We start from the raw sequence: 288,358 nt of genomic DNA, 5'->3' as shown, positions 1-288,358 counted from the left end.
CTCCTCCTGTTCAGCCAGCTACCTCACTTCGACCTGCTTTAAATCTTTCCTTGGCGGTTTTAAATCTTACATGCACCTGGATGCCTCAGCAGGCGATAGGCTCCTCTAATAGGACTTATGACCCCAGGCTGACCAAGCAGAATTGATTATAACCTAGTCCTGCTGCTGCTGCTGCTGCTGCTAAGTCGCTCAGTCGTGTCCCAACTCTGTGCGACCCCATAGACGGCAGCCCACTAGGCTCCTCTGTCCCTGGGATTCTCCAGGCAAGAACACTGGAGTGAGCTGCCATTTCCTTCTCCAATTCGTGAAAGTGAAAAGTGAAAGTGAAGTCATTCAGTCATGTCCGACTCTTTGCGACCCCATGGACTGTAGCCTACCAGGCTCCTCCGTCCATGGGATTTTCCAGACAAGAATACTGGAGTGGGGTGCCATTACCTTCTCCAGGAGATCTTCCCAAACCATGGATTGAACCCAGGTCTCCCGCGTTGTAGGCAGATGCTTTACCATCTGAACCACCAGAGTGTACTCTCATATGTCATAAAATGATTAGCACAGTACCTTTAGCAAACATCCATAGTCTTGTATAGATACAAATTAAAGAAATAGAATTTTTTTTTCTTGTGATGAGAAATCTTAGGATTTACTCTCTTAGTAGCTTTCATACATAATACACGGCAGTGCTAATTCTCTTCATCGTGATGTACACTATGTGCCTAGTATGTATTTATCTTGAAACTGAATCTTGTATCTTGTACTTTTTGACCATCTTCATTCAATTCCCCCTCTTCCTGCCACCCCTGCTTCTGATAACCACAAATCTGACCTATTTCTATGAGTTTGTTTGTTTTTTAAATATGCTTGTTACTTGAATAAAGTGATATAAATAGTGTCCATAATTATAAAATTGTTTTGATTGATTTACTCTATAAATGTTTTTTAAAACCCATCATATGGCAAAAATTGGTTTTTAATCTCCATGAGACCAGAAACTTGATGTCTTTTGTCCACCTTTGAATTTTCAGCACTATGAATAGTACCAAGCCCACAGAAGGCCCACAATATACAATCATTGTTGTCAAATAACTAACTGAATATGTAATAGCTAACTGGGGACATAAACAAATGTAGTAATCTTCTAGAGAAACCATATAGAGGCATATCTAGTGTATTAGTTTATTATCACTACTATAACAGATCACCACAAATTTAAGTGACTTAAAACAACACAAATTTATTATCTTACACTTCAGGAGCTCAGTAGTCCAAAAATCATTATGTTGGTAGGAATTCCTTCTGAAAGCTGTAGGGGAGAATCTGTTTATTTGACTTCTTTAGCTTCTAGAGGCCACCTGCTTTCTTGACTGGGGCCCCTTCTTTCATCTTCAAAGGCAGCAGGGTAGCATCTTCAAATCTGTTCTCTCTCTCCCTGTCCTCCCACTTGCTCCTCTGATTGCATTGTCACAGTGCCTTCTCTCTCTGACATTCCTGTTTCCCTCTTGAGCTTACATTGAGCCTATCAGATAATTCAGATAATTTCTATCTCAAAATTTTTAACTTCATCACATCTGCAAAGTCTTTTTCATCAGGTAAGGTAACATATTGAAAAAGTCCCAGAATTGTGGACATACGGGAGGTCGTTGATCCTTTTTGCCACACCTAGGATACAATGGCTGTCTGGGGAAGGCCTTACAAATAGCTGTGAAAAGAAGAGAGGAGAAAAGCAAAGGAGAAAAGGAAAGATATAAGCATCTGAATGCAGAGTTCCAAAGAATAGCAAGGAGAGATAAGAAAGCCTTCTTCAGCGATCAATGCAAAGAAATAGAGGAAAACAACAGAATGGGAAAGACTAGAGATCTCCTCAAGAAAATTAGGGATACCAAGGGAACATTTCATGCAAAGATGGGCTCGATAAAGGACAAAAATGGTATGGACCTAACAGAAGCAGAAGATATTAAGAAGAGGTGGCAAGAATACACAGGACAACTGTACAAAAAAGATCTTTAAGACCAAGATAATCACGATGGTGTGATCACTCATCTAGAGCCAGACATCCTGGAATGTGAAGTGAAGTGGGCCTTAGAAAGCATCACTACAAACAAAGCTAGTGGAGGTGATGGAATTCCAGTGGAGCTATTTCAAATCCTGAAAGATGATGCTGTGAAAGTGCTACACTTAATATGCCAGCAAATTTGGAAAACTCAGCAGTGGCCACAGAACTGGAAAAGGTCAGTTTTCATTCCAATCCCAAAGAAAGGCAATGCCAAAGAATGCTCAAACTATCACACAATTGCACTCATCTCACATGCTAGTAAAGTAATGCTCAAAGTTCTCCAAGCATGGCTTCAGCAATACATGAAACTGTGAACTTCCAGATGTCCAAGCTGGATTTAGAAAAGGCAGAGGAACCAGAGATCAAATTACCAACATCCACTGGATCATGGAAAAAGCAAAAGAATTTCAGAAAAACATCTATTTCTGCTTTATTGACTATGCCAAAGCCTTTGACTGTGTGGATCACAATCAACTGTGGAAAATTCTGAAAGAGATGGGAATACCAGACCACCTCACCTGCCTCTTCAGAAACCTGTATGCAGGTCAGGAAGCAACAGTTAGAAATGGACATGGAACAACAGACTGGTTTCAAATAGGAACAGGAGTACATCAAGGCTGTATATTGTCACCCTGCTTATTTAACTTCTATGCAGAGTACATCATGAGAAACGCTGGGCTGGAAGAAACACAAGCTGGAATCAAGATTGCTGGAAGAAATATCAATAACCTCAGATATGCAGATGACACCACCCTTATGGCAGAAAGTGAAGAAGAACTAAAAAGCCTCTTGATGAACATGAAAGAGAAGAGCGAAAAGTTGGCTTAAAGCTCAACATCCAGAAAACTAAGGTCATGGCATCTGGTCCCATCACTTCATGGGAAATAGATGGGGAAACAGTGGAAACAGTGTCAGACTTCATTTTTGTGTGCTCCAAAATCACTGCAGATGGTGATTGCAGCCGTGAAATTAAAAGACACTTACTCCTTGGAAGGAAAGTTATGACCAACCTAGACAGTATATTCAAAAGCAGAGACATTACTTTGCCGACTAAGGTCCATCTAGTCAAGGCTATGGTTTTTTCAGTGGTCATGTATCGATGTGAAAGTTGGACTGTGAAGAAGGCTGAGCGCCAAAGAATTGATGCTTTTGAACTGTGGTGTTGGAGAAGACTCTTGAGGGTCCCTTGGCCTGCAAGAAGATCCAACCAGTCCATTCTGAAGGCAATCCACCCTAGGATTTCTTTGGAAGGAATGATGCTAAAGCTGAAACTCCAGTACTCTGGCCACCTTATGTGAAGAGTTGACTCATTGGAAAAGACTCTGATGCTGGGAGGGATTGGGGGCAGGAGGAGAATGGGACGACAGAGGATGAGATGGCTGGATGGCATCACTGACTCAATGAATTTGAGTCTGAGTGAACTCCGGGAGTTGGTGAGGGACAGAGAGGCCTGGTGTGCTGTGATTCATGGGGTTGCAAAGAATCGGACACAACTGAGCGACTGAAGTGAACTGAACTGAACTGAACTGAACTGAGGACACAATGAGTCACAGAAGGAAGGAGATTCATTTCAACTGGAATACAGAAAAATGTTTGTGGAGAAGGTTATTGACGCCCCAAGACAAGAACATAAGCAGATAACAAAGACTTTTAAAGCACCAAAAACAGCATGATAATAAGTAAGACGCAAGAAATAGCAGGTTTTGCCTGGTGACTTCATGAGGTTTAGTAGGATTTGAGTGTGGAATGAGACGGATAATTGGAGAACAAGTGTTGAAGAAAAAAATAGCTAAAGAACTCTGTCATCAGCATTTCATGAGGAGCATTGTAGGACTTGCTAAGGAGTTTGGACTTTATCCTGTAGACAAGTTCAATCAATGAAGGATTTTAAACAGCTTAAAATGTTTCAATGGTTTTAAGAAAACTTAATATCCTTAATATGGTGCCATGTTGGTCCCCTGTGGGAGTCTGTTAAAACCTATGATCCCCTTCCCAGAATAATATTTTTACATACATCAAATTTAAAAGAATGTAGGGTTACAAAGGAAACCAAGTTCGTTGAAATGTAAACTTATATCCATCAGCCCACTGGGAGTCTGTGGATCCCAGGTTACAAACCACTCAAGTATCTGGTTTCCCTGGTGGCTCAGTGGTAAAGAATCTGCCTGTCAATGCAGGAAACATAGGAGACCCGGATTTGATCCCTGGGTCAAGAAGATTCCCTGGAGAAAGAAACGGCAACCCACCCCAGTATTCTTGCCTGGGAAATTCCATGGACAGAGGAGACTTGCGGGCTACAGTCTGTGCGGTAGTGAAGAGCTGGACACAACTTAGCAGCTGAACAAGCGTCTGGCTTCTCTTTCCTCTCTCTCTCTTTCTTTCCTCTCCCATCTTGAGCTCAAAACTCCAAGAAGGATCTTTGCTCTATGAAAATGTGAAGTTCTTTCTACCTTAGCACTTTACAATGTAATATTCCTTTGTTTTTAGTGTTTTTCTTCTCCTCAACCCCTTCCCCACCCAATATTAATAGATAACTTCCCCAATATTAATAGATAACTCCTACTTGGTTTGATTATCACTTTATTGACCCTCAGACTAAGGTAAGTCTTCCATTCGGATATCATATCATCCAGCAACTTTATTTTACAAAATTAAGAATATTTATTGTTATCAATGTGATTATTTACTAATATCTGTCCCACTGACCAGACAAGAATTTCCACAGGTGCAGGGGCTATTACCTGTATTCCCAATGTCTAGCTCAGTGCCTGGCACATTGTAGACATTCATTTTTCAATTCTAAAACAGCTTTAGAGAACAATTACAAAGAGAGCTGCCAAACTCAACAGCTTCTCCTATTATTAATATCTTACATTAGTATGTTTCATCACAATAAGTGAATAAATATTGATATATTCATGCTAAGGAACTTTATTTGTCTTCAACTGTTTGTGACCCTATGGACTGTAGAATGTCAGGCTCCTCTGTCCATGGGATTCTCCAGGTAAGAATACTAGAGTGGGTTGCCATACCCTCCTCCAGGGGATCTTCCCAACCCAGGGATAGAACTGCATTTCTTATGCCTCCTGCACTGGAAAAAAAGCGAAAAAGTTCCAGAAAAATATCTACGTCTGCTTTATTGACTATACCAAAGCCTTTGCATGGATCACAACAAACTGTGGAAAATTCTTAAAGACGTGGGAATACCAGACCACCTCACCTGCCTCTTGAGAAATCTGTATGCAGGTCAGGAAGCAACAGTTAGAACTGGACATGGAACAACAGACTGGTTCCAAATCGGGAAAGGAGTACTTCAAGGCTGTATATTGTCACCCTACTTATTTAATTTCTATGTAGAGTACATCATGAGAAATGCCAGGCTGGATGAAACACAAACTGGAATCAAGATTGCTGGGAGAAATATTAACAACCTCAGATACGTGGATGACACCATCCTCATGGCAGAAAGTGAAGAACTAAAGAGCCTCTTGATGAAAGTGAAGAGTAGAGTGAAAAAACTGGCTTAAAGCTCAACATTCAGAAAACTAAGATCATGGCATCTAGTCCCATCACTTCATGGAAAATAGATGGGGAAACAGTGGAAACAGTGACAAACTTTATTTTGGGGGGCTCCAAAATCACTGCAGATGGTGATTGCAGCCTTGAAATTAAAAGACGCTTGTTCCTTGGAAGAAAAGTTATGACCAACCTAGACTGCACATTATAAAGCAGAGACATTACTTTGCCAACAAAGGTCTCGTCAAAGCTATGGTTTTTCCAATGGTCATGTATGGATGTAAGAGTTGGACTATAAAGAAAGCTGAGTGCCAAATAACTGATGCTTTTAAACTGTGATGTTGGAGAAGACGTCCCTTGGACTGCAAGGAGATCCATCCTAAAGGAAGTCAGTCCTGAATATTCATTGGAAGGACTGATGCTGAAGCTGAACTCCAATACTTTGGACACCTGATGTGAAGAACTGACTCACTGGAAAAGACCCTGATGCTGGGAAAGATGGAAGACCAGAGGAGAAGGGAAGGACAGAGGATGAGATGGTTGGATGACATCATCAACTCAATGGACATGAGTTTGAGTAAGCTCTGGGAGTTGGCAATGGAAAGGGAGACCTGGCATGCTGCAGTCCATGGGGTGGCAAAGAGTCAGACATGACTGAGTGACTGAACTGAACTGAATGGCTGATGGGTTCTTTACCACTAGTGCCACCTGAGAAACCTTATTGATATATTCAGTTCAGTTCAGTTCAGTCGCTCAGTCGTGTCCAACTCTTTTGACCCCATGAACTGCAGCACGCCAGGCCTCCCTGTCCTTCACCAACTCCCAGAGTTCACCCAAACCCTTGTCCATTGAGTTGGTGATGTCATCCGACCATCTCATCCTCTGTCGTCCCCTTCTCCTCCTCCCTTCAATCTTTCCCAGCATCAGGGTCTTTTCAAACGAGTCAGCTCTTCACATCAGGTGGCCAAAATATTGGAGTTTCAGCTTCAACATCAGTCCTTCCAATGAACACCCAGGACTGATTTCCTTTTGGATGGACTGATTGGACCTCCTTGCAGTCCAAGGGACTCTCAAGAGTCTTCTCCAACACCACAGTTCAAAAGCATCAATTCTTCAGTGCTCAGCTTTCTTTATAGTCCAACTCTCCCATCCATAAATGACTACTGGAAAAACTATAGCCTTGACTAGATGGACCTTTGTAGACAAAGTAATGTCTCTGCTTTTTAACATGCTATCTGGCTTGGTCATAACTTTTCTTCCAAGGAGTAAGCGTCTTTTAATTTCATGGTTGCAATCACCATCTGCAGTGATTTTGGAGCCCCCAAAATAAAAGTCAGCCACTGTTTCCACTGTTTCCCCATCTATTTGCCATGAAGTGATGGGACTGGATGCCATGATCTTCATTTTCTGAATGTTAAGCTTTAAGCCAACTTTTCACTCTCCTCTTTTACTTTTATCAAGAGGCTCTTTAGTTCTTCACTTTCTGGTGTCATCTGCATATCTGAGATTATTGATATTTCTCCAGCAATCTTGACTCCAGCATGTGCTTCCTCCAGCCCAGCGTTTCTCATGATGTACTCTGCATATAAGTTAAATATATTATCATTAAGTAAATTACATATATTGTTTAGATTTTTATTTTTAATCTAGTGCTATTTTTCTGTACAGGTCCCATACAGGATATCACATTACATTTAGTCATCATGTCTCCTCAGGCTCTCTTTTTGGGTGTATTTTTCAGACTTTCCTTGTCTCTGATAACCTTGAGAATTTTCAAGAGTACAGGTCAGATATTTTGTAGAATGTCCGTAATTGTGATTCGTCTGACGGTTAAACTGGAGTTATGGGTTTAGGAGAGGAAGACCATAAAAGTAGAGTTATTTTTAGCACATCATATCAAGGGTGCCACCTGACATCACCATTGTTGACCTTGATCATGGCTAAGATCACATTTGTCAGCTTCCTTCATGATAAGGTGACTTTATTTTTGTCCTTTGCATATTATACTTTTGGGAGAAAGTCACTACATATGTAAGGATAAAGATTTATGCTCTAACTTCTTGAGGTCTACATTAATTACATGGCTTTTTTTTTTTTCTGTGTGAGACATTTGCTATTCTGCCCATTTATTTCTTCAATCATTTATTTGTAACAATATTAACTCAAGAGCTTCTCTAGTAGCTCAGTCAGTAAAGCATCTGCCTGCAACGCAGGAGACCTGGGTTCGATCCCTGGATCTGGAAGATCAGCTGGAGAAGGAAACGGCAACCCACTCCAGTATCCTTGCCTGGAAAATTCCATGGACAGAGGAGCCTGATGGGCTGTAGTCCATGGGGTCACAAAGAATTAGACACGACTGAGCAACTAACACACACATATATTAACTCATAGTTTTTATTTTATATTTTGTATTGCAGTGCAATACTACTTTATCTTTTTCCTCAAATTACTCCAGCTTTGGCCATTGGGGGACTTGTTAGCTGGTTCCTCTGTCCTTTTTATATACCCCCATTAGTGTGTGTGTGTGCATGTGTGTGTGTGCGTTTGCCCCCTCACTTCTTTACTTTCTGTTACAAAAGGATACTCAAAGCTCATCATGTACACTTCCTGCCCCAGTGTTAGAACTGGCTATTTTCCAAGGACCCTAATTCCTTTCATTGGAAAAACAGATTAGAAATCAAGATCTGAGTTCATTACTACCAACGGTTGGGCTTCCCAAGTGGTACTCACAGCACCAGTGTTTATTCCTTCTAGGTCCTCTTATCTGACAGAGCAAAGAAACACGTTTGCATACTAATTCACGTCTGTATCTATTTATATATACAGACATTAAATATATATAATATTTAATATATAAATATATGTAATATTTCCATAAATTATTTATCTGTGTCTCTGTGTATATATGGAGCCAAACATGAGTTCATACTCATGTCTCCAACCCTAATTTATTACCACAGGATGATTCTAACCTCCTCCCCTTGCTTATCTGTAACTTCATACTGCATTATTGGGAAACCTGGCTCCCACCATATGCCATTCATTAACAGAACTGTTCAATTCCATTATACACATACAGTAGATTCAGAATTGTTAACCCATATACCCATGGGAAACAACTTCATTAACTAGATTATGATGCTTATGTACAGTTCCTTTCACCTTTAATCTCACAGATTTCAATCATTTCCAAAATTACTGAAGTCAGCAACTTTTTCCTTCATACACCTTTGTAAGGTTGTTTCATATATTTGTAATACAGTTAGATTCTTTTGTCTCAGACTGCATCCCATTCTGGAACCTCCCTGATCATCTAAACGATTTTTTAAATTTGCATAGATTAATATTCGTTCATTATAAAGTTTTAAGCTTTTGACAGATGTACTATGTCACATTTCCACCATTACACTGTTATGCACAATGGTTTCACAATCCTAAAATACCTCTTATGCTTCACCTATTTAAGTGTTTCTTCTTCCCAACCCCTAACTCCCTGACAAACACAATTTACCATCTTTACAGTTCTGCCTTTTCCAGAATGTCATGTAAATGAAATTATATAATGTGAATTTTTTCAGAGTGACTTTTTTTAACTGAGCAAACACATTTGGGATTATCCATGTCTTTGCCAGGTTTAATAGCTCATTCCTTTTATCTCTGAAGATGTCATTGTATGGATGTACCACAATTTATTTATCTACTTACCTGTTGAGGGACATTTTGATTGCTTCCAGTTTCTGATAATTGTGAATAAAACTGCCACAAACATTCTTTTCAGGTTTTTTTTTAATTGCTGTGTGTTTTCAAATCAGCTGGGCAAATACCGAAGGGCGTAATTGCTAGATTGTATGGTAAGATTATGTCTAGCGTTGTAAGAAACTGCTAAGCTGTCTTCCAAAATGTATGTGCTTCAGTGCATTCCTAATGGATTATGAAGAGGTCATTCTGGAGGCAGTGTGCAGATGTCAATAAAATTGAAAACTGGAGGCTAAATTTAGTTAAGAGACTGCTGCAATGGTTCTGGCCAGAGATAATGAATGTCTGGAAAACAGAGAACCTGAGAGGATAGAGGGTAGTTTCATAGCCATGCAGAGATAAGGTTGTAACATCCTGGCCACTAACTAGATATGGGGCTATGATGATGGGTGGGACTCCCAGGTGTCTAGTTCAGGTAGCTCAGTATATGGGAGCAGAGAGGAGAGGCACTTTGGGAAGACTGGGGCTTTGGGGAGCATTCTGATGACATGAGTCCAAAGTGCCTATGGGACTTGTCAAGGGAAATATCTAGAATGCAGTTGTATGCAGAAGTCTGAGCTCCATAGTAAAACCTGTTTACTAACATAGAAAGAAATAAAATTACTCACAGTTGTAAAGAGAAGCCTGTAGCAAATTCTACCTTAGTAAACTGTCAATTTTAGTTTAAGAATCACCATTTCCAGTAAATTTAAATCTTTGCTGTGCAATGTATTCGTCTGTTAAGTGACAGAGGCTTTAAAATGAAGATAGATACCTACATCTCCATCCTTGTATGCTGGGTTGCTAAATTATTCTACCTGCCAGCCTGTATAATTCAACCTCCATTCACCAACTGTATTCTGAATATTCCCTTAGAGTACCAACATTTTCTAATTTAGAACCAAGAAAGAGCTTGGAGACCATCTAGTTTGACCACTTATTGTTGAATATAAACTTAATTGTGTATGTAGTTGAATCTAATCAATTTAATTACCATCATCTTGCTATACTTCTTTGCTTCTTATTAAATCAAGTATTTAAGATATCTTAAAGAAAAAGCAACATTAACGTTGAATCAAAGGAATAAGTTGTTCTAAACCCTGGAATGAAGATAGTGTTGCATTTCTTTATTTTTCTAAATCTAATCAAACCTAACTCCAATTCCCTGCCCACCAAAATGTGCAGGAAGTCCAGGTCCAGTGTCAGTAGATTCTGGGGACCCCCTCTCTTTCTTGGGCAAATGAGGTCCTGGAAAATGAGAGCAGAACTTGGTCTCAGGTTTTAGAGGTTGCTGTTGCCCTTGTACTTTGCAGAGGCCCCCGAGGGCTGGAAAAAGATGATGGCTCTAGAGGGGCTCTAGTTCTTTATTGCAAGCTTAGTTACTGGACACTTAACAAGGCCAAGCAGTTAGTTCTTAGGTCTCAGAGGCCCTTTCCTGCTCTGGCCATATCAGACATGTGCCTTCCAGAAGGCTCTTTACCACACTCCCATTGTTCTTATTCTATTCCCAGAAGATGCAGCTTCACTAGGGTTAAACCACTCTCTTCTTTACCCTCAAATCATAAACTTCCATTTCTTTGACTCTTCCAGACAATCCACCTTAATTATCTGGAAAAGCATAGACAAGGAATTGTAATTTCTGTTGATCAGAACTTTTGTTGATGAGAGGAAATAAGGTGTAAGCCGGCCAGGTGTAAGACTGACAAGTTAGGGACTACATACTCTGTCTGTAGGGTAGAGGCACGACTCAAAAATAACAGCTCTTTTGGTTCAACAAGAGAAGCCACTGTACACTCATAGAGAAATTCTTTCAAGTTTTAAAAGCTGGTGATTATTTCAAAATATTTTAAAATTCCCTTTGGACCAAACCAAGAATACCTGTAATGAATGGGCCACCATTTTGAAATCCTTTACGTTGATCTTCTAAATGTACTAGTATGTTATAAGAAAAGACACATTATGGAAAATTCTACCTTCCAATCCTAGAATCAAAAAATAAAAATAAATGATAGTTACTTCTAACTGGAGTTAAGGGAAATTCACCACCTAAGCAACAAATGCTAAGTAGTGAGTGAGAGAATTCAGAAAATAATTTTTTATAACAAGTGTTCATTAAGTCTATGCCCCGATCAGCAATACTGAAGAAGTTGAAGTTGAATGATTCTATGAAGACCTACAAGACCTTCTAGAACTGACATCCAAAAAAGATGTCCTTTTCATTATAGGGGACTGGAATGCAAAAATAGGAAGTCAAGAAATACCTGGAGTTATAGGCAAATTTGGCCTTGGAGTACAGAATGAAGCAGAGGAAAGGCTAATAGAGTTTTGCCAAGAGAATGCACTGGTCATAGCAAACACCCTCTTCCAAAAAAATAAGAGAAGACTCTACACATGAACATCATCAGATTCAGTTCAGTTCAGTCTCTCAGTCATGTCCGACTCTCTACGACCCCATGGACTGCAGCATGCCAGGCCTCTCTGTCCATCACCAACTCCCAGAGTCCACCCAAACCCATGTCCATTGAGTCTGTGATGCCATCCAACCATCTCATCCTCTGTCATCCCCTTCTCCTCCTCCCTTTAATCTTTCCCAGCATCAGGGTCTTTTCAAATGAGTCAGCTCTTCACATCAGGTGGCCAAAGTATTGGAGTTTCAGCTTCAGCATCAGTCCTTCCAATGAACACCCAGGACTGATCTCCTTTAGGATGGACTGGTTGAATCTCCTTGCAGTCCAAGGGACTCTCAAGAGTCTTCTCCAACATCACAGTTCAAAACCATCAATTCTTTGGTGCTTAGCTTTCTTTGTAGTCCAACTTTTACATCCACACATGACTACCGGAAAAACCATAGCCTTGACTAGATGGACCTTTGTTGGCCAGCGTTTCTCATAATGTACTCTGCATATCAGTTAAACAAGCAGGGTGACAATATACAGTCTTGACATACTCCTTTTCCTATTTAGAACCAGTCTGTTGTTCCATGTCCAGTTCTAACTGTTGCTTCCAGATCTGCATAAAGGTTTCTCAAGAGGCAGGTCAGGTGGTCTGGTATTCCCATCACCAGATAGTCAATACCAAAATCAGATTGATTATATTCTTTGCAGCTAAAGATGGAGAAACTCTATATAGTCAGCAAAAACAAGACCAGGAGCTGATCATGAACTCCTTATTGCCAAATTCAGACTTAATTGAAGAAAGTAGGGAAAACCACTAGACCATTCAGGTATGACCAAATCAAATCCCTTAAAATTATACAGTAGAAGTGACAAATAGATTCAAGGGATTAGATCTGATAGACAAGAGTGCCTGAAGAACTATGGATGGATGTTCATGACATTGTACACGAGGCAGTGAGCAAGACCATCATGAAGAAAAAGAAATGCAAAATGGTAAAATGGTTGTCTGATGAAGCATTACAGATAGCTGTGAAAAGAAAAGAGGTGAAAGGCAAAGGAGAAAAGGAAAGATATACCCATTTCAATGCAGAGTTCCAAAGAACAGCAAGGAGAGATAAGAAAGCCTTCCTCGTTGATCAATGCAAAGAAATAGAGGGAAACAATAGAATGGGAAAGACTAGAGATCTTTTCAGGAAAATTAGAGATACCAAGGGAACATTTCATGCAAAGATGGACACAATAAAAGGACAGAAATGGTATGGACCTAACAGAAGCAGAAGATATTAAGAAGAGGTGGCAAGAATACACAGAAGAACTGTACAAAAAAGAACTTCAAGATCCAGATAACCACGATGGTGTGATCACTCACCTAGAGCCAGAGATCTTCGAATGTGAAGTCAAGTGGGCCTTAGGAGGCATCACTACAAACAAAGCTAGTGGAGGTCATGGAATTCCAGTTGAACTATTTCAAATCCTAAAAGATGATGCTGTGAAAGTGCTGCACTCAATATGCCAGCAAATCTGGGAAACTCAGCAGTGACCGCAGGACTGGAAAAGGTCCATTTTCATTCCAATCCCAAAGAAGGCAATGCCAAAGAATGCTCAAACTACCACACAATTGCACTCATCTCACACGGTAGCAAAGTAATGCTCAAAATTCTCCAAGCCTGGCTTCAACAGTACATGAACCATGAACTTCCAGATGTTCAAGCTGGATTTAGAAAAGACAGAGGAACCAGAGATCAAATTGTCAACACCCGCTGCATCATTGAAAAAGCGAAAGAGTTCCAGACAAAATCTACTTCGGATTTATTGACTATGCCAAAGCCTTTGACTGTGTGGATCACAACAAACTGTGGAAAATTCTTAGAGATGACCTGTCTCCTGATAAATCTGTATGCAGGTCAGGAAGCAACAGTTAGAACTGCACATGGAAGAACAGACTTGTTCCAAATTGGGAAAGGAGTACGTCAAAGCTGTATATTGTCACCCTGCTTATTCAATTTATATGTAGAGTACATCATGAGAAATGCTGGACTGGATGAAGCACAAGCTGGACTCAAGATTGCCGGGAGAAATATCAATAATCTCATATATGAGGAGGTTATCTAATAACCACCTTCATGGCAGAAAGCAAAGAAGAACAAAAGAGCCGCTTGATGAAAGTGAAAGAAGAGAGTGAAAAAGTTGGCTTAAAGCTCAACATTCAGAAAACTAAGATCATGGCATCTGGTCCCGTCACTTCATGGGAAATAGGTGGGAAACAGTGGAAACAGTGACAAACTTTATTTTGGGGGGCTCCAAAATCACCACAGATGGTGACTGCCGCCATGAAATTAAGACACTTGCTCCTTGGAAGAAAAGTTACGACCAACCTAGACTGCATATTATAAAGCAGAGACATTACTTTGCCATCAAACATCTGTCTCGTCAAAGCTTTGGTTTTCCAGTAGTCATGTATGGATGTGATTTGAACTATAAAGTAAGCTGAGTGCCCAAGAATTGATGTTTTTGAACTGTGGTGTTGGAGAAGACTCTTGAGAGTCCCTTGGACTCCAAGGAGATCCAATTAGTCCATCCTAAAGGAAATCAGTTCTGAATATTCATTGGAAGGATTGATACTAAATTTGAAGATGCAAAGAACTGACCCATTGGAAAAGACCCTGATGCTGGGAAGGAATGAAAGCAGGAGGAGAAGGGGATGACAGAGAATGAGTGGTTGGATGGCATCACTGACTCGATGGACATGAGTTTGAGTAAGCTCTGGGAGTTAGTGATGGGCAGGGAAGCCTGGCATGCTGCAGTCCATGGGGTCGCAAAGAGTCAGACACAACTGTGCCAAATGAACTGAACTGAACTGAACTGAATGAGTGTTCAGCAGGAGAATTTATTAGGAGGTTAAACTTTCTACTTTGCTATACATACCTTACAATGTTTCATATATATGATCTAATTTGGATGGGTGAATGATATATATTTGTGTTGTAACATAAGGCATTTGGGTCAGATTTGAATCCTTGACTTCTCTCCTATTGACTTTGCCCAGTGCTTTCCTCAGTGAGTTCAAAAACTATATGGATAATTGATGGATTAATGGAAAGGAGAAAGAATAATCTAGTTACTCTTTCCTGGTAATATAACTAGATGACTGAATAATGCATTTCTGTTTGAACAATTTTTTGATAATGATGTGTGTTTGTGCATGTGTGTATATATGAAAAAATTTGGTTATGACTATTTGTCTTAGTCCATCCTGGCAGTCACAACTAATTACCACAGACTGGGTGGCTTATAAACAACAGAAATTTATTTTCACAGTTCTGGAGCCTGGGAACTCCAAGTTGATAAGAGATTCAGTGTCTGATGAAAATCAGCTTCCTAATTTATAGACAACCATCTTCTCTTTGTGTTCTCACATGGTGGAAGGGAATGAGGGAGCTCTCTTGGTCTCTCTCATAAGGGCGCTAATCCCATCATTACAGCTGCACCCATAGACCCATCCACATCCTACCTAGGCCATCAGTGTGTGTGTGCTCAGCCATGTTCAGCTCTTTGCAGCCCCACTGACTGTAGCCCACCAGACTCTGTCCATGGAATTCTCCAGGCAAAAAATACTGGAATGGGTTGCCATTTCTAATCACCTCACAAAGGCCCCACCTCCTAATGCTCTTACAGTCGGGGTTAGAAAGGGGTGGGTGTCACAAACACTCAGTCTGGAGCAGTATTGAAGCATTTTATGCAAATCACTTGGAGGCACAGGCATAAGCCCAATCAGCGGACTCAAATAGCAGAGCAAGTGTGCCTGTTCAGCCGCTCAGTCGTGTCTGACTCTTTTCGACCCCAAGGACTGTAGCCCATCAAGCTCCTTAGTCCATGGGATTCTCCAGGCAAGAACACTGGAGTGGGTTGCCATTTCCTCCTCCAGGGGATTTCCCTGACTCAGGGGCCAAACCATGTCCCCTGCATTGGCAGGCAGATCCTTTACCACTGAGCCACCTGGAAAGGCGCCATATAGCAGATTGATACCTGCAAAGCGAAGGGGCCTTTCTCATGGAACTGAGGTGGAGTAATGGGACCCTTCCTTCCTGCTTCAATTTGGGAAAACCTGGTTTTTCACTTACTGAAATGAGTTAGTATCTCCGTGTCTTGAATTTTTAGAAAGTAAAAACTCATTCTAATTTACCATGATTACAAAAAAAATCACAGTAAATCACTGCGCACCTTTGTTTCCTTGAAACACAAAGAGCTCCATGCTTAGTATTCAATGCAGTATGATTCTGAATGACAGCCTGCCTAGGAAGACCGCCATATTCCACACTCAGAGGCCTCCTTAACTCAGTGGTATGCGCCGTGCATTCATTTCCTCATCATCTAATCAACTCTGTACATGTCACCCTACTGCGCCTCTGTAGTATTCTTCCCCCAAACCCATCATCTTGTTCTAATCATGTGAAAAATATCAGACAAACTCAAATTGAAAGACAGTTTATGAGAAACAGACCAGTGCTCTTCAAACTGTCCAGGTCATGGAAAACAAGGGAAAAAATGGAGAAGCTGCCACAGGCCAGAGGAGATTAAGAAGATATGGCAACCAAGTGCAAGGTGATATTTCATGTGGAATTCTGGAACAGAGGAAAAGCCTGAGTGGGAAACACAAATCAAATCTGGTAACTTAGGTATTAGCAATGCGCCACTGTTTTGACAAAAATGCCACGGTTATATGAGATGTTAACAGTAGAGGAAACCAGGCAAAGAGTTTATGGGAACTTTCTGTAATGTCCTTCCAACTTTTTGTAAATATATAATTACCAAAAACAATAAGTTTATTTAAAGCAAAAAAAAAAAATTTTTTTTAATGGTTCTTAACTTCCTGGATACCCAGTCTAACTGGGCTTCTTTGATCAAGCAAGTTGATAGGCTTTAGACATCAACACAAAGCTCCAGGTGAAGTTTTGTTCTTCATTATCCTATGGCCCCTAGAGAGTTAGTTGGTGCTAAATCAATACATCAGTCAGGAAGGAATCTTTTGGTTTTAAGTGACAGAAATTTCAAATTGAAGCAGTAAACAAAACTGGGAATTTCTTGGTTCATGTAATTGAAAGTCCAGGGTTGCACTGTCTCTAGAATAAAAGAAACGTTGTCGTCAGTTCTTCCTAAGTTCTCGGTCCTGCCTTCTGCCCTGTGCCTTCATCCTGATGTCTTTTATCATGACCCTCTGCAGATCCAGACTCACATCCCTAGGAAAGGGAAGTGAAGTGAATTTGCTCAGTCGTGTCCGACTCTTTGAGACCCCATGAACTGTAGCCTACCAGGCTCCTCCGTCCATGGAATTTTCCAGGCACGAGTACTGGAGTGGGTTGCCATTTCCTTCTCCAGGGGATCTTCCCGACCCAGGAATCGAACCCAGGTCTCCTGCATTGCAGGCAGATGCTTTACCATCTGAGCCACCAGGGAATAAACATATGAACTAAATAATATAGAATGTTAGGGTATGATGCATGCTATGTACACAGAAAAAAAATGGACTGGAGTAAGGGGCATTGGGGAGTTGGTGGGGAGAGAAGTTGTACTATAAATTGGATGGTCAGAGCAGGCCTTCTTTTGGAGGGGATTTCTGAGAAAAAAACTAGAAGGAGTTAGCCAAATAGTTATAATAACACAGCTAGATCAAAGTCCCTAAAGTGGAAGCATGCCTGGCCTGTTCTAGCAGGAGCAAAGTCAGTGTGGCTGGAGCAGGTTGAGAGAAGAGAATGGAAGTCGGGAAGGTCAGAGGGACATCAAGTAGCCACCTCATGGGTGGCCTTGTAGATGATTAGAACTTTGGTTTTTACTGAGTGACACAGGATTCATTGCAGGATTTTGAGCAGAGGACTGTCATACTATGTTGTGGAATAAATTACTGGCAATAAGGGAAAATAAGGGAAACCAATAAGAAAGCTCCAGCAGTAATACAAGTGGTTATAGCAGTAAATGAGGGGAAAATGCTAGTAGCTGGCACAGGGTTATAGGAGCAGAGATGGAGAACTGGTAGGATTATACATACACTCAGAAGAAAGAGCCTACAGAAATTCCTAATGTATCAGATGAGACATTGTAGGGAAATAAAGGAGTCAGGGTGTTTCATCAGAGCAATTGGAAAGATGGTGTTGTCATCAACTAGATGGGGGAAGGCAGCAGGTAGTATAAGTCTGAAAGTAAAACACAGAGTTTAGTTTTAAACACAATAAAGATGAGGAAGAGCCAGTTGGATATAGGAGTCTGATGTTCAAAAAAGAGAGTTCTGGGCTTAAAAGGGTCAGCGTATAGACCACATATACAAAGTCCTGGCATGAAGCAGAAGGCCAATTCAAACTGAATGACTGAGAAGAGAAACATCTACAAAAGTGTGGCAGGATTAAGGGAACACAACAAGGAATGGTAGAGAACTCCAAAGGTGAGAGCATCCTGGTGTAAGGCACGTGGAGACAGTACTCAGCCTGAACAGGGTGGCTGCGCGGAGGGGCAGTTTGACAAGAGATGCAGCCTTCGGTGGGAGACCCCGGCCAAGCTGTGGCAACCTGTCCGGGAATAGACACTCCAGCCTGGCTTTCCTTCTGCCCACCAGTCTCATGCCTGTGCCTCCTATGGGCCAAACCCGAATGAAAAGTAGAGATCAAGGGAGCATGTTGCTGTGCTTCCAGGAGAGCAGGGTGGAAACGGGTGAAGAGTGAGTCTAGGAGATCAACAGAAAAGACGAAGCATATGTACCATTTAAAGCTAAAGTGTCTGGACGAGATTAGTAGAGAAGTACATGTGGATAAAGAACCAGGAGGACCGAAGTCTAAGCCCTGAACATTTCAGCATGAAGAGGAGCTGAGGATAGTGGTGAGCAGGAAATTCAAGTGCCATGCCTGGGAAATCAGTGACTCGGGGAGGAGAAAATAACTTTATTGAAAGCTGCGGCAGCATCAGATAAGATGAGGGCTGAAAACCAGCTATGGATTCCATAGCATGGAACTTATTGGTCCTGTGCACAGGAGTGGTGTGTGCAGAACGTGGGGGCACACAGCTGGCTGAGTCAAGTGAAGAAGAGATGGGATGAGGGGACTTGCCCGAGCTGAGTGCTATTTCAAGGCGTTTTTCTGCAAAAGGAATAAGAAACAGGATGGTAGCCACCAAGGGAAGTGGAGTCCGGAAAGGGCTTTGTTGTTTTCTTTGGCTGTTTTGTCTTTAAAGAGAGAAGAACTAACACCATGTTTGCCTTCCAATGGGGATGACCTAATGAAGGTGCCAAGGCGGCACTAGTGGTAAAGAACCCACCTGCCAATGCAGGAGATGCAAAAGACACGGGTTCAATTGCTGAGTCAGGAAGATTCTGTGGAGAAGGGAATGGCAACCCATTCCAGTATTCTTGGCCAGAAAATCCCGTGAACAGAGGAGCCTGGCAGCCTGTAGTCCATGTGGTCACAAAGAGTTGGATGCAACTAACACCATGTTTACTGTCTAATGGGCATGATCTAATAGATAATAATTAATGGTGTAGGGGTGAGAGGGGAGGAATGTTGGACCGATGTCCTCCCACTATACAAAGGAGTAGAGAGCTGATACAAAAGCTCATATTAAGAAAAGTATCAGTACAGAACTCACAGGCCTGCGGTGAGGAGTGAAAGAAATAATGCATGAAACACAGTTGTTTCTAGCATAATAATAATTATTATAATTTTATAATTAAAATTTTAATAGATTTTTCTCATCTGTAGAAAGAAGCTGGCATATACTTCTAAAGTGCTGTCCAGCTCTAACAAGTTTTGAGATAAGATAACTCAGGAAGCTGCATGTGATGTCTAAAGAAAACCTAATTTCTAGGCTGAGGTCATGAGGTCACTTGGTAATATTTAAAATGAAATGCATATACAACTTAAATGTATACAATTCAACAGCAGGCACCATGAGGAATTATAATGCCACGGAGTCGATAGCTACAGAAGGAAAATGGTTAAGAAAAAATTCTTGGAACACCTGAGGCTCTAAGACTCTCTAAAAGCAATTGAGTCGTGCAACACCAATCCTAGACTGGGTTGCTATGTAAACTGTGCTCCGTAAGGCATTTAAAGACTTAGCACAAGTGGCTTGACGTTTAATCTTTTAATTCCATTGCTCCATAAGTTCCTTGTAGGTTCAGTGAACAAGGAATTTAGACATAATATTAGAAACCTATTTTCAGGAAAGGGCTTAAGCATGGAAAAAATGCCCTGCATTTTAGTGCACAAAAGAGGCTCCAGACTAATCTCTAGATTTACTCAGTCTAAGGGTAATTCTCGTGCAGGGATCCTGCTGCAAAGACTCATGCTTACACAGTAAATTGTCTGAGGTGTGCTCCTCCATCATCAACTCTCTTCCCTCAGCACCTCCAAAGACCTCCTTCATTAAAGGGCTTGTGTAGATGGAAAAGCTCACACACATGCCAATTTGGGTCATTTTCTCTCTGATGAAAGCCCAATTCACTGTGAAATATTCTGTGCCACTTACAGACTTGGGGATACTGGCACTTTTGAACAGCAGAAGTAATCACATGATGATGTGATCAAGCCCAGCATGGATGTTCCTACCACTTACCACCCAGCCAAGCAGAATGAAGGTGTCCGTAGCTCCCAAGCTACCCCTGAAACCCCAGATGAACATTCGGTGCACTGTCTGCAGTGCTGCTCCATGCCTGGGAAAATCCGCACACCCAGCCTTACAGCAGCTCTGTGACGATCTCAGAGGTTGATGGGATGAAGACCAATTAAGTCATATAACCCGCAGAGGCAAACAGACATGTTTCTGTGACATTTAGGAACCGCCTCGCATATTGAATACGTGTACATTAGCAGCCCTGTAATAGATGGAGAGATAGAGTGTCAGGAAAAACAAGTCAATTTATCCAGCCTGAATAGGCAAAGCTAGTTTACATATATCAGATTTAATTTTATTTTTCACATGTCACTTGAGGGCACATTTTGCCTTTGAGCTTTGAGGAAGTGCTGAATTTGCTCTCCTCACTTTCCCTCCTCCTCCTGGAAACTTGACGAGTTGCTTGACACTTTCTAAAATAACTTATCAGAATCTTCTTCAGTTTTTAATTTTTAGTTCCTTTAACTGCTCAGTAACTCTAGGTGCTTGGACCAGGATGTATGACACTGGAGGGCTATGAGTTAAGTCCCTCAGGGATCAGGGGGGTTGGGTGGGGGGCTTGTAATGAGCTTGTGGCCCACACATGATGTCCCAGATTTCTTGTTTGGACAAAGAAGGTAATTATCTGCACTTTCATTTTCCTATCTGGAAAATCCAGACAATGATAATCCCTTCAAAGGAATGTTGGATGAATTAGTAAAGTACTCCAAAATCTCTTGGCATTTCTGGTTTCTAAATTCCACTACTACTATCTTACATTATTATATATATTATGCTTTATTTTGATAATGGTACTGTCAAGGATATTTCTTCTTCAACCCTTAGTTCTGTGTATCATAGGGTTTAAAAAGAAAACCTCATCTAAGGTTGCAGAGAGAAAAACACAAGGAAAGTATGTTTGATATAGTAAAGCAATTTTACTCTGAGCCATCAAGGCATAAAGGAGAGGTAAATTGTGACATGTTTTATGACTTCAAGATAATAAACCCAAATTTCACTGATGTTTATAAGCCAAATATCATTGCCATTTATAAAAGTATAACACTGAAACAAGAAAATTCTTTTAAAGTAAAGAATTCTATTAGAACTGTTATTGTATGTATTCTGCCAGATGGCTCAGTGGTAAAGAATCTGCCTGCCAATGCAAGAGACATAGTTGGGAAGATCCCCTGGAGAAGGAAATGGCAACTCACTCCGTATTCTTGCCTGGAGAATCCCATGGACATAGGAGCCTGGCAGACTACATTCCATGGGGTTGCAAAAGAGTTAGACATGACTTAGCAACTGTAACAACAACAACAACTGCTTTGACAAGAGTTTGGAATTTTCATCTCCTTTTTGCTCCATTGGTGCTCAGACCTGCCTAATCTTGGTGGCAAACATGCTAGGGTTACCAGATTTAGCAAACGAATATAGAGGACACACAAGTAAATTAGAATATCAGATAAATAACCAATAATTTTTAGTATAAGTGTGTCCCATGCAGTATTTAGGACACATGCTGAAAAATCACTTATGTGACACACAGCTCAACTGGATGTCTTGTGTGGTATCTGCCAACCCTAGCATCCTGACATTGTTTGACACACCTATGGAAGAGGGGTGAGCATGCTAGCATTGTCTAATAGACCTGTGGAAGAGGGGTGAGCTGGGTTTGGCAGAATTAAGGGGCCTGGGGTCAGATGCCCCCCTATGAAACATGGATCACAGTGCTTAAGGGCTATCATTAGTCTTGGTGAGGCCTGACTTGATACTGAGAGAGCAGAGCTGGTGGGTGTGGGTAGCAGAGGCAGGAAGAACAGAAAAGGTGGAGCTTCTGCCCCTCTGTGCTCAGGCTCAGGTAGGCGGCCTTACGCAACATTCCAAGGACCTGTGTGGAGCTGATGCGGAAGTCCTGGGAGCAGCAGTCCAAGGGCTCACTGGGGAATTCTGGCCTTGGATGGCAGAGCAATTGCAGACTTCACCTTTCAGGTGGAAAGTTTAGTTCTTGCAGCCAAAAGGAGCTAGGGCAGGTCAAGTGGCCTGATGTACCAATGTTCTCACATTTCAAACTGCAGCATAGACTTATTATTATTATCACTTCATGTTTGATGTTTCACTATAAAATGAAGATCAAAAGCACTGGCTTTCAAGTCAAACTGACTTGGGTTTCAATCCTGGCTTCACCTTCTATTTGTTAGACTTTGAGCAAATTGTGTGAACTTCTGAACTCTGTAAATAAAGGTACTAACACTACTTCACAGGGATAGTGGAAGGATTAAAGTAAGTCGTTTCTAAAATCCTTGATACAAAAATAAATAAATAAATAAAATAAAATCCTTGATACAGTATCTGTCATAGTGGAAAATCTCAGTAAATAGTGTCTATGTACGGTGGATGTGGTCAGCTGCTCAGTCATGTCCGACGCTATGCACTGTTGCCCATGAGACTCCTCTGCCCATGGGATTCTCCAGGCAAGAACGCTGGAGTGGATTGCCATTTTCTTCTCCAGGGGATCTTCCTGACCCAGGGATCGAACCCACGTCTTGTGTCTCCTGTATTGGCAGGCAGATACTTTACCATTAGCGCCCCCTGGGAAGAGCCAAATAGTGTCTGTGTGCTATTACAAATTTTTCTAAAGGTCAGATTCTTAATCTGAACTGAATTCACACAAGAAGCTGTGTTTCAGTTGTAGACTTAATGATATTCATGGACAATCTCTGATGAAAAATCCATAGAAAGTGTTAGATTGACCCTTAATAATTATCATCCTATTAGGTCAAAGGAGCCATTAGAATCCAGTGATTAAACTTTCTGTTACTTAAGCTATAACCCCATAATTACTGATGAAAAAAATGTTCTCTGATTAACTAAATGCATGAGCTCCAACCGAAGAAAATCCTTCAACTCAATACAGGTATTTGCATTGATCAAAATGAGCTATTTCATCAGTTCTTCAGTAACATGTCCAAATGTGAACACCGCCTGCCCATGATATTGTCACTCCCCAGACACATCTTGAGTGCTGAGAGTTAGCTCATGTGGAGTTGGTGGTTCTCATTTTTGATGTACTAAAGCATCATCTGGAAGGCTTCAAAAAAATAAATAAAAGCAAAAACGAACACAAAAATACTAAGAAAGACCAATTTTATTAAAATCTTCATGGCAAATATAATGGGGAAACAATGACAAACTTCATGTTCCTAGGCTCCAAAATCACTGCAGATGGTGATTGCAGTCATGAAGTTAAAAGATGCTTGCTCCTTGGAAGAAAAGCTATGACCAGCCTAGACAGCTGCCTTGTAGCAGCATACACCCTTTTTCTCCTTCCCATTGTTCGTGCTATTTTAGTCATATATTTTACTTCTACATAAATTATAACTCCATAATAAATTGTTACTGTTTTTGCTTTAGACTAAGTATCAGCAAACTATGGCCTGTAAGTCAGTCACATGTTTCTGTAAATAAATTTTTATGTGATTACTGCCCACTCATTAATTTATATTTTGTCCATATCTACTTTCATGCTGTAGCAGCAGAGTTAAATAGTTACAGCAGAGACTTTTATGGCCTTCCAGTCTAAAATATTCACTGTCTGGTCCTTTAAGAAAAAGTTTGCTAACTCTTATCTCAGACAATTATTTTTTAAGTTGGTTAAAATTAAGAAACGATTTTTTTATATTTGCTCTTATTTTTGCGCTTTTTGTCCTTTATGTAGATCTAAATTTTTATTGAAATATAGCTGAGTTATAGTATTATATTAGTTTCAGATATAATGGTTATAATGCCCTGTGCTATACAATATATCCTTGTCACTTATCCATCGTATACATAGTAGTTTGTGTCTCTTAATCCCATATCCCTATCTTGCTCCTTTTCCCTTCCCTCTCCCTACTGGTAACCTCCAGTTTGTTTTCTATATCTGTAAGTCTGTTTCTGTGAATTTAGTAGAACATTCATATGTATATTCTTTTTAACTGTGGCACTGAATTCTACAGTGAGATGTATCATGGTCCAAAAGAATTTATCCCAAGTGGTTCAAATAAAGAGACTTTATTGAAGGAATATTCATAGATGTATGGACAGGTTTAAAGGAATAAGTAACTTGCTTGAGGTTTCTAGTATTTGTATATGTTCCTTAATCCCCAGATGCACGTGGAAGTGGGAAACATCATAAGCATACACCAAGTGAGCCAGTGAGCCTGCTGTTGATTGGATTTCTTTGTTTCAAGGCAGTTGTATTAGTCAGGGTTCTCTAGATAAATAGAACCAACAGGATATGAACATGTATAAAGAAATTTATTTTTAAAGAATTGACAATTACGGGGGCAAATCCCAAAATCTGCAAGGTGAATTGGTGGGCTAGAAACAGGGAATGATTTTGAGTTTGTTCCAGTCTAAGTCCAAAGTCCTGAGAAACAGGGGAATCAATAGTGTATTTCCTGTATAAAGGCTGGTAGACTTAAAACCCAGGAAGAGCTAATGTTTCAGAGCAAAGACAGGGAGAAAAAAAGGCCAGTGTCTCCATATTAAGGCAGTCAGGCAGGAATAATTCTCTCTTGCTTGGGGTCGGACTTTTTGTTCCATTTAGGTCTTCCACTGATTGGATGAAGCCCACCCATAATAGAGAGGGCAATCTGCTTTATTCAATCTAGTGATTTAAATGTTAATCTCATCCAAAAACATCCTCCTAGCAACACCTAGAATAATGTTTAATCCAATATCTGAGCACCCTATGGACCAGTCAAGTTGACACATAAAATTAACCATTACAGCAGGGAATAGACCATCTGCTTATTTCAATTCATGAGGCACTTTATCTTTGAGGACTGTCATTCTTTCTAATTAAGAGTTGATGGTGACACCCTTTTGGGGTAATATAGGCATGACAGCATGTGTGTGTGTAATGCATGATATATATGCACACATATATAGTCACATATTTTTTCACAAGAAACACAAGATCTTTGGACCAGAAAAGAAACCATTTATTATTCACTGAACATTTAGCTATGTGCTTCAGTCACCATGAGGGCTTGATGCCACTCTGCGCATGCAATGGAATTGCACCATAAGAGAAGAACCCTGAAGTTACGAAACTTAGAGCCTTTATAGGTTGCTCACACATTCATTTATCCTCCCTTCCAAATGGGGAGAAAGACCTCTACTCTAAAAAATGTATTAATAAACAAGATCTTCTCTGGAGAGGAGAGTGGAAGGAGTCTACCTTTTTTTCACTATCCTGGAATGCAAAAAAATGATGCCAGTGGGGATAAGTTCTATACTTTCTCCAGAACAACACACTGTGTCCAATTTCCAGGGCACATTTTTCTTTCAGACTTTAAATGCAATTATCTTCTTTTCTGATTTCCTCAGAGTGATTATTAATTACTAAGATTTCAGTTCAGTTGGCAAAATAATCTCTGGCAAAATCAGGTACCAGAGATCTTTATAAATCATAAATAAAGATAATTTTTCTCTTTAATTGGTTTTCCTAATCCTTTTCCCCACTGATAAGCAAGAAATGTAGATGGCCTTAGAAATTTGCCTCCTTTTTTTTTTTCTGTAACTTAGACGAGAGCTGGCTCAGCTCAACTAAGCCGGTCTGCAGAGGGGTAGAAAGCCTTTGGTTGATGTCCATACTCATGGTAGGCAGGGTATTCCCAGGGTCCGATGTGTATACTCCTGAGGGCTTTTTGTGTCTAGAAGTCCCTTGATATATTTTTTGCAACTTAGAAAAATTATGTCTCCAGTCCTTCCAAGGTTAGCCTACAGGTAGGTACTACGGTGTGGGAATGGGACCCATTTTTGTTCTTGGAGTGCTTTCTGACTGTTGGTCAAAGCAGGACCCTGTATGTGGGAACTTGTCCCGGGTGGAGACAGAACATTTCTGCCAGGAGTGTGCCGTGGAATAACTGAGGGGTTGAGGGATGACATGTTTTCTGCTTCTCTGGGTTTTGTGTTTGTTTGGCTGCTCTGGGTCCTCGTTGCTGCATGCAGGCTTTCTGTTTGCAGAGAGAGAGGGCTGCTCTCCAGTTGCGGTGCACAGGCTGCTCACTGCAGTGGCTTCCCTTGTATGGAGCACAGGCTCCAGTGCGCTGAGGCTTCAGTAGCTGCGGTGCATGGGCTCAGCAGTTGTGGCACAAGGGCGCAGTCGCCTCACAGCATGTGGAATCTTTCTGGACATTGAACCCATGACCCCTGTTGGCAGGCAGATTCTTACCTACTGGACCATCAGGGAAGCCCACTATTTCTCTATTTTTAAGATTTTCTCCCCATCAATATAGTTTTGTATCTTTGCTACGTGTTGCTAGTGTGACCATTATGACTGCATGACAGTAGAGTACAGATCTTATATTTTGAAAGACAAAGACAAAGCTTTCAAAAGTTTTTTAAACTTTATTTGCCAGGAGCTTTTTCCAAGAAGCAGTTTCCTGGTGATCAAATAGCCCATATTCTTTCTCTTCAGGTTGAAACTGTCTCATTCCACTTATCCTAATTGGAAGTAATGAAATTACTGTTCTCTCTGATATCTTCATTAAAATACTTTGTCATTTTGCTGTCATCAGTTCCTAGAAGTTTCTGTGAGTGAAATTTCATCCTTCTGATTGTCTCATTTTATGGAATATGATTTTAAGTATGAAGTTTTTCTTCCTCATGATTATAATTTTTTTCTATCTAGAGAAACTATGGATAACTAAAACACAAATCCTTGTATCATATCTCAGACATGATATCCTTCTACAACAGAAAATATACTCCAAATTCTAATGTGCTTACCAAGCAGGTGGTATTTGATAACACTAAGAAATAGCACCGTAGTCACATCTGCCCAGTGGAAAAGAGGAAGCTCTGTTTTTCATCTTATATTCCAAACTGGAAGCTACTTTTCTGTGAGAAGGAGAGGGTTTATATGATTTTTCCACAGTGACAGCCAGAGAAAAGGGACTAACTTAGGTTTAAAGCATCAAGCCAACCTGTCCAGGACCACTGAAAGCTTTGAGCATCAGAATAGATACTGCCAGAAACAGAGTCTCTCAAACAGAGAAGCTAGACCCAGATGTCAAGAGAAAATGTGAGACACCTTTGCAGTATATGTGAGGAAAGTCTAGCCTTTTAACAATAAGCTTCAACTTAGGGAAGCACAGGGAAATAATAAACATCTTAAGTCCCTAGAAACTAGTACAGTGGCTGGAACATGGTAAGCACTTAATAAATGCCAGCTGAATAAGTAAATGAGTGAATGACTAAACCTGAACACATGGCCCAAGGGTGCAGGCTCACTGTATTGACTTTTCAGTTTAGTTCAGTTCAGTTCAGTTGCTCAGTCGTGTCCGACTCTTTGCGACCCCATGAATCGCAGCACGCCAGGCCTCCCTGTCCATCACCATCTCCCGGAGTTCACTCAGACTCACGTCCATCGAGTCCGTGATGCCATCCAGCCATCTCATCCTCTGTCGTCCCCTTCTCCTCCTGCCCCCAATCCCTCCCAGCATCAGAGTCTTTTCCAATGAGTCAACTCTTCGCATGAGGTGGCCAGAGTACTGGAGTTTCAGCTTTAGCATCATTCCTTCCAAAGAAATCCCAGGGTTGATCTCCTTCAGAATGGACTGGTTGGATCTCCTTGCAGTCCAAGGGACTCTCAAGAGTCTTCTCCAACACCACAGTTCAAAAGCATCAATTCTTCGGCGCTCAGCCTTCTTCACAGTCCAACTCTCACATCCATACATGACCACAGGAAAAACCATAGCCTTGACTGGATGGACCTTAGTCGGCAAAGTAACGTCTCTGCTTTTGCATATACTATCTAGGTTGGTCATAACTTTTCTTCCAAGGAGTAAGCATCTTTTAATTTCATGGCTGCAATCACCATCTGCAGTGATTTTGGAGCCCAAAAAAATAAAGTCTGACACTGTTTCCACTGTTTCCCCATCTATTTCCCATGAAGTGATGGGACCGGATGCCATGATCTTCGTTTTCTGAATGTTGAGCTTTAAGCCAACTTTTTCGCTCTCCTCTTTCACTTTCATCAAGAGGCTTTCTAGCTCCTCTTCACTTTCTGCCATAAGGGTGGTGTCTATCTGCATGTCTAAGGTTATTGATATTTCTCCCGGCAATCTTGATTCCAGCTTGTGTTTCTTCCAGTCCAGCATTTCTCATGATGTACTCTGCATATAAGTTAAACAAGCAGGGTGACAATATACAGCCTTGATGTACTCCTTTTCCTATTTGGAACCAGTCTGTTGTTCCATGTCCAGTTCTAACTATTGCTTCCTGACCTGCATACAGATTTCTCAAGAGGCAGGTTAGGTAGTCTGGTATTCCCATCTCTTTCAGAATTTTCCACAGTTTATTGACTTTTCAGGAGAGATTATTCCAGATTCCTTACCTCTCTTAGGCTACATGCTTGCTAGTCTCATTCCCAGTGATGTGGTAAACTTCACCGTTCATCTGCTCTTCCAGGAAGAACAAACCCACCACTCATTTCTCACTACTAGCCCAGGATCCAGGGTAGAAAGATCCTGGATTGATAGCATTGTTCTAGCTGGTGGGCTGCTGTCTATGGGGTCACAGAGTCAGACACGACTGAAGTGACTTAACAGTTAGCAGCAGCAGGGAGGCTGCAGAGAGTACTGGGGGACCAGATGGATGGGGTGGTGGTGGTTTAGTGGCTAAGTCATATCTAACTATTGCAACCCCGTGGACCATAGCCTGCCAGGCCCTTCTGTCTATGGCATTCTCCAGGAAAGAATACTGGAGTGGGTTGCCATTTCCTTCTCCAGGGGATCTCCCTGACCCAGGAATTTGAACCCAGCTCCCCTGCATTGCAGGTAGATTCTTTACCTACTGAGCTATGAGGGAAGCCCCATGGATGAATGGGCTAAGTTAGCATAATTAAGTGATTTATGAGCAATCTGGACCCTAGCTGTGTCTCTTTCTGTGGTAGGGCCATTCTGAGGGTTTAACACTCTCTTAATAGATCAACTTCTCAAAGAAGGGATACTTTTGTTCCTACATCACTTCAAGGATGTAAAAACCTTATCTTCCTCTGGCCTTACCTAGGTCTATCTTCATCCAACCTCATTCTTATAGCATTTAAGCCAATTGCTTCTCCAACAGTCATGGAATTCACCTACTGTAGTCACTCTAGGTGGCCTCCATGTGGATGCTTTGGAGAAACTGACCCCTGCCCCATTCCATTAAGACTAGAAATTGCTGGGTGGGGGTTGGGGGGGTTGGGGGGGGGGAGACAGAAGATGAGAATAGTGATCTAGAGGAAGGAATATCACTGAGAATTTGAATGGTCAGGGAAGGCTTCATTGAAGTAATGACCTCCATTAGGTCTTGCAGGGAGTATTGGTAAGAAGAGGAGAGTGTTGGTAGGAAATGGTGAGGGCAGAGGCAGGATGAGGAATGTTGTCTTCTGAAGACAATCAGCAGACCATCAGACAGAAGATGTAGGTATGGGGTAAGAATTGTGGGTGATAGGGTGGGAAAGTTGAGTGTGCAGCTCAAAAAGCGTTTCAAATTTCAGGCTAAAAGGTGAGACTTTCTTCTGTTTTCTAAACTATGAAAATTTCAGGTGAGTTTCACAACTCAACCAACTTTAGCAAAAAGAATAGGATATGGTTAACGCACTTAGGAAAAAAAGTCTAAACATCTTACCAGAGCTAACAAGACCCCACATCTGCCTACCTCCCCAACCCTGAAGTGAAGTGAAATGAAGAAGTTGCTCAGTTGTGTCTGACTCTTTGCAACCCCATGGACTATACAGTCCATGGAATTCTCCAGGCCAGAATACTGGCATGGGTAGCCATTCCCTTCTCCAGGGGAACTTCCCAACCCAGGAATCAAATCCAGGTCTCTCACGTTGCAGGAAGGTTCTTTACCAACTGAGCCACCAGGGAAGCCTTCCCCAACTCTCTCTCTCCCCAAAGAAGGTGGACAACTGACAGCCTCTTCTAAGCACTCGCAACAGTGGGGAAAACAAACCCTTTACTGAAGGACAATCAGATGAATAGGTATCACATCTGGATTGGGATCACACATGAGTTTCAGGATAGTTCTTGCCTTGAGCTAGGGGGAAAAGGATGGAGGGACATGAACTGTTACCTGGATTTTTAAAAACTATATTTTAAACACTAGAAGGTGATCTGAAGCAATGCTAACATCTTTTATATTCACTGATTGACTTACTGATTGACTTATTGGTGTCCACTGTATTACTTTCTCTACTTTTCAATATACTTGTGTATTTGGAATATTCAGTTAGTTCAGTCACTCAGTCATGTCCAACTCTTTGAGACCCATGAACTGCAGCACACCAGGCCTCCCTGTCCATCACCAACCCCTGGAGTTCACTCAGACTCATGTCCATCGAGTCAGTGATGCCATCCTGCCATCTCATCCTCTGTCATCCCCTTCTCCTCCTGCCCACAATCCCTCCCAGCATCAGGGTCTTTTCCAATGAGTCAACTCTTCGCATGAGGTGGCCAAAGTACTGGAGTTTCAATTTAGTATCAGTCCTTCCAAAGAAATCCCAGGGCTGATCTCCTTTAGAATGGACTGATTGGATCTCCTTGCAGTCCAAGGGACTCTCAAGAGTCTTCTCCAACACCACAGTTCAAAAGCATCAATTCATCGGCACTCAGCTTTCTTCACAATCAAACTCTCACATCCATACATGACCACAGGAAAAGCCATAGCCTTGACTAGACAGATCTTAGTCGGCAAAGTAATGTCTCTGCTTTTGAATATGCTATCTAGGTTGGTCATAACTTTTCTTCCAAGGAGTAAGCGTCTTTTAATTTCATGGCTGCAGTCACCATCTGCAGTGATTTTGGAGCCCAAATAAAGTCTGACACTGTTTCCACTGTTTCCCTACTACTTCCCATGAAGTGATGGGACTGGAAGCCATGATCTTCGTTTTCTGAATGTTGAGCTTTAAGCCAACTTTTTCACTCTCCACTTTCACTTTCATCAAGAGGCTTTTAGTTCCTCTTCACTTTTTGCCATAAGGGTGGTGTCATCTGCATATCTGAGGTGATTGATATTTCTCCTGGCAATCTTGATTCCAGCCTGTGCTTCTTCCAGCCCAGCGTTTCTCATGATGTACTCTGCATAGAAGTTAAATAAGCAGGGTGACAATATACAGCCTTGACATACTCCTTTTCCTATTTGGAACCAGTCTGTTGTTCCATGTCCAGTTCTAACTGCTGCTTCCTAACCTGCATACAGAGTTCTCAAGAGGCAGGTCAGGTGGTCTGGTATTCCCATCTCTTTCAGAATCTTCCACAGTTTATTGTGATCCACACAGTCAAAGGCTTTGGCATAGTCAATAAAGCAGAAATAGATGTTTTTCTGGAACTCTTTTGCTTTTTCCATGATCCAGCGGATGTTGGCAATTTGATCTCTGGTTCCTCTGCCTTTTCTAAATCCAGCTTGAACATCAGGAAGTTCACGGTTCACATATTGCTGAAGCCTGGCTTGGAGAATTTTGAGCATTACTTTACTAGCATGTGAGATGACTGCAATTGTGCAGTAGTTTGAGCATTCTTTGGCATTGCCTTTCTTTGGGATTGGAACGAAAACTGACCTTTTCCAGTCCTGTGGCCACTGCTGAGTTTTCCAAATTTGTTGGCGTATTGAGTGCAGCACTTTCACAGCATCATCTTTCCAGATATGAAATAGCTCAACTGGAATGACATCACCTCCACTAGCTTTGTCTGTAGTGATGCTTTCTAAGGCCCACTTGACTTCACATTCCAGGATGTCTGGCTCTAGGTGAGTGATCACACCATAGTAATTATCTGGGTCGTGAAGATCTTTTTTTTACAGTTCTTCTGTGTATTCTTGCCACCTCTTCTTAATATCTTCTGCTTCTGTTAGGTCCAGACCATTTCTGTCCTTTATTGAGCCCATCTTTGCATGAAATGTTCCCTTGGTATCTCTAATTTTCTTGAAGAGATCTCTAGTCTTTCCATTCTGTTGTTTTCGTCTATTTCTTTACATTGATCGCTGAAGAAGGCTTTCTTATCTCTTCTTGCTATTCTTTGGAACTCTGCATTCAGATGCTTCTATCTTTCCTTTTCTCCTTTGCTTTTCACCTCTCTTGTTTTCACAGCTATTTGTAAGGCCTCCCCAGACAGCCATTTTGCTTTTTTGCATTTCTTTTCCATGGGGATGGTCTTGATCCCTGTCTCCTGTACAATGTCACGAACCTCAGTCCATAGTTCATCAGGCAGTCTATCTATCAGATCTAGGCCCTTAAATCTATTTCTCACTTCCACTGTATAATCATAAGGGATTTGATTTAGGTCGTACCTGAACGGTCTAGTGGTTTTCCCTACTTTCTTCAATTTAAGTCTGAATTTGGTGCCATCATGGTCAACAAAAGAGTCCTAAATGCAGTACTTGGATGCCGTCTCAAAAATGACAGAATGATCTCTGTTCGTTTCCAAGGCAAACCATTCAATATCACCGTAATCCAAGTCTATGCCCCAACCAGTAACGCTGAAGAAGCTGGTTGAACGGTTCTATGAAGACCTACAAGATCTTTTAGAAATAACACCCAAAAAAGATGTCCTTTTCATTATAGGGAACTGGAATGCAAAAGTAGAAAGTCAAGAAACACCTGGAGTAACAGGCAAATTTGGCCTGCAGAAATTTGGAATGCAGAATGAAGTAGGGCAAAGACTAATAGAGTTTTGCCAGGAAAATGCACTGGTCATAGCAAACACCTTCTTCCAACAACACAAGAGAAGACTCTACACATGGACATCACCAGATGGTCAACACTGAAATCAGATTGATTATATTCTTTGCAGCCAAAGATGGAGAAGCTCTATACAGTCAACAAAAACAAGACCAGGAGCTGACTGTGGCTCAGATCATGAACTCCTTATTACCAAATTCAGACTGAACCATTCAGGTATGACCTAAATCAAATCCCTTATGATTATACAGTGGAAGTGAGAAATAGATTTAAGGGCCTAGATCTGATAGATAGAGTACCTGATGATCTATGGAATGAGGTTCATGACTTGGAATATTACATAATTATAAATATTTTAGTGTTCAATCAAATGCATTTTGATCACATTTCTAAGTAGGAACTAATAGTGAAGTGAAAGTTGCTCGGTCGTGTCTGACTCTTTGCAACCCCATGGACTATACAATCCATGGAATTCTCTAGGCCAGAGTACTGAAGTGGGTAGCGTTTCCCTTCTCCAGGTGATCTTCCCAACTCAGGGATTGAACCCATGTCTCCTGCATTGTGGGCAGATTCTTTACCAGTTGAGGTCTCAAGAGATGCCCCAGAAACTAATAAGGGGTAAGCAAAATGATTTGCTCATAATTAATATCACAGCTATTTTTAAGGAATAAATATTCTTCCCAACTTCTACTTTTTTCTAAGGATGCGCCAGGAATCAAAATAGCTGTTTCTAACACTGGGTTTCATATGATTGGCATCTCTTCCCCCACAAATGTTCCATACTCCCTTGGATAGAGCTGTATACCTAGGGATGATAAAGGGCTATTATAGGCTGAAAGCTTGTGTCCCCTTCAAATTCACATGTTGGAACCCACATCCCCAGTGTGATTATATTTTGAGACAGAATGTTTGAGGGCTGAGTTGGTTTAGATGAGGTCATAGTGGTGGGACCCCCATGGTGGGATTGGTGCCCTTATAAGAAGTGGAAGACAGAGAGATTTCTCTGTTTTTCCATGTGAACACAAAGAGGAGGTTGTGTGCACACGAGGAGGAAGTGACCACCTGCAAACCTGGAAGCAGGCCCTCACCAGGAACAGAAATTGCCAGCAACTTAACCCTGGACTTCCCGGTCTCCAAAACTATGAGAGATAAACGCTTGCTGTTTAAGCCACCATGGCATTTTGTTATAGCAGCCCAAGCAAACTAAGACATGGGCATTGTGGTTGAATGGGAGAAAGGAAGCACTGCTTTCTTTCTCTCTCTTTTAGAGACCCAGTGCCTTCTGCTCTTTAAGTTTAAAAACCTCTCCCCTCCTCCCATCCATTAGCCTTCTGCTTTTTTGTTCTCCTTTTCTCTTTCCAGTAACCCTTTCTCTTGCCCTGCCCCAAACTGTGGTGGTAAGTAGGTGCATTTAAGATGTGGACGCAGGAAACATTTTAGGATTTCATTTCCCCCGACTGGCAGTACTGCCAGGAACACACTCCCATTTTCTCAGTTCACTCTCTTGCCTTGGTAATCAGATTTTGTTTGTCATCTTTTTTTTTTTTTTTGGCCAGTTCTCAAGTTATACAGTCCCATTATATCATGCTTAGTTGTGAACCCTTTTAGTAATCACATAATTTTCTTAGGGAATAACCTATAGTTCTTAAAACCCTGGTATAACAAGTCGTCCTTAAATCTGAGTTGTTTCCTACATTAGGGAAGAGTAATACTCGGCACCTAAGGATGTCGCCGAGTACTTCATGTACTCATCCCTGTTCATCATTGTCAGCTGTTTGTTGACACCCAGAGTTTATAATATTGTACAACAGAGCCTAGCACAGGCTCTTGAGCAAAAGACAATAAATACTGACAGCTTTTAAAGAGTTCCTTCCAACCTACAATCTCTTAGGAGATGGCAGAATCTTAAAATACCTTTCTTTCCAAATAAGTCCACAGTGATTATCCCAAGTATTATAATTATATCATTAATTTATGATGATGCCACTTTAAGTCAAGTAGAGTCTCATAATTTTCAGCTTAATTTGTAGATATAGTGTATTTGGAAGTAAGGCAGTGGTGGATAAGGAAAACATGAACAAATCTGTTGAAAAAGAAAACTTTAACCAGCACAGGTGAGAATAGAATTAAATCCCATGTTTACTTTTAAAAAGGTCATCAAACCCTGGTTTGAGACTAGTTGGAAATTAGTTAATTCTGCCAGCAGTTAAAGGTTTAAAGCCTAAAGCCACTGCATTTAACACTTCAGTTTAAGGTGGAGGATGAGAACAGGAGCTGGGTTTAAATACCTCCCAGGTAGCTTGTGCTCTATGTGTGTGAGTGTGTGTGTGTGGGGGGGGGGGGGGGCGGGGGCGGAGAGTGGTGGTTGACATGCAAGACATTTATTTTATAAGTTAAAGGCTGTGGGAAGACTTTTGAATCACTAATTGGGGGTCATGCCATTAAATGTGGGCTTTAGTAGGATAGGGCTTAGCAGGATAGGAGATTCAGTTCATTGTTGGGCCTGTAATTTAGGGTTTGAGTGCTGGATGTCTTTAAGCAAGACTGGGTCTCATGAGTCCTGGATGATCTTGAAACTCTAAAATTCTGTAGTTTCTGCATTATTTGTAACAGTGCAGAATCCTAAAATAAATTATCAGAAGTGGAAAGAAACTTGGGGACTGTAGGATACAATTTTTTGGCTTTGAATATAAAAAGCATATAAAGAAATCTTTCCAGGTGACACAGTGGTAAATAATCTGCCTACCAATGCAGGAGACGCAAGAGCTGCAGGTTCCATCCCTGGGTTGGGAAGATGCCCTGGAGAAGGAAACGGCATCCCACTCCAGTATTCTTGCCTGGAGAATCCCAGAGGAGAATCCCAGACAGAAGAGTCTGGCGGGCTACAGTCTGTGGGGTCACAGAGAGTCAGACATGATTGAGTGACTGGGCATGCACACACATACACGTAGAGAAACCAGAGCCAAGCATGGGAGCAAACTAACTCAGGATAATTCTGGTAATTACTGCAAAGTCAGGCTTAGAAACCAAAGTTGGTGACTCCCAGGCCAATGTTCTTCATGGTGACTCAAGATAGGTACCAAGGAGCACCGCAGAATTTCAAGTGGATGTTCATGGCACTCCCTTGATGCCTTGATGCACTCCAGCTTTCACGTCATCCTCCTCCTAACACCTGCTTTCTCTCCAAGCTGTGAAATGTATGTGCATATAAGAAGTATCTAGAACGGGAAAAAAATCAGAATTTCTTCTTAAAATCTAGCTTGAGGCATCTACCTGGGTAGACTTTTAATCCAATTATGAACCTGTAACTTGTTGTGTTTGAAGTGTATCTTAGTGTGTGATAACACAGTAACATTCTGGTGTGATGAGATAATCTCAATTCACTATAAAACATCTGTATGCGGTGCATTGTCTGATGCTCTCAAGTAGGAATATTGCTTCTCTAGGTAGAATTTTCAGCATCTCAATTTTCTGTCTGACTTTTAAATTGTGCCTAATTAAAGGATTTCACATTCTTTCATAATATCACCTCCTCAAGCAGAAATAAAATGACAGAACCACTTTTTTGTTTTGTTTTGTTTTTGTTGTTGTTATGAAAGACATTCTGTTAATATTTGGGTGGGTTATTTCTCTTGAAGTGTGTTAATTACATTAATTAGCCTTACAGAACAGTAGCTAGAAGTTGCTGGAATGAATCTGAGCTGGATTACTGTCCTTGGAAAACCTCCCTTCCCTTCCTCATCCCCCACCCTTCCCCAGCCTTCCCACCAAAAAGAGACCAGGTTATTGGAACGTCCTACTCACTCGGAATTGCCATCATATCAAGTGCGTTATTTTTGAGAGGAAATCATAGAAGCTAGAAAAATATTCAATAATTTTATTAATGTCACAAAGAATGATGAGGATCACAGAATAAAAACTGCACAGGAGTCATGCACACATAATGCAGGATTCTAATATTAACAGAGGCAAGGCCACCTTATGTTTTCCCCATGGGTGTTCGTTGAGTCACCTACCTGGAAAAGACAAGAAAAAAAGAACAGTCTGTGGGGTGGCAGCCCTGAGCAGGCCGGGCACAGTGAACTTCCAATCACCTTTACTGAAGCAGAAAATACTGTGGGCTAAACTCCCTCCACAGACATCACTATTTATGGAAACTAAAAAGGACCACAATTTTTTTGTGTGTATGCTGGCTGCTGATGGAAAAACATTACAAAATCCTGAAAGAATAAAGAACTTGGCTGATGTAAACTCTGTCATCATTTCCGAGGCAGCCATGCCCTATGGACTTTGACAAGGGTCACCTCCTACTAAGGCAGGCGAGGAAAAACAACCGTGATGCCAGGTCTCTATTCAAACTTTGCAAAGGTCATTGCCCTCACTCCAGCTCTCAGTGGAATGCAGAGATTGTATTTTACCCGCCTGTAGGCTCAGTGAAGCTACCTGCCAAGATGGAGCTTCTCAATCTTCCATGTATATGTAAATCATTTGAGGATCCTGCTGTAAAATACAGATTCTAGTTCAATAGGTTGGGGGTGTACCTGTGTCTCTAACAAGCTTCCCCCAGGCTGATGCTGTTGATGCACAGACCATACTTTGAGCGAGTCAAGGACAGTGGCTTTCAAAATGTGTTGATTATGACCCAAGTAAGAAATACTTTTATATTATACATTATATTTATATATTTTATACCATAACTTTGTATAAATGCATATTATGTGTCTGTGAATATGAATATAAAACAAAACTGAAATAGCAGCTTCATGGAGCAATTCTTATCTTTATTAGTTAGTTGATTATTTTCTAAACCAATTTTATTTCTGGTGTTATCTTGTGTTGGTAGGGGCTTCCCAGGTGGTTCAGTGGTAAAGAACCTACCTGCCAATGCAGGAGATGCAAGTTTGATCCATGGGTCAGGAAGAGCCCCTGGAGAAGGAAATGGCAACCCACTCCAGTATTTCTTGCTTGGGAAATCACATGGACAGAGGAGCTTGGAGGACTACAATCCATACAGTTGCAAAAGAGTTGGGCACGACATAGGGACTAAAACAACAGCAACAATCTTGTGTTGGCATTTTCATGAATCTACGCAATGTGATAAAATTGCCTCTGAGAATATATATGCACAGGGCTTCCCAGGTGACGCTAGTATTAAAGAACCCACCTGCAAATGCAGAAGATGTAAGAGACACTGTGTTCCATCCTGGGGTCAGGAAGATCCCCAGGAGAAGGGCATGGAAACCCACACCAGTATTCTTACCTGGAGAATCCCATGGGCAGGAGCCTGGTGGACTACAGTCCATAGGGTTGCAAAGAGTCAGACACAACTGAAGCGACTTATCATGCATGCATATATATGCACACTCAAATATGCATGTATTGTTAAATCAGTAATGTAATTACATGTAATGTAATCTGAATAACTCTGAGAGCTGTGCCAATGTCAAGTTCCTGGTTTGGATATTGTGCTCTGGTTACATAAGACCTCAACAGTGGAAGTGGCAGTCAAGTGTGCAGTGGAGCCTCTCTGTACGTTACTTTGTAATATCCTGTGAGTCTAGCGCAGTTTCAAAGTGAAAAGTAGGGTGGAATAGATTGGGAGATTGAAGTTGGCATACATACGCTTGTTGCTCAGTTGCTAAGCCCTGTCCAACTCTTTGGGCCACCATGAACTGTAGCCCACCAGGCTCCTCTGTCCATGGGATCTCCCAGGCATTGTCGGTTCTGTCTCCAGGGGCTCTTCCCAACCCAAGGCTGGAACTCAGGTCTCCTACATTGGCAGGTGGGTTCTTTACCACTAGTGCCATCTGGCAAGCCCGCTACCTTGTATAAAATAGATAACTAATGAGAACTGACTGTACCACACAGGGAACTCTATTCAGTGATCTGTGGTGACCTAAATGGAAAGAAAATCCAAGGAAGAGAGGATATGTATACATGTGGCTGACTCACTGTGCTGAAGCAGAAACTAACACAACTCTGTAGAGCAACTGCACTCCAACAAAAAAGTAAGAAAGTGAATCAATAAGTGGATTGGAACATGCAAAATTGGTATCAAGACTACTAACGCTTTGAGAGTTTGGATGACTCTAGCATACTGTGAACTTTGATGGGTTGTTTTCCCAGAGCAGCTGCTAGAGGTGGGTGGGGCTGATCTGAGCCTTGGACTGGGATGTGAAGGTGGCCAGGGTATGAGAGGAATGTGAGGAGGAAGAGAGGAGCCTGGGAAGAGGCTCTCAAGGGCCTGCTGGGCAGGAGATGACACAGATACTGTCTCACAGAGCTTTAGGGGTAGCCCACAAGGGAGGGAAATAAGAACTCACCACTGTCGACTGTCTGCCAAAAATGTATCTCCTGACACTTCCAACCTTTCAGAGTGGAGTCCATTCAGAGTTTTGTTTTTGCTTGCATGTGTTTTCAAAGTCTGTGGTGCTGTGTAACGCAGTGTAAACAGGGACCCAAGAGGACCTGAAGGAGAGGTTTGGGGAGGAGGGAATCTGGAGGATATTTGGAACACAAAAAGTGGGAAATGCTTGTATAAAGGCAAGCCTGGAAAAAAGGGTCAGGGCTTGGGGAATGGCCATGATTGTTAGCCCAAAATTCAGACGAAGGAATCTAAGAAGCAATTTTATGTATTTAGCTTGTTAGATATCATAATAGAGCAACAGTACCAAGCAAACCACAGAATTGTACAGCCTCATTTTTCTCAGAGTAACACAAATCACAGGAAAAAGAGTAAGGAAAAGTACGTTCTTTGGTCAGAGGCTCATGAATGTAGAATAGGTGACAGGGTGTGTCTTCATCAACCTTTACTGTTGTTCATTTCAGTTCAGTTACACAGTCATGTCTGACCTTGCGGCCTCATGTTCTGCAGCATGCCAGGCTTCCTTGTCCATCATCAACTCCCAGAACTTGCTCAAACTCATCTCCATCAAGTCAGTGATCTCATTCAACCATCTCTGTTGACCCCTTCTCCTCCTGCCTTCAATCTTTCCCAGCATCAGGGTCTTTTCAAATGAGTCAGTTCTTCACATCAGGTGCCCAAAGTATTGGAGTTTCAGCTTTAGCATCAGTCCTTCCAATGAATATTCAGGACTCATTTCCTTTAGGATTGACTGGTTGGATCTCCTTGCAGTCCAAGGGATTCTCAAGAGTCTTCTTCAACACCACAGTTCAAAAACATCAGTTCTTTGGCACTCAGCTTTCTTTATAGTCCAAGTCTCACATCCACACATGACTACTGGAAAAATCATAGCTTTGACAAGATGGAACTTTGTTGGCAAAGTAATGTCTCTGCTTTATAATATGCTATCTAGGTTGATCATAGCTTTTCTTCCAAGGAGTAAGCATCTTTTAATTTCATGGCTGCAGTCACCATCTGCAGTGATTTTGGAGCCCCCCAAAATAAAATCTCTTACTATTTCCATTGTTTCCCCATCTATTTGCCATGAAGTGATGGGACCAGAGGCCATGATCTTAGTTTTCTGAATGTTGAGTTTTAAGCCAACTTTTCACTCTCCTCTTTCGCTTTCATCAAGAGGCTCTTCAGTTCTTTGCTTTCTTTCATAAGACTACTGTCATCTGCAAATCTGAGGTTATTGATATTTCTCTCAGCAATCTTGATTCCAGCTTGTGCTTCCTCCAGTCCAACATTTCTCATGATGTACTCTGCATTTAAGTTAAATATGCAGGGTGACAATATACAGCCTTGTCGTACTCCTTTCCCAATTTGGAACCAGTCTGTTGTTTCATGTTCAGTTCTAACTGTTGCTTCCTGATCTGCATACAGATTTCTCAAGAGGCAGGTTAGGTGGTCTGATATTCCCATCTCTTCAAGAGTTTTCCACAGTTTGTTGTGATCCACACAGTCAAAGGCTTTGGCACAGTCAATAAAGAAGTAGATGTTTTTCTGGAATTCTCTCACTTTTTTGATGATCCAGTGGATATTGGCAATTTGATCTCTGGTTCCTCTGCCTTTTCTAAATCCAGCTTGAACATCTGGAAGTTCATGGTTCATGTACTGTTGAAGCCAGGCTTGGAGAATTTTGAGTATTACTTTGCTAGCGTGTGAGATGAGTGCAATTGTGTGGTAGTTCGAGCATTCTTTGGCATTGCCTTTCTTTGGGACTGGAATGAAAACTGACCTTTACCAGTCCTGTGGCCACTGCTGAGTTTTCCTGATTTGCTGGCATATTGAGTGCAGCTCTTCAACAGCATCATCTTTTAGGATTTGAAATAGCTCAACTGGAATTCCATCACTTCCTCTAGCTTTGTTCGTAGTGATGCTTCCTAAGGCCCACTTGACTTTGCATTTCAGGACGTCTGTCTTAGGTGAGTGATCACACCATTGTGGTTATCTGGGCCATGAAGATCTTTTTTGTATAGTTCTTCTGTGTACACTTTTCACCTCATCTTAACATCTTCTGCTTCTGTTAGGTATACACCATTTCTATCCTTTATTGTGCCCATCTTTGCATGAAATGTTTCCTTGGTATCTCCAATTTTCTTGAAGAGATCTCTAATCTTTCCCATTCTATTGTTTTTCTCTATTTCTTTGCACTGATCACTGAGGAAAGCTTTCTAATCTCTCCTTGCTATTCTTTGGAACTCTGCATTGAAATGGGTATATCTTTCCTTTTCTCCTTTGCCTTTCACTTCTCTTCTTTTCACATCTATTTGTAAGGCCTCCTCAGACAACCATTTTGCCTTTTTGCATTTCTTTTTCTTGGGGATGGTCTTGATCTCTGCCTCCTGTACAGTGTTACAAACCTCTGTCCATAATTCTTCAGGCACTGTGTCTATCAGATCTAATCCCTAGATTCTATTTGTCATTTCCACCATATAATTGTAAGGGATTTGATTTTGGTCATACCTGAATGGTCTAGTGGTTTCCCTACTTTCTTTAATTTAAGTCTGAATTTGGCAATAAGGAGTTCATGGTCTGTGCCACAGTCAGCTCCCAGTCTTGTTTTTGTTGACTGTATAGAACTTCTCCATCTTTGGCTGCAAAGAATATAATCAATTTTATTTTGGTATTGACCATCTGGTGATGTCCATGTGTAGAGTCGTCTCTTCTTTTGTTGGAAGAGGGTGTTTGCTATGACCAGTGTGTTCTCTTGGCAAAACTCTGTTAGCCTTGGCCCTGCTTCCTTTTGTACTCCAAGGCCAAATCTGCCTGTTACTCCAGGTATCTGCTGACTTCCTACTTTTGCATTCCAGTCCCCTATAATGACTTCCTTGGTAGCTCAGATGGTAAAGTGTCGGCCTACAATGAGGGAGACTGGGGTTTGATCTCCAGATTGGTAAGATCCCCTGGAGAAGAAAATGGCAACCCACTCCAGTAATCTTGCCTGGAAAATCCCATGGATGGAGGAGTCTGGTAGGTTACAGTCCATGGGGTCACAAAGAGGCAGACATGACTCAGTGACTTCACTTCATTTCACTCCCCTATAATGAAGAGGACATCTTTTTTGGGTGTTAGTTCTAGCAGGTCTTGTAAGTCTTCATAGAACTGTTCAAATTCAGCTTTTTTGCATTACAGTTGGGGCATAGACTAGGATTACTGTGATATTGAATGCAACTATTGTAATGTGAGGGAAAGACTGATGTAGCCCAAGACACAACATAAACCGATTAGAATCAAATGGTCCAAGATGCCAGACAAGTCGACTTTGATTAGATCTTGATCCTCAATCAGCAAGCTAAACGACACACCCAATTACAAGGCACTTCCAATGACAGTTCCAAGGCACTGTCCAAAGACCAAGGAGTGGGCAGTGGCCAAATTCCTGGAAATCTCCACCCCTTCCCCAAAGATCAGTTCAGTCACTCAGTAGCGTCTGACTTGTTGTAACCCCATGGACTGCAGCACTCCAGGCCTCCCTGTCCATCACCAACTACTGGAGCTTGCTCAAACTCATGTCCATCAAGTCAGTGATGGCATCCAACCATCTCATCCTCTGTCATCCCCTTCTCCTCCTGCTTTCAATCCTTCCCAGAATCAAGGTCTTTTCCAATGAGTCAGTTCTTCACATCAGATGGCCAAAACATTGGAGTTTCAGCTTCAGCATCAGTTCTTCCAATGAATATTCAGGTCTGATCTCCTTTCAGATGGACTGGTTGGATCTCCTTGCAGTCCAAGGGACTCTCAAGAGTCTTCTCCAACACCACAGTTCAAAAGCACCAATTTTTCAGTGCTTAGCTTTCTTTATGGTCCAACTCTCATATCCATACATGACTACTGGAAAAACCATAGCTTTGACTAGACAGACCTTTGTTGGAAAAGTCTCTGCTTTTTAATATGTTGTCTAGGTTGATCATAGCTTTTCTTCCAAGGAGCAAGGGTGTTTTAATTTCATGGCTGCAGTCACCATCTGCAGTGATTCTGGAGCCCAAGAAAATAAAGTATGTCACTGTTTCCTTTGTTTCCCTATCTATTTGCCATAAAGTGATGGGACCAGATGCCATGATCTTAGTTTTCTGAATATTGAGCTTTAAGCCAACTTTTTCACTCCCTTCTTTCACTTTCCTCAAGAGGTTCTTTAATTCTTTGCTTTCTCCCTCTATTAGCATATGAAATTATCCAGCCCATAAAAACTAACCACACCACATTTCACTGCTGCACTCACATTCTATAATGGCCCAGAGTATGTCTGTGGTGGAGTGTGCTTCTCCCTGAATCTGAATAAACCCATTTCTTATCTATCACTTTGTTTCTCACTGAATTCCTTCTGCAATGAGACATCAAGAACCTGAGCTTCATTAGGTCCTGAAACCAGGTACCGTGCATTTTGGCTGGGTTTGAGTCCCAGCCACACGAGTTCAAGTCCTAATCTGAGACAAATGGTTTCACTGTCACGAAGTGGCAAAAATATAAATCATACAATTGTTTGAAACTAATACCTCATGGATTTATTTAGATTTAAGGATGAACTTATACCATTTTTGTCAGGCTTGCTTTCTGTCATTCACTTCATTTTTGCTGAGATGCATGTTCCTTTTCTAACTAAATAATTCTGAAGCATTATATTGCTCTCATAATTCAATTGCAGGTAAATCAGAGATATCTGCAAAGTCTAATGTAGAAGCAAAGAAGGATTCTTCTGCCTGGTATAATAATTCATTTCAATTAGCATGATGAAACCAACTGCAGAGTCATTTTTCACTGAAAATGTTGTGGTGGAGTTCAGGGAAATATTAAAGACATTTCTAGAAGCACAAACAAGCTTGCACATGCACTTAGTCACCCTAAGGAAATAGAAGATTACAAATCATCTCTTCACACAGATAACAATGCACTTTCCTCTTCAACACTATGGTGAAAGGGGATTGTATGTAGCTTATTTACAAGCACTCATCATGATCCCAGGACATGTCCCATAAAAGGAATCCTTTTATTTGCATTTTTCTTTTTTAAGGCAGTTATCTAAGGAAAAGATAAAATAGAGTCTACTGTGGGTTTTAATGAAAATATGATAGAAAAATATCAATAAGAACAGATACCATTTCCAGGAACCAAATGATATTGAATAAAACTGATATAAGTAAGGGTTGCCAAGAAATTTCTGATACAAGCTTAAGGAGATTTTAAATTTTGTAAATAAGAAATGTAAAAAGATAAATCTAATTAATACAGAGTCTGTCTTGCCCGTGAATATATGTATTGGTACAGATGGAATGAGCAAAGCGAGTTGACTTGTAACAAACTGAAGAATGAAATAGAGGGAGGACAAGATGAGCTGTAAAACTAATTGGGGTCCAATATGTTTTGGGCTGCATTTAATTTTCTTGAGGGGAAAAGAGGTCAGGAATGGAATGAAGTCAATGAGAACTAGAATAAGACTCACCGGAAAAAGTAAAAAGCAAAATAGCCAACATTGAAAGGTCAGTGAATGTCCTAGAGACAGGAAATGAACTTTAAACAAAATAGAAGGTGGTATTTCTATCTGTTTGAGAGCTGTTAAAATTGCTATTGAAAAAGGCAACATAAATCGCCAGGTGTTGCTTGCATGAAATCTATTTAACTTATTAGAAATATCAAAAACATAGATGTTTTGCACTGGGCCATAAAAGAAATATTAAAACTCACAGCAAAATTGTTGCTATTTATCAAAATTCACTTCATATTTTACTATAATACTTTTTCTTGAAAGGAGAAAAAAACAACTAAATTATCTCACTTGGGAAGTCTTCATTAAGCTAATGATTATTAGTATAAAACTTTACCCATAAATGTGAAATTAAATAAGATAATTTCCTTCTTTCATTAAAAAGCTGCTGCCAGTCAAAACCTTTTAGGTTTGATATCTGACATGCAGCATTTTACATCAGAAAAATATGACTGCAAGCTTGGTTGATGTTCTCTTGCACTCACTGTCTTAAGCAGTAGCAATGACTTAATAATGCAAATAACAAATTAGCATCCAAATACTTTCAAAGTAAAACTAAAGCAAATAATTGCTATTTTGAATTGCCCCATCTTTTTGATTTTAGAGAGATTGGTTTTAGAAATAAACATTCATGGGGTGTTTTGAGGGTTAATAATCTGCCTACAACGCAGGAAACTCAGGAGACGCAGGCTCGATCCCTGGGTTGGGAAGATCCCCTGAAGGAGATCATGGCAACCCACTCCATGGGTTCTTCCCTGGAGGATCTCATAGACAGAGGAGCCTGGCAGGCTACAGTCCATGGGGTCACAGAGAGTCAGACATGACTGAAGTGACTCAGCAGAGCACACGGCAATCATTGACATTAACACCAGTTTTTAGACAGTTTCTCTCCTCAAGGAAGCATTCATAATTGTGATGTATTGGTATCCTTGTCTTCTCCTGCCTTCCTGTCTGATGCTACAAGATTCTGGGAAAGACCATATGATGTAGCAGGATGATGCTGGGGTAACAGACAGCATAAACAGGCTTGTAAAACTCCAACAGGTCGCCAACAAACCCGGTGTTGTGCCTAGAGCTTCCAGTTAACACTCGCGTTCTCTCTTTTTCCCCCAAGCATTCTGTTAAGCTTTTTTTTCATATATCACTACTGCATGTAAATATTTGGACTGGCCCTTTCTGGCACTATACACCTATGTTATGCTTTTAAAACTGTGACTTGTCCGCTTCCACCCACTTGTGGCAAAAACTGTTTTGCCTACATTTTTTCCCTAGTCACACGTATTCCGAATCTTTTTGGCATCGCCGCCACTCGACAGTTCGTTCTCATTTGGCTCTGCAGTGGAGTGTCACCAAGGCTCTCTTTCCCCCTCCCTTTAAGTAAAGGAATGAATTGGAAAATGTGCTATACTTTGCTATCTTGGCAAGAGATGAGGAGGGTCAGAAAGGAAACAGGAATGTTCTTTGCTCCTGCAGTGGAGCTCTTATAGAAAGTTGGAATTCAATGGAAGAGTAGCCTATGACATTCATTATAAAGACATATACCCAAAACTTCAAAATTGCTTAAGGGCAGCACTCTGATTGTTGAGGGGACAAAGGGACTTGCTTTGAAGCCATATTTGTTCCACAAATGTGCTTTTTTACTTTGATTGTATGGGAAGAATTTATTTGGGAAGAATGATGGGGTTTGTGGATTAGGATTAAAGATCTAGAGTTCTCCCCTCCCCATCACCCCTCCTGCAAAATAGACCTCTTTATGCCCCAAATTTAGCCATCACGAAAATCTACTGACGTTTATTTATAATGTAGTTGAACTATGAAAGGGTAATATATGTTTACACACTATATATGTTTTTTCCCTTCAGTCCCTTGTTAAGCACATGAATGGTAAACAGAAAGAACTTATCTTAAAAATCAGCAGGGCAGCACTAGCTGGAATGTAATTTTACAAAACCTGGCCATCTTTCAACAAGAGTGGGTGGATTTTTAGCGCTACAAATGTTTGTGTATTATGAAGTATTTGCCATGGTGACAAAGCTGGGAGAAACATCCCATTAGCCACAGACGGGCTACAGATTGTTCTGATTATCCATGTCCAAAACTCAGTCTGGCTACGGCTTTGTGTTATTTTCAGTGTTTATAAGTGCTACGTTTTTTCTCTCTTTTTTTTTCCCCTAACACACTAACCTACAACTTAGCAAATATGGGTAAATGTAGGCATTTCATTTAAAGTTATCTTTAAACATGTTTAGGGCTTATTCGTATAATGCATGTGTGGATTCTGTGTGTGTTGTAATTACGTTTAGAGTGAATGTGTTTACAGTGTTAAAAATAATACGCTTTGAAAGAAAGAGAAACTTGTGAAAAACATCCTGCAGCACTTATTAAAAATAAAAAGGGTCATGGAGAGAGAAAGTGAACAAGAAGCAATGAAGTATCTGCCCTAATTTATTTCCAGAGATTTCTGACTATTGATTTCAGTTTTAAAAGTTATAGCCTCTATTTTTAAAAGTGACTTTTATCTCAAGTACATGGGGAGAAATGTGAATTATAAATAGCTGACAGAAAATCTGCCACCGCATGTAAAGAATCCACATTTTTCCTGTTCCAAACATTTCCCTGCTAAGAAAAACAGAGGAAAAATTTTAATGACTCCTTTTGCCCCTATTTTTGGGGAGAAGGTTTATAAGCAAACGTCGTTTTATATAGTAGAATGAATCGCCATGTAACCAAAATGTAGTATCAGACAGAGAATTGCTTTGAAGTTACTCATGGCTGTGCAAGGTAGAAGGCAGGTAGAATAAGAGAAAAAGTAGATCTAAAAAAAAAAAGGTCATATAAAGGTTAAAGAAAATAGGTCACAGCAAATTAATCCTTATCATCTGAGTAGCATTGCTGCTAAATTAAACCACAGTGGAAGCTGGAACAGTCTGAAAACTTAGTGAAAAGACATTACACAATTACTTCTGCAACGGCGATGTCTCAGACTTTTTCTTAGTTTTCTGGGTGACTTTTAGTGGAGGTGACACTGATGTTTCTTTCTTACATAAATGAAAAATTTCTAATTCACTTATTTATCATTTGGTCTTTCAGGGCAGGCAATGTAGCAGATCATTTCACTAAACAGGGCTGAGGACAGACATTTTAATGAGGAAATAAAATGCCTGTTACAGGTATCTTAAGCAAATAAAGTTTTGCTTACTCCTTCCAAAAGTTTGCTAATTCAAGTGTACATCTGTGCAAACTAAACAGTTGTTTCAATAAAATATGATAAGATTTTCATAAACCCTAAATATACTCATGCTCAAAAGAGGTCCTACCAGTACATTATACAATTTTGGAAGAGGCAAATTAAAGAAACTTAGTTTTCCAAAGACAAAGGATTCTAAAATCTTATTTCTAGGATATTGAATATGTCTGAATCAAGCATTTTAAATAATCCTATTTCTAAAGTTTGTCTTGAGATTTGATTCTAATACCAGTTACATTTGTTCTTGCCCATAAACAAGTTAGTTAAGGCTGGGAATATACATTGAAGACTTCAGCACTCATGCAACTCAAGTTCCTAGCACAGCTAAACAATTTCAGTGGCCAAGGAGCAGAGAGTCAGAATGGTGCATGAACACCCAGGGCAGTATTCTATGTAATATTTGGCTATAATCATTTATTTCTGGCCTACATTTGCTTCAGAATTTACATTTGGCATTCTCCAAAAGACAATCTGGATCACTGCCTTCTAAACTTCAGCTGAGATGTTCTTTGGAGATTTCTCTATCATATTTGGCTCATGACTAAATAGAAATAGACAGACATAAAAGACTAAATTTCTGACACATCTCTTAGAATGGCAAATTTTAATATTTAAAGAATGCCCGGCACATATTTGTGTTTCAATTGAGCCCTTACACATCTGTTACTTATTTTGGAGCAGCCTCTATCACATATGCAAAAGTCTTTTGCAGATAAATTACTGCATTTCAATCTAAAATTACATATAAAGGATTTCATTCTTTAGAGGAAAATTCTTTGCATGGTTATCACAAAAGGATCACGTGGGTCCCCACAAAGGAGTTCGGCATCATAATGCGAGTGTGTTAACGTATGTTGAGCTACCGGAGGTACTGCTGTAATAATAGTATGCATGCTTTTTTTATTTGAAGGCACAGATGCACAACAACATCATTGAGGGTGTAGACAAACAAAAGCCTCCTATTTACCTTACAACTGGGGGCCTAGGATTTATATAGATTCCTCTTTGGAAAATGCATTGTGTACATTCTTCATCCCATAACTTCTCTCCCAAAGCCTAGAGAGTCAGCAGGAAGATACTTGCAAGAATGCTTCCTCTGTATTTGCTCTGTACACCAGCTCCTTCACCCCTCCCTCCCACTTGATAAGTAGAATACTAGATGCATACCTCTCAAAGAACCAGCCATTCAAATCTGGGAAGTTTTGAAACCCTGGAAGGCATAGCGCTAGAAGACCCTACCACCCCTTATCTTTATTCCCATGGGAAGAGGACTGGCTTACCTGAATGGTGAGACTGGATACAAGGCCATATTCCCATTAGAAACCCAGCCTTTCAAAAGCTCCCTGGACCTGACTCCCCACAAACAAACCACATTCTCCTTCTTGTTTTCTGCTATCTTGTCTGTACTAACTAGAACAACTGCTCTGCTCACAACTCCCTGAAGGTCAGTTCGGGGGGAAGTAAAGCCTAGTGGCCTTGGGTTTAAGCCATATTCGCTAATACATTATTAGCAAGAAAGCCTTCTTTTGATTCCTATCTGACCCCTTTGATTTACTTACCTACCTCAAATTCAGAGAGAATAAGTAAGCTATCTGGGATTTTGAAAACATCCCCAAAGTTCTCCTTTATAGCAGTTATCTTATTGGGCTTTAAGATTTGCTTAGCCATATACTTTCTTACTGGGCTTCCCTAGTGGCTCAGACAGTAAAGAATCTGCCTGCAATGCAGGAAACCCAAGTTGGGAAGATCCCCTGGAGAAGGGAATGACTACCCACTCCAGTATTCTTGCCTGGAGAAATTCATGCACAGAGGAGCCTGGCGGGCTGCAGTCCGTGAGGTAGCAAAGAGTCAGATATGACTGATCGACTAATGCTTTCACTTTTCATTATTTTCTTGCTAGACTAAGCAACTTGACAGTGAGACGTATTTCTTTCCATCTATGTAAACCCTGGCTTAAGATACAACACAATATTCAATTCATGTGGTTTATATCCATCAACCAATGGCACTAGTACCAAATAAAATAGTAATGAAGTGATAATCTGGTTTAAAAGGACTTCACTCAACCAATTACATCAGCTGTATTAATAGACATAAAATTATCATCTAGGGAAAGTGACATATTGTTTGATTTAACCTAGTCACTCTTAGAAGTAGTGACGTGTACCTCCCCTCCTGTTACTCCCCCTAGTACGCTCCCTTCTACTACATACAAACTACTATAATGTATAAAACGCTCCACTTTTCAACAAGCCATTATGGAGACTGAGTAAATAATAAGACAGTGAGTATGTAAATGTCTCATGTATCAGGAAGCTCCAGTCTTTTCTTGAAGAAAATTGTTTTTAGTCGCTAAGTTGTGTCCAGCTCTTCTGTGACCCCATGACTGTAGCCCTCCAGGCTCCTCTGTCCATGGGATTCTCCAGGCAAGAATACTAGAGTGGGTTGCCGTTTCCTTCTCCAGGAGATCTTCCCAACCCAGGGATCAAACCTGAATCTCCTGCATTGGTGGGAGGATTCTTTACCACTGAGCCACTAGGGAAGCCCTCCTTGAAGAATAACACTTTGTTATTTCCCTAAAGTGTTTCCAATTATTCTGGGCCCAAGGACTGAGCTAGGAGCTTCTTCTCTTCTTTTGCTCTCACAGAAAGGAGAGAGGGCCAAGAGCAAGATGACATGGACCTCTGAATACCTTCACAATCCTTGTGGAATTTCCTGAAGTTATACACACAAGCTTGAAAGTATTTTTCACACAAAATTTGAGTCCTGCTAAATACTTTTCCCATAAATATATGTGGCTCTAAATATGGGCCAACTCAAGTAAGTTGTTGTTCTTAGCAATAAGCATTAAACAGTCATAACTAAACTAGAAAATTTAATTTTAAGAGTCACTGTAAGACAAACAGATTCACATGAAGGGAATCAAAGCAACACAGATTATAAGATCCAGAGAAGGGGCTGAAGAGCTGTGAATGAACAATTCTCCTTTTTCAGCTCAGCTACCCATGAATGAATTGCCGTCTTTCATTTTGTTGTTGTTGTTATTGTCATTGTTTGAGGGTTTGCATAGTTTCTGGTGACAGGTGGTTATGGTCAAGTCTCTTCACCGTTGTGCACACCTGTAATGCTCATATTCTGTCTCAGATAATTGGAGTAATTAGCAATTAATTTTTTTGCCAATAGAGACTACTAAATAAACCTGAAAACCCATTAACAGCACCAATACTTTCTCTTGTGTATTCTGACCCATTAATTTGACTAAATCCACTGAACTAGTCCACTAATCTATTTCATCAAATCAAATCTCTTCAAATTGTCCCTCATCATCTTTATCAGAAAAGGAAGAATGGACTTAGTCATACATATTCTGGATAGAAGAAAACATTGAGAAGCAATATTTACTTAAGTCCTGGCTTAGTATGAGGTGGAAGAAAGAGCGGATCACAGAAGAGGTAGTAATAGGATATAGATGGTCCCCAACTTCCAATGGTTCCACTTACAGTTTTTCCAGTTTATGATGGTGGGAAGGTGATAAGCATTCAATAGAAACAACACTTTGAATTGTGAATTTTGATCTTTTCCTGGGCTAGGGATATGTGGTATAATCTTCTCTTGTGATGTGAGGCAGCCACACTATCAAGAGAGTAAACAACCAACACACTTACAGGTACTCTGTTTTATACTTTCAGTGGTCAGTAAAGTCCATGAGATATTCAACTTTATTATAAAATAGGCTTTGTGTTGGAGGATTTTGCCAACCTGGGAGCTAAAAGATTGTTCTGAGTGCCTTTAAGGTAGGCTGGGCTCAGCTATGATGTTCGGTTTAGTTCAGTTAAGTTTAGGCACTCAGTCGTGTCTGACTCTTTGCGACCCCATGAATCACAGCACACCAGGCCTCCCTGTCCATCAACAACTCCTGGAGTTTACCCAAACTCAAGTCCATCGAGTCGGTGATGCCATCCAGCCATCTTATCATCCCCTTCTCCTCCTGCCCTCAATCCCTCCCAGCATCAGGATCTTTTCCAATAAGTCAACTCTTTGTATGAGGTGGCCAAAGTACTGGAGTTTCAGCTTCAGCATCAATCCTTCCAATGAACACCCAGGACTGATCTCCTTTAGGATGGACTGGTTGGATCTCCTTGTAGTCCAAGCAACTCTCAAGCGTCTTCTCCAGCACCACAGTTCAAAAGCATCAATTCTTTAGTGTTCAGCTTTCTTTATAGTCCAACTCTCACATCCATACACGACCACTGGAAAAACCATAGCTTTGACTAGACGGACCTTTGTTGGCAAAGTAATGTCTCTGCTTTTGAATATGGTGTCTAGGTTGGTCATAACTAGGTGTAGTAGATACATTTTTAATTATATTTTCAAGTTACAATGGTTTTATTGGGATGTAATCCTATCATAAGTTGAGGAAGATCTGTATGAGGGTTTTGGAGAAGATGAATGAGAGAGGCCAAGGGTTGAGAGGAAGATGAGAGGCACTGTTGGGTGATGCAAGACAGGGAAATCTGGGAATGTGACCTAATGTCACTGGGAAGGGTGTTGACACTGGTTAACACTGACGTTTTTTCCCAAATATTATAGAATGAGCTGTGACATGATTGTAAGGTCAATGAGCTATAAGGTTACTTTGTAGCTGCTCAAGCAAACTTTCCTTCTAGGCTACTTCCATATGGATGTGAGACAGAACTCCATCTAAAGGAAAATAAATAAGCCCACTTCTCTGTTTTTCAAAGCAAGATGCCCCTTTTGCTGCCTGATATTGAAAATATATGCATCTAGCTTTAATATAAACTATATCTAAACTCTAAATATCTTTCAGAGAGCTTAACCTGGCCCATTGTGTGCAGTTTGATTGCATTTTACCTTGAATTCTCTTCAGGAGTAAGTAGGATATAAATTATAAATAAAACAAGCTTAAAAAACAAACCCTTCTGCTCCAGGGTTGACAACACTATTAGGTATCCCTGAATCAAAAAGAAAATATGCCTTGTATTTTCTTTGCTCTGTTTAACAAGGCAAGAACCTATTGTCTATTTTAGAAAGATTTTTATCCACAATCTTACCTTAAAATGTAAAGGTGTTGGCATAAGAAAGAGTTGGCTTCAGTTATCTGGAAAATGTGTTTACGTGGAACACTTCATTCCCCTGCAATGTCCACCAAACGATGTTTGTTACGAGAAGCATGGATGAATATCATCAAAGACAGTTGGACCCACCACATTTCATCACCCTTCTGCTAGCATTCCAGAAGACCTTCTCATTCTGCCTTCTTACTGTTGCTGCAAGAGTCAAGTGAAATATCCAGAGTTATCCCTGACAATTATATAAAGAATATTTTGATTTTTGACTCTCCATTAAACTCCGGGAGATAGCGAAGGAGCCTGTGCTGCAGTTCATGGGGTTGCAAAGAGTTGGACACGACTTAACGACTGAACATTAGAAAGTAATGCCTAGCTATGTGACAAGGGAAAAGGAAGCAATAATGTGAAAAGCTTAGGCACATCATAACTTTATCATTTTCTGCAGAGGTTCTTACATGTTAAAATAGAGAGCAATGAGTCATTAGAGGAAAGGTATTGCATCCTTGTGTTACCACGTTCCTGAGTTTAATGCTGAACGTGTTTTCATCAGCCACAGAGAGGGAAGGAGAGGGTAGAGCTGCTCTTCACTGACCTTTCAGGCATTATTCAAGACCATAGCCACATCATGCAAATATTTAATCAGCTTCTGAAAATTGTCAGCAAGAGGCAGTTAGAGGCAGCATTCTTCATCTATTACTGGCATTGCTGTAACAGCACTTAAATACAGAGGAGCATGTAAATCCCCTGTCCTTTAGCTATACTACTGGGAATTCTCACTCCATCAGCAAAACGTGTCTGCCTAAAGGGAGATACAAAGTCCTGAAGACAATTTCATTTGAGAAAACATGGAAAAGTGTTAAATGATGGAAACAAAATCTGGAAATTTTTGATTCTCATTGGCTTACAAAGGGCTTTCACTGCCCCTCAGATTGTAATATGCCCCCCTTTCTGGTGATAATATAACAAAGCTCCCTAAAACCATCTTCTTGATAATTTTTTCTAGACTGTCCAAGATACCTAATCCAGACCACCATGGAAATCATGAGGCTGCTCCAGATGGAGGCTCAGGCTCAAAAATCACAGGACTTCTCCTTCTCGGGTCCCTTTCTTAGTTTTGGGTTAGGGCTCTGGACAACCATGTCAGATGAGGACACAAGGGAAAGACAAGATTGTGTAAAACGCAGAGTTTTGCAATCCAGAGATCCCTGTCGACCACAGATCCATAAATTTAGACAAGTCACTTAAGAATAGGAGGGCGCACGAACTGGTTTGTCTACTGCGGTGCCAGTTAATGGCTACTGTCCCAGAAAATTTGTAAATAGTGCCTCGTTACTCTTAAATATCCCAATTTCCATTCTGTATTATCTGGGCATACTATTAGAGACACCATTTACAAAAATGACCTCTGACTGAAAAATGTATACAAAGGATCATTTGTAAGTGGAAACACACTGTAGTTAGCTAAAATAGGTTCTGTTTACTAAAGAATCAGCTCTGGTAAATTGACAATAAAAAGTAGAATATTATAGAAATGTAAACCCTTTTAGAATTGCTATCTTCATCTCTATGTTGGCAGCAGTGGTAGTAGTTGGGAGGTGTTGTGTGTGCGTGTGTGTGAAATTATTTATTTAAACTGCCTCTTAAAAGGCTTTAGGAATCTCTAAGTAAAAATTTCATAGAAAGTAGCATTATTACAGGGCTTCCCAGGTGGTGCAAGTGGTAAAGAATCTACCCGCCAATGCAGGAGACCTGAGACATGGGTACAGACTTGTGATTGGTGAAAAAGGTTTCAAAAGCACCTGAAAAGGCACAGAGGAAGGGCATGGTCGGGGAAATGGAGTGGCTACATTTCCGAATGACTGTAAGACCCTAGCTTCTGTCTCATGAAGAATATGTGGGATGCAACATACACATGTGCACGCACTCACACACGTGTACACTCAGAATGAAACCGAAAGCCAACACATCTATCACCATGAGAAGCTCAAAGTCGCGTGCGTTTGTCGTTTACTTGAGGGCGTGGCAGTAGGATTGCTGGGGCATTTTGTATCAGGAAATTGTGCCAAGAAAGAGAAACCCTGATAGTGTTTCATTCTTTCCAGAGAACTTTGCCCCTGAGAGTGGACTGAGCTAGTTGTCATCCAGCTCGCTGGGGAGTAAAGAATCACCTTTAGGGTCTGGAAGCAGAGCACAGATGTTGCTCCCAGAAGCAGGGTGGGGTCGTGGTGAGGCTTTGGCTATTTCAGAGTCTTGCTCGGATCCCTTTAAGGTCCCCTGGTCTTTCCGTCAATCACACCTAGATGGAAACCACTTCACAACACTCTTTCATTTCTGCCCTTTTTGTCTGTAGCTGTAAAGCGCATGAAAACCTTGTGAAGTATGACATAAGAGGGCCTGACATGATGGTGATTTTGTTCCTCTCCATTCAAGAGGCAGGAGTGAGTCCAGGTATGGGTACCAGGGTCCAGGAGGTGGAGGCCCCATTTATTTCCTTGTAATGGCTCCAGCCGATGTTGCCTTGTATCCACTTAGGCCCACACGACAAGTTCACTCTGGAAATCTCTTCAGCTTGGCTGCGTGCAGATGTAATCGGACCTGCTCTGGGTAGCCTTAATTGCAAACACATTTCTCTCCCTCCGCAGCCACTCCTAAGCAGGCAGTGGTCAGAGCCTTGCCAGGGTTTTCTGGCATCTTTTTCCTGCTTTGTTTCCAAACCTGCATTTTTCTATGAGAAAAGATGTACGAGAGATTGTAAACAGGATAATTATATGGCAATATGATTTCCAACGCAGGCTTTCCTTGTGGATTATTTCGAATGTGTAGGGGTTTGTTTTGGTGTGTTTTTTTTTCCACTCTGCCTGTGAGTCAGGGAGATGAAATGTTATTTTGAAAGCACGAGTATATGGATCCACGAGAAACCTCCTACGACGTTCAGACATTTTATGAAAGATTATCTGGAGGAACCGCAAACAAAAGAGAAGCGACGGGAGGGGCGAGTAGGTGCACAGACTCCGGCGTCTGGCTCACATCGCAGTGGACATGGGGGCTGTGTCTTCTCCTTTCTAGAACAGCAGAGAGAAATAAGAAGACACACAACAGCTGTAAGTTCAAAGTGTTAGGGAGTTACAGAGTTATCCTGACTGAGATGACAGTGCTTTGGCTTGGGGTGGGGTGTTTAACAGGACGATCCTCTGAAAAGACACATCCTCCTGCCCCCGCTGTGCCTTCGCTAAACTTCGTGATGTTCAACAGTCCTGAATCTATAGATAGGATGGGGTAATGTCAACACATACTCAGCCTTCACGTTGCCTGTGTAGACACAGTGCGTTGGTTTCTGTGGGTATGTGGAATCCTATGACTTGTGACAGTTTGAGCAAAGAAGCACACCAGAGGGCTGTGGGGCATACTCCCAGGCTGCATTGGGCACGTGGTCAGTGGCGTGATTGGTGCCCCTGTGAGGAAAGGTTTCACAGAGCAAATGATCCGAGCAAAACATACTTTGCAGTCTGCCGTTTGGAATAGCACAGGAAATAAAGCCAGTGTCTGATCTCTACCAGTCCCTACATTTTCAAGAGGGCAGCAGTGATTGCAGATCTATTAGAAACTTTACTAACTTTGAATAATAGAAGCTAACATAATTTTCCTGTATATCTCCCTCAAACAGAGCAAGTTCTTTTTCTGAAAAGTTCTTCCATCATGTATTGGGGAACAACCTAATGCTAAAGAGTCAAGCAGTCCTAGGTGTACGTTTATTAGCTGAGTGGTCTTGAGAACATTACTTGTCATCTTTGGTGATACTTTTATCCTAAAATGATGTTCAGTTCAGTTGCTCAGTTGTGTCCAACTCTTTGCAACCCCATGAACTGCAGTATGCCAGGCCTCCCTGTCCATCAACAAATCTCAGAATTTACTCAAACTCATGTCCATTGAGTCAGTGATGCCATCCAACCATCTCATCCTCTGTCACCCCTTCACCTCCTGCCTTCAATCTTTCCCAGCATCAGGGTCTTTAACAATGAGTCAGTTCTTCGCATCAGGTGGCCAAAGTATTGGAGTTTCAGCTTCAACATCAGTCCTTCCAATGTATATTGAGGACTGATTTCTTTTAGGATGGACTGGTTGGATCTCCTTGCAGTCCAAGGGACTCTCAAGGGTCTTCTCCAACACCACGGTTCAAAAGCATCAATTCTTGGGCACTCAGTTTTCTTTATAGTCTAACTCTCACATCCAAACCTGATCACTGGAAAACACATAGGTTTAACTAGATAGACCTTTGTTGGCAAAGTAATGTCTCTGCTTTTTAATATGCTGTCTAGGTTGGTCATAATATTTCTTCCAAGGAGCAAGCATCTTTTAATTTCATAGCTGCAGTCACCATCTGCATCAGTGACTCCAAAATAAAGTCTCTCACTGTTTCCACTGTTTCCCATCTATTTGCCATGAAGTGATGGGACCAGATGCCATGATCTTAGCTTTCTGAATGTTGCATTTTAACCCAACTTTTTCACTCTCCTCTTTCACTTTCATCAAGAGGCTTTTTAGTGCCTCTTCAGTTTCTGCCATAAGGGTGATGTTATCTGCATATCTGAGGTTATTGATATTTCTCCCAGCAATCTTGATTCCAGCTTGTGCTTCCTCCAGCCCTGCGTTTCTCATAATGTCCTCTGCATATAAGTTAAATAAGCAGGGTGACAGTATGCAGCCTTGATGTACTCCTTTCCCAATTTGGAACCAGTCTGTTGTTTCATGTTCAGTTCTAACTGTTGCTTCCTTACCTGCATACAGACTTCTCAAGAGGCAGGTCAGGTGGTCTGGTGTTCCCATCTCTTAAAGAATTTTCCACAGTTTGTTGTGATCTACACAGTCAAAGGCTTTGGCATAGTCAATAAAGCAGAAATAGATGTTTTTCTGGAACTCTCCTGCTTTTTCCATGATCCAGTGGATGTTGGCAATTTGACCTTTGGTTCCTCTGCCTTTTCTAAATCCAGCTTGAACATCTGGAAGTTCATGGTTCATGTACTGTTGAAGCCAGGCTTGGAGAATTTTGAGCATTACTTTACTAGCATGTGAGATGAGTGCAATTGTGTGGTAGTTTGAGCATTCTTTGGCATTGCCTTTCTTTGGGATTGGAATGAAAACTGACCTTTTCCAGTCCTGTGGCCACTGCTGAGTTTTCCAGATTTGCTGGCATATTGAGTGCAGCACTTTCATGGCATCATCTTTTAGGATTTGAAAGAGCTCCACTGGAATTCCATCACCTCCACCAGCTTTGTTCGTAGTGATGCTTCCTAAGGTCACTTGACTTTGCGTTCCAGGATGTCTGTCTCTAGGTGAGCGATCACACCATCATGATTATCTGGGTCATGAAGATCTTTTTTGTATAGTTCTGTGTATTCTTGCCACCTCTTCTGAATATCTTCTGCTTCTGTTAGGTCCATACCATTTCTGTCCCTTATTGTGTCCATCTTTGCATGAAATGTTCCCTTGGTATCTCTAAAATGGGTTAGTATACATCAAATGCCCATGAATACCATTCCCTCTCTTATAGTCCCCACCTGAGGTACACTGGGCATGTTAACATTTTTATAAATAACCTACTTGAAGAACAGGGTTGGTAACCATCACAAAGGTGGTAAAGATTCGTATTGAATAGATCACTGATATTTTGCCTCTTAATCTTCTCAAACCTAAACAATAGCAACACTGTTTCTTTTTGAAGAGCTTCCTGGGGGAGGCAGGGAGTGAGACTCTAAAACATTATCTGAAGTACCAATAGTTCACCATTATCTTTATCAGAAAAGGAGACTTTGAAGACTATCAAGGAACACATCAACCTCTACCAACTGACAGGGTAGATATTTGTAACCTGTGGTACCCTTTAGGCATTCCATTGTTAATATTAGTAAGGCAAATCAAATCTTTCACAGAATATTTTAAAATTAAACATATTTGATAAGTCTATTTTCTTTTGACTCCTATGTATATTTTCATTTTAAAAGTTCTTGACTGCCATGTCTAATTTCACTCTAGGAACAGTTAAAATTTTGCTGGAAAGAGTTTCAGGGAAGTCTGTTTGGAAGAAATCTTTGAAAGGTGTTCAGCAATCTCCATAATTCACATAAACAGAGGCAAGAAGAAAACCCAGATCAATGATGTTTTAGTTAATTCCAGAGTCTCATTTATAGCAATTCAGTTGAATTTATTTCAGCTTTCTTCCTTGAAGACTTTTCTCATGGCTGCTAAGTAACATATTCCTTTTCTTAGTCTGCTGGTTGTATTATTAATTAGCATCAATATCCTCTCTCCCCTCCCAAGCAAAAGAGGGTAAGAAAAGAAATTAGAATCTTATGTAATTAGACCTAGCTGATACATTAACTCAATAGCTGAGCTATGACAAATTCTACCCTTAATTCTAGATTATCCATCCATAGATAATGCTTAAGGCAATAATTACAGAGCATTGTGTGACATCTGCTTTAGTAGGTACTAAGACATTTTTTTCACTACTTTATCTATCCTCAACACATAAGATAGCATCTAGTCCGTTGTGGAGTCTCAATAAATGTTTGCTGATTGAATAAAAGAATAAAAAAGGACAGCATGGATCTTTCCATGTGGTCACCATCTAGTGGGAAAATTGACATGTATACCATTAATTAAATACCTCACAGCCCATCGTGGTCTCTTTTCACCCCCCTCTTCATGATTTCCAGACTTCTTTTAGTCACCTTGTAAAGTCTTTTCTAATTCCAGATTTCAAGTAAAAGAGGCTTGGCTTTAATTTTTGGCTTCACTACTAGCTGTGTGCCTTCAGACAAATTATTTACCAACTTTAATTTTTAGTCTTTGATTTATCAAATGGAGGTAATAGTACTTGCCATGTAGAGACACTCTGGAGAATTAAATGACACTGTGTAAAACCTTTAGTGAGGGTTTGTCACACAGTAATTACTTAAGGAACCGAATCTCCAATATTGATCTCTTTCTTTCCTCCTCCCTAGCTCTTTCCCCCAGCTGTATTCACCTTTCCTGGGGAGCCCTGTCTTGCTAGTCACTTTAAGGTAGTGGTTCCCGACCATGGTTGACTTCAGAAGCACTGGGCTCAGCCCAGACCTATAAAACTGGATTCTCTTGAACAGGTCTCAAAACTCGATCAGCTATGTTTGGGGATCACTGCTCTTCAGCAATCAAATGTTCCTCAGGGCAGTGGTTCTCAAACTTGAGTGTGGTTCAGAATTTCCTGGAGGGCTTGTTAAACTATAAATTGCTGGGTCTCACCACCCCCAGAGTTTCTGATTCAGTCGGTCTGGAGTGTGACCTAAAAATCCACATTTCTAACAGATTCCCAGGGGATTAGATGCTTCTGATGCCAAGATCACACTTTGAGGCCTTGTTTTAAAGTCTTGCTACTCAGAGTGTGATCTGCTGACCAGCAGCCTCAGCATCTCCAGGGAGCATCTTAAAAATGCAGATCCTCACTCCCCATCCCAGACTGACACTGAGGTTTGAGAAGTAGAGATTAAGGGAAGAGTTTCAAAAAGGTGGTTTTGAAATGCAGGTTCCTGGGCTCCATATACTAGTGATTCTGTTAGAGCCAAGGAATCTTCATTTTAATGATGTCATTGGGTGCATTCAGTTCCTAAACCGCACCCAGAAAAGCACTGCTCAAGTGGCTCCCTGCAGCAGACTCTTAGCCGCAACAGTCTGTTAGCCACAAAATCAGTCACAGTGCTTGCTGCTTGAGTCTGCCACATGAGCCTGGCCAGCCTTGCTAATTATCTTGCTGTTACAAGGATTCTAGCAACCATGCAATCACATTGCACTGATTTTTTTCTATGTATCAGTCAAAGAGATTATCTGTGCTTCCCAGCAATCTAATCATGACCTGCTAGAATAAGATAAGGATTGAAATGGATTCATTTTGAAGACAGATGTGTCTACAGAAGAATGTCTGAAATCATTACTTATACCCATTCGTCAAGGCTATTTTGATTCTAAGTAACAGAAACCCACTGTCTCAGGCATGCACACACTCAGAGTGAAAAAGTGCATCTTCTGGAAAGAGACAAGGTATATAACAAAAACAAGGGAAGACAGTACGATTGGACATCATCTCCTGATGGTCCAGAATTGAGATTATTTTCTGTGGCAGATTGCATTTTCCAAAATGGTCACAGCAATGTTTTACACCCACATCTCTTCCTGAACCTTATCACTCCTACAAGAGTTGGAGTCTATGACCCTTCTTGTGAAACTTCATGGGCTTTTGTGACTGCCCAACTAAGAGAGAACCATAGTGGCAGAGTGCCATGACATGGGAAGCAAAATCATGTCATAGAAAATTATATGGTTTTCATTTGGCCACCTCTTGTGGTTTTTACTTGGCTATCGCTTGTGGCATTTGCCCCTATAACCCTGAGCCTCAATATAAGAAGTCCAGGTTTCCTGAAGCTGCTTATGTGGAAAAAACCACTTAGAAAGGCCACATGGAGTTAGAGATGCCCAAGGAACCCCATCTGTTCCAGTCCAGCTGTTTGAGTCTTCCTAACCCAGGAACCAGACACGTGAGACAGAAGTCATCAAAATGATTCCATGGGTACTGTCTGACTGAAGCCACATGAGAGACTCCAAGGAGAGCCACCAGTTAACCCCAGAACTGTAAGAGATGTTAACAATGACTGTTGCTTTACACCACTTTGCAACAGTAGTAATGGGAGTGCTCACTGTTGGTCTAGAGCTCCGTGATTTTGCTCCTCTGTTTCTCTTGGCATACCTGATTTATTCTCTTCTGTCTGCAGATCAGGCTCAGGTATGTGTTCAAGTACACAAAACAATATGGTTGTTTGGTTAGACTGCTTACCCTATAGAAGTGCTGTCTTAAGCTTCAACATGCATAAGAATCACCTGGAAATTTTGTTAAAACTCAGATTCTGATTCAGTAGTTCTAGGTGGGACCCAGAAGTGTGCATTCCTACAAGCTCCCAGGTAATGTTGTTTTTTCTCTGTGAACCATCGGACCAGGGTTTCCCTGGTGGACCTGCGCTTCCCTGGCTTTCCTGGTAGCAGACAGTAAAGCATCTGCCTGCAATGCAAGAGACCCAGGTTTGATCCCTGGGTCAGGAAGTTCCCCTGGAGAAGGGAATGGCAACCCACTCCAGCATTCTTGCCTGGAGAATCCCATGGACAGGGGAGCCTGGTGGGCGACACCCCCATGGGGTCACAGAGAGTAGGACACGACTGAGTGACCTGCAAATTCCCATTCATATGCTCGTTTGCTCTCTGCCTCTCTTTGCTCTCTCTCTTTTTCTCACTCTCCCTTTGCCCTTCCTTCTAATTATCTTGGATCACTTGAAAACAAGGAGCAGACTTCACGGAAGTTCACCACTAAATCCTTCAGTATAACTCTTCTAAGAAAAAGAACATTTTTTTCTATATAATCAGGATATTATTATACAGTTCAATCTTTCAGAGAAGTTCCTTCCATCACCTTTGATCCAGGATTCAACCATGGATCATGTATCTTTGATACCCTATACTTTAGTAGAGTTACTTTACTTTTTCTGAAGTGCCTTTGATATTCTGGAAAGTCAGTTGCCTAATGAAATGGCCCACAATCCAGACTTGATTGCTTCCTCATGAAGGGACTCAAGCTGTACATTTCTTACTTCCCAGCTCTCAAGGATGTATACCACATGGCAATATGTCAGGAGACTCATGGTATCTCTTTGCCCCTTTTTTTCTGACTAGGTTGGATCACTTAGTTATTATGGTGTCTCTTGTTCTTTTTGAAGTGCAAAGAAGTTATTTTTCAAGAGAGCCCCCATCTGACTTCTTCTTTCATCTTATTGGCCAAAATAGATCACATGGTTACCACCAGTCCACTCATCGACAAAGAAAAGAATATTTTATGACCTGCTTATCACAGGGGATGGAGAGCAACTCAGCCTTCCTGGAGGTGGAGATTTATCAACCTGTGGATGAGCTGATCAATGAGAGTTATTAGCCTGGAAGAATGGCATGTGGGTAGACAATCAAGAATGCCTGCCGCATTTACCTAATGTTATGGAGCTAGTTAGAGGAAGAAATGCTCTCTGATTCCTATTTCAACTTAGCATGCTGCCTCCTCAGGAGATTAAGGATTTATGGCTTATAAAATACTTTATAGGTCCCTTGTGAGAAATCCAATATTTATTTGCCCTGTAAGATAAAAACAGAAATTTATTTTTTTCTTATTTTCTTTTCAGATTTTCTCAACCCATGATTCTTTACAGCGTGATAATGATATAGCCATATACATCCTCTGCAAAAACCCACATTTTTTCCTTCCAAAATGGGCCAATAAGTTACATACAGAATAGGTTCTTGGAATGTAAATAGTATAATTTAAAACACTTTGCACTCTATTATTCTTTCAAAAAGTTCTAGAGATGGAAAATCAAAAGGAATTATAATGCTATCAGAAGAAGCAGCCAAAATTGTAGATGTTTTTATAAAGTTTACCGAGACCATTATTAATGGCTAACCAAACTTTTGGAATCTGCAGACCTGTGGTGGATATATTCAAACTGTAGTTTTCTTAGGAGAATTCTGGCACTTCTGATCTTGCTTCAGCTGAAAACTAAGTATGGAAAACATTAAGTTGATTCTGAATCTTAGAAAAATGTTCAGTTTAATTCTGAAAATCAAATGTAGTGTCTTGGGCTGGATACAAGGACCACTGGTCATGCCAACCAAGTGATACTTTTCCCCAGCTATAGTAACCTGTTGTTCCTGCCTTCAGAAGAAGTAGGATAGGCAACTCTCCATATTCTATGATTTACAGGATTCAAATACAACTGTTTTACCAACTTGTACCAGCACCTAAAAGTTTTATCATTTGAATCTTAAAGTCACACCTCACACCATTTCCAGCAATGATCTCTACCCACACCCACACCTATCCTCACTGGGCCAAAGCTATTTCCCCTTTATTTATCTAAATAATGGGCCCAAAGTTGACTCTGCCTAGGTTTAAGCTATAGTCACCTCTCCACATCTCTCTCAAGCATTGGTCAGGACTGTAGCAATAGAACTTTAGGTTCCACTGAAAGCTAAGTGCCCAGAGACCCAGAGGCCCAGATAAACATGTGCAGAATGGGATTAAGGTGAAGGAAAGGAGTGGAGGTGTAGGGGGAGATGAAAAAGGAGACAATATTGAAGACAAGCTTTACTTGCTTCACAATTTTGCCAAAACCAAGCTTCCATTTTTAGAGCTCACCGCTCTTCATTTTCAGTAAGCCTGACCTCGATCTTCATGAACTCTTTCTTTCTTTGTTGTAATCTTGACTTCAGTAGAATGGTGCTTGTGATTTATCTAACCTTGTTTCACCCTGAAACTTAAAAACAGGAGATGGCCAAATACCACAGAGAACTGTGGGGTTATTTTTGTATGGGCACCAAACAAGATTTCTACATAGATTTATCATCTGCTCCCATACAATGAATGGGTTTTTAAAACATGGAGAGATTGCTCAAAACTATTATTCCAGCTATTTTGCTCTTTGGCATTTACCCACATACCCCAAGAGAGGCAGATATGAAAAAAAAAAACAGTATTTGACCATGTAGCTATAGTTACAGGCCACAAACAGCAAAGGGAACAGAAATTTAAAGATGAATGTAATATGCAACTTTGGCCTGATTCTGTCTCCCTAGATAAACTCTGCTCACCACTTACATCTAAGTGTTCCCTAGCCCTAGGTAATTGACAGGCAGTGGGAGAAGGTAAAATCAAGTCTAAATTGAACACCGAATAGAAAAGCAGCTCCTTTCCAAGAAAAATTCCATTTATTGTGGAATGATGAAAATGCCCCATTCTTTTGTTTAGGTAAATTCCAATAGTGTTTGTGCTGATTTCCCCACAGGGAGAAAAAGAGGCTCTGAAAAACAATTGACACAAAAAAGATTCAGGTTCAGTTTGGTTTCATCCTGAAGGTCAAAGTAAAACAATTCTTTTAAGGGTTTATAAATAAGATATTCATTAATTAAGCTTTACAATATTACTTTGAAGTGAATACTATTGAATTCATTTAACTACTGATGAGATTCTGGTAGAAAAATTAAGCAATTAGACTTGTTCAGTAAAGCATTTAAAAGTCTAGAAAAAGAATTTGAGAGTTTCCTCCATGTTGAATTCCTCTCTGTTTTAGAATCAGAAAATCAGCGTGTAATTGCAATAAGGGAACTCTGCTGTGACCTAGATAGAATTGTAAGTATAACCTAGACAAACTGCTTATTATAGGATCAGTATTTCCCATCTGGAATAGCTATCCAAAACATATCACATCTGGATGAAGAGGCTTCTGGTAAGACCATGAGTGCTTTCAGAGGCCTTTCCCAGAGCTGAACATCTGTCCTGACCACTTCTCCGGTTTTGAAGCAATCTCAGACATCCCGCCCCAAGGCAGTTCTGCTCCTAGATAGTTCTGATATTATGGCCCGAAGCATCTTGGGTATCAAAATTTTTCCTCAAGGTCAACCTAGCAATCTACCCCTGATGGAACTCTGCCTGCTTCTGATTCCTCTTTTTATATCTCAACAATATCCACACATGCCAGCTTGTTGCTGGTCCCTAAGCCCAGGCATTTTTTGGTTGCCACATCCCTCTTCAACCTGACTCAGGACTTAATTATCGTATACTGTAATCTCTTCCTTCAGCACTCCCTTCTTCCCTGTCTGTCCTTCTGTCTATTGCTAACATTTCTTTCATTTTGTCAGGAAGGATACCTTCACTGCCTGGTCCAAGTCACGGTCTTCCCCCTCAGCCTCAAGGTCTTCTCCCCTGATGCCCAGAATCCCTTATTCTCATCTCACACGCAGGGAGGCAAGGCCTCTCTAGGTGTCCCACAGGCACCTTTCTTTCATTTCTGTATCATTGCTTCCTCAAATTTCTTTGCATGTCTTCAGGATCAGTTCATCTACTAACCTTTAACTGATCCTCATGGTCCACTTCTTGTCCATCCTTCCCCTGTGTGGTTTTACACAATAATTCAACAAATATTTATTGCCGTGTCCTTGTACAATGCATTGTAATGTAACAAGGATGCTGCAAGGATAATTCAGATACACAACTTGAATTTGAGGACCTTCCTGTCTTGTAGAGAGGTAAGATATAGATGGACCACATAAATAATTCTAATACACAGAAAGTAGTAAACACCACTAAAACAATATAGATAAAGTGATATAATAGCTCAAAATCAGGAAAAATTACTTCTGAAAATGAAAACCAAGAGTAGAATCAGGACAATGTCATGGGAGAATTAGCTTCTTAGTAAGCCTTGTAGATGGATATATCAGACAAAGAAAGGTATTTCAGGTATTAAAACTACCAGCAAAAACATGGAGTGGGGAAGAAACCAGAAGTAACAGATGTGACCAGGTGCAGACTTGCTAGAACATGGAATATATAGAAGGATGTTGGGAAATAAATATGGAACCAGGGGTGCAGCATTAGAATGGTATGCTATGGTGTCTAAACTACCATTTTGAAGCCTCTGATGATAAGTGAGATGATCAGAGCTGAACTCTAGAAGATGAAGATAGTGTTGGTACAGGCAAAAAGAAGAAGCAAGGAGTTTTAGGAAACTTTTATAACCAACTCCAAGGAAAAAAAGCATTGAAAAAATGAACCAAGATAGTGACATTGGAATGGAAAGGAAGAAATAGATCTAAAAGTAGAATCAACCAAAATTGGCAATGGGCTGAATTAGAGGATATAAAGACTAGGGGAGAAAGTGACTCCAAGATTTTATAATAATGCCAGAATATCGATACACTAAATAGCTGCTCTTTTATTGAGGTAACAAGTACTTACTGAGCACTGACTGTATTCCCAGAAGTAGGCAAGAAAGAGATACAGTAACCAATAAAATGAATAGACTCCTGCCACGAGGGAGCTGCCAATCTGAAGACAGAGCTACATACACAGAAAAAATGGTGGAGACACTGGGAGAGATCTGGCTCAGAATATAGAGGGCGCCCCAGGAAGGGGTGGTTAGGTCATTGTTGCATAGAGAAGCCTCAGAGCCTAGGTTGTCTCAAACCTGGCTGCACATGACCACGTGTACAAGTATGGAGAAGCCTAGACTGTGTGGATCACAACAAACTGTGGTAAATTCTGAAAGAGATGGGAATACTAGACCACCTGACCTGCCTCTTGAGAAATCTGTATGCAGGTCAGGAAGCAACAGTTAAAACTGGACATGGAACAACAGACTGGTTCCAAATAGGAAAAGGAGTACGTCAAGGCTGTATATTGTCACCCTGCTTATTTAACTTATATGCAGAATACATCATGAGAAACGCTGGGCTGGAAGAAACACAAGCTGGAATCAAGATTGCCGGGAGAAATATCAACAACCTCAGCTATGCAGATGACACCACCCTTATGGCAGAAAGTGAAGAGGAACTAAAAAGCCTCTTGATGAAAGGGAAAGAGGAGAGCGAAAAAGTTGGCTTAAAGCTCAACATTCAGAAAACTAAGATCATGGCATCCAGTCCCATCACTTCATGGGAAATAGATGGGGAAACAGGGGAAGCAGTGTCAGACTTTATTTTGTGGGCTCCAAAATCACTGCAGATGGTGATTGCAGCCATGAAATTAAAAGACACTTACTCCTTGGAAGAAAAGTTATGACCAACCTTGATAATATATGCAAAAGCAGAGACATTACTTTGCCGACTAAGGTCCATCTAGTCAAGGCTATGGTTTTTCCAGTGGTCATGTATGGATATGAGAGTTGGACTGTGAAGAAAACTGAGCACTGAAGAATTGATGCTTTTGAACTGTGGTGTTGGAGAAGACTCTTGAGAGTCCCTTGGACTGCAAGGAGATCCAACCAGTCCATTCTGAAGGAGATTAACCCTGGGATTTCTTTGGAAGGAATGATGCTAAAGCTGAAACTCCAATACTTTGGCCACCTCATGCAAAGAGTTGACTCATTGGAAAAGACTCTGATGCTGGGAGGGATTGGAGGCAGGAGGAGAATGGGACGACAGAGGATGAGATGGCTGGATGGCATCACTGACTCGATGGATGTGAATCTGAGTGAACTCTGGGAGTTGGTGATGGACAGGGAGGCCTGGCGTGCTGCAATTCATCGGGTCACAAAGAGTCGGACACGACTGAGCGACTGAACTGAACTGAACTGATCTCCTCTTGGAAAATTCTTCTGCTTCTATTTGGATACCTGCATCTCAGCCTTAATTAAAATTATACACAGGTTATACTGAATTCTTTCTTTCATTGTTACCCAAAAGATGTCTTTTCCTTTGCATTTGTATCAGGTGATGGTATCAGACAATATGACGTGTGGTAGTGAAAGAAGGGGTCTAGCAGCTGATGTCATGCAAAGAGCTCTAAATTCAGTCAGTTAACCAGACTTACTCTCTGGTTCTCCCACTGATTAGCAGGATGAATTTTTAACAAATATTTAACTTCTCTTAGTCACAGTTTTCTCACTCATAAAAGGGCAATTTAAAAGGAAAGTCAGTTTTGCTTACATCATATTTTGTTGTAAAGATCAAAAAATAAAATCAATTTGCAAAAGACTGTGGGTCCGCCAGGCTCCTCTGTCCATGGGATTCTCCAGACAAGAATACTGGAGTGGGTTGCCATGCCCTCCTCCAGGGGATTTTTCCAACCCAGGAATCAAACCCAGGTCTCCCGCATTGCAGGTGGATTCTTTATCATCTGAGCCACCAAGGAAACCCTATAAAACAATACTAGATGTATCTGTTTCAGTCAAGATTCCTAGAGAAAGCAAATGGTGTACTTACATTAGATTGGAGGAGAGTTCATTTACAAAGGGCTATTTTGAAAGGGCAAACAGCGTCAGGGGAACAGAACAGTTCTCCAGGGTGAGTAAGGTCAGAGGAGCTGTTACCACATCCGGGCCCAAAGGGATAAGAAGTGTGAGTCACTGTGGGATAAGAATCAGGAAAAGAGAAAGTCCTATGGCCTACAGAAGGCTGCCTTCAGGCAGCATAGCTAAGGAAGCCCACAAAATACCTCTGTCATATTTCTTCTTTCCAGTTCCCAAGGTCCACTGGCCAGTGAAGCAAGGGGATGTGTTAGTCACTCACTCATGTTCGACTCTTTGTGACCCCATGGACTGTAGCCTGCCTGGCTTCTCTGTCCATGGGATTCTCCAGGCAACATTACTGGAGTGGATCGCCATGCCCTTCTCCAGGGGATCTTCCCAACCCATGGATCAAATCTGCATCTCCTTACATTACAGGCAGATTCTTTACCATCTGAGCTACCCCACTGGCCAGAGCCAACCAGAATTCAGAGAAGGAGAGGTCTTGGCTGATGTGATCCATCTAGGTCAGCCTCTGGGATCAGTGACTGGGATGGAGAGGGTACCTGTCCCAAAATCAGCGGTTATCTATTAGTTAGCTTTAGTAGTGAATGTGAGCTTGTTAGACATCAAAGTCCTATGTACCCAGCAATGTGATGCTTTACTGAGCACCCCACAGATTCTAATGCACATGGCCAATGGACTACATTTTGAGAAGGCTGAAGTAAGTAGCTTAGTTTTCTAGATAGATTAATAAGTTATTTCAAAGAACTTAAAAAGATCTTGTGATGGGGGCATCTTAGGAGTAAGATCAAACTAACCCACTAGGAAAGAAAGCATTTGATTCACTTCCCCACTGATCTGTGTACCTTGAAAACTGAGGTGTGAGTCTTAAAGTTGCATTTTTTCTAGGACTCTTGCCTTGGCACAGTCCAAAGGGGCTCTAAGATCACCCTTTGCCTGTAATGAGACCTAAATCAGGTAAGAAAAGAGAGTTTGGCTAAAACATGTTTCCTTGCACTTTTGTTTAAGGAAATGATGCAGAATATCACTCCATAGAGAAGGGTTCAGGTTTTTTCACAGTATCCTGTTGCACTGGAAATCACTGCATTTTTTTCTATCTTTGTATCTCTAGTACCAGCACATAGGATAGATGATAAATGCTCAGTAAATGTCATTACATTTACATTGCATTTACATGCCATTTTATTACTGGACAGAAAGAGGAAATGAGTGTAGTTTAAATGTATGTTGTAAGTCTAGTGTGTGTTACAAAGGCATGGCACGTGCAAGCATGCTCAATCATGTCTGACTCTGTGTGACCCTATGGACTGTAGCCCACCAGGCTCCTCTGTCCATGGGATTCTCCAGGCAAGAATACTGGAGTGGGTTGCCATTTCCTACTCCAGGGGATCTTCCTGACCCAGGGATTGAACCCATGTCTCCTGTGTCTCCTGCATTGCAGGCGGATGCTTTACAGCTAAGCCACCTGGGAAACCCATGTGTTACCAAAAAAAAAAAAGCCAAAAAACTTTCTTTTAAACTTCCATTTAAAACCAAACCCTACAAGAGTTCAAACAAGTTTTGAAGAGTGCGTGCAGTTGCAACACTTTCCCAACATACTGAGCGGGCCTCTGGGAGAGAGAAGCCTGCAGATCTGTCTGTCACTCCTCCCAGGCTCCCACCTACTGTTTTGCATGTCTGTGTCGTTGTTATTAAAAGTAACTAAATCTTTTAAGAAATGATTATCTTGTGAAGACAATGCCACCTTGGAAATGTAGGCTTCTCTTTTTAAGAGTCTTTGGGCATTTCAGTCATAGACCTGCTTTCCTATGTGTGTAACTCAAAAGTCAAATCTTAGCAACTAGATTACAGAACTCGAGCCTAAGAGTAAATTTATTTCACTCTGGTGTACACTGCCCATGGCACACCTGTTCCCTGCGGAAGATATTAAGCATTTTGTGCACACCTACACATATTCTTGGGGCAGGAATCACAGCTGTTTGTAATTTAACTGTAGCTGTAATCCCAAGTGTGAAATAGAACTAAAACAGTCAGTTATGAGACCTTAAAATAAAGACTCATGCAGATGACCTTTTTGTGGTAAAGTCTCAAAAGTGTAAAATGAAGAACGAGGTAGTTATTCAATAATTTCCAAAAGGAGTGAGCACAATTGAATTATTTTCTGAAGATGAATAATGCTTTCAAGATTTCTTCCACTGTATGGGCTGATTCATGTCAATGTATGGCAAAACCTACCACAGTATTGTAAAGTAATTGGCCTCCAATTAAAATAAATTAATTATTAAAAAAAAAAAAAGGGTTTCTTCCACAGAATGAAACAGCCTGTCACCACAGGAAATCTCTTCACTGCACCTTTGTTCCTACTTCTATATCAGTCCTAAGACAATTATTCGTTTCTGGAATCTTAAATGCACTCATTTAGCTTGACCTTCTTAGCCAGTGAAAGTTAAGTTCTTTGTTATCTGAAGGAAAATGACCCAAATACCATTATGTCATTATCTTAAACTCTCTAGAGTTGACTAATGTTTATTGCCTACTAACTGTCTTCTGATGGTTTCTGTGTTAGTTTGGTTGCTCTCAGCTTAAAGTAGAAGCGTGAAGACCCAACTCAAAATGGCTTAAAGAATAAAAGGATTTATTTTCTCTCATCACAAGGAGTCCTAAACAAGGGAGTTTCTGGGACTGATACTCAAAAGTTAAAATCGTATTATAAAAGACCCAAGTTCATTCCATTCACTCTTTCATCTGGATTTCCAGACTGAAAAAAGGACAGTGTATTAGGGTTCTCCAAGAAACAGAACCAGAAGGTTAGCTAGCTAGCTAGAGAGATTTCAAATAATTGTTTTCCATGATTGTGGTAGCTGGAAAGTTTGGAAGCTCTCAGGCAGGAGCTGTTGCTGCAAGCTTCAGGCAGAATTTCCTCTTCCTCAGGGAATCAATTCTGCTCTTGGGAGCTTCCAACTGATTGGAAAAAATCACTCAGATTATCAAACATAACTTGCTTTATCTAAAATAAATTGATGGTAGATGGTTACCATATCTGTTGTACTTTCACGGCAACACCTAGATGAGTATTTAACTGAATAACTTGCTACTATAGCCTAGCCACATTTACACATAAAACTATCACAGACAGCTTCTTCCCTGTGCAACTCTTAAGAGCAAAAAAAAAACCTTTCACAGAACCTGTCCCCACCAACAGGCTTCCTTTCAATTTCCATTGGCCAGTGCTGAGATGGAAAGATGGAAAGATGAAAACAATCCTTTGCAAGGGAAATGAAATCAACATTGCTTTAAACCAACTGGGTTTCAGCTGTGCCATGTGGGCCAAGAGTAGATATTAAGACTAAATTTTGGGGTTGTACCACGTGGAAGAAGGGAAACATTGTTGGTGGATGGGCACATGGAACTCAGGGGGAGCTCAATAAATACTTGAAAAAAGTCAATAAATGAATGGAATGCCTACTGAGGATAATGAGTTCTAATTGTCATTCAAGAAACAACTTTAGCAGGTAAACAGTATATGTGCTATATGCGTGACATATGACTCTTGTTTGTGTGAAATCACACTCAAATCTTTGCCACACAATGTCAGGGATGATCACTCATAAACACTAAATGAATATAAACTACAGTCATGGGAATGAACTGAAAAAAGAAAGGCAGAGAAATATTATTCTATGTTTATAATCTATTTAATTTAGGACTTCAAATGCAAAAGCTTCCAGGTTGGTTTACCTTAATTCCTGACTCTAGAACACACACCAAGATATAGTGTTTTGATAAATAAGACTATAAGACTACAATCTAGAGAAATCTCCTAGAAAATCAGAAAAGCTCATGTGGGGACTATGCATTTTTCCAGAGTATCAAGGTATACTCAGGGGGAAAAAAAATGACAACTTCTTGTTGCATTTGTTAAGGGATTTTATGTTTAACTTTCTAGTCAGGGCTTCTTTGGGCCAAGAGTCTGAGTTGATATAACATGTGATATAGGAATAAATTGAGATATGTTCAAAATAATTGGGATACTGATTTACCACACACACACACACAACACTACACCTAGTATTTACTATTTTCTCATGAAGTTAGTAATTAGAGACTGTGCCGCATTCCTTTAATATTACTTTTTCAGGGTAAACACTCAGCTAGCCCAAAAGAAATTATTTCTAGTTATCTGGCTAAAATGCAACATTATGTATTAAAAATATTATCAGAAACTTGTGAGGAGTTCCTGTGCATAAAAGGAAGTCTATGACTAATTTCTCCTTCTTAAGCATTTTTAAAACCACTTCCCTTCATCTTCCTCCTTTCTGTGTGGACCCTGGCCAATTTATTTCTATGTATTTGTCTTGTAATCCTGGCAGAGTTCTTCACTCTTTCGAAGATTTAGTTGGTTTCATTCCATGCAAAATAGGAAGAACAATAGTTTTCTTAAATGCCTTAGAAGGTTCTAGACTTCTGTTTCCGATGTCAATTTTTTCCACTAAAATGTGATATTCTTGGACTCAGAAATTATGCCATTTTCACCTTTATCCCTAGGTTTTCAATAAGTATTGGCTGGTTGAGGTAATGAAATCTCTATGCCATATCAATTAAGATTCTGCCTCAAGTATTTTTAAAGCATTTCCTTCTACCAACCTATTTTCTGACGTTCACTTGAGCTTTTGGTCTAGAACCACTTTTGTATTGTTCTTCATGCTTCTTCTTCCCAGTGGAGTTGTGCTTCTTGAGAAGGGTTTTGGACCTTGGCTTTTGGTCACCATGTCTTACTTTTAGCAAAGAGTGGTTTAGATATGGACAAGATGCTAGGCGAGGCTTATACAAGGTAAGAGGTTGCTAACAAGTATTTATTGATGATTATATTGATACATATTGCTAGTGAATCACCACGTATTGCCTGTCATAGTATGGTGTGGTTATCTGAATAAGAATTTGAATATTTAACCAAGAAGACAAAAAGTCTCTTGGGAAAGCAGCAATAAAATATTTACTTCATGTAGACCAACCGAATGTGGGAAGAGCAATGGTAACTGAATCCATTTTATTCATGAAAAGGGTAAAACTTAGGCCCATGCACATTATTTCCATTACACCAAAACAAAGTAGATAGAAACAGTGACAGGTGACCATTTTTTAAATTGTGTGGTTTGAGAAAAAAAAAAAAAAAAACTCTCTCCTTTTTGATTAGTGCAAATGTTTTCTGGAAGCGGTTAAAATAGGAAATGTCATTTTGGTAAGATTTGGGAGGGCTTCCCTGGTGGCTCAGTAGTAAAGACTCCTCCTGCCAGGAGGAGACATGTGTTCGATCCCTGATCCGGGAAGATCACACATGCCATGGAGAGACTAACCCCATGTGTCACAACTATGGACACAACTATGCTCCAGAGCCTGGGAGCCACAACAACTGATCTGCAACAAGAGAAGCCACCAAAATAAGAAGCCCGTGCGCCACAACTAGGGAGTAGCCCCGGCTTGCCATGGCTAGAGAAAACCTACGCAGCAATGAAGACCCAGCACAGCCAAAGGTAAATCAATAGATAAATTAAAAAATGAAACTATCATAAGACCTGAGAGAGTGGCTGATGACCTGGGATAAAACTAGGACTTCACTCTTACTTTATTTGAGAAAGGCAATCCAGGACCAGAGCAGATAGTGAGAAGTGTGAGACATGGCAGTGAGATCACAGATAAAGAGTGAGAAAAACTCAAGAAGTAGATGTTCAAAGTAGGACTGTAAGCAGCCCAGGTTCAACACCTGGGCAAATAAAGAAAGAAAACAGGGTCATTAATGCCTCTATCTTGAATTTGCTCCTCAAAATTTTGAGTACATAGAGGGGATTTAAAATTTTATTGAACTATAGTTGGCTTACAATATTATATTACCATCAGGTGTACAACATTGTTATCCAATATTTCTATAGATAATGCACCAAAGTACATATACAATTATTGACTATATTCCCTGCGCTATACGTACAGCCTCGTAACTTATATATTTTATAAATGGTAGTTTTTACCTCTTAATCCTGTTTATCTGTTTTCTCCATCTCCCATTACACTTTCCACATTGCAAACACTAGTTCCTCTATATTGGTGAGTCTGTTTCTATTTTGTTATAATCATTTATTTATTTTATTTTTTAGATTCCAATATAAGTGATAACATACAGTATTTGTCTTTGTCTGACTTATTTCACCAAACATAGTGCCCTCCATCCATCCTTAGGTCCACTCATGTTGCAAATGGCAAAATTCCATTGCTTTTTTTTGGCTGAGTAGTATTCCATTCCGTGTGTGTGTGTGTGTGTGTGTGTGTGTGTGTGTGTGTGTAAATGTATATATATGAATCACATAGTAGTTCTGTTTTTAGTTTTTTGAGACACCTCCATGATGAATGGGTATATGTCTGAGGGAAAATGAAAGTTCCAGCTCAAAAAGATGCAGGCACCCTGATGTTCATAGCAGCACCATTTACAATTGCCAATGTATGGAAGCAACCTAAGTGCCCATCAACAGATGAATGGATAAAGAAGATGTAATATATAAGCGGTATTGGGAGAAAAGGATGCTACATGTGAAAGAATGAAACTAGACCATTTTCTCACACCATATATAAACTCAAATTGAATCAAAGACTTAAATACAACAGCTGAAGCCATGAAACTCCTTGATGAAAAAAAATGGGAATTTAATATTCTTAATTTAACTTCCCATTGGAGACCAAAAGGAACAGAGTGTTAGAATGGACTCATTGTGTCCTTTTTGTGGGTATGCAGCCTAAAGCGCAGAAGATAAGACGGAGGCTCTTAAGAGGTACTGTCATTACAAGAACTTATTTCTGAGACTTTTGAAAACTACTGAGATCTCCTTGTCATTTTCCAAATCTGAAGTAAGAAATTTTCAAAAACTGCAATGCTAACAGGACCAGGAGTATCTTTCAATTTACCAGACATCAAGGAAACAGTAGACATTTTTCTAGTAGTGTATTATCATGCAGACAAGTTTCAACTATTTGGTTTCCCTAAAAACTGAGAACAAAGGTTTGCAATTGGGTGATAGGAAGTGGGCCCTGAGGCGGGGAGGGGAGAACATACAGAGCATATAGCCTGGCATACCATTGTGCCATCCACACGGAAGATGATGCGGGAGAGTGGAAACTCGTTTGCCTTTCTTGCTTTGAGTTCGACTTGGATTATAATCATGGCATGCAGGCAGCCCTTGGCAAACCGTGGTTTGAACTTGCTGGAATGAGATAGTACATGCAGACCTAGTACCAGAGTACACTTGACATCTGTATGGTCAGTCTGGCTTTTTCTAGATTTCACGGGATTTGGAGTTCTTCTCTCTACCTTCAGATTTCCATCTGTAGTGTGAAATTATGAGTCTCCAAAGATGAGGTTAAGGTAATTCTGTCCCTTAAAATAAAGGCCACAAGAGTCTCTCTAGGCATTATATAGTATTCTTCTGTTGGGGGCACTTGAGATGATATGTGTGAGCATGCTTTATAAACTGGAAAGTTTATCTAGAATCTAGATAAAATTTTGTAGCTACTGCATCGTTTAATGAAGCTTTGCAATGAAAGGAGAATTGTGATTGTGACCGAACTGCAATTCTCAGTCTGGAGCCCACTTTCAATTAGGTTTATAGTTTCATCAATTTCCTATGTAATTGTTTTAAGTCATCCAAGTGTCAGGCAATGTTCTTGTATTCTTTCTTTCATTAAGCAGTAGAACAAATACTTAAGTTTAATGTAAAAGTTGACATAGAGAAAATATTTTTGTTTTTAGGACATTAAAAGACAGATATTTGGAGAAATGCTGTTGAAACATTTTGGATGCTGGCTAAGTCCATGGCTTTCACCAGCTGTCCCCCTAGCTTGCCTCTCTCTGCTTCCTCCCATCTTCAAGAGCCTGTATTGAAGCTTTCCTCACTGATGCTGGTTGGTCCAGTGGCTCCATGTGTTGGATGTCTAGAGAGGGTTCTGTCACTTTATTTTTAGACTCATAGTGACTTAAAAAATTAAGAAATTATCCTAATAGGTTAGCAAAATTATGGCATATTTTTTAAAATTATGTCTGCTTATTCATACTTGCTATTGCTGCTGCTACTAAGTTGCTTCAGTTGTGTCCGACTCTATGCGACCCCATAGAAGGCAGTCCACCAGGCTCCCCTGTCCCTGGGATTCTCCAGGCAAGAACACTGGGGTGGGTTGCCATTTTCTTCTCCAATGCATGAAAGTGAAAAGTGAAAGTGAAGTCACTCAGTCGTGTCTGACCCTCAGTGACCTCATGGATTGCAGCCTTCCAGGCTCCTCCATCCAGGGGATTTTCCAGGCAAGAGTACTGGAGTGGGGTGCCATTGCCTTCTCCTATTCATACTTAGATGTAGGTTATTTTTAGTTTTATTTTTGTGTACAAATTTGCTTAACAGTCACTGAATTTCTAGGCCAATTTCAGGTAACTGAAGCACCTTTGAAAGTAGTTCATATTGTCTGCAGCTGGGATGCTGCAGCCCAGTCTGGAGCAAAATTGGAAAACACATCCTTCTAAAGACAGGCTTGGGCTTCCCCAGTGACTCAGTGGTAAAGAATATGCTTGCAATGCAGGAGAGGCAGGTTCAATCCCTGGGTTGAGAAGATTCCCCTGGAGTAGAAAATGGCAACCCACTCCAATATTCTTGCCTGGGTAATCCCATGGACAGAGGAGCCTGGCGGGCTACAGTCCATGGATTCACAAAAGAATTGGACATGACTTATTGACTAAAGAACAACAACAACAAAGACAGGCCTAGAAATCCTAGTCCAATCATTTAAGATGTTTCCTTTCTTGGGCAGCAGGACTGAGTTATATCTGGCTGCTAGGCCATTGTTCACAGAACCACGAAACAATGCAGGCCACCAAAAACAAGACCCACCAATCCACCTCACATATTGGTATAGGTTTCACAATGCAAATCACAAAACATTTGTATGATATGTGTGCCATCAAAAATGGAATCACTGCCTTTGGTAAGCCACCAGCTGTATGAGCCTGTGACACAGGTAAGACGGGTTAAAAAAGACTATTTGCTATTAGGCCACGGAAAGCAGCATTCAGTCCAATATGTGTTGATCCATTTTTAAGCAGATTCCTTTCTGCTTCCAGTAGCTGGTTGATTTTTCTGATTATAATATCAATTAAGTTCTTCTTGACAGTATCATCTGGTTCATGATGTTCCATCTTGAGCTTTTCCCTCTTCTCCCAGAAATCTTCCTTGGTCTTCTTCAGCCACACAAGGGCTCACTCAAGCCTTTGCTCAACTCACCCAGGCACAGCCATCTTTTCGGCTTATTTTTAATGTTCATACCTAACAAATGAACACCCTTGACACAAAGGAACAGATATTTTAAAAACTTAAGTTGATGCACTTAAGTTTGATATACTGGGCATAAAGATGATTAAGACATAATAATTCCTCAAGGAATTCTCAGTCCAGCAAACTGTAAAATAATATATGATAAATAATTGCACACAACTGTTGATTAGATTACACAACCAGAAAGTACTTCTGCATCGTCTTTTTTCATAGAGAAGGTCAAAACTTCAAACCGAAATTCTTTCCTATGTGGAAACCTAGACCAAAGAAACTCTCGACCCCTTCATGGACCCTGAGTGCACTGGGCTGGCTGTTCACTTCCCCAGGGACCCACTCTCTGGGCCATTGAGGTTGCTGGAGAATATGCAGCCACATTCTTTTCACTGTGATCTTCAAGGTGACAGTGTGAGTTGCCATTCACAACTGGGAAAGCCCCATTGTCTCCTTGCCCATCAGTGATGCTGAAGCTTTTTTCAAATCAGTTCTCTTACTTTGAAAGCTCTTTTCATGTTTCAAAACACCAGAGAGAGCAAACTGATGCTAAATTACGTAAGCTGTAGAGCAATCCATCGGACTAGGGAAAAAAAAAAAAGTTGGTCTGGCTATTTTGTTCCACTCTGCACAGATAACACTCAATATCCTAATGGAACTAAAACACATTACTGTCTAAGAGAGAGAGAGACTACAATAACAAGTAGTCAATTTTCCCTTCTGAAAAACTCCTTTTTGAGAAGACATACTGAATACATTCTACACAAATCCTAGTTCCTATTTGCACATTGTAATGCTTCAATATACCTGAGGATTTTTTGACCTCATGAGATACCTCCCAATCTGTGCCTTGTGTATCTCCTGTGTCACCATCATCTCAGAGCAATTGGAAGAGACTAAGAGATTCAGTTCTGAAAAACAACCTCATCATAATGGAAAATCCAATTAACTTTAGATACCGTAGCCACATACCAGTAACAGCACTGTAATTTTGCCTTCTATGAAAATGGCTTAGCTGTTTGTTGGGTAGCATGTCAAGAATTAAACAATGCCGATTATTTTCCTTGTCTTGAGATCTAACACTACCTGGTGAATTAGAAGACCAACTACTGATATACATTTAACTAGATTTAATTCCTGGAATCTTTGTGTTTTACTGACTTGTTTTGCATGTTCTGGGGTGAAGGAAAATAATTATCTCAGGGAACCCAGACTGAACTCTTGTTCCACAGTTTATAGGTTGTGGAATGATGATGTTGATAATGTTTGATGTCATTTTTAGCTTTCCTAAGTGAAAAGTGATATGAACTAGTGATATTATCATGCTTACTGTCTTGGCTGCTTTGTGAGAGAAGTCAGAAAGTGATTGTTATCTGTTCTCAAGGGAAGATAAACTGGGAGGCTGCAGGAAATGTTGCTGAAATGTTCATCGTGATTGTTGGTGGAGCTGAAACAAAAGCCAGTCTCAATACCAAGCTCAGTGTCCAGCCTCCAGATATTCCTTCTCACATTGGCAAAGGGGGCACACCCTGGGTTTCCAGTGCAAAGCTTACTTTTATTAATTTTTAAAGATATGAGTTAGTTGCATTCAAAACAAATATCCAGTTTTTACCAAAAATGGCAAAGGATAGAAAGATGGTTAAGTCCTAATCCTTGCCCTCTAGAAGGTTTAAACAGTATGACAAATACAAATCAGAGAAATCATAACCAGCATATTAGACACACAAGAAAATTATATTAATGTCTTCTTGAAAGTAGGTAAACTATAAATTATGGGTGTGTAAATACATACTTGGGCTTCCCTGGTGGCTCAGACGGTAAAGAATCCACCTGCAATGCAGGAGACCTGGGTTCGATCCCTGGGTCAGAGAGATCCCCTGGAGAAGAGAATGGCAGCCCACTCCAGTATTCTTGCCTGGAGACTCCCGTAGACAGAGGAGCCTGGAGGGCTACAGTCCATGGGGTCTCAGAGTCGGATAGGACTGAGCAACACACTTTCACTTTTCTAATACATACTTTTAAGTTCAAGAGTGATGTGGAAGGAGGTCTCTTGAAAGGAAATCAGGGAAAGCAGATGAGGAAAGAGGGAAGAAGCCTGGGCTGCACTTCCCTCCCTGTGGTTTCTTTTGGTTTAGCCAGCCTGCTCTTCCCAAGGCAGTTTCTGCAAGTTAATACTGCATGTAAGACCTACCGAGGGAATTTTTTTTTTTTTAATGCAGATTCATGGGTTCCACCCACAGACATCCAGATACCACTGGTTCAGAGTTATATTTAAAATCTCCATTTTAAGTCAGCCTCCAGCAGCTGAGAGTCAAGCTTTGGACTTTGAGTTGGGAAACAGTGCTCTGAGATCAGTCGTGTGTTGTAAGGAAGGGAGAAAACCGACTTGGAAGATCTGGGTGATGTGGGGGTTCACACACGGTGATCTCTGCAATCTTTGTCTTATATCATAGGAGAGTAGGACTGGAAGAGAAGAGGAAAAGTCAGCTCTCCGTAATTAACTAACAGCCTTCTCCCAGCCCAAGTGTACTTGGGCACAGCCCCATGTGCCTGCATCAGAGAAATCTGACTCCTGACAGTGTTTCCACTTTCCCTGTCCGTCTCTTGCATTTCCTCTGACCCTCCTATTATGCACCATCTGGGGCATGGCTGCTCCCACTTTCCATTTATGAATAATCTGGGACTATATTTAGGCATCTCCAGTCATTAGGTACCTACGGTTTCTGTATACAGCCTATAAGGTTTTATTTTTTAGAATTCTAGAAATTCATGAGAAAGAAAGCTCTTAATATTAGGTCACTTAGTCAATTACCTCCTTTCCTGCCTAATGCAAAATTATTCCCAATAGTCCTGTTTCTAGCACTCTGTCGCCTATTTTTAAATGTACTGATGGTGATTCTGCCCCTCCCCTCAAGAGACCCTTATCCTGCCTCTCCGAGCTCAGTGTCAGGGGCTTTCCCTGGTAATTAGCTCCAACTTGCTATTTCTTCTCTTTCCCATTATCCTTGGTTATCAATTCCCTTGTAACAACATTATTTCTCTCACATAGGCTTTATATTTTTAGACAGTTTCCACAGTTTCACAAGCCACTGTTAAAAAGAGTTGAGCTACTTAGTACCAGCCCTTATCTTAATGAGTCGCACTATTGGACGATGAAGACAGACCTAATGGAAACTGTCTTTGGGTCCCACTGTGTTCCGCCACGAGCCACATTACCTCATGCCTGCATCTCTGTGCTTGTCTGCATTGATTTTATCAGTCTGAGGTCATCCCCCTCTACAGAGCAGTGTCTCTTTAAGCATAATGTGTCTAGATCACATGAAGGTGTATAAAAAAGGGCCATCTTGTTATCTGAAAATTGGGAATGAGACTGCCTACTTGGTTACATTTCTATCAATGTTAAATGACACCAGGTTCAGAAAAAAATTAGCAACAATTCTAGTGTGCAGTCAACATAGTAAAATCCTGAGGCATATCTATATGGTACTAATATGAATATACCTCATTCTGTTTTTAGCTCTCTCACTTGCTGGCCGTATGACATCAACACAATGTGCAATGACCTATTATATAATCCTTCACAGTTGCTGGACTGAGTATTCTTTGAGGAGAGGAGCTGCGCCTTATTCATCTTTCTGCCCAGGGCATCAGACTTAAATGTATCAGCCTAAGTTGTTTTACCTTCCTGAGCCTCAGTGTTCACTTCTGTGAAATGAGCACAGATAATCTGCTTTTGGCTCAGACACATTTTATGCCTTAGCTGACATCTTCCCAGCCCACAGTTTTGCTCCAGCCATTGCTGCAGATAACACACTTGCACAAGAAGAGATGGAAGACACCTCACTTCCCCCGCACCCTGAGGAATCCTGCCAAGGGACATCTGCAGGAGCCTGGGTCCAATCACCCAAGCAGTGGTTCTCACCAGGAAGATGCGGTGATCACGCTGTGGGAAGGAGCTGAGAGAAATACATTTTGTCTGCCCCAAAGTTGCAGAAGCTGTGATAATCTGTTCTAGGAAAATACACCCCACTAGAAACAGGCCAGGGACACTGTTAACAACCTACAGTACACAAGGTAGCCCCCATGACAAAGAATTTCCCTACCCATATGCCAGTGGTGCTGCTGTTGAGAAACCCAGACCAAGAGACCCTACAAAAACTGCATCTGAGGAAAATGCCTCATAAGATAAGCTCCTTCCTCTTGTGTTCAGACCCTGTCACCTTCTCCACTCCAGAATGGACCCACTAGAAGGTTATTACTCTGCTCTATTAGTGCATACACAAATACAAAAGATTTCTTTTATACAGAGTCGGACAGACTGAGTGACTAAGCACAGCACAAGAATAAGACATTTACCTACCCTGTAGTGTCAAAGCTGTAATGCTAGGAGTGCTCAGGTCACAGCACCAGCACAGGGGATATATGCTCCTTGCTGTGGGAAGAAACAGCAGAGCTAAAGAACTGCAAGGCAGAAACCAAGGGAACAAGTGGAGGAGCAGATGCTGAGGTGCTCATATAAAAGGTTAGAGTATAATACTAGAGAGGGGAGAATTCACTGATATTGGAAACTTATCCCATGATCTTGAGTTTGATGTCTTAGTGAGGACAAACAAAATTGGTCCTAATGCATTGCTGGGATCATTCTTTGAAGGTTGTCTGACCAAAGTAAATCAGGAATAGAATTGCCTTGGCAGAGTATTGGGGAAAGCATCAAAAGGCTCAGAAAGATGGAATGTTGTCATGGATTTATGTTAGAACAAAGCGCTCACCACCCAACTATGATCCCTGAGGAGGTCTAAAGGACACTCTTCCACCTGGTTAATAAAGAATGTGTCAACATGGTGGAGAAACTTGGCTGTGGCTGCTGACTGATGCTGGGAGATACTACATTGGAACTGGTTTCCCTGCTATAGCTGGGATTCTAAAATAGCAGAAGCAATTTTGTCTTTATAGAAACAAGTTGGACATGATTATTGAAATGGGCAGCAAGGCCAGAGTTTCAATCAGAGTGTCTTAACCTACAGGGATCTGTGGGAATGGTTAATAGATCATGGGTGCAAGATGGATGGGTAGCCAACTAGAGTTAGGTTTCATCTGTATAACCAGAAGATGAAATTCAGCAAGCAAAAAACTGCTGCCAGTCACTACAATAGAAAAATCATACACCTACCCATTTTCTAGATCAAAGTCAATTCTCAAGAGTCTGAGCTCAGTCTCAGATCCTGAGCTCACCAACTAACGAAGAGGCTAGATCCTCTCAAGGAAGTATCCTGAAATACCACTGTAAATACGTGATAAATATTTCCCAATTCACAAGGAACTCTGAAGCTAGTTGCCAGAAAAAGTATGTACTGGGAAAAGAAGTGGAGAAGGCAATAGCACCCCACTCCACTACTCTTGCCTGGAAAATCCCACGGATGGAGGAGCCTGGTAGGCTGCAGTCCGTGGGGTCACTAAGAGTCAGACATGACTAAGCAACTTCACTTTCACTTTTCACTTTCATGCATTGGAGAAGGAAATGGCAACCCACTCCAGTGTTCTTGCCTGGAGAATCCCAGGGACGGGGGAGCCTGGTGGGCTGCCGTCTATGGGGTCACACAGAGTCGGACACTGAAGCGACTTAGCAGCAGCAGCAGCAGCAGCAGGGGAAAGAAGAATTCCCAGACCATTCAAGAGGCTATAAGGCAGAGGATCACAGTTGACTCTGATAGCAAGAAATCTAAAATTCCACTATGCCCTTCATTAGAGCCAGGCTCATGTAAGCAAGACAATGAATGGAATTCTGGCCCATGTCCCTCCCAGAGAGGTCCAAGGGGTCTGCTGACATCCGTGCAGTTATTGTCCATTCCCTTATGCAATCAAGATTGGCTCCTTGACTGAGGAATCAGAGCAATGGTGCTTGGAAAGGACAAGAGGAAGTCTCTAAACCTGCATTGTTATGTCTCAGAAAGAATTTCAGAAATTAGCATCACTATCAAAGATTTAGTTTACCTATTTGGTTGCTGCAAAAACTAGAGGGATCATGGTGAACGACAGTGGACCAAAACAAACATAAAAAGTGGTTGTCATAATCACAACTGCTATACCAGATGTAGTATTTTCCTAGAAAATCATCACAGCTTCTGGTACTTAACATGCAGCTTTTGAGCAGACAAATGTATTTTTCTCAAACCCCATAAATAATAAGGATCAAAAACTGTTTGCTGTGTTGTAAGAAAAACCTACGCATCTGAATGCAGAGTTCCAAAGGAAAAACATATCCATCTGAATTCAGACTTCCAAAGAATAGCAGGAGAGATAAGAAAGTCTTCCTCAGTGATACAGAGGAAAACAATAGAATGGGAAAGACTAGAGATATCTTCAACAAAATTGGAGAACAAGAATACACAGAAGAACTGTTCAAAAAACAACTTCACGGCCAAGATAATCACTATGGTGTGATCACTCACCTAGAGCCAGACATCCTGGAATGTGAAGTCAAGTGGGCCTTAGAAAGCATCACTACAAACAAAGCTAGTGAAGGTGATGGAATTCCAGTTGAGCTGTTTCAAATCCTGCAAGATGCTGCTGTGAAAGTGCTGCACTCAATATGCCAGCAAATTTGGAAAACTCAGCAGTGGCCACAGGACTGGAAAAGGTTCGTTTTCATTCCAATCCCAAAGAACGGTAATGCCAGAGAATGCTCAAACTACCTCACAATTGCACTCATCTCACACACTAGTAAAGTAATGCTCAAAATTCTCCAAGCCAGGCTTCAACAATCTGTGAACAGTGAACTTCCAGATGTTCAAGCTGGTTTTAAAAAAGGCAGAAGAATCAGAGATCAAATTGCCAATATCCACTGGATCATGGAAAACGCAAGAGAGTTCCAGAAAAACATCTATTTCTGCTTTATTGACTATGCCAAAGCCTTTGGCTGTGTGGGTCACAATAAACTGTGGAAAATTCTGAAAGAGATGGGAATACTAGACCACCTGACCTGCCTCTTGAGAAACCTATATGCAGGTCAGGAAGCAACAGTTAGAGCTGGACATGGAACAACAGACTGGTTCCAAATAGGAAAAGGATTACGTCAAGGCTGTCTATTGTCACCCTGCTTATTTAACTTCTATGCAGAGTACATCATGAGAAATGCTGCACTGGAAGAAGCACAAGCTGGAATCATGATTGCCAGGAGAAATATCAACAACCTCAGATATGCAGATGACACCACCCTATGGCAGAAAGTGAAGAGGAACTAAAAAGCCTCTTGATGAAAGTGAAAGAGGAGAGTGAAAAAGTTGGCTTAAACCCCCACATTCAGAAAACTAAGATCATGGCATCCAGGCCCATCACTTCATGGGAAATAGATGGGGAAACAGTGTCAGACTTTATATTTTGGGGCTCCAAAATCACTGCAGATGGTGATTGCAGCCATGAAATTAAAAGACGCTTACTCCTAGGAAGGAAAGTTATGACCAACCTAGATAGCAAATTGAAAAGCAGAGACATTACTTTGCCAACAAAGGTCCGTCTAGGCAAGGCTATGGTTTTTTCAGTAATGATGTATGGATGTGAGAGTTGAACTGTGAAGACAGCTGAGCGCTGAAGAATTGATGCTTTTGAACAGTGGTATTGGAGAAGACTCTTGAGAGTCCCTTGAACTGCAAGGAGATCAAGCCAGTGAATCCTAAAGGAAATAAGTCTTGAATATTCACTGGAGGAACTGATGCTGAAGCTGAAACTCCAATACTTTGGTCATCTGATGTGAAGGGCTGACTCATTAAAAAAGAGCCTGATGCTGGGAAAGATTGAAGATAGGGGCAGAAGGGGCCGGCAGAGGATGAGATGGTTAGATGGCATCACCGACTCAATGAACATGAGTCTGAGCAAGCTCCAGGAGTTGGTGATGGACAGGGAAGCCTGGGGTGCTGTAGTCCATGGGGTCGCAAAGAGTTTGCTAAAACTGAGCAACTAAACTGAGGAAAGATCTATTATTCATTGTCTGTTTTATCCTAGGACCAGATGAAATCTCTGTTTCTGTCACAATACAGTCCACAGAGATCTTGATCATCTTGATATTCCACAGAACCAGCATGATTGCTGGTTGACAACACTGATGACACCAGGGTAATTGGTGAGTAGGAAGTGTTTAGATTGTCCTGGTAAAATATATTTTACTTTCTTAGGCTCTGAAATCACTGTAAGCTGGAATCAAGATTGCCGGGAGAAATATCAATAACCTCAGATATGCAGATAGACACCACCCTTATGGCAAAAAGTGAAGAGGAACTAAAAAGTCTCCTGATGAAAGTGAAAGAAGAGAGTGAAAAAGTTGACTTAAAGCTCAACATTCAGAAAACTAAGATCATGGCATCCAGTCCCATCACTTCATGGGAAATAGATGGGGAAACAGTGGAAACAGTGTCAGACTTTATATTTTGGGGCTGCAAAATCACTGCAAATGGTGATTGCAGCCATGAAATTAAAAGACGCTTACTCCTTGGAAGGAAAGTTATGACCAACCTAGATGGCATATTTAAAAGCAGAGACATTACTTTGCCAACAAAGGTCCATCTAGTCAACGCTTTGGTTTTTCCAATAGTCATGTACAGATGTGAGAGCTGGACTATGAAGAAAGCTGAGTGCCAAAGAATTGATGCTTTTGAACTGTGGTGTTGAAGACTCTTGAGAGTCCCTTGGACTGCAAGGAGATCCAACCAGTCCATTCTAAAGGAGATCAGTCCTGGGTGTTCTTTGGAAGGAATGATGCTAAAGCTGAAACTCCAGTACTTTGGCCACCTCATGCGAAGAATTGACTCATTGGAAAAGACTCTGATGCTGGGAGGGATTGGGGGCAAGAGGAGAAGGGGACAACAGAGGATGAGATGGCTGGATGGCATCACCGACTTGATGGACATGAGTTTGAGTAAACTCCGGGAGTTGGTGATGGACAGGGAGGCCTGGCGTGCTGCGATTCATGGGGTTGCAAAGAGTCGGACACAAATGAGTGACTGAACTGAACTGAAATCACTGTAGACAGTGACTAAGCCTTGAAACTAAAAGACACTTGCTTCTTGGAAGGAAAGCTATGACAAACTTAGATAGCATATTAAAAAGTAAAGACATCACTTTGCCAACATAGGTCCACACAGTCAAAGCTATGGTTTTTCCAGTAGTCATGTACAGATGTGAGAGATGGACCATAAAGAAGGCTGGGCCCTGAAGAATTGATGCTTTTGAATTGTGGTGCTGGAAAAGACTCTTGAGAGAGTCCCTTAGACACCAAGGAGATCAAACCAGTCACTCTTAAAGGAAGTGAACTCCGAATATTCACTAGAAGGGCTGATGCTAAAGCTGAAGCTCCAATACTTTGGCTATACAGTGTGAAGAGCCAAATCATTGGAAAAGATCCTGATGCTGGGAAAGATTGGTGGCAAAAGGAGAAGGGGTGGTAGAGGATGAGACGGTTAGATAGCATCATTGACTCAATGGACATGAATTTGAGCATACTCCAGGAGATAAAGACAGGGAAGCCTGGTGTGCTGCAGTCTATGGGGTTGCAAAGAGTTGAATATGACTTAATGACTGAACAACAACAAGAAGAAGGCAATAAAACCCTCATAGTTTTCAAGTACCTATCATATGAGTGATGCTTTTAAAGATACAATGAACTGAAACATCTGGGGAAAATCTCCTCTAATATGTCATGTCCACCTCTTTGCCACCCCATGGACTGCAGCCCTCCAGGCTCCTCTGTCCATGGAATTTTCCAGGCAAGAATACTTGAGTGGGTTGCCATTTCCTCCTCCAGAGGATCTCCCAGATCCAGAGATAGAAACAACATCTCTTGTGTCTCCTACACTGGCAAATAGATTCTTTATCACTGCACCACCTAGGAAGCCCTTTTTAAATATATCAATAAATGCCAAATTGTTCGCCGGCATGTCCTACCACTAAGCTAGAGGCACTGCACCTGGTAGATTTATTGTTTTTTGAAGCACTTTGACTTTTTATTTTGTGTTGAAGTGTAGCTAATTGACAATGTTGTGATAGTTTCAGGTGGGCAGCAAAGGGACTTTACATACACACATATCCATTCTCCCCCAAACTTCCCACAGGGAACTCTGCTCAGTGCTGTATGGCAGCCTGAAGGGTAGGTTTATTTGGATACTGATGTCGGCACATACCACACATACTCTGTGAACCAGTTATCAATATCTTGGAAGGCTGACATTTGTAGGTGTGGTATATGCTGCCCAGAATCATCAGACCTGCCTGGAGGAGGTCCGGGCTGCACTCTGAACTGCCCTGATGCTCAGGTAGTATAGAAGATGAATGCCACATTAGGATGCTGTATAGAGTGTCTGTCAAACCTCATTATGAGAGCCCCAGCACAAACCCTGGTTCTGAAGCAAGGTCAAACCTTTGAAGATATGGAACAACTCACCATTTCAAAAGCCGCTCCTGGCATGCTTCTGAGCACTAGTAGAGGCCAGGACTCAAGTGTGTCTAAGTACCTAGAGCTGCTTATGATGAGTCAGGATTATGAGATCCACAAAATCATAAAGTTATCCAGGAATGGAGGGAAACCTCTATATGATGTGAATAGTACATTACATGGAGGACTGAACTGAGGCAGACCAAAGAGCACAAGTTGCATAACCACATGGCTTTGACTTCCACGTGACTTTCCTTTGTTACACTGATGTCTTCCTTTAGCTACACCGACGATCTCATGGAGGCTTCCCTATGACCAGCTTACAGAGGAGAAAACATTTGAGCTTGGTTCACAGGTGGATTAGCTCAATTTACTTATGATAACTGAAAATGCATATTACAGGCACACTTTCCTGAAGGTAAGTGGAAAATGAAAGTTTTCCCGGGAGCTATAAGAGGAGCCAAGGGTTTACTGTTTATATACCTTGTATGCAGGGAGAAAATACCTGAAATGGAAATAGGCAGTAGACTTCTGGGCAGACAGATGGCTTTACTGATTGGTCAGGATCCTGAAACGCCCACAATTAGAGGCTTGGGGACAAGGAAGTTTGAGAAACAGGTTTGTGGATGAATCTTGGCAGAGAAACCAAACCATGTATTGGTATTTGTGTCTTGTGTTAATGTTCACTTTATACATTCTAGAGTGTTCAGAGAAGTTCTGGACAATCTGGTGAATGGGTTTACTTGTCCAGGGGACATCCGTCAGCTTCTGACTTCAGCCGCCCTGGTGCTTGCACAGTGGTCCCGTGGATGAAGCAACCTTAGAGGCAGAGATGGGCTCTCTCTCACTAAGATGGAACTGACTACTATCACTGCTGTGTTCCTAAGCTGCCACCAGCAGATAGGCAGTATGGTGCCTCAGTATAGAAACACCCCTCAAGAAGCTCAACTATGTAGTGACAAGTTAGTGACATCCTAGAAGGGCAGTAATATATCTTAACACTTGCTTTGATTATGAGTTTGCTTTTCTTTTTTTTTTTTCTGTTTTTTTTTTTTTTAGTCTTTAGCTTTATTTTTTATTTTTATTTTTTTTTATTTTAATTTTTACTCTATTTTACTTTACAATACTGTATTGGTTTTGCCATACATTGACATGAATCCACCACGGGTGTACATGTGTTCCCAACAAGTTTGCTTTTCTTATCCAAGATTCCTCAGTTAGCCTCATTCTGAGGGCTTGAAGACTGTATGGTTTACAACTTAGGATTTCAGTAACATTGCCTCAGATCGAGGGACACATTTTATAATGAAAGTAAATGAAATGAGTGCATGGCAAAAGAACCCTCAGATCCCACAGTGTACCATAGCACTTTGAAGAAGCCAGTCTGGTAAAATGATGAAATCACCCATTAAGGTCCAGCTAGGAGACCAGCTTGGGGACAACATCCAGCATGACTGACTGTAGCCTCCAAGATTCCGTAAATGTAGTGAAGCTATAGCCAACACACAGTGAAGTGTCATTAAAATGCAGGGTCTGAAAAACAAGGGATAGAAGTAGGATTGGCCCCTTTATCCCCAACCCTAGTGACCACTCTCAGAATTCATGCTGCCTATTTCTACATCCTTAGGCTCTGTTGTTGCTGTTATTGTTGTTTAGTCACTAAGTTGTGTCCAACTCTTTGGCAATCCCATGGACTGTAGCCTGCCAGGGTCCTCTTTCCATGGGATTTCCCAGGCAAGAATACTGCAGTGGGTTGCCATTTTCTTCTCCAGGAGATCTTCCTGACCCAGGGATTGAACCCACATCTCCTGCATTGAAGAGAGATTCTTTACTGCTAAGCCAACAAGGAAGCCCTCCTTAGGCTCTACTGGATTAAAAACCCTGAGTCCTGGCATTTGAGGTGAAAATGAAGGGTAGGAGAAAGAGTCTCTGCCAGAGAACACAGAAAGAGTTACACTGAATTTAAAGCTATGACTACTACATATTCTGTCATTTGGGAGCCTCTCAAACCAGTGGGCCAACAAGCAAAGAAAGGAGTTGCCACACTCCCAGGCAAGTGATGGGGCAACTGACTCTGATTAGCTTCGGGAAATTTGGTATTTCTGTATGATATCACTATGCATGCATGCTAAGCCACTTCAGTTGTGTCTGACTGTATGTGATCCTACGGACTATAGCCCACCAGGCTCCTGTGTCCAGTGGGATTCTCCAGGCAAGAATACAGGAATGGGTTGCCATGCCCTCCTCCAGGGATAATATCACTATCTGTGGAACCTAAAATATACAACAAAGTAGTGAATATAATATAAAAGAGACAGACTCACAGATACAGAGAACAAATGAGTGGTTACCAGTGAGGAGGGCAATATAGAGTGGGGAGTGGGGGGCACAAAGTTTCGGAGGGAAGAGGTTCAAGTATGTATTGTACACATGTGAAATAAAGGCAATATTTTGTAATAACTGTAGATGGGAAGTCATCTTTAAAAGCTATATAACAGTTTTTTTTAATTTAAAGAAATTAGATATTTGCTACACAATTGGGGCATGAAGGAATGTAACTCTAACCCATGATATTCACTGGGGCTTCTCTTGATCCTTGCAGACAATTTCATCAAACAGTCTAACACAGGTAAAGCAAGTAAGAGATCCAGATTCTGTTTGCAGATGACATGATCCTCTACATGGAAAACCCTAAAGACTCCACCAGAAAATTACTAGAGCTAATCAATGAATATAGTAAAGTTGCAGGATATAAAATCAGCACACAGAAATCCCTTGCATTCCTATACACGAATAATGAGAAAGTAGAAAAAGAAATTAAGGAAACAATTCCATTCACCATTGCAACGAAAAGGATAAAATACTTAGGAATATATCTACCTAAAGAAACTAAAGACCTATATATAGAAAACTATAAAACACTGATGAAAGAAATCAAAGAGGACCCTAATAGATGGAGAAATATACCATGTTCATGCACTGGAAGAATCAATATAGTGAAAATGAGTATACTACCCAAAGCAATTTACAAATTCAATGCAATCCCTATCAAGCTACCAGCCACATTTTTCACAGAACTAGAACAAATAATTTCAAGATTTGTATGGAAATACAAAAACCTCGAATAGCCAAAACAATCTTGAGAAAGAAGAATGGAACTGGAGGAATCAACTTGCCTGACTTCAGGCTCTACTACAAAGCCACAGTCATCAAGACAGTATGGTACTGGCACAAAGACAGACATATAGATCAATGGAACAAAATAGAAAGCCCAGAGATAAATCCACACACCTATGGACACCTTATCTTTGACAAAGGAGGCAAGAATATACAATGGAGTAAAGACAATCTCTTTAACAAGTGGTGCTGGGAAAACTGGTCAACCACTTGTAAAAGAATGAAACTAGATCACTTTCTAACACTGCACACAAAAATAAACTCAAAATGGATTAAAGATCTAAATGTAAGACCAGAAACTATAAAACTTCTAGAGGAGAACATAGGCAAAACACTCTCAGACATAAATTACAGCAGGATCCTCTATGATCCACCTCCCAGAGTTCTGGAAATAAAAGCAAAAATAAACAAATGGGATCTAATTAAAATTAAAAGCTTCTGCACAACAAAGGAAAATATAAGCAAGGTGAAAAGACAGCCTTCAGAATGGGAGAAAATAATAGCAAATGAAGCAACTGACAAACAACTAATCTCAAAAATATACAAGCAACTTCTGCAGCTCAATTCCAGACAAATAAACGACCCAATCAAAAAATGGGCCAAAGAACTAAATAGACATTTCTCCAAAGAAGACATACGGATGGCTAACAAACACATGAAAAGATGCTCAACATCACTCATTATTAGAGAAATGCAAATCAAAACCACAATGAGGTACCACTTCACACCAGTCAGAATGTCTGTGATCCCAAAAATCTGCAAGCAATAAATGCTGGAGAGGGTGTGGAGAAAAGGGAACCCTCCTACACTGTTGGTGGGAATGCAAACTAGTACAGCCACTTTGGAGAACAGTGTGGAGAGTCCTTAAAAAATTGCAAATAGAACTACCTTATGACCCAGCAATCCCACTTCTGGGCATACACACTGAGGAAACCAGAATTGAAAGAGACACATGTACCCCAATGTTCATCGCAGCACTGTTTATAATAGCCAGGACATGGAAACAACCTAGATGTCCATCAGCAGATGAATGGATAAGAAAGCTGTGGTACATATACACAATGGAGTATTACTCAGCCATAAAAAAGAATTCATTTGAATCAGTTCTGATGAGATGGATGAAACTGGAGCCAATTATACAGAGTGAAGTAAGCCAGAAAGAAAAACACCAATACAGTATACTAACACATATATATGGAATTTAGGAAGATGGCAATGACAACCCTGTATGCAAGACAGGAAAAAAGACACAGATGTGTATAACGGACTTTTGGACTCAGAGGGAGAGGGAGAGGGTGGGATGATTTGGGAGAATGGCATTCTAACATGTATACTATCATATAAGAATTGAATCGCCAGTCTATGTCTGACGCAGGATACAGCATGCTTGGGGCTGGTGCATGGGGATGACCCAGAGAGATGTTATGGGGAGGGAGGTGGGAGGGGGGTTCATGTTTGGGAACGCATGTAAGAATTAAAGATTTTAAAATTTAAAAAAAAAAAAAAAGATTGGAAAAAAAAAAGAGATCCAGATTCTGGAAGATAATACTCAAATCAGGAACTCAAAGCATGTTAACACCCTCTAGAGCAACTTTTGGCTAAGGAGGGAATGGAAGCTGGTGGATAAATACTTTCCTTCTCCTATTTCATGTGAATAAGCCTGAAGCACAGCTGACACAATTCTTCAAAAGGCCCCCAGGTAAACTGAACCCTAGCTGCCCAGGTTGGTAACCAGCTCAATACTGTACCCTGAGCCTGGCTTTCCCTCCTCCCCGCCTTCACTCTTCCCAGTACCCTCAGTCTCATTCCCTGTGATAACTTCCCCAAATCAGCTGCCCACACTGTCATCATCTCAGTCTCTGCTTTTTGGAAGAATCCCCAAAGTGTTATTATGACAACCTCTAAGAGTATTATTGTGAATATCTAGTGAAATAGCCTAAGTTGACATAGGATATCAGGGAAAAAATGTACAAGAACTTAAATATATCTTGGTAACTTTTCTAATGCCCAAGGATAAAAATAAAATCCTTCAAACTTCCAGGTAAAAAATAACCATAATAATAATAACAGGTCACCTGGAAAGGAAAAAGAATTCTTACTGATATTGAAAATCTCATCTACAACACTAAAAACTAGAAAATAATCATATTTGCAAGTAAGAAGAATGTGACTCTAAGATTCTATAGCCAAACTATTCTTGTGTGACAGCAAGAAACAGACATTTTCAGATAGATAGGGGTTTCAGAAAGTTGCACAACAGCAGAGACTATCTAGAAATATCACTTGAGGTAATCTTTAACCAGAGGAAACTGTAAAAATAACTTAAGAAAATGGAATACATGGTATATAAAAAACTATGGTCAGTATTGAGATTAGTAAAATGGATAGGTAAGTCAAGCTATCATGATGATGTATCACTACCTTTTATAAAGGTTATAGAAATCTAATAAAAATATGACTATTTATTTTGTGTGCCACCACAGTCCTATGGACATTGTTATTGTCGTTGTTGTTGTTGTTCAGTCACTAAGTCACGTCTGACTGTGAACCCACAAGCTGTAGCATGTTAGGCTTCTCTCCTTCACTATCTCCCAGAGTTTGCTCAGACTCATGGCCATTGAGTCGGTGATGCCATCCAACTATTTCATCCTCTGTCGAGGGACACAGTAAATATTAAAAGCCAATTTGTTCCTTTCCTGACCTGTTATTAATATTTTATGTCATCATGAAACACACATTCAAACAAAAGCATGCATATATAACATATAACACGCATGCATGCTTGCTAAGTCACTTCAGTCACGTCCAACTCTTTGTGACGCTATGGACTGTAGCCTGCCAGGCTCCTCTGTCTGTGGGATTTTCCTAGGCAAGAATATTGGAGTGGGATTTTTAAGAGTTTAGGGAAGAACAAGATGGTGGAGGAGTAGGTGAACATGGAGTACATCTCTTTCCACGGATACATCAGGAATACACCTTCAGACACAGAACTGCATGAAGAACACCAGCTGAGAGCAGACAGGAGCACCTGAATTGTGGAAAAGAATTTATAGAACCACACAAAACTAAGACTAAGGAACTAGCGGGAGAAACAGGAGCATTAGTAGGACTGGACCTGCCCTCAGCAGGTGGGAAACTGAAGCAGGGATTGATCCCCACATTGGGGCAATTGTCTGAGTCAGAGGAGAAACATGTAAGGCTGAGAATGAAACAGCTCATCCGTGGCAGCCTAAATGGAATGAGAATCAGACAGTCCTTGCCGCAGCCATACATACCCCAGACAGGAATGCTGGTCCCCCAGAAGATGCAGTGGCTGGGAGCTGGAGTTTAGGGATTGTGGAGCAATCCCAGGGCCAGGACTGCTGTTGACTGCAGAGAGACGGATTGAGAGGATGTGAGGGAGGAGATCGTGGTGGGCAATGCCAGGAGCCAGGCAGCCATGGAAGCAAGGTGATACTTCTGAGTCATGCTTACGGGGTGGAGCCATCACCATAGCTTCTCTCTCCCCATACGCCAGCATGGCAGCTGAACAATAGAGAGGCTGGCCCATCAAATGCCTGACACACTGAACTACAGAGTAGGACCCTACCCAGGGTGCTCCTTTAAGTGCCTGATGTACTGATCTACAAGGTACGATCCCAGCCGGGGGCCCCCTCTCTGTTCCTGATGTGTGGAGCAACAGAGAAGGACCCCAGGCAAGGGAGCCCTCTAAGTGCCTGAATGGGTGGAGATATGGAGAAAGACTAGCCAAAGAGGCCTTCTGATTGCCAGCTACAAGAGGTTCCAAAAGACTCTGCTAGCACCATAACTTGGAGAAGGCAATGGCACCCCACTCCAGTACTCTTGCCTGGAAAATCCCATGGGCGGAGGAGCCTGGTAGGCTGCAGTCCATGGGGTAGCTAAGAGTCAGACACGACTGAGCAACTTCACTTTCACTTTTCATTTTCATGCATTGGAGAAGGAAATGGCAACCCACTCCAGTGTTCTTGCCTGGAGAATCCCAGGAATGGGCAAGCCTGGTGGGCTGCTGTCTATGGGATCGCACAGAGTAGGACAGGACTGAAGTGACTTAGCAGCAGCAGCAGCAGCAGCAGGGCCATAACTCCTGCGGCAGAGGCAGTCCATGTCCCTGCACTCTTGGAGCTGCCAGGGTCCCCACAAGCCAAGCAGCTGCACCTAACCCTAACTCTAACCCTTCACACTCAACCTTACCTGTGGGGCACAGTGCCACAGGCAAAAAAATGTCTTGAGTCTATGTGGACAGGGTCACTTTGGTGGTGTCCAACTCTTTGCAACCCTGTAGACTGTGGCCAGCCAGGTATCTCTGTCAGAGAGGCATTCTCCAGGCAAGAATACTGGTTACCATATCCTTCTAGAGCACCATATTTCCTGCTGCCCCAGCTGCCAACCCTCCCCAACCACCACCAGTTCCTGATGTTGCCAGAAATCCTGCAACCCAAGCAGCTGCACCACCTCCACACCTGATCCTTACAGGGGCAAATCCAAGCCCTACAGAGCAGCCTCAGGAGTAAAACCTCAGTGGATGACATACATGTAGAGACGAGCACAGGGTTGGAGGGCATCCTAGGGAGGTAAGGTGGACTGTGACTCCCAGTGAGGGAAAGGACTCTGACAGCAGTGACTCAAGGAAAACATTTATTATTATTTCTTGACTTGTTCTGTAGATTCTTTTGGATTTCCCCCCACCTTTGTAACCCTCTGTTGTAGTTGTTAATTTTATGGGCACTAAGAAATCCAATTAAGATTTTAAGCTTTTTTTTTTTCTTTCCTCACATTTTTTATTGTTGTCATAAACCTCTGCCTCTGCATTGGGCTTTTGCAGTTCTGTGGAGTTTTCGTTTTTCTTTTTTTAATTTTAATTTTTTAAACCTATTATCATTTTTTCTATATTTATTCTTTGGTCTGCTTTTCTTACTGTTCTTTTCCCCTTGCAGTTAATCTTTATATAAATCTTCTTTATCTACCTCTATTTAACATGGCTTATCAATTCTTTCTTTCTTCCCTTTCTCTCCTTTCCTCTCAACATATTTGTTAGTTTTATTTTCATTGCTTTATTTCCCAATTGGCACCTTGCTTTAGTTCTGTTTCCCAGTTTGTGCCTTAATTAGTTTTGTTCTGGTAGAAATAATTTTTGGTTTCCTTTGTTCACTGGGTCAGCCTATTGCACTTTTTTTTGTTGGACTGTTTCAATTTTGTTTATGGGTATATTTGTTATGTGTCTATCCCATTATTTTAATTATTACGTGCCTGATTTTGTAACTGCCATTTGTCTGGGGTTCATCTTTGGTTTCTTGTTTTTGGATATTTGTTTAAATCTCATTTAATGCCATAAAAAAACACTTGTGGAATCTGCATTCCTGACCAGAGATCAAGCCCTGAGCCTTTGGAGTGGGATAACTGACTCCAAGACCCTAGAGTACCAGGGAACTAACCCTAGGGAGTGGGGTTAGTGAGAACTCACACAAAGGAAACCATTTGAATGCAAGACCCAGCATCACCCAACCACCAGTAACACCCCATCTAGGATGTCTCATCTAAACAACAAACAGAACAAAAATACAAACCCAATCATAGCAGACAGGATTACCACCTCACTCAGCCTTGCCCATCAGAGGAAAAACAAACAAACAAACAAAAACTCATCACAAATCTCACCCTATAGGAAGTTCACATAAGCCACTGGACCAACCTTAGGAGGGCAGAAACCAAATGGAAGAAAGTATTCAACCTTCTTCAAGGAAAGTGAAAGTGAAGTCGCTCAGTCATGTCACACTCTTTGTGACCCCATGGACTGTAGCCTATCAGGCTTCTCTGTCCATGGGATTTTCCATGCAAGAAACCTGGAGTGGGTTGCCATTTCTTTCTCCAGGAGCTCTTCCCCACCCAGAAATGGAACCCAAGTCGCCCACATTGTAGACAGACAGTTTACCATCTGAGCCACCAGGGAAGTAGAATTCAACTTTCCTTGAAGCCTGGGAAAAGGAGACCTCAAACACAATAAGTTAAAAAAATAATGAAAAGGCAGAGAAAGACTACATAAATGAAGGAACAAACTAGAAACATAGAAATCCAATAAATGAAGAGGAAATAGGCAAAGAACTCAGAATAATGATAGTAAAGATGATCAAAAACCTTGAAAAGAAAATGGAAAAAATTCAAGAAGCATTTACCAGACACCTAGAAGAATTAAATAATAAACATACAGAGACAAACAACACAGTTACTGAAATTAAAAAATACTCTAGAAGGAATCAATAGCAGAGTATCTGAAACAAAAGAATGAATCAGTGAGCTGGAAGATAAAATGGTGCAAACAACTTCTGAAGAGCAGAATAAAGTAAAAAGAATGAAAAGAACTGAGGACAGTCTCAGAAACCTCTGGGACCATATCAAATGCATCAATATTCAAATTATAGGGGTCCCAGAAGAAGAAGAGAAAAGAAAGGGTATGAGAAAATTTTGAAGAGATTACAGTGGAAAATTTCCCCAACATGGAAAAGGAAATAGTCAATCAACTCCAAGAGGCACAAAGAGTCCCCTACAGGATTAAACCAAGGAGAAACACACCAAGACACATACTAATCAAACTAACAAAGACTAAACACAAAGAAAGAATTTTAAAAGCAGCAGGGGAGGAGCAGCAAGTAACATACAAGGGAAATCCCATACACTTAACAGCTGACCTTTCAGCAGAAATTCTGCAGGCCAGAGGGGATTGGCAGGATGTATTTCAAATACTGAAAGGGAAAATTCTACAACTAAGATTACTGTACCCAGCAAGAATCTCATTCAAAATTGATAGAGAAATAAAAAGCTTTCCAAACAAGCAAAAGTTAACAGAATTCTATACCACCCAAACCAGCTTTACAACAAATGTTAAAGAGATTTATATATTCCAAAAATACAAGAGAAGAAAAGATCTACAAAATCAACCACAAACAGTTACGCAAATGGCAATAGGAACATATCCAACCAAAAGACACAGACTGGCTGAATGGATACAAAACAAGACTGTCTACAAGAAACCCACTTCAGACCTCAAGACACATATAGACTGAAAGTAAGAGGATGGAGAAATATACTCCATGCAAATCGGAAGCAAACGAAAGCTGGAGTAGCAATCCTCATATCAGACAAAATAGACCCTAAAATAAAGATTACAAGAGATAAGGAAGGACACTACATAACGATCAAGGGATTAATCCAAGAGGAAGACATAACAATTGTAAATATCTATGCACCCAACATAAGAGCACTTCAGTACATAAGACAAACACTAATTGACATAAAAGGAGAAACTGACAGTAACACAATAATAGTAGGAGACTTTAACACCCCACTCACACCAATGGACAGATCATCAAAACAGAAAATTAATAAGGAAACATGAGTCTTAAATGATACATTAGATGAGATGGATCTTACTGATATCTTCCAGGACATTCCATCCAAATGCAGAAGAATACACATTCTTCTCAAGTGCACATAGAATATTCTCCATTATAGACCACATCTTGGGTCACAAATCAAACCTCAGTAAATATAAGAAAACTGAAATCATACCAAGCACCTTCTCTGACCACAATGCTATGAGACTAGATATCAATTACAAGAAAAAAAAGTGTAAGAAGCGCAAACACATGGAGATTAAACAACACATTTCAAAATAACCAACAGGTTACTGAAGAAGTCAAAAGGGAAATCAGAAAATTTCTAGAAACAAATGACAATGAAAACACAACAACTCAAAACCTATGGGACACAGCAAAAGCAATTCTAAGAGGGAAGTTTATAGCAATGCAGTCCTACCCAAAGAAACAAGAAAAAATAGAATAGACAACCTATCTTTACACCTAAGACAATTGGAAAAAGAAAAACAAAACACATCCAAAATTAGTAGAAGGAAAGAAATCATAAAGACCAGAGCAGAAATACGTGAAAAAGAAATGAAAGTAAACAATAGTAAAGATTAATAAAACTAAAAGCCTGTTCTTTGAGAAGGTAAACAAAATTGACAAGCCTTTAGCCAGGCTCATCAAGAAAAAAAGAGAGAGGAATCAAATCAACAAAATTAGAAATGAAAAAGGAGAGGTTACAACAGACAATGCAGAAATACAAAGGATTATAAGAGACTGTTACGAACAGCTATAAGGGGATCCAACCAGTCCATTCTAAAGGAGATCAGTCCTGAGTGTTCATTGGAAGGACTGATGCTAAAGCTGAAACTCCAATACTTTGGGCACCTCATGAGAAGAGTTGAATCATTGGAAAAGAACTTGATGCTGGGAGGGATTGAGGGCAGGAGGAGAAGGATACGACAGAGGATGAGATGGCTGGATGGCATCACTGACTCGATGGACATGAGTTTAAGTAAACTCTGGGAGTTGGTGATGGACAGAGAGGCCTGGCATGCTGTGATTCATGGGGTCACAAAGAGTTGGACACAACTGAGCAACTGAACTGAACTGAACTGATAGGGCAATAAAATTGATAACCTGGAAGAAATGAACAGATTCTTAGAAAAGTTCAGTCTTACAAGACTGAACCAGGAAGAAATAGAAATTATGAACAACCCAATTACAAGCACTGAAATTGAAGCTGTGATCAAAAATCTCCCCAAAAACAAAAGCCCAGAACCAGATGGCTTCACAGGAGAATTCTATTAAACATTTAGAGAAGAGCTAATGCCTATACTTCTGAAACTCTTTCAAAAAATTGCAGAGGAGGAGCACTTCCACATTCATTCTATGAGGCCATCATCACCCTGATACCAAAACCAGACAAAGACAACACACCAAAAACAAAAAAAAAAGAAAGAAAGAAAGAAAAACAACCAAAGAAAAGAAAACTACAGGCCAATATCACTGATGAACATAGATGCAAAAATCCTCAACAAAATTTAGCAAACTGATTTCAGCAGCACATCAAAAAGTTCATACACCATGATCAAGCTGGGTTTATTCTGGGGATGCAAGGATTCTTCAATATACATAAATCAATCAATGTGATATACCATATTAACAAACTGAAAGATAAAAATATAATCTCAAAAAATGCAGAAAAAGCCTTTGACAAAATTCAGCACCCATTTCTGATTAAAGCTCTTCAAAAAATGGGCATAGAAGGAACCTGCCTCAATATAGGAAAGGCCATATATGATAAACCTACAGCAAACATCATTCTCAATGGTGAAAAACTGAAAGCATACTCCCTAAGATCAGGAGCAAGACAAGGGTGTCCACTTTCACCACTATTACTCAACATAGTTGGAACTCTTACCTATAGCAATCAGAGAAGAAAAAGAAATAAAAGGAATCCAGATCACAGAAGAAGTAAAGCTCTCACTGGTTGCAGATGACATGATACTGTACATAGAAAACACTAAAGATAGTATCAGAAAATTACTAGAGCTAATCAGTGAATTTAGCAAAGTTGCAGGATACAAAATCAATACACAGAAGTCACTTGCTTTTCTATATACTAGCAATGAAAAATCAGAAAGAGAAATTAAGGAATCAATCCCATTCGCCATTGCAGCAAAAAGAATTAAATATCTAGGAATAAACTTACCTAAGGAGACAAAAGAGCTGTACACAGAAAATTATGACACTAATGAAAGAAATCAAAGATGATGTAAACAGATGGAGAGATATTCCATGTTCCTGAGTAGAATCAATACTGTGAAAATGAATACACTACCAAATGCAATCCACAGATCCAACGTGATCCCTATCAAATTACCAATGGCATTTTTCACAGAACTAGAACAAAAAAATTCACAATTCATATGGAAACACAAAAGACCCTGAACAGCCAAAGCAGTCTTTAGAAAGAAGAATGGAGCTGGAGAAATCAACCTTCCTGACTTCAGATTATACTACAAAGCTACCATCATCCAGACAGCATCAGGTCAGTTCAGGCGCTCAGTCGTGTCCAGCTCTGCAACGCCATGAATCACAGCACACCAGGCCTCCCTGTCCATCACCAACTCCCAGAGTTCACTCAGACTCACATCCATCGAGTTGGTGATGCCATCCAGCCATCTCATCCTCTCACCCCCTTCTCCTCCTGCCCCCAATCCCTCCTGGGATCAGAGTCTTTTCCAACGAGTCAGCTCTTCACATGAGGTGGCCAAAGTACTGGAGTTTCAGCTTTAGCATCATTCGTTCCAAAGAACACCCAGGGTTGATCTCCTTCAGAATGGACTGATTGGATCTTCTTGCAGTCTAAGGGACTCTCAAGAGTCTTCTCCAACACCACACTTCAAAAGCATCAATTCTTCAGCAATCAGCTTTCTTCACAGTCCAACTCTCACATCCATACATGACCACTGGAAAAACCACAGCCTTGACTAGACTCTGGACCTTTGTTGGCAAAGTAATATCTCTGCTTTTGAATATGCTATCTAGGTTGGTCATAACTTTCCTTCTAAAGAGTAAGCGTCTTTTCATTTCATGGCTGCAATCACCATCTGCAGTGATTTTGAAGCCCCAAAATAAAGTCTGACACTGTTTCCCCATCTATTACCCAGGAAGTGACGGGAGCAGATGCCATAATCTTAGTTTTCTGAATGTTGAGCTTTAAGCCAACTTTTTCACTCTCCTCTTTTACTTTCATCAAGAGGCTTTTTAGTTCCTCTTCATTCAGTTCAGTTCAGTCACTCAGTCGTGTCCGACTCTTTGCAACCCCATAAATTGCAGCACGCCAGGCCTCCCTGTCCATCACCAACTCCCGGAGTTTACTCAAACTCACGTCCATCAAGTCAGTGATGCCATCCAGCCATCGCATCCTCTGTCGTCCCCTTTTCCTCATGCCCCCAATCCCTCCCAGCATCAGAGTCTTTTCCAATGAGTCAACTCTTCACATGAGGTGGCCAAAGTACTGGAGTTTCAGCTTTAGCATCATTCCTTCCAATGAACATCCAGGACTGATCTCCTTTAGAATGGACTGATTGGATCTCTTTGCAGTCCAAGGGACTCGAAAGAGTCTTCTCTAACACCACAGTTCAAAAGCATCAATTCTTCGGCACTGAGCTTTCTTCACAGTCCAACTCTCACATCCATACTTGACTACTGGGAAAACCATAGCCTTGACTAGACAGACCTTTGTTGGCAAAGTAATGTCTCTGCTTTTTAATATGCTATCTAGGTTGGGCATAACTTTCCTTCCAAGGAATAAGTGTCTTTTAATTTCATGGCTACAATCACCATCTGCAGTGATTTTGGAGCCCCCCAAAATAAAGTCTGACACTGTTTCCACTGTTTCCCCATCTATTTGCCATGAAGTGAAGATAATCACAATGGTGTGATCACTCACCTAGAGCCAGATATCCTGGAATGTGAAGTCAAGTGGGCCTTAGGAAGCATCACTACAAAGCTAGTGGAGGTGATGGAATTCCAGTTGAGCTGTTTCAAATCCTGCAAGATGATGCTGTGAAAGTGCTGCACTCAATATGCCAGCAAATCTGGAAAACTCAGCAGTGGCCACAGGACTGGGAAAGGTCAGTTTTCATTCCAGTCCCAAACAAAGGCAATGCCAAAGAATGCTTAAACTACTGCACAATTGCAGTCATCTCACACGCTAGGAAAGTAATGCTTAAAATTCTCCAAGACAGGTTTCAGCAATACGTGAACCGTGAACTTCCTGATGTTCAGGCTGGTTTTAGAGAAGGCAGGGGAACCAGAAATCAAATTGCCAACATCCACTGGATCATGGAAAAAGCAAGAGAGTTCCAGAGAAACATCTATTTCTGCTTTATTGACTATGCCAAAGCCTTTGACTGTGTGGATCACAATACACTGTGGAAAATTCTGAAAGAGATGGGAATACCAGACTACTTGACCTCCTCTTGAGAAACCTATATGCAGGTCAGGAAGCAACAGTTAGAACTGGACATGGAACAACAGACTGATTCCAAATAGGAAAAGGATTACGTCAAGGCTGTCTATTGTCACCCTGCTTATTTAACTTCTATGCAGAGTACATCATGAGAAACGCTGGGCTGAAAGAAACACAGGCTAGAATCAAGATTGCTGGGAGAAATATCAATAACCTCATATATGCAGATGATACCACCCTTATGGCAGAAACTGAAGAGGAACTAAAAAGCCTCTTGATGAAAGTGAAAGAGGAGAATGAGAAAGTTGGCTTAAAGCTCAACATTCAGAAAATAAAGATCATGGCATCTGGTCCTCTTCATTACTCAGCCATAAACAAGAATGCATTTTAGTCAGTTCTTATCAGGTGGATGAACTGAAAGCCTACTATACAGAATGAAGTAAGTCAGAAAGAGAAAGATAAATATCATATTCTAACACACATATATGGAATCTAGAAAATGGTACTGAAAAGACTTTATTTACAGGGCAACAATGGAGAAATAGACATAGAGAATAGACTTAGGGACTTGGGGAAAAGGGAGGAGAGGGTGAGATGTATGGAAAGAGTAACATAGAAACTTACGTTACCATATGTAAAATAGATAGTCAACAGGAATTTGCTGTATGGCTCAGGAAACTCAAACAGGGACTTTGTATCAGCCTAGAGGGGTGGGATTGGAAGGGAGATGGGAGGAAGGTTCAAAAGGGAGGGGATATATGTACACTTACGGCAGATTCATGTTGAGATTTGACAGAAAAAAGCAAAATTCTGTAAAGCAATTATCCTTCAATTAAAATTAAATAAATTTTTAAATCAAAAAATTAAAAGAGAGAAAACAATACTGGAGTGGAACATATGACATAGATATAGTTTAAAAATAATAATGATAGAAAAAATATATACTTCCTCCATCTAGCTCAAGATTATCTTTTCCTTTTTTCAATATTTTTAGTTTTTGTAGAGAAACCTAACCTCACTAGTGGTTCAGATGGTAAAGAATCTGCGTGCAATGCAAGAGACCTGAGTTCGATCCTTGGGTTAAGAAGATCCCCTGGAGAAGGGAACGGCAACCCCCTCCAGTATACTTCACTAGCACACTTCTGTTTTTCACAATGGAAAATTTCTTAACTTCTTACTTTTAAAAACTGTTTCAATTGTTAAAATTTTTAATTGCAATTTTACTTATCTTTTGTTTACTTCTTGAACTAATAAGCCTCTAGAACAAATCTCTGCTACCACCATTTGCTGTGTGAACTAGACCCAGAGGCTAGATCTCTTGGAACCTCAGTCTTCTCTTTTGTAAAGTAGGGACCAAAATCCTTACTTTCTCAGCAGGAGCATCACGAGAAGTATGGAGGAAGCACATCATCACTGTGGAAGAAGTGCTCCATAATGTGTAACTACTTCTGTTATTGTTTGGCCTAAAGTAAAGAACAGAGGCGCATGTATGTAAGAGAAGCATCTGGAATAACACCATCCATCCACAGTGTGTCTGTTCCCCAAAGCTCATGCTATCAATTCTACAGAAATGCTTGGACAGGGTGGGTTTCCCCTGGCTAACCTTTCTTTAGTCTTCCTGATCTGGCATATCCTATTTCACTTTGTTTACCATTAAAAAGTGTGCTCATCAATATATGCTTTTGCTCTTTTCTCTCTTTTAAAAATCCAGTACATGAAGGAATCACCATTGAGTTCGAAAAAACTGCTTGAAGGGAAAACTAAAATAAACAAATGTATCTGTTACAAGGTGCCAGCAGTAAATTTTCAAAATAGCTCTGTACAATGGCCAGAATTAACTTTCCTTTTATTCTTCTAGCAGGATGTCTCTGTAGAGTTTGGCAGAGACATTTAACAGAACAGAACAAAACTTTATTTTCTCCTTGTATTGGTCTGACACTGTCAGCCTGAGCATCTTTTGGAATGCCCCGGTGCACTCAGAATGGGCTCCTTGAGCTCGCAGGAGGCTGGAATAATGGCCTGCAGACTGCTGAAGTAGGCAGTCCTGCAACCTGGTGCCACACCAGCCCTGCTGGGAAGGAAGCTTATCTGGTTATCAAATTGACAGCAAGGCAGCAAAGGGAGCTGCTGAAGCATCCTTCGCCAGGTACAGGCATCACGCAGAAAAGTACGTCATTGATGCTCATGAATGAACATATTTCTGGTTCAGTGGTTGGACCATATCACTAGTCATTTAAGGTAATGGCCAGTAAAGAATGACCAAGAATCATATCCTTCAAACAAAGCTGAAAATAGGTTTATCTAAAGTGAGTTACTGGGTTGAAGTCAGACTTGCTGGCCTCACTGAAGGAATAGAACACTGACCACCATCTCACTTCCATTCCAAAAGCTACTGAAGTCCCCACCTTAAAGAACAGCCACTGTATTGTGATCATGAGTCAAGGTTACCCTGTTTTAGTTTAGAACCTCCTTTTCCCCATGTGGTTCAAGCTACACTGGCAAGAAGCTATCATATTTAGACAGATTCCAACTAAGCAACTTCTGCAAGACAGTACTGGAGACACTATTGCTGTCTCTTGAAAGAGTAGTTTCCAATGTATTTTTACACAAGATGAGAAAAATGTGTGCTATTTTTAGATTCTATTTCACCATCACTATGAAAAGCCATTTTGCTTGGGAAAGCCAATATTACACTAACATATTGAAGGCAGAGTAGTGTGTTGTCACTCCTCCCATTTACAGCACCGTCGCTATTGCAATATTACAGTGTGACCTTCATTTACGTGACTATTGACTCGATGTTATACCGACCATCAAACTGTAAACTCCATGAAGCCAGGAGATGTCTCTTTTTGCTCACCTATTACAGTCCCTGGTAGGCGAACATAACCAAAAATATGTTTGTTCAGTTAATATTATTTAGCAGGGTCATTTGTAATGATTTTTATATTAGCTACCCATGATATGTTCAGGATTGGATAATACATAAAGGAACCGTCAGTGTAGGCTCAGTATAGGCTCCAGTCTTGAGAAGTTTACAGTCCAAGTTTGTTCCAGGTGACACTGTTCTCGATAACTAACACCCACACATCCCCCCCACCCCCAGTATTCCTGGCCCATTGCTTTCCCATTGCACTGATCACCTTTTAGCATACTACACAATTCACTTTTTTGGCTTTTTCACTGTCTCCCCTAGAGACAGATTAGAATATCAAATACAGGAGCAGGACTTTTTCATCTGTTTTGTTCATGGATGTTTTCCCTGTAACCAGTAATTATACCAGTTGGTCATTACCTCCTCTTTGGAATACTTGTGTATTTCTGACCCGGCTACCTTTTCCCTCCTACCATATCTCCTACCCTCACTCACACCATTCTAGCCACATGGAGGGGCTTCATTGGTCGAGCCTTGTGGTTTCTGCCCTTACCGGCCCTTCTCAATAGGATGTTTTTCCACCAGTTACCTCCATGCTCATTCCCTTACCTATTTCAGATCTTTGTTCCAAAGACAGCAAGGTCTTCCTTGATAGTCTTATTTAAGTCTTAATCCCTTCCCTGCAAGCCACACACATACTCTTGGAACTTACCAAATTCTTGCTCTGCTTTTTCTTGATAATACTCATAACGGTCAAATATACAAGGTTAGTTATATGTTGTCTGTTGGTCTTCCTCCCTCCCCACCCACAGACACACATATTCTAAGCTTCATGAGGGCAGACGTTATCCTCTCCTTTGCTCACTGTTATTTCCCCAAGATCTAGAATACTGTGTCACACTTGGCACTTGATAAATATTTGTTGAATGGATGAATTATTGTAAAGTCAATTTTTATATTTAAAATACCAGTTTTTAGAATGTCCCACTTTAGTTCAGAGAGCATACATGGGATTGTAATAAGATGTTTGAATTTCAAATAAGTTGAATATGAAACAAAAAATACAATAAGAAGCAGGCGGCTTGGAAAGGTCAAGTAATACAAGGCATACGTCTTTGCCTTTGATGAATATGCTGCTAAAGTTTAGGTTGTTGATACATTTTGACTTGAAAATCTCTAAGCAGTTGTTTGCTACCAGATGCTATTTTTGAAGGCAACAATCAAAATACACAAACACACACACACATCCTAGCCCTCACATACAAGTTTGCATCTGGTGCCCAGGGAAAATGAGAGGAAACGACTTTTAAATGGCTAAGGAAAGTGTTCATGATTCATTAGTTCACTGAAACAGCAGAGCAGGCATCCACTTAACGAAACAGGCAGAACCAGCCTTAACCAGGTAGGAGTCGATGTGGAGACTCGTTGACCAAATGCCTACAGTTAACAGCTGTGTGATGATGAATGACCCTGAGAATCAGAAATCTACAATCTTGTCTCCATCAGCCTGGAGACAGGAAATTTGCAAGGAATAATTCTCTCTATGTGAAATCCAGCCCAAAGCATACATCCTCCCTCCATCCAGGGACTCATGAGCAGAATTTGAAAGAGTAGAAGTGATTGTTTGTTCTCTCTGTGACTGACATAGAATCACATCATTTCAGAGCACAGACGTTCAGAAGCATGCCCTCTAATCACAGTGTTTTATGGAGGAAAATAGTGAACCAAAAATTTCCTCAGCTAACTTTGAGGGAATACCCCAAATAGCCTCAAGATCCCTGAAACCCACACCAGCGTCCCCTCCCCAGGTTGAAGGGCCATTGCTGATGCTCCAGCTAGATCCAGTTAGATTTCCAGAAAAGCACTCGTTTCAGCCCAAATAACACATGCGTTCAAATCTATATATGCATAGTAGAGAGACTGAGGGATAGACATAGAGAAATGCAGATGTACTACATGTAGAAAATCGGTGTCATAAACCTCATTGATCTTATTTATATTTTAATAAAGAGAAGAATGAAGGAGAAAGTTTCTCATAATCTCAATGCCTTAATAACACCTGTTGATATTTAAGTCCTTGAATATTTAACACTTTTATGTCTTCCATCTAAACAGTATATAGTCACAATCTCTTGACCAGTTTCTATGTACCAGGCTCTGTCATAGGGAAATTATTTATGTCAACTTCGTAGCAACCCTCTGATGGATGTATTATCAGCCCTGTTTTACAGAGGAAGGGATAGAGTTCAGGGAGTTGACACAGAAAGTAAATTGGCCAAAGCTAAACAGTCCAGGTATGGCTGGGTCTGTTCCGAAACCCAAATCAATCAATCTCCAAGGCCAGCATTGCTCCTAGGGCCCCTTACTGCAACCCCCTCTTCCCTCCAAGAAATAAAAGCCCCATTTTCTTCCTCAAACAAGATAGATGCTTAAACCCTGTATTTATGAGGACAGCTAACAATTACGGTCACTTTATTTAGATAGCAATGAAGTAACATCACTAATATTTAAATAACAAACTTTATTGCAGTTTAAAATTCATGTAAGATGACTTTATTTTTCACCCATGTATTTGACAATCAGGTCTGTAAAGTCAAAATAATGGGTTTTTCCAGTAGTCATGTACAGATATGAGACGTGGACCGTAAAGAAGGCTGCTACTGCTGCTCCTAAGTTGCTTTAGTCGTGTCCGACTCTATGCGACCCCATAGATGGTAGCCTACCACGCTCCGCAGTTTCTGGGATTCTCCAGGCAAGAACGCTGGGGTGGGTTGCCATTTCCTTCTCCAGTGCATGAAAGTGAAAAGTGAAAGTGAAGTCACTCAGTCATGTCTGACTCAGCGACCCCATGGACTGCAGCCTACCAGGCTCCTCCATCCATGGGATTTTCCAGGCAAGAGTACTGGAGTGGGTTGCCATTGCCTTCTCTGGTAAAGAAGGCTGAGTGCTGAAGAATTTATGCTTTCGACTCGTAGTGCTGGAGAAGACTCTTGAGAGTCCCTTGGATACCAAGGAGATCAAACCAGTTAATCCTGAAGGAAATCAATCCTGAATATTCATTGGAAGCACTGATGCTGCAGCTGAAACTCCAATACTTCGGCCACCCGATGCAGAGCCAACTCACTGGAAAAGACCCTGATGCTGGGAAAGATTGAGGGCAGGAGGAGAAGGGGACGACAGAGGATGAGATGGTTAAATAGCATCACTGACTGAATGGACCTGAATGTGAGCAAACTCGAGGAGATAGACAGAGGAGCCTGGCATGCTGCAGTCCATGGGGTTGCAAAGAGTCAGACACAACTTAGAGACTGAATAACAACATCCGACAATCAACCTGAGCTAAACCCTCTAGGCCAGGAGTGGGGTTTCTCTGGCTGTCAGTTAAAGACTTAGCCTCCTGTGGAGAAGCAAGCATCTCAGTGATTGTTCTTGTCCGTGCCCTGCCTATATTGCCTTCTGCCAAGCAGGACAGATTTATGGATTTGGAAGGAAAGGTTGACTGAACCAGGAAGACATGATGTCTCCTTTTGGAATGAACAGGCCATGCTGAGAGGAGACAGGGCTGTGTTCTTCCATGGAGGTATCAGGTAGAATCAGTAGGACCTGGCCCCAAAATGTGGCTGGGATTCCAAGCAATACCCCTCTCAGGGGTGCAGCGGGCAGGCAGAAATGTCTGTGTTCCTTCAGATTCACTCCGGGTTCTATACCCTGTCCCCAGGTCAAGGAAAGATTTCTTGTCAAGATCTTTGGCAGAATAATACGACTTAAAGAGGTTCCTTTAAGAACTAAAGGAGTCTTTCCAGAAATAGCTGGAGGGCCAGAGGGGGACTGCCAGTCAACCTCCTGGGATCCAAACTCTGAGAGAACAGGAGAAGGCTTTCCAGAGCCCCACCCTCCCAGTTCTGACCCCTGGCATCTGCATTTTCCCTGGGGAAACTGAGGGGTGGAGACCTGGAGGCAGGAAGGAAATCTCTGGGTCTGCTGTTCATTCATTGTCTCATCATTCTGGCGACTGTCAGTCTTTATTTTTAAAGCATTAAACACGTCAACAGCATTGCTTTATTTTTCTTTCAAGGAGATAATGCTCTACTATAAAAGGGGGAAAAACTTGTTTGTTGCTTCCAAAGGAAATGAGATGTTTTCGATTTTTAATTTTGTCTCAAACTAAGAGGTTTCAGATGGTGCAAAGCGAGCTTTGCCTTTCTTACTTAAGTTATCCTATTTTTCATGTTCCTTTTTTCCCACTGACACAGAATACAATTATTGCCACCCTTTTTTGGCTAGCTAGCTGGCTCTTATGAAAATGTGAACAATGAGTTAAAGAGGCTTCTTGGCAGATCTCTCCATAGCAAACTCTTCCATGCTCTAGGTCACTAGAATGCTCTTGGGGGGATTTCCTCGCAGGGTTCTGTTGAATAATTCTCAGAAGCTACAATCTATTCAATTGTTTCTACCAGACTACATGGCACAATTCATTCCAGGACACGTTCTTCTTAATAGTTTTCCCTTCAACCTATCTTATTTCTACTATGGGCTTCCCTAGTGGCTCAGATGGTAAAGAATCTGCGTGCAATGCAGGAGACCCCAGTTCAATCCCTATTTCTACTAGTTATGTTCAAACGTGTCCACATTACAAGTCATTTTGTTGAATCCCAGCAGTCAAAAAGTCTCAGAGATGTCAGCACCAAATACATTTATCCATGTATATGCTAACATATAGATCTGATAAGATTAGTGTCCTCAGTTATCTGGCCACCAATCCTTTCTGCTTTGAGGAACTCAGAATGATATTAGTAGAATGTATTGATAAATGGAAACATAGATAACAGCTATTCTGTAGAATACAAGATATTATCTCTCTATTAACCAGGAGAACAATATAGATGCTAACATAAAATTCACTGAAGTTCAGCATTATTGATGTTCTTTTTCTTTCCTTTACTCAGTTTCTTCTTCAAATTAAAGTGTTTTGCTAAATATGGTCTTACTTCCCAAATTCTTTCTCAATCATTTAGAATGTGGGTGTACAGATTTCTGTTTCCTATTTACTGAATTCAATCACAAGTATTTAAGCATGTATAAAAGCTAAGGGAAAAGAGAATACTTCTTAGTATTATCTGTAGAAGCACACTGTCCTTCTAAAAGCCATTTTGTCACTAAATAATACTTAGAGTAGAGCATTGTGGAACAGAAATAACCCTCTTCATAATAAAGAAAATTAGTCACAAAGAACTCAAACAAGTCACTACATAGTCATTGATGAGTTAACAAATGGAACTCAAAAGTCCTGTTACTCTCATATGTTTTTTTCATATGCAAACGGAAGGAAAGCTGTAGCAAACTTGAGTCAAAAATGTCAACTTTCTCAGAAAGCACATTAGTAGATGCCAAGGGCCAGAGATGGCAGGTGGGGTAGGGAGGGAGAATGGGAACTTCATGTTTGATGCGGACGGAGTTTCAGTTTGGGCTTCCCAGGTGCTGTGCTAGTAGTGGTAAAGAACCTGTCTACCAATGCTGGAGACCTAAGAGACGCCAGTTTAATCCCTGAGTCGGGAAGATCCCCTGGAGGAGGAAATGGCAACCCACTCCAGTATTCTTGCCTGGAGAATCCTATGAACAGAGGAGCCTGGTGGGCTATGGTCCACAGGGTCACAAAGAGTCAGACACGACTGAAGTGACTGAGCAAGCATGGATAGTTTCCATTTAGGGAGGTGAAAAATTCAGGAGATGGATGAGCGTTGCACAACAATGTCAATGTACTTAGTGCCTGCCACTGAACCGCACAAATATGTTTAAAATAGTATGTTTTATATTATGTGGTTTCTACCACAATAAAAGAAAAAATGTTTTAAAAAATGTCAGCTCTTGGGGACTTCCCTGGTGGTCCAATGCTTCCAATGCAGAGGGTGCAGGTTCCATCCCTGGTAGAGAAACTAAGTTCCTACAAGCTGCACGGCCAAAAAAACAAACAAAAAAATGTCAACTCTCAGGGAGAATACAGTCAGTCCCCTGTATCCTCAGGTTCCACAGATTTAACCAACAAAGGATAGAAAATATTCAGGTAAAAAAAAAAAAAAAATCCCAGAAAGTTCCAGAAAGCAAAACTTTTGCTGCACCAGAAACTATTTACATAGCATTTACATCATATTTACAACTATTTACATAACATTTATACCATATTAGGTATTATAAGCAATCTAGAGATGAGTTCAAGTGTATGGGAGGATGTGTGTAGATAATATGCAAATATTTTGTCATTTTTTACAAGGAACTTGAGCATCCCCAGGAGGTCCTAGAACCAATCCCCCATGGCTATGCAGACACAACTGTAACTTTAAAAATGAAAAAGCCTGCACCTGATATTTTCTTTGATACACCATTGTCCTTAATGCTAAGAAGAAACAAAATATTCTTTCTTGTAGATATATCTCATATCATCCTAAATAATTCATGTTCCTTAAGACACTTCTAGACCAAAATCTAACTTTCCTTATAAAGTACACAGTTTTCCCAAGTTGGGAACAGGCTTTGTGAAGCCATAAAAGCTCCTGGAAGTTTTCCTCTGTGACACCTGCATGCTATGCTTAGCCATGTGGCAGTATACCATTGCCAGCAAAGACATTCGGGTAACTAATCACTCCACAGGCTTGCGAGCTCTGCCCTCAGAACTCACTGCTACTGAACCACTAGTGAGAAGAGAATAAGTGATGCCAGAATTCTGAAAGAAATCAGAACCTCCAGGTTGTAAGAGAACTTAAATTTCATCCAGTCCCACCACATCAGAATAATCTGCAAGCATCTTTGGAAAGCATTTTAAAGTGAGATAATGTTACAAGTTGGGGAAGATTAATTGCAGACAAATCACCATAGCACCCACAGGTAGAATGCTTTAAGAACACCAAAAAGAATGCACTTGGAACTCAGAAAAAGTACACCAAAAAGGTCTTGTTCCTCTTTGAAATTTGAGAAGTAACAATCCTTTCAACACTCTCCAGGACTGCTATAATGCAAGAGCAGGTGTTACAAATTTAGAGTTGCTTTTTTTCTCACTCATTTATTCAACAATATTTACCTAGTACCTACCATGTGAAAGATAATCAAAGTGAAGATTAACACTTATGACCACTACAGAAGTCATTTCTGTCCCCCCAAAAAATCTCCATTCAAAGTTTTTTTAAACATGTTTCACATAGGTGACCATGAATCATATATACTTCTACTTTTCTGAAGAGGAAAATACTCCATAATAACAAAGATCAAAATCTTATAAAAATGATTTTAAAATTTTAGAAATCCCTACTCACTAGCTACTATTACTAGAGTAAACAAGAATCAAAATCTAATAGATATCTGAACGCAAATATAAAACGTGAGAGTATTGGTTAGTATGAGCAAAGAGTGAGAATTAAGAGAATGAAGAAATGAGGGACACTCTTGATGATGCAGTGTTCCCTGGATGCTACGACTCTGTGTTCCCAATGCTGGGGGGCCGGGTTCAATCCCTGGTCAGGGAATTAGACCCTGGATGCTTCAAGAAAGATCAAAGAGCCTGTGCACTGCAACTAAAACCAAATGCAGCCAAATAAACAAAAAATTTAAGAAAAAAAGAGAGGGAATGAAGAAATGAAATCATGTGAAAATTTAAAGTAGGTGCTGAGCAAAGTTTCAATTAATGGACTATAGGATGATGATGAAAGGGCAGAGTACAGAGAGGGAATTTTTGTTGTAGTTGTTGTTTCATCTCCTGATTTACTAACTAGTCATAGGCCCCATCAGTGACAGAGGCAGTCTCACTCTTGTAACATTAGTTTTAAAAGTATGATTTTAACCCAGCTATAGACATTAACATGCTGCTGCTGCTAAGTCTCGTCAATCATGTCCGACTCTGTGCGACCCCATAGGCATCCACAGGCTCCTCCATCCCCGGGATTCTCCAGGCAAGAATACTGGAGTGGGCTGCCATTTCCTTCTCCACAGAGAGGGAATTTTGTATGGAGGTTTTCTCTAACACAACCTGAGCTATGAGTTCTCATCATCCCCTCTTTCTCCAGATGAAGTGGTTGCTGACACTTCTCTCCAGGACTAGAGCTAGATGCTTCAACAGGAGCTCTCAGAGATGTAAGTTCCTTGAATAGAGAAGGCTTGGCAGACTAGAACCAGACTCATCTGATAAACTTTAAGCAGCCCATGGCAGCACAGAGAGGGCTGCAGCTGGAATGTATACACACTTCTCCTCAGCACTGAGTCAAACAGCGTGTCCCTGCAACCCAGTGTAGAGCCTATGATAGGGCTGCCAGGACCAGAGCATGTAAATGAAATTCTGGTTAGCAGAGCAGACTGCCAAGGTGAAGGTAATACAGAATTAAGAGTCTGAGCAGAAAATGCTGTGGAGGGGGATGGGTTAATCACAAGTGTTTTCCAAAAATGAATGCACCCCAAGTCTTAGATCTTTAATATCAATTCTCCATGACTCTAGTTCAGTTCAGTTCAGTTCAGTTCAGTCGCTCAGTGGTGTCCAACTCTTTGCAACCCCATGAATCCCAGCACACCAGGCCTCCCTGTCCATCACCAACTCCCAGAGTTCACTCAGACTCACGTCCATTGAGTCAGCGATGCCATCCAGCCATCTCATCCTCTGTCGTCCCCTTCTCCTCCTGCCCCCCAATCCCTCCCAGCATCAAAGTCTTTTCCAATGAGTCAACTCTTCCCATGAGGTGGCCAAAGTACTGGAGTTTCAGCTTTAGCATCATTCCTTCCAAAGAAATCCCAGGGTTGACCTCCTTCAGAATGGACTGGTTGGATCTCCTTGCAGTCCAAAGGACTCTCAAGAGTCTTCTCCAACACCACAGTTCAAAAGCATCAATTCTTCAGCGCTCAGCCTTCTCCACAGTCCAACTCTTACATCCATACATGACTACTGGAAAAGCCATAGCCTTGACTAGATGGACCTTAGTCGGCAAAGTAATGTCTCTGCTTTTGAATATGCTATCTAGGTTGGTCATAACTTTTCTTCCAAGGAGTAAGCGTCTTTTAATTTCATGGCTGCAATCACCATCTGCAGTGACTTTGGGGCCCAAAAAAATAAAGTCTGACACTGTTTCTCCTGTTTCCCCGTCTATTTCCCATGAAGTGATGGGACCGGATGCCATGATCTTCGTTTTCTGAATGTTGAGCTTTAAGCCAACTTTTTCGCTCTCCTCTTTCCCTTTCATCAAGAGGCTTTTTAGTTCCTCTTCACTTTCTGCCATAAGGGTGGTGTCATCTGCATATCTGAGGTTATTGATATTTCTCCCAGCAATCTTGATTCCAGCTTGTTTCTTCCAGTCCAGCATTTCTCATGATGTACTCTGCATAGAAGTTAAATAAGCAGGGTGACAATACACAGCCCTGATGTACTCCTTTTCCTATTTGGAACCAGTCTGTTGTTCCATGTCCAGTTCTAACTGTTGCTTCCTGACCTGCATACAGATTTCTCAAGAGGCAGGTCAGGTGGTCTGTATTCCCATCTCTTTCAGAATTTTCCACAGTGTATTGTGATCCCCAGAGTCAAAGGCTTGGCATAGTCAATAAAGCAGAAATAGATGTTTTTCTGGAACTATCTTGCTTTTCCCATGATCCAGCAGATGTTGGCAATTTTATCTCTGGCTCCTCTGCCTTTTCTAAAACCAGCTTGAACATCAGGAAGTTCACAGTTGATGTATTGCTGAAGCCCGGATTGGAGAATTTTGAGCATTATTTTCCTAGCATGTGAGATGAGTGCAATTGTGCGGTAGCTTGAGCACTCTTTGGCATTGCCTTTCTTTGGGATTGGAATGAAAACTGACCTTTTCCAGTCCTGTGGCCACTGCCGAGTTTGCCAAATTTGCTGGCATATTGAGTGCAGCACTTTCACAGCATCATCTTTCAGGATTTGAAACAGCTCAACTGGAGTTCCATCACCTCCACTAGCTTTGTTCATAGTGATGCTTTCTAAGGCCCACTTGACTTCGCATTCCAGGATGTCTGGCTCTAGGTGAGTGATCACACCATCATGATTATCTGGATTGTGAAGATCTTTTTTGTACAGTTCTTCTGTGTATTCTTGCCACCTCTTCTTAATATCTTCTGCTTCTGTTAGGTCCAGACCATTTCTGTCCTTTATTGAGCCCATCTTTGCATGAAATGTTCCCTTGGTATCTCTCATTTTCTTGAAGAGATCTCTAGTCCTCCCCATTCTGTTCTTTTCCTCTATTTCTTTGCATTGATCGTTGAGGAAGGCTTTCTTATCTCTTCTTGCTATTCTTTGGAACTCTGCATTCAGATGCTTATATCTTTCCTTTTTTCCTTTGCTTTTCACCTCTCTTCTTTTCAGTTATTTGTAAGGCTTCCCCAGACAGCCATTTTACTTTTTTGCATTTCTTTTCCATGGGGATGGTCTTGATCCCTGTCTCTTGTACTATGTCGCAAACCTCATTCCATAGTTCATCAGGCACTCTATCTATCAGATCTAGGCCCTTAAATCTATTTCTCACTTCCACTGTATAATCATAAGGGATTTGATTTAGGTCATACCTGAATGGTCTAGCGGTTTTCCCTGCTTCCTTCAATTTCAGTCTGAATTTGGTAATAAGGAGTTCATGATCTGAGCCACAGTCAGCTCCTGGTCTTGTTTTTGTTGACTGTATAGAGCTTCTCCATCTTTGGCTGCAAAGAATATAATCAATCTGATTTCAGTGTTGACCACCTGGTGATGTCCATGTGTAGAGTCTTCTCTTGTGTTGTTGGAAGAGGGTGTTTGCTATGACCAGTGCATTTTCTTGGCAAAACTCTATTAGTCTTTACCCTGCTTCATTCTGTATTCCAAGGCCAAATTTGCCTGTTACTCCAGGTGTTTCTTGACTCCCTACTTTTGCATTCCAGTCCCCTATAATGAAAAGGACATTTTTGGGGGGTGTTAGTTCTAAAAGGTCTTGTAGGTCTTCATAGACCCATTCAACTTCAGCTTCTTCAGCTTTACTGGTTGGGGCATAGACTTGGATTACTGTGATATTGAATGGTTTGCCTTGGAGACAAACAGAGATCATTCTGTTGTTTTTGAGATTGCGTCCAAGTACTGCGTTTCAGACTCCTGTTGACCATGATGGCTACTCCATTTCTTCTGAGGGATTCCTGCCCGCAGTAGTAGATATAATGGTCATCTGAGTTAAATTCACCCATTCCAGTCCATTTTAGTTCGCTGATTCCTAGAATGTCGACGTTCACTCTTGCCATCTCCTGTTTGACCACTTCCAATTTGCCTTTATTCATGGACCTGACATTCCAGGTTCCTATGCAACATTGCTCTTTACAGCATCGGACCTTGCCTCTATCACCAGTCACACCCACAGCTGACAGAATGTGGTCCACTGGAGAAGGGAATGGCAAACCACTGCAGTATTCTTGCCTTGAGAACCCCATGAACAGTATGAAAAGGCAAAATGATAGGATACTGAAAGATGTACTCCCCAGGTCAGTAGGTGCCCAATATGCTACTGGAGATCAGTGGAGAAATAACTCCAGAAAGAATGAAGGGATGGAGCCAAAGCAAAAACAATACCCAGCTGTGGATGAGACTGGCGATAGAAGCAAGGTCCGATGCTGTAAAGAGCAACTCTAACTTGCAGACATTAGACAGCCAAGATCATCCTGTCGGGTTGGCACCTCCAGAGACTATGAAATGTAGCAGTAATGACATCATTGAGATTGTCAAGTCAATATGGCAGAAACTGAAGTCACAGAGAAGGATCCTCCCATGTGGAAAAATTAAGCAAAAGAACAAATTTGCATACACAATCAAATTTCAGATTTGGGGTGTGAAAGTGTGAAAAGAGGAGTCAAAGTCAGAGAACTATTCGGATCTTAAATCAAAGCAGCTATTAAGTTCCATACCCTTAATGAATATAGAACTTCTTAGCAACTGGGGCTATAGCACCATCACTAGCACAAGGGTTCACAATGTCATTCCATGAGTGTATAGAGCCAACATAGACTGACAGAAGATGTCCACTGGTGACAAAAATGCTGGAAGGCAATGAAGTAATATTTTCAGAGTGATAAAAGGAAGTTACTATTGACCACTTAAACTCTGTCAAGTGAAGATAAATAAATATAAATATAAAGAAAGAGTTTACTATCCATAGAAGCTTACTTTTAAAAAAAAATGGCTAAATAACATTCAGCAAGAATAACAGTAACTAGAAGAAAAGAGTGGGCTCATGAAATAATGATAAGGAAATGAAGCTGGTAGGCATGTTTGTAAATCTGAATTAACTTCAGATATAAAACAAAGATAACATTTACTAATTTATCTTGCTTTAATGCAAGATCAAACTAAAATGCTAGATGATAACGTGGAATATATTGTTCAACAGGAAGATAGAGGATTTGGATAACTTTACATTTTGTTCTGATCATGCCATCTGGCCCCATTACTTCATGGCAAATAGAAGGAGAAAAGGTGGAACTGGTGACAGATTTCCTCTTCTTGGGCTTTAAAATCACTGCAAATGGTGACTGCAGCCATGAAATTAAAAGATGACTGCTTCTTGGCAGGAAAACTATGTCAAACCTAGACAGTGTGTTGAAAAGGTGAGACATTACTCTGCCGACAAAGGTCTAAATAGTCAAGGCTATGGTCTTCTTAGTGGCCATGTACAGTTGTGAGAGCTACACTGTAAAGAAGATAGAGCACTGAAGAATTGATGTCTCCAACCTGTGGTGCTGGAGAAGATTCTGAGAGTCCTTTGGACAGCAAGGAGATCAAACCAGTCAATCTTAAGGGAAAAACCTCAAATACTCATTGGAAGAACTGATGCTGAAGCTGAAGCTCCAGTATTTTGATCGCCTGATGCAAACAGCCAGCTCATTGGAAAAGTCCTTGATGCTGGGAAAGCTTAAGGGCAGAAGAAGAGGGCATCAGAGGATGAGATGGCTGGATGGCATCACCAATGCAATGGAGATGAACTTAGGCAAACTTCGGGAGATAGTGAGGAATAGGAAGACTTGGTGTGCTGCAGTCCTTGGGGTCACAAAGAGTCAGACATGACTGGGAGAATGAGCAACAACAACACATTTTATTAAGCCAGATATACATGTTAGAAACTTAAGAAAAACTACCAAAAAGAATAAAAGTCAATTGTGTAATTACCAAAAGAGCATGAGAGGAAGTAAAAGAATAAAGAAGATTTGGTCAATTAAAAAAATTAATCAGTGGAACAAAATAGAAAGCCCAGAGATAAATCCACACACATATGGACACCTTATCTTTGACAAAGGAGGCAAGAATATACAATGGAGTAAAGACAATCTCTTTAACAAGTGGTGCTGGGAAAACTGGTCAACCACTTGTAAAAGAATGAAACTAGATCACTTTCTAACACCACACACAAAAATAAACTCAAAATGGATTAAAGATCTAAATGTAAGACCAGAAACTATAAAACTCCTAGAGGAGAACATAGGCAAAACACTCTCAGACATAAATCACAGCAGGATCCTCTATGATCCACCGCCCAGAATACTGGAAATAAAAGTAAAAATAAACAAATGGGATCTAATTAAAATTAAAAGCTTCTGCACAACAAAGGAAAATATAAGCAAGGTGAAAAGACAGCCTTCAGAATGGGAGAAAATAATAGCAAATGAAGCAACTGACAAACAACTAATCTCAAAAATATACAAGCAACTTATGCAGCTCAATTCCAGACAAATAAACGACCCAATCAAAAAATGGGCCAAAGAACTAAATAGACATTTCTCCAAAGAAGACATACGGATGGCTAACAAACACATGAAAAGATGCTCAACATCATTCATTATCAGAGAAATGCAAATCAAGACCACAATGAGGTACCACTTCACACCAGTCAGAATGGCTGCAATCCAAAAGTCTGCAAGCAATGAATGCTGGAGAGGGTGTGGAGAAAAGGGAACCCTCTTACACTGTTGGTGGGAATGCAAGCTAGTACAGCCACTTTGGAGAACAGTGTGGAGAGTCCTTAAAAAATTGCAAATAGAACTACCTTATGACCCAGCAATCCCACTTCTGGGCATACACACTGAGGAAACCAGAATTGAAAGAGACACATGTACCCCAATGTTCATCGCAGCACTGTTTATAATAGCCAGGACATGGAAACAACCTAGATGTCCATCAGCAGATGAATGGATAAGAAAGCTGTGGTACATATACACAATGGAGTATTACTCAGCCATAAAAAAGAATTCATTTGAGTCAGTTCTGATGAGATGGATGAAACTGGAGCCAATTATACAGAGTGAAGTAAGCCAGAGAGAGAAACACCAATACAGTATACTAACACATATACGGAATTTAGAAAGATGGCAATGACGACCCTGTATGCAAGACAGGAAAAAAGACACAGATGTGTATAACGGACTTTTGGACTCAGAGGGAGAGGGAGAGGGTGGGATGATTTGGGAGAATGGCATTGTAACATGTATACTATCATGTAAGAATCGAATCACCAGTCTATGTCCGACGCAGGATACAGCATGCTTGGGGCTGGTGCACGGGGATGACCCAGAGAGATGTTATGGGGAGAGAGGTGGGAGGGGGTTCATGTTTGGGAACGCATATACACCCGTGGTGGATTCATGTCAATGTATGGCAAAACCAATACAGTATTGTAAAGTAAAATAAAGTAAAAATAAAAAATTTTTTTAAATTAATAAAAGAGAAAAAGCACCAAAACATAAAATCAGACAGTGCATTAGGCACTAATATATTAATAATCGCAACAGACACACAAAGATTAAAATCATCTTATAATGGATTTTATAAAAAGAAAATAACATCTAGCAATTTTATTTTAAGAAGTATATACAAAATGTAATGACACAGAAATAGATGAACAAATGCTTACCAGTAAACATTGATCAGAAGATCAATAGTGTTGGGAATTCCCTGGCAGTTCAGTGGTTACAACTCTGCACTTTCATTGTTGGGTGTGTAGGTCCCATCCCTGGTCAGGGAACTAGATCTTGCATGCATGCTGCAACTAAAAGTCTGCATGCCACTACTAAGAAGATCCTGAGAGCTGCAACGAAGACCCAGGCTAAGTAAATATTTAAAAAAAAAAAAAAAACACAAAGGACTCAAAAGCTGTTGAACAACAAGGGAAACCATCAGCAAAACAAAAGATAACCTACTGAATGAGAGAAAAGACTTGCAAGTGATATGACCAATAAAGTGTTAACATCCAAAATACATAAATGGCTCTTACAATTCAATCAAAAACAAAGCAAACAGCCTGAAGACCTAAATAAATGTTTTTCAAAATAAGACCTATAGATGACCAACAGACACAGGAAAGGATGCTCAAGATCATTAATCATCAGGGAAATACAAATCAAAACCACATAGAGATAGCACCTCACACCTATCAGAAGGGCTATCACCAAACCAAAAGAAAAAAAAAAAAGACAAATAACAAATGTTGGCAAGGAGGTGGAGAAATGAGAATACTGTACACTGTTGGTAGGTATGTAAATTTGTGTAATCAGTATGTAAATAATATACAATTTCCTCAAAAAAGTAAAAATAGAACTACTATATGATCCAGAATTCCACTCAGGATACATATCCAAAGAAAATGAAAGCATTAATTCAAGAAGATATATATATATCCACATGTTCACTGCAGCATTATTTACAATAGCCAAGATATGGGGGCAACATAAGTTTCCATCAACACACACCACACATGCACGATGGAATACTATGCAGCTGTAAAAAAGAATGAAATGCTGCCATTTGTGACAACATAGATGAACTTGGAGGGTTTTATGTTTAGTGAAATAAGTCAGAGAAAAAGAAATGCTGTATGAAATCACTGAAATGTGGACTCCTAAAAAAAATAAAACAAATGAATGAATGTATCAAAACCAAAACAGACTCACAGATACAGAGAAGAAGCTAATGGTTACCATGGAGAGAGGGTGAGGGAAGGGGCAAGATAGGGACATGGGATTAAGAGGTATAAACTACTGTGAAGAAAATAAGTAAGTTACAAGGATATATTGTACAACACAGAATATAATCAAGTCCAGTTCAGTTCAGTTGCTCAGTCGTGTCCGACTCTTTGCAACCCCATGAATTGCAGCACGCCAGGCCTCCCTGTGCATCACCAACTCCCGGAGTGCACCCAGACTCACGTCCATTGAGTCCGTGATGCCATCCAGCCATCTCATCCTCGGTCGTCCCCTTCTCCTCCTGCCCTCAATCCCTCCCAGCATCAGAGTCTTTTCCAATGAGTCAACTCTTCACACGAGGTGGCCAAAGTCCTGGAGTTTCAGCTTTAGCATCATTCCTTCCAAAGAAATCCCAGGGCTGATCTCCTTTAGGATGGACTGGTTGGATCTCCTTGCAGTCCGAGGGACTCTCAAGAGTCTTCTCCAACACCACAGTTCAAACGCATCAATTCTTCGGCGCTCTGCCTTCTTCACAGTCCAACTCTCACATCCATACATGACCACTGGAAAAACCATAGCCTTGACTAGACGGACCTTAGTCGGCAAAGTAATGTCCTGCTTTTTAATATGCTATTTAGGTTGGTCATAACTTTTCTTCCAAGGAGTAAGCGTCTTAGGAGGAATTGACAACCCTACAATCGTAGGGGGAAATTTTCATATACCTCTCTCAGAAACTGACACATCAGGCAGACCCCCAAAAAAGGTATTAAGGATATACAGGATATTTGAACAACCCAAAGAGTTAACCTGAAAGACTTATTTATATGTAGAAACCGACACATAGTAATTAGAAAATAGAAAATACACATTCTTTTCAAGCACAAATGGATCTGTCAAAAGAACTGACCACATAGCAGGTCAAAAAGGAAATTTCAAGAAATAACAAAGAACCTATATCCCATTTCTGTATCATAAAATAACCTAGTAGTCAAAGAGGAAACCACATGAGAATACTACTTGATAAATTCAAACTATATGACAATAAAAGTGCCCAAATCGGGGGATATTTCTAAAGCAATGCTTTAGCCTAAAGTGAATTTACTTAAAGTAAATGAGCTAGAGATGCCATTGACAATTAGGGGATTAAAAGCATAAGAATAAAGACAGAAAGGATATAATAAAGATAAAAGCAGAAATTAATGAAATTGAAAACAAAACCAATAAAGATGGTGAGGCCATTAAAATATTCCATCTGGCTCCTAAATAGTCCCTGAGAGTCCATGATAAAGGACGAAGCTGTTTCATTCTTCAGTTACCACTGGTGTGGATTACCTACCAGCAGAAATACAGGGTGAGCCACGTATACAATTTAAATTTTATGGTAGTCATATTCTAAAAGTAAGGAGAGACAGATGAATTTTACTTTAACAACATATTTTTTAAGGCAATGTATCAAAAATATTATTTTATTGGTGTTTTTCTTTCTGGCTTACTTCACTCTGTATAATCGGCTCCAGTTTCATCCATCTCATCAGAACTGATTCAAATGTATTCTTTTTAATGGCTGAGTGATACTCCATTGTGTATATGTACCACAGCTTTCTTATCCATTCATCTGCTGATGGGCATCTAGGTTGTTTCCATGTTCTGGCTATTATAAACAGTGCTGCAATGAACATTGGGGTACACGTGTCTCTTTCAATTCTGGTCTCCTCGGTGTGTATGCCCAGCAGTGGGATTGCTAGGTCATATGGCAGTTCTATTTCCAGTTTTTTAAGGACTCTCCGCACTGTTCTCCATAGTGGCTGTACTAGTTTGCATTTCCACCAACAGTGTAGGAGGGTTCCCTTTTCTCCACACCCTCTCCAGCATTCATCGCTTGCAGACTTTTGGATTGCAGCCATTCTGACTGGTGTGAAGTGGTACCTCATTGTGGTCTTGATTTGGAGCCGATTATACAGAGTGAAGTAAGCCAGAAAGAAAAACACCAATATAGTATACTAACACATATATATGGAATTTAGAAAGATGGTAATGATGACCCTGTATGCGAGACAGTAAAAGAGACACAGATGTGTAGAGCGGGCTTTTGGACTCTGAGGGAGAGGGAGAGGGTGGGATGATTTGGGAGAATGGCACTGAAACATGTATACTATCATGTAAGTAATGAATCACCAGTCTATGTTTGATGCAGGATACAGGATGCTTGGGGCTTATGCACAGGGATGATCCAGAGAGATGATATGGGGTGGGAGGTGGGAGGGGGATTCATGTTTGGGAACTCATGTACACCCGTGGTGGATTCATGTCAAAGTATGGCAAAACCAATACAGTATTGTAAAGTAAAATAAACTAAAACTAAAAATTAAAAAAATAATAATAAAATAAAAAATAAATTGTAACATCTACCATAAAAAATATTTTAATACATAATCAATATTTAAAAATTATTGAACTATTTTAACTTCTTTTTTCTACACTAAATCTTTAAATCTGGTTTATATTTGTAATTGCAACACATCTCAATTTCAAGTGACATCTTTCAATTGCTCAGTAACCACATGCTCGTGTCTATTGAATTGGACAGAGCAAATCTGTACTCAAATAGCATACCATATAATTTCAGAATTCCTCCTTCACAGACCCTATTGTATCATATTTGTTTCTTGATTTTTCAGACAAGGTAAAGATTTGCATAAACATCATCATTTTGTCTGCATTCTAGGTTCTGCAAGGTGGTGGCAAAGGTTCAACTACCTTGCTGCCATGCAGAGGGAGGTATGGCATCACTTTAGCAACCAAAGTTCTGACGATCAAGTAGCTGATGGCATCTCAAAGAGAGACCTACTTACTTTTTTTTTTTTAACTTACTTTTGGTATTAGTGTTTACACAACAGAGAGTCACTACATTCATCTCTATTCCCCAAGAGTTTCATGTTGAAATAACGAAATGGCCTAGATCTGCCTGAAGATAAATTGCTTTAATTATTAGGCAGATTGTGAAGCTCACTGTTTCAAATATCAGGTCAGTGCAGTGCCCAGCATCAGCAATGGTTTTACTGTGATATTTCTCCACATGCTACTGTTGAAACCTTAATATTAATGAAATGCCTCCCTTTAGGACTAGCTTTATCTGCAAGATTTGTTCACTTCTTCAATAGAAAAAAAAAAAAACTGATCTCAGTAATTGGGGGAGGAGACTATTATTTTCCAGTATTACAATATTTGCTTTTTGACAGTTGGTCAGCATTTTTGCTAATATCTATGGAAATCTCACAGTAGAATTTTTTAGATCTTAGAATGTATATACTGAAGTTATATAGATACTTACCAACTTTTACATTTTTGACACTTCATGTGAGATCACAGAAGAGAATACAGTGGTTAAAACCAAGAGCACACAGACTGAAGTTGGACTTCCTGGGTTTGAATCCCATTTACCAGTTGTGCATCTGAATTTCAGCTTCCTGTTTCGAAATAGGAAAATATTAAAGTTGCAAAGAGGGTCACACAAAGCACATATATGTTAAGCACATATAAAGCGCTTAACACAGTGCCCCACAGAAGTACCAGAAGTATTTATATACATTAACTAGGTCACCTTAGGCTCAAAATTCAGGCAAATTTGGGAGCATTAAAAAAGTAACCATCTGATAGCCTTTCTAAAGCAGAGCAGACAATTTTTTCCAAAAGAAATTCTAGTTGACCTGCTTCTCTAAATCAGAAAGGTCTCCCTAAATATGATGACTTGACTTCCTTTCTAGATATTCATTATGTAACTATGCTAACATTTTGGTTTGGAAACACCCTGACTCAGATCTCATTATCAAGAACCAAGCCAGATTAAAATTTTCTAAACATAATTGGCATCAGATAGTGAAGTAACAAAGTTGATATTTTTTTTAATTGGAGGGTAATTACTTTACAATGTTGTGTTGGTTTCTGCTATATAACAATGTGAACCAGCCTTAATTTTATATATATATGTGTGTGTGTGTGTGTGTGTATGTATGTATATATGTCCTCTCCCTCTTGAGCCCCCCTCTTTCCTCCTATTCCACCCCTCTGGGTCATCACAGAGTGTCAGGCTGTGCTCCTTGTGTTATATAGCAGCTTCCCACAAGCTATCCACTCTATACATGTTAGTTTCAGTTCCACTCAGTTGAGTCGCTCAGTCATATCTGACTCCGCAACCCCATGAAGTGCAGCACACCAGGCCTCCTTGTCCATCACCAGCTCCCAGAGCTTGTTCAAACTCACATCCGTCAAGTCAGTGATGCCATCCAACCATCTTCTCCTCTGTCCATCTTATCCACGTGTTAGTGTGTATATGTCAAAGCTACTGTCTCAATTTGACCTACCCTCTCCTTCCCCTGCTGTGTCTACAAGCTCATTCTCTACATCTTCATCTCCATTCCGTCCCTGCAAATAGGTTCATCAGTACTATTTTTCTAGCTTCCATATATGTGTGTGTTAACATATGATACTTTCTCTTTCTGACTCAATTCAGTCTGTATGACGGACTCTAGTTCTTCCACACTACTGCAACTGACTCACTTTCACTCCGTTCTATGGCTGAGTCATAGTCCATTGTGTAGATGCACCTCATCTTCTTTATCCATCTAGGCTGCTCCCATGTCCTGACTGTTGTAAGTAGTGCAATGAACATTGGGTAACTGAGTTTTGAGATGTCATTTTCCTGAATTTTGCTCTAAATCAAGAGAAGACATCGTAAGGCCAAAGATTTTTAAATTTTCTCTTTTCCTAACTACATGATTTTTTGGCAACACATTTGCTCAGGGTAAGGGGAGGCCAAGTCTGAACTGAGTAAATTAAATAATAGGATTCATGTAAGCAAGGTGGGCTTCCCTGGTGGCTCAGATGGTAAAGAATCCATTTTTAATGCAGGAGACGTTGGTTTGAACCCTGGATTGGGAAGATCCCCCAAAAGAGGGCATGGCAACCACTCCAGTATTCTTGCCTGGAGAATCCTCATAGACAGAGGAGGCTGCAGAAAACAGTCGATGGTGTCTCAAAGAGTCAGACACAACTAAGTGACTATGCCCAGCACAGCAAGCAAGGTACTCAGATGGGAGTTTCATCCCAAGCTGCTGTGAGCTTAAAGCTCATTTTTAGACACTCACATATCTTGGTGGGCAATTTTCCCCTGTCTTGCTATTTACATATATACCTCCTCTCTATGAGGTTCATGTTCATTAAAACTATAATTTTCAAGCCCACTATCCATCTGTTGAAGTTTTAGTATTCTGGAGCCAAAATTGCACTTTCAGAGAATTTCTATCAATTAATCGATAATGTGGTATAAAACTAGATACTGGTTTTTGCCATTTTTTCAGTAAAGCTGCTTTAATGCTAAAATATTCTTTTAAAAATCCAAGTTAATAGTTACTGTAATGATTAGTGTATGCCAGGTGCCAAAATATTAATATTTTGTTTTACATAAAAATCCTACTAAATCCTCACAATAACCCTACAAGGAAGATGTTAATTGTCATGATTTTCACTTCATAGATTAGAAATGTAAGGGATAAAGAGGCGAAAAACTGTCAAGTTTTTATAGTTACCAAGTGATGAAACCAGGATTTGAATGCAGCACACATTTCAGAGTCTAAGCTTTTAACCATAATGACATATTCTGCCTCTCACAAAAGTATTAGCATATTAAAGTGAAAAAGAAGACTGTGTGTGCTAAAAAGCAAGTTTGTCACATTTTAACGTATCTTTGGAACCCAAAATAAATAACCCATTCTTAATTTATATATAGCTCAGAAACCATATGTCTTATAAATCACCAGTGGGTAGGAATATCAAATAATTATGAAAATTAACCAGAAGGTCAATCTAGTTTCCACGATGGTACTTAGGTGTCTTCATTACAGAATCAGTACTCTTCCTCCATCCATATTCCCCAGCTGTGAAAAAGAAGAGATCTTGTGCTTTGGATGATGTTTACTTTTTTTTTTTTCCAGTTGTGCAGAAAATCATTATCCAAGCCCAGCCACAAATATGTGCTACAAAACAATTTATCTACCAAGAGTTCATGGGCAGCTGGATTGGGAAAAAACACATTAATTATCATTCAAGTGGAATTGCCCCCATAGACATACCATTTAATTAACAGAGAGGCCAGTATTGGAAATGAATAATTTGAGGCAAGGCAGAGAGAGATGTGTGAGATAAACCCTTAGGTGATTTAAGGTTATTATCTGTGAATAAATATTTTTTTTAATACATGAAATATATGTCTACCTTATAAATGCCTTAAAACATAAAAAGGCATCTTAGAAAAAAAGACCCTTTCAAGCCTTTTCCTTGCCTGGATTAAAAGTCATCATCTGCGAGCAGAAGCAGAAAGCTAGGTGGGATTTCAGAAACATCAATTCCTTTAGAGCCTGGAATATTCCACTCCCGTGAATTTAAACTCTGAAAAGATGAGAGCTAAAATCACTTTGTGTGGCAGACTTCCTCTGTCTCCAAAAACCCTTGAAATCTGTAACTCTGCCAAGATTAAAAATAGAAGTGATATGGCAGCAGCGGATTGATCATTCTGCTAAATGTGCTCATCCCATTTGGGATAGTTTTATGAAGCATGGCGGCAGCTGGGGCAGTGGTGGCTGCCACCACCGCCGCTGCTACTGCTGCAGAATGCCTTTCCATTTTTTATTTCTTTACTGAGCAAAGCCAGAAGAGATTTTCCTGAAGCATTAAAAAAATATAATAAAATTACAGCCTAAAGGCTGTTTTCTGAAGCAGCTTGAGAGGCAGAATCTGAAATGAAATCTCATACACCCATTGACTCCCTGCAAATATGCCAAAAATCAAAATCTTGGGACCCAGTTTGGCATCGTTTTGTCAGTTTTGTGTCATGATCCTTGAAAATATCACCCTTAATAAGATAAGCCAAATGCCATATCCAGCTGGAATGGAAGGTAGGTTTTCATTTCTGACCTTGGTATTTTCCTTGAAACCATCTGTAAAGAGAGACAAGTTCATCTTCAGTGATCTTTCTTTCTTTTTTTTTTTTTTTTTTTTCGTATTCTCTTCTTGACTTTCAGCTTCTCTTTTCTTTAACAACACCACGCTTGCAAGCATGCTAAGTCGCGTCAGTCATATCCAACTCTTTGAGACCCCTTGGACTGTAGCCCACCAGACTCCTCTGTCCATGGAATTCTGGCATGGATTGCCATTCCCTCCTCCCGGGGATCTTCCTGACCCAGGGATTGAACCTGAGTCTCTTATGTCTCCTGAATTGGCAGGTAGGTTCTTTACCCCTAGCGCTACCTGGGAAGCCTTTAACAACACCGGGTTTCTTCATTTAATTCAATTCAAGGAATATTTATTGAGCACCTATTGAGTGCCCAGTACTGTACTAGATATTTGGAGAAGAGAATATACTTTTAAAAGTAAACAAAGCATCTTCATAATAAACTCCATAGCACTGGAATAAGAAATGAGGGCGCAGAGAAGGGTGGAGAGGAGGTTTGTGACCTTGTTTCTGGCTCCCTCCCAGGTTTTACGTTCACTGTGGAAGCCTTGTCCTCTGCTTTTCTACATCACTTTCATGGTCGTCTCTGTGAGTGGTCTCATTGTGAGCAAGAACTATTCCCATACCCAGCTGAAAGACTTTCAACAAACGTTTCCAAAATTCCAAGAAGTAACAAATGAAAGAAAAACTGAGAATGCAATATTCTAGATAATCTAGCTACAAGGGAAATTGGTTATCGCCCCTAACATTTTTTTTCAGCAGGAAAACCTGTACTTCAAACAGAATCTTACCCAAAGTCCTAACAGACAAAACAGAAAACCCCAGCACTGCTCTGTAAAATGCAGGGGAGAAACACTCCTCCAGGCTCTTACTCACTACTGATCTACACTCCCAAGGAGATCCAGGAGGCTCTTCTGTGGATCCCTAGGGCATCTCTGAGCATCTTTCGGAAACGACCTGAAGAAGAGACCTCTATGTGGCAGGTACTATCTTTAACACACTTCATGTTCACAACACACACACATTCCAACCCCTCCTTCAAAGTCAAGACCAAAGCAATACTGCACTCCTCTCTCCTATATCATCAGTGCTGATCTAACATATAGGTTCCTTCCCCAAGTGACAGGTATTAGGCTAACCCTTATTTTTCAGCTGCAGTTGGATCCCAGATATGGATGTGACCTGTCCCAAATATATGCCTTTCCCATAAAATAACAACATATTAATATAAAATAAGAACCTAACATTTACTTCCCAAGAATGCAATATAGAGGAAGCAATTTCTTCACAAACTAAAATGGTCCCCATTTCCTCTAAGATTTTGATGTTTTAGAGGAGATCAAAACTGTCTACACATGAAGCAAACTGACTTACTGTGAAAGATTTCTAAACTGAAAGTGAACAAATTATTAAGTGTGTAAGTACTGGGGTGGTAAGAAAGGGAGGGATCCATACTGGCTGGACTGATCAGTGAATATTTGAAAGCATTAATAGTTTAGACTTAAGACCCTTTAGGAGGAATAGAGAGAGGAGAGATGGAAAGAGAGGTAAGGCCTTCCTGGCAAGGGTCTGGTAAACTAAGGCATGTTCTCCAGGAAGTTTATATTCTAGGTCTTCGGAAGAATGCCCAAGTAGAGCTAAGTTTTACTCATAAAAATAAACATCTAAGAAGAAATTTAAGTTACACTTGATCCTTGCTGGATGAGGCATTGTCCTACTGAGGACGTAGGTGGAACTTCTCAAATAACTTTTGACAATCCAGAGGTATTTCTCATTGCTATGTGATGAGATCTCTGCTCAAGGCATTTTAAAAAGAAATATGAATAACCTAGAAGTTTGCATTCCACTGTGTTGCTGGCTGTAATTTTGAGACACCTACCAACATATTTCTCTTCCTACTTAGACTTCTCTTTGCCTTCCATCCCAGCTGTTCTAAGCTCATTGCTTGAGAAAGGGAATACGATTGCAGAAAAGTAGAAAGAAAAAAAAAAAAAGGAGCCTTTTTCTCTTTTTTGACTTTCAAAATCCTAGATGAAAAATTTGGAAGAAAATAAGATGACTCTTGGGAAGCTGTCCTCATCCACACGTTTACCTCCCATCTCTCTATCCTCTCTCAAAGCTAAGAAAGAATTCCCCAAGTTTGGAGAAAGGGTGGGATAACAGATGAGAAGGAAGTGATGTGAGAAAAAGGTCCTGGAAGAAGGCTTTGGACCCAATGATACCTGAAGAACAAGAGTTGACTAAGTTCAACAGCCACCCCAGCCTAAGGACTGTGCTCCCTGTCCCTAGTGAGTCCTGGCAAGTAGTGAGGCTTCTCTTCCACAGCATTCAGCAGTTTGGCCATTGACTCTCTTGAACTCCATCTCTTTTTTCCAAATTTCATGTAAATGTCTACATAGTCTAGTGGTTTTTGAACATTCAAGCGCATCAGAGTCACTTGGAAGTCTTGTTTTATACAAATGGTCAGGTTTCACCCAGAGTTTCTGATGCATTAGGTCTGGGGCAGGGCCTGAGAATGTACATTTCTGACGAGCTCTCAAGGTAGGCATGCTATTGCTGCAAGTTTGGGGCTGACACTTTGAGAATGCCTGTCCTAGGCAACCTTGTAAGACATTCATAACACAGAGAAGGGAAAGGGGATGCTACGCATCTAGATTTTAATGACAAAAACAAAAGAGAAGGTAGGTCATCACATTTGAACTGGGAGGAGGTTAAAGAGAACCAGCTTGAGATGTCCTCTGAGGGCTTCCATGATGGTAAAGAATACTGGGAAAAAAATAGTTTGAAATGATAGTGTGTTTTATCCCTGGTTATCTAAAGCTGCAGTCCCAACTGAGTGCCCTTGGTCTCCCTAGTTTCACTAACAATTCTTTGCCCTGGAGGTTCTTTGACTAGATCACACCAGGAAAAGATATCTTGGGTCATTTAGGTGTGATGTCTAACCTTAGGGAAGGATTTCCACAGGGTACTCCCTCCATCCAAATGACATACATGTTCCCTGAGGGCCTGGTTTCTTTACAACTATGTTGAGTTTAGCAGAAGGAATATACTAAGGGATCTAAGTCTCCCTTTTTCTGATATTCTTAAATGGGTACCAAATATGTCTGATTCTAACCTGAAAGCCTGATATCTATGCTATGTCATCATCTATGAATCACAATACATAGTAACAACTGATAGCACAGGTTCTGGGGTTAAGAAACTTGACCTTGAATTTTAGCAATTATGCTTACAAGTTGCATCAACTGAGCCACATTTCCTTACCTCTCTGTCCCTCAATTTCCTTATGTAAAAAAAAAAAAAAAGGATATAGTACCTGCCTCATACAATTCTGGTGAAGACTAAATGAAAAGCTGCTAAAGCATCTGGCAAGGGACTGGCTCACGGCTCATAAATATTGCTGGCTATTCTTTATAATGCTTTTCAGGTAGCTGAGTGGTAAAGAATCTGCCTGCTAATGCAGGAGACATGGGAGACACCAGTTTGATCCCTAGGTGAGGGAAGATTCCCCGGAGAAGGAAATAGCAATCCATTCCAATTTTCTTGCCTGGAAAATTCCATGGACAGAGGAGTCTGGTGAGTCGGACATGACTGAGCACACACACCACCGCTCTTTTTAATAGTACTTAAGTGTTAGGTGAAGTTGCTCAGTCGTGTCCAACTCTTTGAGACCCCATGGACTGTAGCCCACCAGGCTCCACTGTCCATGGGATTCTCCAGGCAAGAATACTAGAGTGGGTTGCCATTTCGTTCTCTAGATGATAGTTCAGTTCAGTTTAGTCTCTCAGTTGTGTCCGATTCTTTGCGACCCCATAAATCACAGCACGCCAGGCCTCCCTGTCCATCACCAACTCTCGGAGTTCACTCAGACTCACGTCCATCGAGTCAGTGATGCCATCCAGCCATCTCATCCTCTGTCGTCCCATTCTCCTCCTGCCTCCAATCCCTCCCAGCATCAGAGACTTTTCCAATGAGTCAACTCTTCGAATAAGGTGCCCAAAGTACTGGAGTTTCAGCTTTAGCATCATTCCTTCCAAAGAACACCCAGGGTTGATCTCCTTCAGAATGGACTGGTTGGATCTCCTTGCAGGCCAAGGGACTCTCAAGAGTCTTCTCCAACACCATAGTTCAAAAGCATCTATTCTTCGGCGCTCAGCCTTCTTCACAGTCCAACTCTCAAATCCATACATGACCACAGGAAAAACCATAGCCTTGACTAGATGGACCTTAGTCGGCAAAGTAATGTCTCTGCTTTTGAATATACTATCTAGGTTGGTCATAACTTTTCTTCCAAGGAGTAAGCGTCTTTTAATTTCATGGCTGCAGTCAACATCTGCAGTGAGTTTGGAGCCCCCAAAAATAAAGTCTGACACTGTTTCCACTGTTTCCCCATCTATGTCCCATGAAGTGATGGGACCAGATGCCATGATCTTTGTTTTTTGAATGTTGAGCTTTAGGCCAACTTTTTCACTCTCCACTTTCACTTTCATCAAGAGGCTTTTTAGTTCCTCTTCACTTTCTGCCATAAGGGTGGTGTCATCTGCATAGCTGAGGTTATTGATATTTCTCCCAGCAGTCTTGATTCCAGCTTGTGTTTCTTCCAGTCCAGCGTTTCGCATGATGTACTCTGCATAGAAGTTAAATAAGCAGGGTGACAATATACAGCCTTGACGTCCTCCTTTTCCTATTTGGAACCAGTCTGTTGTTCCATGTCCAGTTCTAACTGTTGCTTCCTGACCTGCATACAGATTTCTCAAGAGGCAGGTTAGGTGGTCTGGTATTCCCATCTCTTTCAGAATTTTCCACAGTTGATTGTGATCCACACAGTCAAAGGCTTTGCCATAGTCAATAAAGCAGAAATAGATGTTTTTCTGGAACTCTCTTGCTTTTCCCATGATCCAGTGGATGTTGGTAATTTGATCTCTGGTTCCTCTGCCTTTTCTAAAACAGCTTGAACATCAGGAAGTTCACAGTTCACGTATTGCTGAAGCCTGGCTTGGAGAATTTTGAGCATTACTTTACTAGCATCTGAGATGAGTGCAATTGTGTGGTAGTTTGAGCATTCTTTAGCATTGCCTTTCTTTGGAATTGGAACGAAAACTAACCTTTTCCAGTCCTGTGGCCACTGCTGAGTTTTCCAAATTTGCTGGCCTATTGAGTGCAGCACTTTCACAGCATCATCTTTCAAGATTTGAAACAGCTCAACTGGAGTTCCATCACCTCCACTAGCTTTGTTCGTAGCGATGCTTTCCAAGGTCCGCTTGACTTCACATTCCAGGATGTCTGGCTCTAGATGAGTGATCACACCATCATGATTATCTGGGTTGTGAAGATCTTTTTGTACAGTTCTTCTGTGTATTCTTGCCACCTATCCTTAATATCTTCTGCTTCTGCTAGGCCCAGACCATTCCTGTCCTTTATCGAGCCCATCTTTCCATGAAATGTTCCCTTGGTATCTCTAATTTTCTTAAAGAGATCTCTAGTCTTTCCCATTCTGTTGTTTCCCTCTATTTCTTTGCATTGATCACTGAAGAAGGCTTTCTTATTTCTTCTTGCTATTCTTTGGAACTCTGCATTCAGATGCTTATATCTTTCCTTTTCTCCTTTGTTTTTTGCCTCTCTTCTTTTCACAGTTGTTTGTAAGGCCTCCTCAGACAGCCATTTTGCTTTTTTGCATTTCTTTTCCATGGGGATGGTCTTGATCCCTGTCTCCTGTACTATGTCACAAACCTCATTCCATAGTTCATCAGGCACTCTATCTATCAGATCTAGGCCCTTAAATCTATTTCTCACTTCCACTGTATAATCATAAGGGATTTGATTTAGGTCATACCTGAATGGTCTGGTGGTTTTCCCTGCTTTCTTCAATTTAAGTCTGAATTTGGTAATAAGGAGTTCATGATCTGAGCCACAGTCAGCTCCTGGTCTTGTTTTTGTTGACTGTACAGAGCTTCTCCATCTTTGGCTGCAAAAAATATAATCAATCTGATTTCAGTGTTGACCATCTGGTGATGTCCATGTGTAGAGTCTTCTCTTGTGTTGTTGGAAGAGGGTGTTTGCTATGACCAGCACATTTTCTTGGCAAAACTCTATTAGTCTTTGCCCTGCTTCATTCTGTATTCCAAGGCCAAATTTGCCTGTTACTCCAGGTGTTTCTTGACTCCCTACTTTTGCATTCCAGTCCCCTATAATGAAAAGGACATTTTTGGGGGGTGTTAGTTCTACAAGGTCTTGTAGGTCTTCATAGAACCGTTCAACTTCAGCTTCTTCAGAGTTACTGGTTGGGGCATAGACTTCGGTAACTGTGATATTGAATGGTTTGCCTTGGAGACAAACAGAGATCATTCTGTTGTTTTTGAGATTGCATCCAAGTACTGCATTTCGGACTCCTGTTGACCATGATGGCTACTCCATTTCTTCTGAGGGATTCCTGCCCACAGTAGTAGATATAATGGTCATCTGAGTTCAATTCACCCATTCCAGTCCATTTTAGTTCGCTAATTCCTAGAATGTCAACATTCACTCTTACCATCTCCTGTTTGACCACTTCCAATTTGCCTTGATTCATGGACCTGACATTCCAGGTTCCTATGCAATATTGCTCTTTAGAGCATCGGACTTTGCTTCTATCACCAGTCACATCCACAGTTGGGTATTGTTTTTGCTTTGGCTTCATCCCTTCATTCTTTCTGGAATTATTTCTCCACTGATCTCCAGTAGCATATTGGGCACCTACTGACCTGGGGAGTTCCTCTTTCAGTATCCTATCATTTTTCCTCTTCATACTGTTCGTGGGGTTCTGAAGTGTTTTGCCATTCCCTTCTCCAGTGGACCACATTCTGTCAGACCTCTACAATGACCCGCCCGACCTGGGTTGCCCTGCTGGCATGGCTTAGTTTCATTGAGTTAGACAAGGCTGTGGCCCTAGTGTGATTAGATTGACTAGTTTTCTGTGAGTATGGTTTCAGTGTGTCTGCCCTCTGATGCCCTCTTGCAACACCTACCATCTTACTTGGGTTTCTCTTACCTTGGGCGTGGGGTATCTCTTCATGGCTGCTCCAGCAAAGCACAGCGGCTACTCCTTACCTTGGATGAGGGGTATCTCCTTACTGCCGCCCTTACTGACCTTCAACATGGGACAGCTCCTCCAGGCCCTCCTACGCCTGCGCAGCCACCACTCCTCGGGTCTTTAGTATAATGCTTTTGGTGGCTCAGATGGTAGACCATCTGCCTGCAATGCGGGAGACCCACGGTTTGATCCCTGGGTCAGGAAGATCCCCTGGAGAAGGTAATGGCAACCCACTCTAGTATTCTTGCCTAGAGAATTCTATGGACAGAGACCCTGATGGGCCGCAGTCTATGGGGTCGCAAAGAGTCAGACACGACTGAGCGACTAACACTTCCACTTTTTTCACATAATTAAGTACTCTTGCCTGGAGAATCCCATGGACGGAGGAGCGTGGTAGGCTACAGTCCGTGGGGTTGCAGAGTCGGACACGACTGAGCAACTTCACTTTCACTTTCAAGTGTTCAACAAATGTTTTCTGGCTAGTTGAACTGTCAGCAAATTTCGAAAGTCTCAAAAGTAAATTTGAATGTACTTCCATCCCTCTCTATTTTCATGCCCACACCTTAACAATGACAGGACCCAGAAATTTATACTGCTTGGACCTTGAGCATGTGTCCCCTCAAAACCCATCTTGCAGACCCTGCCAATGAAATTTAAAGACCTTCAGACGTGAGGGTTCTGTTGTTGAGAAGTAAGCTCCCAGCAGGAATTCAAAACCTCCTCGTATTCTCAGCTCCCACTTATCTTGGGTTGAGCCTTTGTTAGGATTAAGAAAAAAAAAAAAGCTAAGTGGTCTTGTGAAAACCAGCTTCTCAGTAAACTATATAGGCACTTCCTGGTTACCCATGATATGGGAATAACCTTTAAACTATTTCCATTTCTGATCCCAGCTGGAAACAGGAAACGCATGGGGTACAGCTTTAAACAAAAACAAAAGGACCGAAAGATAAATCAAATTGTCCCAGAGTTCAGAAGAGGTTTACGCTGAGTGTTGGAAGGTTCAGATTTAGTGAATCCTCCCCTAGTTTGTGTCATTCCAGAAATTCCTTCTGAGGGGTGGGGGAGTGAAGGGTTGTACTAAATTGCACAGCACTGCCATCTTCAGGGCCAGTTGGGAAAATTTCTCAGGGTCAGTTAGATAAATCATCCTCCTAAACACTTGATTTAAATATAATCAGATGGTTAAAATTTTGACAGCAGATAGACTGGAACAGATTTTTCTACTGTTTCCAATGTTTGAAAAGTCAGTAGACACAGCTTTTTTGTGGTGTATGCACATTTTAAAAATATTTGCTGATTGAAAAGCCATTTACAATAAATAGGAAAGTTTAAATAGCTCATACTGCATTGCCAAATGATGGGAGTAACACAGACACAAACATATTGTTCTGAAAAAAAATTTTTCCTTAAAAAGAAAAGTATGAATCAAATGATTTCAAAGTGCTGTTTGAACAGATGGTGTGATTAACAACTACCATGTTAGCCATCTCAGGAGCTTACAAAGAAGTAAACAAATGCAAGGGGAAAAATCACTTTATTCCCCCAAAGAGTGTTTAGTTCATTTCATTAGGAAAATTTGAAAGTCTGCAATTTGAAAGTTGGATATCCCTAGGGGATATTGGGAATAAGAAATGAAGGGAGTCTTTTTGGAGAAAGATCACATCAAGACAAATGCTGATGTTCCATGCACGGCTGAGGATGAGGTGGGAGAAGCTTAGACTGTCGTCGTCATCCAAAATGACAGAGGCAGGTGGCACAGTACAGAACACGCTAGCTTTGGACTCAAAGGGCCAGGTTCTCATCCTGGCTCTAGCACCAGCTGTTGCTGGCCTTGGAGCCATCCTTGGTCTCTCTGGTCCTCAGTTTCTTGTTTGGAAAATGAGTGAGAACCAGATGAGTTGTACAGCTGTGCTTTAAAATGCTAATGTACACCTGGGGATCTCATTAAAATATAGATTCTAGCTGGTAGGCCCGAGGTAGGGCCTGAAAGTCAGAATTTCTTACAGGCTCCCAGGTAATGCTGACGCTGCTGATCCACAGACCACATGTTTACAGTCAGGTCTCTAAACTCCTTCCAGTGATGATACCCTGGTCTTCTGATACACTAGGTGTGGCTCAGAACAAGGTGAAAAAGACCACGTGTCTACCTTCCAGGTAGAATGACTCAGAAATGTGTATGGATAAAAGTGCATAATGAACATGCCAAATGCTGAATCTATCTTCAAAGAAACTCAAGTATTTATTTATAATATGTAATAAACTCTTTGAATTAACTTTTGAGCAAGTGATGTGAGAGCAAAGTACTAGGCATTGGATATGGAGATCAAATATATAGGGATGAGATGAGAGGGAGATTGGGAAATTGAGTATTAACCAGTTTCCACATAAGTATTCAAGACCAAGCCTGAGAATTCATTGTATTTTAAAACTTTTGCTCTGTGAAAGACACTGCTTAGAGAATGAAAAAATAATCTACAAACTGGGAGAAAATACTCACAAATCACATATCTGACAAAGAACTTGTATCCAGAATCTATGAAGGATTCTCAAAAGTAAGAAAACAACTCAGTTTTTTAAGTGGGAAAAAGACATGAATATATACTTAACCAGAGAGGAGATATGGATGGCAAAAGGCAAATGAAAAGATGTTCAACATTATTAGTCATTAAAGGAAATTCAAATTATACCTGTGATGAGATACCATCATATACCTATTACAATGGCTAAAATAAAAAAAAACAATATCAAGTGCTGATAAGGATGTGAAGGAACTGGATCATACATATTGCTAGGAGAAATATAAAAATAAAGCAGATACTCTGGAAAACATTTTCAGCAGTTTCTTATGAAGTTAAATTTTCCACATGACTCAGCAATCCCAATTTTACATATTTACCCTAGAGAAATACTTATATTTGCACAAAAACCAGTACAAAAGTGTTTATAGCAATTCTACTCATAAACACCAAAAAATAGAAACAATTCAAACATCTTTTAGCAAGTGAGTAGAAAAATAAACAGTGGTATATCCATACAATGGAATATTACTCAGAAATATAAAGGACCAAACTGTTGATACACACAACTTGGATGAATCTCAGAAGCATTATGCAGAGCGAAAGAAGCCAGTCTCAAAATTTTCCTACCATATGATTGCATTCATATGATATTCTCAAAAAAAACAAAAGTGATAGAAAACAGATCAGTGGTGGCCAAGGATGACAGGCAGAAAGAGAGGTGAGTACAAAGAAATAACAAAAGGGAGTTTATGGGAAATGTAACTGTTTCCACCTTGATCATGGTGGTGGTTACACAGATCTACCCATGTGTTGAAATTCACTGAAATAAACAGCCAAAAAAGTCAGTTTTACTGTATGCTATATTAATTTTTAACAAATCTGAAAAAAATGGATTTTTTCTTTCTAAATTTTGAGCAAAAGTGTGCAGCCACTATAGAAAATATAGAGGTTCCTTAAAATACAAAAAATAAAGCTACCATATGATCCAGCAATCCTCCTTCTGGGTAGATATCTGAAAAAAACAAAAACTCTAATTCAAAATAATACATGCACCCCAATGTTTATAGCAGCACTATTTGCAATAGCCAAGACATGGAAACAACCCGAGTGCCTATCAGTAGATCGGTTTAAGAAAGTGTAATATGTGTGTGTATATATATATATATATATATATATATATATATACAATGAAATATTACTTGGCCATAAAACAGAATAAAATATTGCCATTTACAGCAATGTGGATGGACCTAAGGAGAATTATATTTAGTGAAGTAACTCGGACAAATACTATATGATATCACTTACATGTGGAATCTAAAAAATGATACAAAAGAATCCATGTGCAAAACAGAAAGGGACTCACAGTCAGAACCACACGGGAGAGGGAGGTGGGGAAAGACATATCAGAAGTATGAGATTAACAGATAGAAACTTCTACACATAAAATAAATAAGCAATAAGGATTTACTATGTAGCACAGGGAACTCTATGTTCAATATTTTTCAGATAATCTATGCCAAATGATTCCTTGGGGGAGGGGGAAAGACAGATGGACATATAGCTATAAGAAGATATTCAACTTTATTAGTAATTTGAGAATTGCAAATTAGGGTTCAATGCCTTTTTAACCTATTAGCTCTGTGAAGGTTAATAGAATAATGCTATCCTACATTGAGAAAGGTGTGGGGAGACAGGGCATGGAGGTAAACTGATTCACCTTTCAAGAGATCTGTTTAGCAGTCTGCATCAAAAGCCTTAAAAATGTGCATTGTCTCCAGAACGGAAATTCAACTTCTAGGAATTCACCGTAAGAAGTAATCAAGCAAGGATATTCTGCTTAGCATTGTTTTGATGGTATAATATTGAATGCCAAAGTTCTAAAATCAATTCCAGTGAATACACACTCTATAATTCACTGTTGGTGGGATTGTGAATTGGGGCAGCCACTGTGGAAGAGGATACAGAGGTTCTTCAAAAAATCAAAACTAGAACTACGTTATGACCCAGCAGTTCCACTTCTGGGAATATATTCAGAGGAAACAAAAGCACTCACCTGAAAATGCATTTGCACCTCCCATGTTCACAGCAGGGTTATTTACAATGGCCAAGACAGGAAAACAAGGGTCCACTGATGGAAGAAAGGGTAAAGCTGTGGTATTGAATATGCCCATGTGTGCTCAGTAACTAAGTCGTGTCTGACTCTTCGCGACCCCATGGACTGTAGCCCGCCAGGCTCCTCTGTTCATTGTATATATGCAATGGGCTATTAGTCAGTCATTTAAAAAAAGAGAACATCCTGCCATTTGCAATAATATGGATGGACCTTGAAGGACAGGAAGGCCTGGCATGCTGCAGTCCATGGGGTCGCAAAGAGTCGAACGCAACTGAGCAACTGAACTTAACTGAAGATATTATGCTAAGTGAAATAAGTCAAAGACAAATAGTGTATAATCTCTTATGAGTGAGTAAAGTTGCTCGGTGGTGTCCGACTATTTGCAACCCCATGGACTGTAGCCTACCACGCTCCTCCATCCATGGGATTTTCCAGGCAAAAATACTAGCGTGGGCTGCCATTTCCCTTCTCCAGAGATCTTCCCAACCCAGGGATCGAACCTGGGTCTCCCACATTGTAGGAAGACGCTTTACCGTCTGAGCCACGAAGGAAGAATAATCTCTTATATGTGTAACCTAAAAAAAAAAAAAAAAAAAATCACATGAAAAAAGAGATCAGGCTTGTGGTTACCAGAATTGTGGAGGGGAGAGGCAAGAGGAATTGAAGGAAGGTAGTCAAAAAGTACAGACTTTCAATTATAAATAAGTACTAGGTGTATAATATATAACGAGGACTACAGCTAACACTGCTATATGGTTTATAGGAAAGTTAAGTAAATTTTAAGAGTTCTCATCACAAGGAGAAATTTTTTTCCTTTTTTCTTCTTTCTTTTCATTATATCTATTGATATATGAGAAAGTAGATGTTAACTGAACATATTATGGTAATCATTTCTCAGTATATGTAAATCAAATTATGCTGCATGCCTTAAACTTATACAGTGATGTGTGTTTCTCAGTAAAACTGAAAAATATATTCTATCATCTCTGGTGTGCTAGATGCTGCACAGAACATAATATTATAGACTGAGAGTATAACATGATTCAAAAATCTATACAGATTAATACATTTAAAGAGCCTACTGAGAGCAAAATATTGAACTGATTTTTAAAAGTAAATCAAATGTTTATTTAAATTATGTGACCAAACATAATCCAATTATCAAAAAGATAAATTAAACTACATAATGTCCAAACACTAAAAACTGACATTGTATCTACTTTTACTGACATGGATGAATTTGCATTTCATAGGTTTCTAAGTGAAAAATGCAGACTAAAAATTTATAGTCTCATTTTTATACAAAATGTACTGAAAGACAGAAAACATATATAGGGGAAATCTATAAGAATATCCCTTAAGATTTTACTATGGTTATTGCTGCGTAGTGGAATGATAATCGATTTTTCTTTTCTTCTTTATATTTTTCTGTTTTTTTTTCAGGTTTTTTCAATGAGAGTATATTACTTTCATGACTGAAAAAGTCCAATAAAACTATTTCGAGAAACAACTGGCAGTTGCATCTCAGATAGCTTTCTTTACATTAACATTGTTGCCTTTCTCCCCAAGAAGGATATGGTTCTTCCTGCCTTTCTTGACAGATTCCACAGGCTTGCCAGGGAGATCAACCATGGCCCAGGGCACTTAGAGTCACGTGGCGAACCCCCAGCCAACGACACTGTGGCTCAATGAACAGTTGGGAATATATATTGAATATACTTAAAGTCCATTCAAAGATCTTGGATGGGAATCAGTCACTCCCAATGAGTTGCTTCATCCTGACTTTTCTTAGTAGCTCACAACTGTCTGCTTCCAAAGTTAGCTTGGAAGCAGGATGTAGCCTCAAAATCTTTCCATACCATCTTCCTTTGATATTTTACCAAAAAAAAAGGTTTTGAAACTTTTGGGTTTCAGTAAAAATTTGTAGTGTTTCTAATTTTTTTCATGTAATAAAAAGCAAAAGAGATAAGATCTGCATTTTCTGAACTTTTTTTTCTTTCTAGGTGCTGTTTCTAGTCAAGAAAAAGGAAAGAATAAATGAATTAACTGGATTACATCATTTATTTTCCAACTGTGCACATTACTTTTTCTTAGCTATGTAGCTTGCTGATTTGATGTATCTGAAAACAATCATGTTATTATTAATTTCAGAAAAGTTTGCCATGTACTTCTAGACTTATTTAGTCATTTAGTTCATCTTTAATATCTCAACATTTTATCTTTGGCAAATAATTTTCATAAATTCATAGTAATGCTTTTAGTCAACCTTTAGGGTTTTTTCTTTTAATGTTACTTTAAAATCTGTTTCAGCCAAGTTTTCTGAATAGTGCTTAAATTTTTTTCTAAAAGGGTGACTTTTACTTTAATCTACTTGCTAAAATATTGAATTGATCCTGCTATTATTTCATGAAAAATCACTCATAACCACCTGACTAAACCAGTTCGTGTTCATTACGCAAACACTCCATGTTATGCAGGGTTATTTTACTTTGTTAGAATTAGTCATTTGTCTCATCCTAAAATCTCATCTCTGCATTTCAGTCTGAATTAGGTAGCCTGACAACTGACAGGTAGATAATTGAAGTTTTTAATTTCTTACCTGACCTACCTTTCCAGCTTCCTCAGTTTCATTGGGAAACTGGTTTTCAATACTCTGGTCAAGCACTTTTTTCTATTTATATTGTTTTTAATTTTTTAAAATAATTATGGAATTTATGCCAGCAGAGATTTTAGAGGGATACTTGCTTAGAAGAAATTCTGATGTCATTTTTAATGGTATTTTCCCTCACAAAGAATGATACAACTCCCTGAACTCTAGCCTAGATGTACCATTTGTTACCCATCTTTCTCCAATTATATCAAGACCACTTATTTCACACCGACCCTCCCTCACATACCAGCAAGCATTCCATTTCATCTAGTTAATGGTTTCCGCATTTTTATATTTTGACCTGACTTTTTCTCTCATTTCCCACAAATGTCAAATAGCATTCTACTGATAAATTGGATACCATTTTCCTCAAATAAATCACTGACTTCCCTTCAGTGACTGTAACTACTTATCATGTGCTTTCTTAACTTGTTGGCTTCTCTGTTATTTACAAACTATTCCATCTCCTAAACATTTTTTTAACCAGCTTCCTGATATTCTTCCTCCCTTATTTATCCTCCATGACTCCAAAAGTTTTGTAGTTAATGCTAATAGCTACTATTTATCAACTACTATTTATCACTGCAGATGGTGATTGCAGCCATGAAATTAAAAGACGCTTACTCCTTGGAAGGAAAGTTGTGACCAACCTAGATAGCATATTAAGAAGCAGAGACATTACTTTGCCAACAAAGGTCCATCTAGTCGAGGCTATGGTTTTTCCAGTGATCATGTATGGATGTGAGAGTTGGTCTGTGAAGAAAGCTGAGCGCTGAAGAATTGAGCTTTTGAACTGTGGTGTTGGAGAAGACTCTTGAGAGTCCCTTGGACTGCAAGGAGATCCAACCAGTCCATTCTGAAGGAGATCAGCCCTGGGTGTTCATTGGAAGGACTGATGCTGAAGCTGAAACTCCAGTACTTTGGCCACCTCATGCGAAGAGTTGACTCATTGGAAAAGACTTTGATGCTGGGAGGGATTGGGGGCAGGAGGAGAAGGGGACAACAGAGGATGAGATGGCTGGATGGCATCACCGACTCGATGGACATGAGTTTGAGTAAACTCCGGGAGTTAGTGATGGACAGGGAGGCCTGGCGTGCTGTGATTCATGGGGTCACAAAGAGTCGGACACGACTGAGCAATTGAACTGAACTGACTGATTTATTAACTATTTACCAACCACCTTTGAGACATTATATCTTATCCCCTTACAAACATTGTAAGGAAAAAATACTGTTATCCCAGTTTCACAAATGAGAAAACTTTGGGTCAGGAGTTTAAGTAATTTGCCCAAGCAAGCTCAGCTAGTAAGTCACCACTGGGATTTAGATTCAGGTCTCTCTGATACCAAAGCTACTTCTTTCTTTATGCCACCAGGTCTTACACGAATGCAACATTCCCACCCAGGCACCCACATCTAATTGTCTTGTCTGATTCATGGACCTCTATTCCAGTATTGCCCTGAACTCCGAGCTTCCTGTCTGCAGCAATAACCTATGCCAAATGCGACCGGCATAGGACTAATCAGATGTAAGTTTCTCTCAATTAATAATTGTATGGTCTTCTCTTGGTGCCCCTAAAGATCCTCCCAAATGCATTATATTTTCCTTTCAGAAACTTTATACCCCTTTTCAAGTCTTATGTGGTTCCTTAAGCTAACACTACTTTTCCCTGCTCTCTCAACAGAGCTGGTTATTGAATTATTACTTTTTCTGTGTGGCAGTAGATCAATACAGCTGGTAGCAGTTTGTCAGATGATCCAAGAGTACAGGATTATATTCTTAGGGAATATAATTATATTCCACAATTATATTCTTAGGGAAATGAACACCAGGCCTTCCTCTTTGGGAATCGTAGGTGATCCCATCTTCACAGCCCTTCTTTTGTACTGGAGCAGAAAAAGCTGGTCTGGTGATTACTCACATCACATTTCCAGCTTTGCCATTCCCTTGGGCACTAACTTGTTCTCTGGCGTTTGAAAAGATTCCTCTCCCAGGGTTTAATTGCAATTAGAGGAACAGGTTACAGAGAACATCAAACTGGGATCTGAATTTTTTTTCTTTTACTATGGAGAAAGGAAGTTAGATGGTAAGAAGGAAAAAAACAGTTAATAATTTCCAAAATACATTTTACAGAAACACAACGCTAATAACTTATACTTGGTGTTCATTCTGCTTTCGCTATTTTGCTCTTGACAGGCAATTTTATTTACCGCTCTCTAAATTAATCACAAAATCAAACTGCTGCATAGCATGTCCACTGGCTCCCTAAATTATCCCTGCATCCACTGGCTGACAGTTCTGACATGTGCATATAGTCCCAGCTGTGAAATGCTGACCTCCCTTAATCTGAGATTCATCTTTACCCCATCCCTTTACAGGTTGAGTTACCTACCCCTTTGGCAAAGCAAATCAGTGCTGTCTGGACCAACTAAACTTCCCATGGGGTCCCTTCAACCTTTTGAGCTTCCTGTGTTTTGAAGAAATAGCTTTTAAAAACTCACAGTTGTTTTTAAGGCATCTTGCCTAAGGAACTTTTTGTGTGTGTGGTAAAATATAAAGAAACTCTTTTTATGAAGTATAGTTAATTTAGAACGTGTTAATTTCTGGAATACAAAAATATATATGTATATATATTTACATATATATAACTGAATATGTATATTCTTTTTCATATTATTTTCCATTATTATAATATATTAAATATAGTTCCCTATACTATACAGTACTATTGCTTATCTATTTTATTATAGATATTATATATATTTATATATAGAATATCTTATATAAGATATTATAATATAGTTATACTATATGAATATAGTTCCCTATACTATACAGTATTATTGCTTATCTATTTTATACATAGTGAGCTTGCATCTGCCAATCCTGTTTCTCTCTCCCCCACCACCTGAATTGATGCTTTTAAACTGTGGTGCTGGAGAAGACTCTTGAGAGTCTCTTGGACTGCAAGGAGATCCAACAAGTCCAGCCTAAAGGAAATCAGCCCTGAATATTCATTGGAAGGACTGATGTTGAAGTTGAAGCTCCAATACTTTGGGCACCTGTTAAGAAGAATTGACTCACTGGAAAAGACCCTGATGATGGGCAAGATTGAAGGCAGGAGGAGAAGGGGACGACAGAGGATGAAGTGGTTGGATGGTATCACGGACTTGATGGACACGAATTTGAGCAGGCTCCGGGAGTTGCTGATGGACAGGGAAGCCTGGAGTGCTGCAGTCCACGGGGTCAAAAAGAGTTGGACAAGACAGTGACTGAACTGAACTCAACCATAAGTTTGTTTTCCGTGTCTGTGAATCTGTTTCTGTTTTGTAAATAACTTCATTTGTAACATATTTGAGATTTTATATGTGTGATATTATGTGATACTTGTCTTTCTCTGTCTTACTTCACATAGTATGACAATGTCTAGGTCCATCCACGTGGCTGCAAATGCCATTATTTCATTTTTTATTATGGCTGAGTAATATTCCAGAGTGTGCGTGTGTGTGTGTGTGTGTGTGTGTGTGTGTTTGGTGTGTGTGTGTGTGTGTTTGGTGTGTGTGTGTGTGTGTGTGTGTACCATGTCTTCTTTATCCATTCATCTGTTGGTGGACACTTTAGGTTGCCTCCATGTCTTGGCTTGTATTGATAGTGTTACTATGAACACTGGGGTGCATTTATGTTTTCAACTTAGAGTTTCCTCCAGGTATATGCCAAAGAGTGGGATTGCTGGACTGTATGGTAGCTCTATTTTTAGTTTTTTTAAGAAATCTTTATATTGCTTTCTATGGCTGCGCCAATTTACATTGAAGGAACTTTTTTATGCATACCAAACTTAAGGTCAAATTTATTCATCAAACACCTCAAAATTAGATCCAGTCACAAACTAGGTCTTTGACTGCCCTTCAGAGCTCTAAATTACCTACTCCTACCTGCTGCAGCCCCAGCTCCTTGGAGTGATCTCCCTCACTTCCTGTGTGTCTTCTGTGCCGTACTGTGCTTAGTCACTCAGTCATATCCGATTCTGTGCAACCCCATGGACATAGCCTGCCAAGCTCCTCTGTTCATGGGGATTCTCCAGGCAAGAATACTGGAGTGGGTTGCCATGCCGTCTCCTGTGTGTGTCTCCTATTTAATATTTATTTTTAAGAATTTCATTCTACCAATTTTTTTAAATTCTGTTTGGAACAAATGAAGGTATACATAAGGAAATTACATGTCTGGAAAGGAGCCTCAATCAGGAAATAAGATTTACCAATAATTAGCTGTGGGACCTGGAGCAGGTCATTTAAATGTTCTGGGTCTCCATTTCCTCATCTGCAAAATTATGCTTTAGAATAAAATAATCTCTAAATTGTCTTTTTTTTTTTTCCTCACTCTGATTTTGATGTAATAGAACTGCCGATCAACAGAACAGATAAAAATAGAGGGAATATCTCAACTACCAAGACTGAATGTACTCAATTAGCTCTTCACATTCTTCCCACTTCCTTCCTATGTGTGTTTCTGTACTTCAGAGGCTGCAGAGCTGAAAAGTACATTCCTTGGTCTCACAGCTAGAGTCCTCAATGTGAATAAGCTTCCACCCCTAGATGCGCTTGCATGATATTTAAAAGAGAGAAATGAAACAGAAGCAACTTCAGTGCTTTTTGTTGCTGGTGGGAAACAGTGTCAAGGGGATGCCAGAGTCCAGTCTCCAGCTTCAAGGGGAAGGAGGAGGAATAAGAGTGGTGAATATCACACTTGGTGTTCCAGGCCTAATCACTATATTTCGCTGGGAGTTGTCGAGAAACATTTGTGGTAGCAGTTTTTGTGTCTTCCCAAGCCTGGCTTTCTTAACCCCTATTTTATATTTTTTGATTGTGAATCCAGCTGCAAGGGTCCTATCTGTGGAAGTCATTGCTTGTCTACCTCTAGAGCCTACTCTTTTGTTCCTCTAACGGTTTTGTGGGCATCTAGTTCTCTGTATTCCCTGGCTCAGTGGTAAAGAATCTGCTTGCCAATACAGGAGACTTGGGTTTAATCCTTGGGTCAGGAAGATCTTCTGGAGAAGGAAATGGCACTCCACTCCAGTATTCTTGCCTGTGAAATCCCATGGATAGAGGAAAGTGGTGGGATACAGTCCATAGGGTCATAAAGAGTTGGACATGACTTAGAGACTAAACATGCACAGTTATCTGTATTCAGTTCAGGTCAGTTCAGTTCAGTCACTCAGTTGTGTCTGACTCTTTGCCACCCCATGGACTGCAGCACCCCAGTCTTGCCTGTCCATCACCAACTCCCAGAGCTTGCTCAGACTCATGTCCATTGAGTTGATGATGCCATCCAACCATCTCATCCTCTGTCATCCCCTTCTCCTCCTGCCTTCAATCTTTCCCCAGCATCAGGATCTTTTCCAATGAGTCAGTTCTTCAAATGAGGTGGCCAAAGTATTGGAGTTTCAGCTTTAGCGTCAGTCCTTCCAATGAATATTCACTTCTGATTTCCTTCAGGACTGACTGGTTTGATCTCCCTGCAGTCCAAGGGACTCTCAAGAGTCTTCTCCAACACCACAGTTCAAAAGCATCAATTCTTTGGTGCTCAGCTTTCTTTATAGTCCATCTCACACCCATTCATGACTACTGGAAAAACCATAGCTTTGATTAGATGGACCTTTGTTGGCAAAGTAATGTCTCTGCTTTTCAATATGCTGTCTAGGTTGGTCATTGCTTTCTTCCAAGGAGCAAGTATCTTTTAATTTCATGGCTGCAGTCATCATCTGCAGTGATTTTGGAGCCCAAGAAAATAAAGTCTCTCACTGTTTCCATTGTTTCCCCATCTATTTGTCATGAAGTGATGGGACCAGATGCCATGATCTTAATTTTCTGAATGTTGAGTTTTAAGCCAACTTTTTCATTCTCCTCTTTCACTTTCATCAAGATGCTCTTTAGTTCTTCACTTTCTGCCATAAGGGTGGTGTCATCTGTGTATCTGAGGTTATTGATATTTCTCCTGGCAATCTTTATTCCAGCTTGTGCTTCATCCAACCTGGCATTTTGCATGATGTATTCTGCATAGAAGTAAAATAAGCAGGGTGACAATATACAACCTTGATGTACTCCTTTCCTGATTTGGAACCAGTCTGTTACTTCTCTGTATTAAATTCTCTTTTCTTTAAAATACTGAAGGGGGTCAGAACATTCCACCACAAAATATGTTACTTTGGTGTAAGGATTATTTTGAACTGAAGGCAATTGGGAAATAGCAGACACAGAAAAAACTCTACTCTCCCCCCTTTATGCCTAAAGATAGGGTATAAATTTACCTTTGTGGAGGTGTTCCCTCCTCCTCCTCAATACCTGGAAGAGGAAGCAACTCATACTGGAAACAACACTGACTTGAATCTGCATAAAGTTGATTAAAAATCACTTATCTTCCATTAGCTACCCCCAACCCCACAAACAAGTATTCACTTTCCCACAGTTTATCACTCCTAGAAGTCCACTTCTCCTTTATCTCGTCATTTGTCTGCCAATATATCACTTTTTATTAAAATGGTATATATGTGTATATATATATATATTTATATAAGCTCTCAAGCTGACTCACTTCCTTTTCTGTGAGAGACCCTCATGCACACCTAAAAATTAAAATATTAACATCAAATAAAATATGCATGCCTTTTCTCCTGTTAATCTGTCTTTTGGCAGTTTAAATTGCAAGAGCTCAGTTCCTAAACATAAGAGGGTAGAGGAAGAAGCTTTTATACTATGATACCTAGAGTAGATTTAGATCCCTTTCCTCTCGCATAGATTTCTTTTGAGGTCTAGTTTCTTCTTCCCTAGTTCTTGCTAATTTGTTATTGTTGTTCAATTATGTTTTGTTTACATAATGCCAAACCTGGTCCTGTGAGAGCTTGTTTTAATACCCATTCCAGTTCAACTTTTTTTTCTTCAGATCAAGCCAAATGTTCTTTCAGACGTGTTCAGTTCTCAGTGCCATTGTATCCTGCCTCCTCTTTTGGACAAGGACAAGCATGATCCAGGGTTTTCTTGGAAACAATGTATATTGTTTCTCTTTCTATTTCTTTGCCTCTAGTTTGAGCTGCTCTTTTGAATTTAAGCTTTTACCCTTCAATACCTGAATTAAAATATATTTGGTGGTGGTGGTTTAGTTGCTAAGTCATGTCTGACTCTTGTAACCCTGTGGTGACTATACCCCACCAGGCTCCTCTGTCCATGGAATTTTCCAGGCAAGACTACTGGAGTGGGTTGTCATTCCCTTCTCCAGGGGATCTTTGGATCACACCTGAGTCTCCTGTACTGTAGACAGATTCTTTATCATTTAACTTTTTATGCTAAAATAATTATAGATTCACTAGATGTAGGAAAAAAGTAGTACTGAGAGATCTAGTGTACCCTATACTTTAAAATACTTTTTATCATCAATAAAATTTTAGTCATTAACCCTCTAACTTTTCTAACACATTTCATGGCACACTATTTCCCTCCTCATACATCTGAAGTAGAAAATACCCTCCCTGAAAATGGCAGAGTTGAAAATTCCAGAGCTTCACCCATCATAAGAGCAACTCATAGATGGTGATGGTTGCCTGATGACGTGAATGTAATTAAAGCCACCAAACACTAACTGCCAATCGTACACTAAACACTTGTTTAGAGAGCAAGCTTTAGTTACATATATTTTACCAAAATGGAAACAAAAGTTTAGTACATGAGAGAAAAAGAAGCAGCTAAGACACTGGCACAAACTGTCAGACCCAAGTTTTGCAAAACACTGAGTCTAGTCAAATGGTCACAACAACTGTGTCATTTTGTATCGCCTGTCTACATCCCTCACTCCCCGGAGCAGCAGCAGCCATGAAGGTGGTAGCAGGCACTCCTGATACATTTGGCTACTGGCAGAGGAAGCAATATAGACATGAGTCTGGAGGAATCGTGGTTGTGTGTATCAACATCTTTAGTGGATCCTTAAAGGACCAGTGCAACAGCTTGCCTTTGTTTTGCTCTACTCAGAGCATGCCCAGGGCTGGAGTGACTTCCCCAGATGCCATTTGCCAAAAGCATTTAAAAGCAAAAGAATTGATCACAGGAGCTTGAGGCAAGGGATAGCAATCAGGACAAACAACAGACAGCTTGAAAAGCCTGAGGAAGGAAGAGAAAAGGAAAGGAGACACAGAGGAGGATAGGGAATTTAGAAACTCCTACCTACACTGGAGCTTCTAAATTCCCTATCCTCCTCTGTATCTCACAGGGTTGCAAAGAGTCGAACATGACTGAGGCACGCACATATATTGGGGAACTGAAAAGACCACACACGTTCCCAAAGCTGAATGAATGCTCAGAAAGTCCTGAGAAGATCTTAAGCTTTCACCTCTGACTGACCTTCAAACTCAGAGCAAGCAGGGAAAGGCAGAGCTATAAATGATGTGCCTAATTCTTTAAGACATATTCCAAACCAGAACCAGTCACCAATCCATAAAGACTGGAAAAGTTTTGAGCTTTTTTTTTTTCTCTTTGCCTCCAGACATTTAAGGAAAGTCTGTCAAAGCACTGGGTGAACACCAAGCTAATAAAACACGGATTTCAGTAGCTACACATGACAAAGAATACAGATTTTATAAAAAATAGTTTAGAAAAGTCACTAAATAAGCAAACAACAGCTCAAAAGAAGCAGTATCAACAAAGCACAGAGACGAGAGAGAATCTGATTTTCAGAGTTGCCATACTATATTTGAAATGTCCAGTTTTCAGCTAAAAAAAAATATGAGGCACACAGAGAAACAAGAAAGGGAGGGACAAGATGGTGGAGGAGTAGGTGGATGTGGAGAACATCTCTCTCCACGGATACATCAGGAATACACTTTCAGACACAGAAGTGCATGCAGAACACCAGCTGAAAGTAGGCAGGAGTATCTGACTGGAGGAAAAGAATATGGAGAACCAGGCAAAACTTGGTAGGATCAAGGAACTAGGGGAAAAATCAGGAGTGTTAGTAGGATGGACCTGCCCTCGGTGGGAGGGGGAACTGAAGCAGCTATCCGAGCGCCACATTGGGGCAATTGTCTGAGTCAGGGGAGAAACACTTAAGGCTGAGAGTGAAACAGCTGATCTGTGGCAGCCTAAATGGAATGAGAATCAAACAGCCCTTGCTGCAGTCATTCATACCCCAGACAGAGATGCAGGTCCCCTAGAAGGCACAGTGGCTGGCAGCTGGAGTTTAGAGATTGTGGAGCAATCCCAGGGTGAGGGCTGCTGTTGACCGCAGAGAGATGGAAGGGTATGAGGGAGGAGAATGTGGTGGGAAATGCTGGTGGAGGAAAGCCAGGCAGCCATGGAAGCAAGGCGTTACTGCTGAGTCACATGTAGGGGATGGAGCCATCACCATAGCCTCTCTCTTCCCGCATGCCAGCATCAGCCACTGAACAACAGAGAGGCTGGCCTGACACACTGAACTACAGAGTAGGACCCCACCCAGGTGCTCCTTTAAGTGACTGATGCCCCAAACTACAGAGTAAGACCCCAACCAGGGTGCCCATTTAAGTGCCTGATGCATGATCTACAGAGTAGGACTCTAGCCAGGGGGCCCCTCTATGTGCCTGATGTGTGGAACAGCAGAGAGGGACCCCAGGCAAGGGAGCCCTCTAAGTACTTGAATGGGTGGAGCTATGGAGAAAGACTGGTCAAAGAGATCTTCCGATCCCCAGCTACAAGAGGCTTGAAAAAAGACTCTGCTAGGGCCATAACTCCTGTGGCAGAGGCAGTCCATGTCCCTGCACTCTTGACGCTGCCAGGGTCCCCACAAGCCAAGCAGCTGCACCACCTTCACACTCAACCTTCACTGGGGCAGAGCTGCCATAAGCAAAAAAGTCTTGCTTCTTTGCGAACAGGGTCATTTCAGTGGTGTCCAACTCTTTGTGATCCTGTAGACTGCGGCCTGCCAAGTATCTCTGTCAGAGAGGAGTTCTCCAGGCAAGAATACTGGAGGGTATTGGCCAATACCGGTAACCATAACAAGAGCACTGTATTTCCTGCTGCCCTAGCTGCCAACCCCCCTGAGTACCTGGTGCTGCCAGAATCCCTCCAAACCAAGCAGCTGCACCACCTCCACGCACGATCCTCACAGGAGCAGACCCAGGTCCTCCAGGGCAGCCTCAGGAGCAAGCCCCAGAGGACGACCCACATGCAGAGGTGGAAATAAAACCACAATTGAAACCTAGGGGCAGTGTGACCAAGGAAGAAGACCCAAAACCTTCCTACCAGCTGTACAAGCTGCAGATTAAATCCACACAGTCAACCGGGCAGACTCTGTGTCTATGGAATATATAAAAGGACATTGAGAGCTCCTACAAAAGAAGATGCACTAGTTCTGATAGCTGTGGACATTGCAGGCAAGAGCAGACAGGAGTAGAACCAGATTAGAATCTGAGCTGCCCCACAGCAGGTCCAGAGACCAGCACAGGGTTGGAGGGCATCCTAGGGAGGTGAGGTGGACTGTGATCCCCAGTGAGGGAAAGGACTCTGACAGCAGTGACTCAAGGAAAACATTTATTATTCTTCTGTTGTGACTTCTGTAGATTCTTTGGATTTTTTTTTTTTACTTTTTTTCCTTTTTCTTTTCCCCTTCTGCCCTCCCTTTGTAGTTGTTGATTTTATTGGCACTATAAAATATAATTAATTTTTGAGTTTTTTTTCCCCTCAGTCACTTTTTTTATTGTTGTTATAAACCTCAGCCTCTACATTGGGCTTTTGCTGTTCTGTGGAGTTTTCCTTTTTTTGTTGTTTTTTCTTCTTCCTTTTTTTCCCACCCTTATTATTTTTAACTTTTTGAAATCTATTATTATTCTTTTCTACATTTATTCCTTTGCTTGCTTTTCCTACTGTTCTTTTCCCCTTAGAGTTAAATGTTAATGAATATAAATCTTCTTTATCTACCTCTATTTAACCTTGCATATCTATTCTTTCTTTTCTTTCTTTCCTTTCCTCTCAACATATTTCTTAGTTTTGTTTTCATTGCTTTATTCTCGATTTGGCACTTTGCTTTAGTTTTGTTTTCTAGTTTGTGCTTTAGTTAGTTTTGTCTTAACTGGTAGATAGACTGATTTATTTCATTTGCTCACTGGGTCAATACTGTACTTTATTTTTGCTGGTCTGTTTTGATTTTGCTTCTGAGTATATATTTATCTGTGTGTGTGTATATTCCATTATTTTAATATTATAGCCTGATTTTATAACTGCCATTTGTCTGGGGTTCATCTTTGGTTTCTCGCTTTTGGGTATTTGTTTTAATCTCACTTAATGCCATAAAGAAGACCAGGAGCTGACTGTGGCTCAGATCATGAACTCATTGCAAAATTCAGACTTAAAATGAAGAAAGTAGGGAAAATGCTAGACCATTCAGGTATTACCTAAATCAAATCCCTTATGATTATACAGTGGAAATGAGAAATAGATTTAAGGGACTAGATCTGATAGATAGAGTGCCTGATGAACTATGGATGGAAGTTCGTGACATTGTACAGGGGACAAGGATCAAGACCATGGAAAAGAAATGCAAGAAAGCAAAATTGACTGTCTGAGGAGGTCTTACAAATAGCTGTGAAAAGAAGAGAAGCAAAAAGCAAAGGAGAAAAGGAAAGATATACCCATTTGAATACAGAGTTCCAAAGAATAGCAAAGAGAGGTAAGAAAGCCTTCCTCAGCAATCAATGCAAAGAAATAGAGGAAAAGAACAGAATGGGAAAGACTAGAGATCTCTTCAAGAAAATTAGAGATACCAAGGGAACATTTCATGCAAAGATGGGCTCAATAAAGGACAGAAATGGTATGGACCTAACAGAAGCAGAAGATATTAAGAAGAGGTGGCAAGAATACACAGAAGAACTGTACAAAAAAGAACTTCATGACCAAGATAAACACGATGGTGTGATCACTCACCTAGAGCCAGATATCCTGGAATGTGAAGTCAAGTGGGCCTTAGAAAGCATCACTACGAACAAAGCTAGTGGAGGTGATGGAATTCCAGTTGAGCTATATCAAATCCTGAAAGATGATGCTGTGAAAGTGCTGCACTCAATATGGCAAAATTTGGAAAACTCAGTAGTGGCCACAGGACTGGAAAAGGTCAGTTTTCATTCCAATCCCAAAGAAAGGCAATGCCAAAGAATGCTCAAACTGACACACAATTGCACTCATCTCACATGCTAGTAAAGTAATGCTCAAAATTCTCCAAGCCAGGCTTCAGCAATACCTGAACCATGAACTTCCAGATGTTCAGGCTGGTTTTAGAAAAGGCAGAGGAACCAGAGATCAAATTGCAAACATCCGCTGGATAACGAAAAAGTAAGAGAGTTCCAGAAAAACATCTATTTCTGCTTTATTGACTATGCCAAAGCCTTTGACTGTGTGGATCACAACAAACTGCAGAAAATTCTTCAAGAGATGGGAATACAGACCACCTGACCTGCCTCTTGAGAAACCTATGTGCAGGTCAGGAAGCAACAGTTAGAACTGGACATGGAACAACAGACTGGTTCCAAACAGGAAAAGGAGTACGTCAAGGCTGTATATTGTCACCCTGCTTATTTAACTTATACACAGTGTACATCATGAGAAACCCTGGGCTGGAAGAAGATTGAAACTGCAATCAAGATTGCTGGGAGAAATATCAATAACCTCAGATATGCAGATGACATCACCCTTATGGCAGAAAGTGAAGAGGAGCTAAAAAGCCTCTTGACGAAAGGGAAAGAAGAGAGTGAAAAAGTTGGCTTAAACCTCAACATTCAGAAAACTAAGATCATGGCATCTGCTCCCGTCACTTCATGGCAAATAGATGGAGAAGCAGTGGAAACAGTGTCAGACTTTATTTTCTTGGCCTCCAAAATCACTGCAGATGGTGATTGCAGCCATGAAATTAAAAGATGCTTACTCCTTAGAAGGAAAGTTATGACCAACCTAGATAGCATATTGAAAAGCAGAGACATTACTTTGCCAACAAAGGTCCGTCTAGTCAAGGCTATGGTTTTTCCAGTGGTCATGTATGGATGTGAGAGTTGGACTGTGAAGAAAGCTGAGTGCCAAAGAATTGATGCTTTTGAACTGTGGTGTTGGAGAAGACTCTTGAGAGTCCCTTGGACTGCAAGGAGATCCAACCAGTCCATTCTGAAGAAGATTAGTCCTGGGTGTTCTTTGGAAGGACCGATGCTAAAGCTGAAACTCCAATACTTTGGCCACCTCATGCGAAGAGTTGACTCATTGGAAAAGACTCTGGTGCTGAGAGGGATTGGGGCAGGAGGAGAAGGGGACAACAGAGGATGAGATGGCTGGGTGGCATCACCAACTTGATGGACGTGAGTCCGAGTGAACTCCAGGAGTTGGTGATGGACAGGGAGGCCTGGCATGCTGTGATTCATGGGGTCGCAAAGAGTTGGACATGACTGAGCGACTGAACTAAACTGAACTGAATGCCATAAGAAACCACTTGTGGAATCCTTGTTCCTGCACAGAGATCAAGCCCTGAGACTTTGAAGCAGGATCACTGACTCCAAGACCTTAGACTACCAGAGAACTAACCCTAGGGAGTATCAAATAGTGAGAAGTCACACTAAGGAAATCACTTGAATACAAGACCTGGCATCACCCAACCAACAGTAGCACCTCGTGCAGGATGCCTCATCTAAACAACAAACAGAACAAAAATACAAACCAAATCATCATCAGACAAGATTACCATCTCACTCAGCCTTGTCCGTCAGAGGGAAAATATAAAACCTCAGGACAATATCACCCTATACAAAGCTTACACAAACCACTAGACCAAACTTATGAGGGCAGAAACTGAAAGGAAGAAAGAATTCAATGTTGAAACCTGGAAAAGGAAACCTCAAACACAATAAGTTTTTAAAAAATAACAAAAAGGCAGAGAAATACTATACAAGTGAAGGAACAAATGAGAAACATAGAAGTCCAATAAATGAAGAGGAAATAGGCAAAGAATTCAGAATAATGATAGTAAAGATGATCAAAACCTTGAAAACAAAATGGAGAAAATGCAAGAAGCATTTAACAAAGACCTAGAAGAATTAAAGAATAACATACAGAGACAAACAACACAGTTACCGAAATTAAAAATACTCTACAAGGAATAAATAGCAGAATATCTGAAGCAGGAGAATGAATCAGTGAGCTGGAAGACAAAATGCTGGAAATAACTTCTGAAGAGCAGAATAAAGTAAAAAGAATGAAAAGAACTGAAGACAGTCTCAGAGACTTCTGGGACCATATCAAACACATCAACATTCAAATTACAGGGGTCTCAGAAGAAGAAGAGAAAAAGAAAGGGTGTGAAAAAATTTTTGAAGAGATTATAGTTAAAATTTTCCCCACCATGGAAAAGGAAATAGTAAATCAACTCCAAGAGGCACAAAGAGTCCCATACATGATAAAACCAAGGAGAAACACACCAAGACACATACTAATCAAACTCACAAAGACGAAACACAAGGAAAGAATATTAAAGGCAGCAAGGGAAAAGCAACAAGCAAAATACAAGGGAAATCCCATATGCTTAACAGCTGATCTTTCAGCAGAAATTCTGCAGGCCAGAGGGGAATGGCAGGATGTATTTAAAGTACTGAAAGGGAAAATTCTACAACCAAGATTACTCTACCCAGCAAGAAGCTCATTCAAAATTGATGGAGAAATAAAAAGCTTTCCAAACAAGCAAAAGTTAAGAGAATTCTATACCACCAAAACCAGCTTTACAACAAATGTTAAAGAGATTTATATATTCCAAAAATACAAGAAAAGAAAAGATCTACAAAATCAACCACAAACAGTTACGCAAATGGGAATAGGAACATATATATCAATAATTACTTTAAATGTAAATGAATTAAATGCTCCAACCAAGACATAGACTGGCTGAATGGATACAAAAACAAGACCCATATATCTGGTGTCTATAAGAAACCCACTTCAGACCTCAAGACACATATAGACTGAAAGTGAGAGGATGGAGAAATATATTCCATGCAAATGGGAAGCAAAAGAAAGCTGGAGTAGCAATCCTCACATCAGACCAAGCAGACCCTATAAAATAAAGAAGACTACAAGAAATAAGGAAGGGCACTACATAATGATCAAGGGATCAATCCAAGAAGAAGACATAACAATTGTAAATATCTATGCACCCAACATAAGAGCACTTCAGTACTAAAACACACTAACTGATATAAAAGGAGAAATTGACAGTAACACAGTAATAATAGGAGACTTTAACACCCCACTCACACCAATAGACAGAACATCAAAACAGAAAATTAATAAGGAAACACAAGTTTTAAATGATATGGATCTCACTGATATCTTTAGGATATCCCATCCAAATGCAGAAAAATACACCTTCTTCTAAAGTGCACATATAACATTCTCCAGGAGAGACCACATCTTGGGTCACAAATCAAACCATGGTAAATTTAAGAAAATTGAAATCATATCAAGCATCTTCTCTGAACACACACTTTGAGACTAGATATCAATTACAAGAAAAAAAGTGTAAGAAGCACAAACACATGGAGATTAAACAACACGTTTCTAAATAACCAACAGGTTACTGAAGAAATCAAAAGGGAAGTCAAAAAATTTCTAGAAACAAATGACAATGAAAACACAACAACTCAAAACCTATGGGACACAGCAAAAGCAGTTCTAAGAGGGAAGTTTATAGCAATACAGTCCTACCCAAAGAAACAAGAAAAAATAGAAAAGACAACATCTTTACACCTAAGACAACTGGAAAAAGAAAAACAAAACACACCCAAAATTAGTAGAAGGAAAGAAATCATAAAGACCAGAGCAGAAATAAGTGAAAAAGAAGTGCAAGAATCAATAATAAACATTAATAAAACTAAAAGCTTGTTCTTTGAGAAGATAAACAAAATTGACAAGCCTTTAGCCTGACTCACCAAGAAAAGCAGAGAGAAGAATCAAATCAACAAAATTAGAAATGAAAAAGGAGAGGTTACAACAGACAATGTAGAAATACAAAGGGTTATAAGAGACTGTTATGAACAGCTATATGGCAATGAAGTGGATAACCTGGAAGAAATGAACAGGTTCTTAGAAAAGTTCAATCTTTCAAGACTGAACCAGGAAGAAACAGAAATTATGAACAACCCAATTACAAGCACTGAAACTGAAGCTGTGATCAAAATCTGCCCCCCCAAAAAGCCCAGGACCAGACAGCTTCACAGGCTGCTGCTGCTAAGTCGCTTCAGTCGTGTCCGACTCTGTGCGACCCCATAGACGGCAGCCCACCAGGCTCCCCCATCCCTGGGATTCTCCAGGCAAGCACGCTGGAGTGGGTTGCCATTTCCTTCTCCAATGCATGAAAGTGAAAAGTGAAAGGGAAGTCGCTCAGTCGTGTCTGACTCTTCACGACCCCATAGATTACAGCCTACCAGGCTCCACCATCCATGGGATTTTCCAGGCAAGAGTACTGGAGTGGGGTGCCATTGCCTTCTCCATGGTTTCACAGGAGAATTCTAGTAAACTTCCAAACTCATTCTGTATGACCACCATCACCCCGATACCAAAACCAGACAAAGACAACACACCAAAAAGAAAACTATAGGCCAATATCACTGATGAACATAGATGCAAAAATCAACAACAAAATTTTAGCAAACAGAATTCAGCAGCACATCAAAAAGCTCATACCCCATGATCAAGTTGGGTTTATTCCAGGAATGTTAGGATTCTTCAATATACATAAATCAATCAATGTGATATACCATATTAACAAACTGAAAGATAAAAGCCATATGATAATCTCAAAAAATGCAGAAAAAGCCTTTGACAAAATTCAGCACCCATTTTTGATTAAAGCTCTTCAAAAAATGGGCATAGAAGGAACCTGCCTCAACATAGTAAAGGCCATATATGGTAAACCTACAGCAAACATTATTCTCAATGGCAAAAAACTGAAAGCATTCCACCTAAGATTCCACCTAAGATTCCCCCTAAGATCTTGTCAGGAATAAAACAAGGGTGTTAACTTTCACCACTATTATTCAACATAGTTGGAACTCTTGGCTACAGCCATCAGGGAAGAAAAAGAAATAAAAGGAATCCAGATCACAGAAGAAGTAAAGCTCTCACTGTTTGCAGATGACATGATACTGTACATAGAAAACACTAAAGATAGTATCAGAAAATTACTAGAGCTAATCAGTGAATTTAGCAAAGTTGCAGGATACAAAATCAATACACAGAAGTCACTTGCTTTTCTATATACTAGCAATGAAAAATCAGAAAGAGAAATTAAGGAATCAATCCCATTCACCATTGCAGCAAAAAGAATTAAATATCTAGGAATAAACTTACCTAAGGAGACAAAAGAACTGTACACAGATAATTATGGCACTAATGAAAGAAATCAAAGATGATGTAAATAGATGGAGAGATATTCCATGTTCCTGGGTAGAATCAATACTGTGAAAATGAATATACTACCAAATGCAATCTACAGATCCAACGTGATCCCTATCAAATTACCAATGGCATTTTTCACAGAACTAGAACAAAAAATTTCACAATTCATATGGAAACACAAAAGACCCTGAATAGCCAAAGCAGTCTTTAGAAAGAAGAATGGAGCTGGAGAAATCAACCTTCCTGACTTCAGATTATACTACAAAGCTACCATCATCCAGACAGTGTGGTACTGACAGAAAGTCCAGAAATAAACCCATGCACCTATGGGTACCTTATTTTTGACAAAGGAGGCAAGAATATACAATAGGGCAAAGACAGCCTCTTCAATAAATGGTGCTGGGGAAACTGGACAGCTACATGTAAAAGAATGAAATTAGAACACCTCCTAACACTATACTCAAAGATAAACCCAAAATGGACTAAGACCTCAATGTAACACCAGAAACTATAAATCTCTTAGGGAAAAACATAGGAAGAACATTCAATGACATAAATCAAAGGAAGATCTTCTATGACCCACCTCCTAGAGTAATGGAAATAAAAACAAAAGTAATCAAGTGAGACCTGATTAAACTTAAAGCTTTTGCACAGCAAAGGAAACTATAAGCAAGGTGAAAACAACCCTCAGAATGGAAGAAAATAATAGCAAATGAAACAAAGGACAAAGGATTAATTTCCAAAATATACAAGCAGCTCATACAACTCAATACCAGAGAAACAAACAACCCAATCAAAAAGTGGGGAAAAGACCTAAACAGACATTTCTCCAAAGAAGACATACAGATGGCTAACACATGAAAAGATGCTCAACATCACTCATTATTAGAGAAATGCAAATCAAAACTACAATGAAATATCACCTCACACCAGTCAGAAGGGCTCTCATCAAAAAGTCTACAAAAAATAAGTGCTGGTGACGGTATGGAGGAAATGGAACACTCTTGTACTGTTGATGGGAATGTAAATTGATATAGCCCCTACGGAAGATGGTATGGATATTCCTTAAAAAACTGGAATAAAACCGCCATATGACCCAGCAATACAACTCCTAGGCATATAACTTGAGGAAACCAAAATTGAAAGAGGCACATGTATCCCATTGTTCACTGCATCACTATTTACAATAGCTAGAACATGGAAGCAACCTAGATGTCCACTGAAAGATGAGTGGATAATGAAGTTGTGGTACATATAAAAAAATGAATATTACTTAGCCATAAAAAGGAACGCATTTGAGTCAGTTCTGATCAGGTGGATGAACCTAGAGCCTACTATACAGAGTGAAGTAAGTCAGAAAGAGAAAGATAAGTATCATTTTCTAACACGTATATATGGAATCTAGAAAAATGGTACTGAAAATTTTATTTACAGGGTCACAGTGGAGAAACATACATAGAGAACAGACTTATGGACATGGGGAGAGGGGAAGAAAGGGTGAGATGTATGGATAGAGTAACATGAAAACTTACAATACCATATGTAAAATAGATAGCCAATGGGAACTTACTGTATGGCTCAGGAAACTCAAACAGGGGCTCTGTATCAACCTAGAGGGATGGGATGGGGAGGGAGATGGGAGGGAAGTTCAAAAGGAAGAGGATATATGTATACCCATGGCTGATTCCTATTGAGGTTTGACAGAAAACAAGAAAATTCTGTAAAGCAATTATTCTCCAATTAAAAAATTTATTTATTTATTTATTTAAAAAAAAGAAACAAGAAAGCATGGCCACTCACTGGGGTGGCGGGCTGGGGGGGGAGTGGAATTAATAGATGCTGTTCCCATGGAATCACAAGCATTGGACTTACTAGACAAAGACTTTCAATAAACTACATTTAATATGCTGAAAGAGATTAAGGATATCATGGACAAAGAATTAAATGAAGCTTGGAGAACAATATTCCACAAAATTAATGTACAGATTCAATGTAATCCTTATCAAAATCCCAACAGCATTTTTTGCAAACATAAAAAAGTTGACCTCAAAATGCATATAGAATTGCAACAGCCAAAATCATCTGAAAAAATGAAAGTAAAGGTGGATGACTCACATTTCCCACTTTCAAAACTGCCATAAAGGCAGCAGTAATTGAAATTGTGTTGTATTGATGTAAGCATAGTCATATGATCGACAGACTAGAACTGAGAGTGAAGTGTAAATGGATTAATACACAGTGAATTGATTTCTTACAAAGATGGACACCATCACACCATAGGCAAAAATTAAAATGGATCAAAGACCTAAATGTAAGAGCTAAAACTATTAAGTTCTCAGAAAAAAACATTAGGAAAAAATCTTAAGAACCTTGGATTTGGCAATGGATCTTAGCTATGACACACACACACCAAAAAAAAAGCACAAAGGACAACAACAGTAACAAAATTAATTTGACTTTATAAAAAGTTAGTGTTTGCGCATCAAAAGACACTATCAAGATAGTGAAGATATCAAGAGAGTGAAAAGATAACCCACAGAATGGGAGCAAATATCGGCAAATCCTATCTTTAATAAGAGTCTATATCAAAATACATAAAAAGTTCTGACAATTCAACAACAAGAAGGCAATCCAACTAAAATCTAGGTAGAGGACTTGAATAGACAATACTCCAAAGAAGATATACAAATGGTCAACAAGGACATGAAAAGATACTCAACTAGATCACTAATCATTCAGTTCAGCTCAGCTCAGTCACTCAGTCGTGTCCGACTCTCTGCGACCCCATGACTCACAGCACACCAGGCCTCCCTATCCATCACCAACTTCCGGAGTTCACTCAGATTCACGTCCATCGAGTCAGTGATGCCATCCAGCCATCTCATCCTCTGTCATCCCGTTCTCCTCCTGCCCCCAATCCCTCCCAGCATCAGGGTCTTTTCCAATGAGTCAACTCTTCGCATGACGTGGCCAAAGTACTGGAGTTTCAGCTTTAGCATCATTCCTTCCAAAGAAATCCCAGGGCTGATCTCCTTCAGAATGGACTGGTTGGATCTCCTTGCAGTCCAAGGGACTCTCAAGAGGGAAATAACAAATCAAAACGATAATGAGATATCACTTCATACGCAGTGGGATGGTTATAATTTTTTTTAATGGAAAATAGCAAGTGTTGGAGTGGCTGTGGATAAACTGGAAGCTACTTACATTGCCAATGGAATGTCAAATAGTGCAATCATGGTGGAAAACAATTGTCAGTTCCTCAAAAAGTTAAGCATAGAATTACTGTATGGCCCATCAATTCCACTCTTAATTATATAATCAGAGAACTGAAAACAGGTATTCAAACAAACTGTACATAAATGTTCAGTGCAGCAAACAATGGCAAAAAAAGGGAAATAATCCAAACTTCCATAAAGTCTTAAACAGATAAATATGTTGTGGTATATCTGTACAGTGAAATAGTATGCATCCATACAAAGTGGGGATTCCCTCGTGGTTCAAAGGGTAAAGAGTCTGCCTGCAATGTGGAAGACCTGAGTTCGATCCCTGGGCCAGGAAGATTCCCTAGAGAAGAAAATGGCAACCCCCTCCAGTATTCTTGCCTGGAAAATCCCATGGACAGAGGAGCCTGGTGGGCTACAGGGCAACAGTCCATAAAGTTGCAGAGTTGGACATGACTGAGAAACTTCACTTTCACTTTCATGCAAAGGAAAGTGGTACTGATACATACTACAGCATGGATGGGTCTCAAAACATTATACTAAGTGGAAGAACCTGGATGCATAAGGTCACATAATATATGATTTCATTTAAATGAAATATCCAGAATAGATACAGAAAATACTGGTTGCCAGGTGTTGGGGAGAAAGTGGAGTAGACAGTGATTGCTTAATGGGTACAGGGTTTCTTTTTGGATGATGTTAAATTCTGGAATTAAATAGTAATGATGGTGTGCAACATTGTAAATGACTAAATGCCACTGAATTGTATGTACAAAACTTTAAAAAGGTTTGCTTTGGTACTTTCCTGGTGGTGATGGTCCAGTGGTTAAGAATCCACATTTCAATGCAGGGGACCTGAGTTCAATCGCTACTTGGGAAATGAAAGTCCCACGTGCCACAGGGCAACTAAGCCTGTGTGCCACAATTACTGAATCCACATGTTCCAGAACCTGCATGCATCAGTGAAGATCCCACAGGCCACAGCTAAGACCCAACACAGCCAAATAAACAAATATTTTAAACAGAAGAAAGAAAAAGACACATTATAATAGATAAATAAATAAATAGTTTGTTTTTTGCCATGTGAATTTTGTCTCAATTAAAAAGAAAACCCAGGGCTTCCCTGGTGGCTCAGTGGTAAAGAATCCACCTGCCACAGGAGATTCAAATTTATCCCTGGGTCAGGAAGAACCCCTGGAGTAGGAAATGCAACATACTCCAGTATTCTTGTCAGTAAATTCCATGGATGGAGGAGCCCAGTGGGCTACAGTCCATGGGGTAGCAAGAGTTGGACATGACTTAGATACTAAACAACAACAGCTCAGTGCATATACAAGAGTGTATGCTTGCAGCCTCTTTGGAAATGGCAATCCACTCCAGTATTCATGCCTGGAAAATCCCATGGACTGAGGAGCCTGGTGGGCTACAATCCATGGGGTCCCAAAGAATCAGACGCAACTGAGCAATTTCACTTCTTCACTTCACTTGGATAAACAGTTCAAGAAAAACAACAAACAAAACCCAAAGCAGCTTTCTCTTGTGTTGTCTGCAGAATAAAGCACAAACCCCTCACTTAAGCTGACATTCACTCCTTTCCATCTTGTGGCCCTCTCTCTCTCCAACCTCATCTTCTTCCACATCCCAATCTCACCAGAGATGTACTAATTACTTGACTCTTCCACACTCTCACTCACCTTCTTGTCTTTTTACATAACATGTTCTCGCTTTCACTTTCTCTTGCTTGGCTAACTCTTCAATTCAGTTCAGTCCCTCAATCGTATCCAACTCTTTGCGACCCCATGAATCACACACCACACCAGGCCTCCCTGTCCATCACCAACTCCCGGAGTTCACTCAAACTCACACCCATTGAGTCCGTGATGCCATCCAGCCATCTCATCTTCTGTCATCCCCTTCTCCTCCTGCCCCCAATCCCTCCCAGCATCAGAGTCTTTTCCAATGAGTCAACTCTTCGCATGAGGTGGCCAAAATACTGGAGTTTCAGCTTTAGCATCAGTCCTTCCAAAGAAATCCCAGGGTTGATCTCCTTCAGAATGGATCTCTTGCAGTCCAAGGGACTCTCAAGAATCTTCTCCAACACCACAGTTCAAAAGCATCAATTCTGTGGCGCTCAGCTTTCTTCACAGTCCAACTGTCACATCCATACATGACCACTGGAAAAACCATAGCCTTGACTAGATGGACCTTTGTTGGCAAAGTAATGTCTCCGCTTTTGAATATGCTATCTAGGTTGGTCATAACTTTCCTTCCAAGGAGTAAGTGTCTTTTAATTTCATGGCTTCAATCACCATCTGCAGTGATTTTGGAGCCCAAAAAAATAAAGTCTGACACTGTTTCCACTGTTTCCCCATCTATTACCCATGAAGTGATGGGACCAGATGCCATGATCTTAGTTTTCTGAATGTTGAGCTTTAAGCCAACTTTTTCACTCTCCTCTCTTCCTTTTATCAAGAGGCTTTTTAGCTCCTCTTCACTTTCTGCCATAAGGGTGATGTCATCTGCATATCTGAGGTTATTGATATTTCTCCCAGCAATCTTGATTCCAGCTTGCACTTCTTCCAACCCAGCATTTCTCATGATGTAGTCTGCATAGAAGTTAAATAAACAGGGTGACAATATACAGCCTTGATGTACTCCTTTTCCTGTTTGGAACGAGTCTGTTTTTCCATGTCCAGTTCTAACTGTTGCTTCCTGACCTGCACATAGGTTTCTCAAGAGGCAGGTCAGGTGGTCTGTATTCCCATCTCTTCAAGAGTTTTCCACAGTTGATTGTGATCCACACAGTCAAAGGCTTTGGCATAGTCAATAAAGCAGAAATAGATGTTTTCTGGAACTCTCTTGCTTTTTCCATGATCCAGCAGATGTTGGCAATTTGATCTCTGGTTCCTCTGCCTTTCTAAAACCAGCTTGAACATCAGGAATTTCACGGTTCACATATTGCTGAAGCCTGGCTTGGAGAATTTTGAGCATTACTTTCCTAGCGTGTGAGATGAGTGCAATTGTGCGGTAGTTTAACCATTCTTTGGCATTGCCTTTCTTTGGCATTGCCTTTCTTTGGGATTGGAATGAAAACTGACCTTTTCCAGTTCTGTGGCCACTGCTGAGTTTTGCAAATTTGCTGGTATATTGAGTGCAGCACTTTCACAGCATCATCTTTCAGGATTTGAAATAGCTCAACTGGAATTCCATCACCTCCACTAGCTTTGTTCGTAGTGATGCTTTCTAAGGCCCACTTGACTTCACATTCCAGGATGTCCGGCTCTAGGTGAGTGATCACATCATCATGATTATCTGGATTGTGAAGATCTTTTTTGTACAGTTCTTCTGTGTATTCTTGCCACCTCTTCTTAATATCTTTTGCTTCTGTTAGGTCCATACCATTTCTGTCCTTTATTGAGCCCATATTTACATGAAATGTTCCCTTGGTATCTCTAATTTTCTTGAAGAGATCTCTCGTCTTTCCCATTCTGTTGTTTGCCTCTATTTCTTTGCATTGATCGTTGAGGAAGGCTTTCTTATCTTTCCTTGCTATTCTTTGGAACTCTGCATTCAGATGCTTATATCTTTCCTTTTCTCCTTTGCTTTTTGCTTCTCTTCTCTTTGCAGCTATTTGTAAGGCCTCCCCAGACAGACATTTTGTTTTTTTGCATTTCTTTTCCATGGGGATGGTCTTGATCCTTGTCTCCTGTACAATGTCACGATAGTACAATGTACACAGTTCATCAGGCACTCTATCTATCAGATCTAGGCCTTTAAATCTATTTCTCCCTTCCACTGTATAATCATAAGGGATTTGATTTAGGTCATACCTGAATGGCTTTTTCCAGTGGTCATGTATGGATGTGAGAGTTGGACTGTGAAGAAAGCTGAGCGCCAAAGATTGATGCTTTTGAACTGTGGTGTTGGAGAAGACTCTTGAGAGTCCCTTGGACTACAAGAGATCCAACCAGTCCATTCTGAAGGAGATCAACCCTGGGATTTCTTTGGAAGGAATGATACTAAAGCTGAAACTCCAGTACTTTGGCCACCTCATGCGAAGAGTTGACTCATTGGAAAAGACTCTGATGCTGGGAGGGATTGGGGGCAGGAGGAGAAGGGGACGACAGAGGATGAGATGGCTGAATGGCCTCACGGACTCGATGGACGTGAGTCTGAGTGAACTCCGGGAGTTGGTGATGGACTGGGCGGCCTGGCGTGCTGCGATTCATGGGGTCACAAAGAGTTGGACACAACTGAGCGACTGAACTGAACTGAACTGAATAGCTAACTCCTAATTCTGCTTTAAGATTCTGCCTCTTGATTTCCCTTTGCAGGAAGCATGTCCTAATTCCCTTCCCCAGTGTCATTCCTTGCTGTAGCTGGAGTATGGAGTTCTAACCACAGGCTTCCACAACCCCCTTTGCATACTGCATGTGCCACACTACCTTCTAATTATCTCCCCTTCTAAACTGTGAGATTCTCAAGAGCAGAGACTGGGCCAGAAATAGCTCCTGGCAGTGGTCCTAGCACAGAGCACATGCTCACAAAGTGTTGAATTGTTCAACTGGATCACAACTTTCCCCAGCATGATTTTTGCTCATGTGCTTCCTTGTTTGGGCACCAGTCTTCCTCTGTTTCTTTACTTCAAACTTTACTTCAAACTTTACTTCAAACTGAAGTGCGTGCTAAGTCACTTCAGTTGTGTCTGACTCTTTGTGACCATGTAGACAGTAGCCCATCCATAGGGCTCCTCTGTCCATAAGATTCTCCAGGTAAGAATACCAGAATGAGTTGTCGTGCTCTCCTCCAGGGGATCTTCCTGACCCAGGGATCGAGCCCATGTCTCTTACACCCCCTGCATTGGCAGGCAGGTTCTTTACCATTTGTGCCACCTGGGAAGCCCTCTTTACTTCAGACCACAGTCTAACCTAGTCAGTGCCCTCACCCTTGTGGGCCGTTGTTTACCAGGAGCCCGAGGAGAGTGTGGGACTGTATCCTGATACATACATGACCTCTGGAGAAACCAGCTCAGCAGTCACACCTTGTTTCTGGTGGATTGGAAATTCCATCTTTATTCAATAGTATACAAGGGGAAGAACATGAGGGCCTTGGAGTCAGAACAAAGTTCAAGTTTCTGCACCATTCACTTGTGCAACTTGGCCAAGTCACTTACGCCATATGGGATTCTCTGTGTTATTTACAAAGTTGAGGATTAAAATGAAGTCGAACAATGTGTTCATGTAGATTTTGTTTTCTAAATGTTATAGGCCTCAAAAATTTTCAGATCCATTCATGATAGATTGAGAATTAACCAAAACCGATCATCTTCCCAGTCACAATCAGCAACTTTTCACAGAATCCATATAAACAGATAAAAATTCTAACATGATATACCAACTACGTATTCATTGTCTCCCTAAGCTTCCCACGTGGCACTAGTGGTAAAGAACCCCCCTGCCAATGCAAGAGACGGAAGAGACACAGGTTCAACCCCCGGGTCGCAAAGATCCCCTGGAAGAGGAAATGACAACCCACTCCAGTATTCTTGCCCAGAGAATCCCATAGACAGAGAAACCTAATGGGCTATGGTCCACAGGGTCTCAAGGAGTCAGACATGACTGAAGCGACTCTGCACGCATGCAGCATGTCTCCCTAAGGCAGCATTATTCAGACTTATTCTTAGAGGAATGTTATGAAGAGTCTTTGTCCCACATATTTGACTAACTGGTCTATTGGAACGAGCTGGATTCTGGTTTATCATGATATACTTGTACCTGATCTATGATATCATTGTTAGGAAATGAGACAGTGTGGGGCAGTCACGTCCATGTTCATCACTATGGAAGCTGCTTAAACTCCCAGATTTGATCATATTGTTTTAAATATCCCAATAAATAGCTCCCTGGCTTGAGACTGGTATTAAAATTCTTCAGAAATGGAGTTGCTTGATTTTACCAGATATGGAAAATATTGCTATATATTTTTCCAATGAGCTATATTTTTTAAATGCTATTCTTGCACTGAAATACTTTATGACCCCATTTTGCAGCTCCCATTAGTGACGACTCAAGGGTCACTTTAACCTGTCCCGTCATCACAGAAACTTAGAGTCAACTAGAATTTCCTGCACAAAGTCCAAGACTATAAGCCTCTCTGAGATATTGACATAAAGAACCAGCGAGTAAGTTTTCACATCATTAACAGGACACGACTGAGCGACTGAACTGAACTGAACTGACCAGTGATTACGGAGAATATGCTAATTGCCTAGTGAAGGCCAGAATGTGCAGGTTTGTACTGTTGTCTAGCAGTGAATTCGTGTCAACAGAGACCAACAGGTAGACAGAGAGGTCTGAAAGTACATTCACCTGTGTCATGCTCTACTCGCATGTGGCAGAAAATACAAAAAGCAACCGGGAAAGATAAGTACTATGCTGCATGCTTTAGGATTCTTCAGCGGGGTTGTTAGTGAAGATGCATTGTGAGGATTTTTGGTGCAGAAAGGAAATAAATACCCGGTTGAGCTTGTTTAGAATACACATCACATATACACTGCGCTATGTTGTCATGGTCTGTTGTTCTGAAGCTTCCCTGGTGGCTCAGCTGGTAAGGAATCCACCTGCAGTGCGGGAGACCTGGGTTTGATGCCTGGGTTGGGAAGATGCCCTGGAGAAGGGAAAGGCTACCCACTCCAGTATTCTGGCCTGGAGAAGTTCCATGGACCGTATAGTTGTTCTTCTGAGGTATAGTTGTGATGGTTGGCTTTTCTTCATCCCTATTCTACCCTAGGGCACCCCAGGTAGCTCAACTGGTAAAGAATCCACCTGCAACAGAGGAGACCCCAGTTCGATTCCTGGGTCAGGAAGATCCCCTGGAGAAGGAATAGGCTACCTGCTCCAGTATTCTTGGGCTTCCCTGGTGGCCCAGATGGCAAAGAATCCTCCTGCAATGTGGGAGAGACAGGTTTGATCCCTGAGTTGGGAAGATCCCCCAGAGGAGGGCATGACAACCCACTCCAGTATCCTTTCCTGGAGAATCCCCATGGACAGAGGAGCCTGGTGGGCTACATCCACGGGTTCACAAAGAGTTGGACACGACTGAGCAACTATACACGACAGTTCTACCCTGTTCTCTGCCTTGCCCTCTGCCCTGGGAGGCTGACTTGGATTGACTGCATCATCAGCTGCCTGGCCCTCTGGCTTCCAGGTGGCTCTGACCCGTGGGAGTCACTGGCTGAGGTCAAAGGGCAGGGGAAGACTGATGTCTATTCCCCTGCCCTCTCTACACTTGGGGTCTGGCACTGCTGCTTTCATGGCAGCCCGTCTCCCATGCCTGCAGCTCTCCTCAGACTCACAATCCTGTTCCCAGCTGAGGGTGCCTTCTGTTTTTTGTGACTGACTGACACAATAGTCACCTGCCCACGACTGAAAACATGTGTGATTAAAAGATATATTGCTTAGGTGATTCCATTTCTTACTCTAGCGTGTCTTCCACTGAACGACCCCTCTGCTAAAACTTGTAGTATTGAAAGGAGATTGTAAGGGTTGAGAAAGGCAACAGCAGAAAATTTCAGTTATGTTTTGCCCATTCATTGATTCATTGGCTTTTGCCCATTTCAGAAAGATCACAAGCTTCGGTGGAACAATAGAAGCTTCCTCCTGGAGATTGTTTTGTACGTTGATGATTAGACTTCACGAGTGTCTGAAGCTGCTCCTCTCCTTACTCCTGCAGATGACCTTCTCAGAAAAGAGCTGAGCCACTGTGGCTCACTTCTGTCCAACTCAATAAGGCTGTTTCAAACATCTTTGATGGTTCGATGGTGTCATTAAAAAAAAAAGGGAGTGTATATCTAGGGAGGCTTGTTTGGTCATGTGTTATGTGTTATCTGTGTCAGATTTTACTTGCTTAAAAACACTTTGGATTCCCTTGAGATGATTATTGACACAGAACCATATTTTCAAAAAGATTCTTTAATTCTCAGCAGTAAAAATAGTTCACCTGATCTCTGTACATTTTTCAAAATGGTTTGAGTTGCCTGATTATTTGCACCATCTCACCCTTCCCTTTCCAGATCCTGAATGCTCATAGCAGATCCTGCAAGCCTATGGACGATGTTGTCTGTCACTTCTAAGCGACATTTCTAAGAGCCTTTCTCTGGAAAGGCAGATCCTTCTGGGAGTTAAAAGTAATAAATGCCAAAAAATTGTTTTTCAGATGTTTGAGGTTTAAAAAAACACAGGATGTGCACTGCTAGGTAGCACCAATGTTCATTTTTAAGCTGTCCTTATGTTATCATGAATTTGCCTGAAACACTGCCTTATGTTACTTTGCCATTCTGTTTGCCTACATTTCTGTGCAGAATTCTTAGGACTCCAGACTTTTTAAAGACCATTTTAAAAATAGCCACCAGCAAAAAAAAAAGATCTAAAGAAAAAAAATTTATTTTTCAAGTCTTTAGGCCATTGCATTCAGGTAGGAGGAAAGAATTTCATTTGGGGTTCAAAAGTAACAAGGTTTATAGGAAGTTCAAACATAGCCCAGTGCTACATGCTTGAGAATTTCTTTGAGTAGATGTCCTTACTGTCCTTCTCATTGTATTGAAATAGTTTAAATAGAAATGGGTGACGTGCTTTGGGTTTTGGTGGTTTTGTTTTAAATAAAGTCAATTTCTTCAAAAAGAAAAAAAGAAGAAAGAAAGAAAGAAAGAAATCAGAGGAGGAGCTTGGAGCCTTAGCTCAGCATCATGGTGCTGGCTTAGGAGACATCCGCCCAGGTAGGGACTGTGGTGGTGGGTGCTGCAAGTACCTCAAGAATTTTTTCTACAAAGAGGTGTCCATCATAGGAGGGTACTGGATAAGGAGGAATCCGGGTGAAAAAGGGTGGGTGGGGACTCATTTGACAGTGACTCTAAAAATAAAAATAATTTAAGATATAAATTATCTCTATAATACCAATTGTGTTCAGAGCCAAAAACAGTGGTGTCATTGTGGTGAATAGCTGTTCTTAGCTCTGGGCTGGCAAAAACCAGATTTTTGGAGGCTGATGGTTTGAGTCAGCAGGTACTCTCTGGATTTCTGCAGTAACCATGGAGTCCGTTGAGCCCCGCCTGCCTCAGAGGGTCAGAAGACAATAAGCAAACCTCGCTCTGTCTTGAGTTCACCATTAACAGTGCCAGCAGTATAACAAGAGAGAAGTAAGAAGCACCACTCCAGCTCTTGGAACTCCTAAGAAGTCAGAACCAACCCAGACAAAGTGAGCCCACAAGAGCTAGGTCCATATAGAATGCTTCCCAACACCATTAGAACGTCCAAAGATGCAGCCTAAAGGAGTTCATTTTCACACTCTGTATTGCATGTCTAGGAGAGGCATATAATCAAACTGATTTTGATTCAGTCTACCATGAAGCCCTTCTCCATGGCCATGCCAAGAGGCATGTTAATTACAGTCATGAAGTCAATGTTACTGCCTTTCAACCATATTATATTGTAAGTTAATTTGGCACTTAGTGAGCCCATGAGACTATACTGACCGAGCACCTTACCAGGTATCTGGGTAGAGGAACACAGATAAATAATCAAATATGGTTTCTGACATCAGACTTGCCATTTGTCTTAGAAAAGCAGTCATAACCAGGTAACATGGTTGAAGGAAATTAGCAAGTTCATGCCCCAAAATACAAAATAACACAGTACATACTGACTTCACTGGAATCAAGGTAGGCAACCACATTACTAATGAGAACAGGATTGAGATCACCAAAAATGCTTATCAACAAATTGGTGATACAAGTTGTGTCTCTCAAGAAAAACCCCTCCTACAAGGCCCCTCCAGAGAACAGCAGGTTTATTCCTCTTCTTCTTGCTGGCTGGGATGCTTATTTTAGATAAATGGTATACTGAGCATTTAAGATAAATATGATTTCTTCTTCATTTTTTTTTATAATTCTACTCTATTCAGGATTCAATGTCTTTCAGACCTGATACATGTTCATGAGGAAAAGTCAGGAAATAGTTTTCAAAGTGTGCTTTAAGAACCTCCTACATCAAAATCTACCCTTATGGCAGAAAGTGAAGAGGAGCTAAAAAGCCTCTTGATGAAAGCGAAAGAGGAGAAAAAGTTGGCTTAAAGCTCAATGTTCAGAAAACTAAGATCATGGCATCTGGTCCCATCACTTCATGGCAAATAGATGGGGAAACAGTGGAAACAGTGGCTGACTTTATTTTGGGGGGCTCCAAAATCACTGCAGATATTGATTGTAGCCATGAAATTAAAAGACACTTACTCCATGGAAGGAAAGTTATGACCAACCTAGACAGCATATTCAAAAGCAGAGACATTACTTTGCCAACAAAGGTCTGTCTTGTCAAGGCTATGGTTTTTCCAGTGGTCATGTATGGATGTGAGAGTTGGACTGTGAAGAAAGCTGACTGCTGAAGAACTGATGCTTTTGAACTGTGGTGTTGGAGAAGACTCTTGAGAGTCCATGGACTGCAAGGAGATCCAACCAGTCCATCTTGAAGGAGATCAGTCCTGGGTGTTCATTGGAAGGACTGATGCTGAAGCTGAAACTCCAGTACTTTGGCCACCTCATGCAAAGAGTTGACTCATTGGAAAAAACTCTGATGCTAGGTGGGATTGGGGGCAGGAGGAGAAGGGGACAACAGAGGATGAGATGGCTGGATGGCATCACCCACTCGATGGACGTGAGTTTGAGTGAACTCCAGGAGTTGGTGATGGACAGGGAGGCCTGGAATGCTGCAGTTCATGGGGTCGCAAAGAGTTGGACACGACTACGTGACTGAACTGAACTGAACTGAACATCAAAATCAACTGGATAAATGTTAAAATTAAGTTTTCTGAGCTGCACCAAGCCTAAGACTTTCTAAACTAAAATACCTGGTGGAACAGACCAAGAATCTGAACTTTAGTAAGTATCCAGGTTATTATTGTGCCTCACCGCTACCAATTTGAGGACAACTGAATGAACTTGAACTTGAACTTGAAATAAGGGTATGTACTGATTTTTTGGCATTTTCATAACTCTATTCTTATTGATGAAATTTATGTTAAGAATCCCTCCCTTTCAGTTACATTCTTCTGTATATTGCCGGAATTTTTAGCATCCATCACCCCTGCCCCCACCCCCCACTCCACTGCCAGCTCATGGATTTCTAAAATCCTTGGATGGGCTTCAAGACAGGCTTAAAAGCCTTTGAATGTGTATGCTAAGTGGTGTGCAGTTGTGTGCTTTTTTCTGGGGTAAAAATCCATAGATACGTCCAGATTATCAAAGAGGCTCCAGAACTCAAATGGTTGACTCACTGCTTATAGGACTGAGGTATTATATGTAAACTCTAGGTCCCCATTACTGAAATTAGTTTTCCCTCTGACATGTATGGATACTAAGCAACCAAAGCAACAGGATTAATAGGCTGCATAATAAAATGAATAAACATTTATTGAGCAACCTGGGTGATGATAATACAGTGAACACACATGTATTCCTCACACAACTCTTTAGCTGTTTAGAAAGTAGTGTTATTTCTGTCTAGGTCTCTTAATAACAATAACAAAACAATAATTTATTGAGCACTTACTATTTGCCAAGTAGTATTCTAAACACTACATATATAGCAGCTAATTTAAATCTTAAAACTCTGTAAGTGAGTTCCTCTATTACCCCCGTTTTACAGATAAGGAAACTGAGACTTTTCGTGAAGTTCTCTTCCCTTACCTCTGCATCCTAATGACAATAATAAGAATAACAATAATAAAAATAGCTAGTTTTCATTGAACTCATTACACACCAGGCACCACTCTAAGCACTCATGTTATAGAAAAAGAACCTGAGACACAGTCACTTTCTCAAAGTTGACCAGACAGTGGTAGAAAGAGCTAGGATTCAAGCTCCAATCTGGCTGCAGAGCCCTCACCCAGCCACGATTTCTCATCGCCACAAGTTCTAGCCTCCAGCTTACTGATTCCATGAGCTTTGGTTTCTGTGGATGCCCACCTCTCGTCTAATGAATTTTTTTCTTTCATCATTTTAAAGCTCCAATTTCCATCAAAGGCTTCCAGGAGTGCCCCTGCCCAGGTTCCACAAATGTCCCTATGGCCAGCTCAGGCTGCCTGAGAGTCCTGGGTGACAGTATTCCCAGCACCCCAGCTCTGCCCTGGTTCCCAGACCGCACAAGGTTACACCAGCTGCTCCCGGGTGTTGGGGCTCTCAGATGCCTTTACGATCACAGATACAATAGGACCTGCAGACGTGCTGGCTGGCAGGGAACCAAGCAGTATCACATTTCAAATATTGCCTCTGCCCAGTGCTGAGACCATTCAGAGCCCCGTTAAAAAAAAAAAAAAAAAAAAAACATAGTCACAACTCTCCTCGGGACAGGAGCTGTTGATTTTGTTAGGTGAGATCACTTGAGGAATATAAAACGAAAAAGAAAGAATGGCAAAGGGGAAAAACAATAGGTGGGTAGAAAGGGTCATACAAAAGTCACAAAGCCGTGGTGGAACAGCCTGGCCACACAGTGTTCCGCTCAGTTTAAACCTGGGGTTTAAAAGGCGAAGAAATAATCAATCTCTACTTGTTTCTATTCCTTCCCAACTTTAAAATGTTTGCTTGCATGGTGGCTTTTCATTCTGTGTGTGTGTCTGTAAAAGAAACTAAACTGACTCTCTTAAAAATCCTGACAGCAGCCAACCCAGCAAAGGTTTTGTATTCAAAGTACACACCATCCATAAGGCTAAGCATCTATTGATGCTGGGCTTTTAATGTTATGCAAGACTTTTTCCTTCCTTTACTCGCCACTGACTGTGCTGATTCAACATTTTATAGACGCATAAATTTCCCTTTAGAGGCTGTGCCGAGAATGTGTGCCTCCCTGGGCCAGTTTCTTATTGAAATCAGATGATGCAGGAACGCAAGCTCTCGCATTTCAGTGAGAGGCTGCCCCCTAGTGAAAATTTTCAGCTACACATTCAGCCAACAAATTTGTTGTTGCAAACCCTGCACACATTTCTTGACACAAAGGAGAAACATGGTTCAGTTGCCAAGAAAGTGACAGCATTGTGTAATTTAACTATCAATCAGATGTTGCTTTCCTTTCAACTTCCTTCCAGCCTGTTTTTGGTATGGTTCAGTGTCCTTCAAAGTTTTCTTTGATAATTCAAGATGTCTCTGATTGCTAAATATACTCACAAGATCTATTCTTTTATAAGCCAATAAAAAATATTTTCATGGAACTAAGGGTAAGATCTTGATGACCACAGTCCTTTCCTTGTTGTTTCAACATTGAGTTGTACGTGTATTTCCATTCCCACTTATTTTCACTGTTTCATGGTATTTTTTCCTGTCTAGGATAACTACACAAAGTAAATAATTTTGCTTTTAGAAGGTGAGTATATGAGTATTCAGAGAAGGCGATGGCACGCCACTCCAGTACTCTTGCCTGGAAAATCCCATGGACAAAGGAGCCTGGTGGGCTGCAGTCCATGGGGTCGCAGAGTCGGACACGACTAAGTGACTTCAATTTCACTTTTCACTTTCATGCATTGGAGAAGGAAATGGCAACCCACTCCCGTGTTCTTGCCTGGAGAATCCCAGGGATGGTGGAGCCTGGTGGGCTGCCGTCTATGGCATCACACAGAGTCAGACATGACTGAAGCGACTTAGCAGCAGCAGCAACATGAGTATTCAACACGATACCTCTTAGTATTGAATGCCTCAATTTTAAATCAGTGTCTAATATTTATCCAAATGCAAGTCTAAGAGATAATTCATGAAGCATTTTGAATAGTTCCTTACATGATAAGCTTTAAAAATAGTCATTACATTACAGAGTAATCCATTGAAAGCAAAAATCATTTTGAATGTCAAAAAAGAATAGAGCTAGTGTTTTGTCTACAGGTTATTTCTTCATTGTACAGAAGTGAAATAGTTGCCGTGACAAGGATAAACAGTCTCTCCATTAAAAGCTAATGTTTAGAAACTTGAAAATAGTGGCAAATTTGTCTTTTTTTGCTCCTTTATTTCCCCATCTCCCATCCCTCCCATCCATCTAATATCACTAGAAGGGATAATAAGTTGTCTGAATTAACCTTTTTGAAACTTGTAAGACTTAAGGGTGAAAATTCAATGACTGTGAACAATTACTATAATATCTGAGTGTTTGCAAATTCACTCCTCTCTGCTCTTCTAATTTTGTACAGATGTCATCCAAGATAGAAATCAAAGGATGCTCTTCATTTTATTCAGGTGATTCTGCCACAGATTTCAAACTCTTTAGAGTCAAAGTTCTTTTTGTTTCTCCTACTCATATAAACTAATGAATACCCTCCATTTAGCAGGTACCTGAGAACTAATCTGTCTGAAACTAATGACAATGCCGTGCGAGAGGTAATAGTATATTCTCTTTAGCAGTTTGGCTCAGAGAAGTGGTGTCGCTTTTCCAAGGACACACAGCTCGCTATTGGCATCTGAATTCGAACTTTGGCCAACTTAGCCCAAGCTCTGTGTTCTTTCTCATCAAGGTTGCTCCACATCCTGCCCTTGGCTTGTTGTTCATTAAATTTTAAAGACACAGGCCATGTTGTCCCCATTTTAAAAGAGAGAATTACATCAAGAAAGAATCAAAAGCCAAAAAGTACATACAAATGTCAGCATTTCTTCGCTGAGTCTACTCAGATGTTCTAAATTAAGGAAAGCTACTCTCTCTGAGCCTTGGGAAGAATGAATGACGGCTGTCCCTGAGGAAGAGAAAAGGACTGGTAATGCTGCTCTGCAGTGATTTCTCACCAAGGTTGGATCCTTATCCCAGCCATGAATAAGTTATGAAGGTGAACTTTCTCTACTTACACAAAGACGCTGTCATGGTGAGAAAGAAGAGGACCTCACATAGACTTTGCTAAGAGCAGATGGCGAGATCTGGGATGACAAACCAACCACCTGCCCCTGGTGGGATTATAGCATCATGGAAGCTCATGAAAACTGTTCGACAGCAATATTCATAAACTGTGATTCAGAATTGGATTTGAAGTTTCATGGCTAAGGGAATATTGGCAATATTTTTTTCCTTCAGTTATTAAACTGAGTTTTTTTTTCTTTTGTTTTACTTTTTGTTTTGTTTTTGTTGTTGTTTTGGTTTGGTTTGGGGTATTTTTTTGGCCCACTCTCTACACTGAGGATGATCAACAACATAGAATTCTTGCTTCTGGAAGTTTTAGAATCTTACTAGAATGCTTAATCTGCTTTTTAAAAACATATCAAGGTGATCTGTAGCTATTTTTCTTTGAAAAAAAATATGAATTCACTTATAAAGAAGGGGCAGCTTACTTAATTGGGGTCAAGTAAGTAATTGTTAAGCAAATATTCACTTGCTTTCTTTGGGAGGATATATATACTTACTTCCCTTCCTTGTTGTTGACCTTGACCATGTGATTTGCTCAAGCCACGGAAGGTGGGCGGAAGTAAGAATATCTTAGGTCCAAGCCTAAGCCTTAAGAGGCATCCTGAGTCTATGTTCATTCCTCTCCTCTCCTTATCTTTGAGTTCAAATAGCTCCAGGACCAAGATCATATCTTAGGGCAATCCTGTATCCAATCTAGAGTATTGAGCTAAGCCCAACTAAACCCACCTAGATTAGCACACCTCCAGCTGACCTGCAAACAAACAAACAAAAACACACAAATGTTTATTGTTGTATGTCATTTAGTTGTGGGATGGTTTGTTATATAGCGTTATTGTGGCAACAGTTGACTGATACAAAGCCTAATAATATCCTCATGGACTCTATACTGTATAAACAGTATATTTACCTACCTCTCAAGTATTAGATAATCATGTAACTAGTCAATTTGGTCACCTAGATCATAAGTGAAGAATGGCAAAAATGCACAGCTGATCCTTGACTTATCAAAAAAGATGGCCCATAGTCTGTATGCTAACACCTGCACACTATATTCATAGGAGAGACTCTCACTGAAAGCCTTTTTAAGTGTTATTCTAACAAACTCTGTTATCTAATTTCTCAGCCACTTTGCAGTAGGAAGGGAGAAATTACAGGAAGCCAACTTTCTGGTAACAAGGAAAAGGTAACTGGTGCCTCAGGAAAGAAGGAGACAGAAACACCAATACAAGGCAAGGATACATTAATAGGAAAACAATAGCCCTAAACGTGTCATTTCGCCAAGAGGAAAAATGAAATAGGAAAGTTAGATCAATTTCTAAACATTTACTTTAAGAATTGCTTAAAACAGTAGTTTTTTTGGGTTTTTTTTTTTTATGGTCCATTTTGAAGGACGTGTAAAAATTATGGATTCTCTCTTCAGAAAATTGCATATGAGGAAAAAACTCACAGAATCTTCCGTATAATTTGAGGTAATTCAAAAACTCCCTAGAACTGATTCATGAACCCTGGGTTACAAACAACCATTTTAAATAAAAAAATAGTCTTACTTCCAGGTGAGGTATAATTTAATTATCTGAAAATTTTTATTTCTGTGAAACAGTTTATTCTTGTAAAACATAATTCCAGATAAATGGAGTGTCCTGAAATTCATAAAGCTAGAAGAGGCCTTTGCCAATCACCACCTTATTACAGGCAAGACTGGCCTTGGAAGAGATGAATGATCTTCGCATCTTCTAAGACTCCATGATATCCTTTAAAGATACACTTCCTCATCTCTCAATTTTGTTTTATGAACTTCAAGTTGACAAGAGCTTAGTAACTAGATCATTGTTCTATATTCTTGCAATCCTAGCTTTCACATCACTGGTCCACTGTTTGTTAGAAAAATAGAAAGCCACTGGATCCATTTTCTTTTTAGTGATACTATAAAGGGTTTTTTCTTCCACATCTGCCCCTTAACTTTGATTCCTTCTGTGAAATATGAGGCATCCTTTCTGCCTTTGCTTATAGAAATTTCTACTGTATGAGTAGTTATCAAATTTTCCATCTCAGGCTCTGGAACATTTATTTCTACAAGCCCTTACTCTCTCTTCCAAGAAGAAAAAAAAAAAATCCCTGAACTGGCAGTTATTGTTACAGATATCACAATAGTTCAGTGTTCTACAGCTACAAATTCTTTAGGGTCAGATTTATAGACTTTAAAAACCAAGATGGAAGTCCAGCAATGATTCTTAATAAAATTATTGATGTCATGGTACCATTATGACTAATAATACCTTATTATGATCACATTTTCATAACACATTTATAGTCTAGGAGAAATTAGGAGCAATTGTGACATTTTCCAAAAAAGGAAGAGAGATAACACTTATTGTATGCCCACTATGTACTTAATTTGATTCCTTAAACACATATGTCATGAAATCCCCCAAATACCTTGTAAGGTAAGAATTTGTGCGTGTGCTCAGTCACTCAGTCATCTCTGACCCTTTGCGACCCTATAGACTGGTCCCTGCCAGGCTCCTCCGTCCATGGGATTCTCCAGGCAAGAATAATGGAGCAGGCTGTCATTTCTTTCTCCAGGGGATCTTCCTGACCCAGGGATCAAACCCAAGCTTCCTGTGTCTCCTGCATTACAGCACTTTCTTTACCATTGAGCAACCGAGAAAGCCCAAGGTTAGAATTATTATCTTTATTTTACAGATGATGGACCTGAAATCAAAGAAATGAAGTGACTTGCCCAAGGTCACATTATGTAAGTGGCAATGCAGGCACTTAGACTCGTCTGTCTCTTTCCTATCCTATCATTTTTTGAAAAATAGAAGTAACAGGTTTTGATACGCTTTTTGAAAAAAATCAAAAGGACTGTCCTATAGAAAAGAGAACAGGATTCTTTGTAAATCCAAAAGATAGGATTGATACCCATGCGTGAATATAGTAGTAGATTTGGGCTCAGTATTAGAATGTGGATGAGTGTCCCTGAGAGGGTGTGATGTCCACCAAGTTCTGAAACTGATAAAATCAAACACACTCATACACAACCTGGAGATCTGGGAGTGGACAGGCTTGCCTCTTGATGACCTATCTTCACAGAGTCCCTGCACTAGAACAGCAACAAAGGAGCAGAGATCGCACCAGGAGGGGCCCAAGGCAGCCTTCCCGAGTCCTACTGTCCCCAACAAAGCCTTAGGCACAAACCAGCGCCTTCCCCCGCAGCTCAGAGAGGCTAGAAAACCTGTGAGAGCCTCAGTTAGAATAAAAAGAACTCTGTCTAGGTCAGTGGTCCACAGATTCCCGGAGATCACTGAGACTGTTTCAGGGCATCAGTGAGTTAAATCTATTTTCATAGTAATACTAAGATGTTTGCCATTTTAATTGTTTTGGTACTAGGACTGAAAATGCAAAAGCATTAGTGAGTTAGACTGCTGGAGCCTTAACACGAGTTAAGTTGGTAGCGCCAGACTGTACTAGCTGTCTTTATATTCTTCATCGCTGCACACTTATACATTTTAATGCCAATTGCACTTAAGAATGTCCTTGATGAGACAGCACAAGTTGTTAATCTTATGAAATCCAGTCATTTGAGTATAAGCATTTTAATATCCCATGTAATGAAATGGAAAGTATGCATAAAGCCTCTCTGCTGCATTTTAAAGCACAGTGGTTGTGTTAGGAATGGCCAAGGTACAATTGAGTTGCCAACTGAACTAGATGCCCTTTTCATGGAACACCACTTTTATTTCCTTGAAGGACTCAAAGATAAATTATGATTACTCAAACTTGAGCATTTAACAGATCTGAGTATTTGCTAGGAAATGAACCAAATGAGCCTGGTACTTCAAAACGAAAAATGAGCAGACTGTACTGCCCATGATACAATTCAAGCTTTCAAGAAAACAAAATAGAATTTTGGAAAACTTGTATCTACCTCTGCGATCTTGACAGCTTCCTATGAATTAGAATTTTCTTATTAAATAAGACATGCTGTCAATGAATCTTTTTTGCTGTTGTATGTTGAAATATATCAGCATTTAGAAGATTTTATTAACTCAGTGGATCAATTTTTCAAATGACCAATGTGAGATGTTATAAAATCCTGCACAGGTAGAAGACTCATTTAGAGTACAAGATAGAACAGTGGATTTCAATGTGACAAAATATGAAAAGCTTTTTACTATGGTTTCGGATTCCACATTGCAACTAACCTCTGAGAAACGACCACCAATTGACTTTTGGTATAGTACTAAAGAAGACTATGTACAGTTATCTGAAAGAGCCATTAGATACTCCTCTCTTTGCCAACCACGTGTCTGCGTAAGGCCAGGTTGTCTTTACATGGTTCAACCAAAATAGCATATCACAACAGATTGAATGCAGTAAGAGATGAAAATCCAGCTTTTTTCTATGAAGCCAGATATTAAGATTTACAGAAATGTTTTTAAACATACTCTTCTCACTATTTTTTATTTTGCAAAATGTGGTTATTTTCATAAACAATATGTTATTTAGGTTCGTGTGGAATGACTTTTAGTTTTTAAATGAAAAAAACAAATACCTCCAGACTTTCTGTTTTAATCACCAATATAAGTATTGATGGATATAACTCACAAAAACAAAATTATTGGCAGTTGCAATAATTTTTAAGTGCAAATGACTTCTGAGACCAAAAAGTTTGAGAACTGCTGGTCCAGGTTGATGACCTGAGATAAAAGGGGACTAGGATATTGTGGTGGGTACATGTAAAAAGGTGGGTACGTGTGAAAAGAGGCTGTGCCAAGGAAACGGGCAGGGTTGCATATTATAGTGGACACCAACATAGTACATCCTCCAGAAATAGACATTTCCCAGATGCCTTAATACTATAGCAGTAAAGTTTGCCACCAGAGAGGTGAATTTGACTGAAATGGTGAGTTTAAAACCTGGAATGACTAAGACCCTGGAATTAACTAGGTTAATTTTTCTTTCACTAGATAGAATGGTCACTTAAGAGATATACTCTTGTTCAATCAGTGAGAAAACAAGCAAAAAAGTCATATTTTTTTTGCAGACCTAACTTTATGGCTTTGAAACATCTTGGCCACTGGGATCACTAGCAGCCCCACAAGAGAAGCCCATTGACTACTGGATAGAGATGATGTAAGGGACTTTCTGCTTGCGGGAAACTTAAGACTATATACAGGTGCTCCAAGTCCTTCCCCAAATCTTCAGAATTCTACATGTTCTCATACTTGATGTTACCAAAAACTCCTGTTAACTAGAGAAGGTGTGATTATTCCCTACAGAAAGAGACCAAGACCCAGGAGGCGCAGGGCTACCAGAGGTGGCCAAGGTAGAAATTCATCTAAGTCCCCATTAATTAAACAGAAAATGTATGACCAGCAGGGGGACTGTAAAGTCTGTGAAAATAACTTAATTCTCTTTCCCTCAACTGAACAGATGTTCACTCTGCACTTATCAAGAACACAGAGAATATTAAGATGAACAGGAGACCAGGATGGTCTCCAGCCCCCCAGGGACTCTCAGTTCAGGCTGGATGAAGGATATGTTCCACTAAAAACAGATTACTATGCTACAAGAACACAGAGCAAAGAGGAATTAATTGTGACATTAAGAGTTAATGTCAAAACTTCCAACCGTCAGTTTCCAGGTCAAGTAGAAATATTTGATCCCTTTTCTGTAAGTCTTCCCGCTATGGGGAGGCTGTCCACTGAGTTGAAGACGCACACTAGTGTTGATGGAATTTAGCAGAATACAGACCTTTCCATTCTGTTACCCTGGGGATCCAGGTGGAGAGGCTCCACAGGACTCCACTGCAACGCATCATTCACTGCCCACAATGACATTGGTGCCCAAAGTAACTGTGCAAGTGGTTATTTTTCTTTACATGCTCATGAGGTTTGGCAGGAAGACAATGTACTTTGCGTGAGGAAATAACAGTTTGTTAAACCAAATTGCCCCAGTGGTAGCCTCTTCTAGGAGGGCTCCTGGCTTTGTGACCTTGGCTGGTAAGTGGAGTGCATTCTTTTCCTGGGATGAGTTGCTGTTTCTCAAATCCATCTCTATAAGCACCAAGGGTAACCAGTGGCTTTGTCTTCTGAAAATAAGCCTCCCAGCTTCTCTATTCCACCCAGAGGTTGCTTTTCTGCTGCTTTTCCAAGTGCAATTAATATTAAAGCCATGAGTGCTATGAATGACTGATTGTACTAAGCTTTATGTTTGGGTACTAGACACAGTAAATAAATCACAAATTTTTCTTTTGTTCACTAAGCCATAATTTGTGTTAGGAATTTCAGTCAGTCATCTAAAAACACGTGTATATTTTGCAATGGCTGCTATATTTTATATATTGATTGTGCCCACCAACCCAACCCTCCCCTTGGAAGAAAAACAAAACACTGAGCATCAGTAACATAGTAACATAAAAAATCATATTAACCATGTCCATGGTTAGTAGTATACCAAAACTATGCATGTCTGTAAAGAAAAGAAAGAAAAAGGATAACACAGGCTTTGGTATTTGGCTTTAAATGAATATTTGGTTCCCCAAAGGTGTGAACTATGGTTTAGCAAATAGAAAGAAAGTACTTCTGGGAATAGTGCCCTCTTTCCCCTTCAGATCTGTGAGAATCTAAATGGTTTCTTTGTACAGAGTGCTATGTATTGATTACATTATGTTAAATATTACGTGATACAGTAGCCATTAAATGCATTCTGATTTCTCCTGGTTCTGTTTGCTTCAAAAATAACCTCTCATTTTTCAGATTGTGATGAAGCAATCCTTTCAAAATTGAATTATATAGTTGAGCTATAATTGAATATTTGGTTCCAACCCAAAAAGAAGCAGTCCAGAAAGACTGTGGTAAATGACAATTGTGTACGGGATAAGAGAAATCGGGAGTCTTATTCCTCTAGCTGAGGTGCTACTGCACTAACACCCTCTCAGGGCATCACAGGGCAAAAGGTCAGAAACAGAGCTTCCTTGAGAGGTACTGGAAGCACTACTTCAGTGAGGGAGAATGGGAGCTTTAGGAAGGTGGAGACAGGATTATATTGTTCATCATTTTCACCCCTAACACAGTAGCTCTATAGGAGTTGCTCACTTAATTGTCTGTTGAGTGAATGAGCGAAGGAACCATTTAAATGGCAGGGCAATAAATTCTAGCAGTCCATTGACTCCAGGGGCTCCAGGAAGGCAGGAAGGTGCAGGTAAGTCCTGAGCAACAGAGGCACCAGAGGCATCCTGGAGTTGGGTGACTCAAGACTCAGATAAGGGTATCTTTTCCTAACTTCTCATTTCAAGCTGGTAGCTTGAAATTGGCCATAGTGGAAGAGAAATCGGCAAACCCCACAAATAAGGCTTTTCCCCCCTTTTTAAAAAAGAGCCAGTTTACCAGTGTGTATCTACTAAACTTGTGTTAGCTCAGAATTCTAACACTAGAAAGTCCTCTAAACCCTGACCAAAACAGGGAGAAGGAGAAGGAAGCTCAGCCAGAGGGGATGATGAAGGAATTTTCCATCTTCCTTACAAGGCTGTGGAAGGGTTTTTGATTTATAATTAGAGAAGCTAGAAGCATCTGTGGTGGTTTAGTCACTAAGTTGTGTCTGACTCTTGCAACCCCATGGACTATAGCCACCAGGCTCCTCTGTCCGTGGGATTTCCCAGGTATTGGAGTGTGTTGCCATTTCCTTCTCTAGGGAGAAGGTCTCAAATGCCTCAAGGAATCATGTTTTCTTTCTCCTTCCAGTCCATGAGAGTTCATAATCTCAAATATTAAATTGGGACCCCAGCTTCCTTTTTGGCCTAAATGCAATGACTTATTCATTAATTGAACAAATATTTGTTGAGCACTCACTAAGAACCAACCATAAGGATAAAATCTATGGTAGATCAGTTGCAAAACAGCCCAAATTCTCCACTCCTTCTATATCCATACCTTTTGTAATTTGACTTTTCTGCCTCCCCATTAATGGATAGTTCATTTCCCCATTGCTTGAATCTGAGCTGGCCTTGAGATTTGCTTTGACCACTGAATGCAGAGGAAATGAATGTGATAATTCTGAACTTGGGTCTCAAGAGGTCTTGCTCTCCTCACCTCTGGCTCTGCCTAGATAATAAGCCCAGGATAACCTGATGGAGAATGAGAGACCAATGGAGCACAGCCAAGTCATCCAAGCCAAAACCACCAGATCATCCAATCCCCATTCAACCCACAGCTAACTGAACACACACTCATGAGTCCATTTGAGATCAGTGAGCCTCACCCAGATCAATAGAACTGACTCTGGACAACCGTGTAGATTCTAATGAAACAATAAATGATTAGTGCTGTCTCTTTAAGTAATTCTTGAGGTCGAATTCACATAACCTAAAAGTAAGCCTTTTAAAGTGAACAATTCAATAGTATTTAGAATAGTCACAATGATATGCAACTACCACCTTTATCTAGCTCTAAAACATTTTTGTCACTTCAAAAGGAAATTCTATACCCATTAAGGAATATCTACTCCCACTTCTTCCTCCCTGAAACCAGCAATCTGCATTCTATCTCTATGGATTTACCTCTTTTAAATATTTCCTATAAATGGAATCATACTATATGTGCTGTTTTGTGTCTGGCTTCTTTCACTCAGCGTGATGTTTTCAAGGTTCATCCTTTATCAGTAGTATACATCAATAGTTCATTCCTCTTTGTGGCTGAGATATTATATGCCTAAATTTTTTAGAAAACATCAAACTCTTTTCCATAGTGATAGAAAACCAGTTGGAAGGGGAATGGAGTGTAAGTTGGGAATGTAGGCGACTTTTAGTAGGGAAAAAAGTAAGAGTAAATATGGATATATAAGAAGATTCAAAATTATTCCTATAATTTCAACTGGATTGAATATCAGGAAGAACAAGCTATCAGAGATGACACCTGGGTTTCTATCTTCAGTAAATGGATATAAGATGGTGCTCATCGTGGAGACTGGGAACGCAAATTGAAGACTAAGTTTGAAACAGAAGATCTAGAGTTTCAAATGTCATATAAGTAGAGCTATTAGGTAATAATTATACACTCAAGTCTGATGCTTAAATGAAAAGTTAGGCTAGCAACACAAATTTGTGAGTCATATGCACAGCAAGGAAAATTGAAGCCTTGGACATGTATGAGATCTCAACTGAAGCCTTAGACATGTATGAGATTTCAAAGGAAGAGGATGAAAAATAACACAGGAAGGACAAGACTGATGCTTGAGCTTCCAACTGTCTGTGTAAAGGAAGATGAACCTGAAAAAGAGACCGAAAAAAAGCCACCTTGTAAAGTGTAAGGCGAGAGTCACAGAAGACAAGAGTGTTTGAGATAGGCAGCAGTAGTCAGCATTGCAAAAGCTAATGAGAATGCAAGTCAAACAAGGACTGAAATATGTCTATGGTTTGTAGCAATTGTGATTTAGTGAATTCAGCAACAGCTGTTTGTATGGAGGGGGCAAGGGCCAGTTAGAGTGGGTTGAAGATGAGTGCAAGGTGAATAGTTCTCTAGAAGTACTGTGTTCATCATAGCGTCATCTTCCTGAGCTGACCAAATCAAACCACTCCCAAGCCAACTGGTCAAGGTCCATTCTGAGATTTCCTGGCAGCAACTCACATAGCCTAGACCTGTCTGGAGGCTAATGAGAACTCCCACATCCAGACTTATTGGGCAGAAAACTGTCTATGTCCCTGGGCAGGAAGTAATTTTAAGCTAATAGAGTATGAATGGTATCTGGACCAGAGAAAATTTCAGCCAAGTATGAATTGTATCTATTTATTCAACAAATATTTATTGAATCTCATAACCACTATCTCCTAAGAAGTAGAGATTCACAGTAAAATAAGATAAAGTCCTTTCACTAAGAAATCTACAACAGAAAAAGAAAGACAGAAACAGACCAGTGGTTACAGTACAAAGAGAGATAATTGTTCAGAGAGAGTAAACACTGGGAAAGAGCAGCTAAATCAGACTGGTATTTGAAAGGAGATTTTTGAGAAGATATTCTCCAGTGATATTTTGAATGGCAAATAGAATGAGATAAGATGAAGAAAAGATACTGAAAGACTTTCTATTAGAGAGCCCAGAGGTTAAGCCGTTTGTACATTAGTGCGTTAGTCAAGAATCTTCTTAAGTCATAGAAAAACAATTCAAAAATCTTAAACAACATAATTTGGAATAGAATGACTCCAGTTACTAGGGAGTTCAAAAGGTAATGAAGCTTTTCAGTATGGCTGGTTACAAATCTTAGCTGATGTCATCATCTTATCATCAATGCAGGAATTTCTCAACTCCCAGCCTAATTTTTATTGGCTTGGATCCTGTGTCCAACCCTAAACCAGTGTCTACAGCTAAGAGTGGGCACATGACCCACGCCTGGCTCTAGCCTGCTCTTAGATCCCTGAGCTTTAGTCAAGTCCACCCAAATTATGTGGAATGAGATTGGGACAAGAAAAAAACAGTGGATGTCTATGCCACGACACAGAGGGCCTTAAATTTTATCCTAAGGACAAGGGAAATCATTGAAGGATTGTAAGTAGAGCTGTAGAATAATCAGATTTTCATTTCAGAAAAATCTATACTGCAGTTGTAAAGGAAATGGGTTAGAGGAGTTCAAACCCGAGGCAATTAAAACTCCTATAGTTGTCCAGGGAATGGTGGTTAAGCATGAACAATGGCCCTGAGGACAGGAAATCATCTTTCCTCCTCCATGGGATCATTAAGAAGCCCATCAGCCAGCCATGATGATGTGGATTTTTTCCACTTTCCACCTAGATTTTAGTAAGCAGGCATCTAAGTAATCAGTGACACAAATCAGAAATGGTTCTTCTTCACTGGTGTGCACTTTTGAAGGAATAGATCTTAAATTCTATAGATCCCTTGACATTATGACTTTATGCGTACCTGGGACAATTCAACTACACACATTTATGTCTTATGTTACCAGTGTGAGGATCCTTGATATAGAAGACTATACTGTGTTTCTCTACACACATCTGAAGTGTTATCTTCCAGTTTATTCAATTGAAGATGGAAATTGGAGCATGTGAGAGTAGTTGCCAGCACCCCCGCCCCGAAATGCCCACTGATTTCCGATTTAGGACATCAGCATGCAGTGCTGCCTTAGATTTATGGAAAAGGCCCACAAATGACAGTCTTAAATACATACAGTATCTTCAGCCTACAAAAGCCCTTTCTTATGTTGTTAATTCATTGAATACTTCCAACAATTCTATAAGATGGGCGGTAGCAGCCCCATCTTATAGAATCAGAGGCTCAGAGAGGGAAAGTGAGTTGCCCTAAGTAGCTGGGAGAGGGGGGCAGGTCTTTGGGCTACACTCCTGCATCATTCTGTGAAACCTACTCTGGAGTAGTGATTGGGAGCAAAAGCTCTGGAGTCAGCGTCTCAAGTTTGAAATCTTGGCTTGCTACTGATGAGCTAAGTGGTTTTTTTTATTTTTGAGGGGGAGGGATTGTGGGTCTTTTTTAATATATTTATTTTAATAGCATTTCTGAGTGCAGACCATGAAAAGTGTTACTTATATTGTATCTGGAAGGGATTGAAAAAAAGAAATGTGTTATCATGGTTAATTCTATAGTGTGTTAGTCGGTCAGTCATGTCTGACTCTTTGGGACGTCATGGACTATAGCCAGCTAGATTCCTCTGTCCATGGAATTCCCCAGGCAATGAGTTGCCATTCTCTTCTCCAGGGGATCTTCCCAACCCAGAGATCAAACTCACATCTCTTGCATTGGCAGGCAGATTCTTTACTGTCTGTGCCATAAGGAAAACCCTAATTCTGTATACAGTGGTCAACTAGCAAAACTTACTCTGACTTATTTTAACGCAACTATTAATAAAATTCTGCTTTAAAAAATATTGAAGATCAAGGTTAAACTGAACAAGATATCCGAAGACTTTCCTGGGCCAACAGGCCATTTAGTCACCCTAAGAATAAAGCACCAGAAAATAGTCTGGCTCACAGAAAGCGCTAGCTATTTTTATTGCTATAACCCTCCTTGTTGTTAGCACGATGGTATCACTTTTATATGTTTACTATAAACAATACATTGTGCTTTATAAACGTGGTGCATGCTCAGTCGTGTCTGACCCCATAGATTGTGGCCAACCAGGCTCCTCTATCAGTGGGATTTCCCAGGCAAGAATACTGGAGTGGGTTATCATTTCATACTCCAGGGAATCTTCCCAATCCAGGGATTGAACCCCTGTCTTCTGCATTTCCTGCATTGGCAGGCCGATTCTTTACCACTGTGCCACCTGGAAACCCTGCTTTATAAACATCATCTCATATAATTTTCCCCCAAACCCTGCCTGCCTCATTCATTTACTTTACTCCCGTGACCCTTAAAGTCATTTAAACTGGAACTTTTCAAATCTAGTCTGGAGCCTGAGTCATTACACTAGACTTTCTCTTCCTATTCTCTAGTCTTACAGTATTTTAAGTATAGAGCATAATGTATGGGACATACTCTGATACACTATCTTATCTATTCCAGATGTTTCCCGTGGTGTTAGTCAGTCACCTCCAAACCAACCAAAGACTAAATTCCTGAGGGCATGGCCCAATGGATCAGTGGCAGTTCTCAGATGCAAGCAATAGAAACCATTGGCTCATAACCCGTGGCTAATGAAAGCAGAAAAATGATTTGTTAAAATACATTATGTAGTTCACATAATCTCCAGGAGGGCTGGAAAACTAGTCTCAAAGGCTATGCAGCCAAGATCAAGGCCCTGTCCACACCATAGCACTGGTTGGTTCTATGAGACAAACTACTAGCATCACAGGACATAGGACCCCCACCCCCAACTTATACCTCCAACACCCCACAACTGGACCCTAAACACTGCAAACAGACCTGTTGTCACAAACACCTGTTGCCACCTCAGAAATCCCTGTATAGCCATCCTCCTTAGGATAAAATGTGGCTATTCTGAGTTCTTTGTTTCATCAGCCTCTCAAAAGGGGTGAGTGCACCCAGCTAGCAGAATCTAGGTATCTTTGTCTGCTCAGGCTGCCGTAAGAAAATACCATACACTGGGTGGCTTAAACACCAACAATTACTTCTTACCATCTGGAAGCTGGGAAGTCCAAGACCAAAGTGCTGGCAGATTTGGTTTCTGTTGAGGGCCTTCTTCCTAGCTTGCAAATAGCCACCTTCTTGCTGTGACCTCACAAGCTAGAGAGACAGAGAAAACAAGCTCTCTGGTCTCTTCTTATAAGGGGACTTTGAAGATCCCATCAGGAGGACCTCACCTCAGAACCTCATCTAAATCTAATCACCTCCCAAGAACCCTATCTCCGAATGCCATCACATTGGGAATGAGAGCTTCAGCATATGAATTTGGGGGAGGCACATTCAGTCCAAAGTCAGTCCAAGTCATTTTCTATTCTCTGCTGCAAGGAAGGCCAGGAAAACAAGTATTTGGTGTTTTCATCCTTTTTGATGATAGAAAGACTTTTCCTCGTAAGATGAAAATTCCCCTAAACATAGGCAGAGGGTCCAGATAATTACAAATCATGATGAATGTCTACTATAGCCATGTTTTGCACATCTTTAGCCTCCTTCTCAAAGCTGAGCACCACTGAACTCTGAGGACTTGCTCCCCACTGATGTCATCAATGGTCAAAGTGATGCAATGGGGACCAGTTTAAACAACAGGACTTCAAAGAGCTCGAAACATGAACATGTGAATATTAGCATTCCAGAACACCTTCCACTTAAGGTCTATTTAACAATATGAGGGTTTAAAGCAGTCTACAAATTCACTGATAAACTTAGAACAAAAAAAGAAGACTGTATCAACTATAAATTTCTTTGGTCTCTTGGCTTTAAAGCAAAGTAGGGAAAAACTAGTAAAAGAGAAAATGTGTCTTTGTATCTGTTAATCAAGTGATGGCTTCCTAGGAAAACACTTAACATCTTAATAGCCATTGTTCAGTGAAACCTCAAATCTTTCCCATCAAATCCCTTCAATTCCAAGTCTACTGAGTTGACAACAGTCAGTGTATGGCATCATTAGTATTATTCAGTTCAGTTCAGTCACTCAGTCGTGTCCGACTCTTTGCAACCCCATGGACTGCAGCATGCTAGGCTTCCCCGTCCATCACCAACTCCCAGAGCTTGCTCAAACTCATGTCCATCAAGTCGGTGATACCATCCAACTATTTCAGTCTCTGTTGTCCCCTTCTCCTCCTGCCTTCAATCTTTCTCAACATCAGGGTCTTTTCTTATGAATCAGTTCTTTGCATCAGTTGGCCCAAGTATTGGCACTTCAGCTTCAGCATCTCCTTTCTGTCCAAGAGACTCTCAAGAGTCTTCTCCAACATCACAGTTCAAAAGCATCAATTCTTCAGTGCTCAGCTTTCTTTATGGTACAACTCTCCATACATGACTACTGGAAGAATCATAGCTTTGACTATATGGAACTTTGTCAATAAAGTAATGTCCCTGCTTTTTAATTGGAGAAGGCAATGGCACCCCACTCCAGTAACTCTTGCCTGGAAAATCACATGGATGGAGGAGCCTGGTAGGCTGCAGTCCATGGGGTCGCTAAGAGTTGGACACGGCTGAGCGACTTCACTTTCACTTTTCACTTTCATGCATTGGAGAAGGAAATGGCAACCCACTCCAGTGTTCTTGCCTGGAGAATCCCAGGGACGGGGGAGCCTGGTAGGCTGCCGTCTATGGGGTCACACAGAGTTGGACACGACTGAAGCGACTTAGCAGCTTAGCAACTGCTTTTTAATATGCTGTCTAGGTTGGTCACAACTTTTTTCCAAGGAGCAAGTGTCTTTTAATTTCATGGCTGCAGTCACCATCTGCAGTGATTTGGGAGCCCAATAAAATAAAGCCTGTCACTGTTGATAAAATGACACAAGAAAAATAATGATGAAAAAAATAAAATCGCAGGGCCATAATCCAAAGAAAAGCTGAAGAAGAGCACAAAACACACAAGCTGACCCTGCACAACTTGAAAGATTTCATCTATTACTCATCAGACCACCCAAGGCTGCAACACTGACTGAAAGGAAGCTGAGAAGGTTCCCAGACACCAGACACTTGCCTTGACAGGGACAGTGTTGGCCTTTCATTACTCCCATGCACTGAGAACTCACCAAGCATTTATGTGCCAGCCACTTTGCTTAGCACTTTGATGAAAAATCAAGGAGAAAAAAAAATACCATGCCCCCAACTGTATAATCTATAGGAAATTAGACAATAAGAATCCAAATTGCTATAAGGTAGAGTGTGATAAATGTTCTGAGGGTTGTGCCAAGTACATGAGGATTCCATGAAGTGAGACAGCAGGGAACTCAAGAAAGGCAAGTGGAAGGAACAAAGAAAAAGTAACATCTAAAGCCTCCTTCGTGACTGCAAATCATGTTCACAGAAGATAAACAGAGTTATGGCTACAACAGACCCTACTGATGATGCAGAGCACAGACCCTACTGATGATGCAGAGCAACCTCCTCCTTTTGTGTTAAAGAAAATGAGTCAAGAAAGTGAGAAGCAGAATCTGAACTAGAACCCAGGTCTCCTGACTCTGAAACCCATTTGATTTCTCTATAGTCATGAGAGGTTTATGAAGAGAAATGTAGGCTGTCCATTCCCATGCCCTAAACACCGCTCTACCCTTACACCCTGAACATGGTGAGACACCGTCTGATCTTGTCACTCAGTGGTGTGGCGCTGAGGAGTACATGTCTGGGCAGGAGAGTGACCACAGGGACTCTGAGGAACTGACCTGGGACCCAGTAGAGATGCCTGCTTAGCTTAGCTGAGGCTCTGATAGACCTAATGGTCTATGGAAGCCCTTTAGCACATAGGCTCCTGGAGGCAGCTGGGAGAGACGCCGTGGTTGCCAGCTGCCAGACTGAGGCTGGGGATTGAGGATTGGAAATTAAATCTGAGATTGAGCTGGTGTGGCTGTAGTTCTGTTCTGTGTGCAAGTGTGCATGCTCAGTCGTGTCCGACTCTTGCAACCCCATGGACTGTAGCCCACCAGGCCCCTCTGCTCATGGGGTTTTCTGGGCAAGAATACTGGAGTAGATTACCATTTCCTTCTCCAGTAGTTCTGTCTGAGCAGGTGTGAGCTCAGATGTCTCAGGTTTAGGATGTCATTGGTTGACACAGAAGAGCCTAGTGCAAGGCACAGTTGGTGGCAGCAGAGAAAGAATGGGAACCCTATATATCTTGTCCAAAGCCAAGAAATAAAAGTCAAGGAGTCCTAATTAAGCTTTGAAATATTGCTTCACAAGGAGGATGTTGAATCCTCCCTGGTTCTGTCCCCTCCCCTAACTCTGGCGGATGATTCCACCTAGTAATTAGCTGGTAATATTCCGCATCATTTCCTTTCCAGCAAGTTCACAAGTTTCATATACCCTTGATACATTCATGCCAATTTTTCTTTTTCTCTGTTTTCTAAGCATGGTATTTTTGTCTTGTTTTGTTTAGTGTTTGATTTGGGTCCCCAAAAGAAGCCTTATTAACTAAGCTAGTGGATACCGTTCTTGGTTTTCAGATATTTTCTTCCCTTTAATGTCAGGACCATGAACCAGCTATGGGCAAGTATCTCAACTACAGGCGGGAGTCTTGGGGTCTTCAAGGTGTCACTGAGCTACTTGCCAGAATGGAGTAGACATAGAAATGCTCATTATTGTCACCCTATTGGCACTGAGGCTTTCTTGTGGGAACTTATTTGCTGCAAATAATGGGCCCTCTGGAGTTAGCAGTGATTTGTTTGGTTTTACTAGCATTTCTGCTGCCACCAAAACCAAAACAATTCTTGGTACATTAGACTTGCTCTGATTACGCCACCTACCAGCTCCCGAATCCTTAACTATTGTAAACTTTGTGACAGTGTCTCTATAATGACCTCTGCCATGTACTAAATTCTGCATGGCATATCTTTTCATGGAAGATTTCCTTAAATAAGCATCACAGTCAAGTTTTCTCTCCTGTTGACAAGATTAGGTTCAAGAGGGAAGGGAAGAGCAGACTCCAGCTGAAGCCCAAACATTCCTAAATCATGACAGTGGCTGCAGTGAGCTGCGGCTCTCTGAGACAATCATGGGTTCTCTTGGCACTTTCTGGGTACCAGTTCTATGCAGAATGTCTCAGGAGCACCACATAAAGAGATGGCTTGTCCTAAAATCCTTTGTACTTGTGCTTCAAAAGCAACTAAGAAGCAAACTGGTTGCTATGACTCGGAATCAGGAAAGTGTAAAGACTCCTGGCTCCATGCTGAGTGAAAGGGGAACATGCCTCCATATCCTCTTCCATCGCCTCCAGTGGGGCACAGAGACTGAAAAAGATCTTTCCATAAGAAGTTTACATTATCTACAGTTGTAAGAATTATTCACAGTAGACACTTCTTTTTTAGTCCATGGCAATCACTCTGATAGTCCTATCTTGGAAAACAAGCTGTGGCTGGGTTCAAAATCAAGACAAGAATGATGGACTTGCTTGGTGGTCCCGTGACTAAGACTTCATGCTCCTAATGCAGGAGGCCTGGATTGGATTCCTGGGCAGGGAACTAGGTCCCACATGCTGCCATTAGAGATTCTGCATGCCACAAAGAAGTTTGAGGATCTCAATGAATGCTGCTACTGAGACCCAGAGCAGCCAAACAAATAACACAAAAATAAAATATTAAAAAAGAAGAAAATTGAGGAGCATTTCACCTCCCTCCACCAGCTCTGCAAACAAATGCGGTTTATCTTGCTGCTGAAAGTGCACCAGCTAAGCCCCGTTCTGCATGACCTTTATGTTCACAGTCCTGCTCCCCCATCTAAGCCTTTGGGGGCAGCCTGCTTACACGAGAATCAGCTTTTTTCACATTTTACAGAGTAAATTAAAACAAGAACTATTTGGATTAGATAATAACTTAGAGTAAAGAAGAAGTACCTCATTGGGAGTTTAAAACACTAAAATATTGATGGAATGTTCCTCTGCACTCCTTTCAGATTAAGGTGGATCATATCAAGTCATGTGCAATGAAACTAAATAATAGAAGGAAGAGAAACCTATATTTTCTTGCTTAGATGCTACTGATGGATCATGTTGTTATGCATTCTGAGCTGTGGGAAAGTTCTTATTAGTGTCCCCACATCTTACAGATGAGGAAACGGTGACTTTCTCAAATTCATACATTTTAAAATAGAAAGTCAAAGTTCTACCTAAAGTGGTCAGATATCAAGGTTCATCGTTTTTCAATATATTAATAGCATCTCATCCAAATAGAGCCATATTGTTATTTCATTATAGCCCTCTGATTCCACATTTTCATTCTTTAAGCCCCTTGGTCTAGCACCATCAGACCCTTTAGTTACTTATCAATAAGCCAGTATTTGCCAGTAGAAAGACTTTGCCTTGATAAAAAAAAATATTAGAAATTGTACAATATCTTGGAAAATAGAAGAATTTTTAAAAATAAAAATAAAGTGAAATAGCTGTCTCGGGGAAATCCCTGGTGTAACACCCTACGGTCTGACAAGGGTGACAGGATGTGGGAGTGAGGGGGCAGCTTCCTGGAAACTGTCTCAGCCCCAGATGTCAAGTCTGTTTCACAAAGCTGGGGGGGCGGGGGGTGGCAGGAATGGGGGACTGAGCAGGATATTGAAAGCCCTGACCAACTGGTAATTGTCCTCAATTGTACACCCAGAATGAATGGTGACAAATTCTCAGAAAATCGTGTCCTGTCAACAGAGATCTTGGGAGGTGATAAACCAGGTTCACATATGTTGGTGAAGAGATGCTTTTGATTCTTCCTTTGGTCCCATTATGGTTCTCTTGAGTTCTAGGATTTGAAATAAACAGGGGTGGTTCAGGTTTCCCAAGTGACTCAGATGGTAAAGAATCTGTCAGTAATGCAGGAGACCCAGCGTAAATCCCTGGGTCAGGATGATTCCCTGGAGAAGGAATGCCTACCTACTCCAGGATTCTTGCCTGGAGAATTTCATGGACAGAGGAGAGAAGCCAGGCAGGGTACAGCCCATGTGGTCACAAAGAGTCGGACACAACTAAGCCACCAGTACACACATAGGTGCGGTTCAGTTTAAGAAGGCCTTAAGTTCACGTTTGTACAAATAAGACTTTGTTGTGTCATCTCAGAATGCAGACACTCTTCTGAAAGTTTGGTAACCCAGTATTTAAGATCTCTGGAAAAGGACTGGCCCTCACTGAGTTTCTATCCCCCTCCAACTCAAATCTCAATTGGCTCCAGAGATGGCTGGTAGATAAGGATTCTCCTCAGGGCAAATATGTGGTCACAGGATGTTACCTCCCACTGCTTTGCCCCTGGCACACATCATTAATTGATTATTCTACTTTCCTGCTGAGCCCGGATGCAGCCTCAGAATCTTTCTCAGCACAACTCCAGGCAACCATTAACAATCATTTGGAGTTGGCATTTAAAAGGAAATTTGTTTTTGTTAGCCATCCCTATGTCTTCTTTGGAGAAAAGAAATGCAAATCAAAACCACAATGAGGTACCACTTCACACCAGTCAGAATGGCTGCGATCCAAAAATCTGCAAGCAATAAAAGCTGGAGAGGGTGTGGAGAAAACGGAACCCTCCTATACTGTTGGTGGGAATGCAAAGTAGTACAGCCACTATGGAGAACAGTGTGGAGATTCCTTAAAAAATTACAAATAGAACTGCTTTATGACCCAGCAATCCCACTGCTGGGCATACACACCGAGGAAACCAGAATTGAAAGAGACACATGTACCCCAATGTTGATCGCAGCACTGTTTATAATAGCCAGGACATGGAAACAACCTAGATGTCCATCAGCAGATGAATGGATAAGAAAGCTGTGGTACATATACACAATGGAGTATTACTCAGCCGTTAAAAAGAATACATTTGAATCAGTTCTAATGAGATGGATGAAACTGGAGCCAATTATACAGAGTGAAGTAAGCCAGAAAGAAAAACACCAATACAGTATACTAACACATATATATGGAATTTAGAAAGATGGCAATGACGACCCTGTATGCAAGACAGCAAAAAAGACTCAGATGTATATAGCAGACTTTTGGACTCAGAGGGAGAGGGAGAGGGTGGGATGATTTGGGAGAATGGCATTGAAACATGTATACTATCATGTAAGAATCGAATCACCAGTCTATGTCCGACACAGGATACAGCATGCTTGGGGCTAGTGCACGGGGATGACCCAGAGGGATGTTATGGGGAGGGAGGTGGGAGGGGAGTTCATGTTTGGGAACGCATGTACACTTGTGGTGGATTCGTGTCAATGTATGGCAAAACCAATACAGTGTTGTAAAATAAAAAAATAAATAAAATAAAATAAAGTCCTAAACTCCAGTTTAAAAAAAAAAAAAAGGGAATCTGTTTTCCTAACTGGCTCTCAATAGTGTTTCAAAACCCCCTGTCAGATATTTTTGGGTGCCCATCTTCCCAGAATCTGAGCCATTATTCAGAGAAACATCCAATAGAAGATGAAAGAAGAGCTTGGTTTATTACTACCTTTAAAAAAGACTTGAGAATAATTTATTCAATCATTCAACAGCCACAAAGTCTGCTTCTATCTTCTAGGCATCTTCTTCTCTTTACAGATACAAAGAAGCGGAAGGTGTATTTCTTACTCTCAAGATGCTCTCGGTCTAGAAAAAGATGTATGTGTGGGAGGGGGGGGTGTGCACTCAGTCGTGTCCGACTCTGTAACCCCATGGACCACAACTCGCCAGACTCCTCTGTCTGTGGGATTTCCCAATCAAGAATACTCGAGTGGGTTGCCATGTCCTCCTCTAGGGGATCTTCCTGACTCAGGGATCAGAATCACACCTCTTGTGTCTCCTACACTGGCAGGCAGATTCTTTACCAGCTGCGTCAACCTGGGAAGCCCTCTATAAAGAGATAAAAGCAAGTAGATCACAGTGTGTTCTCTGACAGCTACACCTCAATCAGCAAGGCCAAAAGGAGTCACAACCTTTATCTGCTTACACACACACAGAGGCCACTTCCATACATTCTCACTTAACTGTCTGAGGAAACTCATCTCTTATTTTCCAACAAATGTTATTCTTACATCAGAAAGCTACTTGGGCAGAAATATGAAATATACATAAATATACATTTATGAAATATACATAAACTAGGGAACGTGTGCACCTCTGACAACACATGACTTGGTAAAAAGTTCCACTGGTTTTCAAGTTTCCAGATTTTTCTCCGAGACTTCAGTAAGAAAAATTTTTTTCTCAGCCCAAGTATTTTGGTTTCAGCATTGCCAATTGGGACTAATTACTTAAGCATTCTCACCAACCTTTAAAGACCCCACGTGCGTTATCACTCAGTCGTGTCCAAGTCTTAGTGACCCCATGGCCTGTAGCCCACCAGGCTCCTCTGTCCATGGAATTCTCCAGGCAAGAATATTGGAGTGGGTTGACATTTCCTTCTCCAAAGACCCCATGAATCACTGGCAATTTGTTACAAAGCAGATTTTTATTCACGAGAACTAGGGTTTATTCCCTCTTAATTTTTTTTCCATTTCTTTATATCTTTGCACTGTATTTTGAGAAATTTTGAGAACTGTTATTATAGTGTAGTGATTAAATACAAGGGCTCTCCTTGAATTCAAGACTAGTATATAACTTTGGATAAATTAATTATCTTCTCTTTGTCTTGGTTTCCTAATCAGTAAAAAGAGGACATATAATTCTTATAATAATTAAATGAGATAACACATGGTAAATGCTTGAATAATACCTGGCACATAGCAAGCACTCAATATATATATTTAGATAATATTAGTTTTTCTTCAGCTCTGTTTTATGGTTCATTAATTCAATCTTCAGTTATCTCTAGTCTGCTATGGTTAGTTTTGTTATTTCAGCAACTTTATTTTTCATCAAATTGGTTCTTTTCCATAGTATCCTATCTTGGGCTCATAGCCTCTTATTCTTCTTTCATAAGCTCTTGCTCTTGTTTGATAGACACTTTCACTCATTTATCTCCTCAGTTCAGTTCAGTTGCACAGTCATGTATGACTCTTTGCGACCTCATGGTCTGCAGCATGCCAGGCTTCCCTGTCCATCACCAACACCCGGAGCTTGCTCAAACTCATGTCCATCGAGTCAGTGAAACCATCCAACCATTTCATCCTCTGTCGTCCCCTTCTCCTCCTGCCTTCAATCTTTCCCAGCATCAGGGTCTTTTCCAATGAGTCAGTTCTTCACATCAGGGTGCCAAAGTATTGGAGCTTCAGCTTCAGCATCAGTCCTTCCAATGAATATTCAGGACTGATTTCCTTTAAGATTGACTGGTTTCATCTCCTTGCAGTCCAAGGGACTCTCAGTCCAACTGTCCAAGGGTTCTCTGACACCACAGTTGAAAATTATCAGTTCTTCAGCACTCAGCCTTCTTTATGGTCCAACTCTCATGACTACTGAAAAAACCATAGCTTTGACGAGACGGACCTTTGTTGGCAAAGTAACACCTCTACTTTTTAATACGCTATCTATGTTTGTTACAGCTTTTCTTCCAAAGAGCAACCATCTTTTAATTTCATGACTGCAGTCACCATCCCAATGATTTTGGAGCCCAAGAAAATAAAGTCTCTCACTGTTTCCATTGTTTCCCCATCCATTTGCCATAGAATGATGGGACTGGATACCATGATCTTAGATTTTTGAATGTTGAGTTTTAAGCCAGCTTTTTCACTCTCCTCTCTCACTTTCATCAATAGGCACTGGAGAAGGGAATGGCAAACCACTTCAGTATTCTTGCCTTGAGAACCCCATGAACAGTATCTCCTCAAGGAGATATTAGTATCTCCTAGATATATTTACAATTTTCATCACATAAAACTGCTACTTTTCTTTACTTCTTCAGGTGTATATTTTTTCTTTTACTGTGTTTCCCTTTATATCTGGGAAGCCCTCATGGCTCAGATGGTAAAGAACCTGCCTGCAATGCAGGAGACATGGGTTCAATCCCTGAGTCAGGAAGATCCCCTGGAGAAGGGAATGGCTACCCACTCCAGTATTCTTGCCTGGAGAATTCCATGGATAAAAGAGCCTGGCAGGCTATAGTCCATGGGATTGTAAAGAGTTGGACATGACTGAGTGACTAATACTCCCATTTTTATATCTGGAGGAGGTTAGCTATTAACTCACTATGGCCAGGAGACTTTTCCAGTCTCTGTGCTAGATTACCATCCCATTTCATACCCAACTTCCTGTATGAAGTTTGAGAAGGCCATAGTGCAGGTGCACAGGCTTGCTCGGGTAGCTGTGGCAAGGACATCCTGCCAGGAGGTAAGCTTCCAGACCTTGTTTCTGCAGGTGCAGCACACTGTGTTGCTACTCTGACTCCTGGCCTTGCACTGGCTACCCAGCTCTAGGCTCAGAGGGTTCCCATTGGCAGACCAGCAGGGCAGTTTCACCTCAGCATCTTATGGCCCTACACAGACCTACCTTCTTGGACCCTTTTCTTACATCTTCCAGTTCTGCCATTTATTCATTCAACTGCTCTGAGGCCAACCTGGCATTTTTCTCTTTGGTTTCACTCTCAGTTTTCTCTCATATGCTTTATCTCTTCCCACCTTCCCTTGTCCCGCATTTCCCCCTTAACTCTGTTCTTAACATTACACTTACATTTAACAAAGCAAGATAGTCTTTATCAGAAATATTTAGAGACACTTTTGTTTTCACCTCCTGACCTCTCTAGCCCCAAGCTGCAGAAGCTTACAAACCTGTCATGCCATACACTCAAAAACCTACAATTTCTCTAAGCCTCTCATTTCCCTCTACAGGGATCCTTGCAAGAGACACCAATACCAGAAGCTATTTGAGCTTTGGCACCACCAATCATTTGGCATGACAGCAAGTCCTGAATCCAGGAAGAGGGGGTGGAAGGCAACAAAAGTGCCAGGAAGTGAAGGAGATTATCATATTCATACAGATCTTAGCTCTCTGCAACCTCTCTCCTTGTTTTAAGGCTTTCTCTTCATATTTACTGAAGAATTCTGCTGCAAGATAGAGCACCACAGAAGACAATAACTATCGTCATGACCTCATGGCAGTCCCCTTTTTTCTCCCTTAATACTATGGGCTGGACTTGGTAGCTATTTTTCTTCCAATCGCGTATATATGAAAAAAGTACACACACACATATACACACACATCTCAAGATGAATTAAATTGTATGGTAATACTGGCTGCCTTCTTCCATGATTCATTTCCCCCTTTTCCATATGCTCTCTGCCTACATAAATACCTTTAGCCTATTCATTAATTCCTTGGTAAATATATTCAGTTCTTCCCTCTGTTCCTTTTCTCCAACACTCCAGTTGCTTTTTAGAAGTTTTAGCTCTAACCTTATGCTCTCTGTCTCTCTAGCCCCCCAGTGATTGTCACTATCTTTCTGTGTTTCTCTCTCTTTAAAGTCTTGTAAAATATAACATACTGCAAAGCAGTGGTGCTCCTAAAATTTAGCATTTGGGGTGGCAGATGGGGTGGTAACAAATCTGCTCATGGGGGCTGGTATATCCCCCAGCACTCTCAACCCATTGCATACATTTTGAATTATAAATATGAAAGATAATGGAATTAGAAGCGCATTAATGTGTCATTTAATCTGTTTAGGAGTAGGTGAGAAAACAAACTCTTTACTAATACTTCACCCAATGCAACTAACATATAGCAAAACATAATCCCCTTGATGGCAAACAGCGATGAAGATATAGCTTTCGTGGTCTCACTACAACTTAGCCATTGGTGGAGAAGGCACTGGCGAAGGAGTAGCTCCAGCAGAAGAAGCTAAGGTTGGCTACCAACCATGTTGCATTTAGACTTTCTTCTTGAACCTTGGTCACCACCTGCTCTTTCCACCCTAATTATCCACAGACTCATTTTATAATAAGCTGAGATCGCTGTTGCTTATTTTAATGTTTTTAATTATTCCTCTATATTGACCCTCCATCTAGATTTTGTAAACTCTTTTGAGGACAAGGACTATCCCCTGCCATGGGATACATGGTTTACATAGGTGGAAAGCAAATTATGTTTGTAGAGCAAAATGTCCTGTGCAGGATTTCACTTACATATTCTTATGTATCCATCACAGCAACCTATGTCCATAGGTGTCATTATGGAAGCTCATAAAGGAGAAGTAATTTTACAGAGATCACAAGGCTAGTAAGAGAGCCTGGATACAAACTCCAATTTTCTTAACTCTAAAACATATATTCTTTATACCACATTATGCCATTCAATGCTGAACAAAGGCATGATGAATGATGAATGGATCAATCAATCCTTGACTCAAGACACTTCAATTCTGCCAGCTTAACTCTCTGCAAAATAAAGGGTGGTCACTTAACAATGGATGTGAAAAAATGGGAATGTTCTGTGAAAAGAATAATATTGGGTTCTAATTAAAATTTTTAATATTTAGATATGAAAAAACTGCACAGCAAAAATTCTCCCTACCAGGTTAGAATGCATATCAGTTTTATAATCCCATTTGACAGTTGACTGAATGGAAACAGATTTAGAGAGAGAGGCTGGGTCAATGTCACATGAGCTGTTGTCAATCTAGAATTAAAACCAAGAGCTTTTGAAAGCTACATCCTCTGCTCAGCAATCCATAATTTTTCAAATACTAATGTACAGTTCTTCACCCCACACACTAACAGAAACTCTGCACCAGTAGGAAAACTTCATTATCAATTAACCAGCACTGAGTCCCTATTTAGGACAGACATTGTGAGTGTGCTTTTGGGTTGTCTAGAGTAGAAAAACAGACTTCCATTCCAGCCTCCTTTTGTGATGTAATCATAGTGAAGCTAGAGAATTACATCAAGCAGTGCAGATGGTATAGAATATCCTAATTACAATTCCAAATTGCACTAAATGCTTTTCTAAATAGCTAAAACCCCAGATAAATAAATTTGAAAGGACATATAAAATTGCAGTCATAGGGAGATAAAGCTTTCATTAGCAAATCTTTCCATTTTGCCTGACCACTTCCAAGTAACATTTAGATCACTAAGGACACACACACACAATTTTGTATGGCTAATGAAAAAAAGAAAAAGCAGCTCCATAATACTTGGCTTACTTTGAAGAATTCCCTGAGGAATTCTTCTAAAGTTGAAGCAAATCAGCATACACAAATACAGCCATTTACAATCTCCTTGGAAACTAGAATTCCTGGCCAATTCAGGCAGCAAGCAGCAAAATGTTTTCTCCAGGTTTACGTGAAGAGAGAAAAATATTGTGAAAAATGCAAAGGAAGGTGTATGTTGGGTTTCGGGGTCTGATGTGCTATCCTCCAGGGGCCTGCGTTTCCATGCACCAGAAAGACTGCTGCTTTATGCCAAGTGTTCTTGCTGTGCCATCAAAATGAAATAAGCTAGAGAAAAATGATGATAATAAAAATGACTTACCCTAAGCAGATGCAGGCACTACACCAAGCAATTCACTTACATTCTCATCACCACTCTAGGATGGAGGCATCATCTCCTTGATTTTACAGACTAGGGAATGGAGACTCAATGATAAGGAACTCACCTAAGGTCACACAGCTAGTCCAACTGGATGGCCACCAACGCAGGTCTATCTGTTCCCTGACTCAAAAGCCATGCAACAGTGCCCATGCTCAGAACACATGCTACATTCCCACGGCAACAATTGTGTTGTTAGCAAGACCACCTTGACTGTCCCTCCACAGTTCAATGATGTAGTTAATGCCAAGCTTCAGGGGGATTTTCGATTGAAAATGCTTAAAACCAACCACAACCGTTGAGTGCAGACACAGAACTGCCAAAATTAAGGAGCTGTTCCCCTAGATTGTATGGTCATCAATCAATTTACCTATTCCTCACGATGTCCTTTGGCATAAATCTATTCCATAAGGATAAAACCACAGTAAGGAAAGCAAATTATTTTGTGTTATACCTCTAGATGGACAAAAAGATTAAGAGGCGTACTCACACACTCATGCACACACAAATGGAAAACACAGATTTGTTTTGACAATCTATTATAGTACAAAAATATTTATGAATGTAAACTGCGGCAAAGTTGCATCCATCTTCCAAAAGCACATACACCCCGCCAAAGACTGCTTAGATGTGAGGAAGGTGAGAATACCCCCTCAAAATTAACTGCCCTCAGGCTAAGGAGGAAGCCTCTAGTTTTCTACGATCAGGATTTCTCATCATGTCTTTCTTTTCACAGAACACTCATGTTCCTCACATCCATGGTTAAGTGACCACCCTTTATTTTGCAATCAGAGAGTCGAGCTGGCAGAACTGTAGTGGCTTGGCAGCTGCAGAGATGAAACTCAACTGAACAAACAGATTAAGTGATGCTTAGATGGAAGAACTTGGACATGCTTCAGGGTTTTTTTTAAAATTCATTTAAATGTGTGATTGAATCCTGCTCATTACCCTCTCAGCAATATATTATATATTCAGCTCTTTATTGTATAATAATGCTAGGAGTAGAAATAAGAAAGGTACAATATTACCAACTCTTCTTATTATAAAAAGAAGAGCAGGTTTGTTTATGCCATAAACAATAGTCAATAAATGCATATACCAAGCTAATTTTTCACAGCAATCCATACCCAGAACTCGAAATATGCTATTTTATTCTTTGATCCAAATTTCTTGAGACAAATAAATCCTTCTGCACAGTAATCACACTAAAATCTTGGAGTAAACAGCATATAAGAGCTTCCAGGCCAGTTTAGAATGTTGCTCAGTGCAGACGGGTGACAAATGACTGCCACGGCACTTCCCATACCTCGCTGACTTCTTTTCCTGACATCCTCCTCTGTTCACTCTTATTGCTCCAGCCAGACCCACTTTGTTCCCACAAGTGGCCCAAATATGCTCCTGCTTCGCCTCCCTCAGGGTCACTGCTCTTCCCTCTGCTTGAAACCCTCCTTCCCAGATAGCCACATGACTTAGCTCTCACTTCTTTCAAGTGTTTGCTCAAATGTCACCTTACACTATACCCACCATTCTCTCTTCTCCTAACCTGCTAATTATGAACCTACTCAAAGATAAGCTGTGTCTTTGATAAGCCAGGTCTTTGTTCACTGCTGAACCTCAGCACCTGGAATGGTACCTGTACAAAGCTGGGGAGGGAATAAATGAATGGATATCACCAGAGCCAGTTTAGGGCTAGGGGGACACCAGGGGTAGCTGCCTAAAGTGTCGATCTATAACAGGTGGCACAGTCATCACTAGAAAAGTAACAAGATGGAGAGTATTTATTTTAGAACTCTCAAGAAAAATCTTGAAATTTTTTTCTTTCCACATTTTTTAATTGAAGAATAGTTGATTTACAGTGTTGTGTTAGTTGCAGATGTACAGCAATGTAATTCAGTTACACACACACATATATATACACTAAACGTTTAGAAGGAAGAATCTGATCAACCTCATGGGGCTTTGCTGGTGGCACTAGTGGTAAAAAATCTGCCTGCCAATGCAGGAGATGCAAGAGTCGTGGGTTCAATCCCTGGGTCAGGAAGATCCCTTGAAGTAGGAAATGGCAACCCGCCCCAGTATTCTTACTTGGGAAATCTCAAGACAGAGGAGACTGGTGGGCTAAAATCCATGGGGCGGCAAAGAGTCAGACACAACTGAGCTACATGGGTCTGGGGGAGAATGAACCTCCCCTAAGGAAAGTGTTTGGATAAACTGCCCTCTGTTGGCTATAAGGGTTTTTCTTTTACTATATGGAGTTCACAAGTTTTGGACAGAGCAGGACTGCCTGGGTCTAACAGAGGCCAAAAACAGCCACTGGTGGTTCTTCTTCCCCTCCCTTCCCTATGTTCTGCTCAGCTGCTCCTCTAAATTACTGTTGCGTGAATAGTTAAATAATACTGGTTTGAAGAAGTGCCATTTCATCTACTCCCCTGTGTACCAATACCTCTCCTCTGTTTAAGGCCCTACAGTGCTTCTCAATTACCTTTTGGATCTCATTCAAACTCCTCAGCTTTGGCACTCAGTTCCTGGAACCTGATTTCTTTCTTTCCTTGGCACAGGGACTTTGCATATAGAATTAAGATAATAGGCCTTAAAATAGGAAGTTTAGGAGATAATCTGATTGGGCCCAGTGTGATCAGATGGCCCTTAAAAGTGGAATAGGAAAGCCAAAGAATCAGAGAGACACAGCAGAAGAGAGAAGCATAGGGGTGATTCAAGATGTGAAAAAGACTCAACTGTTGGCTTTGAAGATGGAGGGAGGAGACCACAGCAAAGAATATATGTGGCCTTTAGACGCTGAGAACAGCCTCCTTCCAACAGCCAGCAAGGAGGAGAAGGGCCTCAGTCCTGTGACCACATGGAACTAACTCTGCCAACAACCTGGGTGAGCCTGAAGTGGGTTCTGCCCCAGAGCCCAGCCACACCAGGCCTTAACCTTGGCCATCTGAGCTCAAAGCAGAGACACATATCAAGCCCACTAGACTTCTGACCTACAAAACCATAAGACAATAACTTTGAACTGTGTAAAACTGCTAAATCTGCAGTGATCTGTTATGGAAGCAATAGAAAAATCCAAGACCTTCAGCAAACCGGATCCAGCTTATAAACCCAAAACATCCCATTGCTTTGAAATCTGTATCCACTGCTCTAGCCAACTCATCTCCTTTCAGTCCATGAACATGTTCTTTTGTTATGAATGCCACACTGTCCCTCCATTCAAGTTCTTCCTCCTGCCACACCCACTCAAAGCCAGTCCTCCAAGGCTGAGTCAGACCCAGGTTCCCCCTCTTTCACCCTTTAATCTGGCTGTCCAGCAAGATTTTCCACTTAGGTACTTCAAAATGTCACACTGTGCTTCGTATAATTATGTCTTTCTGTCAAGTATCTTATCATTTTCTTCCCCAACAAAACTGTGAGCCCATCATAAGCTGAAATTGTGGCTCCTTTGTGTCTGGCAAAGTGCAAAACAATGGATTCATAGCAAACATTTACCAGTAACTTACTCACTTCACTTTAAAATGATCACTTGGATAGGACTTCCCTGTCAGTCCAATGGTGAAGACAGCCACCATTCCATTGCAGTAGGTGTGGATTCAATCCTGAAGTCTGCGAGGTGCAGCCAAAAAAAGAAAAAAGAAATGACCCCTTGATTTTTTTCTATGTAGAATATTTTCTAACCTGCTAATGTGACAGGATTAGCAAATATTTTTTGTGACATAGTTGATTTCAGCTTGTTCAGAGATCAGATATGCAGGGTCCTAACAGATTCGGTACAGTAACACGAAGCAGTTAATTTCTTTTATTTCTACCAACTAGGTGTTCCTTGACGGCACAGCATTCTCACCTGATGCCTGCTTCTCCGCTGTATCTTGATCCCATGGTACTAGCAGCATGTAGGTCATAGTATACTATGTGGGGACAACATCTTTCATTGCCTTTGTTGTTGTTCAGTCATTCAGTCGTGTCTGACTTTTTGCGACCCCATGGACTGCAGCACACCAGGCTTCCCTGTCCTCCACTATCTCCTCAAACTTACTCCAACTCACATCCATTGAGTCAGTGATGCCATCCAACCGACTCATCCTCTGTCACTCCCTTCTCCTCCTGCCCTCAATCTTTCCCAACATCAGGGTCATTCCAGTGAGTCAGCTCTTTGCATCAGGTGGCCAAAGTAGTGGAGCTTCAGCTTCAGCATCAGTCCTTCCAATGAATATTGAGGGTTGATTTCCATTAGGATTGACTGATTTGATCTCCTTGCTGCCTGAGTGACTCTCAAGAGTCTTCTGCAGCACCACAGTTAAAAACATCAATTCTTTGGCATTCAGCCTTCTTTATGGTCCAACTCCCACATCCGTACATGACTACTGCCTTAGTTAGAGCAGTATTGCATCTCATTGACTAAGCATCTTCATCTTTCATTGCAGTAAGTAGACCAGATAAACAATGACACCTGCTTTCTCTCAAGAATAAGTTGTCCTAATCAAGAGAATTTGAAGTTTTTGTTTTGATACTAAGAGGTTTTGAATCAGTACACTTACAGTGAACAAACCTGTCTATGGACCTCATAAAAGCAATTTGAAAGGGAGCAAGCTGTAAAATATTTATTGTACTGTCCTGTGTTTAAAAACACGAATCTGTACATTTTATTTACTTCACATTTATCCTCACCACATTCTCAAAGATGATAACCAAGAGGTTCAGACATCCATTCAATAAAAAGTATATTTTTCAGAGCAATGCTAATAGCCTTCATTATAAACTGTGTTCACTTCTATACAAAGTCATTCATACCCAGGGGTCTACTATCTGGTAGAAGATGCAATCAGGTGACAAACCAAGGCAGTGCGTCTTTAGTGGCCCAGAGAAGATGCTGTGGGGACTTAGCACAAGAGAGCATTCCTGGCTAAAGGCATCAGGAAAGACTTTATGAAGCAAATGGCACTTAAATGGAGCATTGAACCAAATGTTCTTTATCAAGTAGAGCTGGAGGTGGAAAAGAGGAGGGACTTGGGCAAGAGCAACATAAGCAGAAAGGAGAATATATACAGAAGTGTGGAGGTAAGAGTCTACAAAATGTACTGGGAAACAATAAGAGATCCAGGGTATATTCAAGAGAATAGCATGAGATAAAAATGAAAAGAAAAATCATGATATGTGGTCCTTGACTATCGAGCAAATGATAAGGACGTTATTGAATAGGCATGGAACTGTTATTAAAGATGTTTTGAATAAAGAAAAGACATAAACAGACACAATCAGGGTCGTTCGGGGAGATTACTCCAGCAGTGGTGTGAAAGGTGTATTAGAAGGCACACGAGCTAGACGCTCAGAGATTCCTGCAATAGTGCAGCCGAGAGCTAAATAGGGGTCTTGATTAGGAAGGCAGCCATGGGAAGGGCATGCTAAAGAAAGAGGAGGAGACTAGTTTCAAAGGAAAACTCAATAGGACAGAATGACTTACTGGGTATAGGAGACTGGAGGTGGAGGAGGAGTGAGAGTTTAAGGTATGGTGATGTGATGCAGGGATGCCACTGAAAGAATCTAGAAAGTCAGGAGGAGGAACAAGCTTAACAGCAAAAATGATTAACTTAGTTTACAGGGGTTAAGTTTCAAGAACCAACAGGACATAAAATAAAGGTGCCAAGGAAAGATGTGTTTGGAATATAAAATGCAAGAATCATTCCATGGAGAATATAACTGAAGCCATAGACATTTATAACATCACAAAGGGAAAGAGTGAATATCCTGAAGTTTAAGGAACATCCATAATTAATGAATGGTGGAAGTATAGGAGCTAGCCAAAAAGACCAAGACCAAGAAGTGATTTCATTAAAGAAGTAATGATAGCCCCCACAGGCTTAGAGAATGAACTTACGGTTGCCAGTGGGGAAAGACAGGGGGAAGCGTAATTAGGGAGTTTGGGATTGACATGGACACACTGCTGTGTTTAAAATGGATAACCAACAAGGACCTACTGTGTCGCACAGGGAGCTCTGCTCAGTGTTATGTGGCAGCCTGGATGGAAGGGAGTTTGGGGGAGAATGGATACATGTATATGTATGGCTGAGTCCCTTTCTGTTCCCCTGAAACTATCACAATGTTGTTAACCAGCTATGATTGATTTAGCCGCTGAGTCATGTCGGATTCTTGCAACCCCATGGGGTGTAGCCCACCAGGCTCCTCTGTCCATGGGATTTTCCAGGCAAGAATACTGAAGTTGATTGACATTTCCTTCATCAGGGGATCTTCCTGACCCAGGGAGATCAAACTCACCTCTTCCGCATTGCAGGAGGATTCTTTACTGCTGAGCCACCAGGGATTCCTTTAATCCAATACAAAATAAAGTTGTTGTTTTAAGTAATGAGAGTCCAAATGCCAAAAAAGAGCAGAATTCAAGGCAGAAAGCGATTTTATGGAAGGATCATCAATATCAAATATCAAAAATTTCAAAAATGTACTATCAAGGCACAGATTGCTTTATATGTTTTTAGGATGTCATTTTTTTTCAGTGGACACAGAGGCCAAATTGTAAGGGGATTCAGACAAATTAACAATGAATTAGGATTGTACATAAATGATTCAGGAAGTTTAAGAATAAAAGTTGTTGTTGTTCAGTCTCTCAGTTGTCTCCGACTCTTTGTGACCCCATGGACTGCAGCACACCAGGCTTCCCTATCCTTCACAATCTCCCAGAGCTAGCTCAAACTCATGGTGATGCCATCCAACCATCTCATCCTCTGTCATCCCCTTATCCTCCTGCCTTCAATCTTTCCCAGCATCAGGCTTTTTTCTAATGAGTCAACTCTTCCCATCAGGTGGCCAAAGTATTGGAGCTTCAGCTTCAGCATCAGTCCTTCCAATGAATATTCAGGGTTGATTTCCTTTAGGATTGACTGGTTTGATCTCCTTGCAGTCCAAGGGACTCCTAAGAGTCTTCAACACCACAGTTCAAAAGCATCAGTTCTTCACTTCTCAGCCTTCTTTATGGTCCAACTCTCACATTCATACATGACTACTGGAAAAACCATAGCTTTGACTAGACAGACCTTTGTTGGCAAAGTAATGTCTCTGCTTTTTAATATGTTGTCTAGGTTTGTCATAGCTTTTCTTCCAAGGAACAAGCATAGCAGAAGCCGATATCCAAGGAGAAATAGGGTAAAAAGGAAGTTGACTTTTTAAGGTGTTTATTGCTTCCCCCTTCTCCTTTTAGAATAAATGGTTTTACTCCAATCACCGTTTAGTATCTCTGCCTATCTGTGCCCTTGTGCTTGCTGGGGAAATCCAGAGGTGATTAGAAATGGATCCTTATGCTCAAGCAATAAACAATTTAGTGGATAAACTGGAAATTTATATACCTTGCTCAACACAATGTGATAAGAACTGTGATCAAGATAGGCAGAAGGCTGTGGGAACACTAGGCAGAGGCGTTAGCTTGGAGGGAGGCTGCCCGGTGGGTCCTGAAGGAGTAGGAGTTAGATAGTTTCAATAAAAGAGTGGGAAAGAGAATACTTCCATATGGTTTCTGCAAAGACAAAGAACCTTACAGGACAGAAAAGCAGAAGCTGATGAGAGCGTAAACAAAGGCAGTTTGATTCTGAGATAGAAAAGGATGAGATCATGCAGGCAGGGAAAGGAATTTGCCTTTCCCAAGAGGAGACGATAAGGAAAGAGACAGAAATTGTGAAGAAATGGTGATGTTCAGGCAGTAAGGAAAAAGGCGGAGGTCAGGGGGCCAGGTGTTCTGCCTCGTTCCCCTTTGTACAATGGAAAGTCAACCATCTGCTGAGAGCAGGATGGGGGCAGAGAAGCAAGGATTGCTAGATTAATAGGCTTTCATTCCTTTTAAATAAATGCATTTATTTAAATCAAAGGTGATGTTCAGCTTAGTAGCTTCCTAGTACATACAGGGTAAGAAGCAATTTAGCCCAGAAGGTGCAGAGTTTGGAGTCTGAAACCAGACTCCTTCGGTTTGTCTAGTCTGTTCCACATATTAGCAGGAGATGCAAGTGATTTTATGATATAAATAATCTCTTTATGTCTATATTTGCTCATCCAGAAGTAGGACAAATAATAGTACCTAACTCATAGATTTGCAACGAGGCATAAAAGGATGAATACCTGTAAAGTGCTGAGAATAGTGCCTGGTATGTAACACATATTCAAAGATGTTAACTCTTATTATTATTATTATTAGACTGGTGCTATTTACTAGAACTTTCTGAGGTGTCCACTGTCCTGTCCTACACAATAGTCAGTAGCCACATGTGGCCACTGAGCTCTGGAACTGTGGCTAGTGTGACTAAAATTTTAATTTTTACTCATTTTAATTAAAAACGTCACTCCCTACAGAACAAGGAGCAACCATTTTAAACAGAGTTTTGTGGATTGGACTGAAGTCCATTCCCTAAGGACCTTGTTCTTCAAATAGTAAAGAGCAGACCCTACCAGATAAAGATATGGCTGTGGCTCTTAGGAGTCAGCCTTATTTTGTCAGCGGTGATGATCAAAGATAGAATATGAGAATATAGGAGAATATCAAAGATAGTATGTGATAGTATAGAAGACATGCTCACAGCCCCTGTAATTCCGAAGGAGGTTTTAGTATCTGGTAGGATATTTGTTAAATAAACAAGAGGCAAGTGGCATGTCCCCAGGTGAAGAGAACAAAGGTTCAGCCAGCTTTCTGGTAAAGTCAGTCAGTTGAGAGCCATTAGGAAGGGCGGCTGGAGCTCAAACAGAAACCGAGAACTGCTACCAGATGTAGTCTTGAGCCTCATTAATATCTGATGACAATGGAGTCATTTCACATCAGAGCCACTAATATCACACTCTGCGCGACAACGTAAAACTCAGATAATCCACACTATTGATAAAACACAAAAGGAGAGAGGAGAAAGGTTATCAATGAATAATGCATTTCTTTTTGTGGAAGCAGGAAGAGAAGAGACAAATGGATCATTAATGGACTTAATGCGATTAGGGTTCACGGTGAAAGAGGGGGCCAGCCCCAGCTCCTGCCGGCAAGGCCACCAGGAAAGGAGGCTGCCGTGAAGGGAGCGGTGGGGGGTGTTATAATACAGCTCTTTGGGAGCTGCTGCTTTCAGTTCCCAGTATTTTCAAAACCTCTTCTTGAATCCAAAATTGGTCGTGTTATCTCTGTTTCTAGAATAAAATAGCAGAGTGGTGACAACAGTGAATTCCTAAGAATTTATGAAAAGGTATGATCACATTTGAAAAGCTTAATTAAGATAGCAGTTTGGAGAAATGAAGGATAAAGCAACTCAAATAAAAGGACAGGAAGTAATTAAGTGAAGAAAAGAACATTCTTGAGCATTGCCACGATAACAGGCACGCAAAAGTTGCAAGCTATAGTTTCCTTTGTGCAATAAGGCACTTTCCTATAGAGTGGCATATCTTGACCTTTTCAAAATGAAATGTTTGAAATTCACAAGTATATTTCACTGTTTAGGGGAATTCTGGGTGTTCAATGTGTACGTACATTAAAACAACAACAAAAACCACCTCTTTTTGGTATAAATAATACAACCAAATCAAGGTCCCATTACAGGAATTCCTCTTCCTGTTCCATAGTTCTAGGCTTTGGAGGCCTGCACACCTGCATTCAAACCAGGTCCACTTCTAATTGTCATGTGATCTTGGGTCACTTATTTTACCTCATCGAGCCTCAGTTTCTGTAGTGGTAAAACTGATGTTAATACATACTCACGCAATGTTGCAGAACTGAATAAGATGAGGCAGCCTACGCAAAAGATCTAAATGTGGGGCTTTCCTAGTGTCCCTGGCTCAGACGGTAAAGCGTCTGTCTACAGTGCAGGAAAGCCAGGCTCGATCCCTGGGTTGGGAAGATCTCCTGGAGAAGGAAATGGCAATCCACTCCAGTACTATTGCCCGGAAAATCCCATGGACAGAGGACCCTGGTAGGCTACAGTCCATGGGGTCGCAGAGTAGGACACAACTGAGAGATTTCACTTTCCTGGTGTCCAGTGATAAGACTCCATGTTCCCACTGCAGAAGGCATGGGTTCAATCCCTAATTGGGGAACTAAGATCCCACATGCTGGCCAAAAAAAAAAAAAATTTTTAATTAAAAAAAAAAAAACCTAAATGTGCCTATATTCCTAGTTCAGTTCAGTCGCTCAGTCGTGTCCGACTCTTTGCAACCCCATGAATCGCAGCACGCCAGGCCTCCCTGTCCATCACCAACTCCCGGAATTTACTCAAACTCATGTCCATCGAGTCAGTGATGCCATCCAGCCATCTCATCTCTGTTGTCCCCTTCTCCTCCTGCCCCCAGTCCCTCCCAGCATCAAGGTCTTTTCCAATGAGTCAACTCTTCACACGAGGTGGCCAAAGTACTGGAGTTTCAGCTTCAGCATCAGGGCTTAACAAATGCTAGATGCTCCTTCAAGAAGGGGTCAGTGTGTGCATTCTCTTGAGAAGAATCAGACTTCTCAGAAACTGGACACAGTAAAGGGCTGACTTGACCCCCATTTAGACACAGAAACCAAGAACTCTTGGTTCTAGGATTCCTTCTCCCAAGAAACACACCTACCCTGGAGATCCTTTTAGGCCTTCAGGATAAGCCAGAGTCCAGGAATAAAAAGCAGCTTCTGCCTCAGGCTCCAGATAAAGCCCTAACTCCTGGGAACTCCCCCTGAGGATGTTAGGACACTTGCTGAAGCTGGCTAATGTCAGCATTGAGCTATGACCCACTCTGACCCCCATCTGCCATCCCAACCTCCAGCGACAGGCTACTGGTTCACACGCTGAATTCTCAACTGTTCAGCTAAGCTTACTGTTTCCATCTAGAACAAGGAACACTGCCTAGGCCATCAGATTTTAGGTTTTGATTTTTAAGTATCATCTTTTCTGACATTGAACAATGTGTTTGTACTACAGCAAAAGAAACAGAAACATGTTTAAAGACAGCAAACTGCTAGCAAACAGCCTAAGGCAGGTACTGGGATTAGCCAGGAACTTAGGCTTGTTAAGGTTGGCACAAGGTCCAAGAAGGTCAAAGAACGTCGGACACAGTTTGAGACAAGTTATTGCCCTGTTTTTAGTCAAGCCAGTTAGGACATGGTTAGAGTGGCCTGATATCAGAGCAGAGGCCAGAGCTCAGACACTGACCTTGACCAAGCAGGGAGAGGTCCAAGCAGAGATGACTGTTCTTATTCTAGGTTTTTTGTTAGAGAAGGTGACCTGGAAGCTCATAAGCTCAGTTTCCTCTCGGAAATGTATAGATCTTAAAGGAACTAAGGTCTTTGTATCTGTGATGTTGGAAAACATCCTCATGAATCTCTGGTTACCCTCAGAAGGGAGATCAATCTCCCAGCCTGATAAAAGCTTCCAAAGAGGAATTGAATCTTCATGGAAATATATTCTTATCATCTTCAGAAATTTTGTGAGAACTCAAATTTTCCACAGTCTCTCCTCTTCATAGGACAGGAACTTAGCATCAGGCTAGAACCCCAAAATATTTAGAAATAAGCGGTAGAAGAATGCTAACAACTTGCATACCAATGGGAAGTAATTGCCAGGATTAATATAGAGAATGTTTGGGAAGGGCACAGAAAGTGATGCTCCTGTGAATATACATGAGGCCTTTTTACAGAGGAGCCATCAACATCCATGTGTGTCTGTGAGGCTGTAACACAATGGCTTGTCCTGATTTTAGGATCTGGCCCTAAAAGACAAATGCAGTTTCGATGGCATGGATCCACGGGAAGAAAGTCCACTGGCCTTGCCCTTGAGGATAAAACCTGGGTTCTCATTCGAGTTTCATTAAGGGTAGCCCTATTCTGGAACATGACTCACTTTTAGGCCTTGGAATTTAATTAGAGATAAAAAGATACATTTCCAATCATCTAGGGCCTTTGGCCCATTTCTCTTCAGTGCCTCCACATTCTTATAAGCATCCAAGAGAATCTTCACCTCCCTGACAGAACGAATGAACAAAATGCTAAAGTCTAAGCTGCCTCCCACTCTTCATCTCCCATCTAGAAAACCAGCAAAGAGTGTGAGCCTTATGGTGATCCCACCGCGAGTTATATAATCAGGAAGAACATACCCACCCTCCCCTTTTCTCCAAGTCCTCTTGGAAAAATGCATATAATATCACAGCTGGCTTATCCTCAACAAGAAGACCTGGAATTTCTAATGCTCTTGAGTTCCTTGTAAGAAAGTTCACATTCCTACGAAATACAAATAATGACAGAGAAATGCCCTGAAATAAAACTCGTTTCCATTTCAAGGGAACTGGAACAAAAGGGCACTTTGAAATGTAAGAGCAAGATAAGAAAAATAAACAGCAGCCCAGATGTTCTGTTTCCCTCTCGGTGGTAAGTGCTTACGGCACTGGCAGGTCTGGCTGGGCCTGACTGCAGGTGAGGGCTGAATCACAGTAAGAGAAAGCCCCTGTTGGTGCAAACCACCTGTACACTAACTCACTATTCCCCCAGGTGGGCCTTTATCACAGAAGCACTGTCTCCCTTCACTGACAGAATATCATCATGAACAGATGTGGTCAGAGCGATCACCCAAAAAAGGATTAAAAATGAACTCCTCCAAACTATTCCAAGGGTATCTTGCTGGCACCCCACCATCTCCGCACCCTAATAAATTCTTTCTGCTGCTTTCAGTCCTCATCTCCTCTCCCTTGCTTTACTCTGGGAATTAGAGCGGGGCTTGTAGGGAGAGGACTACAAGCCCCATGAGCTACAGCTCATGTTTCAAGGGGTCTGAAGTGGAAGAAGACAGCAGCTGCCTGCCCCCTCTGTCTCCCCCAAAAGAGACCATCTCTGACCTCTACATATCTTCTTTATTATCATTAATATCTGTGGTGCATTTCATCAGCGCTATATAAGTCGAGTTCCCTAAGAACTATCCCCTTGAATTCATTGTTTTACATACACATTTATAGAGATTTTTTATGTCAAATTGGTATATTAAAATGCTTCCCTCCACATGTGGTTTTCTAGAACACACACACAAAATATGCAAAACCTGCCCTCTGACTATTACTCATCTCTGGGCTCTAAGAAATCCAAACAGCCCCAAGGGCAACTGACGATTTCTTGCACACAGCTCACCGGCAAAAATCCTTTTGTTTTAGAAATGAAACAGGGCAGTCTAGCCAGCCACTAGCTCAGAAGTGAATTATGTGCCTCTTATCAGAGCTTGGCCCCAATAGCCCCCTTTTTACATTTCTTGGCTCTGTGTTTTTGCTGTTTTCTTTTCTTCTCGAAAATTATAGACATGGTAATTCACTTGCAATGCACTGAGAATCTTAATCCAGCACCAATGTTCTTGGTAAATTGCTTCCTTCTAGTGTGAGATAGAGCGGCTTGCGCTTGCGGTGATGGATCACACAGCCATCTTCATGCCTCTCCACAGCAGCAAGCAGAAGCTCTCATTCGCTAACACAACAGCCATGTCTCTGTCTCAGAACAACAGATGAAAAGCGAAAAGATGGCATATTTCAGAGCCGGAGGAGACAGAATCCCAACACACCACCAAAGAATCCCAATAAGCCACTCGAGTTAGTTTGGATATTTATGTGGATTGAGGGAAAGGGAAGCACAGAAAAGAAATCATCACCTGTTCATTATCTCTCAACCAAACTGTACCAGTTCACTAACTGAATGAGAGAACCCTGAATTCTATTAATAACTGACCTCAGATCCTGGACCATGAAGCCTGGCCAGATTTGTCACAAGTCAGAATGTCAGAAGAGGTCATCATTTGTACTAATTCTCTCTCTTTCCCTGTTTCTTAGTTTTCTAGTAAGAATGCCTCTATGCAGAAGGAAATGAAAACCCACTCCAGTATTCCTGCCTGGGAAATCCCAGGGATGGAGGAGCCTGGCGGGCTACAGTCCATGGGGTCACAAAGAGTCGGACATGACTGGGCAACTGAACAGCAACAACAGCAAAATGTGAATGAGTATAAACATGTAAGGATTGATTTGGGAGGTTTCTGGTTTTGGCAAGGAGGCAAATTTGCAAAAACTGAATCTGTTAAGAATGAGGATTGACTAATTGTCTTGCCATAAATTATGCATAATAATAAGATATACCAAGGGAACATTTCATGCAAAGATGGGCTCAATGAAGGACAGAAATGGTATGGACCTAACTGAACCAGAGATATTAAGAAGAGGGGGCAAGAATACAAAGAAGAACGGTACAAAGAAAGATCTTCATGACCCACATAATCACAATGGTGTGATCACTTACCTAGAGTCAGACATCCTGGAATGTGAAGTCAAGTAGGCCTTAGAAAACATCACTACAAACAAAGCTGGTGGAGGAGATGGAATTCCAGCTGAACTATTTCAAAACCTAAAAGATGATGCTGTGAAATTGCTGCACTCTATATGTCAACAAACTTGGAAAACTCAGCAGTGGCCACAGGACTGGAAAAGGTCAGTTTTCATTCCAGTCCCAAAGAATGGCAATGCCAAAGAATGCTCCAACTATCGCACAATTGCACTCATCTCACACGCTAGTAAAGTAATGCTCAAAATTCAGCAATACATGAACCGTGAACTTCCAGATGTTCAAGCTGTTTTAGAAAAGACAGAGGAACCAGAGATCAAATTGCCAACATCTGCTGGATCATTGAAAAGCAAGAGAGTTCCAGAAAAATATCTATTTCTGCTTTATTGACTATGCCAAAGCCTTTGACTGTGTAGATCACAATCAACTGTGGAAAATTCTGAAAGAGATGGGAATACCAGACCACTTGACCTGCCTCTTGAGAAACCTATATGCAGGTCAGGAAGCAACAGTTAGAACTGGACATGGAAAAACAGACTGGTTTCAAATAGGAAATGGAGTATGTCAAGGCTGTCTATTGTCACCCTGCTTATTTAACTTATATGCAGAGTACATCATGAGAAAGGCTGGGCTGGAGGAAGCACAAGCTGGAATCAAGATTGCTGGGAGAAATATCAATAACCTCAGATATGCAGATGGCACCACCCTTATGGCAGAAAATGAAGAAGAACTAAAGAGCCTCTTGTTGAAAGTGAAAGAGGAGAGTGAAAAAGTTGGTATTCAGAAAACTAAGATCATGGCATCTGGTCCCATCACTTCATGGCAAATAGATGGGCAAACAGTGGAAACAGTGTCAGACTTTATTTTGGGGGGCTCCAAAATCACTGCAGATGATGATTGCAGCCATGAAATTAAAAGACGTTTACTCCTTGGAAGGAAGGTTATGACCAAACTAGACAAAAAGCAGAGATATTGCTTTGTCAACAAAAGTCTGTCTAGTTAAGACTATGGTATTTCCAGGAGTCATGTATGGATGTGAGAGTCGGACTATAAAGAGAGCTGAGTGCTGAAGAATTGATGCTTTTGAACTGTGGTGTTGGAGAAAACTCTTGAGAGTCCCTTGGACTGCAAGGAGATCCAACCAGTCCATCCTAAGGGAAATCGGTCCTGGGTGTTCACTGGAAGGCCTGATGTTAAAGCTGAAACTCCAGTTTTTTGGCCACCTCATACAAAGAGCTGACTCATTTGAAAAGACCCTGATGTTGGGAAAGATTGAAGGCAGGAGGAGAGGGGGATGACAAAGGATGAGATGGTTAGATAGCATCACTGACTCAATGGACATGAGTTTGGGTATACTCCGGGAGTTGGTGATGGACAGGGAGACCTGGCATGCTGCGGTTCATGGGGTCGCAAAGAGTTGGACATGACTGAGCTACTCAACTGAACTGAACTGAAATTATGCACATTTAAAGACAAAAAAAAAAAAAATACCTCGAGTTAAGAGTGACAGATTTAATTTCCTTTGGCTCCAAAATCACTGTTGATGGTGACTATAGCCATGAAATTAAAACATGCTTGTTCCTTGGAAGGAAAGTTATTACAAACCTAAACAGCATGTTAAAAAGCAGAGACATCACTCTGCCAACAAAGATCTGCATAGGCAAAACTGTGGTTCTTCCAGTAGTCATGCATGGATGTGTGTCTTGGACCGTAAAGAAGGCTGAGTGCTGAAGAACTGATGCTTTTGAATTGTGGTACTGGAGAAGACTCTGGAGAGTTCCTTGGACAGCAAGGAAATCAAACCAGCCACTCCAAAACGAAACCAACCCTGAATATTCATTGGAAAGACTGATGCTGAAGTCAAAGCTCCACTACTTTGGCTACCTGATGCAAACAGCCAATTCACTGGAAAAGACCCTGATGCTGGGAAAGATTGAAGACAAAATGAGAAGGGACAGCAGAGAACGAGATGGTTAGATAGCATCACTGACTCATTGGTAATGAATCTGAGCAAACTCCAGGAGACAGTGAAGGACAGGGAAGCTTGGCATGTTGCAGTCCATGGGGTTACAGAGAGTTGGACACGACTTGGCGAGTGAACAATAATTAGTAGAGCAAGTTCTTTAGGGTCACTTGACGTTATCATTTAGCTGCTTGACTAGCACAACATTTGTCTACTGGGGATTTGACTATAAAAGCCAATCAGACCTGGTAGACAGGACTCCCCTTGTTCTTCACCCACCTGCCATGTGTTATTTCCCAAGGAGATGAGCAACCTGAGTCTTTCTCATGTGGAACAAACTTCTTGAGCCAAACAAAAGATAACCCCCTTTTAATCAAGGGCTCCACAGTCTGAACAGCAGTGTTGATTAAATATATATACATATTTTTTCCTCCTGTGCCTAACATAGGGGCCTCTATGACATCTGTACAAAGATGACTCTTCCCCATGTGTCCTGCATTTTTAGCAAGGTACCAAGAATCTCATTCAGCATGCAACAGCCCACAGCAGTTTATCACTTGCATCATCCTGAGCTTTTCCCAAGCAGCTGCTATTTCTAATGTGTGAGAGATATGCCTTCAACCCTTTCTGCTTGTCATTTCTGATGTTTTGATTCTGGCTACAAAATTAGTGATGAGGCCACCTTGGAAGGACCTGCTGTTGCTGTAGTCCCCATCATTTTGGCTTGCCTGTTCTTGGTATTCTCTAAGTTGCCAGATAGAAAACTGCTTAGGTTTCCTTTGGGCTAGACAGCGATCTAAAGTGCCCACACCTGCTCCCTCTCACACACAATGTTTATTGCTGCACTGGCAGCCTGCCTCTGCCAGTACTTATTCTGAAAGTCACTCAGAATCTTCACATTTCCAATAGAAATGCCCCCTCTCGTGGTGGTTGCTGGATACTGCAGCCCAAGCTTCAGGCAGGAGCACTCTAAAATATCAGTCTCTTGCACATAGACCTGTGTGCATACTAGGAACTCAAGTCAGCCCAGAGTGTAGAAAACTGTGACTTCTTGTCGTGAAAGCTAAATTCTCTCTAAATGCATCAGGCTTTCAGATAAATTTTGAACCAGATTAAATTGCCAATAGTGAGCCATTTTTATTCTATAAAATGGGAATTTCATACAGCTCAATGTAATACATAAAGATAAGCCAGGCAGGGAAACTTCTGCCAACTTCTATGGTTTTAGCTGAGCCCTATGAATACCAGCCAAGAATGAAAATCTTTTCTGTTCTCTTAACTACAGTGAGAAGTTTTAAACACAATAAATAAATATTTTTCAAGCCCTGAAGCTTTGCCAAACTCTGAACGTAACCTTCTCATGTTTCTTGGTCAATTGGCAGTGATTATAAAGCACAGGCTTAGAAAGTTGGACTTCCCTAGATCTGTCACTTATATGTTAAGGAGCATTTGCCAAATAACTGACAAAACTACCTCTCTTCTGGCACAGGTGCCTAGTATTCTAAACAGGCTTCTTTACCTGAGGCAAAGTAAATACAGTAATGCTGAGTTGACTGACACATCTTTTTCATAGATGTGACTATTTTTGGAAATGCCTGATTTATTTGCTTTTTAATATTTTAATATGAGAAATTAATGTGATGAATTATGGTAAGCAATCTTTTTCATCATGCCAGCAAGTATCTTAAAATAAAATTTTATGTTTAATCGTTCAATATTCAAAATCACTGATGTTGAATGGGACATCTGTAACCTCATATCAGACAGGCTTTATAGTAAATAAAGATCTCCTAGAAATCAATCTAGAAAAAAGACCAAAAGTTCAGTATGGCAAAGAATGTGATCAGGCAATTAACATTTTTTAAACAGCTAAACATATGAAAAAATTTCAACTTTACTCAAACTTAAAACAATGAAAATTAAACCTACATTGAGATACCATTTTCATCTCTCAGAATGGCAAAATTTCAAAATTTAATTGACACGTAAAAATTAAACACTTAATTCTTGGCAAAGTTATGAAGAAATAGGCAGCAATAGCATTACTGGTATAAGTATAATTTGGGGTACACGTCTTAGAAAAATCAAATTAGCACAAACTATCAACACCATAAATACATATCCTTCAGGCCCAGACAACTTTAATGTCTGGTAGTACAGTCTGCAGATGTGTTTGTACAAATATAATACATATGAAATTATATTAATTGTAGAATTACACGTAATAGCCCAAGTTTCAAGCAACCTAAAGTCAAGAAGAATACAGCTAGATCACTAATCATCAAGGGAATGCAAATCAAAACCACAATGAGTTGTCATCTCATATCTATTAGAATGGCTACTATCAGAAACATAAGAAATAACAGGGCTGGTGAGGTTGGAGAAAATGGATCCTTTCTGCATTGTTGGTAACAATGTAAATTGGTGCAGTCTTTATGGAAACTTTTTTGAAGCTTCTTCAAAAAATTAAAAATAGGAGACTCCCCTGGTGGGCCAGTTGTGAAGATTTCATGCTTCCAATGCAGAGGGTGCCAGGTTCAATCCCTGGTTGAGGAACTAAGATCCCACATGCTGCATGGAGTGGTCAGAAAAAAATAAAAATAGAACTATCATATGATCCAGCAATATGCATATGTGTGTGTGTGTGTAAGGGAAATATAATGGAATACTACTGCTGCTGCTGCTAAGTCACTTCAGTCATGCCCTACTCTGTGTGACCGGATAGACGGCAGCCCACCAGGCTCCTCCGTCCCTGGGATTCTCCAGGCAAGAACACTGGAGTGGGTTGCCATTTCCTTCTCCAACGCATGAAAGGGAAAAGTGAAAGTGAAGTTGCTCCTATTCAGCCATGAAAAATGAAAATTTGCCATTGTGACAAAACAGGTAGGACTTGAGGGCATTATGTTAAATGAAATAACTTAAGAGAAAGGCAAATACAGGCATACTTCATTTTACTGATCTTTACTTTATTATGCTTTGCAGGCATTGTATTTTCTCATGTATTGGGAGGTTTGTAGCAAGCCTGCATCACGCAAATCTATTTGTGCCATTTTTCTAGCAGCATTTGCTCACCTCATGTTTCTGTGTCTTTTGGTGATTCTTGCAAATTTCAAACGTTTTCATTATTATTATACTTGTTATGGTGACCTATGATCAGTGGACTTTGATGTTCCTTTCGCAAAAAGATTACAGCTCTCTAAGTGCACAGATAGTGGTTAACAATTTTTTTTTGCCACAAAGTATTTTTAAATTAAAGTATGTATATTATTTGGTGGCTTACGTGGTGGCTCAGATGGTGAAGGATCTTCCTGCCATGCAGGAGACCCAGATTTAATCCCTTGATTTTGCTTATTAGACATAATTGTTTTATTAGACAAAATGCTGTGTCACAAACAGACTGCAGCATAGTGTATGCACAGCTTTTATATGCACTGGGAGGCCAAAACATCTGTGTGACTCCCTTTATTCCAATATTCACTTTATCACTGTGGTTTGAAACCAAACCAAATCTACAATATCTCCATGACATGCCTGTATATAAAAATACCGAATCTTTAAGTTGCATCAGTTCAGTTCAGTTCAGTCGCTCAGTCGTGTCCGACTCTTTGCGACCCCATGAATCGCAGCACGCCAGGCCTCCATGTCCATCACCATCTCCCGGAGTTCACTCAGACTCATGTCCATCGAGTCGGTGATGCCATCCAGCCATCTCATCCTCGGTCGTCCCCGTCTCCTCCTGCCCCCAATCCCTCCCAGCACCAGAGTCTATTCCAATGAGTCAACTCTTCACATGAGGTGGCCAAAGTACTGGAGTTTCAGCTTTAGCATCAGTCCTTCCAAGGAACTCCCAGGACTGATCCCCTTCAGAATGGACTGGTTGGATCTCCTAGCAGTCCAAGGGACTCTCAAGAGTCTTCTCCAACACCACAGTTCAAAAGAATCAATTCTTCGGCACTCAGCTTTCTTCACAGTCCAACTCTCACATCCATACATGACCACAGGAAAAACCATAGCCTTGACTAGACGGACCTTAGTCAGCAAAGTAATGTCTCTGCTTTTCAATATGCTATCTAGGTTGGTCATAACTTTTCTTCCAAGGAGTAAGGGTCTTTTAATTTCATGGCTGCAGTCACCATCTGCAGTGAGTTTGGAGCCCAAAAAAAGAAAGTCCGACACTGTTTCCACTGTTTCCCCATCTATTCCCCATGAAGTGATGGGACTGGATGCCATACCTGAAACTAATATAATATGTCAATTATATTTTAGTTTTTACAGACTCTCAAAAAAGATAAGAATACAGTTAAATAAAATACCTCCATGTGATGGAATATAGAGCCTTTATACAGCCGTTAAGAAAACACAATAGGAAGCTCTCCATGTAGAGCCATCTCCAAGGATAAATTACTTGAAAAAAAAAAAAAACACACACAAAAAACAAGGTACAAAATTGTGCATAGCATGCCAATTTATAATTACAGAATTTTTTTTTATTTTATAAACATAAATAAACTCTAGAAAGACATCCAAAAAAGTAGTAACAGTGGTTAATGGAAAAGGCAGATTGTGGAAAGAAAACATTTCCCTGTATTCTTATGGGGAAAGGAGGAATATATGAAAGTATCACATATACAAATATTAAATGTAACAAATCATTTATTCCAATAGGTTAAGAAAGAATTTCTCCTTTCTTTTCAACAAGTGTAATGAATTGTGTGTTGATGTTAGAAAGAGTAGAAGTTAAACTGTCTCAAAGGTACATATAGTTATTCCTTACTGCCAACCTCCTTGTCTGATCCCAACAAGCTAAGGGTGTTCCTTTCCCACCCACTAACGGTAACAGAACTTGAGATAAACTGGAGCCCTTAACTTCAAGATAGTAGCTCTACTGAGTGCCTAGATTTTCTTCACACACCACTTTTAGCATGAACTGATGTCCAATGATGGGTGAATAAGTTCTTGTCATGTGAAATGAGTTTAACTAATACTTAAAATGGACTTCCCCAGTGGCTCAGTAGTAAAGAATCCATCTGAAATGCAGGAGACACAGGTTTGATCCCTGGGTCAGGAAGATTCCCCAGAAGAGGAAATGGCAACTCACTCCAGTAATCTTGCTGGGAAAACCCCCATGGACAGAGGAGCCTGGCTGGCCACAGTCTGTCCATAGAGTTGCAAGAAGTCAGACATGGCTGAGTGCCTGAGTACAATACTTAATTTAAAAGACACAAGTACTCAGTCTTTCTGAGCCATTTTCTGTCAATATCCACACATTCACTCATAATTATGATCACCTACTACTAGGTGCTGTTCTGGGAGGGTTGAGTAGACCATCTGTGAGTAGCCTCAAAACACAGTAGTTTGAATGATGAACATACTACAGTCAAAAACTCCCCCAGCATCTGCTTGTTCCTTGTTGACCTCCAAAATGTTGAAATTTATTTATTTATTGCTTCAGGGTGAGATGGCATAAATAAACCTACATACAAATCCAGAAAGGAGTCAAGTCAAAGGGAAAGACATCATAAGGGGATCACTGAGCTTGGCAGCGTGGTAAATGGTTCTTGGCCCTTTTTGTTTCTAAGAACAGTGGATTTTAAAAAATAAACACATGAACATACACCACCGACTAGTTGTGTGATGGGGCAGCTGTTTTCACTCTCTGACTTTCCTCATCTGTCCTCTGAAAAATGAGGTAACGAGTTAGAGGAGTGTTTCTCAGCCTTTTCTCATTATCAGTGTCCCTATCTCCTGCTGACCAGGAAGCCCCTTTAGACATTTTTTCTCTAATCATCTTCCACCATAAAATGTTCATACCACTCTTATACTGCCTATTGTATACGTACTGTGTGTATATCTGCACTTTCCCTATAAAAAGTACTTCTCTGTCCCCTATGATGGTTAGTCTTCTATGGGAACCTGACTGGGCTAAGGGATGCCCAGATATCTGGTAACACATTTGGGGCTGTATCTGTAAGGATGTTTCTGCAAAAGATTCCTACTTGAATCCTTAGGCTGAGTAAAGAAGGTCCCCCAGGACTTCTCTGATGGTCCAGTGACTAAGACTCCGTGCTCGCAATGCAGGGTGACTGGGTTTGATCCCTAGTCAGGGAACTAGATTCCACATGCTGCAACTAAAAATCCCAAGTGCTGAAACTAAGATCCTGCACTGCCAAATAAACTTAAAAAAAAAAAAAGTAGCCATTAGAAAAAAAGAAGTTGTTCTCCTCACCAATGTGAGTGGGTATCCACTAACTTCACTGAGGGCCTGAATAGAACAAAAAGATAGAGGAAGAGTGAGTCTGTTCTCTTTACTTGAGCAGAAACATCTACCTCCTCCTGCTTCATATATTCACGCTCTAGTTCTCAGGTCTTCACAATCAGACAGAATTACATCACTGGCTTTCTCGTTTCTCCAGCTTTCAGACAGTAGATTGTGAGATTTCATGACGTCCATAATTACCTAAGCCAGCTCTTAGGATAAGTTTCCCCTTATAATGTCCATCTAGCTATTCTCGTCTATGCATCCTATTGGTTCTGTCTCTCTGGAGCACCCTGATTAACACAACCTCCAGGAACCAAATTCTGCTGGGATTGCAAATGTGCAAATTATGTCCACAAAAAGAATGTACATGATTCCTTCTACTTGTAAAACCAAGGGAATGGTACAGTGCTGTGGGAAAGTGCATGTACCTAGGCACCACATCCTGACTCTACTGCTTGCTTATCGCATGACCTTAAGTAAGTTACTTAACTTATCCTCATGTATCAACAGGTGTAATGATAGATACATCTCATGAGGTATCTCATTGGCTGCAGCAAGGTGGGAAAAGCCCCTGGCACCATACCTGGCACACAGGACACAACCAATACTTGGCACCTTTTCATTTAATTGAAAAAAATCTAAACCAGATATCTGTATATCTAAAAGATGAAACACAGATCACAGTAACATATGCAATTCTTACAATCAGTAACTCAGTAACCTGTATATAACATGCTTTCGCATGTGCCTAGAATGTAGCCTTGCTCCAGATGCTAGCCCTATTATGTTTTCAAAATTTTCTCCAAGTTTCAAGACCAATATCAAATGTCACCTGCTTCAGTGAAACTTTCTCCAGTTTTACCAAATGTAAATCTCCCTGTTCTTTCAGTGCCCATAGTGTACTCTGTTCACAGTACCATTAAGGTGTTAAAAACATTCTGCTTTAGAGTTTACATAGATTTTAAATATCTTCAGAATGGGAACTCTGTTTTATTCTCTGTGCCACACACACACACACACACACACACACACACACACACACACACACACTCAACATAATAGATTTTCAGTGTTTGTTCCATAAATAAATCCCAAAAATCAGATGAAACAGTAGCTAATAAAAACAAAAGGAAATCAATCAAATTAATATCTATGTTAACATAATGACGTATATAAAAGAAACTAAAACATATACAGAATTGACTTTGGGTTTGTCATTATCTATCCCTGCAATCCTAAACATGAAACCCAAGTAAGAGCTCATTTTTCCAAACTGCAGAGATTTGTGAAAAGTCCTTCTGGTATAGTCAATTTATGAGACATATGAATTAAAACAGGCTATTTCAGGGAGGGTTAGGCTGCTTCCTAATACACATCAAGCTTGATTTCTATTAAAATTGCAGAGTATCTGTGTAATAGTCAGAGACTTTTCTGGATCTTCTATTCTATTACTATTATTGATGGTCGTTTTTTGTCACACTCCTGCTTCAGCTGGGGGAAATTCTGTGATAAAAGAAGCACATACGTCAAATGTAATAGCAGAAAGCAAAAAGAAGCCAGAAAGAGAGAGTGACTATGTGAAACATTTTGTTTTTCAGACCCTATGATGTTTTAAGCATATACCTAATGCTTTTTACACATGCCGAATAACCAGGCTAATTAAAAAGCCCATACAGCTCTTGTTAAAATCTGTTCAAATTTTTTGGAGCACCTGTTATAACAGAATGCCCACAGACTTGATAGTTTGGAGCCAAGACACCTGCTACCTTATGTCTCACAGTATGTTCAGTTTTATACTGTTAGCAAAAAAATAAACACTTTTTGACATTTAGCAATCTTATACAAATGATATGAAATAGTCAGGAAAGAATGATAGTTTAACCCTTCCTGTGCTGCTCTGGGAAACCCTACCCTTTCCTCTCTAGGAAATGGATTGTGATGGTTTACTCATAAATCTTTTAAAGTCATCCCTAATCATGCAAGTTTTTCTAATGAGCCCAAGTATCTTCTTGGGTGTATGGAGCAGTGGAACAGAGAACTTCCTAGTTAAAAGAAGCTCTCAGTGAGGCTCCCTAAAGAAGCTCATCACTGTTTTGACTTCGTCAACTGTTTCTAAAATTCTAAGACAGGTTTTAATATTATTATTCCTGGTGAGATTTTTGCTAGAACATTATTTGAAAATGCATATTCTTTTGAAGGAGAAATATTATACTAATTTTCCACAGTAAAGGAATTTTCAAAGTCCAGACATGTGCATAGGAACATTTAAATATCTCTTTTAGATTTGATTTTATGGCTTATAAACAAATCTTATGAGATAATGTAAGGATGGTTTTCAAGATACATAATTTCTAAACAACTGTCATTTCATCTAAAGTATTTAACTCCTTTGAAGTCTGGAAACATGCCTCTTTTGACTTATAGCCCAATAGACTGAACAAATATTTCACCCTGATAGAAAACTTTTTCGACTTTATGCTGTCACAGCTTAAAATTTAATTTGTACTAATTACATTTCTATTAAGAAAATCTCCTTTTGATCTAGCAATGCCACTTCTAGAATTACATCCTACAGTAAAATCACACATATATAGAAACACAAGACTATTAAATAGAAGAATATTATATCCATACTGTCGTAAAACAAAAGATCTGAAACAACATAAACACCCATTGATAGAGAACCAGGTAAATAAATTATGATAGATCAATACAACAGAATACTATGTAATTGGTTAGTGAAGAAAGCAGATCTGTATATAGATTTGAAACAATCTCCAAGATATACTGTTAAGTGAAAAAGGGTAAAAGCAAGCGCACACACACACACACACACACACACACATATTTGAAAAGTCATAGTAATGCGGAATATCTTTGGAAGGAAACGCAATAAACTGACAGCAGTGGTTATCTCTGCGGGGGGAGGTGTGCATGCAGCTTCCGTCATGGCCAGCTCTTTGCAATCCTATGGACCATAGCATGCGCGGCTCCTCTGTCCATGGGGTTCTCCAGGCATGAACCCTGGAGTGGGCTGCCAGTGCCCTACTCCAGGGGACCTTCCCAACCTAGGAATTGAACCCATGTGTCTTAAGTCTCCTTTTGCAGGCAGATTCTTTACCACTAGCACCATCTTAGAAGCCCATCTCTGGGCAGGGAAGTGGGGGAGTTGGGGTGGCATTCAAGAATTAGGGGACGCAGATGAAAGGAACACTTTCTTTTCACTGAAAATATCCTTTTGTAACTTTAGCTACTTGTATTACAATTGTTGTTGTGGTTCAGTCTCACAGCCATATCCAACTCTGCAACACCATGGACTGCAGCACACCAGGCTTTACCGTCCTTCACCATCTCCCGGAGCTTGCTCAGATTCATGTCCACTGAGTTGGTGATGCCATCCAACCATCTCGTCCTCTATTGTCCCCTTCTCTTCCTTCTTCCAATCTTTCCCAGCATCAGGGTCTTTCCTAATGAGTCAGCTACCTATTCAAAATATTTTAAAGTATAAATTGAAATAATTCATTAATTGGGGAGAAAAAACGTAGTAAATTATAGTATACTTTAATATAATATCTTAAAGTACTTCCAAATTTCCAGACCTTTACATAGTTAACTCCAAATCAGTATTTAACAACATAAATCACAATTTAATGTCTAATTATCATGATGAAAACAGCTTTTGAATGTTGAATGTGTATAGCTGTATTCAAATACAAGCTGTTTTGACTTTTAACCAACATACCAGAACTGGGAGTGATTTTGTTGCATAATTAGAAAGCAACCTAGAATATATTTTCCTTAAATGTTTTTAAAGATAATGGGAAACATTTTTAAATATTCAAGAGAGGAGATGCTTTATTTCCTAGATATCTATCAGAAGAGAAAGGCAGAATTCTATTTGTATTGGACACCATCTTCAGCACATAACTTGTTATACTGTGCTAGAAACATCCCAAACTGGAGACTCCTAGGCCCTATTTCCTGAAATAGAAAGAATGGATCCTGTAACTTCTCCAGGGCTTACAGCTGCAAAGCCATACCTGGTGCATAGCCCTGTCAGGACTCACTCTTGGCAACATATTGAAGCAGATGACTTACCTTCAGCCATCCTTTATCCCTTCATAGAAAGAGGTTTCAGTGTTTTGAAAACAACTTTTCCACCCCCAAGAGCCCTGCAACAGCCAGCTGTCCAAAACCATCAGATGAGCACACTAAAATTATAGTATACTTAAAGTTTCTTTGCATTTTAAAAGATAATATAAAATTATCTGGAATTAACATAAGTACTTGATTCTGATCCCGGAACGTCAGGCCTCACTGGGGCAGTATGAGGAGAATGAATGAGGGAAGACATCACACCATGTCGGCCTCAGCCACCCAGGTTTCTTGGTCCATGGTGGACAGACTTTAAGAATTCACATTATCCCCTCATGCCAGTAGCAATGCCACGCTAGGCATTATTAATCCTCATCAGATAGATCTGGTTTGCTGCTTTCTGGCCCATGGTAGGATTCTCCTTCCAGGTCCCTTGTGAGGTGGTGTCATCTGACCATCCCTGGCTATAGTGCTATGAGAAGAGGTGATATGTGACACTTCTGGACAAGAGAATTTGCTTGCTTGAAGCCAACAGGAGATCCTTACAGAGCTGACTTTCCCTCCGCCGTGGAGCTTGGCAACCTTCCAAATAACAAAATGCTCTGTCACCTGGGTACTGGACTAGGAAATAAACTTATATAAACAAGGAACAAACCTTTGTTGTCTTAAGCCACTAATATCTGGGGCTATTTGTTAACCACTAATATACCCTAACCTCCCTTACTGATACATACAGGAGACATAGTAAACATGTACAAATGACTCAGAATAGCCCTCAGTTTTACAAACGTAGTACTGACTGCTGAGTTATCAAACTGGAAGGTTGATTTTTCCCTCGTTTAATTTTATAAAATATTTTTATTTGCTCATTAAAGTCTTATTCTAAGTACAAATTTTGACTAACTTCCTGGAAGAAGTAAGGATTACCCAGTTTGGAAACAGAAAATAAGAAACAGTGCCTCTCTCATTTTTTTTTTTCTTTTGGCCTCCATCCCTCCTATAGTTTGATGAGAAATTCTTCATTAAAGAAAAAAAATCCCCCAATAGATATTTAAACAGCATAAAAATATGTTTTATTAAAGTATTATGTGAAAAAAATTGTCTATTTATGGGGAAGGGTCCATAATTCCATAGCAGTCTAAATTATTCAGTTTACCACATGGTCCCTCTGGAGGAAAAGAGGTCACACAGTCATAGAATAAACTGCTATAAACAAAGAAAGTCTTGGAAAAAATAGAACTCAACTCAGGATATGGCCATCCCACATTTGTACAGCATTTTACTATCTGAAGAGTACTGTCTTTAATACTACCTTTCTCAGACTCTTTCCTTATCTTGCCTGGGTTTCCTTGTGGATGAGTAAGTCCATGTAACAGCACTGCACATTTTCCAGGAGAAGTTCTTAGTTCTCCAGATTATTGGGATGGAAATTGAAGCTCAGTGAGTCTAAGTGATTAACTTGTCTAAGATGTCATAGGCAACAAGCGACAGTGTCAAGATGCAAAATCAAGTTTTCTGAGCAAGTCCAGAGAATTCTCTCACTCTCTCACTCTTCTCAGTAAAAATAGAGATGATGGAAAGAAAAAGTCCAAAGAAACCTCAGCCTGTGGTCAGGGAGAACTTCCTCGAAGCAGTGGTCCTTGCGCACTGCCCTATCACTGCACTGCAGAGTGTCTGTCTTCCCACTAGTCAGTGATTATCTTCAGCATGGAGCTTAATGTTTACTGAATGAATGAACAAATGTACTGAATGAATTAAACGCATGATGAAATTTCATTCCTAAGAGAATGTACATTTAACCCCTAAACTCAGAGTCACAGGCCCTGACCCCAGCTCAGGCTCACTTCTAGCATTTGCGGAACTCAAAGCAATAGTAAAAATGGGAGCTCTTAGTGCTATTCAAATAGTTGAGTTTTGTTTTGAGGACATCAAGCACATTTAGAGAAGTGCTGGAGTGGGGATGATGTTGGTCATGAGACTGATTGTTTAGCATCATCAAGTGATTGAGGCACCCACGTGTTCTTCAGTTCTACACTCTATTTTATGTGTAAAATGAGGGATCCTCTACATTGTAGAACCTGCACAGAGGCCCCTTTTGCCCTGGCTAAGAGCTGTGCTGCTGAAGACCAATTGCAGTGATGTTAAGAGCCATTCCAACAGGGATTAAGCCACTTCTGTAAATTCCTTAGGAGAGATTTTTGCCAGCCACCTTTTTACTTTACCTGGTCATCATCAATAATTTATATTATGAGGCAAGCAAAAGAAAATAGTAAATAGTATTATTTAGCACATATATTCTCAAGCATTGATACAAGCATTTTGCATATATTAACATATTTAATCCTGACAGCAATCAACAAGGTGGATAGTCTTACTATTCCCCCTCTGATAAATGAGAAAATTGAATGACAAGATCCTACTGTATAGCACAAAGAACTATATTTAATATACTATGATAAACCATAATGGAAAGTGTTAAAAAAGAATGCGTGTATATGTAGAACTGAATCATTCTGCTGTTCAGCAGAAATTAACACAACATTATAAATCAACTATCCTTCAACTGAAAAAAGCAAAAAAGAAAGGAAGTGGAGACACATGAAAGTTAAGTAACTTGCTTCACGTCACAGAGGTAATTAGATGGAGCTGGTGCCTAAAATGAGGAAGGCTGCCAACAGAGCTTTCACTCACAGGACATAAGTTAGTCATGATCTTTTTATTTTTATAATGTTCTCCTTCTTCAGTTCTTGATTTGATTTTGATCACTTATAAAGTAATTTTTAAGTACATTTTGAGGCGCACGTAGTGAATGTTGAAAGCGCCTGGCTCAAATTTTAGTTCTACCACTTACCAACTGCATGACCTTGGAAAATTCAGTCTGTAAAGCAGAAAGTCACAGTACAGACCTTATAGGGTTAGTCTGAGGAGTAAATGAGTTATTAATATAAGGTGCTCATAAAGGTAAATGACAGGTAAAGAATTGCTTTGTTGGTATTGTTAGGTATGGTTTATTTTCTAAGCTCTCCAATAATGATAAAAATAGTGCCTCCCTCAGAGGTTTGTTGAGTATGAGATGAGTTGAAATATGGATGGAACTTAGAACAATACCTGACACAAAGTAAATTCTGTTTGATAGTTTATCATCACCATTATTTATTATTCTTATTCTCATTACATGTGGTATATTTTCTGAGCCTCCCAACACAGAAGAAAAATCTTTTCATTTCTTTCAATTCAGTATAAATCAACTCAATATAAATCACTGGGTCACTGCTTTTTTTTTAGATTTTTTTAAATGTGGACCATTTTTAATACCTTTATTGAATGTGTTAAAATATTGCTCTGTTTTTTGACTGCAAGGCAAAGGGGTGTCTCAGCTCCTTGACCAGAGATGGAACACACACCCCCTGCACTGGAAGGTGAAGTCTCAACCACTGAACCACAAAGGAGGTCCTGAGTCACTGCTTTTTGTGCTTTAAAATTTTACAGGTGAGTGGAGCTCATCTCAACGTTTTATTTTTGTCTCATCCCAGCACACTGAGGCATGAAGCACACTCCCAGCAACAGCAGGGCCTATTGAGATATCTGAGACTATGTAGATGGTGAGCAGAAAGAACAAATGGGGGAGAGAGAGCTAAACATGAAAAAGAAACAAAGAAGGATGATAGGAACGAGGTTTGGAGGAATTGGGAGGAATGAAACTCCAGGCAGCTATTAAGGAAGGAAGGAAGAAGAGCACAACTTCCTTTGTAATATGAGGTGAGGAAGTGCTGAGAATGCTGGGAAGTTTGCAGGCTTGCTGATGGAATGTGGGGAAATTTCTCTCTGGGGACCTCAATTTCCCTACAAAATAGGAAGTGAAGTCATCGGCTGGTATTGAGGGTGGAGATGGTAAGGTCCGGGTTTTGAAGAAGAGAATAGAGGAAGTTTGAAATAGTGGTTGTGGGGAAGGGGAGAGACGATGGGCAGTGTTGAGGGCCTAAATGACTTTACTGTGGCTCAACAGACACAGTGTGGTTGTTTGGTTTCCTTCAACCGTGCTCAGAAATGCTGTAAGGGCAAGGCCAAGACAGCTGGGTGGGGTTTTGCAAGGCTGTTGCAATGGAAGGGAAACAGAAGGCTGAAGATATTGACAAGACATAGGATGAGAAATAAACCATACAGATGAAGCAGAGAAAGAGGAAGACAGAGGGAACTGGAAGCGAGGAAGCAGGCTTTCTTTGGGAATGTAAGTGAGATTAAAGGATGGATTTTCAAGGCTTTGTATCTACAGTCAGACATTAGTAAACAGTACAGGTTTGAATAGAATATTTCAGAAATTGACAGATCTGGATGATGATAACATCAGGGTGCTGCCCTGGAGAGGATTGGGAGGGAGTGTTGATGAGGAATGAAAGTGAAGTTCCCTGGAGATTAAAACAAAAATTGAATAACCTAAGAGTCCAGGCAACTAGATGATGTATTCATTTACTAAGATCGCCATTACAAAGGGGCTTCCCTGGTGGGTTAGAAATAAAGAATCAGCCTGCCAATGCAGGAGACTCAGGTTCAAGCCCTGGGTTGGGAAGATCCCCTGGAGAAGGAAATGGCAACCCACTCCAATATTATTGCCTGGGAAATCCCATGGACAGAGGAGACTGGCTGGGAACAGTCCATGGGGTCACAAAAGAGTTGGACACAATTAACTGCAACAACAAAGCACTACAGACTGGGTGGCTTAAACAACAGAAATTTATTTCCTCATAGTTTTGGAGGATAGAAATCTGAGAACAAGGTCTCAGAAGGGTTGATTTCTTCTGAGGCCTCTCTCCTCAACTTGTATGTGACTGTTTTTCATCCTGTGCTTTCACGTAGTCTTTCTTCTGTGCATAAATGTCCTAATCTCCTCTTCTTGTAAGGACACCAGTCATATTGGATCAGGGCCCATTTCAATGATCTGTGTTTACCTTAATTACTCTTTTAAGACCCTATCTCCAAATATAATCAGATTCTGACGTACCAGAGGTTTGGACTTCAACTTTGGGAGGACACAGTTCAGCCTATAATAATGGGTCACCCACAAACAGGCTAAAGGCATCAAAATGGTAGAACACCACAAGGTAGAGAGGAAGAGGGTGAATGAAGTAAGAAACTCTTTAATGATTAAGGGACTGGCTAATCAGTTCTGTTTCATAGAAGCCATATCTTCTTACATATCATTTAGGATTGCAAACCTTTTTCCTCTTGCAGTTTTTGCAGTATTTTTTCATAGATCCATAACCCATGTTAATTTTTTTTTTACAGTGTTCATGTTTGTCTTTTGCCAAATGACAAGCTCTGTGGCTTGCACAATCCTATCACTTGGACATTGGTTTGATCTCTTCATTGACTATGCAGCTGGAGATGTGGCTGATGTGAAGGCTGCCTGGCCATGTCCAGTGTCTGATGTTCATTTTGTGTGACGGTGCTAAACTGAGCTAGAACCACTCTTATCCCATGGCTAGATTCTCTGACACACTGAACATAGAGAGGGCATAAAACAAATCCAAACCTACAACACACACACACATACATACTTGCTAGAACTATTCAATCTTTCCCATTTTCTGCCCTTGTTCATCATAATAAAAATAATACCTACCTTCTATGGAACAAAACATTGTACCAGGCCCTGTGCTTTGACTTCTACATCCATTGTCTCATTTAATAAGTATAGCAACCCCAAGCGAGGAAACTGAGTAAAAGTAACTTACCCAAAGTTGCCCTTCTGGTAAGTGACAAGCCTATGTTGCCCTTAAGTACCTTACTCAACTTCCATGTGCTATGTATGGGGACTAGATCTTCCTGGATGCAATGACATCCCATCAATCCCATTTCCTGCCAGGATGTTCACATACTGATGTAGCAAGTGAAAATGAAGAAAAAACATATGTCTCAAAAAAGCACTTCTTATGCAGTCCATTTTCCCCCAATTGTTCTAAACCCTGTATCAATTCATCTGGGATCAGTGGAGCAAGATATAGCTTTTACCTTCTTTCAGCCTAGCTGTACTGTTCTATTTCAGGAGGCAAAGATTAGTTAGGTCATAAATTGTTTTTTTCAATTTATTTGGCTTGTGAACACGGGTAAATTCTTCACCGGTTTTAGCAATAGATTATCTGTCAGTTTTAGGTTTTTGCATGAGGTAATGTGAGGTTTTTGTCTTTTTGTCAATACTTCCTAGACATTTTAGTGTGAGATCGAGAGAAACTGAATCTGGGCCTAATATTTGCATGTCATTTTGTCATAGAATTTATATCTCTTTTTCTAACCTTTTTTATTAAGCTTTCTACAATCTCCAAAAATCACTGAGTCATTGACAAATCAGTATTTGAAGATGCTAAGCTAATGCTGGGAGAAACATTCCTGTTATATCATAATAAGAATCCACCTACCCATTAATTAAGTTTTCCTCTCTACAGACATTTTGGGCTTTAGGGATTGGGGATGAAAGGATTCCAACAGAAAGAAGAGAATAATTTCTTGCTCTGGAAATTTGCCTTTTAAACACTCACTTTATTTGACTTGGGGCTTCCCAGGTGGAGACAGTTGTAAAGAATCTGCCTGTCAATGCAGGGGACCAAAGAGATTGGAGTTCAATCCCTGAGTAGGGAAGCTCCCCTGGAATTGGAAATGGCAACTGACTCCAGTATTCTTGCCTGGAAAACTCCATAGACAGAAGAGCCTGGTGGGCTACAGACCATGGGGTTACAAAGAGCCGGACACAAAACTGAGCATGCAAGCATGCTGTTTGACTTGGGTTCAGGTTAATAAATTCATGAGACCCAAAAGACTTCACCCATCTCCAAATTTACTTTGTTTTAAGAAAGCCTCAGAAAAGTAATAGCACAGCATACAAATAACATGTAGTAGAGTTCTCATGCTCCAAGGGACAGCTCCCAAAGTTCCAGGCTCTAGATACCTAGGACAGGCATGGTCTAGATACCTAGGACAGTTGAGTGGACAATGCCTCACCCTCTCAGTCCCAGGAAGCCATCGGTTCTGAGTGGCTTTAGCATTTATGCCTAGCTAATCATGCAACCCCCTTAGGGGATCGGAACTCCTACCCACTCTCTGGTACAACTGCATCTCCTAGATACAAGTCACTGACTACTTGAGGAACAATCGCAACTATGAGGTGTGGGTGCCTGGTATAGTTTGTAACAGGATTCTCATTTATTTGGAATTCCTAGCAGTTTCTTGAGTTGCGTTGCAAGAAGGATTAAGACCAAGGGTCCAAACCACAGGCATCCTGAGGTAAATGAGCAAGAACCTGATGTGAACCCTTTCCCCAAGCCTATAAGCCTAGCTGTAAAAACAAGTTCCCATTATCCAAAAGTTCTCTTACTTTACAGGAAGCACTTTTCACTTTTCAAAAGATAATGCATCTTAAAAAAAAATTTTTTTTTAATTTTTAAACTGAGAAAGAGGATAATTTCAATTCCAAAAATTCATTTTCCTTTTTTAAATTAAATTAACATTGGCTTTCTAACCCAAAACACATTTTATTCTAACTAGCATTCTCCCTATCAAATGAACATCCATAAGCATCATAATCAGAATACAGTTTGAGGGAATCTATTGACCAGAAAACCCTATCAAAATTCAAACACATATTTTCATTGGTAACTCATTTCTGCTGTTTTGCTAATCTTATATCAAGGCAGATATTACTCATGATAGAGACACTTTTACTTCTATAGGCATGCATATGTGGGTATGGGCAAGAAACATTATATTGTTTAATCTATAAAGCACATAATAGTTTTCTTTTATAACTTCTTGTCCACAACCATCTGTTACAGCCATTTATTCTGGAAAAAATATAATAATTACATACTCTAAATTTAAAAAAAAAAAATTCTTAGAGGAAACTTTACTATACCTTTAAAATTCTTACTATTTTGACACATTTCATTGCTAAATAAAACTTTTAATTTAAGCTAAGAAAACTAATTGGTATCAGATACTAAAAGTTCTTGTAAGTTGTTGAAAGTGTTAGTTCGGGGAATAGCATTTTTATATTTCTTATTGATTTGCCTTTGAGACAAACTGCAACAAGAAAGCAGGTGATAAGCCTTTGTTAATGCCTCTGGGAGAAAATGCTGTAACTACAGACTACTGTTGATAAACAGATTTTGAATTAATTAGTTCTGCATAATTATGTGAGCCATCAAGTCTCTAAAAGCAAATGCAACTGGTCTTATATTGCTTTATATAGAAAGAAGAAAAGAAAAATTTTGTTGCTTTTTAACTTACCTTTTTTGGAGCATAGATTTAATTTTTAAAAGCAATGATTAAATTTTTAAATGGCATATGTTCCAGGCATATTATAGATTTACTCTCAGATTTATAAAACTAGATAAGAAGGGATTCACTTTTTATAAATTGTATAAATTGTTGCCAATAGTGGTAGAACTAGGATTCAGAGCATGCTATCATTCCTGCCTCATACTTAGTGGAAGTTAACTTTTGCTACCAGAAAATGTTAATGTGAACATCTCAAGAAAAATAGCCTGCAGCAATTCCCTAAAAGTCCAGTGGTTAAGACTCCACACTTTAACTGCCAAGAGTCTGGGTACAAGCCCTGGTTGGGGAGCTAAGATTTCACAAGTTTCATGGCACTGCCAAAAAGGAAAAGAAAGAAAAATAGCCTGACAATTAAATGGCAGAGATTTTTCAGAAGATACTTTTGAGAATTTTGTCCACAGACAAAATTGCAGCAAAAAAAATTTTTTGAAAAATGCATTTGAAGAAAAATGCTTAAAAAGTAGTAAGCAGGGGGGAAAACTTCAAACATCTTTATTTCTGAAAGATATAAAAGAGAGCTTGAATAAATGGAGAGATGTATGGGAAAATGAAATAAGAAGATTCAATATTGTGGAGATGTTATGTTGATCTCCAAGTCAACATATAGTTCTAATACAATTTAATCAAAATTCAGTTAGAATTTTTTGGACTTTTGGCCAATTTTTTAAAATATTTATTTATTTGGCCATGCCAGGTCTTAGTTACAGCATGCAGGATCTTTGATCTTTGTTGCAGCGTGTGGCATCTAATTTTTTTTTTAGTTGTAGCAGGCAAACTTTGAGTTGTGGGATCTAAGTCCCTGATCAGGGATCAAACCTGACCCCCCTGCATTGGGAGCATGGAGTCTTAGACACTGGACACCAGAAAAGTTGTGTTACCAATTTTTAAAGAAATTATCTAGAAGAAAAAATCATGAGAGTAAGAAATATATTTAAAAGAAGATCTCTTTGGGGTAATTGCTCTATTAGAAACTAGCATATACTATAAACTAAAATAATTTTTTAAAAGTAAGCCTGAAGAAAAATCAATGAAACAAAACAGATGCCCCAAAACAGATCAGTATAAATTAGAATTTACCCTAAGGATATAAACCAAGTTTTATACCCAAATTATTTGTTTTCATACTTTCTTAAAAATCTTAAGAAACCCTTGCAATAGCAAACCAAAGACAGTGATTAACCAAATGATGGCATATATATCTAGGTGATGCACTATTATACAACCATTTAAAAACATAATTTGGGGACTTCCCTGATGACACAGTGGATGAGACTGCCTGCAAGTGCAGGGGACACAGGTTCAATCCTGGTCCAGGAAGATTCCAGATGCCTTAGAGCAACTAAGCCCATGTGCTGCAACTACCAAGCCCACACTCTAGAGCTTACAAGCTGCAACCACTGAAGCCCATATGCCTGGAGCTTGTGCGCTGCGACAAGAGAAGCCGTTCCAGTGAGAAGCCCATGCACCTGAACGAAAAGTAGCCCCACTTGCAGCAACTAGAGAAAGACCTCTAAGCAACAAACACCCAGCACAGCCAAAAACTAAATAAATAAATAAAAACTTTTTAAGATCATAAAAAATGAACATATAAATTTGACAAATAATTGCACGAAAAGTGCTTATAAAACTATTTAGTGTATAATGTTCATGATTCAATTCTATGTAAATTCATTCATATTTTCATATATGAGTATATATAAAGAATAAACATATATTCATTTATATTTACATACTTGATTTTTAAAACACTTAAAGGAATATATCAAAGAATAAAATTAGCTAGCTGTGTATAGTAAATTAATGTTACTTTTTACTTTCTCTTTTACATTTGTTGGTATTTCCCAAATTTCCTACAACTTTTGGCATCAAGGAGATTTTATATCTATCTCTCATTGAAAAAGGAAGAGAGTTCCAGAAAAAACATCTATTTCTGCTTTATTGACTATGCCAAAGCCTTTGACTGTGTTCAGTTTAGTTCAGTTCAGTTCAGTCGCTCTGTCATGTCCGACTCTTTGCGACCCCATGAATCGCAGCCTGCCAGGCCTCCCTGTCCATCACCAACTCCCAGAGTTCACTCAGACTCACGTCCATCGAGTCTGTGATGCCATCCACCCATCTCATCCTTGGTCGTTCCCTTCTCCTCCTGCCCCCAATCCCTCCCAGCATCAGAGTCTTTTCCAATGAGTCAACTCTTCACATGAGGTGGCCAAAGTACTAGAGTTTCAGCTTAAGCATCATTCTTTCCAAAGAAATCTCAGGGCTGATCTCACAATAAACTGGAAAATTCTGAAAGAGATGGGAATACAGACCACCTGACCTGCCTCTTGAGAAACCTATATGCAGGTCAGGGAGCAACAGTTAGAACTGGACATGGAACAACAGACTGGTTCCAAATAGGAAAAGGAGTACCTCAAGGCTGTATATTGTCACCCTGCTTATTTAGCTACTATGCTGAGTACATCATGAGAAACACTGGGTTGGAAGAAGCACAAGCTGGAATCAAGATTGCCGGAAGAAATATCAATAACCTCAGATATGCAGATGACACCACCCTTATGGCAGAAGTGAAGAGGAACTAAAAAGCCTCTTGATGAAAGTGAAAGCGAAGAGGGAAAAAGTTGACTTAAAGATTTCAACATTCAGAAAACTAAGATCATGGCATCCAGTCCCATCACTTTATGGGAAATAGATGGGTAAACAGTGGAAACAGTGGAAACATAGCAATACAGGCATACCTCAAGAAACAAGAAAAAAGTCAAATAAATAACCTAACTCTACACCTAAAGCAACTAGAAAAGGAAGAAATGGAGAACCCCAGAGTTACTAGAAGGAAAGAAATCTTAAAAATTAGGGCAGAAATAAATGCAAAAGAAACAAAAGAGACCATAGCAAAAATCAACAAAGCAAAAAGCTGGTTTTTTGAAAGGATAAATAAAATTGACAAACCATTAGCCAGACTCATCAAGAACAAAGAGAGAAAAATCAAATCAATAAAATTAGAAATTAAAATGGAGAGATCACAACAGACAACACAGAAATACAAAGGATCATAAGAGACTACTATCAGCAGTTATATGCCAATAAAATGGACAACGTGGAAGAAATGGACAAATTCTTAGAAAAGTACAACTTTCCAAAACTGAACCAGGAAGAAATAGAAAATCTTAACAGACCCATCACAAGCACAGAAATTGAAACTGTAATCAGAAATCTTCCAGCAAACAAAAGCCCAGGTCCAGATGGCTTCACAGCTGAATTCTACCAAAAATTTCAAGAAGAGCTAACACCTATCCTACTCAAACTCTGCCAGAAAATTGCGGAGGAACTTCCAAACTCATTCTACGAGGCCACCATCACCCTAATACCAAAACCTGACAAAGATACTACAAAAAAAGAAAACTACAGGCCAATATCACTGATGAACATAGATGCAAAAATCCTCAACAAAATTCTAGCAATCAGAATCCAAAAACACATTAAAAAGATCATATACCATTACGAAGTGGGCTTTATCCCAAGGATGCAAGGATTCTTCAATATCTGCAAATCAATCAATGTAATTCACCACATTAACAAATTGAAAAATAAAAGCCATATGATTATCTCAATAGATGCAGAGAAGGCCTTTGACAAAATTCAACATCCATTTATGATAAAAACTCTACAGAAAGCAGGAATAGAAGGAACATACCTCAACATAATTAAAGCGATATATGACAAACCCACAGCAAACATTATCCTCAATGGTGAAAAATTGAAAGCATTTCCCCTAAAGTCAGGAACAAGACAAGGGTGCCCACTTTCACCGCTACTATTCAACATAGTTCTGGAAGTTTTGGCCACAGCAATCAGATCATAAAAAGAAATAAAAGGAATCCAAACGGAAAAGAAGAAGTAAAACTCTCACTGTTTGCAGATGACATGATCCTCTACATAGAAAATCCTAAAGACTCCACCAGAAAATTACTAGAGCTAATCAATGAATATAGTAAAGTTGCAGGATATAAAATCAACACACAGAAATCCCTTGCATCCCTATACACTAATAATGAGAAAGTAGAAACAGAAATTAAGGAAACAATTCCATTCACCATTGCAAAGAAAAGAATAAAATACTTAGGAATATATCTACCTAAAGAAACTAAAGACCTATATATAGAAAACTATAAAACACTGATGAAAGAAATCAAAGAGGAGACTAATAGATGGAGAAATATACCATGTTCATGCACTGGAAGAATCAATATAGTGAAAATGAGTATACTACCCAAAGCAATTTACAAATTCAATGCAATCCCTATCAAGCTACCAGCCATATTTTTCACAGAACTAGAACAAATAATTTCAAGATTTGTATGGAAATACAAAAAACCTCAAATAGCCAAAGCAGTCTTGAGAAAGAAGAATGGAACTGGAGGAATCAACTTGCCTGACTTCAGGCTCTACTACAAAGCCACAGTCATCAAGACAGTATGGTACTGGCACAAAGACAGACATATAGATCAATGGAACAAACTAGAAAGCCCAGAGATAAATCCACACACATATGGACACCTTATCTTTGACAAAGGAGGCAAGAATATACAATGGAGTAAAGACAATCTCTTTAACATGTGGTGCTGGGAAAACTGGTCAACCACTTGTAAAAGAATGAAACTAGATCACTTTCTAACACCACACACAAAAATAAACTCAAAATGGATTAAAGATCTAAATGTAAGACCAGAAACTATAAAACTCCTAGAGGAGAACATAGGCAAAACACTCTCCGACATAAATCACAGCAGGATCCCCTATGATCCACCTCCCAGAATTCTGGAAATAAAAGCAAAAATAAACAAATGGGATCTAATTAAAATTAAAAGCTTCTGCACAACAAAGGAAACTATAAGCAAGGTGAAAAGACGGCCTTTGGAATGGGAGAAAATAATAGCAAATGAAGCAACTGACAAACAACTAATCTCAAAAATATACAAGCAACTTCTGCAGCTCAATTCCAGAAAAATAAACGACCCAATCAAAACATGGGCCAAAGAACTAAATAGACATTTCTCCAAAGAAGACATACGGATGGCTAACAAACACATGAAAAGATGCTCAATATCACTCATTATTAGAGAAATGCAAATCAAAACTACAATGAGGTACCACTTCACACCAGACAGAATGTCTGCAATCCAAAAGTCTGCAAGCAATAAATGCTGGAGAGGGTGTGGAGAAAGGGAATCCTCCTACACTGTTGGTGGGAATGCAAACTAGTACAGCCACCATGGAGAACAGTGTGGAGATTCCTTAAAAAATTGCAAATAGAATTGCCTTATGACCCAGCAATCCCACTGCTGGGCATACACAGTAAGGAAACCAGAATGGAAAGAGACACATGTACCCCAATGTTCATCGCAGCACTGTTTATAATAGCCAGGATATGGAAGCAACCTAGATGTCCACCAGCAGACGAATGGATAAGAAAGCTGTGGTACATATACACAATGGAGTATTACTCAGCCATCAGAAAGAATACATTTGAATCAGTTCTAATGAGATGGATGAAACTGGAGCCAATTATACAGAGTGAAGTAAGCCAGAGAGAGAAACACCAATACAGTATACTAACACATATATATGGAATTTAGAAAGATGGCAATGATGGCCCTGTATGCAAGACAGCAAAAGAGACACCAATGTGTAGAGCGGACTTTTGGACTCGGGGGGTGGAGAGAGAGGGTGAGGTGATTTGGGAGAGTGGCATTGAGGCATGTGTACTGTCACGTGGGAGGCGAATCACCAGTCTGTGTCCGGTGCGGGATGCAGCATGCTTGGGGCTGGTGTACGGGGATGGCCTAGGGGGGTGTTGTGGGGAGGGAGGTGGGAGGGGGCTTCATGTTTGGGAGCGCATGTGCTCCCGTGGTGGATTCATGTCAGTGTGTGCCGGGACCAGTGCAGTGTTGTAGGGTAAAATAGAGTAAAAATTAAAATTAAAAAAAAAGAAGAAAGAAAACTAAGATCATGGCATCCAGTCCCATCACTTCATGGGAAATAGATGGGGAAACAGTGGAAACAGTGTCAGACTTTATTTTGGGGGGGGCTCCAAAATCACTGCAGATGGTGACTGCAGCCATGAAATTAAAAGACGCTGACTCCTTGGAAGAAAAGTTATGACCAACCTAGATAGCATATTCAAAAGCAGAGATATTACTTTGCCAACAAAGGTCTGTCTAGTCAAGGCTATGGTTTTCCCAGTGGTCATTTATGGATGTGAGAGTTGGACTGTGAAGAAAGCTGAGCACCAAAGAATTGATGCTTTTGAACTGTGGTGTTGGAGAAGACTCTTGAGGGTCCCTTGGACTGCAAGGAGATCCAACCAGTCCATTCTAAAGGACATCAGTCCTGGGTGTTCATTGGAAGAACTGATGCTAAAGCTGAAACTGCAATACTTTGGCCACCTCAGGCGAAGAGCTGACTCATTGGAATAGACTCTGATGCTGGGAGGGATTGGGGGCAGGAGGAGAAGGGGACGACAGAGGGTGAGTTGGCTGGATGACAGCACCAATCGATGCACATGAGTTTGAGTGAACTCCAGAAGTTGGTGATGGACAGGGAGGCCTGGCGTGCTGCAATTCATGGGGTCGCAAAGAGTCAAACACGACTGAGCGACTGAACTGAACTGAACCTCAAGAAAATAGTGAGATGTTAAAATAATTTTTTAAATGCTTTTAAAATTTAATTTAATTTTTATAGTCAGGTTATGACTTATTCAACTCTGTTAATACTGACTTCAGGAACTTAAAATTTAAAGTCTGGTTTCTCTGTGTCTCAAATTTCCAAAATTCAAAGGTCATGTTTTCCTTTGGGTACTACATAAACCACCAAATACCTGACAAGAACATATAAATAGGATATATGCCAGTTTATCAATATTAGTGATCATTTGCCATTAATAATAATTTGCCATTCGAGATCTGACTGTTGTACAATTATATTAAGTCCAGTGTTCCACTTCTCAATAGAACAAAGCCTACCTTTTATACCAAGATAATAATTCTTAGTGGATCTTTGAATCATTTCTTATGTACAAATAACAGAGATCCTCAATTCAAATTTATATGAACAATGAGGAACTTTACTGTCCCATGTAAGAAGTCTGGAGCATGGGAGGCTACAAGTAGTATCACCAATGGCTCACTTATGCCAAAAGAAGCTCAAATCCTTTTACTGTTCCACACAGATATTGCTAAAGTGTCAGCTTTGTCCCCAGGCTGATTTCTTTCATGGGAACATGAAGGCTGCAGCAGTTTTAATCATAAAATATCAAGAAGAGTAAAATGAAACATCTCTTTCTGTATCTCTTTGTAAGAAGCAAGGAAAACTCTCATAGAAGCTGTCTTCAAACTACTCCTCAAATCTCCTTGGCCAAAACTTGGTCATGTGGCCATTCTTAAATCAATGGCATGGAGAAAGAAATAAAAATAATTGTCATAGACAAATCAGGCATGGAGTTGCTTCCCCTGAAACACTTGGAGGATGGCTATGCAGACACTATCTGGGTTCTGCTGTGAAAAAAGGAGATAAAGAGTGGAGGTAGGAGATGGGGGTAAGAATAGGGTGTATTGCCTGAACGCTGGGTAGGCTATCTTCTCTGTTCCAATTCTCCCTGGTGTTAATGACATAAGAAGAGGGAAGATTCTTTTTTAATTGAAGGTAGTAACAAACACTGTGATCAATGCTGAGGATATAATAGTGGGCAGGACCTAACCTCTCTTCTCCAGGAACTTACAGTTTTAAGAGGAGATACACAAGTAAACTGTATAAATTACTACATAAAATGTTACATCATGGTGCCAGGGAAGCTCCTTGGATGAGGCACCCAATCAGCCTTGAGTCCCAAAATAAGGCAACATGCAAGCTGGGTCCTGAAAGTTGGGAATGAGCTAGTCCTGTGACAACTGAGAAGACGTGTCTGAGAAGCTAGACACCATTGAGGCTACAGATGTAAGCAGACTAGAGATCAGATAAAGCCTTGAAGGTCAAGCTTACATTTGGACCTAAACCCATTAAAGTGTTATAAATAAGAAATAGCATAATCTGATTTCCTTTTTAGAGTATTCACTTCATCTGCAGACTAGGAAATGGATCAGAGGTGGTCAAGCCTAGAGAAACCATCTAGATACTTATACAGTAATTGAGGCCAGAAATATAGAAATTAGAGGATAATTTAAATTCATGGTTTAGGTAACTAAATGGATACTTGTACACATATAGTATAAACAATAATGGAGAAGATTATGACTTTAGTTGAGGACATTGTAATTTTGAAGTGTTTATGGGATATCTAAGGGGAAATGTGAAGTAGATGGAACCGCTTGGTTGGGCTCTTATGATTATAAATAGCATTATTAAATTGCTATTAAATGTTCCCATGAAAACCTCATTGAATAATATTAGTAATTGTCAGATTATCTAGGCTTTTTTTTTTTTCTTTCCAGCTCTGACATGATTTGACTGATACGATGAGAAAAAGTCATAGCAAATGTTTTACATGCTGACAATTCAAACTAATAGATATTTTTAGATGTTGTGTAAGAAAAGAGCTCTGGGCTAAAAATGATGCTGACATTTAAAGGCTCTCTGTAAACTTCAGAAATGTGTAGCCTTAAACATCAAGGCTAGTAGTTTAGAAATAATGCTTAAGATCTAGACTTAATGCTTTTCCAACTTTATTTTCTCTCTTGGACTCAGATGTTCCCACCCCTATGCGCTTTTAAGATGTTTACTCTTGTGTGTTGGACCATAAGAGCCTCATTTACATTGAGTCAGAGTATTTCCGTCAGGTCTGTCCAAGGTGCTTCGTCCCTCTGGAGGTCAGAAAGTTTTTTTCCCTATTTAAGACAAATGCTTCTTTCTCTAAAAAACATGGATATACATCCTTTTTAATGTTCATCTAAACCATATTCTCCATATTTTTGTTTTGCATATTTATGTTATATAGGTTCATGGTAAAAATTTGGAAAATACAGAAAAGCATAAAAAAAGTAAAATGGAATCATAATAGTACTACCCAGAAACAACAATGGTTAACATTTCACTATCTTTATAATCTTCTTTTATGTCTCTGTGTGTGTGTATATATATATATATATATATATATATGTATGTATGTATGTATAGATTATTGTTTTTTTACAAATTGGGGTTATATCATACATAATATTCTGCAGATCTATTTTTTGTTTACCATTTATCATGACATTCTCTCTATTTAAGTATGCTGCAAGAACATGATTTCTTTTTAATAACTGGATTATATTCCATCATATTATATGATGGAAACAGTATCTTACCAAGCAATCCTGGCTTCTGTGGACATTTAGGCAATTTCCAACCTTTTATAATATAAATAAATGCTGAGTGAACATCCATAACCATGCCTTCATGACTTTCTCTAATTACTAGGAAAATTTCCAACAGCTGACTTACTGGGTCAAAAGCTGTGAAACTAGATTTAAAGCTTTTGGTGCATCTTGCCAAATGCTTAATTCCAGGAAGTCTAGACAGATCTGTGCTCTCACCGCTGGTTTATTATACCATTTAGTCAGAGTAAATGACTTGTGTTTTTCCCTCTCTAATAAATTCCCGAAGAACAAATCTTTTTAATATCTTCATAATTCCCAATCAGCTTTCTTAAACTGTGAGATTGATCAGTGAGGTTCTTCTATTTATTCTGAAACTACAGCCCCCTGGGAGGGGAAAAGAGACATGAATTGGGGGCTAAAGAACCAGATTCTAGTCTTAGCACTTTTACAAACTTTAATTCGGCAACCTGACTACCTTATGTCTTGGTGTTCCCTGCCCAAATGAAAAGATGGCACAAGAGTCTCTATAGTACCCTTCACTAAGTAAAACAATTGCAACAACAAAATCTTTACAAGTAGAGCAAGAATTTTGCAAACAGACCAATAGTCTCAGTAATAATTTTGTATAATCTGATCTAAGAAAATGGCATGATGGTCTTCTCCAAGTAAATTTTTCTTTCTTTGACAAGCTAGTCTTTTTTCTCTGTAAGCAGATTCTGAGGCTTAGACCAGACCGAACTTAGAACTAGTAGGGTGGTCAGCCATTCAGGTGATGTGATAGGAAGAGACCCGATAATCGTCACCTCATTTCATTAATTTTACTTTTTCATCCTAATCCTTACGTGTTTAGTGAAAATAATCCTAGGAAGAAATTTGTAATCATGGTTTTCAAAAGGCTAGGTCTCTACTGGAAGTAGAAATCCTGGGTCCATTTAAATTAGCTGGTAGTGAGAGCCAGTGCTATAAAAAAATAACACTAAATGTGAGAGTTGGACTGTGAAGAAGGCTGAGCGCCGAAGAATTGATGCTTTTGAACTGTGGTGTTGGAGAAGACTCTTGAGAGTCCCTCGGACTGCAAGGAGATCCAACCAGTCCATTCTGAAGGAGATCAGCCCTGGGATTTCTTTGGAAGGAATGATGCTAAAGCTGAAACTCCAGTACTTTGGCCACCTCATGCGAAGAGTTGACTCATTGGAAAAGACCCTGATGCTGGGAGGGATTGGGGGCAGGAGGAGAAGGGGACGACAGAGGATGAGATGGCTGGATGGCATCACTGACTCTATGGACATGAGTCTGAGTGAACTCCGGGAGTTGGTGATGGACAGGGAGGCCTGGTGTGCTGCGATTCATGGGGTTGCAAAGAGTCGAACACGACTGAGCGACTGAACTGAACTGAACTGAAAGTATCTTACAAATCACCACAAGACAATGTCTATAAACATTAAGAGGATTTGTAAGCACAACCAAAAGACATTAGATTCCTTTTCTACTACTTTTTCCCTCTATCACTCAGGGGCATTTGAAAGTGTTTTCTAGCCATTTTCCTTCTTGCCAGATTTTCAAAGCATTTAGCTCATCCATATTTAAATCCTAAGAGGCAATGTATCTGTTGAGCACAAAATTTCAGACATGTTTGGTTGACAGATTTTGAACAAGACATTATTTTTCTGGAAAAGGAAAAGCTAACATTAACAACACAACCCTGCCCCCCGCCGAATGATTCAATTAAGTACTAAATTATTTTATAGATAGACAGGTACCATAACTATCTTTGGTCCCTAAGACCTCTTGCTTTGCCCACTCATTTCTTGTGATAAGCAACCAGATATGAATCTCCAATTGTCTGGTGACTCCAGTGAGAAACAGGATTACAGCAAGAGTTTGAGGTGAGAGGCAGGCAAGTTATCTTCATGTCAAGACTATGCAGATTGGATCCCAAAGGAAACTTGATCTTGGTTTGGTACTATACCTTAAAAATGTGTGGCTCAACTCTTAAACCTTGGTAGCTATTGAACCCAAAATACTAGTGTAAATTAACTTTGATTAAATCAATTTCTTAGAGAAAGTGAATTTCAATGTTTTTGCCTAAACAGACAAGTGATTCTCAACTTTGGCTGCCCATTAGAATCATCTAGCGAACTTTAAAAAATCTCAAATCCTGTGCTGCACCCCTAAACAAGTAAATCAATATTTCAAACAGTAGGACCCAGACTTCAGTATGTTTTAAGGCTCCCAGGAGAGGGCAGTGGCACCCCACTGCAGTACTCTTGCCTGGAATATCTCATGGATGGAGGAGCCTGGTGGGCTACAGTCCATGGGGTCGCTAAGAGTCCGGCACGACTGAGCGGCTTCGCTTTCACTTTTCACTTTCATGCATTGGAGAAGGAAATGGCAACCTACTCCAGTGTTCTTGCCTGGAGAATCCCAGGGACCGGGGAGCCTCCTGGGCTGCCATCTATGGGGTCGCACAGAGTTGGACGCAACTGAAGCGACTTAGCAGCAGCAGCAGATGATGATGATGATTCCAAAATGTGCCCAAAGCACCCACTAACATAAGATTTACCTCAAATAATTATGTCATGTACTTGAGTTTATTGTTCTTACTTGACCAATATAGAGCCAAAAATTATGGGAACAATTAATGAAGAGAGTTCCCCTTGGGCCCCTAGCCCTAGTAGATCCAACCAATTTTGCCTCTTACCCTCTTCATAGGGTACCAGCTGTGGTATTTATCATATCCCAGTCTGAATCCTCAGTCTCCTGCTTGAGAGTCCTAAGATCATCCCAAGACTTCTGACACACTTCATGACATCTTCCATCTTTTTCTCAGCCTAGTCCCAAGCCGCTTAGCTCAGAATTGCTGAGAGTTCCCAGAGTCATCTTTCCCCTTGCAATGCTAAAGCCAGCTACAGTGGATGGATATAAATGGATGTGAATCTTCAGGGTTCTTTTAGTTCTGTGAAATGTGTAGAAAAGTCTAGTACATGGCAGCTTCAAGAGATGACTGGGGGAGAGGGCAGAATGAGGGAGACTCTCTATACCTTGTTCAGCCTTCACCTCTTTTGTGCCCACTATTCTTTGTGATATAAACAAGTCACATTTCTCTCTGTCTCATGTACCTTATTTTAGGTGACAGAAAGAACACAGCTTCTAAGTACGAGAAGGATTCTCTTGCCAAAAGGACAAGCACCCACTCAACCTCTCTACTTAGCCATCTATGCTCTCTGCCTGGGTATACATAATATGCTGCTACCAAAAATGGTATATTTGAAATATCCTGTTAGGATTTTCACTCATACTGCACAGCTGGCCTTCCAAACTCAAAGCCAAAATTTTTAAATGTTGTGGGGTGTTTTCTTAACTTAGATTGACTATATTTACACCGACACATTTAGGAAGTAGATAAATGCTGTTTGTGTGCTACAGTTTTGGTAAGCATATTGAATACAATGCTTGTCAAGCAAAATTTCCATGTGCAATTTTAGACAACAGATTCCAAAATGTGACCATATATAACCACCCCTTTCCTACTGAGTATGTAGTTAAGAATCACGAGTAGTCCTATCTCAGACTAAATATAAAAATCTTAGCAAAAATCTGTTTTGCTTAAGGAGCAACCTTGGTTTCCACAGAGAATCACTGAACCCAGATTTGTGGTTCAAACACAAAAGCCTTCTACTTGTCTGGCCTCTCATTTTTCCTAGCTTTGTTTGCAGCCTGAGATTGCTGCAATCAGGTCTCCTCATTTCATCCTATAGTTCTATACATCATATATATTCTGAATATATATGATGTTCAGTTTGTCCAGTCCCTGTCAATTTACCTATTATAAACGTGCGTTAAATTTCAGTATCTCTGGGACTGCACTGTGCTTTCATGATTAGGACTCAATAAAATTACAGCTCTGTTCAGATCTCAACAGAGGTTTGCAGGGTTTGTTTACAAGTCTGAATGCCATATGCTCCTCTAAGAAAAAAATATGCTAATTACCAAGGAAGAAATGGGATAAGAAAACACAGAATTGCTGCAGACCTACTATGAAAACAAGCAAGATGCTTTCTGTGCAATGGAAATCAATTTGACAAGACCACCTTCTTGTTCTTTCTTATTCAGCTGTATCTACGCAGAAATGGATAAAGAGAGAGAAAAAGCCACTTTCTAGCAATATGTAGATTGACATATTTCATCTTTTAAGTCCAAACTATCTCCCATCCTTGTTTTGGTCCTGGTTAGTTTAAAGATATAATAAGATACTGAATCAAAATCTGTGTACAAGCATCCTGATCTGAATAATTACAACAGAACAAAAAAAGCAGGTTCTTTTCCTTCAATTTGTGCTTCTTGAACCTGCTACCCTTCTCCAACTTTGCATCTTCACACTAGAACTTGTTGCTGAGGGGAAATGTCAATTTTAGTCAATCATTTGTCTTCCAAAATAACTACGGGTGTTTGAATTCAACTCTTCAGGGTTTGTTCTTTTCTCCACCTGGTTTGAGATTACAGACAATGCTTTAAGAGGATAAAAAGAATAGAAAGAAAGAAGGAAACTACATAGCTTTTCTATCCAAAAACACATGAACTAGACGTTCCAACGGCTGGCGACCTGCTCCAGTCCTCTTGCCTGGAAACTCCCATGGACAGAGGAGCCTGGTGGGCTGCCGTCTATGGGGTCACACAGAATCAGACATGACTGACGCGACTTAGCAGCAGCAGTAGCAGCAGACGTTCCGACACAGTGAGCTGTGCCTTAAAGCAGAGTTTTCTTACCAAGGCACTTTCCTCTATGCCGTATATACACCCACGACTCTTCAAATGCAAGTGTCTACACAGAACTTCCTCCAGGAAAAAACAAAGACAGAAACCTGAGGCAAGGTGTCTAATAGCCATTTATAGTTTGGTATCTCCAAAGGTTTGGACCTATACTGGCAGTCTAAAACCAAGGCTAGCCCTCAGCACTTTTGTAAAGTAAGCTAACAGGCAATTAGGTTTATTTTATTTTGTTGGCAGACCTAAAATAAGTAAAATACAGGCAAACTTTTAGCAAATGACCCCTTAATGAGGTTAAAAACTTTTGGAAGCTAACTCTACTTCTACTCAGTTTAGCCTAATAATTACAAAAATTCCAAAAGAATGAACACATTTAGCCATACTGTTTCCCATGGGAAAGCTATGATTTTTCCCACACAAAGATCCCCATTTCCTTAGCTCTCAATATTTTATCCACCAAGGAGTCAGAATGGCGTACAGTTTTGGAGTCATACAGATCCAAGTTCAAGTCCAATATATTTTATAACATAGACTACTCTCGATCTCAGTTTCTGCATCTTCAAAATGGAGTTGATAATTTTGCAGGAGCATCATGAGTGTTTGGGGTATGTTTTCTCCCCACTTACTTGCCTTTGCCCAGAGGGAGGATATGACCTCTCCCTCTCTCTCCAGCAAGAAGATGACTATTGGGTGAAACAAATACTGTCTTCAAGTTGGCAAATTCAACAACAGCATAAAGGGTCTCCTGCAATGGCACCCCACTCCAGTAATCTTGCCTGGAAAATCCCCTGGATGGAGAAGCCTGGTAGGCTGCAGTCCATGGGGTCGCTGAGGGTCGGACACAACTTAGCGACTTAACTTTGACTTTTCACTTTCGTGCATTGGAGAAGGAAATGGCAACCCACTCCAGTGTTCTTGCCTGGAAAATCCCATGGATGGAGAAGCCTGGTGGGCTGCCATCTATGGGGTCGCACAGAGTCGGACACAATTGAAGTTAGTTAGCAGCAGCAGCAGGGAAATGTTCAGTAGGTTCTGTGATACAGTAAGAATTAAAACACAAAAGTCAATACCTGTGGCAGAACAAGACCTGGTTTTGTATGGGAATAGGGTGATGCAATAGACATGAACTTGGGCAAACTTCGGGAGATGGTGAAGGACAGGGAGGCCTGGGGCACTGCAGTCCATGGGGTTGCAGAGAGTCGGACAACAGGGGGACTGAACAACAACAGCAGGATGGAACTTTATGTACTGTCATGAGGTCATCCCTCAGTGCCATCCTAAATAAACCCACAGTTGTGGGCTACTTTAATTTTGTGGGGACTTCCCCTTGCCAAGACTGACAAAAGCACCAAATTTCAGGCACACATCTGTTTGCTGGTTAGATAAGAAAACAAAACAAAAGTAACCTTAAGCAAGTCCAGGATATCATTCTTGACAATCCTCAAATCTGGTTGGATTTTGTAGTTGGGAGTCACTCTCCAAGAAGCTCTACATCCTGGTAGCCAATGGAGTGACTTTATAATTGTCCCAGATGAAAAAATGTGGTAGCAAACTCCAAGAGAGTTTTTAATCACTAGACCATAAGTTCATTAAGCATAGGTGTATTTACCATTGTACACCCTGTGTATACAATGCCAAAGAAAAGCAATGCCAGAAAATGCTCAAACTACCTCACAGTTGTACTCATCTCACATGCTAGTAAAGTAATGCTCAAAATTCTCCATGCCAGGCTTCAGCAATACATGAACCGTGAACTTCCAGATATTCAAGCTGGTTTTAGGAAAAGCAAAGGAACCAGAGATCAAATTGCCAACATCCGCTAGATCATTGAAAAAACAAGAGACTTCCAGAAAAACATCTATTTCTATTTCTACCTATGATTCTAAAGTTGAAACCCCAGTACTTTGGCCACCTCATGCGAAGAGTTGACTCATTGGAAAAGACTCTGATGCAGGGAGGGACTGGGGGCAGGAGGAAAAGGGGACGACTGAGGATGAGATGGCTGGATGGCATCACTGACTCGATGGACGTAAGTTTGAGTGAACTCCGGGAGTTGGTGATAGACAGGGAGGCCTGGTGTGCTGCGATTCATGGGGCCGCAAAGAGTCGGACACGACTGAGCGACTGAACTGAACTGAACTGACCCTGTGTATATACTACAGTTCCCAGCACATCATAAGTGTTTGATAAATAGTTTTAAATGTACTAGCTACCTAATGATTGAACAAACTATTGCAGCTTTCCCTCCTCTAATCTTGGGTCAGTCAGTTCAGTCAGTTCAGTTGCCCAGTCGTGTCTGACTCTTTGTGACCCCAGGAAACGCAGCACGCCAGGCCTCCCTATCCATCACCAACTCCCGGACTTCACTCAGACTCATATCCATCGAGTCCGTGATGCCATCCAGCCATCTCATCCTCTGTCGTCCCCTTCTCCTCCTGCCCCCAATCTCTCCCAGCATCAGGGTCTTTTCCAATAAGTCAGCTCTTCGCATGAGGTAGACAAAGTACTGGAGTTTCAGCTTTAGCATCATTCCTTCCAAAGAAATCCCAGGGCTGATCTCCTTCAGAATGGACTGGTTGGATCTCCTTGCAGTCCAAGGGACTCTCAAGAGTCTTCTCCAACACCACAGTTCAAAAGCATCAATTTTTTGGTGCTCAGCCTTCTTCACAGTCCAACTCTCACATCCATACATGACCGCAGGAAAAACCATAGCCTTGACTACAGTGCATATAATAGCATTGTACAAGGATGTTCACAGCAGTGTCATGCAAGAATGCGTATTTAAAATAGCCAAGAATGGGAAATAAGCCAAATGTTCATCAACAGGTGAATGAATAAACATATTGTAGTATATTTCACTTTCACTTTTCACTCTCATGCATTGGAGAAGGAGATGGCAGCCCACTCCAGTATTCTTGCCTGGAGAATCCCAGGGACGGAGGAGCCTGGTGGGTTGCCATTTCTGGGGTCACACAGAGTCAGACATGACTGAAGCAACTTAGCAGCAGCAGCAGTGTATTTACACAATGGTATACTATTTAGCAATCAAAAGGAACATACTTCTGCTATGTGAAATAACATGATGTCCTGTACTTCATATAAATGAAATAATACAATATGTAATCTGGCTTATTTTGATCAATGTAATGATTTTGACATCTATGCTAGGATTGCTAGAGTCTGTTTGCAACAGTTCACAACAACTGATTGTGTATATTCTTCCCAACTCTACATTCAATGGTGTCACATTGGTAGTTCAAAATTGGCTATGGTGGGAGTATTTATATGATGGAAATTAGCAAATGGACATAAATCTGAGGAGGTGGAGAACCCCAAAAAACTGATATTTTATTTCAATCTTTTTTAAGTTAAAAAGATGCAGAAGTCCCAGTATCTTTCACCAGCTTATCTTCTGATATTTGCACATTCAAACCATCTCTGAAAATGCACCTAGGATCAGTGATCCTACTCTTAGATGCCTTATGCATAATGGACTTAGAGTCTGTACAAACTCAGCTCAGCCAAGCTGTCCATACAGGGTGAATGCCTAGTTTGCACCACCATCCTCCAAAAGACTCCTAAAGATCTAAAGATATGGATGTGTCAGACACTAATCCCTAGTTGTGTGAGCCAGTTCCTTTAGAAGTAACTTTTGTTTTATGCTTTTGAGGTTAGTAGTGGAAACGTCTTGGTGATGAAAGAAATCACATTCCTCACTGCATTGCCTTACCATCCTTCACTGTAATCTCTTCTTACCTTGCTCCTCAAATCCATAATTCTATAACCTGGACCCAAACTTAAGTTCCAGACTTGACATTTTCCTTGGCTGTCAGCCCTTGGCTTCTGGAGTCAGATCACTCTAGAGAGCTGTGACTTGATTGACACTAAGTATCCACAAGTAGAAAGAGCTTTTTTATCTTTGAATAACTCATCCAGTAAGTCATATCATGAGCCACAGTACAACTTCCCACAGTATTGCTCTGAATAAAAATGCAAATTTCACTAATGAAAGAAAGCAAAGATGACATAAACAGATGGAGAGATATTCCATGTTCCTGGGTAGGAAGAATCAATATTGCGAAAATGAATATACTACCAAATGCAATCTACAGATCCAACGTGATCCCTATCAAATTACCAATGGCATTGTTCACAGAACTAGAACAAAATACTTCACAATTCATACAGAAACACACAAGATCCTGAATAGCCAAAGCAGTCTTGAGAAAGAAGAATGAAGCTGAAGGAATCAAGCTCCCTAAATTTAAGTTATACTATAAAGCTACAGTCATCAAGACAGTATGGTACTGGCACAAAAACAGGAATATAGACCAATGGAACAAGATAGAAAGTCCAGAAATAAATCCATGCACCCATGGGTACCTTATTTTTGACAAAGGAGGCAATAATATACAATGGGGCAAAGACATCCTCTTCAATAAATGGTGCTGGGAAAACTAAACAGCCACATGTAAAAGAATGAAATTAGAACACCTCAACACCACACACAAAGATAAACTTAAAATGGATTATAGACCTAAATGTAAGACCAGAAACTATGAAACTCTTAGAGGAAAACAAAGGCAAAACACTCGATCACATAAATCAAAGTAAGATCCTCTATGAACCACCTCCTAGAGTAATGGAAATAAAAACAAAAGTAAACAAGTGGGACCTGGTTAAACTTAAAAGAAACTATAAGCAAAGTGAAAAGACAACCCTCAGAATGGGAGAAAATAATAACAAGTGAAAAAACTGACAAAGGATTGATTTCCAAAATATACAAGCAGCTCATATAACTCAATACCAGAAAAACAAACAACCCAATCAAAAAGTGGGAAAAAAGACCTAAACAGACATTTCTCCCCAGATGACATACAAATGGCTAACAAACACATGAAACGATGCTCAACAACACTTATTATTAGAGAAATGCAAATCAAAACTACAATGAGATATCACCTGACACTGGTCAGAATGGCCTTCATCAAAAAGTCTACTAACAATAAATGCTGGGGAGAGTGTGGAGAAAAGGGAACACTCTTGTACTGTTGATGGGAATGTAAATTGATACAGCCACTATGGAAGACAATATGGAGATTCCTTAAAAAATTATAAATAAAATCACCCACATGACCCAGCAATCCCACTCCTAGGCATATACCTTGAAGAAACCAAAATTGAAAGAGACACATGTATCCCATTGTTCATTGCAGCACTATCTACAATACCTAGAACATGGAAACAACCTAGATGTCCATTGACAGATGAATGGATTACAAAGTTGTGGTATATATATACAATGGAATATTACTCAGCCATAAAAAGAAATGCATTTGAGTCACTTCTGATGAGGTGGATGAACCTAGAATCTATTATACAGAATGAAGTGAGTCAGAAAGAGAAAGATAAATACCATATTCTAACACATATATATGGAACCTAGAAAAATGCTAACTGAAGAATTTATTTACAGGGCAACAATGGAGAAACAGACATAGAGAATAGATTTATGGACATGGGGAGAGGGTGAGATGTATGGAAAGAGTAACATGGAAACTTACATTACCATATTTAAAATAGATAGCAAAAGGGAATTTGCTGTATGGCTCAGGAAACTCAAAAAGGGGCTCTGTATCAATCTAGTGGGGTGAGAGGGGAGGGAAATGGGAGAGAGTTTCAAAAGGGAGGGGATATGTGTATCAGTTCAGTTCAGTCGCTCAGTCATGTCCGACTCTTTGCAACCCCATAAATTGCAGCATGCCAGGCCTCCCTGTCTATCACCAACTCCCAGAGTTCACTCATACTTACATCCATTGAGTCAGTGATGCCATCCCGCCATCTCATCCTCTGTAGTCTCCTTCTCTTCCTGCTCACAATCCCTCCCAGCATCAGAGTCTATTCCAATGAGTCAACTCTTCACATGAGGTGGTCAAAGTACTGGAGTTTCATTCAGCTTTAGCATCATTCCTTCCAAAGAACACCCAGGACTGATTTCCTTTAGGATGGACTGGTTGGATCTCCTTGCAGTCCAAGGAACTCTCCAACACCACAGTTCAAAAGCATCAATTCTTTGGTGCTCAGCTTTCTTCACAGTCCAACTCTCACATCCATACATGACCACTGGAAAAACCATAGCCTTGACTAGACGGACCTTTGTTGGCAAAGTAATGTCTCTGCTTTTCAATTTGCTATCTAGGTTGGTCATAACTTTTCTTCCAAGGAGTAAATGTCTATTAATTTCATGGCTGCAGTCACCATCTGCAGTGATTTTGCAGCCCAAAAAAATAAAGTCTGACACTGTTTCCACTGTTTCCCATCTATTTCCCATGAAGTGATGGGACCAGATGCCATGACCTTAGTTTTCTGAATGTTGAACTTTAAGCCAACTTTTTCACTCTCCTCTTTCACTTTCATCAAGAGGCTTTTTAGTTCCTCTTCACTTTCTGCCATAAGGGTGGTGTTATCTGCATATCTGAGGTTATTTATATTTCTCCCAGCAATCTTGATTCCAGCTTGTGCTTCTTCCAGCCCAGCGTCTCTCATGATATGTGTATACTTATGGTTAATTCATGTTGAGGTTTGATAGAAAACAGCAAAATTCTGTAAAGCAATTATCCTTCAATAAAAAATAAATTAATTTTTAAAAAAACACAAATTTCCATTTGTATTTCTAAGCCATTGCTGTTTTTAATGATTAATAGTTAAATATCACTTCACAGCTTACAAAATGCTTTCATCTGTTGTCTCTTTTAGTCTTCATAGCAATCCAAATAAATAAGTAATATAGTTATTATCCCTAAATAGATGAGGAAACAGAGGCAGGAAAAAGGTTAAATCTCAGAGCTGTTTAGCTATGACCAAGGATCTCAATCTAGTGCTTCTATTTACCATGTAGTTGATCTTGGAAAATGTGTGGCGGCTTCAGCTTTGTGAAACGTATATAGTGATTTCAATCTTATGAAAAGTATATAATGGCTTCAGTCTTTTGAAGTATGCATGCTGGCTTCAACCTTATGACTTTGAAGCATCTCCAAGGCTTCAAGACACCTAAATAACTAAAATATCTAATGACAGGCAATATGCATTGCCATGACTCTTCCTAAACTCTATTAAAATGGAATTGTAGGGAGGCAGGGGAGAGGTTAGTGGTATTTAACTTTATTTCAACAATTTTTATTACAAAATAATGTTATTTATCATTAAAAAATAAATCTTATATGACTCTTTACTTCAGTCCCTTCTCTGTGTATCCTTCCAGAAAGAGTATTTACAGATACAAGAAAGCTCACTGTGTCACCGTCCAGGGCTGCCCAAGTACTGCACATGTTGGGCTTTCCCTTCCTGATTCCAGTGTGCTTCTGGAAATCAAAGACCTTGCATTACATTTCTAGGAAAGAGGAAACCACATGGGGCAATAAGACGAGACTGGAAAAAATAACGTCACAGCAAAAAGAGGTCACAACTGCTGAACAATCTATATGCCATGTGCAGGCAGCTTTCCATGAAAGACTCTCACCAGAGCCATAATATGGAAACAGCCCAGCAGTCTTTCAGCACAGGCTATGGGTGGTATTCCCTGGATGGCCACGAATGGTCTGTACTGGCAGGCTCCCACAGGAGTCCCTGCTGCCTGCGACTGGCAGTACCTTGCTGTCTGCACTGGTAACTCTGCTGCCCCACATATCATTCCTACAAATCCAGTCCCCTCACCTCAGGTCCCACCAACCTCTTTCGGAGTCCTTTCCCGCTCATTTTTCTTCCATCTCTACTATCGCAAATGAATCTCAGTTGCTTGCGTCCATCGCCTAGCTCTCTATTGGGTTATTCCTCTTTTTCTTATTGATTTATAAGCATTCTTTTCATATTAATGGAATTTGTTTCTTTTTCCCACCTTTGCTGAAGTTATTCTTCCCCAGTATTTGTCTCTTAACTTTTTAAGTAGTGATTTTTTTTCTTTTAAGTCTTTTTTTCTTTTAAGTCTTCAATTTTCACTAGTCAAATGTGTCTCTTACTTTATGATGTCTAGATTTTGTGTCAAGATACAAAAAAGACTTCCTTGTTTTAATTTTCTAAATTATTTTGTCCAGTGTTTCTTACAGTTTGTATGTAAGAAATTTTATGTAAAAAGATTTATTTTTTACATTCAATATTTGATAGGTCTACAACTTATTTCAGCTATGGAGTAAGTTAGTGATACAACTATTTTCAGATAGCTAGCCAAAACTCCAACATTTTTGCTGAATAATGGATATCTGTTCCCCTAATTTGAAATCCCAACACGCTAAATTCCTTACACATGCGGGTCCATTTCTTGACTTTCATTTCTATTTTTTTGGTCTGTGTAGTTTCAAAGTTATAAAATTGCTATAACTATAATCACAGCATTCCTGGCCCCATCCCTGATTTTCAGTCTTTTGCCTCATAATTTGCTGGTTCTTTCTCTGTCTCAACCCCATGATAAACTTCAGTATCATTTTGCATGGTGTTTGACCTCAGGAATGCAGCAAGAAATGGAAAATGAGAGGCTAGTTCCTGCTAATGAGATATCATATAGACTGTAGACCTTGATCCACAGACTGTAATTAGTTTCCTTCATTTTTATAGTAGGTTTTTATAGTTTATGTAGTACAGCAGGCCTGGACTCACAATTGACCATGGCCAATCATTCACCAGCCAGTCTTAGCACATGATTTAATTGCTCCTTCAGTTGTTGGCAAGCAAGGGGCCCATATGAAACCAGCTCTAAGCTAGACTATAGGCAACAGGGAAACCTGGATACATTGCTCCTGCCACTGCAACACTGGTGAGCAGCACAAGTGAATGTGAGAGGGAACAGTCAATGAATATTACATTTGCCATTTAGAAAGCACAGGGCTAAGAGAAACTACACTCCTTTTCTCATCTCCAAGGCAAGCAACCAAAGTCGTTACCTTGTTTCCTACGTTAAAGGGCAAATAAATGGGCTATTCAAAATGGCTTTGTATTCAGAATGGCTTAAACCAACTTGGAGTGGAGGAAATGGAGAATTTGACTTGCACACTCCTAAGTAGGTCTGGTGTACATTTACTAGGAAGTTATCTCCTTCCCCACTATGGAGAACACTCACAGGTATTGCAATAATACAGTTTTACCAACTAGATTTCTTTTTTTAGAAAAAATATAAAATTTGGGTTTTTTTATGAAGTGTAGTTGGAAAATCTCATTGTGAACTCCACATCGAAGGTGATTCTGCAAGTTCTAATCTAAAATTGGAAAAAAAAATTCAGAGTAGGAGCAAATGGCACATCTGCACAATGGAAGCAAGATGCCTTCCCCAGGCTATAGTCTTTATCTGTGAAACTGAAGCATCCAAACAGTCACAATGTTGTTATGAACTACCAGAACTAGGGCTGCTTCCCCGACACCAAGCAAAGTTTTATTTGGGTTTTCTCATCACAGTGAAGTGGAAGTTTAAAACCAAATGCTTCTATTTGCCTCTTCTTTCCTGACATATACAGCACTAAACAATATTCAAATAATGCCTCCCAACTCCCAGGCATCTGTTGAAGTTGGGACATTCTGCATATAAGACCCCTCTAGACTGCCTCTCTTGGTCTTAGGAATGGCTGTCAGGAAAACTTTTGTTCTCAGACGACAGCCAAGCTCCAAGGTGGCAGGCGTCCAATTGCTTCAAGTGGGAAAAAGACTACTTTCTTTTTTGTTACCTCCACTGAAGCAGAAATTGGGAGGTTGTAGGGGTCTTACCGGAAAAGGAAATGGCAACCCGCTCCAGTGTTCTTGCCTGGAGAACCCCAGGGACGGGGGAGCCTGGTGGGCTGCCGTCTATGGGATCGCACAGAGTCAGACACGACTAAAGCGACTTGGCAGCAGCAGCGGCAGCAGGGGTCTTATGCCATTTAAGCCAAGATTTATGGTACTATCAATCTCAAATTTCTTGATTTGTTCAATGCACTGAAAAGCAAGTTCTACTCTGTTCACTAATAGAACAGTAGAGAGTAAACAGGCATAATTTCTTGATAATGACTGGCTTTTTGTAATCCTATGGCTTCCCTGATAGCTCAGTTGGTAAAGAATCTGTCTGCAATGCAGAAGACCTGTGTTCGATCCCTGGCTTGTGAAGATCCCCTGGAGAATAGAAAGGCTACCCACTCCAGTATTCTGGCCTGGAGAATTCCATGGACTGTATAGTCCAGGGATTTGCAAAGAATTGGACACGACTGAGTGAATTTCACTTCACTCTTTGTAATCCTTGGACAAACATTACATGAGTTCTTCCCTTGCTGCCATATGTATAAGAAACATACGCATATCTTTTGAAAGAGACTTACAGATCCACTTCTAGTACTTCACAGTTGTGGTCAGTTTACTAACTTCAAAATAACATTAAGAGTCCCCAGATACACATGCCCTTTAACCCAGTAATTTCACTTCCAGGATTTTATCCAAAGTGCAAAATTAGTAAGTCAAAGAAAACAAAAATTATATATGTCAAAAATTATTTTAACAATAAAAAAAGAAAACAACTAAAATGCCTAACAGTTATTTAACTGTTGACCTATAGGACAAATTATTACACAGCTGTAAAGAGAATGTTTTCAAACACTAATCAATGATATAGAGAGATATGTACCAAAACAAATGTATTTATTAAAATATTTACAGAGTATCTATAAATGCATCAGTTCAGTTCAGTTCAGTCGCTCTGTCATGTCCAACTCTTTGCGATCCCATATATCACAGCACGCCAGGCCTCCCTGTCCATCACCAACTCCTGGAGTTCACTCAAACTCACGTCCATCAAGTCAGTGATGCCATCCAGCCATCTCATCCTCTGTCATCCCCTTCTCCTCCTGCCCCCAATCCCTCCCAGCATCAGAGTCTTTTCCAATGAGTCAACTCTTCACATGAGGTGGCCAAAGTACTGGAGTTTCAGCTTTAGCATCAGTCCTTCCAAAGAAATCCCAGGACTTGATCTCCTTCAGGATGGACTGGTTGGATCTCCTTGCAGTCCAAGGACTCTCAAAAGTCTTCTCCAACACCACAGTTTAAAAGCATCAATTCTTCAGCACTCAGCCTTCTTCACAGTCCAACTCTCATATCCATACATGACCACTGGAAAAACCATAGCCTTGACTAGACGGACCTTTGTTGGCAAAGTAATGTCTCTGCCTTTGAATATGCTATCTAGGTTGGTCATAACTTTTCTTCCAAGGAGAAAGCATCTGTTAATTTCATGGTTGCAGTCACCATCTGCAGTGATTTTGCAGCCCCAAAAAATAAAGTCTGACACTGTTTATACTGTTTCCCCATCTATTTCCCGTGAAATGATGGGACCGGATGCCATGATCTTCGTTTTCTGAATGTTGAGCTTTAAGACAACTTTTTCACTCTCCTCTTTCACCTTCATCAAGAGGCTTTTTAGTTCCTCTTCACTTTCTGCCATAAGGGTGGTGTCATCTGAATATCTGAGGTTATTGATATTTCTCCTGGCAATCTTGATTCCAGCTTGTGCTTCTTCCAGTCCAGCGTTTCTCATGATGTACTCTGCATATAAGTTAAATAGTGTTCATTAAAAGTTCAATATATAAATCCAACTTTCTCCTAAGTCCCCTCAATTTATTTACAGGAGAGGACTCATTATCCAAGGGCTCATTAGATCTTTTTCAAAATAATATCCTTTATTTGGCTTAATAGATCGTTTGCAGCTTAAATTTTTTTCTTTTTTTAATTGAAGTATGATTGATTTACAATATTATGTTAGCTTCAGGTGTACAGCAAAGTGATTGGGAGATACATATACAAATATATATATTCTTTTTCTGATTCTTTTCCATTGTAGTTTATTATAAGATAGTGAATATAGTTCCCTTTGGGTATCATTAGCTCTTGACTTAAAAGTTACAAACCCTCAGGCTTCCATCTGCTGAATACCCCTTGAAGTGAAAGTGATAGTTGTTCAGTCATGTCTGACTTTGGGACCCCAGGGAATGTAGCCTTCCAGCCTCCTCTGTCCATGGAATTCTCCAGGCAAGAATACTGGAGTGGGTTGCCATTCCCTTCTCCGGGGGATCTTCCTGACCCAGGGATGGAATCCAGGTCTCCAGCATTGCAGGCAGATTCTTTACCATCTGAGCCACCAGGGAAGCCCCTTGCTGCTGCTGCTGCTAAGTCGCTTCAGTCGTGTCTGACTGTGCAACCCCACAGACGGCAGCCCACCAGGCTCCCCCATCCCTGGGATTCTCCAGGCAAGAACACTGGAGTGGGTTGCCATTTCCTTCTCCAATGCATGAAAGTGGAAAGTGAAAAGTGAAAGTGAAGTCGCTCGGTAGTGTCTGACTCCTTAGCGACTCCATGGGCTGCAGCCTACCAGGCTCCTCTGTCCATGGGATTTTCCAGGCGAGAGTACTGGAGCAGGGTGCCACTGCCTTAGGAGAACTCAAAAAGCACGGAGATTCTCCAAGATGGAGACCATGGGCAGGGCCCAGGCTGGGGTGGATGCATTTTCCCTCTTAGCCTGGAACTCCATGCTCCCTTGTAGCAATCAGGAACTGCGAATGGCAATGAAACAAAGAAACAGAAAATAGCCAGAAATTCCACATACGACTTCTGCTCACGTCTCATTGGTAAGAAGTTTGTCATATGGCCACATCCAGCCTCAAGGGAACCTGGGAAATGTATATTATAGTTGGATGGCCATGTACCCCAGAAGAAGAGTAGAATGAATTTTGAGGTCAACCAGTAGTCTACCACATCTCATTATATACAATAAAAAATAGAAAACAAAAGAAGGAAATATACCCATTCATGGTGGCCATCTCTAGCATGGTTTGGTGTAATTTTTCTCTTTCCACTTTCTAAATTTTCTAAACTTTCTACAGTTATCTATTTCATTCATAAGATAATGATAAACATTATTAATTTAAAAGAAAAAAGACTAGAAATTAATATTCTGAAATATTATCAGAAGTTGTCTTTGAAAAATGATACTATGCGTAATTTTTTCTTTATATATTTTCTAAATTTTTTATAATCTATTTGGAGTCTTAGAAAGTAGTTCACCAAATGTCTTAGTTCCTACAAGGGCAGGTAGAAATAGTGTTATGGCCTATATTTGGGTTTCACACATGGTCACAATTACAGTGTTCTTCTGTCAGAGCCCTCTGTTTTCTTTGTTTTAAAATAGAAAGGAAGCTTGTTTGTGTATCACTCTCAGTAAAATGGTGAACAACATGAAATTTTTCAACCTGCCCCCCAAAGCTACTGTTTTAAGCAATTAGTCTGTTCAATTCTAGAATGGAAGCTATATTCAACTGCTAACTAATTTCTTCCTAGTAGATTACAATTCTCCCCATCTACATAACAACTTCTCACCTCCCTGCTCAGCTACCCTCTTGGAGTTTTGCTGGCTCTTCCAGCCTCATCCTTAGCATATATGTGTTACATTCTAGTAGGTTTATCTCACTGAATTAAGTCCACCCCCACCCACCCACCTTGGTTTGTCTGTAGAAGGCTCAAGATGTCATCTTTCCCAGTATAACGAAATTTCAATGAGACATGTTTGAAGACCTGAAAAAATAAACCCTGAATAATCAAACCATAGAGACTGAAAGAGTAAGAAATTAAAATATTAGGGAAGAAATAGGATTCTCCCAGTAACGCTTAAACCATAAAAGTAACACTTTGCTCAAAGACAACTCTGTTTAGGAGCATGTACAACAGAGAAAAATTAAGGAAAGCAAACTTCAAAGAAAGAAAACAGTAAGCATCAGTACAGTGGAAATGTTATAAAATTGCAAAATACTTCTTTTTTTTTTTTTTTTTTCTGCTTCTTGCTTACCTTCTTACACCTGGAATACTACACACCTGAACATCACAGGAAATCCAAATATCATTACCAAAAAAAAAAAAAACCACTAATAGAAACATCATCTCTCAGTATTTATAAGAACAAAAACTCCACCTTCACTTTTTCAGGGCACAACTGATATGGTTCATAGTATGGCATTCTACTCTGTGAGTCCCACCAGATGATTTAATTGATATAGGAATATGTATTTATTTAAGCACGTGTATCAGAATCACTCTGCATTAGGGATACCGAGCTCCTAGATAACTGGTGTACACCTTCTCGGGGTACCTGACCTATGTGATGGTTGATTACGCAGGGAAGAAAGAAGAGAGGAGAGATGATGACAAATAGGAATGTAGTTATGTTTCACTTCTTATCTTACATTAAAGTTCCAAAATATCTTCTTTCTTCTCCATCTCCCACCTACAAAACCTACTGACTGCTCTACTCTAGCTCATTTACTTTCTCCTTCAATTTCTTCTTTCTTCCCTAAGAAACATAAATTACATTGATTCCTGACAGCTGTTCTGCATCTCTTTGTAAAGACTGAGACAAAAAATCAGCTAAATCTGACATATTTATCTGCCAAATTATCCTGGGATTTTGTATTTATAACTACTATTTTATTTATAACATAAAAGAGTAAGTTTTTATTTATTTCCCTACTTCCAGGTTTCATTTTCGTCCCCTAGACTATCATATATGAAATGAAAGTGAAACTTAGTCGCACAATTGTGTAGAACTCTGCAATTCAGAGTCAACTCTAATGGATTGCAACCTGTCCGTCCCCTCTGTCCGTGGAATTCTCCAGGCAAGAGTACTGGAGTGGGTTGCCATTTTCTCCTCCAGGGGATCTTCCCGACTCAGAGATCGAACCTGGGTCTCCTGCATTGCAGGCAGATTCTTTACCAACTGAGCCACTAGGGCAGCCCCATCATCTATGAAATACAATAGACAACTAAGATATAGGTAGATACCTTATAATTTTAAAAAAAAAAAGAAAGATGAAGAAGAGGAGGAAGGGGGGAACTTGCTTGAAACACCCAGAAACTCAAGGCTTTGTAGAATAATCTAAAGATTAGTGCTATCTTTGTAGACATGGCTTCTTACAATCCCTAACCCTTTAACACTCTCCAGGCCTTAGAGCTTTTGGACTTCTGAATTAGGAATTATGTTTGCATTCCTATCAGTAAATTCCCTTGAAAATGTTAAACTTGGCAATTGTGCTAGCTAAAGTCATCACTGTCTAGAAAACATTTTAACAATAGCCTTTGTTGCAGTTTATTTTTCAGTTTAGTTCAGTTCAGTCGCTCAGTCGTGTCCGACCCTTTGCGACCCCATGAATCGTAGCACACCAGGCCTCCCTGTCCATCACCAACTCCCGGAGTCCACTCAGACTCACGCATGAGTTAATATGTTAGGTCACCACCAATTTTTGACTGAACTAGGAATCCTTTCTTTCTAGCAAATGGGTCTTCCAGGAGAGAACAGCTATCCAGAATGACATGTTTGATGTTATTAAAACAGATTTCTTTGTTTTACTAGAGCCTTCATCCACTGTCTCCTATAGGAGACATTGTTCTCTCCAAAGGAAAACAGTCCCCATTGGTTCCAGGGGACAGAAAAGCAGAGAGGTTAGATGGGGAATGAGGCTAAGTCATTTAAATGATAGCCTCCTTTCTAAAACAGAAAGAAAGTATCATTGCTATTTTTTTATAATAAGGAGAAGGCAAATTCTTGATATAAATTTTGCAAATCTGTGAACTGATAATAAATTGTTAATCAAGGCTAAGATTTTTTTAAGATAAGCTCTATGAAATTATGAATACAGAACATGTAGAGGAAATTTACTTGCTATTGCCATCTGGAAGGCAAACTTGGAAGGTCAAAGACATCTAAGCCTGGAAAAATGTAGATGAGGCAATACGATGAATAGCTGCTCCTTTTGCAAACGCTGTTGATTTTCTTAACAACTAGCAATTGTAGACTTTTTATTGGATGCTTTCTTGATCATTGTTTATAGCAGAATACGGTGAAAGACTCTAAATATGCAGATGGGTTTTGGAACAGTAGATTTTAAGGGGGAAATGTCAAATTTTTTAAATAAATCTGAAGAGGGAACACACACAGGATAATTCACTTTGACCTTCAAAACTAACTATATATTCTGAAATAAAATAAAGTTCACATTGGCTTCAGTGTATTAAATCCTGCCTAGATTTGCATGGCCCTAATACAATAAGATTAAAAATATTCTATCACTGTTTATCCTTTGTGATCAGTTGTTTATCCCGTGTTAAACAAATATTGTGGGAAGAATAGATGGGAACAGGCTCCAAAACCGTTCCTTGGATGCTCATCAACAGAAACACAGAGACAGCCGAGCTCAGAACTTGGACAGATAAAATCCAACAGGAAAACCAAAAGGAAACTGACTAGAATTTTAAATCTTTTAACAATGAATAGAGTCGTGGGATTACTGGTATCAGCGCAAACCTGATGCTGCGGAAAATAACTTTGGATTTTTTTTTATTCCAAAAAATAAATATATCAACTTGACTTTCCAAGGAGATCCTTAATGATACATGTGCCAAGGAAATGTATGCATGTATATATATAATGTGTTTTATATATAGTCTTTTTTGAAAAAAAGCAAGAGAAAAAAAAAACATGAAGAACATATAACATATGGCATTCCCTATCGCCTCAGCTGGTGTTTGCCATTTCCTGCTTGTAACTTTCTTAATTTTACATCTTCTCCTCAATTTCAATATACTAGACATTTTAATCAGATTTGCAAGCTGGCCTTCCCGGTTTTTTCATGTGCTGCTCCAGCTCCTATTAATCTTTTCAGTTATATGACTAGGCCTATTTGATTTGAAGAAAAGCTAATAATTACAATGCCTAGGGCGTCTTCATGAATAATCAATAATGTGCTCAATGTGATGTGGCTGTCTGGGAAGCTATGCTCAGATGCAGAAAGCAATCAAATAAAAATGTATTCTAACATTTTAATCAAATTTTATGGGATGAGTATACGTGATGTTAGTGAAAGTAAAAACCAATGAGTGGCGTGCAGGCAGCTGATGAAACAAAAAATATAACTGACTTCAAGTAGCTTAAGTATTGGCCCTTGGAGTTGGGTCTCAATTTTGTTAACTTCTGGCCCCAGCCAAAGCTAGGCCACATAATAAAGCAGTTCTCTTTCAGAAACACAGGGAAGGAAAACTGGCCATTTTGCCTCAGGCAAATGGACTGTTATGTCCACTGTCCAAAAGCAACTAACACAGAGTTCCAGGGCTCTAGGCTAGCTGATGCTGAAGCTGAAGAAGCTCCAACACTTTGGCCACCTGATGCAAAGAGCTGACTCACTAGGAAAGACCCTGATGCTGGGAAGGATTGAGGGGGGATGGAGAAAGGGGTGACAGAGGATGAGATGGTTGGATGGCATCATTAGCTCAATGGACATGAGTTTGAGCAAACTCCAAGAGATAGTGAAGGACAGGGAAGCTTGGAGTGCTGCAATCCATGGGGTCACAAAAAGTTGGAGATGAGTTAGTGACTGAACAACAGGCTGGCAAACCTGCCTCCCCAGTTTCAAGGTCAAAAAGTGAAAGCAAACCAAAACAAGGCAAAAAGTGAAAGCCATTCAACCAATTCTAGAATAAATGCCAAGTTGTTCTTAACTAGAAATCAGAGTTACTGGGAAATGTTAGCAAATCATAGTGATACCCCATTCCAAGCATCTTACTGCAGCCCTAAGAGCTACAGAGTTCTTACAGTTTACTTCAGCAATTACTCCAAAGAGTATAGGCAAATGCATAGAGCAACCCACTCGAAACACTCTATCAGATGCTGGCAGCAATGTCTAAGATTAGGGAATATTAGTTAAGGAATTAATGTGATCAGCCAGTGCTCAGATGCTCAGTTGTGTCCAACTCTGTGACCCCATGGATTGTAGAAGGCTCAAGATGTCATTCTTGATGTTCAATTCTAGAATGTTAGCAATTAAGAATACTCTAGTGGGTTTCCATTTCCTCCCCTGTAATCCACCAGGGCTTGATGTTAGGTTTTCCAGAGGAATTCTGAACTAATTTCTTAAAATACATATATATATATATATATACAGGAATATATATATGGGAGGCAGGAATTCCTCCCATTTTCTCAATGTCACTAATTAAGGTGGTTATTAGAGAGCTGGGATTTCACATTATTCTAAATGTCCCAGCATGTATGATTTGCAAACTCACCCTAGCATCCTAGCACCTTCTTAGTGTACCTCCTCACGAAATTTTCTAATGGAGAATATGATTGATTACCTCTTCACAAGTCCTTCTCCTCATGAGGATGATCAGGTTTTAATGTGAGTTTTACAGATACTACTAGAGAGGTTTATAAAATTTGAGAAGTGGGAGATAAGATTTTTAAAAAGATACACATTCTCTAGGCAACCAGTTTTGATATCGTTTCCATTGGATCATCTAGCCTTTTTAAAAAACATATTTATTTATTTATTTGAATGCACTGAGTCTTCAGTAGTCTTAGCCACTGGACCACCAGGGAAGTCCAGATTATCTAGCTCTGGATATAAAAGTTCATACACCAAAGTGTGAATCCACAAATACAGAACCAGGACCCCATATACCAAACAGCACAGACATACTTCTTCAGTTATAGAAATTAAAACTCTCTTCTGGTTACAAACCTCTTATTTAGATCTTTTAAATTTTTTAAACTTACTCATAAAAAGAGCTTTCATTACCTTATGTCAATGTAAAATTAATTTCTCTACAAAACAAATCAGCAGACAAATTCAAAATTAAAACATCTGAGAATCTCACATGGATCAGAGTTCCAAAACTGGTGGCTGTAATTAAAACTAGAGGTGTCAGAAAGAAATTTTAAGGCAAGAGAATCTTTAAATCTGAAATAAATCATGCCTGAATAATGCTAGATATAAGCATTTACATTAGCAAATGAAACAGGCACAAGGATAAAAATGACACAGTTAAGGAAGACTAAAACTTAGCCTGTCCTCACATATAATTCAATATTTCCATTCCTTGCTCTAAAGCCTTACCCTAGCCCAAAGAATTCGTAGGAAACTAAGACCTACGGCAATTAGGTATAACCATCTGTAAATCACCCAGAAAATGATTGAAAGTGTAGTATCAAAAGACTGACAAGAAGGAAACTCTTATGATGAGAATTTACAGCATTCAGGGGAAAAAAAAGCAGTGAAGCCAGATGTCAAAATATGTATTTAGTGACTCATAAAATTTCATTGCCCCAAAATGAAAAAAATGAATACCACAGTTAGGCAACATTTTCAGCAGATGCCCCTGAAATACTTCTAACTTTAAAATAGTTCTTTAAATCTTCTTGAAGTGCTTGCTTTCACTTATATTTCTTTTCATTTACTAACATTTTTTTATCAGTGTCCTACAGAATTAAAGACTGGATCCAGGAGAAAAATCAAGGTAAACTGAACTTCAGGTTCATCATACTCTGCTTAACCACATGTAATTCACACTAGCTCCAAACATGTCATCAGCGGGGATAAACTGGGGAATAAAACAAAAGAAGGAAATGGATCCATTTTAATCATACCCTTCTCCTCCAGCTTTATAAAAGGCAATGGACAAGGTGTACCTCTTACATTTAATGTTTTAACATTGTTTCAAAACTCTTGGCTTTAAAAAAAAAAAAAAAAAACCTGGCTTCCCTGATAGCTCAGTTGGTAAAGAATCCACCTGCAATGCAGAAGACCCTGGTTCGATTCCTGGGTGGGGAAGATCTGCTGGAGAAGGGATAGGCTACCCACTTCAGTATTCTTGGGCTTCCCTTGTGGCTCAGCTGGAAAAAAATCCGCCTGCAATGTGGGAGACCTGGGTTAAATCCCTGGGTTGGGAAGATCCCCTGAGAAGGGAAAAGGCTACCCACTCCAGTATTCTGGAAAATTCCATGGACTGTATAGTACATGGGGTCGCAAAGAGTCAGACATGACTGAGCGACTTTCACTTTCACTTAAAAAACCTGAAAAACATTGGAGAATCTGAAGAAAACACTAGGCATGAGAAGACTCTCCCCAGCCCCTCAACCCCCAGAAGACTTTAGATTCAGGTAAAAGTGGAGACCCAAGAGCCAAATCTGTCCACAGGTGTGTTTTGTTAACCAGGGTGCCTTTCCATGGAGCAACTTTGCGACCCCATGGATTGTCCCCCACCAGGCTCTTCTGTCCATGGACTTCTTCAAGCAAGAATACTGGAGTGGGTTGCCATTCCCTTCCCAGGGGGTCTTCCCAACTTAGGGACCGAACCCCAGTCTCCTGCCTTGCAGACAGATTCTTTACCATCTGAGCCACCAGGGAAGCCCTTCCGTAGAGCATCATTCCTTGGTTGCCAAAACCCCCACCACTACATATTATATTTCACAGAAGCACTTCACAATTTACTTTTTAAAAAAAACTGGAGGATAATTGCTTTACAATTCTGTGCCAGCCTCCGCTGTACAACAATATGAATCAGTCACAAGTTTACATATATCCCTCCCTCCTGAGCCCCCCACATACACAATTCTCTTATCTATCACTCACTATATACATTTCAGATTTTGACCCCTTCAAATGAAGATTTATCTTCATGCTTTCACATGAACTTAATCTTAAACTCTGTCACCTAGAACAATCATTCACTAGGTAATTCAGTTCAGTTCAGTCACTCAATCACGTCAGACTCTTTGCAACCGCATGGACTGCAGTACGCTAGGCTTCCCTGTCCATCACCAACTCCCGGAGTTTACTCAAACTCGTGTCCATTGAGTCGGTGATGCCATCCAACCAGCTCATCCTCTGTCGTCCCCTTCTCCTCCCACCTTCAATCATTCCCAACATCACGGTCTTTTCAAATGAGTCAGTTCTTCACATCAGGTGGCCAAAGTATTGGAGTTTCAGCTTCAGCATCACTCCTTCCAATGAATGTTTAGGACTGATTTCCTTTAGGATGGATTGGTTGATCTCCTTGTTGTCCAAGGGACTCCCAAGAGTCTTCTCTAACACCACAGTTAGATTATCTAATATATTTCTGCCTAGATTTTGGCATATCAGAAACATCAGAAGGGTTTCTTACAAATACAGATGCCTGAACCCCATCCCTGATCTACTGAATTAAATATCTAAGGGTGGAGGTGGGATTGGGGTGGGCGGGTGGAAATAGTCTAAACATCTACACAGGTGGATCTGATGAGCTGCGAAGGTTACAAACCATTTCTTTATTATATTCAGTAATGAAGAACTTACTGCCTCCCAACAGATTTTTGGATAACAATGTAAGAAAGTTCTTTCCTCAGGGAAACCTTAGGGTTCAGACTAGAGATGAAGAAGTGTTACCTGCCTCTTAGCCTGGGGTAGTGTGACAGTCTATCAGAGAGCCTTGTCAAAACTCGCAGGAGTTTGTTACAGAAACTATTCTCCACTTCTTCCACTTCCAGCCATATGTTTCATTCCCTACCGGCTCCGTTTTGAGAACATATTCCACCTCTATGTCCATATGAAAGCTGAAGCTACCTATTCAGGTGTTGCAGCTGTCACTAACAATATCCTGGTGATGGGATGAAATAAATTTTGCTTCAGAAACTATGAAAAGAAATCCGGTGTGCAAAAATGACACGTTATAAAATGATGAAGTACAACATCTGGCTCCAAAGTGAGTAATACAGGTGCCATTAAGGAGATAAACAGGAAGCTTCTTTATTAAATAGCAAAGTTAAATTTCCAGGCTATTTTGAACTTTCTCTACAGGTGTTGGAGAGATTAATTCTCATGCCTATTTATCAATTCAGTCAAAATAACATTACAATGAATTTCACCAGGTGTTTGGTTGACTTAGGTGAAAGAGCTGGTTATTATAACAAAAATTCATTCACATGATTGTCAACAGAAATTTACCAGCTATATGCCAAAAATATGTTATTATAATACCAAGTCAAAACTGTACATCACTTTACATCTTTCAAAGCACATGCTCACAAATAACTTTAAAGAAATCTTGAAATCCATATGATAGATGAAGAAACAAAGGCTTCTGTCAAAAATTTGCTCAGTAAGGATCAGAACCTGCACAAATCCCAGATTTCCCACATCTAAAGATGTGCTCAAGGTCTGGGGACTAGATTACAAAAGCAAGGTAAAACAAAACAACAACCAAGGTTTATCTAACCATGATTCTAGAAAATACATGATCGAACAGGACAAAATGCAGTAAAGAAAGAAAATGTGAGAAACATCTATCTCTGACTGCTTAGGGGATGTGCCAGTTTTCAAATTGAACTCTAAGATATTACTGATGGTGTAAACATCTACAACCAATCCTCAGGCCCCTCAGGAGTCAGTTGTCAAAGGCACAGATGTAGGGCAGGGACCATGAGGCCACCTTACAGGTATGTAGCCCTTTGAACAGTCACACTGAAGAGATGAGACCTATTTCCCTGCCTGGTAAATAGGAGCATGTGAGGAAATAACAGCTGAAAGGGCTCTATAGGGACTTCCCTAGTGGTCCAGTGGTTAAGAATCTGCCTTGCAATGCAAGGGATACAAGGTCAATCCCCAGCTAGAGAACTAAGATCTCATATGCCATGGAGCAAAGATCCTCTATGACACAACTTAGTCCTGTGTGTCACAACTAAGACCCAATGCAGCCAAATAAATAAATACTAAAAAGAAAAAAAAAAAAAGAGTGCAGCAGGGCTCTGTAAACCTCAGCCATAATAATGCTGGTGGTCAACCATGATGGGAGATAGAACTAAAGTTCAAGACAGATACTCGGCTCAGTAAATAAAGAACTTTGAAAATATAGTACATTATATGATCATGGAAAAAGCGAGAGAGTTCCAGAAAAACATCTATTTCTGCTTTATTTACTATGGCAAAGCCTTTGACTGTGTGGATCACAATCAACTGTGGAAAATTATTCAAGAGATGGGAATACAGACCACCTGACCTGCCTCTTGAGAAACCTATATGCAGGTCAGGAAGCAACAGTTAGAACTGGACATGGAACAACAGACTGGTTCCAAATAGGAAAAGGAGTGTGTCAAGGCTATATATTGTCACCCTGCTTATTTAACTTATATGCAGAGTACACCAGGAGAAATGCTGCACTGGAAGAAGCACAAGCTGGAATCAAGATTGCCGGGAGAAATATCAATAACCTCAGATATGCAGATGACACCACCCTTATGGCAGAAAGTGAAGAGGAACTAAAAAGCCTCTTGATGAAAGTGAAAGAGGAGAGTGAAAAAGTTGGCTTAAAGCTCAACATTCAGAAAATGAAGATTATGGCATCTGGTCCCATCACTTCATGGGAAATAGATGGGGAAACAGTGGAAACAGTGTCAGACTTTATTTTGGGGGGCTGCAAAATCACTGCAGATGGTGACTGCAGCCATGAAATTAAAAGACACTTACTCCTTGGAAGAAAAGTTATGACCAACCTAGATAGCATATTCAAAAGCAGAGACATTACTTTGCCAACAAAGGTCCGTCTAGTCAAGGCTATGATTTTTCCTGTGGTCACTTATGGACGTGAGAGTTGGACTGTGAAGAAGGCTGAGCACCAAAGAATTGATGCTTTTGAACTGTGGTGTTGGAGAAGACTCTTGAGAGTCCCTTGGACTGCAAGGAGATCCAACCAGTCCATTCTGAAGGAGATCAACCCTGGGATTTCTTTGGAAGGAATGATGCTAAAGCTGAAACTCCAGTACTTTGGCCACCTCATGTGAAGAGTTGACTCATTGGAAAAGACTCTGATGCTGGGAGGGATTGGGGGCAGGAGGAGAAGGGAACAACAGAGGATGAGATGGCTGGATGGCATCACTGACTCGATGGTCACGAGTCTGAGTGAACTCCAGGTTTTGGTGATGGACAGGGAGGCCTGGCATGCTGCGATTCATGGGGTCGCAAAGAGTCGGACACGACTGAGCGACTGAACTGACGTGATGTATTATTCCACCATGTTTGGTTCAGCATGCAAAGTTAAGTCATGGTACAGTGAGGAAGAATGTCTCTTAAATATCAAGATCTTAATGCCCTAAATGATTCAGCACCTGGATCATTAGTCTGAGACAAGGAGAAACTGACAGCAAAAACAAGGCACCCACTTTATTAAAATATATGGGGATGAAATTAGAAACAGAATGACTCCCTCTTCCTACATAATTCCTTGCTATTTAAGACATTTTACTAGAACTCAGCTATAAAATTGTTAGCAGACTGCAAATTTCTTATAGGTATAAACCACATAGTTTCATTTTATTTCACTCTCCAAATTTTATTAATTTTTACATTGATTTTTAGGATCAAGAAACTTATTCAAAATGCTATGTATCCCTATTCTAATATTTCTTAAATATATATTGCTCAGTTACTCAGTCCTGACTCTTTGCAATCCCATGGACTATAGCTTGCCAGGCTTCTCTGTCCATGGAATTTTCCAAGCAAGAATACTGGCTGCTGCTAAGTCGCTCCAGTCATGTCCAACTCTTAGTGACCCTATGGACTGCAGCCTACCAGACTCCTCCATCCATGGGATTTTCCAGGCAAGAGTACTGGAGTGGGGTGCCATTGCCTTCTCCAGGGGATCTTTCCAACCCATGGGTTGAACCCAAATCTCCTGCATCTCTTGCATTGGCATGCAGATTCTTTACCACTGTGCACCTGGGAAGCATATATATATATTTCTCCAGAACCAGCTATAAGCCTCTCAGAAAAAGTCTCACAGTTACATGGACGCTGAGCAGTAGAGTAATAACTACAGGAGGTACTCAACAGGCAGGCCTAGGAGAGCACTTTCTCCCCCAGGGCCAGCACATGGCTGGGTGATCACAGAAGATTGTTCAGGGTGTGGGCTGTCATGCTCATGAGCAGTTCACTAAGATTATGGGGGAGGAAGCTGTAACAGAGCCACTGCTAATCCAGGATTTCAGCCGGACCCCCGGCGTTTTTTCTCACTAGAACTAAGGAGAGGGGCAAGTCAGCAAAAAAAAAAAAAACTGTGTTACAAGGCCAAGGGCACTTCAGAGCTCCTTCAGCAAGAATCCAGAGGGCAGGCCAAGGCAAACATCACTCACCCATTGCCAAAAGGTTAACAGCATCTTCTCTCACCCATCTTGAGAACAAAGAAGGGAAGACTCTTGAGAAGGGGAAGGGAAAGACAAATCCAGGTTTTATAGTACCTGAAGCTTTTACAATATAAAGACTCATGTTCAGGAAAAAGAATGCAAAATAGAAATAGGAAATTGCTAGGGTGACTCCCAGGGACTTGGGAGGGTCCCAGGCAAGTGAATCTTGGAAGCATAGGCTTCTCTTAAATTCACCCCTGGGAAGGGACCCTGAAAAACTGAGTAATTACAGAAAAGAGACTGTTTTGAACCTGCAGAGAAGAAGGTATGTGTTATTGGCATAGCCAATGCGCTCTGCCATCAGTGGGAATGAGGTCTCTAGAGAACCATGAAATCAGTTGTAGGAAACAAAGTGAAAATATGAGTCTTGGTGTGTAAATTTCTACCACCTGCTACATTTTCTATGTTCAGAAATGTAAAAGTTTGTAAATCACTCAAAAAGAAATAAGCTACTAAAAGTCAAATTTGAGTTTTATAGCTGTCTGAGTTTAACCCAACACATGCCCATAACAATAGGGAATATAAACCACTTGAAAATGAAAATAATAAATGTAAGGATGATTAAGATCACCAGATATATAATTCCCACGAATATTTTTCACTTTTATTAAAATTGCACTAAAAACTACTCTAAGACAGTAGGTTCTCAGAGGACACACGAGGTTCACCCTTTTCCAACTACAAAGCTGTATAAGACTGGATTTTTAAAAATATACACTTCAACCAAAACAGCATTTCACAACAGATTGAATGCAAGAGCAGACATGCGAATCCAGCTGTCTTCTATTAAGCCAAAAAAAAAATGGAGATTTTCAAAAATGCAGAACAATGTGAGCCACTGTTCTATTTTTTTAAGAAATAATATTTGTATGTGAATGTACAATAAATATATGTTACTTATGTTAGAAATGGACTTCCCTGGTGGCTCAGACGGTTAAGCGTCTGTCTACAATACGGGAGACCCGGGTTCGATCCCTGGGTCAGGAAGATGCCCTGGAGAAGGAAATGGCAATCCACTCCAGTACTATTGCCTGGAAAATCCCATGGATAAGGGAGCCTGGTAGGCTACAGCCCATGGGGTTGCAAAGAGTCAGACACGACTGAGCGACTTTACCTTATATTACCTATGTTAGAAATAATACATCCATCATATATTAGTTTTAAATAAATGCTTAAATTTCTCTAGCAATTGATGTGTTAAATATTAATATAACCCACATAAACCAAAGGTCTTTGGGGTCCTCAACAGTTGTTAAGGGTGTAAAGGGATCTGGAGAACCACTGGCCTGTGAGAACAAAGGCATGTGTTGTATAGCAAGCTTTACAGCAAAGGAATCGACAATAAAATATTGTTCTACTTTTACAGCATTAAGGATCAAATCGAGAGAAAGAACACATAAATAGCACAGATATCAAATTAACAGTGACTTTGGGCCTCAGCTTCAATGTCACTCTCTTAGAAAATCTTCCATGACCACCCCCATCCAAAGGGGCCTCCCTCTCCCTCCTCTCCTTCTCCTTCTCTTTTACTGAGTGTACATCTCCTTACCCTATTTCCTTCAGGGCACTTTTAAAAAATCTCTATTTTATGTCTTTCTTTTGTTTTCTATGTTTGTTTTCTGTAGTCCCCACTCTTTTCTGGCATTATCTACATGTGTGCATGTTCGATCGCATCTGACTCTGTGACCCAGTGGACTGTAGCCTGCCAAGCTCCTCTGTCCCTGAAATTCTCCAGGCAAGAATGTTGGAGTGGGTTGCCATTTCCTCCTTCAAGGGATCTTCCCAATCCAGGGATCGAATTGTATCTGCTGCTTGGCAGGCATATTCTTCACCACTGAGCCACCTGTGGTGGCTACCTATCCCCTCAAATATCAGTTCCATGCAGACAGGGACCTGGATTATCTCATTCTATGCTCTGGCCTCAGCACCTTCATAAAGGCCTGACACATAGCAGAGGCTTCATTAATATTTGTCAGTTGACTGAATGAACTAACTGAATCTGTTAAATACTTGTTTCTGGAGCTATAAAATAAGAAAAACTGAGAAATCCAGATGACATTTTTTAAAAATGTGTTACTTGTCCTCCTCTGAAGTACTAAATGTTTCTTAGATATTAAAGGAGCTACTGGTCTCCCTATAGTTTCTCTTTTGAAGCACTGTGGTCGTGCCCACAGCCAAGGAGATACGAACCTCTGGTTGAAATATTTTCCATCACTGGAAGATGACACCCAACTGCATATCCTGGAGAAACCTGCTGGATTGCATCTAAGACTGACAGAACTTTGTTTCATGTTTATCTCTGACCAGATTTACTGTTGCTTTTTGTATAAATTTGTTCTACTAGCACTAGCTCAGATTTGACCAGCGTATCAAACATGCACACACCACATACACAGAAAGAACGGAACTCACGCCATGATAAACACATATTTCCATCTAAGCAAGAAATTTGTGCTAGAGAAAGGCTGTTAAGTGATAATCCTTTAAGTGTTTTCACCTAGGCAAAGGAAGCTCATCGTGCATTTAGAAAGAAAGTATATTATTATGTATGCAACCAGCGTTCCCTTAAGCAGAGAACCTGATCTTTGCTTACAATTGGCTTATGAACAATGTTGTTTGGGTCATTACATTGCATCTGGGCCTGCACAGATCTAAACAGTGCAGCTGCTGCAAAGGTGTATCATAGTCATGGCATACCATCCACATCCTCTATCTGCCCTAGCCAACAGCATGTGACCATGCTTAGTCGCTCAATCATATCCGATTCTTTGTGACCCCATGGACTGTAGCCCACCAGGCTCCTCTGCCCATGGAGATTCTCCAGGCAAGAATACTGGAGAGGGTTGCCATGTTCTCCTCCAGGGGATCTTCCCAACACAGGATAGAACCCAGGTCTCCCTCATTGCAGGCAGACTCTCTACCAGCTGAATCCCAGCCAAGAACATGACCTTGCTTAAATCACTAACCCTTGCACCACAGTGCTTCTACTTGTAAGACGTGGATCATAATTCCTGTCCCATGTGCTCCTGTAAGAATGTTGTAAAAAAATGAGATTACTGATAGCAAAGCTCTTTGTTTGAAAGGTGCTATTTAAATCACAAGTACTATTATTAGGGCTCTCTGCAATTTTTCAGCTAATGGACAATGCAACAGATGGGACCTAGAAGATGTTTGATACTATTGATATTTCCCTTGGAGTTTTTTCTTCTTCCCACCTCTCTTATTTATTATTTATTAAAATTCTAGCTCTCATCTACATAACAAGAAGAAAACAGAAGGCTTCTGTGTTCGGGCTGAATTTGCAAAGATCATCTTATCCAGGCAGTTTAAAAGTGTATTATTCCAGTGCATTTTTTCCCCCTTGGCAACACTGTGTAGCATGTGGGATCTTAATTCCCAGACCAGGGATCAAACCCATGACCCCCGCAGCAGAAGTGCAGAGTCTTAACCACTGGACCACAGGGGAAGTCCCCACCTCTTCATTTTAAAATGCATTGAGGTCTTACCAGCAGAAACAACAGACACAACTGGATTAAGATGTTATAGATGTGCTAGGATTTCTTTCTTTTCTTTTAAAATTTCTTTTTAGGTGTTTGGGGCTTATAAAATAAAAATTAAAAAAAGATTTTTGAACCCTACCTATACTAAAAATGCTTATCTGGAAGGTCTAATGTAAACACTTTAATAGAGTAGCATTAACTACTGGCCAGAGATACACTGAGCATTTACAGTTCAATGAAGGAGGGGATCAGGAAAACCTGGTAATGAAGGCCCTGCCCACTAGGAAACAGAAGGAGAGGGTTGGAGGTGTGATCTAGCAGGTGGAGGTGTGAAAGCAGAGACACAGGAGGTTTGTAAACGGCAGCTTGATTCATAGACCCAAGCTCCCAGCAGTCTCCATCGCCTGCTTATTCTCTGCCTAAAATCACCTATGACCAAACCAATTCCATCCTGAATGTGACTGAGTCTTCCTTTTAATACAAGTTATTTCAACAGTTGACTGACTGACATGATGCACTTTAAGCTGTAAAACACAACTAAGGTGAGAGAGAGATGCCTACTAAGGCCCTTTGTGTGCATATGCATGCTTAGTTGCTTCAATCATGTCCAGCTCTTTTCAAACCCAAGGCCTGTATCCTGCCAGGCTCCTCTGTCCATGGGATTTCCCAGGAATGGGTTGCTATTTCCTTCCCCAGGGGACTTTCCCAACCCAGGGATGGAACCTGTATCTCCGGCTTGGCAGGCAGATTCTTTACCACTGAGCCACCTGGGAACCCCCAAGAAAGACACATTATTTAGTCCCAGTTTGATTTAACTCAGGCACCTAAAGGATGCTGTTAAAGCTGCTGAAGCAAGTCTCCAATGAGCAGACTGCTGCTGGGCAGAACAGGGGAGAAAGGAACAGGTTGTGCCTGTTTATTGCCGCTTGGTGTTGATCCCAAATAAATGGATGCTAATTGAGAGGCAGTGTGGCTTCATAGTTTATGACACCCTGAGTGTATGCTAGGAAGTCTCAGGAGGGCCACTTTAAATTAAACCTAATGTTAAACTCTGCTTAATTAGCACTGCTGTAGTGGATTTCACATTTTCCTGTTAGGAGAAGAATGTGGTATGTTACAGTTTTCCTGCTGCAAAACACTAAACAATCAGATAGAGGTGAAGAAGTGATTTGGGAACTGAATGACTTGCTGGCGAAGAACCAGACAGGATGGCATTTTACTAATTAAGATGAGTGGTGTGCTAACCAGATGGGAAGAATACAGAGTAGAACAATGGAGAGAAATCCTCAGAATGACACCATTATTTTGGAAACTGTTATGAATCAGATGGGTGCTGGGGGCCTATAAGCAATTCCCAATAAAAATGAGCCAGTCATTCTTGAACGTTCTGAGAGTAAAAGCGTTAAGGCTATTGAGAACCGAAACTTCTGACTTCCTTGTAATTCATCTGTACTTGATGGGGGTATGACAGTAATAGCAGAGGTGGAAAGAGCCCCTACTTTTGCCAAATATCACTGCCAGTCAGCACACTGCTCTGCCTCTGATCTCGCTTAATCTTATCCCTGACGTTTGCTTTTGCTTTGTTCCCATTTACACATAACCTGTGCAGGCTTTACGCATTAGTTTAAGTTCCTTCGTCGAGTGCCAGAGCCAGAGGAGCCCCTTAGGCTGCCAGTCACCCAATCTGTTGGTGACTTCATTTGCAGCAGACATGGAAGCACAAATTGGTTGTCTCTGGATTGACCACCAGATACTTGGCTCTGGGCAATACACAAAGTCCAACCGGGGCCAGAGGTGCCTTCACAGATTGATACAGCAACTAGTTGACCCAAAAGAGAGAAATTCAAGCTTGTAGCTTTACCTAAAAGCTACTAAGTGAGCCGTCCTACTCAGAGTCTCAGGAGGAAAACTCTGACATTGACCACTGCACAGCTGCCTTCCTCTGCCAATGACAACTACTGTCATCCCATAATAAAGAGATGATTATTCAGCTCTCTGATGCAAGTCAAAACACTCACATCTCCTGCTCACAAGGAGCCAGCATAAAATGGGTACTGAGCTCGGAGAACAGGTGTGTTTGCACTTGGAGGAAGCAGCTAGGGATATGAAAATGACTTAGCAGCTGGTGAAAAAGAAGACTGAAGCTGTGCCAAGTAAAGGGTGTTTTTTCCCTAATTATGCAAAAGCCTTAATTTCATTGATCATGTTGTTCTCTTCTTTCTCCATCTAAATAATATAAAATCTATGTAACCACTCTTTGGGGAAGTCAAAAACATTGCCAGGAACACTTATTAAGGGAATGAGGGTCGAAAAACACTCTTTAGTGGATAACCTTGCTATTTTCTCAGGGTTTGTGAACCATGCTAAGCTTAATTAGAAAAAAATGAAAGATGTAATAAAATGAGATGTAGTCATTAGAGCTGGGGAAAAAAAAAAAAAAACAGCCTAGAAAGAGTAACCTCTGAAAACAAGATCCAGGAAACCTGAAAGGCTCTTTTTTTATTTGCACTGCTATTTAATTGTTGGCATGCATTCCTTTACTCATTTGACAAACATGTATTTTATGCCAGGCATTGAGACACACTTTTAGAATATAAGGATGAAAAGTTTGCTTTCTGCCTCCCACAACAGCACATAATCTAGGGGTGAAAAACTGTTTCACCCTAATTCAGTTGAAGTGGTAGTGCGGGCAGCTGCTTAGACAGAACTTCATTCTAACTGAGAAGGTTAGCCTGACCTTTTATCTCAAGTGCAAGTTCCAGTTTCTAAAGTTGCAGTTCGGTGGAGTCCTTGATTTGTAAGAAACTTAACAAATGACTTAAACTGAGATCAAGGACCTTGCTCACTCACATACGATGATGCAACCCAGAAGCCTTGCTCTGTGATCCTGTAAGTAATCCTATGTGAGCATATAACCCATATATGCTCACCTTCTCCAAAACAAATAAAGTTAAAGACCAAAATCAATAAAGTAGGAAACCTCCCCAACATTCACATTGAAAAGAACAACTGCTTGAAAAATATGTTCATAACATCACTGCCCTTTGCCTCATTTCTTTCCCACTCAAGGAAGCAATGTGTGCCAAGAGAGCAAGGAGCGGAAGCTACCTTCTGACTCTACAGCTTGTGGTTGTGAACCGACACGACACATCTCTCCACACTGTCAGAAACCGCGTCAGCCGTCCTCAGAGCTGGAAACAGCAGTCACAGGCTGAGGTTCCATGTCGCTCTGTTTGACTTAGAGAGTGTCAATCACTGTGTGGTCTCAGATACATTGACTTGTTCACTGTTTGGTAACATTGCAATGACAATGTGTTTTAAATATATGCTGGAAGGACAATTTAAACACTTGACAGCAGTGAGAGTCAAGACAGACCATATTTTCCTTGCTGCATCTAGTATGCAAGAGAATCTGCACAAACCGCCAGTGTTTTATTGTCATTTACATAGTCTTTAAGTGTAGACGGGTTGGTTAAACAGGCAATTCACTGGTTGGTTTTACCTTGAGAGCCTGATAGAGGGATGAAAGGTTACTAGGTGAAGAGAACAAAGAGGTGCCAACCCACAGGTTTCCTATTCATTTTGCTCATTCTCTGTGCTGCCTCCTTCCTTAAAGCCTGCTCCCACCCCCAGGCTACTGTTCGGGAACTGTATGCCTAACACGGTCCATGCAACACTTTCAAACCGGTCATCCACTTTTATTAAAGAAAAGAGTCCAAGGAGAATGCAAAGAAAGAAAAAATATAAAACATAGGATGGCAGGATAATTTACTGAAGTATGCTTTATTCTCAAATTACACTTCCATCTTCAGCCCATTTCCAGAAAAAGAGCCACACTATTTAGATTCCTTTGTTGCAGGAGCTCAGTGTTTCCTTTTTGACTTTGTTTGTCAACCCTTAAGAGCTCCTTGAAGGTATCATGGTATTATGTCATAAGGATGATGAGAAAGAAGTTGATCTGAGAGAGAGAGGGGGTTCCTTCCTCTCTCGTCTGGGAAGAGAGGAGCTTACAACCTGAACTGCTTACGCTACGTGGAGCTTCAGCAGAGACGATGTCCAGGGCCAGGTGTCATGGCAACAGCAGGACTGGCTGCTTCAAGGAGACACAGGCTTAGACAAAGTGCATATCAGTGGTGACTATGCGGTCTCTGAGAAATTAATACAACATTTCTTAGTCACACATATGTATGATTCTAAATTGGACAATTTCAAATACAAACAAGATAGATTAAGCACATTTGTTAGCAGTACATTCTACCTAGGTGTCTTTTTCTCCCAGGGGTTGTGTGGCTGCTGTTATTTCTTCTTTGGTTATACTTTGTAGGGCAGTGCCGACTTCTACAAGGACCACGATTCTGTGATCAGAAGACCCAGACTGTATCATCTGGGCTTTGATTCTGTTCTATGGTCTTCTGTTAATTGAACACCGTTTTGTGGTTGTCAAGAATTGTGAAGGCTGTAAGATTTTACTTACTGATTAGATAACAATAGTTAGCCTGCCATAGTTTCAGGAATGTTGGCCGATGGCATAAGACTCTTGGGTCAAAGGTGAAG

At 40.4% G+C, this 288,358-nt stretch overlaps 1 pseudogene; it reads right to left on the bottom strand.

The window, feature by feature from the left end:
- Nucleotides 1-77,569: 77,569 nt before the first annotated feature.
- On the bottom strand, nt 77,570-78,357 carry LOC101108889 (transmembrane protein 126A-like; annotated as a pseudogene).
- Between the last annotated feature and the right edge of the window lie 210,001 nt (nt 78,358-288,358).

This window comes from Ovis aries, chromosome 2 (genome assembly GCF_016772045.2).
Source record: "Ovis aries strain OAR_USU_Benz2616 breed Rambouillet chromosome 2, ARS-UI_Ramb_v3.0, whole genome shotgun sequence".
Taxonomy (NCBI): Eukaryota; Metazoa; Chordata; class Mammalia; order Artiodactyla; family Bovidae; genus Ovis; species Ovis aries.
Note: the sequence above shows the minus strand (reverse complement) of the source record. Positions and strands in the feature narration are given on the sequence as shown.